Source organism: Nyctereutes procyonoides, unplaced genomic scaffold (assembly GCF_905146905.1).
Source record: "Nyctereutes procyonoides isolate TBG_1078 unplaced genomic scaffold, NYPRO_anot_genome, whole genome shotgun sequence".
NCBI classification, from domain to species: Eukaryota; Metazoa; Chordata; class Mammalia; order Carnivora; family Canidae; genus Nyctereutes; species Nyctereutes procyonoides.
The window spans coordinates 5,951,321-6,165,978 of NW_026575052.1; the positions used below are offsets into that span (position 1 = coordinate 5,951,321).

General features: G+C 47.8%; 1 protein-coding gene across 4 annotated transcripts; it reads right to left on the reverse strand.

Moving 5' to 3' along the window:
• Positions 1–78,896: 78,896 nt before the first annotated feature.
• Positions 78,897–210,642, reverse strand: UBR4 (ubiquitin protein ligase E3 component n-recognin 4). 4 transcript variants are annotated; one of them, XM_055332842.1, is made up of 106 exons: positions 210,411–210,642; positions 202,424–202,521; positions 200,899–201,002; positions 199,764–199,893; positions 199,511–199,650; positions 198,901–199,003; positions 198,643–198,784; positions 198,351–198,475; positions 195,204–195,328; positions 194,652–194,711; positions 194,375–194,565; positions 190,703–190,802; positions 190,428–190,565; positions 189,864–189,981; positions 188,769–188,956; positions 187,232–187,391; positions 187,024–187,109; positions 180,300–180,469; positions 178,746–179,028; positions 177,967–178,102; positions 176,511–176,590; positions 175,715–175,843; positions 174,809–174,991; positions 174,538–174,660; positions 174,219–174,448; positions 172,013–172,134; positions 170,734–170,831; positions 168,784–168,941; positions 167,605–167,814; positions 166,448–166,549; positions 166,045–166,145; positions 165,607–165,805; positions 164,613–164,801; positions 163,921–163,984; positions 162,028–162,219; positions 161,169–161,239; positions 160,933–161,080; positions 160,268–160,495; positions 159,437–159,607; positions 158,226–158,408; positions 156,972–157,130; positions 156,472–156,624; positions 155,801–156,028; positions 155,346–155,503; positions 154,168–154,339; positions 153,703–153,904; positions 152,456–152,619; positions 151,825–152,041; positions 150,742–150,958; positions 148,714–148,777; positions 148,142–148,276; positions 146,979–147,153; positions 145,964–146,101; positions 144,960–145,081; positions 144,168–144,279; positions 141,678–141,808; positions 141,389–141,566; positions 140,826–140,930; positions 139,127–139,264; positions 138,132–138,306; positions 133,396–133,492; positions 132,652–132,759; positions 132,077–132,193; positions 130,937–131,146; positions 128,516–128,665; positions 126,681–126,908; positions 125,912–125,990; positions 125,178–125,423; positions 124,222–124,390; positions 123,611–123,755; positions 122,956–123,041; positions 122,178–122,265; positions 121,698–121,891; positions 119,768–120,007; positions 119,275–119,413; positions 118,408–118,533; positions 118,199–118,327; positions 116,789–117,132; positions 115,134–115,224; positions 114,706–114,790; positions 114,412–114,539; positions 110,817–110,946; positions 110,539–110,696; positions 109,739–109,848; positions 108,921–109,062; positions 108,473–108,554; positions 108,024–108,197; positions 105,601–105,722; positions 104,494–104,691; positions 103,690–103,770; positions 100,844–100,931; positions 100,453–100,580; positions 99,180–99,287; positions 98,552–98,671; positions 97,621–97,811; positions 97,044–97,217; positions 96,572–96,671; positions 92,691–92,909; positions 91,667–91,780; positions 90,411–90,553; positions 89,834–89,959; positions 88,586–88,780; positions 85,596–85,820; positions 82,401–82,491; positions 81,589–81,751; positions 78,897–79,284 (listed from the first exon to the last, which is right to left on the reverse strand). In XM_055332842.1, the coding sequence occupies exons 1-106, from the start codon at positions 210,584–210,586 to the stop codon at positions 79,220–79,222; spliced, it is 15,543 nt and encodes a 5,180-aa protein (XP_055188817.1). In that variant the 5' UTR covers positions 210,587–210,642; the 3' UTR covers positions 78,897–79,219. The 4 variants fall into 4 exon arrangements, with proteins under 4 accessions (XP_055188817.1, XP_055188818.1, XP_055188816.1 ...); XM_055332843.1 differs by having other exon boundaries at positions 139,127–139,258; positions 145,964–146,104; XM_055332841.1 differs by having other exon boundaries at positions 145,964–146,104; positions 210,411–210,641.
• Positions 210,643–214,658: the final 4,016 nt, after the last annotated feature.

Here is a 214,658-nt window from a genome sequence, read left to right on the forward strand (position 1 = left end):
CACTTTCTTAGCACCTGCTCCATGCAGGATGCCAGGGACACAGAAAGGACAAGAGGCGCTCTGTGCCCTCGATGAGGTGGACAAGACAGAACCATAAACAGTGACTGATAGCCACTGAAGTTTTGTGGGAGCTTTATCAGATGAGAAAATTCTGTCCAGGGAACCGTGGGGTGAGGGACGGGAGGCGGAAGTAAAGCAGAGACGCCTGGGTGGCTCAGCAGTTGAGCATCTGCCATTGGCTTGGCATGATCCTGGAGTCCAGGGATTGAGTCCCACATCGGGCTCCCCACACAGAGCCTGCTTCCCTCTCTGCCTGTGTCTCTGCCTCTCTGTGTGTGTGTCTTTCATGAATAAATAAATAAAATCTTAAAGAAAAAAAAAGGAAGTGAAGCAGACTCCTTAGGCAGACTCATCGTTGAAGGGGAGCTCAGGGGTGGTGGGTGAGGCAGGGAAGGGTGTTCCAGGCAGTGGGAGCAGCAAGAGCCATGGCAGAGAAGTGTGGAGTCTGTCTGGCGAATTTCAGGTAGCTCCGAGTTGCTGGGGCGTAAAGGGCAGGACTGGGATGGAGTGGAGCTGAGGTCATGGATAACCTCGAATGCCACACAAAGGGGTGTGATGCAGGCAAGTGAATGAGGGTTTAAGCAAGGGAGGGACATGGTCAAATCTGTGCTTTAGAAAAAATACAACCATGCTGAGCAGTCTCTCATTAAATTCAGCCCGCCAACATCCAGTGTGTTTTGTGCTGCTGGACAATCCACTCCATGCGAATTCCTACTCTCGCAGATGGCCATGTGACACCTCCTCTCTCTCATAGCTTGGACACCTCCTCCCCATCCTCCTTCTCAGCTGATAGCCTTCCTTCCTATTTACTGAGGAATCAAAGTAACCGGAAGAGATGGTCCACACCTATCCATCACCTCATTCCTACCTACCTGACTCTATGCCCTGTCATTCCCTGGTTGCTACAAGTGAACTCTCCAGCTATACCTGAGCCCCATGCCTCCCCTCAAGCAATGGACTCCTTCTGCTCTCCCCCACACAAGGACATAGCCCCATGAACTGACCCTTGCCTGCTAGGTCATTCTCATCACCATATAAATTTCCATCTCCCCTCAACACCATCATCGCCATCATCATTATCATTACTATGATTATCTTGACCCTATGCTCCTCTCCAGCTACTGGCCCATTTCTCTGATCATTTCCATAGGAAAAAATTCATAAAAGAGTGGTGAATTTTTCTCCAGCCACATTGAATGTAAAGAATTGAATCAATTAAAAGGAGAATCAAACTGGGGTGCCTGGGTGGCTCAGGCAGTTGAATGTCTGGCTCTTGGTTTTGGTTCAGGTCATGATCTCATGGGTTATGGGATCAAGCCCCATGTCAGGTTCCACACTTAGCAAGGAGTCTGCTTGAAGATTCTCTCCCTCTGTCCCTCCCCCAACTCCCACAAGCATGTTCTCTCCCTCCCCCCCTCTTTCTCTCTCTCAAATAAATAAATCTTTTAAAATTTTTTAAAAAGAGAATCAAATTGAGCAAGGATCATAAGATTATGAAAGTTACCATGAAGATTTGAAAAAGAACCAAAAAGAACTTCTAGGAAAGAAAAATATATTAAGTGAAATTGTAAGCATCAATGTCCGGCTTAAATAGTGGATTACACAGGGCTGAAAAGATCATCCAGGGAAATGGAAGGTATATCTGGGGAAACTACCTAGAACCTAGCTCAGAGGGACAATGTGATAAACTATGAAATAAAGACTAAATACATGGGGGCCAGGAGGAGGGTGTAACACACATGTCATTGGTAGGCTAAAAATGCCCCCCCTCAAAGATTTCCATGTCCTAATGTCTGAAACCTATGAATGCTACCATATATGGCAAAAAAAAAGGGGGGTCTTTGCAGATATAATTAAGTTAAAGGTCCTAGGATGGGGAGTTAGCCTGAATTACCCAGGGTCCCTAAATGCAATAACATTTGTCCTTCTAAAAGAGAGGCAGGGGAGATTTGACAACACACAGAAGAGAAGACAATATGAAAACAAAATAAAGAGAGGTTTGAAGATGCTTCTGTTGAAGTCTGGAGTACAACTGTTATGATCCCAAGGGCACTGGCAGCCACCAGGAGCTGGAAGGAACAAGGAGTGGATTCCCTCTCTCAAGCCTCCAGAGGAAGCATGGCCTTGTTAATACCTTGATTTCAGCCTAAACATACTGATTAAAGGATTTTGGCCCCTAGAACTGTGAAGGAATGAATTTTTGTTGTTTTGGGCCAAGTTTGTGGCTGCAGGAAATGAATGCAATAGAGAAAAGCAATAATCAAGAAGATAATGGCTAAGATTTTTTTCAAAATTAATGAAAGCTGTGAATTGTCACCAATTCAAAAGCAAGTTAAAAGTTCAAATCCATCCATATAGAACATAATGAACCTACAGGAGAGCATAGTCAAAGAGAAAATACAATCAGAGATAAAGAGATTTACCAACAAAAAACAAAAACAAGACTTTGTGGACAGCTGACTTTTCACCTGTAACAACTGAAGTGAGAGACCAAGGGAAAATAATTATCAACTAGAATTGTATACCCAGCAAAACTGTCTTTCAAGAACAAGGATAAAATTTTCAAACAAGCCAGTATTGGGTGTGCTGACCACCAATAAAGCTTTGGCAAAGACACTTTTATTTTTTACTTTTTAAAATTAATTTATTTTTTTAGAGGGCAAACAAAGCATGAGGGGTGGGCAGAGGGACAGGGAGAAAGAGAATCCCAAGCAGGCTCCACACCCAGCATGGAGCCTGATGTAGAGCTCAATCCCATGACCCTGAGATAATGACCTGAGCAGAAATCAAGAGTGAGATGCTTATCCAACTGAGCCAACGAGGTGCCCCACAAAGATACTTTTAAAGAATATATCTTAAGGGACGCCTGAGTGTCTCAGCAATTGAGCATCTGCCTTTGGCTCAGGGCATGATCCTGGAGTTCTTGGATTGAGTCCCACATCAGGTTCCCTGCAGGGAGCCTGCTCCTCTCTCTGCCTATGTCTCTGCCTCTCTCTCTCTCTCTCTCTCTCTCTCTCTCCCCCATGGATAAATAAATAAAATCTTAAAAAAAAAAAGAATGTATCTTAGGAAGAAGGAAAATTATCCCAGATGAAAGGTCCAAATGTAAGACAGAACAATGAGAAGAAAAGAGACAACCATGCAGGTAAATATGAATAAATATTAACTCTATAAAATATAGTTTTTGCATAAATCCATTTTCACTCAGTACAGTTCCAAATGAAATCCCAAAAAGGTGCTCATGGCATGTGACAGTCTCTTTCTATACTTTATAAGGAAGACAAAAAGGCCAAAAAGAGCTAAGACATTCCTGAAGAATTACAAGGAGTAGAGTTTAGCTTATCAGGTATCAATATACACAATACAAAGTAATCATTAAAACTTATTTTCAAGCATTAGTAATTGGAGTTGTGTGGGACCAGTGGATCCAACTAGAGAGTCTACAAGCAGAATCAAGCATAAGTAGAAATGTGATCTAGAGAAGAGCTGGTTCTGCAAAATAAGGCAGACAAGAAAGTATTCAATAAATAAAGGGTTGCTTATCCACACGGAAAAAAACTGAATTGGATCCTTATTTTTACATAATCAATTTTGGGTGGACAAAAAGACCTAAATGTGCAAGGCAAACTTTTGAAAGAGAATATAGGAGATGATCTCTAGGACCCCAGGGGAGGGGGAAGTTTCTTTAAAAAGACATAAAAAGCACACATGATAAGGAAAAACCTTAATACAGTCTCCTATGTTACGAATAAGAACTCCTGTTCACAAAAAGTCATCACTTAGAAAGGGAAAAGACAAGCCACCAATTGGGAAATGACACTTGGAATGCATATAATTTACAAAAGATTGGGATCCTGATATATAAAGAGGTACTAAAGAATCAATAAGAAAAAACAGCATGCTAGAGAAAGGACTAAAGACCATAACCAAGCATTGCACAGGCAAGGAAGCAATATTGCCAATAAGCATGAAAAGATGCCCAACCTCATCAGGAATGAGAGAAATGCAAGCCTAAAACCTCCATAATATGCCAACTTACACCCACCAGATTGGCAGCAATGGGAAAGTCTGACAACACTAAGTGTTGTCAGGGCTGTGGAACAATGCAGGCTCTTATACACTGCTGGTGGGAGCATAGATTCATACAACGATTCTGGAAAGCAACTTGGCATCGTCAACTCAAGTTCAGATGCACACACCTCACTACCCAGCATTTCTCTTCCCATGTGCTTCATCTGGACACTCTTCCACGTGTGTATGAGAAGTGATCAATGTGGACAGCAGCAACCCTGTGTCCATAAAGAGGAACACGAATTGATGATTTGTGGTTTATTCACACAACACAGTGCATTACAGCAGCAAAAAAAATGAGCGCATTACGGCTGCACTCAATGGCATGGGTGAATGTCATAAACAAAACGTGCAACAAACACACATACCATAGGAAAATGCCATCCGAGGTGATTTCTCTAAATTTCAAAGGCATGAGAAGCTAGACAATATATTGTTCAAGACTGCATCCAACTGTGAGAAAACTATAAAGAAAAAAGGTAAAGGAATAATTAAAACAAAATCCAGGGTAGTTATTGCCTCCAGATGGGAGGGAGAGGAAGAGGTGGGGACACACACACCGGAATTTGTAACCTCAGCTCTCCCAAGATGGATGTGGGTATGTGAATTTATTAATATTATCATCATCATTATTACTAACATCTTACATACAAGGTAGGTTCTATGTGGATGAAATGTGAATTTCTTTTTTTATTTTTAAGATTTTATTTTATTATTTTTTAAATATTTTATTTACTTATTCATGAGAGACACACAGAGAGAGAGAGAGAGAGGCAGAGACACAGGCAGAGGGAAAGAGCACGATGTGGGACTCGATCCCGGTTCTCCAGGTTCACGCCCTGAGCCAAAGACAGACGCTTAACCGCTGAGCCAACCCAGGTGTCCCTTTAAGATTTTATTTTTAAGCAAACTCTACACACAATGTGGGGCTCAAACCCACAACCCTGAGATCAAGTGTCACATGCTTCACCAACTGAGCCAGCCAGGTACCCCTGAAATGTTCTTAATTTCAAAAAGGAAATGCAATGGGGCGCCTGGATGGCTCAGCAGTTGAGCATATGCCTTCGGCTCAAGTCCCAACCCCGGGGTCCTGGGATTGAGTCCCGTATCCGGCTCCCCGCAGGGAGCCTGCTTCTCCCTCTACCTGTGACTCTGCCTCTCTCTGTGTGTGTCTCTCATGAATAAATAGATAAAATCTTGGAAAATAAAAAAAAAAAAAGGAAATGCAACTACCACACCCAGGCACCCATCCTCGGGCACACGTGAGGACTCAAAAGGACAGTGGAGATCTGCCGTGAGCCTGTTACCTCTCTTGGGTCTTCTGAGTATTAAGTGAAAACACAAATGCTACAGTGCTTAAAACGATGCCTCGCCCATGATAAGCTCTATGTGAGTCTTTGTCCTTACGGTGATGGTGAGGGCATGGCAGGGGTGATGTAGCGGGTACAGAGGGAAAGGGGATGTATTTGAGAGATCTCTGTAGCTCAGGGTGATTGCAAAGTGATACTGTGACTTCAAGGCATTTAGGAATACTCTCCGCATTTGCAGAAAACCAAGCAGGGACCAGCAGAGGAAAAGCAGTTGGGGGCTGCAGGGGTGATGGCTGTTCTGGATGCATCGCTGAATCATGTGGGGATGGTTTGGGTTTTTTGTTTTTTGCTTTTTAGAGAGAGAGAAAATGTGAGCAGGAGAAGGGCAGAGGGAGAGAGAGAATCTCATGCAGGCTCCACGCCCAGCATGGAGCCCAACGCCGGGCTGGATCTCACAACCTGAGATCATGACCTGAGCTGAAATCAAGAGTTGGATGTTCAACTGATTGAACCACCCAGGCACCCCTCAGGTTGGTTACTATTATTATTATTATTATTATTATTATTACTATTATTGAGGTAATTGAAATGATAATTGATATATATCATTATATCAAGTTTCGGGTGTACAACATAATGATTTGAATCTGTATACACTGCAAAACGATCATGTGAATGGTTACTTTTATCAATACGTTCAGTGCACTGGACTGGAGATGGATAGATGGGGAGCTTGTACTAAGGATGGACAGTCGAGGATTTGCTGGAAAAGCTGCCCCCAAGCCAGTCCTGGCTTCCAAGTGCAGACCCCACAGCTCTCCAGCCTCAAGCAAACCCCGGGGGGGGGGGGTGCTACTGGTCACCTCTTGGACCCAGCAGAGCCCTTCTATCACATGACTCCGTCCTTACCTCTTAACAACACCCAGCACCCTGTTTGGGAAGGCGTACACACTTTGTATGGTGGCTACACCTGGAGAGACTCTGCCTTTGTGGACCCAGAGGGAATTTGACTTCTGACCTGGGCCCTCCGAGGGCAGAGTCTTCGGAGATCCACCCAGCGGCCTTGGCACTCCCAGCCAGGTGCCGAAGTTAACCTTGACACAGTTTCCATGGTATTCTTCTTGTCAATGGAACCTCAAATCAACTCTGGGAGGGACTTCAGGGGTCACCTGGGCAGCTCTGCCTCTGAGGACCAACCTGGACAGGCTTCCATGTCTTCCCTCTCTGAAGGTTTCCCATGAGGAAGACACCCCTGATTCTCCTGGGAGCTATTTCTCCCTTTGGACAAGAAGCTCCTCTTGAAAAATCTTGAGGCAAAGGGGACTGTCAGGTACATACTGTCCTGTTTGACCTGCAACGGCTTCCCCTTCGTGGAAGGCAACTGGGCACTGCACACCAAGAGCTTCCAGGGGCACCTGGCTGGTCCAGCCGGTAGAGCATGTGACTCTGGATCTCAGGGTTGTGAGTTTGAGCCCCATGTTGGGCAGAAAACTTACTTAAAAAAAAAAAAAAAAAAGCTTCCAAATCACCTTAACCCATATAGTTTCCTAACAAAATTCTCCTAAATAAACAACTGGACAACTGTATAAAGAGGGATTTAAGATTTTGTATATAATAAAGAAAAATTAGAAATGTGCTATGTGTCAACCATAGAGGATTTAATATGAAATGGTAAAACCCAGCAGCAAAAAAATAACGCATTAAAAAAAAAAACTTGGCTTGAGAGAATATTTAATGACATGGAAAGACATGAAGTGTGAAAAAAAAAAACACAGGTCATAAAATAGTGTGTTTAATAATAGAGTCGTAGTTTTAAAGCATGGGAAAGTACAGGAAAGATTTGGAAGCAAAGACCTTAATAATGGTTACCTTCGGGATGTAAGATTATGGGTAGTTTTCCCTCCTTCATTTCACATAGCTGCATTTCAGAGGGTTTGCCATGAATATGCGTTTTAGTTTGAGCTTTTTAATTACACCAGTAATGCCTGAAAATAGACTCCTGTGAAGTAGTGAACCAAAACGCTGAAGGCGAGCGTCATCTTTAACTCCCACCCCAGGGCCCATCCCCTCCCAGCGGTGACCTCTGTGAGCGGGTTAATGTCACTCCTCTGAGTCCTTTGTGCATTTTGCATGGACACGTATGCACATTTAGAAATAAGCAACATTCTTTAGATTTTTTTTTCCTTTTTTCTCATCATTGGTCTCCTAACGTGTGTACCGTACTGATATGTAACTTGTTCTTTCACTTACCCGGTGGCCTGGGAGAGCTTTTCGGTAAGATAGCTACCTCGACCATTGTAACAGCCACATGGTGTCTACAGTATGGATGGACCACAGTTTGCCCATCTACCCACAGCTGGTGACTATCTGGGGTGTTGGTTTACAGTTTCTGACTAATGCGAACCACGGTGCGGTGAAGATCCCAGTCCACGCTTGCACGCATGCAGGTACATACTCATTCCTTAGGGGGGGGATCCTAAGAAGCCGAGTCTATGGTTATGCATAGTTTAAATGTAAATACATAACCCCAAAGTATTCTCCAAAAATAAGACTTGCCTGGCGTGGTTTTCCCACTCTTCAAGATATCTCTTTCTCCAAGTCCTTGCCAACAGCACGTGACATCATCAATCTTTTTACTTTTTTGTGTGTGCTACTTCAATGATAAGGAAGAAAATAGGGTTCTCACAGGTCACCCCACTTAACCCTTCCACATGGTGCTTGACTGCATCTATAACACCATCCAAGGGGTCCACCAGCCTTTCTTGTCCACCTCAAACCCTCAGGAACACAGTTTTGTACCGAGTGCCCTGGGTGGCTGCTGTCACACATCATTGCTACGTCTGAAGGCGAAGTGAGGAGGGTCCGTGAGGCTGTGGACAGAGGGAGATATTCCAGAAATGTGGGAACCATCTTCCATCACCAAACATGATTCCAGCACGATCCAGTTCTCCCACTGAAAGAAATGTCAAATCTGCCCGCCTCTTCCACCCCCATCATCAGCGTTCCACACCCGGCCATTCTCATCCAGCATGCGAACCCCAAAGTTGTTGGCCATTGTCCCCCACTTCCACTCGCTCTTTTGAGCCTCTAGTCTGTTCTCCACCCAACGGCTAGACAAATCTTTCTTGAATCACAGCCCAGCCCCTTCCCTGGCCGCAGAGCCCTACATCATCTGACCCCACCTGCTCCCTGACTTCATCTCCTCTGCTGTCCCCCTTGCTGCCTGCAGCCCAGGCACCTGGATCCCTTCTACCCTGCACATACCCCCCCAGTTGTGCCCCGTGTTCAGGACCCACTCCCATCTCTTCCTTCCCATGCTGGCCCCCGCTTCTCTTTCAGGTCTTGGCCTGAACGTCACACAATCTAAGACGACTCTTCCCCCATCTGGTTCTACTTTTCCATCCCTTGTCTTCATAGCTTCTGTCACAATCGAAACTCAGAAGCCAATGTGTGCATCTCACACATTTCGGGTCCATCTTCCCACCGGCCTGGGAGCCCATCAAGGCAGAGGCTTCTTCCCTCTATCTCCAGCACCAAACACGGTACCTGATGCATACTTGATGCTCTGTGAGGAATGAATGAATGAATGAATGAATGAGACATGGGCCACCTGGGTGGCTCATTGGTTGAGCGTCTGCCTTCAGCTCGGGTCGTGATCCTGGAGTCCTGGGATTGAGTCCCACATTGGACTCCCGCAGGGAGCATGCTTCTCCCTCTGCCTATGTGGGATCTGCCTCTCCCTCTCTCATGTCTCATGAATAAATAAATAAATATTTAAAAATAAATTAATTAATTTTAAAAATTTTTTAAAAAAAGAAAGAATGGGACATCCTTAGAAAGATGGAGGAGAGATGGCCTGCGTAGCAGGGAGGAACAGGAAAGAAGCAAGGAGGGACTTACCATGGAAGGAGGCTCCAGCAAAGCCTTGATCAAGAAGGAGCCCCGGGAGGCAGGGGGGCCCGGAGATGATGAAGGGGAGAAGCATCTAGTGTCACTTTCCCATTGTTTGCTGTTCTGTGATGCAATCCTCCCCAGGAGCCCAGATCCCAGTAAAAGCCTGTGCCTCTCAGGTGAGCGACACCTTGAGAAGCAGTTACAGGAAAATAGGCAGCTCTTGAGTCCACGTGGGGGCGGAGAAAAGGAAACAAGCACAGGAAGCGACTCAGATCCGCCCCCCACCCCAGAGAATCCTTGGTGATTTGGGCCAGGTGGGGACCCCACAGGTCGTCAGGGTGAGGACTCACTGACAGGAACAGTGACCAACCCCACATGGCTCCAGGAATCTGGTGATTCCACTTCTCTATCAGGTTCACCATCTAAAACTTCAGAAGAAAAGAACATTAGAAAAAAATCAGAAAGGACCCAAAGATAGGAGGCTTACTCCTCTGGGCAGGAGAGGTAGGCAGGCAGAGGAACAAGTCCCAGCTTCCGACTCAGCCAAGTTTGGGGTGCAGGTGCCAGGTCATCCTGGGCACCTCCAGGTCCCGATATGTAAAGTGGGCCTAATAGTCGTCGCTTACATCCGGACATGGGCAGGTCGCACGAGATAACGAATCTCTAAAGCACTTGGCACTAGTTGCTGGGCTCCCCTGAGGGAAGGCACAAGTCCAGCACCCCGCGGAGACCTCGTGTGTGTTGCACGTGTGGAGGGTTGGCTTCCCACACTCGGGACTTGGGACCCAGGACCTGGGCAGTCATACAGGGCCACGTGCTGGGTCAACACCCTGCTTTCATGCCCCCATCTTGAAATTCCTAATTTTGGAACAAGGGACCTTGAGTTTTTGTAGTGCCCTGGGCTCCCTAAGTTAAATTATGTAGCAATCGTGTATGTGTGCATGTGTGTGTGTGTGTGAGAGAGAGAGAGAGAGAGAGCCCGCACACAATGGTGAGTGGAGAGGAGGACGCTGTGGGTGCCCAGTGAAGAGATGTTCTCATCAACAAAGTGATGTTAGCTGATGGCAGACACCCCAGCCAGGACCCACCCCATGGTCCCAGGCCAACCCCACACACCAACGAGCTGAGACTTCACCTAACAATAGCCCCTCTCTGTTCCAAACATCAACAACCAAAACAACCCCTCCTAGCCTTTGGGCTGTCACCCAAACACCCCCACGCCCACAGGCCAAGGCCCAACACCCAGCAGTGCCAGGTGTGGGCTCCCCGTGGATTTTCCCAAGGACTCAACCAGCCCCAGAGGCTGTTTGCTGGTGGTTCCCATCCACGAGGCCTGCTATCTGCTCATTCCCAGAAGCGCTTGTCCCACACCATCCTGTGTGCACCCTAAATGGTGCATTTACCAGCCTGTCCCCCTTCGGCCAGGTGGTGAGCCCCTCAAGTGCAGGGGCTGGGCCAGCCTCATCTCCATGTCCCAGGGCTGGGTGCAGTGCTTAGAACACGGAGGTGTTCCATTTTGCTGATGTGTTTATGCACTCATTCCAAACACATTTATCATCCAGGGGCAGGGATGGTTACAGACAAGATTAGCATAAAATAAAGGAGCACTTCTTACAGTCTGAGCAAGAATTGGAGCCTCAGCAAAAGTTGGACTCCCACTGCCTTCATGCTGCTTCCCTGGTCCGTGCTCACTGACCTGCGCAGAACAGGGCAGGTGTGGGGTGGAGTGGAAAGCCCCTGACAGGATCAGAAGACCTAGGGTCTGCTCCTGCTCGGTTCAGGACCCTTGCAGGGCCACTCCCCTCCCCTGGACGTCACTTCCACCTCCACCTGCCAAACACATTGGACCATTCAACATGGTCACCACTTGCTTGAAATGTGGCTGGTGGGACTTAGGGAACTGTATTTGAAATTGTATTTACTAATTTTAATTAATCTGAATTTTAATTTTTTAATATTTTATTTATTTATTCATGAGAGACACACAGAGAGAGAGAGAGGCAGAGACACAGGGAGAGGGAGAGGCAAGCTCCATGCAGGGAGCCCGATGTAGGACTCGATCCTGGGACTCCAGGATCACACCCTGGGCTGAAGGCAGGCGCTAAACCATTGAGCCACCCAGGGATTCCCCCCTAATCTGAATTTTAAAATGAACATACAAGTCCTAAGTCATTGGAGAATTCTCAAATACATTTGGAACAACGTGGGTATGGGAACCTAGTTCCTTCCATTGTAAATTTGATAAAATCTAAACACAGATCAAGTATTTCTGGGGAAAATTTAGATTTTGGACTAAGATGTTCTGTAAGCATAAAATACAGACTTTGAAGACTTAATATGAAAAAGGGATGTAGGGATGTCTGGGTGGCTCAGTGGTTGAGCGTCTGCCTTTGGCTCAGGTCGTGATCCCAGACTTCCCGGGATCGAGTCCTGCATCAGGCTCCCTGCATGGAGCCTGCTTCTCCCTCTGCCTGTGTCTCTGCCTCTCTCTGTGTGTCTCTCATGAATAAATAAATAAAATCTTTAAAAAATAAAATAAAATGCATTATCAAAATTAATTTCACCTGTTTCTCTCTCTCTCTCTCTCTCTCTCTCTCTCTCTTTTTTTTTTTTGTCTTTTTGTTTTTAATGTAGGTACTACAAGATTTAAAGTTACATTTGTGGCTCATGTTCTACTTGTACTAGGGAATCTCTGTAGGAATTCCCGAAAGAATCACACACACACACACACACACACACCACACACACACACACTCCCTGCTTTGTTTTTTTTTTTAATATTCTGATATTCTACAAATCTATGCCCTTCCAGGGCTTGGTAATCATTAAATTCTATGAGTTGGCTTGTCTGGCATTCCCACCGCCCCCCCCAACACACACACACACACACACACACACACACACACCCTGGTCCGGTGTGGGCGCTTTGACTTTCCAGTGGGAGATTACGTCTGGTAGATCCATCCTCCCACCGGCTCCAGGGATGGGTCTATGACCCAGGCCTGGCCAATCAGAGAAGAGCACCGGATGGACAGACACCCAGATCTTGTGCCTCTGAGACAATGGCCTGCCTGACAAGGAGGGCAACACAGACAGAAGGAGAATTAAGAGTGAAGACAGCCCAAGTCTTGGACCTAAAGCCACGATCCATCCCTGGACTTTTCAGTTACAAGAGGAAAAAGGTCAACTAGAATTGGAATTCTCCCTTGAATCTTGAATAACACATGGACACTTACCCCCTTAACCAGCTAGCCATGTTCAACACCCCTGGGCTGCCTGCAGCCTCTCAGCCTGTCTTCTCAGCGGCCCCAGCCGCATCTCTCTGGCCACTCTCTCCCCCTCCCCGCAGCTGGACCAACCTGCAGTGTTGTCACATGCCATTCCCACTGCCTAGAGCATCCTTTCCCTCCCCACTCCCAACCCTGCCCCCTACCTCACATAACCTGACAAACTCCGCCCCTTTCAAGCCTTGACTACTCTTGTCAAGGTCACCAGTGACTTCTGTGTCACCAAATCCAATGGTCCGTTCTCTGACCAGCTTTCTTGCGACTTCTGGACAACACTTAACACAACTAACCGTTCTTGTCTTCTTGAAATCTTTCTCTTTCTCTTGGCTTCCACGGCTGCTTGTTCTCCTTATCTCATTGGCCACTCCTTCTCAATCTCTTCATTCATGCATTCATTTATTCTGTTACATGTTCCTTCCACAAATATTTACTAGAAGCCTGCTACTTGCTAAGTCCTGGGCTAGACACTAGCCAGTCAACGGAACAAAGCTCTACTCTGTGGAGTTTACATTCTAGGGCGTTCTTTATGGATTCTCCACCTCTACTCAACTTCTAAATGTTGTCAGGTGCTGAGGCTCACCTGGGAGCCTCTTGTCTTTTCCATCTTATCCAGTCTCTGTGGCTTTAAATTCCATTCATGTGCTGATGACTCCCAAAGGTCTATCCCGAGCCCTGGCTGTTTTCCCTGAACTCAGACTCACGGATCCAACTGCCTATTTGATTTAACCTCTTGGATGTCCACAGGCTGTCTCAAGCTTCACATGTTGAAAACAGAAATGAACCAAAAGAAAAAAAGAAAGAAAGAAAGAAAACAGAAATGTTTATTCCCCATCTCTCAGCCTAAACCTGTTTCTCCATCTCAGTCAATGGCACCACCATCCACCTAGTTGCTCAGGCCAAAAACCTAAGAGTCATCCTGATTCCTATCTTTTCTTCTTGCCCCACATCAAATCTATCAGCAGTTTCTGTGAGCTCTACCTCCAAAATGTACTCTGGGACTGTCCATCTTTCTCTATTTCCCCTCCTACCACTTTAGTCTAGGCCACCATCATTCGTCCTTGGACCACTGTAATGACCTTCTAACCGGTTTACCCACTTTCACTCATGCCCACCATCCCCATCTGTTCTTCACACAGCAGCTAGGGTGATCTTTAAAAATGTAAATCAGAACATGTCACTCCTCTCCTTAAAAAACCCTTCCATAAACAGCGTGGGAGAAGAGCTTTGCAACATCTGTAAGAGACAATGGATTAGTAACTTGAATATACAAACATCTTCCATCAATCAATTAGAAAGAGACATCCTTGTGGGAAAATGACAAGGGATGTGAACAGACAATTCACAAGAGACGAAACTCCCAAGAGCCAATAAATACAAAATTACACGTTTCACTCGCTAGTAATCATGGAAATGCAAATTAAAGCGAGTTACCATTTTACACCCAAAACATTATCAAAACCTTAAAAGTTGCCCCTATCAACTACTGGCAAGGATATAAAGAAATGGGAACTTCCGGATGCTGCTAGTGGGAATATAAATTATTACACGAACTTTAGGGAGCCATCTGGCAACTTCCTATAAGGGTGCAAAGGTGCGCACCCTTCAACCCACTGATCTTCCATTTCGGATTCAGTTGTAATCCTAAAACGAGATATAGCCTAGATGCCCAACACTGTGAGAATGGGTAAGTATGTACACCATATAACCCTACATAGCAGTTGAAGGTAAATTAATTTAACAGCTAGCAAACATCGTGGGATGAGAAAAAGGCAGCTGTGAAAAGAAATGTGCGCACTGCTTTCATTCATACAAATTTAAGATGCTGAACTTAAGGAGAAACAGGGTTTCCCATTACCCTGACAGCAAAATCCTACTCCCTGCCCTGGACTGCAAGGCCTGTATGATGGGTGAGCAACCTCACCCATCTCCCACCACTCTCTAAGCTCCAGCCACACTAGCTTTCTTTTACACAGTCTTCCCGCCCTATAGTTTCATGGTCACCTCAGGACCTTTCTATTAACTGTTCTCTCTGCCTGGCACTGCCCCTAACGTGGGCTCCTTGTCACCCCCAGACATCTCTGTGTTCCTCAATTTGTTTGTTTGTTTATCTATTTTTTTTTTTAATCTCTCTCCACTAGACCATAAGTTCCAGGACGGAAAGGACCTTGCCTTTTCCTTTGGTGGCGCATCACAAGTGGATGGCATTTCACTCATGGAGGCGCTCAGGAAGTGCTTGTTGAATGAGTAGTAAGTAGGACTTCCTCCCGGGAGTCTTTCCCCAATTCCTAGACCAAGGAGCATTCCTTAACTCTGCACCTCTCCGGCCTCCCAGCGTGGCTCTCAGCAATTTTCCCATGATTGAGGAACTCTTGATCGGAGGTTCTCGAATAGATGTCTGGGGAATCCATAAACATCCTAAAATCATAGGGAAAATTTCATGTGCATGTGTGTATTACATTTCCTGAGAAGTTTCTTTATTTTTGTCATGTTCTTAAAGGAGTTATGCCACAAACACACAAAAGGGTTGTCGTGGGGCACCTGGCAGGCTCAGTCGGAAGAGCATGGACTCTTCATCACGGGGTCGTAGGTTCAAGCCCTATACTGGGTGTAGAGATTACTTAAAATAAATACAATTTTTTTTAAGTTGTCGTAACACTGTTGTTTCAGTTGGGTTATAATTTGGCCAGGTCCTCCCAACCGTGGGATGCGTGAGGGCAAGCCCACCACTGTTTCCCCAAATGTCAGTACAGGAATCTCAGTGAGATCTGGAATGAATAAGCGAATGAACGCATGCCTTTGGAGCAGGGGTACCAGGCTCATATTCACTCTTGAACCACTCAGCAGCTCAAGACATAGGGAACTGGAACAGACTGGAAGAGAATGCTGGTGTCAGAGCCAGGAAGGCTAAGCACCCAGATGGGCAGGCTCCTGGATGGGGCTGTCCCCTTGCTCATGTGAAGCCCAGCAGCACTGATCCGTTACAAGTTTTTGATCGAGGCCCAGCACTGGCTGCGCCCTCATCCTCCTCCCTCCCAAACCGGAAGGTGAGCCGGCTTTGGTACCAGGGGTGTTGCAGCCGAGATCAATTCAATCTTCAAGCTCAGTTTCCCCATGGAAACCCCACAACACGGCACCAAAACAGAGACCAAACCCTTCCTGGAAACTCAAGGGGCAAGGAGGGGTGCCTCCTTCACCGGTAACTTAGGAATCTAGAAATTCCAGTGGGGCCAACTGGGAGACAGGTGTGGGACACTCGTTCCATATAAAGAAATCCCAAGCTCCAAGACAAATCCCTGTTTGCCATGTGGCCAGAGTCTTTCTCCAAGGCCACCCAGGGGCACATGCTTCCCTGAGAAGTTCCTGAATGAAGTCCTCAGGTATCCTGAGGAATATTTAATAATACTACTGGCTGCAATCGATCGAGGCCTTCCACATGCCAGGCCTTATGCTACGTGATCTTCCTTTTAGGAAATTCAAGCCTCATAATATCCTTATGAGTCCCATTTGACAGAAGAGACAGAGAAAACTGAGGTGGGAAAGCCAAGTGGCTTGCCGAAGGGCCCTTGGCCCACAAGTGGCAGAGCTGAAATTCAAGCTGGTCACCTGATTCCTGTGACCTTAACCTCCACCCCGTTTATGGAGCCCATCCTTGGCCACTCAGGACTACACCTGATTACATTCAGGCCTCACAGCAATCCTGGCAGGGGGATCGCCATTACCTTCTGCCATTTTACAGCTGAGCTGCCGGAGACCCTGAGAGGCTAAGTAGGGCGCCCAAGGCCACTGGGCAGAGACCCATAGGTGTCTGACTCCAACATGCGCAAGTGCTGCCTGGAACAGTTTCCCCGGGGAGGGCTGGGCTGCTGTGACCACTCCCACCTCCCCACCCCTCACCACTTCAAGTCTGGAGTGTAACGAAATCATTCTCGAGGTCAAATTGCCAAGACAAAAACCAGTGGCAAACACAGTGACTGGCAATGTATGAATGAATGAACAAATGAACTAATGAATGTTGAGTGAATGAATGAATGAATGAGTGAATGAATGGATTTCTCTTGACTACATCCTCCCCTGTCAGAAGGAGAGTCTCCAATTCCTGCCAGGTGAGGCAGACCCAGGTGCGCACCAGACATTGTCCCTGGGGGCAGGGGACCCCCTCTGTGGTGTGGTATAGGAGATGGACTCACATGTGTTCCTGGAGAACCAACCCTATTGTTCGCACAGGAATTCCCAAGTTGCACCCAGGTTCTCATGGATTTCTCCCCACAGCCCCAGGGAGGGAAGTCCCTCACTTCTATTTTATAAGTTGCTGAGCCCACAGCTCAGAGAGGGGATGTGAGTTGTCACAGAGGAACAGGTGACAGAGTGGGGGTCCCTTTTCCTCTGGCCTGTCCTGATGGATCAGGATCTGACCATAGGCAGTCACAGGCCAGGGACAGGATTATGGGATTGCCAGAGGTTTGTCTCAGGTCCACAGGCCAACAGGTCAGGGAGAAGCACCTGGGTCCTCATTTATGGGAGATGAAATAGAAACAAGCCATTCCAGGAGACATGCCCAGAGGCCCCAGCCAGACAGCACAACCAGGCCGGGAGGACCTCAGAGAGCTGCACGGTGGACTCTCAGGTAGGGTCAGGCCAGAAACCAGGCAAACCAAGGCCACCACACAGGGTTGGCAAAACAGACACAAGCCCAGCTGGTGGTGGCCCCAGGACCTGGGGCAGAATCAGCAATGGGCCCCTGTCTGTCCTTGGCTCATCCCTCCGGATAGTGCACATTCTCATCCTCGATAACGGGCGGGGAGGGCAAAACACCCCTCCAGCATGGGCCCAATGCAGTGTTGCCCAGCACCCTCGAGCCAACCCAGCTGAACTTGGCCCAGCCAGGCCCTCACCAGACAGCTGAGCACAACGGCTCTCTCAGGCAGGCAAACAATTAAGCCCTTTCAGGCTGAGGGCGACCAGACTGGCATTCGCTGTACCTCTGTTTCTCACTGGCTCCCGCAAGTGAATCACTCGGATTAATGACCCTGGGAGCAATGAAGGAGGAGCAGGTCTGAGTCCTTGAGCAGATAGAAAGCTGGGTCCCAGGCACACCAGCATCACTGCTGATGGAGCTCAATGAGGTGAATGCTTCAGGGTCACAGAGCCACACAACAGTGTCCCAGAATTGTCACTGACTGTGGCCGTCAGAACTATAGAAGGTTAGTGGATCATTCAAGAGCTATGGATTGTTCTAATCACAGAGCCACAAAAAGCCAACGTCCCAATGCCATCAATTATAAACCTAGACTCACCAGCTAAGGCAATCACAGACTTCCAGGACAATCAAGCCATCCGTTGCCAGAACTAGCTCTTTAGAGCAGGAAAAGGCCTGAGAGACCAACTTGTCTGAGGCTTCATTTGCAGGTGGGGAAATTGAGTCAGCTGATTAAGGTCATATAGCTAGGGCAAGGACTCGAACCTTGTCACTCCCCATCTTTGCTCTATTTCCAGGGAAAGTGGGCAAGAGCAGCAACAGAGTTCCTGGACACTCTAGGACTTGCCCCTTGGGGAATGGTCTGGCCTCACTCTGGGGGATCATGTGACACTGTCAGGACACCTCTGGTCAAACCCTTCCATTATGCCAAGATCTGAGGCTTTGTGAGCTCTAATGTCAGGATGATGTATTTGACAAGTCTGTACAGGCTCAGATTCTTTTAACCAATCGCTTGGTCTCCTGCCTAATAAGGGAGAATTGTGCACCCTCGTGATTCTACCTGGGAGTCTGCCTACTGCTGATCACACAAGGGAGAGAGCCGGTCCTCCTGGGTTTCAGCTTGGGATACCCATTACTTCATCGGGGTCACTTCAGTTCACTGCCACATGAGGAAACTTGGCCTCACTTCCCAAGGGCCTATCATGTACTAGACTCAGAGAAGCCACTAAGAAAGACTCTGTGCTCACCTTCAAGGCCCCTATAGTCCACTGAGTCACATATGTATGTGATTACAAATCAAGGCAGAGTGTGATGGCATAAAACACAGAAGTTAAGAACTTCATGAGAGAGAGGTAGCATTTAAAGAGCCATTAGTAGGAAATATCAGAAAGGGAGACAGAACATAAAGACTCCTAACTCTGGGAAACGAACTAGGGGTGGTGGAAGGGAAGGAGGGCGGAGGGTGGGGGTGAATGGGTGACGGGCACTGAGGGGGGCACTTGATGGGATGAGCACTGGGTGTTATTCTGTATGTTGGCAAATTGAACACCAATAAAAAATAAATTTATTATTAAAAAATAATAAATAATAAAAAATAATAAATAAATTTAAAAAAATAAAGAGCCATTAGAGGGGGCACCTGGGTGGCTCGGTGGTTGAGCATATGCCTTTGGCTCAGGTCGTGATCCTGGGGTCCTGGGATTGAGTCCTGCATCAGGCTCCATGCAGGGAGCCTGCTTCTCCCTCTATGTCTCTGACTCTCTCTGTGTGTCTCTCATGAATAAATAAATAAAATTTTTATTTTAAAAAAGCCGTTAGAGAGCTTTTCTTTATATTAATTCCTGACTTCTGCTTCTGGCTGTGATAGACCAACAAGGATTAAAGTTACCTATCCACCCCAAACAGCTAGAAAGCTGATCAAGATATAGGAAACAACTGTTTTCCAACAATTAAAAATAGGTATGGAAGGATGTGATCCCTAAGAGAAGAGAAAAAATGAGGGAATCCCTTGATTGTCCTGGTTTTCTGCATGAAGTCATAATCCAGACCAAGGTTCTGGGAGAGGGCTCCAAAGCAGATTATAGTAATATTGTTGATTTGAGGATTTGGAGACTGAGGTTCAGGCACCCAGCTAGAAGCTGTGTGGAGAAGTTCTAGAAAGGAGGAAGCTGTGCCCAAAAAAGAGCTCCAGAAATCTGTGTCTGGCCTTCTGGAGTTGTTGCTGAGTACCAGGGTAAAGCTCCATGATCCTGGGCAAAGAGAAACTAGAAAGTTGCAAGATGAACAATCTGCAGAGCTCACACAGGACAGGAGGCATTTGTGTTGTGACCAACCAGAGTGGTAAGAAGTCACTGAAAACCTAGAACATTCAGTAAAGACTGTAGATGTCATGCCTTAGCTGTAAGCTGAGCTAACCCTAGAGCGAGGGCTAGTCCAGACCGGTTACAGCAAAGCTTAAAAACAGTCTCCAAAGAGAGCCAACTGATTTGTAAGTAACCCTGTTGATTGTTACAACAAACCCCAGCACTTTTTAAAAGAAGACAAAGAAATTAAAATCTTCAACATAACTATATACCTCTCATAATGTCCAGCATCCAGTCAGAAATTACTAGATAGTCTAAGAAGCAGGAAAATGTGACCAGAAGAAAAATCAGTCAATAGAAATGGACCCAGAAGTGACAGCAATGAGCAAATTAGCATACAAAGATGTTAAAATAGTTATTATAACTCATTGAAATATTTAAAGAAAAATATAATAAGGAGAGACATGGAAGACATAAAAAAGAATCAAATGGAACTTCTGAAGATGAAAAATGGAGTATCTAAAATTTTTTTAAAAATCATTAAAGTTAAGAGCAGATTAGGCACTGCAGAAGAAAAGATCATTGACCCTGAAGACATAGCAATATTATCTATGTAAACTAAGGCACAGTGGGAAAAAAGATTGGGAAAAATGAACAGAGCTTAGTGGTCTGTGATATGACATCCAGTAGTCTAACGTGTACTTGAAGAGAGAGAAGAGAGAGAAAGAGGGGGTTGCAGAGAAACAGAAAATGCGTTGGGAGAAATGATACCTGAACATTTTCTAAATTTGCTAAAAACTCTAAACCCACAGATCCAAGAACTTCAATAAATCTCAAATAGAACAAACATAAAAGCCCTACACCAAGATACATCATAATCAAATCCTGAAAAACCAATAATAACAAGAAAATCTTAAAAGCAAAGAGAGAAAACAACCATGTTACTTACAGAGGAACAATAGTAAGAATTAAGAAGGCTTCTGGGGCACCTGCGTGGCTTAGTGAGTTAAGTGTCTGATTCTTGATTTTTGCTTCTGGTCATGATCTCAGGGTCATGAGATCATGCCCCACGTTGGGTTCCATGCTGAGCACAAAGTCTGCTTGAGATTCTCCCTCTCCCTCTCCACACTTGTGCTCCAGATAGATGATAAATAGGTAGAGGAGAGAGAGAGAGAGAATCTTTAAAACAAAGACTTCTCGTCAGAAACTATGCAAGCCAAGAGACAATGGAACCTCTCTAACGCACCGACAGAAAAAGCTCTCAATCTAAAATTCTAGGTTTTCAGCAACAATATCTTTTAAACAATGAAGGAGAAATAAAACCTTTTTCAGAAAAACAAAACCTGAGAGAATTTGTTACCAGAAGATCTTCACTATAAGAAACAGTAATGGAAATTCTTCAGGTGAAAGGAACATTATACTGGATGGAAACTTGAATCTATGCTATGTAATAAGCACATAAATAAATATGAAGGTTGGGATGCCTGGGTGGCTCAGTAGTTGAGTGTCTGCCTTCGGCTCAGGCCGTGATCCTGGGGTCCCCAGACCAAGACCCACATTGGGCTCCCATGCAGGGAGCCTGCTTCTCCCTCTACCTATATCTCTGCCTCTCTCTGTCTCTTTTTAATAAATAAATAGAAATCTTTAAAAAAATAAATAAATATGAAGGTCTTTTCCCCCACCTCATTTGTCAATTTCTTTAAAAGATAAAAAATATATATATTAACAGTGTATGTTGGGGTTTACAATGTATGAAAAAGCACAATGTATGACAACAATAGCATTAAAAGGACAGAATGGGGAATGGAAATGAACTGGCATTACAGGTTTCTTACCTGATCTACTATAGTGGATTTGTATGGGGTCAACTCAGCTAAGCTCTTCTGGGAACCTCGCTTCCCAGAAGTCCTCTTCCTGTATAGTTCCAAGTTAGCATGGGTCACAGAAGACATTTTGTGCAACATCTGGAAGGTGGAATAAAGAAGTTGTCCCTTGTTTTTGTTTTTTTTTTTTCCACTCAGAAAGTTGGTACAAGAATACCAGGTGCAATTCACACACAGTATCCCTTAACTGCTGGGTCACCTTGTCATCATGAGGTAGCAGTTGGGCTTACAGCTTCTCTACTTCTTGCTGGATTGTCCTTCAAGTTCTCTGATCTCTAGACTAGTTGTGTTTAGCTAAATGATAAAAAGCTCCAGTTTCTCCTATAAGTCATTCACAGCATTGATGTTGGCATCATGAGATGACAGGTAGGTGCTGGTTTGTTCCTGCTCTCACCCACTCTTTCCCACATTAAATCCATCTCCCCTTCCCAACTTCCTTCCTTTCACTATCATAGTGTACCAACACCAGACATGGCCTTTTATAGATTGTTTAGCCAGCTCCATATAATTATATAAGTTCAAATTCCTATAATAAATCCCTTATCCTATATCATTCCCAGCAGCTTTTTCTGATCAGATTCTAATAAATACAGGAAGTGCCATAATATTATGCAAATATGATAAGATAAGGGAAGGTGCATTCAGTGAACCCTAAGCATCCACTAAGAGACAGAGCATCTGGGTGGCTCAGTCGGTTAAGCATCTGCCTTCAGCTTAGGTCATGATCTTGGCGTCCTGGGACTGAGCCCCACATCAGGCTCCCTGCTCAGTGGGGAATCTTTTTTCTCCCTCCCCCCTTCCCCTTCCCCTCCATTCATGCTCACTCTCTCTCTCTCTCAAATAAATAAAAATCTTTAAAAAAAATAGAACAAAGAGTGAAAACAAAATGAAATAATAAAAAAATAATTAATCCAAAAGAAGCCAAGCAAAGGAAAATTAAGGAACAAAGAATAGGTGGGACAAACAGGGAGCAAGTAGCAAGACAGTAGTTTTTTTGTTTTGTTTTGTTTTTACAATCTGTTTACTTTTATTTAGATAAGCATCCTTTCCATCATAATTTTTTATTAAATTTTCTATTTTCATTCCTGTATAGTTAATATATAGGTTATATTAGTTTCAGGTGTACAATATAGTGATTCAACAATTCTGTACATTACTCAGTCCTCAGCAGAACAAGTGCACTCCTTAATCCCTATTGCTCCCAACCCCCCCCCCCCCACACACACACACATCTCTCCTCTGGCAATCAACACTTTATTATTCTTTATAGTTAAGAATCTGTTTCTTAGTTTACTTCTTTCTTTTTTTTTTTTTTTTTGCTTATTTGTTTATTTCTTAAATTCCTCGTATGTGTGAAATCATTTGGTATTCCTTTCTCTGACTGAATTATTTTGCTTAGCATAAGAAAGTAGACTTAGGAGCACCTGGGTGGCTCAGTCAGTCAAGCATCTGCCTTTGGCTCGGGTCATGATCCCAGAGTCCTAGGATTGAGCCCCAGAACAGACTCTGCTCAGTAGGGAGTCTGCTTCTTCCTCTGCCTTCTGCCCCTCCCTCTCTCTCTCCCTCTCTCTCTCTTCACTATTTCTCTCAAATATATAAATAAAATCTATTTTTTAAAAAAAGAAAGTAGATTTAAACCCCACCTTATTGATAATTATATTAAATATAAACTACCTAAACTTTCCAATTTAAAGACAGAGATGGTCAATCTGGATTTTAAAAGCAAGCTTCAAGTACATGCTGCCTATGAAAACCCCAGTTTTAATAGAAAGATAAGTTAAAAGTAAAAAGATGAGAAAACATATAATCAGGAAACACTAATCATAAAGAAACTAACTCTATTAATATGAGACAAAGTAGACTTCAGAACAAGGGATATGACCCGAGATTAAGAAGGATGTGTATTAATGAGAAATGGATTAACTAGTCCGGAGGATATAACTCCCAGATAGATATGTCCCTAGTAACACGTCTTCAAAATACATGAGGCAAAACTTGGCACCCCTGAAAGGAAACAAACCCGCAACTAGAGTTGGAAATTTTAACACTCCCATAATTGAGAGAACACGTAGACATAAAGTCAGCTAGGATAAAGAAAACTTGAACAACCCTGTCGACTGACTTACCTAATTGACATTTAGAGACCACGCCACCCAACCACGGAGTAGCCATTATAAAAGACACACACCAAGATACATCAGACACTGGCCCATAAAACAAGTTTCAATACATCTCAAAGGGTTGAAATCCCCACACTGATTCTGGAGGGAGAAAAAATGATAAGGGCGTGCCCAAGTTTTTTGTTTTTTTTTTTTTTCCAGCTAAAAGGTAGAGAAAAGAAAACTTTCTATATAATGCAAATGAGTCATCTGGGGCTGCTTACAAGAGATAACAGTGGATTACTGCCGTGTGTCTTTAAACTTAACTCTTTTCAAACTAGGCCATGAGTCAGAAGGGACGCCCAGGCCAGTAGAGCATGTTGTTGGGTGTCTGGACAATTTTTCAAAGGGAGAGTGCTGGTCACGGTGGCTTGAGCAGAGAAACAGGCCTGTAGATAGCCAGTTGCCTAAGTTCCAGTGATCAATTCATCTCCTCCATTTCCTCCAGCATGTCCCACAGGCACGTCCGTGTGTCCCACACCAAGCCATGTGTCCCGAAGTAAGCCAACACCAGATCCCCAACCCCCTGCTCAAAACTGAATTCCTCCTCTCCCGAACTACCCATCTTAGTTAACAGCATCACGGGGGGAAACTTGTGGCTACAGCGGGAGGTCCCTCTTTACCCTGGTTTTGCCTTCTGAAGCTTCAGTTATCCACGGTCAGTTGTGGTCCAGAAACAGGTGATCCTCCCTCTGATGTTTTATCAGGTCAGTAGTCGCCTAAAGCTATGTCACATGCCTACGGCTTCATCTCATCACACAGGCATTTTATCATCTCGCATCATCCGAGAAGGGTGAGTACAGCACGATCAGATATTTTCCAGGACAGAGACCACATTCCCACCACTTTCATTACAGTATCTTGTTATAATTGTTCTATTTTATCATTGGTATTGCTGATCACTTATGCTGCCTAACTTATAGACTAAACTTTATCACATGTATGTATGTCTAGGACTAAACAGCAGGGACAGGGTTCGGTTCTGTCCCTGGGTTTGAGCATCCACTAGAGGTCTCAGAACAAATCCCTTATGGATGAGGGGGGATTCCCACCTCTTCTTCAGTTCTCATGGTCTAATTGGTCACTGACTCTGCCACTGAGTCCCGCAGAGTCTTTCTCTTGCATTGATCTCAATCATGTCATCTCTCCTCCCTCCCCCCACCATTGCCAAATCCAAGGTCCCTTCTCACCCCTCACCTTGTTCTCCGACACCCTCTAACTCATCCCAGGACTCCTGCCTTATTCAGCCTCCCCTGCACACAAACGGAGTCTCAACTTTCTTGTTTTCTATGTTTTAAAAATCATACAATACTACATAATTTCTCATGAGAAGATATTTAACACAGGCCAGCAAAACCAGAATTAATCCTTTAATAAACAGGAGTAAAATACCATCACCCAGTGATAACCACTGTCAATATTGTGGATGAACCACCTTCCGATGCTTTTCTAAACATTCATTTATATTCTTTACAAAATAGGATTGTTCTAGACTACTAGGGTGACCCAGTGCACCTAGAACAATGCCGGGTTTAGCACCAAAGGTCCTGCATCACAGGAAAGCACTCAGTCCTGGCAAAGTGACATAGTTGTCACCCTGCAGTGTTTTTGCTTCCAGTGTTAATAATAGACAATTAGTCTTCATTTCAATGACTGCATGTATATCAGCATGTATAAGTGTCATGAAGACTTTTATTTTTTTTATTTTTTTTAAAATTTTTATTTATTTATGATAGTCACACAGGGAGAGAGAGAGAGAGGCAGAGACATAGGCAGAGGGAGAAGCAGGCTCCATGCACCGGGAGCCTGACGTGGGATTCAATCCCGGGTCTCCAGGATCGCGCCCTGGGCCAAAGGCAGGCGCCAAACCGCTGCGCCACCCAGGGATCCCTCATGAAGACTTTTAAAGACAAGACTCCACTCTCTTCCACTGACCCTCCTTTGATGCACCCCAATATGCCAAGAGGGGGAAGGATGCATTCCAGGAAATGCACAAAAAGAGCCATTGGTTCAAAGGAGAAAAGGTACCAGAATTTCGACTTATATGCATTCTTTATGTCATACTTTAGATTTTCCTGTTGGGAAAATTGAGCAGCCACCTGCAGAAAAATGAAGCCAGGTCCGCTATATCTTACACAATACACAAAAATGAACCCAAAGTGGATCAAAGACTTGAACATCAGACCTGAAACCATGAAACTCCTAGAAGAAAAAACAGGCAGAGTGAGCTCCTTCCCGTGGGTCTGGGTGACGATTTTTCTTTCTTTTTTTTTTTTTTTTTTTGGATTTGACACCAAAAGCAAAGGCAACAAAAGCAAAAATAAACACGTGGGACTGCTTGTTTATCAAACCAAAAAACTTTGGCACAGCAAAGGAAACCAACAAAACGAAAAGGCAGTCTACTGAACGGAAGAAAATATTTGCAAACCGTACGTCTGAGGAGGGATTAATATCCAAACAGTCACACAATTCAAGAGGAAAAAAGAAAGCAAAACAATGCAGTTAAATGTTCCTCTTTGCGTCTTATGATGTACACGGTGTATGTGCATGGTGGTACGTGTATATTATTTATTTATAGATACGTGTCCGTTTGATGGAGATTTCTTTGCTTTACGTCAAGCATGATCCTAAAAGTTGGGGACACTGGCCTCACTGATAATGTACTAGCTCTTCAGTAGTCCCGGAATACTCAGCAGAGTGAAGGCCCTGCTTCCCCCTCCAGCTCCATCTGCCACCTACCTGTCCCCCCACAACGAGCCAACCAAACCCCGTGTGCTCCCCGGACATCCCCGTTCTCCCCTCCAAGCGGATCCACAAGCCGTTCCCTCTGCCACAGTTTCTAGGCACCCTGCCCCCTCCACCTCCTGGCAGACACGGAGGTACCTGTGCCTCTACACCCAGATCAAGTGACATCGCGGCCAGGAATCCTTCCCGGACACACCCCCCACCCAGCCGCGGTGCCCCTCCTCTCTGTTCCCATGGCACCCTGAGCTTACCTGCACAACACTGACCACATGACTGCAATTGCCTGTTTATGCATTTGTGACCTCCTCGAGGTTGGGGATCGCCCTTCAGATCCGAATGCCTGGTGGCTGCCTGGCCCAGCACCTGCTACATCACCGTCTCTTAGTAAACGATGCCAGGGGAAAAAAAAAAAAAAAAAAAAGACCGACGGTAGCAAACATGAATGTTGCAGCTCGCAACTGCCAGGCATCGTTTTGAGCGCTTTACACACGGGAACGTGTGTAACACAAAACCCACCCCCAAGGCAGGTGTGTGGCCTCCACTCCACGATGAAGAAAGAGAGACGCGGAGAAGTCAGATAATTTGCTGCGGACACATAACTAGTAACTGGCGGAGCCAGGGTTTGAACCCGAGCGAATCAGCTTCGCCAGCAAGCGCTGGGTGAACAGAGGACAGAGGGAAGAAGGAAGGAACGAAGGAATGAACAGGTCAGGAGACCGTGCCCGGCCTGCTTTGCAAGACATCCAGCAGCCGCTGTGTCCGCAAGACGTTGTGCGATTTCCCAGACGTTACTTGGTGCTTAAGAAGGTTCGCGATGCTGGGCTCCTTTCCCCAGGGTCCCTGGCACCATCGATCTTTCCCGTCCTCAGTATTTCCTCCAACAGCGTCAGCCCAGGGGGGACGAGCATCTGAACCGTGGGATCACCGAGAGTCAGAGCTAGAAGGTGAACTTCGAGACCATGAGGCCCAACTCTCCACTCTGTAGATGGAAACACTGAGACCCAGGAGGCGAAGCGACCGTCACGAGGTCACACAGCAAGCTAGTGGCGGAGTGGAGAGTGGGCCCAGCCTCCTGGTGTCCACCCCGGGGCTCTTGACTAACCCGACCCCCTTCACTGCTACAAATTTGTCCGTTAAAAGGCAGGGGCAGCTGCGAAGTCAGGTCGGCCGGGGGTCCCGGGCAGCCAAGCCTCCTGGTGTCATGCCTGGGGAGACAAACAGGCTGTTCTAGTCCTTTCTTCATCCCAGGAGGAGTCTGTTTACGGTGATAACAGCCCTCTTATCTCAGCCAGGTCTCTGGTTTCTTGTCAGACAGGGCAGGGGGTTAAGATCTGAGACTGACAAAATCAGTCTCCCTGGGACCCTGGCCTGCTTCCTGTCCTCGCCCTGAAGCCTGGCTGGGGGAGGGGGGCCGAGGCTCCCCTCGGAGCTCAGGACCCCTGGGCCTTCCGTGCCACCGGGGGAGGGACTACACGGTGGTCGGCCAGCGGCTGGAAGCCAGACCCCCCCCCCCCGTGCCTTCCCGCCGCCCAGAGCACCCCAGACAGGCCGCGTCGCCTCCACTTAACAGAAGAGGAAGCTGAGGCCCAGAGAGGGACGTCCCTCGCTGAGGTCACACAGCATGTTGAGGGCAGAGCTGTGACTTCAGCCCTCCCGGCCTCCCAAGCCTGGGTGCTTTCCTCGTGGGAGGCTGTAAAACGATGACAGCAAAGACAGACTCCGTCTTCAGGTGCGTGTCTGCGTGACTCTCGTCTCCCACAGCACACCTGCCTGGACGCTTCCCTCGGCCCCCTCCACCCGGCTGATCCCTCCTCATCCCGGCCACCAGCTCGAGGGCCGTCACCTGCAGTCAGCCTGCCCGTCCCCTAGGCTGGGCCAGGGCCCTGACCCCTGTGCTCCCAGGGGACAGGAGCTCATCCCCCAACCCCTGCGCACCGACACGTCTCTCGATGGAACACATGTTAAGTAGATTAATGAATTGCCAGGTGGTCTTTAGCTCTGTCTCCGTCAGGTGGCATCCTGAAGGCAGCACCCGCTTTTTAGCAGGTGCACCTGTTCCACCCACTGCCCCCGGGCGACCCCACTGACCTTCACCCATCACCTCACTTCTCGCAGGGTACGGAGGTCCCTGGACCCGCAGCATCAGCATCAAATCACCAAGAGCTTGTTAAGAATGCAGACTCCTGGCACCCAGCCAGGAGCCTGACAAACATCAGGTCTCATGAACTCGGTCATATTTGAACCTTCTTTACACAAACCCTACTCAGGGGCTGTGTCATCATCCCTGTTACGACAGACGAAGCCGGGGTTCTGGGAGGAGGCGGGGGTGACGTTCTCCAGGTTGAACAGCCAGGAAATGAGACGGGTGGGCTTCCGACCTAGGGTCTGTCTCTCTCCGGAGCTGATTGATGCTGACGACTCCATGCAGCAGGAGGAGGCGGAGAGCCTACATTTGTGGAGCATCCACGACCTGCAAAACCCTTTACCTGGTCCATCTCAGGTTGCCTTCCTGACGCCCTCATAGAGTAGGGCATCTTACATTCTCATTTTATTTTATTTTTTTTAAGATTTTATTTATTTATTCATGAGAGACGGAGACAGAGAGGCAGAGACACAGGCAGAGGGAGAAGCAGGCTCCATGTGGGGAGCCCTACATGGGACCCGATCCAGGGAATCCAGCATCAGGTCCTGGGACAAAGGCAGACGCTCAACCGCTGACACCCAGGGGTCCCCATGTTCTCATTTTACAGGCGGGAATACAAGGCTCAGGGTGAGGACGGGACTCTTCCAAGGTCCGCAGCTAGGAAACAGCAGAAATAGGATGGGACTGTGCTCTGTTTGCCTGAAATCAAAGCCACGGTCTGTTTCCAGCCCAGAGGAAAGAAGGCAGGGGACACTGCCGGCCAGGGGTTTGCTGAGTCACTGCTGGGCTCCTGCCGTCCAATCTCCCACCCGACAGTCTGCAGCCAGGGTCATAATCCACACTTCCTTCCGCTTCCTGACCCTCAGCCTTCGGCTTAATCATTATCCAACTCTGACCGAGCAGAACAAGCAGAAACACATGCCGATCAAGGGGTCACCAATGTGTGACATCACCCCTCCCCAATGATTTTTATCAGTTGGCAGGTGCCAGGAATTCCTGAGATCACCTTCGTGCATTCCTAATTTTCCTGCTGCAAGTTCTGCTCCAGCTGGTCCCAGATGTGAACCCCTGCGGCAGGCTGGGGTCAGGGGAGACGCCTCACGCCCCACTGACGGACACAGGACAGTGGGACCATTACCGCCCCAGCTCCGTCCCACCGGCTGGGAGATCTCGGTGGATTTCTCCTTCTCTGAGCCTCAGCTTCTCCATCTCTGAAATGGGTGGGTGATAAGCCAACCTCCCGGGCTATGAGGAGTATGACGGGTGCATGGAAGTGGCTGGGGGTCCCCCCAGTTCTCTCTGCCTGGGTGAAAACACAGCGGGGGACCGTCTGATAGGTTGGCCAGCAAGAGTGGGCGGTGCACAGGCCTGGATCTGCTCCAGCGGCTCTCAGGGGGCAAAGGTCACTTGAAAGAAGAGGCGGGAAGATGCGGTCGGGCCGTAGCACAGGTGTGTGTGTGCCCCGGGGAGCAGGTGCCCGGGCAGGGGGCCGGCACTGCTGTTCGCAGGGACCCAGGCATGACTAGAGCAGTAAGAGCAGCCCTTCCCCTCCTCCTGCCACTGACACAGCTCCGTGGGCCCAGGGAAGGGGAGCTTTGGGAAACAGCTCTTGGCATGAATTTCCACATTCCTGCAGATAGCACTGGCCAGGCCCCTCAAGTGACTTCAAGGACAAAAGGCACAAAGGGGAGGGGAGTGGCCAAAGGCAAGGACGGATGGACAGGCCAGTGGTGAATGGAGCAGGGGCTGAGTGCTCAGGCCTCCCAGGCCCCTGGGGCAGGGTTGGGCAGGGGCTGGACATCCCGAGGCACCGCTGGCAGCCAGACCCACTGAGATCCGAGTGGGTGCTGCTAACGCGAGCCGGTTTGTGCACAAGGCAGGAGAGACGGGTTCCAGGCGGCGGAGGGAGGGGCAGGCCCCGGACACACAGCTGGCCGAGCCGGGCCTGCAACCTGCGCTCACCCCACCTAGCCTGTCCCAGGCCCGGACGCGGGGCACCAGGCACGCCCAGGGGACCCCAAGAAAGTCCTTATAAAGTGAAAACTTCTCATGAGTCAGCCAGAGCCCAGCAGTCCAGCTCATTCACTGCAAAGGTATTTTCTTTCCGGTTCTACTCTGCAAAGTCTCTCACTGCCCTGAGGTGACATCATCGCTGGTAAACACGCTGCCTTCCGGTAAATTCCCTCTGAACTCCTTTGTTTCTGTTAAACACTCCAGACCTCGAGGGAAGCCGGCAGCCTACAAGTGCAAAGGGCACCAGACTGAGTCAGAGGCCTGGGTTCAAACCCCAGCTCAGCTCCCTCCCAGCCGCAGGACGATGGCCCAGGCGAGTCACATCTCTGGGCCTCAGTTTCTCCGTTTGTAAAACGAAGTCAGCCCTACCAGGATCCTAAAGAAACATGCAGCACTACGCAGTCATTCAAGCAGCAGGTATTTATCGGGTGCTTACTACGCGTCAAGCACCGGGCACAATGGAGATTATGGTGGTAGGAAGTGCACAGACACGCACACACGCGCGCGCACACACGCGCACACAATCAAATGAGTCCATAAATGAATATTAAAATGCAGCCGAGAGGGGCACCTGGAGGGCTCAGTGGTTGAGCATCTGCCTTTGGCTCAGGTCATGATCCCGGGGTCCTGGGATCGAGTCCTGCATCGCGCTCCCGCAGGGAGCCTGCTTCTCCCTCTGCCTGTGTCTCTGCCTCTCCCTCTATGTCTCGCATGAGTAAATAAATAAAATCATTAAAAAATAATAATAATATAAATAAATGCAGCCATGATTAGCGCTGAGCTCTATGGTGCTATAAGAGCCCGTGATGGGGGTCAACCCGGGAGGTTGGACCCAGCCTGGGGTGGGCAGGAGTGGGACGGGAAAGACCTCCCAAAGGAGCAACAACTGAGTAGGAGAGGAGACCTCCCAAAGGAGCAACAACTGAGTAGGAGAAGGGAGAGAGGCCAGGCAGAGAGAAGCTGTGAGCGAGACCCCTGCGCAGAAGCAGAAGCACGGCTTGTCCCACGCGAGAAGGGCAGCCTGCCTTGAGCACAGGGGTGAGGGGTGAGGGGAGCACGGAATCAGGGGGCTGCAGGCGCAGGAAGGTGGGAACCCCACAGTCCCTGAGGGCAGCATCCAGCTCGGGTATTCCAGGCCAGCAGCTCCCCAGTGTCTTCAAGTGACTTTGCAGAGAACAGTATGAAATATCAACGAATCAAACCGAATCTGGGGCTAAGTCGGATGCCCTGTGTATACTCGATTATGCTGCGGGCGAGAGGCAGGAGGTAGGAAAAAACCTTATCACTGAGAATATTCTCTCCCTTTAATTTTTCCGTGATTTGAAAGCACAGCATCATGATTTGATTTGGTGATAGGAATCCCCAGCCCCACGTAGAGAACAGTGGTTTTCCAGGGGAGTCCAGTAGGAGCCCAGCTAAACTCAGCAGCTGCCTTGCCCAGGACACAGCCTGCAAGGGGCCACCCGGCGGTGGCTGAGGAGGGGCAGACGGATCCTTGGGTGGCTGCCCCAAATAGACCACACATTGGTGATGGTTGCCCTGATTTCACTTTGGGAGCACAAGAAAATTGATGTCCAGGATCCTGGCGATACTTGTCTTATAAAGAACACGCTGCTTACAAGAACACATAGGGGGTAAGCTCCTTGACATTGGTCTTGGCAATGATTTTTTTTTTTTTTGATTTGACACTAAAAAGCAAAGGCAACAAAAGCAAGAATAAGCAGGTGGGATGACCTCAAACGAAAAGGGAGTTCTGCACAGAGAAGGAAACCATCAGCAAAATGAAAGGCAAACCCATGGGGCAGGAGGAACTCTCTGTAAGTCATACATGTGACAAAGGGTTAATATCTAAAATGTTAACACACAACTGAATAGGGAAACATCTGAATAGTGAAACATCCCCCAAAGAATCCAATTTAAAAATCGGCAGAGAGGGACACCCGGGTGGCTCAGCAGTTGAGTGTCTGCCTTCGGCTCGGGTCGTGATCCCGGGATCGAGTCCCGTGTAGGGCTCCCTGCATGGAGCCTGCTTCTCCCTCTGCTTGTGTCTCTGCCTCTCTCTGTGTGTCTCTCACAGATAAATAAATAAAATATTTTAAAAGTAATTGGCAGAGGAACTGACTTGACATTTTCCCAAAGAAGACATCCAGATGGCCAACAGGTCCGTGAAAAGGTGCTCAGCACCAGTCATCATCAGGGAAATGCAAATCAAAGCTACACTGAGATACCACCTCGCACCTGTCAGAATGGCTACTGTCAAAAAGACAAGAGATTACACGTGGCCAGGATGTGGAGAAGGGGAACCCTTGTGCTGTGTTGGCGGGAATGTGCATTGGTGCGGCCATTATGGAAAACAGATGGAAGGTTTTCAAGACACTAAAAATAGAACTACCCTGCAATGCAACAATCCCACTTCTGGATATTTACCCAAAGGAAACGAAAACAGGATCTCAAAGAGATGCCTGCTCTCCCATGTTCGTTGCAGCCTTATTCACAGGAGCCAAGATGTGGAAACAACCCAAGAGTCCATCAACGGATGAATGGATGAGAAGATATGATGTGTGTAGGTATATACATGAGAAAGGAGAAAAGGGCATTATTCTCTTCTTTTTTTTTAATTTAATTTATTTTTTATTTATTTTATTTATTTTAATTTTTTTATTTTTGTATATTTTTTATTGGAGTTCGATTTGCCAACATATAGTATAACACCCAGGGCTCATCCGGTCAAGTGCCCCCCTCAGTGCCCGTCATCCAGTCACCCCATCCGCCTGCCCACCTCCCCTTCCACTACCCCTTGTTCGATTCCCAGAGTTAGGAGTCTCTCATGTTCTATCATCAGAAAGGGCACTACTCTAAGGGAAATAAGCCAAACGGAGAAAGATGAATACTGCGTGGTATCGCTTATATGTGGAGTCTGAAAAGAAAGTGTCAAGCTCAGAGAAACAGAGAGTAGAAAAGTAGTTGCCAGGTGCTAGGGGGTAAGAGCACTAGAAAGAGGTGGGTTTGATTTAAAAAAAAAAAAAGAGGTGGGTAAAAGGGTACATATTCTGAGCTCTAAGATGAATGAGGTCTGAGAATCCAGTGCAAACACGGTGAATATAGTTGGTAACACTGTACCATATAATTGAGATTTGCTGAGAGTAGAACTTGAAGGTTTTCACTATATATATATGTATAATTTTCACTGTATATATATGTGTGTGTGTGTATATATATACATACACACACTTAGTGATGGATGAGAGGATTAATTAACTGGATTAGAGGAATCCTACATATATCTAATACTCACATTATACACTTTAAACATATTATCGTTTTATTTATTAATAAGGCTGAAAAACAGTCTGCCGAATAGTGACCTCACATTGGGCGGGTTTTGATGCTTTAGTGCCTGTCATCGTGACCCAGGGAGGATCGCCCAGAAAGCCAAGGCCACCTGCTTCCCCCTGGCCTTCGCAGCCTGGTGTTTAGCACAGGGAGACAGGGGCCGAAATTGCCCGAACCACTTCGTGAATATTAAATATTGAACTATCTAGAAGTTTTATTGCTGTCTCTAAGACTGTGGTGGTTTTTAAGGGAAGAGTGATGTAGATAATTCGGGTCTTTCTCTCAAAAGTGCTGAACTACAGGGCTACAGATGAGGACATTTCTCCCCCATTCAGCACAAATGGGATCGTTCAATATCACTCCTTCTAGAGACAGAGAGGTGGAAGAAGGAAGGGAAAGGGAAAGCAAAGCGGATGTCCTCAAGCGTCTCTGCACATCCTTGCTGTGCCCAGCCCCGTGTTTAGCCTGGGTCCCCCAGAGAATAGCAAGTGAGGCATCCGAGGTCTGAGATAATAATAAAATAAGACAGGTGCACGGACGACGGTTGTAAGCATGATATAAGCAATCGGTAGTGGAAGAAGACTCTGGGCAGGGCATAGATGCCACAAATGACCCTCTGGGACTGACGTGGGCCAGCCAGTCTGGTCTGGACACTGGTGACCTGACTTCCAACCTCGGTCTCCTGTTTTGTCATTTGGGCAAGTTCCCACTCTGCTTTGAGCCTCAGTTTTCTTGGCTGTGAAGTGGGCCACCAATAGGCACGAGTATTGAGGGAGATGAGGTATGCAAAGAACACTGCCACCAGTGCAGCCCTCAGGGGTAGAGACAAATGTGGACTGTGGGCATCTGGGGCGGTTTCTCCTGCGGGTTTGGCACAAGTCCTTAGAAGCAAAGGCAGGACTGAACAGGTGGCGCCTAGTGCCCACAGTGGATGCTCTATAAACACAGGTAAGGCTAGTTCAATGGTCCTTGGTGATGGTGGTGGAGGTGGCTACTCCCTTTGAAGAATGATTTATTTTGAATGAGAGCTGATCATAGACTTAGCCACTTCCTGCCTCAGTTTATTCAAACTTCAGCCAAGCCCTGGTTTAAATAAAGGTCACCAGGAAATGATTTCACTCCTATTGGCTTCACGTTTCACTGAAACCCATAAAGCCATTCATGCACCATTAGGGACCGGTAAAAGAAGGTAACTAAAGCCCTGACAGCACTACAAACACTGATCCAAGGCTGCCCCCTAAAGAAGTCACCTGTGGTTTTAATATAATTTAGATACAGAGATCTTGACAGGAGAGTTCTTTACATTAGAAACGACTAGAAGAGATTAAGTGTCCAACAATAGAATGGTTAAATAGAATTCGGCAGAGACGCAGTCTAATGTTTCTGGATCAGAAGGTTTTCTAATCATGAGATGGGGAAAAAGAGTTGGTGGGGGGAAAATATACAAAATTATATATTTATAATATGACTCCAAATCTGTGCTTTCAACACTCGTGCAAGGAGCTTATTTCATTCTGCCCTGTGTTGCCGTTAACTGGTTGTCTATCTGCCCCCACCCCCTCAAATTAAACTCCCAGAGGACCACAAGAGTGGACTTGTCGATGGATTGGAAGAAACGACAGATGGGTGTGTGGATTATTGGAAAATCTGAATGGTTCATTTAAAAATAACAGTTAATAGCTTACATTTATTGCGTACTCACTATATGCCAAATCCCAAACCAAGCTCTTCACACATTTGTCACTTATTCCTTACAACTCTACTACGGGAAGGTGATATGGGTTAGTTATCAGTGTTCCCAGATTGTGATCCCTTGGAATCAACAGCATCAACATCACCTAGGAATTTGCTAGAAAGCCAACCTCGAGGGTTTCCACTCACACCTACTAAAGCAGAAACTCTGGGAGGTGGGGGCCACCAATCTGTGCTCTACCAAGCTCTCTGGGGGATCCAGATGCATGCTCAAGTTTGAGAAGCCCTGGACTAGGGTTGACATGCAGCCCGTGTTCCTCAAGGACAGCCTTGGAGTCAAGGCATAACAATTGCATCCCAGCCCAATCACACTGAGGCCAAAACCCAGCCTTAGTCTGGTAAAGTCAGATTTATCAATCCATTGCTACGGGGAAGAGCACACACTGGAGGAACCAAACAAAAGAAAAAACAGAGGTACTATAGAACTTTGGAGAAGGGTGGAATTTAAACGAAGCAGTGTTTTCACCTCAAAGCAAAGCAGGACCATGTTGAAAGGGATCAAGATCAAGTCTGGGCCATAAGTGGACTCAGAGTCCTGTCTCCTTGGAAACGACAAGGTTGAGACAGCCACAATGTGGTGTGTTCAGAAACCCCTTATCTGGAGCCCTGCGCTTGGGCTGGAAATGGGTCTGTTTTTCTGTGTCAAAGTGACTTAGATATTCAGGGCAAAGGTGGGCCGTTTCACTCTTACCTCCCGTTCTTCCTCCAAACTCCTGCTGATAAAATTTCGAGCAGCAGCACTGTTTCAGGGAGTCTGTGCTCTCAGAAAGCGGTTTCTCAGCGCGTCCCTGAAAGACATGAGTTGTTACGTTATACAGCTGCAGAGGGTCCTGCTGCAAGGGACCACTCTTTCCTGGTTCTTGGCAGCTGGCCTTCTGTGTGTCTGCCTTTCCAGACGGACATATGGCCACAGATCTGTACTTCCTCAGTCCCAGTTCATTTCACTCTCTCAGCCACAAAGTGTTAAATGAATTCACACTCTTAAAGTGCCTGGATAGTGCCTGGCAGATAAGGAACATAAATGATCATTTTATATTACGTAGAATATAAGCTAATAGAAATAAAAGATAGTGTATAAAATATGGCATGCGATCAATATGAATATGAGTTACTTAAAGTAGTCGGGGTTTGGGCTAGATAGAAAAAGGAGAAAGGGTTTTTCCCTTCTCTTCAGGCAAGACTAGGGAACCAGAAAGCATCTCAGGCCTCTGATTGCAAAAAAAATAAGACTAGGGTAAGAAAGACCCTGGGTTCTAGTTCCAGGCATGCCAAGAAGGAGAAGCATTTACTGAATGTTTGTTCTGGGCTGGGTTCAGAGCTGTGCCATTCGCCCTACAAACTGAGTTACCGTGATTTTCCCTGTGAAGGGAGGTTAGGGTAGTTGTGTCAATGCATTTGGCTCATCGGTGGTGGAGCTAGGATTCAAACCCAGCCACAGCTAGGTGTGGGACCATTCATAAATCACTTGCACTGTGGGACCTTTTGGTTTTCCGTTTGTAAAATGGAGGAGATACAGCAAAAAAGCTCCTTCTCATGCCAATATTCTCTCTATAATTAAAACTCAGTGATGACTCCCCACCCCCAGAAAAAGGACATACTTGAATGGATAATGGTACAAGGATAGTCATCATGCATTCTTTATAATATCAACAATGGGAAGTAACCAAAATACTGAACAATAGGTATTGATTAAGTAAATTATAATATATCCACATAGTGGAGTATGGAGTGGAGTGCAACCATTACAAATGAAATCATTGGAATCTATCATGAACATAAAGATTTCATGATATACTGTTCATATATTCATAATATTTGGTGAAAAAAGATAGTTTAAAAGCAATGTATATCATCTACAGATTCAATGGAATCCTTATCAAAATCTCAGTAACATTTTCACAGAAATAGAAAAATCCATCCTACATATTGCATATTTGAAAGTTGCTAAGAGAGTAGATCTTAAAAGTCCTCATCACAGGAAAAAAAATTGTTTAACTATGTATGGTGGCAGATGTTAACTAGACTTACTGTGGTGATCATTTTGCAATATGTACAAATATTGAATCACATCATATGCCTAAAACTAATATAATGTTTTATGTCAATTATACCTCAATTTTTAAAAAAAGAAAAAAAGAATGCCATTTATGCAGAATTTTAAGGACCTAAATAGCTAAACAATCTTGAAAAAAAAGTACAAAGTTGGAAGTCTCACATGTCCTGATTTCAAAACTTACTGCAAGCAATCAAAATAATATGATAATCAAAATAATATAATACTGGTAATAATATGATAATATGGTAATCAAAATAATATGATACTGGCATAAAGACTGACATATAGACCAAGGGAAGAGAAAGGAGAGTCCAGAAATAAACCTACACTTCTATAGTCAAATAATTTTCAACAAAAATGCCAAGACCACTCAATAGGGAAAGTAACCTTTTCAGCAAATGATACTGAGGAAACTGGATATTCACATTCAAAAAATAATAATAAAGTTGAACCCTTACTTAACACCATATACAAAAATTAATTGAAAAATGGATCAAAGACCTAAGTGGAAAAGCCAAAATGATGAGACCTTTAGAAGAAAATATATGGGAAAATCTTTACAGCATTAGATTTGGGAATGATTTATTGGATATGACACCAAAAGTACAAGCAACAAAAGAAAGAATAGATTATTTGCACTTTAGCTAAATTAGAAACTTTGTTCATCAAAAGACACCACTAACAGAATAAAAAGGCAATACATACAATGGAAGAAAATATTTGAAAATCATGTATTTGATAAAGGTTGAATATCCACAATATATAAAGAACTCTCATAACTGCACAGCACAAAAACAAATAATCTGATTTTAAAATAGGCAAAATGAGCAGACATTTCTCCAAAGAAGATATTACAAATGGCTAACAAGCATAAGAAAAAATACTCAATGTCACTAATCATTAGGGAAATGCAATCAAAACCTTATTAGATACCACTGCATACCTATTAGTATTGCTATTTTCAAAAGCCAAAACATAATACGTGTTGGTGAGGATGTGTGAAATCAGAACACTTGTGCATTGCTTCTGCAGCTGCTGTGGAAAATAGTGTGGTGATTCCTTAAAAAATTAAACAAAATCACCCTGTGATCCAGAAATTCTACTTTGGGGTATATACAAAAAAAAAAAAAAAATTGAAAGAGATACCTAGGGATGCCTGGGTGGCTCTGCCTTTGGCTCAGGGCATGATCCTGGGGTCCTGGGATCAAGTCCTGCATCAGGCTCCCCACAGGGAGCCTGCCTCCTGCTCTGCCTATGTCTCTGCCTCCTTCTTTCTCTGTGTCTCTCATGAATAAATAAATAAAAATAAAATCTTAAAAAAAAAAAAAAGAAAGCAATACCTATAGGCCTATGTTCATAGCAGCATTGGTCACAAAAACAAAAAGGTGGAAGTAACCCCAATGAGAAACGACCCAAGATAGATACACAAAATGTGGGATAGACATACAATGGAATAACATTATTCAGACCTAATGTGAAGTTCCATGTGCTACAATATGAATAGAACTCGAGGACATTATGCTAAGTGAAATATGAAAGTCACAAAAGGACAAATAATTGTATAATTCCCCTTACATGAGGTACCTAGAGTAGTCAAATTCATAGAATCAGAAAGTAGAATTGAGGGTTGCCAGAAGCTGGGAGAGATAAAAATGTTGTTTAATGGGTACACAGTTTCAGTGGGGGAAGATGGAAAGTTCTGGAGATGGACAGTGGTGATAGTTGCAACAGCGATGTGAATGTACTTAATGCCACAGAGCTGTATACTTAAGATGGTTAAAATGGTAAACTCATGTGTGATTTTTCTTAATGTTATAGTATTTTTTTTTAAGATTTTATTTATTTATTCATGAGAAACACAGAGAGGAGAGAGAGATGCAGAGACACAGGCAGAGGGAGAAGCAGGCTCCATGCAGGGAACCTGACGTGGGACTGGATCCCGGATCTCCAGGATCACACCCTGGGCTGAAGGCGGCGCTAAACCCCTGAGCCACCAGGGTTGCCCCTCATGTGTGTTTTACATAAAGTATACCTCAAATTATCCCATTTAAAAAATTTTAATGTATATATTTAAATGTATATGAAAGGATATATCTACAATGTTAATTATCTCCTGTTAGTAGATTATCAGTGTTTTGAGATATTATCTTCTTTTCTAAATACTTATGATGAGCTTAGTTTTGTTGTATAATAAAATAAAATCCTGAAAAACTGTAATGAGCAAGATTTCTAGTAATATAACATGAGGCCTTAGTAATTCTCCTCCATGGAAAAACAAGTATAAAACTGAACAAAATTATTTTGCTAACAAAGCACTGGAAATGACCTAAGGCAGGTAACAACTTGACTAGTCTTTACCAGGAAAAATCACTACTGAGGCTAGGAAAAGAGAATTTGTGACCTTTATGCCTGGGGGTGTTTGGGTTTCTCCCAGTACAGGCAGCAACAACCCACATCTTCACTGGCCAAAGGTGTTGGACACGGTTGGAGGGTTGTAGCAGAGAGATTGTGAAAGTGAAAGAGCCAGTTGGTGGCTAATTTCTGTATCAACTTGACTGGGCTAAGGGATGTCCAGATAGCTAGTAAAACATTATTTCTGGGTGTGTCTGCAAGGGTGTTTCCAGAAGGGATTAGCGTTTGAATAGACTGAGTAAAGGAGATTTTGTCCTCACATCATCCAATCCATTAAGGGCCTGAACAGAACAAAAAGGCAGAGGAAGGATGAATTTGCTCTTTTTGCCTGAACTGGGACATCCATCTTCTCTTGCCCTCAGGCAGCAGACTCCTGGTTCTTAAGCCTTTGAACTCAGACCAGAATGTACACCATCAGCCCCAATTCTCAGGCCTTTGGACTTAGATTTATACCATCAGCTCCCCCTGGTTATCAGACCTTCAGGTTTGGACTGAATTGCATCGTTGGCTTTCCTGGTTCTCCAACTTGCAAGTGGCAGACTGTGGGACTTCTCAGCCTCCAAGACTTGTTGAGCCAACCCTCGTAATACATCTTCGCTTATTTATCTGTATCTATATATCTTGTTTTCTTTCTCAGGAGAACCCCGACTAATACACCATAGAAAGGTGAAGATAACAAATTCCTCATACATCTTAGGCTGTATGCTAAGCTAAGCATAAATGTGGAGAGCCTAAAGAACTCAAAGGAAATTGAAAGCCTAGGGACACTTGAACACTTTCTCTTTCTTCTTAGCTTACCTGAAACTAGAACCTTTGAATGAGCTCCTCAAACCACCCAGAGCTCACGTAGCACAGAATTTATTTATTTATTTTTTTAAAGATTTTATTTATTTACTCATGAGAGAGAGGCAGAGACACAGGAGGAGGGAGAAGCAGGCTCCATGCAGGGAGCCTGATGTGGGACTTGATCCCAGGACTCCAGGATCACGCCCTAGGCTGAAGGCAGGCATTAAACCCCTGAGCCACCCAGGGATCCCCCAATAGCACAGAGTTTAAATCCTCATTGGCTTGAGATGGCCTAAGCATAACATTTGCCCAATCGTTGGTTGACCTTGAACTATTCAGACACAGAAGAGACCCCTAGGGAGCCAACTAAAAATAGAAAAAATTTAAAAAATGTATCTTAGCAGAAACATTAGCAGCTTCATACTGTGGGAGAGACAATTTGCAGTTTGAGTCCAGGTAAGGCCTTTGTTTTTGTTTTTAAAGATTTTATTTTTAAGTAATCTCTACACCCAACATTGGGCTCAAACCTGCAATCCTAACATCAAGAGTCACACACTCAAAAAAAAAAAAAAAAAAAAAAAAAAGAGTCACACACTCTATGGACCAAGCCAGCCAGAGTCCAGGTAAGTTAATTGCTTAATGAAAACAAAAAAAGTAACAACTTCAGGAAAGACAAATAATCTAGAGTTGCCACAGTATATTATCTACAGTGTCCAGTTTTCAGCCAAAATTACTATACACACACAAAAAAAATTACTATACACATACAAAAAACAGGTAGGTGTGACCCATATCAGGACCAAAAATAAAACAACAACAACAACAACAAAAATAGCAGTAAATAGAAACTAAGCCCAAAAGTTACCTATAGATGAAAAACTCCAAAAAAGCTATTATAAATATGTTCAAAGAACTAAAAGAATATATTCAAAGAATAAGGGACTATATACTAGAAGGAAGTGAACAAATAGGAACTCTCAACAGAGGAAACAATACTTAAAAATCAAATAGAAATTCTAGAGCTAAAAAGTACAATAACTGAAAAAGAATGTGTGGAGGCCGAGAAAACTAAGGCCATTCCACCTCAAGTTTAGCATTAGCACAAGTACAGCCATCTTAGGCCCCTGTGAATAAGAGCTGAACTTTACAGGAAAAACTGCACAATGTCCTTGACAGGGAATCCCATATCAGAAAGACAACAGAGCTCAGAATGCCCTCAGCAGAGAATCCCATATCAGATCTTAAGAAACTCCCCCACCCTTTCCCCCATATTGGAATGGAAAAAAATTCCTCCACCCCTTCTGAAAATCCCCCAGACGAGCCCATAAAAAACCCAGCTGTAACCCACTTCGGGGTCCAAGCCCCTGCTCTGCTGTGTGGAGTATACTATACTTGGACCCAAGCTCGAGCTTATAAATAAAACCTCGTGTACTTGCATCGGTGTCGGCTCCTTGGTGGTTTCTCAGATTCGCAATCTTGGGCAGAACAAATGTAAATCTACAAGATGGGCTCAAAAGTAGATGTGAGAAAATAGAAGAAAGAAACAATGAACTTGAAGATAAATCAGTAGAAATTCTCCTGACTGAAAACCAGAGACAAAAAGATTAAGAAAAATCAACAGAATCTCAGAAATCTGAAAGATAATATCAAGCATTCCAACTTATGCTTAACTGTAGCCCAAGAAGGAGAGAGAAGAGAGAAGCGAGCCAAGAAATATTTGACATATAATGGCCAAAATCTTCCCAAATTTGGTGAAAAACATCGACCAACAGATCTACAAAACTCAACAACAAAGCTGAACACAAGGGGTCAAGCCTAGATACATCACAGTCAAACTGCTGAAAGACAAAGACAAAATCTTGAAAGCAGCAAGACAAAAATGACACATCACATATAGAGGACTAATAATATGATAAGTAGCTGAAATAGAAATGATGGAGACCAGAAGATGTTGTACTGGCACATTCAAAGTGATGAAAGAAAAACTAAAAAAAAAAAAAAAAAAAAAAAAAAAAAAAAAAACTTGTTGACAAAGAATTCTCTATCTAGTAAGAGTATCCTTCAAAATAAGGATGAAATAAAGACATTTGCAATAAAAAAAAAAACTGAGCAAATGTGTTGCCAGCAGATCTGCATTACAATAAAAAATAAAGGAAAAATGGATTAAAACCTTTCAACAAAAGGGATAAGGGAAATGCCACCTAATCCCGATCCACAGGTTAAAGAGCACTGAAATTGGTGATAATGTGGCATATTTTTCATTTTGCTCTCTTAATTTCATTAAAAGATATATGACTGCTGAAAGAAAGAATTAACACACTGGGTTTATAACAAATATGGGTGTAATATATGACAACAATAACTCAAAGGAAGGTGGGTGCAAACAGGCTAGTGCAGAGTTGGTAGAAGTCGGTTATTATTTACTTGAATTAGATTGCAATGAGGTAAGGATTCATATTGTAGCGCCCACAATAATCACCATAACCCACAAAAATATTGAAGAGAATTAAAATCATACATTAAAGGAATTATTTAACACCAAAGCAGGAAGCTTAGAAGAAAGAGAGAAATAACTAAGAGACAAGTAGAAAACAAACAGCAAAATTGCAGACCAACTCTAACCAGGTCAGTAATACAATAAATATGAATGGGTTAAACCTGCCGGCAAAAGGCAGCGATGCTTTAGACTGAATTAAAAAGCAAGATCCAACTATAAACTGTGCACAAGAAAGTAAAATGATGGGAAAGGGTATCCCATGCAAATGCAAGCATGAGAGGGCTGTACTGACCGTATTAATAACCAACAGAATAGGCTTAAAGATAAGGAGTACAAGATAGGAGATGACAAAGAGACAAGCAAAGATTAATACAATAGAAAACAGGAGAAAATCAATGAAACTAAAAGTTCGTTCGCAGTAAAAATCAATAAAATTGATAAACCTTTAGTTAGGCTGATCAACACAAAAGAGAAAGGAGTCACAAACTACCAATATCAATACTGGCTAATGAAATCAAATTGGTAATTTAAAATCTTCCCTCAAAGGAAAGGGCAGGTTCAGATGACTTCACTGGTGAATCCTATCAAATATTTCAGGAAGAGGGGCACCTGGGTGGCTCAGTGGTTGAGCATCTGCTTTTGGTTCAGGACGTGATCCTGGGGTCCTGGGATCGAGTCCCGCATCTGGCTCCCTGCATGGAGCCTGCTTCTCCCTCTGCCTGTTTCTCTGCCTCTCTCTCTCTCTCCGTGTCTCTCATGAATAAATAAATAAAATCTTTTAAAAAAATAAAAAAAAAAAAAACAAATACCACACCTGACTATTCCAGGTGTGAGTAAGGATGTAAAAAACTAGTACCCTATGCATTGCTGGTGAGAATGCCAAATGGTATAGCTACTTTGAAAAATAGCCTGATGGGTTTCTTTTTTTTATATATATATATACACATATTTTCTTTTTTCTTAAGTTTTATTTATTTAAGTAATCTCTACATCCAGTGTGAGGTTCGAGCTCACAACTCACAACCCCAAGATGAAGAGTTCAAACTCACACACACCCCCAACTTAGCTAGACAGGTGCCCCTTGATGGGTTTCTTAAAAAGCACTTTATCTCATGATCTAGTAATTCTAGTCCTAAAATCTACCTTAGCAAACGGAAAACATCTACGTGCACGCAGAGATTTGTATGCCAACGATCACAGCCACATTACTCATAATCCCCCCAAAACTGATCCAGTGCAAATGCCCTTCAACAGGCAAACATTGAACAAAAAGCGATACAGCCTTCTGATCGGAATACTATTCAGCAAAGAAAAGGAACAGCCTACGGATACAAGCTCCAATGTGGAGGAGCCTCCAAAACATTATACTAAGCAAAGAAACTAGGCACCAAAGATCACATACTGACTGATTTCATTTATATAAAATTCTAGGAAAAGCAAATCCACAGTGTCAGGAATTACATCAGCATTTATCAGTATTTGCAGTGTTTATCCACAAAGGGGTACAAGGGAATTTGGGGGTGTTGGAAGCGTGCCAAACCTTGACCACGGATGTGGATACACAGTTGTGTGTATTTAATGACATTCGCTGAACGAGGCGTTTTAAAAAGAGTCAAGTTCATGGAGTATAAAATTATAAAAGCTGTCAAAGAACCTCGGGGACAAGGAGCAGCGCTCTGACCCATACCCACATCTGGCTCCACGTCGTGCACCACACACCGCCAACCTTCTGGGCAGGGTGGCTGGGAAGGTGAGGGCCGTGGAGACGGGGCCCAGGCCAGCGGGCCAGAAAGGCATGTGACCCAGTCACTGCAAAGCAATGCAATGAGGCTTCATGAGCGTCCCCAGTGCTGTGGGCATGCCAGGGAGGGAGCTGTCAACCACTCCCAGGCGGGGACAGGCCTCCTTGGAGCCCAGATGGTGGGGACAGTGGGCACAGTGGGGACAGTGGAGACATAGACCTGTTGGCTGCTCTTCCCAGCACCCGCCAAAGCACCAGAGTGCCATCTTTTCTCTTTTAATTCAAGTGAATTCAAATTAATCTTGCCTGGAGAGTTTCTTCATACCTCTTGGAACGATTAGGGTCTCCCCCAGGGTGTTGCCCCACTGGATTGGGCCTCTGTCTAAACGCTGAGGGTCTCCTTGGTGACATCTCTGGATGCTGATCTGATCCCAGTGGGGTGGGGGCAGGGTAGGTAGCAAGAAGGAGAGTGTTGCGGGTGGAGAGAACCACCTGTCCTAGGGCCCCGCAGTGTGACGAGAGCATAGTTAGCAATGACCTAAAGGAGCCACCAAGCCCGGTGATGCAAACTGCAGTTTCCAAGGGCAGAGCAGAGTCTTGTGAGGTTATTCAGCCCCATTAGCATACCTAATTGTCCCTAAGGGCGTTGCTCTGTCCCCGTTCCTTGGGCAACCCCTTGAGGGCAGAGCTTGTGCTTCACATGGCTTCCTTATTGGTCTGCAAAGGTCGGAAGGAATGTTTATTGCAAGCCTACTGTGTACTTTATGGCCATGATAGCAGGCAGTCCTTATATGGTAGCTTATTTCATTGTCCCTGCTTCAGAATAAGGAAGCTGAGGTCCAAAGAGGTGAAGTGACTTGCCTAAAGTCACACAGAGGCAGAGCTGGGATTCAAACCACAGTCTGGGGACACCTGGATGGCTCAGTGGTGGAGCATCTATCTGCCTTCGGCTCAGGTTGTGATCCCGGAGTCCTGGGATCGAGTCCCACATTGGGCTCCCCGCAGGGAGCCTGCTTCTCCCTCTGCCTGTGTCTCTGCCTCTCTCTGTGTCTCTCATGAATAAATAGATAAAATCTTTAATAACAAACAAAAACCCACGGTCTAAAAAAAAAAAGAAAACCCGCGATCTGCCTTGCCCGAGCCCTAGCACCCCCCTCTAGTCCCGTACCAAGAGCTAAGAGGTGTTCAAAAGTCCTGGTGGTGTCAGGGCATGGCTGGGCCTGGCCTATTCATCAGGCTCATTCCCTGAATCCCAGCACCCAGGAGAGGGGGCAGGAGGCAGGCAGCCTGAGGTCAGAGCCTCCCGGTCCCCGTGGCTCCCTGCCTCAGGTCCCCTGGGTGCTAGGGAAGGCAAGATTATCTCAGGTGTGACTAAGGCTTGAAAGATGTACTGAAAGTAAGATCCAGTGACTAAGAGGAAGGAAGGGGTGTCCTCGGCCTACCCACCCTTGCCCCACTCAGCCATTTCCCGATTCTCTCTACTGGTTTGACTGAGTTGATGGGAGAGAGGGAGGAAAAGAGGGGTGGACCTCCAGGCCCCAGGTGCAGGGAGCTGGCTGGGCAGGAGCAGGACATGGTTGCAACAGCCTCCCTGCCTCCTGCCCTGCCCCGTACCGCCCAGCCCCTTGGGGCTCCCCTTCACCCCAGGACAAAGCCCAGCTCCCCACCCTGACATTTTGCTGCCCGGGTTTCTAGGATCAGTCCCCACGGATCCCCACCTCACAACCTACTTCTCCCCAAAAATGCCTTTCCAAGCCCCATTTCACTTGGTCTTTGGCTGTGCCCGTCCCCCCGTCACCTCAACATCTGCTTCTGTTTTCTTTTTTTTTTTTTAATAAATTTTTTTTTTTTTTTTTATTTATGATAGTCACAGAGAGAGAGAGAGAGAGGCAGAGACACAGGGAGAGGGAGAAGCAGGCTCCATGCACCGGGAGCCCGATGTGGGATTCGATCCCGGGTCTCCAGGATCGCGCCCCGGGCCAAAGGCAGGCGCCAAACCGCTGCGCCACCCAGGGATCCCTGCTTCTGTTTTCCATGTATCAATGTTCGACTCTTAAAATCCTCAAACAAGGGGCCCCTGGCTCAGTGGCTGAGCATCTGCCTTTGGCTCAGGTCGTGATCTTGGGGTCCTGGGATCTAGTCCTGCATCGGGCTCCCTGCATGGAGCCTGCTTCTCCCTCTGCCTGTGTCTCTGCCTCTCTCTGTGTGTCTCTCATGAATAAATAAATAAAATCTTAAAAAAAAAAATCCTCAAACAAGCCCCTGTGGTCACCAGACTGATCTGGGGTGCTCTGGCCAGGACCGCTGGCATCTTCAATCACCTTGCCGAGGGCCTGGCCTGGCTCTTGGGTGACGGTGGTAAACCCCATGCTAAGTCCTCCTTGGAATGCCCTTCACCATCTCAGGCAAAGTCAGTCCTCCCACCCTGTGACCTCTTGCCACGAAGGACCCACAGACGCACCGTGGCGCTTAGGCCAAGGAGTCAGGGTAACTTGTGCCTGGGATGGTCTTCCCATCAGATTGTGAGCCTCCTGCCTTAGAAGGTTCCCAGGATACAGGGATATATTTGGATGTGGATGGGGGTGTGGGGGGGCAAATAAAGGGAGGAAGGGAAAGAGGGAGGGAGGGAGGCACCCAGCACGCTGCCCACACCTTAAGCAAAAAGAAAACCGATTCTGGGTCCCTCTGTTTGCTTAAAGGGGAATTTAACATTTTCACTAAATTTTAAATTAAGGACATTTCAGAAAGGAAACACATGGCTGCGTTTACCATCAGAGCAGTGATATGTGCTTGTGGGTTTGGTTTTTTTTTTTTTTTTCTAGAATGAGAGTTGGCAAATTTCTTCTGTATAAAGGGCCTAAATAATTTAGGTTTGGGGGCTCACATATGTTCCGTCTAATATACTCTTCTGGTTTTTGTTTGTTTTTACAACGCCTTCGGGATGCACAAGCCATTTCTAGCACATGGGCTGTAGGCAAACAGGCCCCAGACTGCATGTGGCCTGCAGGCTGGAGGTTGCCAAACCCCGTCCTGCACAACAGCCCAGTAAGATGCAGGTAAGAAAGGAAAAGGTGCCTGTAAACCTTCATCCAGAAGCAACGGCTCTCTGAGATTTTGGTGTGCTTCACTCTGGACTCGTCCTGGCTGGTCCTATTCTATGTATCTGACAAAGGAGGATGATATTCTCCATACTATTTAATCACTGGATCTTTCTTTTTATTTATTTTTTTAAAAGATGTTATGTATTTATTCATGAGAGACCCACAGAGAGGCAGAGACACAGGCGGAGGGAGAAGCAGGCTCCCTGCGGCAGGACTCGATCCCAGGACCCCAGGATCACGAGCTGAGCCAAAGGCAGATGCTCAACCGCTGAGCCACTCAGGCATCCCTGGATCTTTCCTTTTAACAAAACAACGTGGCCCGGGGTCCACGCTGCTGGATACGGATCTAGGACACCATTCCCACGGCTGTGTGGTCCCGCGTCATCTGCGTCTCACCGGTTCTTTGACATATTTACTGAGGGCACACAAATTACTGCCTCCGAGTCCTCACTCACCTTCTTAAGAGACAGAAAAAGACAAATAGAGGGATGGATCTTGGTGACCCAGGTCCAAGGCTCCCCTCCCACAGCAGACGCGAAGAAGCGCTTCTGGCGGATGGTTTTATCACACATTTGCTCTCACCTACTTCTTGCCAGCGACGGCTGGGAGTAGCGGGTGGCGCTGACGCACAGAAGCAGCACCGACGGGCACCTGCTTTGATCCCGAGGCCTGGCCCACGAGTGGACGCAGTCGGGACGCCCGTCTCATGGGAGCCGGGTGCAGGTGACACAGCGGCCCTCGGGCACAAAGCAATTCGACGGTCTTTGGAGCCAGACACCTGTCACCCAGCATTTATCCTGCACTGGGGCAGCCGCTATTTAGAAGCTCCTGGAGACGCAAGTCCTCGCTGCCCTGGTGGGTGTTGGGTGCCCTGGCAGACGCGGCCTCCGAGGTCGGGAGACCGGAGCCTTCCATGTGTCTAAGGTACCGGGTAGCAGGAGGCGAGCCACGGGGGACAGGGGGCTGTGCTCGTGACAACCATACACAGTCACCTGTCACCACCGTAGCCTGGCTTCGGGGCCCCGCCTTCCTGTCTCCCATTGCCTTCAAGCCTCGGGGATCAGCCCACTTTGCAGGTGAGGGACCTTAAAGCACGGAGCAGTCGGGCTACTTGCCCAAGGTCACACAGTCGGGGACTGGGAGAGCCGGGCCCTGAGCCTGTGTCTGGCTCAGAAGCTGGTGCTCTCTCCTGCCGTGTGGGACAGGGAGAGCCACGGGTCGGGGGGTGGGGACTGGAGCCCACCCTCCTCTGAGATGCTTCTCGGCCTCGGTTGGCCTGAAGCCCCATCTATTCTTTTTTTTTTTTTTTAAGATTTTATTTATTTATTAGAGACACAGAGAGGCAGAGACACAGGCAGAGGGAGAAGCAGGCTCCATGCAGGGAGCCTGACGTGGGACTCGATCCCAGGTCTCCAGGATCAGATCCTGGGCCAAAGGCGGTGCCAAACCGCTGAGCCACCCGGGCTGCCCCTGAAGCCCCATCTATTTGAGGGGTGCCTCCCACTCCCCTCCGTCCTCAGGGCGACATAGGGCTGGCATGGTGCCCGAGCCGAGCATGGGGGACATAGTGGACCAGGGGCACGGAGGCCCGAAACAAGGGAAGGACAGCGGCAACTAGGAGAAGCACCTGCTGCTTCCCGGGACCCGGAGCCCTGGGCTCGCCAAGCCCATCTCCTCCTTCTGCCCCCCGTCCCCCCTGATGACCGTGACCGCATCCAGCTGGGCTTCCTGCCACCTGCCCCCATCCTGCCGCCAGCATCACTGCCCTAAAACCTGAATGGGGCCAAGTCTCTCCCGCACCTCGACTCTCTCCTCGGTCCCCGCTGTCCTGGCCTGAGCTCCTGCTGTGACGTGAGCCTTCTTCCTTCCAGAGCTCTATGCTCAGCTCTGCCCAGGCTCTCCCTGAAACCTGCTCGTGCTCCCCTAAACTTGTCTCCAGGCCTTTGTACATGTACAGAGGGACTCTGATGGATGCTGTTCCTCTGGGTAATCCACCCCCTCCCCTTTTCCTGGCAGCTTCTGGAACATCCTTCAAGATTCACATCCAGCATCACCTTCCCTGACCTCCGGGCAGCAGGGTGCTGCCCCCTGAGCACACCCGCACGGCTGAGCGCCAATGGTCTGGTGCCTGGAAATCTCTGTGTGCACATCTCCCCAGGCCCACGGGCCGTCCTCATCTTCACACCCTGGTGCCCACATCGGAGCCCAGCCCAGAGTCAACACTGGGTAAGGACAACTGACCACCTGCCCAGGGTCCCGGCCCACGTGCCCACTGGGGTGGAGCCGGGGTGCCAGTGGGAACTGGGCAGGCCGGGCAAGAAGGCGCTTGTCTGAGCACCAAGCCAAGGGGTGACCTCACTTGCTGACTCGACCTCGCAAACATGAAGGTGGGGGCCGCCCTCCTAGGGAGGGGTGGCGCCTGGGACAGCTTTAACAGGCAAGGTGCATGCTTGGCGGCCAGAAAGCAAGGCGATGAGTCAGGGCAGGGGAGACGCCTTGCCCTAAAAAGGGAACAGCTTCCCTCCGTCAGGTCCATGCCGAGCATATTACACTCATTAAAAGAAAAAGAAAAGAAATAGGAGGGAAAAGGCTCAAACCCCACAGCTGGCGCTTTTCCTCGGAGGTAATTAACGATCACTCGTAAAGAACGGATGACACCATCCCTGGTTGGAGCCCAAAAACAAGAGCCCCAGGTGTGTGCCAGGTGGAGGGCCCTGAACCCAGCCCAGGCCTGCCGTGCCAAGGACACCACCCCGCCCTCCGGACTCATCCCTCACCCCCCGTCCGTCATTCCCCAAACATCTGCCCCCTCCCAGCCCCCCGGGCGGGCTTTGTGAGGCCTCTGTACCTCCGAGGCAGATGGTGGCTTTCCTACCAGCGCACCTGAAAATGGGGTTCAAACGGCTCCCCCGTCCTGTGCCCCTGCAGTGTCCCCGGCTCTGCTGGCTGTCTCGGGAACAGCAGAACCGCCAGGCGGGCCCTGGTGACCTGATTATGCAGGTGGAGAAACAGAAACCGGGGGACGGGGGGCGGAGGAGGGGGCTCAAGGTTAGTCCCTGGTCAGCGGCAGCGCAGGGGACAAAGGTCCTGTCTTTCCGCCGGACAGCACGGGCCCCACGGCATCATCCTTTTGGAAGAAGGGACAGCGTTGATTGCCCTTCCCAGGCAAGGGCTATTCCGAGAGCCCCTACAGGACCCGCAGCGAGGACACAGATGCAGTGGGTGCCCGCAGCAGAAGAGCGGCCAGCCACCGGGTGACGCGGGTGATGACACAGCCGCAGGATCCCCAACGAAGCCAGGCTGGGAACTCTGGCCCTCTAGAGGCTCTCCGGCCACCACATCCTGGGAGCCAGCCTGCCTCCTTGGGAGGCCCCCAGGGGGACAGGAAATCCCTGCAGGGCAGCTTCACCTGCCCCTGGAGGGAGCCGGGCACAGACAAGGGTCTCTTAACATCCGCCAGCTGAACTGGCCCAAAGGGAGGCTTTGGGGGGGACCCGGGTTATGGGTTGAACTGTGTCCCCCAAAAAGATATGTTGAAGTCCTAACGCCCCGTATGTTAGAATACGACCTTCTCTGGAAATAGGGTCTTTATGGAGGTAATCGAGTAAAATCGGGTCCTTAGGATGGGCCAACCCAACACGACCCATGGCCTCCTACGGAGGAACTCTGGGGAGAGGCAGCCACGCTCAAGGGAAGATGCGGCCTCGGGGAGGGAGCAGATGGCCGTGTCAGGCAGAGGACTGGGAGGAAGCTTCCACAGGCCAAGGACGCAAAGGCCATGGCCCGCACCCAGCCACTGAGAGCCCTGGGGCCGATCGTCCCCCCAGGGCCCAGAAGCAGCCCGCCCTGCCACCCCTTCTGGCCCCCAGGACTGTGAGTCCTGCATTCCAGGCCTCCTGGTCACGGGCAGGACCCTGCACAGGCCCTGTGCCCAGTAGGGCCCCTGCTTGGTAGAGGGTTCAAGGCCCCCCACCCTAAATTCTTAGTAACTTCTGAACAAAGGGCTCACATTTTCATTTTGCACCAGGGGCCACTGATTATGAAGCTGGTCATGTTTTCAGGTGTCCCTGGCAGGACTTCACCTGGCACAGAGACCCCCCCCACCCCCTACAGTCAGGGCCCAGCCTGGCACTGGGCTGTGGATGCGATGGGACACCCCCCGCCAGCCCTCCGTGCCAGACACGGTGGGGGGGGGCCTGGGGCAGGGGCCTCCGAACCCCTCGCTTCCCCAGGACCTCCTGAGGGTGAGATATCCCCATCTGGCCCTTAAATCAGGACCCCTGGCTTCTCTTGCCAATTCGTGCCAGTGGTGAGCCAAAGCAAGGCAAACCTTAGATTTTGCCAAGCAGGTGGTCACTGGGAGCCAAGACCTGGCCACACGCCGCGGCCCCCTCCCCACAGCACTGTGACCTCTTTCTGCTCTGGCTACCCCGGTCGGGTCGGCCCGCTGGCCTTTCTGGATCCCTCCCCGGAGTTCGAGTTCGGCCTCCTGGGAGCCTGCCCTAGGGGTGCCTCACCGCCCCCCTGCCGTGGAGGTGGATCCACCCCCCTGACCCATCGCCCTGGGGATGCCCTGGGCAGGGAGGAGGGGATCCAGCAGGGAAGTGGGGGCTGCTTTCTCTGGGATGCCTGGGTTCCCCCCCACCCAAGCCGTATCACAGATAATCGCGTTAACTCCCTGCAACAAAGCTGGGAAGAGATGGACAGATAAACTGAAGCCAGGATAATTGAGGCTCCCAGATAATCCCCGGAGCCGACTTTAGCTCTGAATTTCACCGCAGGGCAGCCTCCCACCGAGGGGCTGGCGAGACTTTCCCCTTCTCACCTTGCCCCCACCTGGGGATGACCTTGAACAGTGGTTCTGGGAGCAGGTGAGGGGCGTGCTGGGGGGCGGAGGGGAGAGAGTGACCCCGCGGGTGCTGGCTGCAGAGTCGCCCAGACTGTCTTTCCCGACTCCTCCTCCGGGCTGCCCGCCCTGATTCTGCCATCGCCCACCCCACCCTGCCTCCTCCCGAGCCCCACTCCCTCACTGAACACGGTTCACCTGGATTATTCATTGACCCGTCTTTCTTCCTGACCAGGTGATGCCTCCTTTCAAGCCCGAGTCTTGTGGATTTAAGGTTTGGCCTCCGTGCTTCATGTGAGACCTGATGGGGGGGTGGGGGGTGAACACTGAAGCCTCCTGGGGGGCAACAGTCTCCTGGGGGGGGGTAGGAGAGGAAACTGGACAAGCGGTGAGGAAGGCCCAACAGGAGAGCGCGGCCAGACCCCGAATACAAGGCTGAGTAAAGGAACGAATGGATCAACGAGGCAGAGAAAGATCGCGGGGCCCAGGAAGGCAGGAGCCCAGAGTTCACAGGGTGGCAGGCTCCGCGGCAGGTGGCCTGGGCCTCCCCCATCCCCCAGGACCTGGGTGCACTGACGTACCCCCCCCACCCCCCCTGCCGTCCACCCCGAGAGCAGCGGTCAGATAGTGACACGTATTGAGTAACCCCTGTGGCTCTTTCGGGCCCCTTCCTGGCCCGGACCCTGTGTCAGCGACAGGACAAGGTCCCCCCGCCGCCGCCACCACCGCTGGAACAGCTCAGGCCAACCAGGGCAGCCGTGAGCAGCTGGCGGGCAGTGCCTGGAGAACATTCCAGTGAATCCCAAGACGTCAAAGTACGCCCAAGGGGACAGGCAGTGCTGCGGAGGGGGCAACAGCCAGGGTGGGCCTTGCACAGGAATCGGAAATCATGCAGGTCGTCGCAGCCGTGCTTGGGAATTCTGGAAACTGCAGCGAAGGGATTGTGTATCCCCTCCTCCCACCAAGACACCTGCTGCTTGGGTGCATCTCCTTCCAGCTCTTCGTCCGCGCTGTTTTCTGCACCAGAGCGCAGAGGCAAGGGACCCCCCACAAACCACGGAGGAGGACGCTGTCCCCCCGCCCCAGCCCCCCTCGTTGGGTCCCACAGGCTCACTCTGAGAGGTGCTCAGGGTCCTGCTTGCAGAGCTGTGATCCTTCCCTCCCTGGGCCCCAGGGCTCCGCCTAGCCTCGGGGCATGTTTTTACGCGGCCACGGAACAGTCTGCACCTGCACCGGTGTACACAGTCCTCTCGGGGAACTCAGGGACTCCGAGGACAGAAGCGGGAGGGTTTCTAGGCTGTCCGGGGCAAATAAGCAGGGAGCGCTGCCTCTCTGGGGGGCTGCCTGCAACCCCGCACCTCCCCATTCATTCATTCATTCATTCATTCACTAAGTTGGCCCATCAGTGAGTCAAAAGCAAACCTGGGGATCCCGAGAAAGCAGAGTCCCGACCCATCAGGAGCTCCTGTCCGAGGGAGGAGGCAACCAACCAGAGAGACCATTACACCCGGGCACACTGAAGGCACCGCGGAGCTGCCCCCCGTGGCCAGGAGTTTCCCGGAAACAGGGACTCTGCCTCTGTCCCCTGCCCAGGCACCAGTGGGTGGGCACGCAGGTGGGCATCAGCTCAAGGACTCCCTACGTGTACTCAGTCACTGGGGCTCTCCCATCTGCCCAAGGATACCGGGGAGGGGAATTCTACAGAAAATTCTCCAAGGGTGGAAGGACGGTCTGGTCGAGCTAGTTCCCTGGCAGCTGGGACCCCATCTCCCCCACTAGACCCTTCACTTCATGAGGGTGGTGGACAGGAAAGCACTGGATGGGGACGCCTGGGTGCCTTCAGCCCAGGGCGTGATCCTGGGGCCCCAGGATCGAGTCCCACATCGGGCTCCTTTCAAGGAACCTGCTTCTCCCTCTGCCTGTGTCTCTGGCTCTCTCTCTGTGTCTCTCATGAATAAATAAATAATATCTTGAAAGAAAAGGAAAGGAAGGAAGGAAGGAAGGAAGGAAGGAAGGAAGGAAGAAGGAAGAAGAAAGAAAGAAAGAAAAAGAAAGAAAGAAAGAAAGAAAGAAAGAAAGAAACCACTGGATGAAGCTGGCAGCCTCCTGACGGCGAGGGCTGTGCTTCCCCCATCAGACCGGGAACCCCTGAGTCAGGGGCTCGGCCTCTCCCATAAAACAGGAGATTCCTGCTTTACTTGAGCGGCCCCAGAAGGTTCGGCATCCAGGCTTCGTGGACCCCCTTGAACCGCTTACGTGGCTGCCAAAGGGCCACTCACCTTCAGCATCAAGGCTTAGCTGACTCATCTGAACACTTTCTGCTTCTTAGAAAGAAAATCCAGCTGTACCCTGGCATCCGAGATCATTTCTTTTTTCTTTTTTTTTTTTTTAAGATTTTATTTATTCATTCATGAGAGAGAGAGAGAGAGGCAGAGACACAGGCAGAGGGAGAAGCAGGCTCCATGCACCGGGAGCCCGACGTGGGACTCGATCCGGGGTCTCCAGGATCTCGCCCTGGGCCAAGGCAGGTGCTCAACAGCGGAGCCACCTGGGCTGCCCGGAGATCATTTCTTAAACCGCTTCTTACCGGCCGCTGACTCCAAACCACACGGCATAGGGGGTAACTTTCCCTTAAAGGTACACAAAGTGTAAGTGCCTTTGATCCTGGGGTAGGAAGGAAGGAAATGCCATGTTCTGTTCTCAACCGCGGGATCACCCGGGGGCTTTCGCAAATACCCACGCGGGGCCGGGGCCGCAGCAGACAGCTAAGGCTGCACCCAGGCGGGGGAGATGCAAGCAGCCAGCTCCCTAAGCTCCCGGGATTCTGCTAGTAGCCGGGGGTAGCGGCTTCCAGAACAACTGGCTTCCCCATGCAGGGATCGCGGTTGTTTACTTATCCCACAGACGTGTACAGAGCACCCACTCGGTGCTGGAAACCAGGATCATCTTAACCTCTTCTATGATAACTCTGTTGGGTCTCTGGCTTTTTCTCTCTCTCTCTCTCTCTCTTTCTTTCTTCTTTCTTTCTTCTTTCTTTCTTTCTTTTTTTCTTTCTTTCTTTCTTCTTTCTTTCTTTCTTTCTTTCTTTCTTTCTTTTTTTCTTTCTTTCTTTTCTTTCTTTCTTTTTTCTTTTATATATTTCTAGTAATGGGGAACTCACTGCTTCATGTGGCAGATCTTTTCCCAAGCGCTGTTTTTTTTAGGGAATATGTAGGGAAGGGAGATGTGTTGGGAAGGGCCAACTAAGATGCCTTGGGTCCCACTATGTGCCGGCAGCGGTGTGGGGTGCTGCGCACGCACCCTTTCTTTGAAGCCTGACACCCACCCCTGCTCCGCCCAGTGAGGGGGGCGGAGGGTACAAGCGCGGGCTTACAGAGGAGGGAACCCGAGCTCAGAGGAGCCAGGACCAAGCCTAGACCACTCGGCTCGTGTATGGTGCAGCCAGACCCACACCCCAGAGTGTCACTTTGGTGGGAGGTTGGGGCTGGCCGGCCAGGCAGGGTGGGGGGCAGGGCAGGTGGCCAGAAAGAACCTCCCAGGTCTCTCCCCAGCTTCTTAACCCCCCTTCCCACATTCCAGGTATTGTAGTGGGGACCTGAGAGCTGCTGCTCCCCTGACAAGGTGGACTCACACAATGAAAGGCTGGAGCTGGGCCGGGCAATGCTCCATCCCAAGGAATGACTATCTAATGGTAATACTTGAACACATCCATTCTAAACATCCAGCCTGGGCTTCCCAGATCACAGCCCAGGGGTGACGTCCCACCCTGCCCACCCTCCTGGCCGGGCTCATCCAGGCAGCAGTAACAGCCGTCACCTGCTTCTGGTGCTCCTACTGTATGCCAGGCACCCCCCGCCCCTTTAGGCCCAGCCCTCATGACAGCCCCGAGTGCAGGATGATCCTGTTCCCTTTACAGACAGAAAGGCACAGAGACCTCTGTCTCCAAAGCCTGAGTTCTTGCTCGCGTAGACCAGCGTTTCTCAATCTGTAGATTGTCACCGTTATCGGGTATGAAATAGATTTGGCAGCATTTTAAAAATAGAATCAGGTAAAAAAGAGTAAAACAAACAAACAAAAATAGTGCAGATCGTAAGGGAAGGCTTGTTTCATAAACAAGGTGCGTGTGTGTCGTAGGCAAGGTCGTGATGAAAAATATGCTTATCACTGTGAGTTGTGATCAAATATTCGAAAGCCAATGGGCTGCTCTGTGGTCTACATGACGTTACTGTAACGTGGCTTCCAGGGATGGGGTGACTCCCAGTGAGGGCTTAGGAGACCACAGGGGGAGACCACCCCTGTTTGGCGCTTAGGGGGAGAGGGGGACCCAGCAGCCACCATCAGGGAGGTGAGCGGCGGCTCCCTCCACCAGGACCTCACTGGCCAGACGTCCCCACGCAACCCATTCTCGGGAAAACCCCCAGGAGCCAGCCTGCGGGGAAGAGGCCCACAGTGCAGCATGAGGGGTGTGGGTCAGACACCAGGAAGGCCCCGACGAGCCAGTGCTGGAGTCCGGAATGAGCAAAGCCATTTGGGCGATGGAGCCTCCCTCCCAGAACATCTTTGAAAGCAGAGACGGGTTTTCCGTCTAGAACAGCAAGGCCAGTGCTTCTCGACAGCAGACTGGGTCGGTCACAGGGCCTCTCAGAAATCGCCGGATCGGGTGATTCTCTGACACCCCGTGTGAGCAGGTGCGGGCGGGGAGGGGGCGGCTGGCGAGGAAGGGACAGAGCCACGGTGGCCTGGAGAACACAGAGCTCGGTGGCCACACTCCTTCTCTCGTTGTGCAGCCTCCCTCCCGCCCCCCAAAGCACCCCGGAATGGGGGGGACCCAGAGGCCCAGCTCGGCCAACAGAAACCCCGAAATTGAGCAAGTCACACCTCTGAGCCTCCCTGGCCTCATCTGTAAAATGGAATAATGCCTCGCCCAGCACCGTCTGACGGAAACATAATGTGAGTTGTACATGGTCAACCGGGTGGAATTTATTTTAATAATATACGTTCTTTTTTTAAAAAAATATTTTATTTATTTAGGGGATCCCTGGGTGACTCGGCAGTTTGGCACCTGCCTTCAGCCCAGGGCGTGGTCCTGGAGTCCTGGGATCGAATCCCGTGTGGGGCTTCCTGCAGGGAGCCCGCTTCTCCCTCTGCCTGTGTCTCTGCCTCTCTCTGTGTGTCTCTAATGAATGAATAAATAAAAAATCTTTTAAAAAAGATTTTATTTATCTATTCATGAGAGACAGAGGCAGAGACACAGGCAGAGGGAGAAGCGGGCTCCCTGCAGGGAGCCTGATGCAGGACTTGATCCCAGGACCCCGGGATCACAACCCGAGTCAAAGGCAGACGCTCAACCACTGAGCCACCCACACGCCCCTAATATATGTTCTTTAACCCAATACAACCAAAACATTATCAGTCCAACACGTAGTCGATATCAAAAAGCAGCAAGATTTTTCATCCTTCGTTTGCACTACAGCTTCCGAATCCCGTGTGCACCTCACACTTAGAGCACATCTGAAGTTAGACTGGCCATGGTCCTGGGGCCCCACAGCCACGTGGCCAGGGACCACCACATCGGGCAGCGCCCATAGGGATGACCTCCAGGGCCTCCCCTAAAGTTATGTGGCTGGATTCAAGGTCCGGCTGGAGTCCTTAAACATCCGCCTCCGGCTGAACACCAAGGGCCCGGGCCGGTCCCAGTTGCAGAAAGTCATTCAGGTGATGTAGTGAGGGCAACAAAATGCCGCTCAAGTGGCAATAAAATGGGCCATTGATTCTGGAATGACACAGACCTGGCTGGCTCAGCGGTGTGCTCTGGGCAAGTTACTCATCCTCTCCGAGCCTCGGTTTTGCCGTCTGTGAAACAGGGATCCTAACAATCGCTAACATTGTAGAGCACCACGCACGGGCCCGGCACTGTTGTCCTAAGCCCTTATGTGTGTCAGCTCCTCACCCCAGAGTCTGTTGGGCAGCATCCCAATTTCACGGGAGCACTGAGGCACAGAGAGGTTAGGGAAGTTGCCCCAGGCCACACAGCTAGCATGTGGCACGGCTAGGATTCGAACCTGGGCAGCCTGGCCCCGGGGTCCCTGTGCTAACCCCAAGCCCACACTGCCTGCCTCCTGGGGGAGACAGTGTACATTAGGCCAAGACCGCCCTGAAAGTCCGTGGCGCGGTGCCGGGCACCCAGTGGGCAGGTAATGCATTGCTGCTGCTACCGCAGACTAGGGCACAGAGGTTTGTGGGAAGAGCCCCTGGGTGACCTGCAGGCACCTGGGGCACAGCTGGGTCATGAGGCAGCCCCTCCTGAGCCTTCCTTGTGCCACCCCCAGCCGGAGGCTGAGCGGGGAATTCGGCGGAGGAGGCATCTTCCTCGTAGCACAGGTGCACAGGCTTGTGCAGGTGGATGATTCAGGGTCTGAAGTGCCCCGGGTCGTGGCTCTGGGGGTGGTGGGTGGGCTGAGGGGGGGTGGCCTCCGTGAGAAAGGCAGCCCCACCTGTTCCAAGGGCGGGGCGGGGAGCCCCGTGTGGGCGCCTGCCCGGGTCCCCCTGCCAGCACCTTCCGAGGGTGGAGGATGAAAGAGGAGGGGCTCCAAGGTCAAAGGGCCACGAGCCTGGAAGTGCCCAGCGGTCTTGGCAACATCCCAGGCCCGGGAAGTCATCTCATCAGCAGGAGGAAGCTGTCACTCACCCTGTGGGTCGCTGAACTACAGACCTGGCCCAGACTACAAAGAGGCCAAAAGTCAGGCAGCAGGTGAGGCTGGCTCCAGCGGCTCTAAAAACCACCAAGATCCACTTTCCCCCATCACTACCGGCCTGCTGCAGAGCCAGCCCCCTCCTGGGGCTCGGAGCCCCAGGGGCCCCTCCCCACCACCCAGCTCTGTCCTGAGCTTCACTCTGATTGGGCCTGCTTTGGTCACATGTCCACCCTCCAGCCTACGCCTCCACCCGGAGCCCCGACCTGGCGGTGGAAGCAGTGACTGATCTCTACCGTGTCCACCGCCAGCTGCATTTTGGCCACGGCCTGGCTAGGGACCTGGGCAATCCAATCCCCTCTCTAGGCTCTCTGGACTGGAGCAAATCCTTTAAACTCTGTTTAAAAGAAACAAATTTTTTTCAAAGTCTAATGTAAATCATATCCAAGTGGAGATGCTGGGGTCAGGGTCAAAGCCTGGAGGCGGGAGGCAGGACCCTCACCCTGCAGTCCCTCCCCTCCCCACAAGCACCCCAGGAGCCCCCTCATTCCCAAGCCACCTGAGCCTGCACGGCCCCGCCCACCATCAGGGTGATGGAACCGCCCCGGTGAGGTCAGGGAAGCCCGGACCAGGCAAGGCGGCGCCACGGGGTCCTGGGGTACACAGGAGAAGTGGGGGACCTGTGACCTCACTTGCACCGTCGCCCCCAGCACCGCCCCCCACACCGTCAGCACTCCCAGCCCCTCCAGCAAGGCCCGGCCTCCCACCGTGACCTCACACCTAGGGGGGACCTTGAGCCTGGCCATGGCACAGTCAGGGCCTCTGCCTCTAGGGGCCAAGCTGGAGAGAGGGTGACCGCCACTACCTGGTGGCCAAGAGCAGGTGAGGCCGAGGCTGAATTGCATCACCACTGGCAGTTCGGTGGGTAAAGCGTTTTCCTGCCCTTTGTCTCCCTGGATTTTCTCGAGGGCCGCAAGAGGCGGTGGGCCCGGGTGCAGCAGCCTTCCTGTCATCATGTCCTTGAGGGACAGGACGGAAGAGAGGGTTGCATGGGAATCCTGAGGACAGAACGACGTCCAGCACAGGGATGCTGCGGGGAAGCAGATTTTGATGCGACCCGAGGAGGAACCCGGTGACCTTCGGAGGGACAGAGGGAAGGGCAGCCTGGGGAGGAACATGCGTCGGGTCACACAGGCAGAGGCTGAATGGTCACCTGGCAAGCCCTGTGCCTGTTAGTGCTGTGTGACCCGGGGCAAATGACTTCTCCTGTGCTTCACGGACCAAGCCCCCCGCCTCCGGTCGGGGCCGGGCCAGCCCACTCCCCACGTGCAGAACTTTCCAAAGCGACCCTCCGACCCGCGGGAGTCCTGTGCCATTGCACCACCTCCGGGGGTTCCTAGTGCTGAGGACCCCAGTACCCAGCACCGAGTGCCATAGAACACCCGCGTTATTAAGCTCAGGGTCTGGGGGCTCGCGGCCCCTGGGCACACGGGGGATGGCCTCATCCCGCTCCATGCCGTTGGGGCCCCGGCTGGGCTCGAAGGCGGGGCTGACCGCGGGGTGGGCCCGGGAACCATCTGGAGGAGTCTGGTGGTTGGTTGGCACTGGCTGCCCGCGGGACCGGACTCGTCCACGCGGCCTCTCCCCAGGTGGACTCGCTGGGGCTTCCTCGCAGCGTGACAGCCGGGTTCAAGGAGCGAGTATCCCAGAGAGAGGGACAGAAAGGCAACTTTATGACCTGGCCTAGGTCAGGAGGTCAGACACAAAGCCCCGCCATCTACACAGCTCCACCCGGGTTCCAGGGAAGGGGACCCAGACCCAGCATCAGGATGGGAGGCATGTCAAGGTCATGCTGAACCAAGAGCAAGAGAGATGGGAGATAGTGTCACAAGCCGCCTCTGGAGAATCAGAACCTACCGCATGTCAGTTGGGGTCCGACCCCCCAAGAGGCCAGTTTGCATCACCAGCCTCAGTGTCCTTGCACCTGCTGTTCCTTCTGACCGGAAGACCCGTCTGCCCGGCCGGCCCCCGCCCCCTCCACCTGGCTCACCTCGACTCACCCTTCAGGGCTCAGGGGAGATGTCCTCTCTTCCCAGGAAGCCTGCTCTGACCCCCCCACCCCACCCCCGCTGAGTTGGGGCCCCTGTTGACGACCACCACATGCGCCCCTCCAGCGCTCTGGCTTCTTTGCTGGTTGGTCTCCAACAGACTGAGCCCCCATGGGCCTGGGCGGTGTCCACCCTGTCCTCCGCCTACCATTCTATCCCCAGCACGGGGCCCAATTCCGCCCCCTCTCTGGATCCTGCCAGGGGCCAGCCAGCAGCCACCTCCCTCAGGAAGCCTCCCCAGACTGTCCCAGGCGGTGCACCTCCCCTGCAGGCCCCCAGCCCCCCCCCAGCAGGTGTTTGGGAATGCGGGGATGAAAGGACACAGCCCCGCCCCCTGTTCCCAAGCCAGAGCTTGTTACTGCAGTAAAAGCAGCAGCAAATTACCAGGCGACTGGAGCTGTAATGATTAAAACAAGGCCATTGTGCTCGGCTGCTAATTGCACACCTGGGGAGTGAGGCCCAGGGGCCGGCTGTTAACCCCGACCTCAGCCGCAGTGCGGGCGGGCACAGCCTGGCAAGGGCCCACGCAGGTGACGGGGAGGGGGTGTCTGGGAGCAGAGTGTCCCCACAGGAGTGACCGCACCCACCTCACCTGGGGACCTGTTGAAAATGCAGATTCCCAGGCCCCGCCCGTGAGATCTGGGTCTGGCGGAAGGGGGCGGGGGGTGTTCGAGGGCCCAAGGACCTGGATTCTCCGTGGGCTCCAAGCCTGGGGTTTCAACCTGCCCCACCCCGAAGCCAGACTGAGCCCCGCCCTCACCTGACCGGCTCACTCAGAGAATGTGGCAAGATCCAAGAAAGCAACCCGGGGAGGGGACAGGAGAGGGAGGCTTCCCAGGAGCTTGGGCCGAAGCTTGCAAGCTGAGAGACCCAGGACGAGTCACTGCACCTGTCTGAGCGCCGCCAGATGGACGGGGAGCAACCAGGGCCTCCACCAGGGCCGGGGACGAGCCCCCTCCGCGGGTTCGGGCGCTTGTGCGTTTTGCAGCATTTGCCAAAGCAAAGTATGTTTGTACTCGTTGCCTTGTCCCCCTCGAGTGGTCGGAGCTGTGGGCCCCCTAAAAACTGAAGAAAGTGATTTGGGCCTCGGCAGGGCCTTCCCACGGCGCAGCCCCTGGGGATAGCAAGGGGGGGTAGCAAGGCCGCCTGACCAGGGCCCTCGGAGAAGCCCCCCCCCCGCCCCTCATCTGTAGAACGGGTGGAACCCCCGAAGCCTCACCCCGGGCCACCATCAAATGCACTGGCACCAGCAAGGCCTCTGTGGGTGCCCCCTGGGCTGGGCCGCCCCCTGGGTGACGGTGGCCTGCACTGGTGGGTGAGGAGCCGGGGAGCCAGGGAATGTCACTGCCACGCTCCTGCCACGCGGCCCAGCCATCGAGACCCCGTTTCCTGCAAATGCAGGAGAAAAGATAAGGCCCCCTTTTGCCAAAGCAGTTTAAGAACAGCCCTGCGCGGGGCTGGGGAGCAGACTCAGTGAGCCAGGTCTTCTGGGACTGGACCTTGACCTTGACGGGAAGGGCCTTGACCTTGACGCCATAGAGGAAGGCACCTGCTCCCAGGAACGGGGCGGACACCCCAGCAGAAGATGATGGAAATTTAGGGCAGGAGGAGAGCTTGGGGACACGGGGTGGGGGTGTGGGTGCATCCTGTGCTGTCAGCGGCTGTGAACGACAAAAAAGCAGGACGCTGGGACCAGGAGAGGCCAGGTGACCCCAGTCACTGATACACATGACGTCTTCTTCTTTTTTTTTTTTTATTTTTATTTATGATAGTCACACAGAGAGAGAGAGAGAGAGAGAGGCAGAGACACAGGCAGAGGGAGAAGCAGGCTCCATGCACCGGGAGCCCGACGTGGGATTCGATCCCGGGTCTCCAGGATCGTGCCCTGGGCCAAAGGCAGGCGCTTTTGCGCCACCCAGGGATCCCCACATGACGTCTTCTTAAAGGACTTCCTGGAGGAGGTGACTTTTGAGCAGGGAGGGAAGGGGCAGGGATGGGCAGAAAGAGCAGAGGAGGCCAGGAGTTAACAGTCCTCAGTGCAACTAGGGATGTTAGTTAAGCACATACTATGTCAGCATTTGCCCGAGGGCCACACTCACCCCACTGCACTCTGGGAATTTTTTTTGTCGTCATTTATATATTTGCCTTTTTTTCTTTTTTAAAGATTTTATTTATTTATTTGAGAGAGAGAGCGAGAGAAGGAACAAGTGGTGGGGAGGGGGCAGAGGGAGAAAGAGAGAGAAAAGCAGACTCCCTGCTGAGGAGGAAGCCGGATGCAGGGCTTGATCCCAGCACCCCGGCATCACCACCCAAGCGGAGGGTAGATGCTTAACCGATTGAGCCACCCAGGCGCCCCTATGCTTTTATGCTAAGCTTTTATTTTCATTTTTTTATTATTATCTTTTGAAAGATTTTATTTATTTTTTCATGAGGGACACAAGAGAGAGAGGCAGAGACACAGGCAGAGGGAGAAGCAGGCTCCATGCAGGGGGCCCGACGTGGGACTCAACTGCAACACCCTTTATAGCAAAAGCCCCCCACCCCCACTCCCGTGTGGAATCCAGAGCTGTCAGGGCTTCCCGGTCTGAACCACACACTCGTGCCTCCTTTTGAAGACATCCAGGTCCTTTTCTTCTGTAGAACGTGGCTTCGGAGGATGTTTCCTCGCGGGCCAGAGTCATTTGAGCTGGGACCATCCTGGGTGCCCCCTGCGTGGCTTGGAATTCCTTCCCTTACGGTGATGTCAGGCCGGGCGGCTTGACTAAGGTGGTGCCTGCCAGGGTTCCTTGCTGCCAGGTCACTCTTTCTTTCCTTGTAACTAATGCGTCTTTGTGACGACTCACTCTGAAACGGTGCAAGCATCCGTTTCTTCATCGGACCCACGCTCTATCCTCTTGCTGAGTTCTAGCAGGAGGGACGCACGGCTCCTTGCTGTATGCAGCACCTTATAGTTAGCACGGCGCGTGATCATGAGCATTGCCAGGGCCCGTGGGTGCCCCTCCAAGTGGGTCCTGGGGCCTCGGGGCCTGGCTCCATCATTCTGAGAGCGTCCCCTTGCTTTCTGCCACAAGATATCCCAGCGGCATCTTGCTTTCCCTTAGACTCAGGTCTCCAAAGAACCCTGGTTCCTGTAGTCGAGAAGGTACATAGAAGCCAACATCTGGGGACCCAGTGTGCTCGCTGCAAGTGGGAAGGTGCTGCTCCCGGGCCCTCTCAGTGGACAGAGCAGGGGCCGGGGGCAGGACACCTATACGTGCATGTATACACACGCGCGTCTGCACGGGGAGAGCCTAAGGCACACATTTAAATCCGTATCTATTTCTGTGTCTCTCATACTGAAAACCACACAGACTCTTGAAATTCCAATCTGACAGCCCAGGGCTCGTCTCCCTTCTCTCCCTTTCTGTACCTGCAGCTCCCTTCTCGGACGTGCAAGTCTGGCTTCCTTTATCCTTAGCATATTGACCAGTTTGGGGGATCCCCTTATGTGTAACCAGTTTCCCACCTCTGCTTCCCCACCCTCCACCCCTCCCACCCCCTGCGCACATACCGGGATGCCCTCCTCACCCCTCGCAGGCTCAGGCATCCCCTCTGGGCCGCTCCCCCACATGGACAACCTCTGACCCTTTGGGCTGTGGCACCCACACAGGCCAACCCTCCACAGGGGTGGCCTTCTCCCCTTGTTCGGGCTCTTGTCCTCCGGGCCGCTGGTACCCCGTGGACACTCCCCTTCCCGGAGCTAGTAAGTAGCAAAGCTCGGATTCAAAACCAGATCTCTCGGCTGCAGACTCTGGGCCCTCGACCACCGCGTCCTCTCCAAAGTCCCGAGGACGAGCACGCTTGGTGTCCAGGTGGATCTCCCCAGTTGGAGATCCGAACTGGCACGGAGGCCACTCTCAGCCTGAGCCAGGGCAGGTTCTCCCAGGGGAACAGGCCGCCACCCTCCCCACCTCCAGCCCTTCAGCACGGCTCGTAGGCCTCGCCAGGGAGGAACTCGGGAATTTTGAGTCATCTGCCAGCCTGTGGCAGGTAATAAAAACAGCTCACCGGGTTTTCAGCGCTACAGTTTACAAAGCCCTCTGTAACTTGCTGAGTCTTCACCCCGGCTCCGGGAGGGCAGGCTCAGCAAACCCGTTGTGTGGTCAGTGAAACCCGCGCTCAGACCGGGACAGAAATCCGACGGCTAGCGGGTGTCAGCCGGGGAATCCTCCCGGGCCTGACCTCCCCTTCCCCTGCACCCCACGCCTCCCCGCTTCCCTCCGGGGGGACGGCTCGCCTCGCCCCTGAGCCCCTCCAGAGGACTCGCAAGTGTGTGGCTCCGGTCACACGGGGCGGCGCTGGCAGCTCTGTCCCTGCTCTTCAGGGCTCGCCGTCCGGGGCAGGCGTCCCAGGGGGCCGTGGGGACACACACGCCCCTCTTCCTAGCAGCCTGGCTGCCGACTCTTTTTAACTGGGCCAGCACACTGAGGGGTGGCCCGTGCGTTGTGCGGGGTTCTCCGTCGCCTGCCCCATTCTCCTCGGGGAATGCCACGCGCACCCCGGACAGACGGTCGCCTCAAAGGCGGGCCCAGCCCCAACGCAGGACAAACCCCTGCGTCTGCGGGCCCGGGACCAAGGCTGGCCTGTGAGTGCGGCCAGTGCCCCAGCCCAGCACGGTCACGTCCCAGGCAGGGGAGCCGGGTGGGTGGAGGCGGCCCCCCCAGGCTGCCTCGTGGGAGTCCCGGGCAGGCCAGGCTTCTGCGTGTGTCAGCTCCAAGCCGAGCTCAGCACGGAGCCTCTTACCTGGCCGGCCGGGGACACCACTCCCCACGGTGGGAACAGCCTTCGTCCCCCAAATTCCACAGGAGGGAAACTGAGTCTTGGCGCAGCCCCAGCTATGCGAGACCGGCTGAGGCAAGCGGATGAATGCCCTCCCCTCCTCACAACCCCTTCAGAAACCCCCTCCCCTCCCCAGTGCATCCTGGGGGGCCCACCCCTCTCCCCCTGGGTGTAGGAGAAGGTCGAGGCCAGCCCGCGGCCGTCTGTGGTCCCGGTAAAGGGTGGGCCACACGCAAATGCCTCCCACTGGTGGACAGGGGTCCGTGATAGCCGGGGCATGGCAAGGCCATGGAGACGTCTGGCACTTCCCTGTCAGGCCTCAGTTTCCCCATCTGTAAAACAAGACTGTTCTTTTTTTTTTAGATTTATTATTTATTTATTTTTTATTTATTTATTCATGAGAGACACACACACACACACACACACCAGAGGCAGAGACACAGGCAGAGGGAGAAGCAGGCTCCCTGCAGGAGCCCGATGTGGGACTCGATCCCGGGACCCCAGGATCACACCCTGAGCCGGAGGCAGACGCTCAACCACTGAGCCACCCAAGGGCCCCAAGACTGTTCTCTCTGACCAGTGGTAGGTATTGTGTCCTGCATGCAGCCATGGCCCCCTTTGGGGGTGGGGGGGCTTGCCCGGCAAGTAGGACTCCAGCTCCCACCGGGACTATCTCCCCAGACCTAGACCTTGGGCTTCTCTTCATATATGGGGTGAGGGTGAGTTGAGGCGGGTGGGGGCCTATTTACAGTTTGGCTGGAAAAGAATAAGGTGTGAAAACCACGGACTGGGGGGAGCCTCGGAGCCTCCCACTGGCCGTTCCTGGCTCCCCTCCCTCCTCCCTATTAAGCTCGCTCAGCACTCAGACGGTGCAGATGGGCCCCTGGGAGACAGGGCGCCAGCCGGGCACTCGGGCCTGCTCAGGCCAACACCTGAGTGTCCCAGGGATACTCAGGAAAGCACCTGTGAACAGGTAGGGTCCAGCTCAGGTCCCGAAGATGGGGCTGGGAATGGAAATGAGTTGAGAGCTGCCTCAGTTTCCCTTGGGTGCTCATCCTTGTAAAGGCCAAACTAGCGGTGAGGCTGCGGGGAGAAGCGTCCTCAGGTGTGCCCAGGTCAATGCCAAGAGTACAGAGAGAACAGGATTGCGTTCTTGCCTCGGGGTCGCAGGTACCCGGGAGCTGATGCTTAACTGTAATTATACCCGAGCCAGAGAGCTGTGACCAAGACACAGCCAGACGGCACTTCAGGATGGGACACGTGCCACAGAGACAGTAGATCAGGGCGACAGGGTAGACGGGGTGGGGGCAGCACGGGATGAGTCCCTGGGAAAGGCCCCTGTCAGGGGGTGCCCCATGATCCAGCCCCAGGGGCCGTGAAGCGGTCCCTGAGACTCGGGAAGGGGGGTTCATCACAAGCAAAGGCCCTGGGGTTGGAAAAGGGTTTGGTTTTTTGGAGGAACAGAAAGGTCTCTATGGATACAGCTGTCCCCTCACAGGCCTGCAGCCCCACTGCCTTTGGGGGGCACCTGCCTTACCCCCCTCCATCCCCACCCTGGGCCTAGGAGTGTGCACCCAGTGAATTCCCTGCTTCCTCCATCTCCTGACACTCAGCTGCCCTAACTCTTTTGGAGGCAGAGTCACAGGTGAGAATTCCTGCCCCAGGCCATCAGGAGAGGACCACGGGCCGCGCCAGGGCAGGCTGGGAAACTCAAGACACAGGGACTTCAGGATCCTGGCTGCGTGGCTGCCTCCCTGTACCGCACCCCCCCGCCTGGCTCAGGTGCCCAGACACGTGCCAGCCTCTTCCTGGTGGGGGCCCCGCCCCGGCAGACGAAGCTTGCCCAAGAGCAGGTGATGTCACTGCCTCGGGGCCGGGCACCCGCTGCCCTGGGAGTGATGGGCAGCCTGTCCTGGCGGTGGGGCAGGAAGAGCGGGCTGCCCCCGACTGCAGAGGAAGGCAGGGCGACATGTGTCAGGTGCTTCCGTCACAGCTCCCGGCCCTCCCGCCCTCCCGAGGCCCGTCCGCAGACACAGGGGCCGTCTCGGGGCCCGAGCCCTGTCTGCCGGGGGCCAGGAGCCAGGAACTGTCAGGTTTTGGCAGCCAGGCTCTCCTGAGGACGCGGTGCAGGGAGGGCTGAGCGGGGGCGGCGGGGAGCACGTCTCCCAGCAGGTTTTACGGTGCCTGGGCTGGCAGGTGCTCCCGAAGGAGATGTCACCGTGGAGACGGGGGTGGGGGGCCTGTGGGAGGCAGCCCCGCGGTCCCCAGCGGCCTCGCCGCCGCCTTGGGAAGGGGCGGCCGGGGGGTTCAGCAGGCCCCGAGGTCTCAGGGCGCCCGGCCCCGCCGCGGGGTGGACCTGGTGCTCCCCCCACGCCTGCGCTCGGCCGGCAAGTCGTAACGAGCCCCCCCCACCCCCAATCAGGCCATCAGAGCTGCCTTCCCGTTTGCAGGACACACGCAATTACAGGCAGCAGCTAAATGACATTCCCTGGTGCACCCAACACCCAGGCTGGAGCAGCCTCCAAGGCCACGGACCCGAGCTCCGCAAAATGCCACAGCTGGAGGGGAAGGGGCCCGTGTGGGGCGGACGAAAGAGAACCGGAAGGCAACTGAAGGTTATGAAGCAAAGAAAGAGGCACCGGCCAGACTCTGGAAACCACTTGCTGAGCCCTGCCCTCAAGGTCCCTCTATCACCCCTGACCTGGGCCTCAGTTTGCTCACCTGTAAAATGGGGGAACGAGGCCGCATGAGGCCACGGACGGGCAGGCGGGGCAGGTGAGAGATGGCGGGCTCCCAGAGCAGAGGGCCGAGGCCGGGAGACCCTGGTGGCCGCCCAGGAGGCTCGGGACGGCGGCCCCCCAAGCTCACTCGGGTGCTGGGGCCACGGGACCACGGGAGCCAGGACTCCACCCCAAAGCAGCACACGCACCTCACATCTCGGGGCAGCCCGCAGCTCCCGGGGAGGGTGCCTGCCCCAACTGTGGCCGGGTGGCCCGTCGGAGCTCACATGAGGTGACTCATGGATCACTACGGTTTGGGTTTCGGAGGATTTTAACATGAGGGTCTCTCTCCCTGTCACATGCATTACTGGCAGGGGCGGCCTCGTCCGCCTCGGAATCCCAGGACTTGGCTGCAGCCAAACATTTACAGGAGGAGGAGTCGTATGATCACTCATGCTGTGGGGCGGTCCCCACACCCGGCCTGGCCCAGGAAGGGGACGGGGCTGGGGGTGCCCAGGACCCGCACCACCATCCAGCTCCCCTGACACCCCCTAGGGAAGGAGGGGGAAGCCTCTGGGGGCTCCCAGTGCCCTCGTGCTGCACAGGGACAAGCGGGGTCCAGAGAGGGCCAGGGGCTCGCCCTGGGTCACACAGCAGCCAAGCCACCCTCCTTAGCGTCCCCTCCCTCCGCTGCCCCCTCCTCGCTGTCCCCCCAGCAGCCCCCCCCCCGTACCTGCCCACCAGCCGCACACCTGGCAGCTGGGCTCTCCCTTCTGAGCGCCGGGCTTCTGTGGGCCGCAGACACGCCGCCCTCGGGGCTGGCCTCCCCCCAGATGTCCCCCCTGCAGCCGTCCCTGGTCCTCCAACCTAGGAGCCCCCGCCTGGAAGGTCTCCGGCCACTGCACACCTCACTGCCCTGACGATTCCACCCGCCCTGGGGCCCGCTGCTCCTTCCCTTGGTCCGCTGGGACTCAGGCCTGTGCCCCTGCTCCCGAGGACTCCTGTCACCTCCCCTGGATGCCGGCCCTGCATCCGGTGAGCCAGAGGGCGGTGGCGGGCCCCGGGGACGGCTGTGGGTGGTCGGGGACAGCACTGAGCTTAGCGCTTAGCGGTCATACTCTTGGTCCTGCTGTTGGGGTCACAGGTCCTTGTGGAGGAGGGGACTCGGCCCAGCTGAGGCGAAGCTGCCCTGTGACGGGCACTCTCTGTCCCCTTAGGTCACTGCCGGTGTGTCTGGGGCGGACAGCTGTCCTTCTGTCTGGCCTCTGACCACCCAGCATCTGAACCCAGCTGTGAGTCTCGGGGGCCCCGCCTCACTGCCCCCCAGGCCTGCCAGGCTGCCTCCCGGCCTCCCTCGGCCACTCGGATGCCCTTGCCCAGACTCTGAAGCCAGAGCGGCGGGGCTGGCGGGGCTGGCGGGGCCGTGGGGCACAGGCACATCCAGTGTGCAGGGCGGTGGCCTAGGTGACCGGTTCCGTTGGCAAGTGTGCAGGAGTGAGGCAGGCCGGGAGCCCCAGGACGGGCGGGGCAGGCACTGTCCCTGCCCACCCGACGGCATCGCGCCCTCCCCCTGCTTGGGGAGCCCCAGAGACACTCAGGCTCGTCTGAGCCAAGCTGGGCCGTCCGTGTCTCCGGATGCCAACGGAGGTCTCCCAAGAAGGGGACGCAGGAATAGCCACCCGGGCCCTGAGGCCAGGCTGGGCCACGGGCTCTAGCAGCCCCGGGGCTCCTGCTCTGGGTGTGCTGGTGGGCGCGACAGTGGGGTCCCCTGACTGCTCCCCGCTGGCACTCACAGCGGGAGCCTCTCCGCCGCCCCACCTCCCACAGCAGCGCCAACAGCCCCTTCCCGGGCCCCAGGGTGGTCTCCCACAGTCCCGGGCCGGAGCCTGGACAGACGCGGGCTCAGGGGACGGACCCACAGCCAGGCCGGGGAGTCAGCCTGCGGGTGCTTCCCAGCTCAGTTGCGTGACCTGGGGCACAGGATGGCTCGGGGGGTCAGGGACCTCGGATGCGGGGATCCCCCGCTCGCCCCAGGGCCCGGCAGGCGTGTCCTGCAGACACGGGCCTACTACTTGGGGCTCTGGCGGCCACATACGGCCTCTGTTACACATTTTTGTGTTTCTGCCAACCCTTCACAAGTGTGCCAACTGTTCTTACTCTCAGGCCAGATGCGCCTCGCCCCCGGAAACCCTTCTGGAACGGATGTGCCACGTTGGGCCCCTGGGACAGTAAGAGCCCTTCACGACGGCCCCGCGCAGTCCCGGCCACTCGAGTCCAGGCGTTTCCGAGACCCATCAGCTGAGGAGGTGGCAACGGGGTAACGACCGTGGACCTGGGCTCAGATCTCCGCTCTGCTGCTTCCGACACGGCGGCCGCGGGCTCCTTACCTGTGGGATGGGGATGGCCTGAGTGGCAGCTCACGGGGGCGGCCGTGGGGATAAAGCACCCCGCGAGCACTCGCCCGGGCTGACGGGCACGAAGCCGGGAGGCATCCGGTGGCCCCATCCTGCTCTGGGGTGCCGGATACCCATGAACCTGTGCGAGTCCCACCCCTCTTGGGCCTCAGTTTCCCAAAACGTTGCTCGTTGGACAGATCTCTGCCTACGTCCACCCTCCAGGAGTTAGTAAGATGAGAGCCTCCGTGCACGTGTGTGCGCCCCGTCCTGGCAGCTGCCCCAGGCCGCGGGCAACCCCGGAGCGGCGCGATGCAGCAGCGAGGGCAGCCAGGCCTGGTGCCCAGCCTGCCCGTCGGGTTCGCGGCTGCCTCCCCCCAGAGCCCAGGCTCGGGCCCTTCCATCCCGAGGCTGCTGCGGAGACCCTGGGGGTGGGCGGGCTCTCTCCTCTGACGCGCCGCCTCCCCCGGGGCCCCTCGGCCTCGAGATCGCTGTGGGGTCCTGCCACGCGGCCTAGCCCACCCGCTGGGGGACAGCCAGGCACCCGGGAGGGATGGGTGGCTCCCAGCAGGGCCCCGCGAGAGGCTGCTCAGAAGCCTCTGCTCCCACGTCAGGGAGACGCTGCTTAGACCCACAGCGCTCTGGCCCCTGCTCTGCGCTGGGCACTTCACGAACACGGTGGCGTTTATCCCGGGAGGCGGCACTGCGGGCCACCCTCACAGGGCCCCAACAGGGCTGCGGGGGGAGGCGGCTGGCCGAGGGCCCACAGCATAGAAGAGGCCGAATGAGAACCCTGCACTGGGTGGCTGCAGAGCCCTCGAACTTCTCACCCGCTCCCCAGCCCTTAGAGTTGGAAATGACCTTCGACCTCATCACCCCCCCTGCCTCCGCCTCCCCGTGCATGTCCGATTCACTGCAGCCAGTACGTGGACCTCTGTCGGGATGCCTCCGATGACAGGAGACTCACTCCCTCCAAAGCGCTCTTGTCGCTGCAGGAGCCCGGCTGGCGGCTGCACTTTCCTTCGATGGGACCCACACCACATCTGCGAAAGCCCCTCCTGGGGGTGAGTCACTCATAACCCCAACGACTCACGTTTCCAGAGCCTCCTCTGTGCCAGGTGCTGTGCAAGCACCTTGTCAGCCAGATGAGACATGTCCATCCTATACAGGAAGAAACTGAGGCCCAGAGAGGAGAAGGGCTTGGTCCAAGGCTGCACAGCCAGCTGAACTCAATAGGACCCCAGAGCACAGCTGAGCAGCTTCGGAGGGGCAGAGGAGGGTGGGCGGGCTGGGGGGGGATCTGGGGCCAGCCCCCGGCGTCTCAGCAGAGCCTCGTGAAGAAAGGCCGGAGCTGAGGCTTCTAGCACCTGCCTGCCCTGCTCACCAGGCTTCAGGATCCTCATGGCTCCCAGGATGAACCTCCTCACCTGCCCCTGGGCCCCCTTCCCCTACACTCCAGGCCTGACGACCTGGGAGCTCCCCAAACACACCAGGCTCTCCCCAGCTTCCAGGCCAGGGCACCTCACAGTGGGGATTTGCCTCTGGGACTTGCCTCTCCCGCAGAAGTGGAAGGGGCTCCCTCAAAATCAGGGTCTGGGTTTGCCTAAATTTGTGTGTTCAACAACCACTTGAGCTAGAGTTGCCAGGCTTAGCGAGTAAAAACGCAGGCGGTGCAGTTAAACGTGAATTTCAGAAGAGTAAGGGACTAATTGTTTTAGTATAAGTATGTCCCAACTATTGCATGGGATATACTTAGATTTTTTTTTAAAAAATTGTCCTAGGCCATAACTAGGAGATATTCACATTAAAATTTTTTTGATCTGAAATTCAAATTTGGCCTGGCACCCAGAATCTCCTCTGGCAATCCCTAGCAGAGCGCTTATTTTGTGGGAGGCACCCCCACCCTAGAGCCTCGATTCCCTCATTTTACCAGGGCTAATCATGCCCACCTCCATGAGTGAGCGTAACAGGTGAGCGTCGGTACTGAGTGCAGCCCCGCACAGCAGGTGGGGGCCGGGGGGTGGTCGGGGGACCAGGGGCAGCTGCCAGAGCAGGGAAAGCAGAGGAAGGGCGACCTGAAGTCTCGGGGACCCAGTATCTGCAGCCTGGGAGCCCCGCCTGTAAGGTCACCCTGGGGGGAAGCCGGAGCCCCTCTGGCAGGCAACCCGGGGCAGGGAAGGAGGGAAGGATCGGTGTCCTGTGCTGTGAAAAGAATCAGCCCACCGGCCACCATCTCCGGCCACCATCTCCAGAGCCAGGAGAAGAAACAAAGTGTCATTGTCCTGCCGTGTGCAGTCACGTTCCACGGGGCTGTGACCTCATCCCCACGAAGAGAGCAGGGCCGAGGGCAGCCATGTGACTGCGGACCGGGCCGCCGGCCACTCGCGGCTCCAAGCCCAGCACGCAGGCCCCACCAAACAAAAGCTACCTCCTAATTGCCCTATTTGCCCTGGCATTAGGGCCAGTGGGGCCCACGGATCCGCCCTGTCATCCCAGCCAGGAGCTCGTTCCCAGGGCCTGCGCCCGCCTGTCCCGCCCTCCGCGTGGTTCCCAGCGCATGCCCGCCCCACCTGCCCGTGGGCACTTGGCTGGGCCCTGGCTCCCAGAGCAGAGGGGGAGCAGGCCCAGGGAATGAGCGGGGCTCCTGCGGACGGACGGCGGCGGCCCCCCCTTCAGGGCGGTGCAGCCTTGGGCAGGTGCATCCACCTCTGCGTGAAACAGGACGAAGAACAGCAACCGAGGACGAGACCGTGTCTGACACAGTGCTCGGCCCGAGCGGGTGCTCGTACAGAGGAGTGGGGGGCGGGGGGGAAATATCTAAATTTGTGAACAGCCGGACGGGGGGGAGGGGGTCCAGCAGGAACCCCCTTGTGGAGACTGAGCGGGCCGGGGCAGCTGAGGCAGGGGGGGTGACGGGGACGGGGCAGAGGGACCGAAGAGCGACCAGTGAGACGGCTGGGTCCCGGCTCTTCAAGCCCACCCACACTCAGAGCGCCGGGCCCTGGGGGGCAGTTGGGGTCCCTCGCCCATGTCCCTGGGAGCTGGTCACCCCGGGCTAACACTGGTCCTGTCCCAGCCCCCTCGCCTCGCCCGGCGGCTGTTTTCTTGCTGGGCATGTCCCAGGCGTCACCTCTCCTGCTCCCGAGGGGCTGGGCCAGCCCCCCACCTGCACCCCACTGGCCACGGGCTCTTCCCGAGGAGAAGCCCCCGCCTCCCAGGCCGTCACCAGTCCCTCTGTCTTCCCGTCAGCCAATCTGGAAATCATTTTCAGGGGGGCAGGCCGGGAGTCCCTGAGCCTAAGTGCCCCGGACCCTGTTGGCCTGGGATGTGGGCCTCAGGCGAGCCCCTCGTCCTCTGCGCCCCACTGTCGCAGCCTAGAGTGACAGGGTCAGGTGTGCCCCCGAAGCCAGCAAAGGAGCACAGGTGAGGGGCACGAGGATGCCAGTCCCGGCCGACAGTGGCCGGCCCCAGGCCAGGCGACCTCGGGTGGCGCTGCAGGCGGCGGGAGCCTCCCGTCATAGGCAGGGTCATAGGCAGGGCCCCCGTGCTCTGCACCCAGCCGGGCCTGGCCCAGCTGCTCCGGGCCCCAGGGAGGCCACATGGGCGAGCTGGCAGCCAACGATGCCCGACCCGGCGACAGGCAAGGATGGGCAGGAATGGGAGCGGCACTCGGGGCAGGGACCGCAGAGCGGCAGAGGCACACAGGACTCGGGCACACAGGACTCGGGACGCAGAGGAGTCACCAAAGCAACGGGCTCCGGTGCGACGGCGGAACTTGTGGGCACGTGTGTGTGCGTGTCGGGCCCAACATCTGCCCTGCAGGCGTGACACGAGGAGGGGAGACTCCCAAGGGCTCTGGACCCGGGACAGTCTGCGATTCTCTTAGGCGACAAAACACTAACGCTGACTATCAACTAGGGGGACCTGGGCTGGGGCCACACCAGGTTCTAGACCCTTCCAGGCTCGGGAACCAGCCAGAGCTGGGTCCTTACCCTGGAGAGAACCAGGCTGCCAGGCTCTCTGCACCCCAGTTCACTAGTCTGGAAAAGGGGTGCCACCTGCCCCGTGAGATGGCACTAGGGGCTGACGCAGGTGCTGCAGGTGAAGCGTCCGGTTCTCACGGGCACTTGGGAAAGGCCCGTCTTCGTCCTCTTCTCGTTCAGGGGCCGCCCGGCTCCCTCTGCTGCATCGGAGCCTCGAGAAAGCAACCTTGAGGCAGAAGGAGGGTCGAGGTGGCCTAGGGAAGCTGGAGGAGCTGGTCCCGGCCTCGTCCCGTCTGCCGTCCCCTGGGTGCTGCGTACTGCAGGGAGCAAGTGTGGGGAGTGGTGGGGGAATGGGGGGATGGGAGAGGCGCCCAGGCCGGGGAGGGAGCCGCGGCGCCACCTGCCTCTCACCTTGACCCATTCCTATCTAGCGCCCCTCACGGGAACCTGGGTTCTCCAAAGCCAGAGACGGGGACACCCCGTCACGCCCTCAGCACGTGCCCAGTGCCAAGGGGATGGAAAGCCTCGCAGGTGCGCACAAGGCCAGTAGGGGAGCCCCCGCCGGCCGGACGCTCCCTCTGGGGGCCAGGTGGGATAAACGGCCACGGCCACCTAACCCGCAGGCCCCGTGTGGGAACTACACGCGCAGGCCCGGGCCCAGCCCCCGGCTCGCAGCAAACACAACTGGGGCAGACAAGGGGGCCGTGTGAGGAGGGGGCCGCCCAGCGTCCCACTTAGCCCCTAACAGAGAACTGAACTCGGAGAGCCAGCCGCCAGAAGAGACGCGACACAAACGGAGAAGCCCAGAGGCCTTAGCAATCCGGGAGGAGGATGCCCACATGCCTCCTCCAGCTTTATTGCTGAACACAGACCTCAGGGGCTTGACCACTGCAGCCATGACGAGGCGCTGCCAGTCTGGAACCTTCTGAATTCTCCAACTGGGGCTGTCCGTTGAGGAAGGCAGGGACCCAGTGCCTGTCTGCCTAGGGTCCCTCGACACTGCTGTCAGGAGACAGGGGCTCTCCCTAGGCCAGTTTGTGCTCCTGCCCAAGCTCTGCCTAAGGTACCAGTCACCCTGGGACTGTCACAGACCTGGGCGGCCACGCCAGCACTCTGGGACCAGGATGTTACCGCAGTGGTCCACATGGACACCAGGAAAGCTGTCACAGGGAGAGCAAGGGGCTGCGGTGTTTGGGCTGAAATCAGAACTCCCTGAGGCTTCTGCAAGAAATCCAGAAGTGAAGGGCAGAGAAAAATAAACCAGCACCTTGCAATGCGCTTTGGTGACTCTGGCTCTGCAGGCCAAAGGAGCCAGGCTGCAGATATGCTTGTGCAGGTGCCCGCCAACACTCCCGACGCCCTGAGGTGTCACCGTGAAGGTGGCTCAGGCTATGATGGTGTCAAACAGCAGGCCCGACACCAGGCTATGATGGTGTCAAACAGCAGGCCCGACACCCGGTTGGCAGGTGACATCGTGAGAGTCTCTCCCGGCCCCTTCCCCCGATTTCCATTCTGGCTTTGCCACCCCGGATGAAGCTGCTCCAATCTCTCCCTGCTGGGATGTTCTGGGTAGCAATCCTGCACGTGAGTGAGCGTGTACCTGGAACAGGCCCTGGCCCTGGGGGACCACGAGCCAGCGGGAGATGCAGGGTGAGAGTGGGCGTGAACGTGCTGTGGTCGGTGTGAGGAGCACGTGTCCCTAACACCAAGGTCCTTCATCCTCCTTCACTAGACACACTTGGACCTCAGCTGAAACCTGGAGCTTTGCTAAAGAAAAAAGCCAGGTCACGTAGACCGAAAATGAACTCCTTAACGAGAGCAGCAGTTTCCCGACTACAGAGCAGACGAGGAAGCCCACATACACCTGGTGACGTCCTCCCCCGCGGCTGCCCACAATCCCATCTTATGGGTGAGGCTGTGAAGACACGTAAGGTGGCAAAGCTGGGATCTGAGCACAGAGTGAGAGCCTGACACGCAGCTGCGCCCCTCCCCAGAGCCCGTCAGTCCCCCAGAAAGCCCCTCACCCAGCACCAACACCGACGTGCATTTGTGCACGCGGGCACAGACGCACTCTCGCCTGCCAGGGCCTCCAGCTGGGCTCTTGCCACAAATCGCCTTTGTCTCTCTGGCGAAGCCCCAAGCAGGACACTCCTGTCGTGGCCGCCCAGTTAGGGACTCTGAGGGAGGGTCACCAAGTCCTCGGGATGTGGAGGTCTTCTAATGGGGTGGAGAGGGATCTCCTCTCCCCAGTGGTCTGGCCAGAGGAAGGAGCCTCGACATGAGCTGGGCATCGAGACAGAGGAGGCGGTCTTCAGAGAAGCAACTGGCAGAGCGGCTCCCAGGAACAAAAGATGGCCGTTAGCAAGCTCTTCCTCCCCATGAGGCCACATCTGGCATAGCCTTGCCCTAGAATCTGGGGAGAGGCCCTTGCAAGTCTTGCTTCCTCACTAGTAACAAGGTCACTGCCCAGGGGGGACGGCAAAGCAGCTTTCAAGGCCCCCAGATGCAGCTGGCACAGCTTTGGGGGCACAGGCCCACAGCCCCGGCAGCTACTGGTGGGGTGGCCCTGGGCAAAGGATGCCTGTTCCCAGGCTCTTTCCTGAAGACTGGAAGCACACGAGCATGCACACGTGCGCGCACATACACACACACACACACACACACCCAGCAGAGAGCAGCTCAGGGAAAGGCAGCCACTCGTTATTCCAGTGCGAAGACAGCCCCAGGCCCTCCCCTGACACGGCAAGCCCGAAGCAAAGTCGCCAAAAGCTCTCCGGTGCACAGCTGGCAGGATTACTCCACCACGCCAGCCTCCAGCCGAGGACCAACACATCGGCTCCACGAGTCTTTGGGTTCCAGCTCTTAAGGCCAAAAAACTAAGAGAGGCTGAGGGGTCTGTTTGAGGAAAGCTCACACTCTGCAAACGTGCTGCCCCAGCTCGCCGGCCAAGAGCAGACGGGCTCCACTGGTACTACCAACGGCGACTCTGACACGGCAGTCGTCCTGTGCTCGCGCGGGAGGGGGCCGCGTGGCCAAGGAGAGCAGCTGGCCAGGGGCGCCGAGGGTGGGTTTAAGCAGCAGGCAACACCTCCTCTTTCAATGTGTACTCAGTCATTCGTTTATTTCTCAAGATGCGCACACTCAAGTGTTGAGTCGGCCAGGACAGGTCGAGGCTCCTAGGTATGTACACGTCCTTCCGTGGCTTGGGTTACAGACAACTTCATAGCTAGTGCACCACACACACAAGATAAAACAGGAAGCCTAAAAACCCCAAGCCACTCCAAGAAGACATGAGGGGGGAGGGAGGAGTGAGGCTGCAGCGTCCCGTGGGGGGAGTCAATGCACAGGAGGGAAGAACACGGAGGATGGAAGGCAAGCTAGCTTCGGTCTCTGCCAATGGCAGCTTCCGCATGATGTTCAAGGGATTGAGTTCAACAGGTCCTTCAGGAAGTTCTCGGGATCGGTGACTTCTGACAACAGGCCTGGAAAACAGGGGCGGGCAGAGGGGTGAGGCGCGGGCACGCAGGGCCCCCAGCCCCACTGAGTCACAGCTGCCCCATCCACGCAGAGAACACGGTGTGCCCCGACAAGCTCCAACACAGCCACTCCCTGGGGAGACAGTCACCGAGCAAGCACTCTCGTTCTGGCAGAGGAGTCAGCTGTGTTCTAGAACGGGCACCACTGGGTGTTTAAAGGCGTTAATGTGGGGGAGGCTGACCCCACGGCCACCCAGGGCAGAGGCTCTAACCCGGGGCCATGGACCACTGCAGAGGGGGGCTCCAGTCTGACCCTGACTGCAAAGCGGAGGGGTCTTCTGGGGGGAGAGAGTCCAAAGCATTCAGCATATTCTCAGAGGGGCCAGGGCCAAGGAAAAGCTAAAACCAGTGCCCCCAAGGGCTGAGAGGAAGGGAGCTGGACAGTAGGCCCCTGGGCTTAGCTGGGCTTCGTTCCAACCATGAGTCCCAGGGCCTGCAACGAGCTGCCAAAGCTCAGGAGCTCTGTTTCCACAACCATCAACCAGACACAGTAACAAGTCCCGGTTCAGTCGCCGTGGGTCTAAATGAGGCCGTGTATGTGAAGGTGCCAGCGCACAGAAGGGGCTCAGTGGCCTTGTGGGCCCCCCATACCTCCCTCACCAAGCAGGGTGCTTCCATTTCACAGGCGCAGAGTGGCTAAGCCGGAGGCCTGGTGACATTCCCACTCAAGTCCCTTCCCCAGCATCTGCGCTGGCAGAGGGAAGGCTGGCACCGATCATTACGCCTTATTGGCTCTGGAAGGTGTATTGCCCTTGCTTTTGAGTAGGGTGTGTCAGATGTTCTGAAATCTTCTACCAGTTTAAACACAGTAATAAAATCATGCTGTAAAACCAGACCCCGGTGAGTGAAGCCACCGGCTCCCCCTGCCTGTTGGGCTCCCGATCTCCCCGGCTTCCGGCCAGGGGCACTGCCACCAGCTGCAGGGCAGCTGGGAAGCCCTGAATGAGGCAAACACTTTCCTTCCCCTGCCACCTCCCCCTTCTTGCTCGGACTCTTCCATTCCCACTCACAGTCTTTGTTCAGACATTCCCTAGAGCCCTGGGCGACATGGCAGTACACAGGTCAGCTGCTCATCGGCAGGGACCACTCCTGGGAAGAAACGTCGAGGCTAACGTTTCTTCTGAACCGTGCTGGGCAGTGCCGACGTGGGACCGCCAGATCACAGGTGTGGCAGCAGGCTGACAGAGGCCCGTGGCCGTGCTCAGCTTCCACCCAGGCCACCCTAAAGCATGGACAATTGCTAGTGCAGGCTTTCTCTTGATAGTAGGGTCTGAGAAGAATTTTTTCCTGCTTCCTTAACACTTCACAAAATCCTCACAATGAACATGAGGGAAAAGTGCAACAAGCTGACACAGGAGTGAGGCAAGGTCCTGCACCCTCAGCCTTGGCTCTGGGAGCCTCCACCCCCCTCCCCACCCCCCGACTTCAGCAAGGCCGGCAACAACGGGACTCTGGTGTCCCAGCATTCTCGGCCTGACAGGGCCCTGAGGTTTGCACCCTGGTGCATTTTCTCCACCACATCCTCGGCTGTCACCCAGGGCTTGCTGAGGAGATGCAAACAAATTTTAACGTGTTTGTGAGGAGGATGACACATGTGTTGTACACAGCCTCTGTAACCAGGAGAGAACTAGAACTGTCCTCAGCAAGTGTGGGATGAAGGACTGTCTAAGGGTGTCTCAGGACAACAGTTCAAAGTGCTGCCCCTGTTCTTCCAAGCCAAGATGCTCTTTGCTCTGTTTTGGTATTTACTATTTACCAAATGGTATTCAGAATCAGAGTTGGACTCTTCTCCATCTCCCCAGGGTAGCTGTGACATAAGAAGTCTCAGCCCCCAAGAGGCAGGAAGAAGACAGGTCAGCTCCATGTCAATTCTCTGAGACTGTGAGAAACAGCCAGGAATTTAAAAGAATTTAAGAGACGCTACCTATTTTCCAGGTATGCCCCACAGGAAACATCTAATGTCCATGCCTCAGTTACCCCATCTATGAAGTGGGGGTGACACAGTATCCACCTCAAACACATGAGCAGCACAGGGCCTGGGATGCAGAGTCCCCACATGTCCCAGCTGCTGTTCTTACTCCCAGGGGCCTGGTGTTCCCATCTCTCTTGCAGACCGTGTGGTGGGGACCAACAGGCTGGTTCTTCCCAGTAGTTCTGCTGCTGTGAAGATGCAAGCTAAGACCAGCCCCCCTGTGGCACACATGGGTTCTGCTGCAGGAGATCTCTGAAAGATAAAACCTTGACACTGACCAGCCGCATCAAGGAACTCCGAGAAGGTCTCCACTGGCATGAACTCCTCCTGGAAGGTCTTCAGGGCTTTGTCAGCAGCTTCGTAGATGGGCATGTCATTGTGGCGGATGTATTCCGCTAGAGAGCAGGACCAGCCTCCCTCCGTGTTACTGGTAGGCACCTTCTACAAGAACCAACAGGAGACAGGCCCAGGGGCTGGATTACTTAATGTCCCTACTATCTCAATGCCAGAAAGCAGCCCTTCTCCCCCTGCCCCCTCCATACATCAAAGTTTCCCTGGAGGACGTGTTTTGCTTCTAGAAACAGCAAAGTCTCGTGTCATTCCTCTTGCAACCCCTTTATGATGCACCACGTCATGTGACCTCTAAGCTACAAGTGACAGCTCTTCCTGCACAGGTCACACCTGTTTCCCCCCCAGGAAAGGGACACTCTCACCGTGCTTCAACTGAGCTGTCCCATTCAGACTGTAAAAGGAACACCCTGCCAGGGTTCTCTCAAGGCAGAAGGCAGGGTCCCTATGAGTTGGGCTGCAGTGAGTCACACTCACACAATGCAATGAGGTTCCCCAGACAGAGGAGACAAAGCAAACCAGGGATGATCTGCGGCAGGCCTGAAACTGGGTGACAGGAGCGGCCTTGGTTCCAGGTGTATGTCACAGACGGAAGGCTCTAAGGTACAGCGTAGACCCCTTCCACAGTAGGTGGTCTGCTTCCAGTGAGAGGCCAGTGGAGGAGCAGCCACCCGGACACGGGGCTGGCTCAGAGCCAGCAGCACAGAACTTTCATACCTTCGCAGAAGCCAGTCAGGCCTACCTTGAACATGTTGTAAATGAGATCGACGAGGGCCCAGAAGAGAAGGGAAGAGCGGTAGGCAGAGTAGTCCTTCACTGCCTTGTCTGTCAGCCTGGAAAAGAAAATCCCATAGCATGCCCATGAAGACCCCAGACAGATACACACAAGGACAGGCCAGAGCCCCATTACTCTGCACGCCACTCCACTCCAGCCACCTATCTCTTCCGAGAAAAGCAGCTGTGGGCAAGAACCTCTGAAGCCTTGACCCAATGATCCATGAAGCACTCATCCTTAGTACAGACTCCCTTCCAAACCGGGGTGAATCAGAAGTGTGGGAACATAAGGGGCACGTGGCAACCAAAGACCACTGCCTGGAAGACATGCCAAGGAGACCCTCGCATCCCTGTGTTCAGTCCCACATAAGTTCTTGGACTTGACAGGACCTCATAAATGAAGCAGGAAACGGTTCTCCCTCAGTCCTGACGCTCCTCCTGACACATTTTCACGAACAGTCAGCAGACCCAAACCAGCCCAATACAGGGATTTGGCAACCACGGGCTGTGTTTGAAAGATGGGGGGGGGGGGGGGGGGCCTAGTGCTGAGCAAGAGTAATATCTAGGACGGAGGGTGCAACTGACACCTCCTAAATCCTGGGGTAATCCCAGAGCTGCCACCACACCCCTCTCTGCCTCTCCCCAGGACCATCTCCACTTAGCCCAGTGATTCAGTGCAGGATGAAAGGCCAACAGTCCCTCAGAACGCCAGGGGCGGCCTGTGACCCCATCCCCTGCCTGCTCAGCAGACTCTGCTGGTGTGAGGAATGATGACCCTTCATCATGGTGGTAAAGCCACTGTGAACACAGAACCCAGGACCTCCCCTCTGCACCGGCAGTGAAAGATCGGGGCTAGGATTCGGCTTCTACCACCCATGATCTACAAGAGATTTTGTTTGCAAACTGCGTTCACATCTGCATTAAGTGAAGGCCAGGTGAACCCTTATCACGGAAATTCTGGATCCTACTACACAGTAGAACAAAGCCCGTAACTAAAGGAGCTAAAATTTGGTATTAGAGTGTGTGTATGTGTATGTATAAGAATCAGGAGGGACAGACAGGCAGAGAGCTTATTTATTATCACAGAAGCCCGAACTATCCTTCATGGCCTCAAGGGGAAGGACTGCTGAGCATGGGGTGGGCCGGCTATACCTACGTCCAGTAAATGTGAACAGTAAGAGAGTGAGGCAATTCTGTTTGCTACAATGCTCTTCCTGTTCTGTCCCTGCGCCCCAACAGCCTCCAGAGCACCCACTCTCCCCACCAGGCCCACAAGCGGACTCTACAGCCGACAGTGAAGTCTGCAGCAAGGCAGGCCTGGGGCCGAGGCGGACACCCGCTCCTCTGCACACTGCACACAAAACGCCAGATAAGGCTCTGACGGAAGCCTAAGAAAGTCCAAGGCCTAACTACCTGTGATCTAAACATGCAGAAGAGGTCCTCTTCTCTTGAGCACATTCCTAGATTTTTTTATATGGGCTACTGCCTTCCACCCCATCACTGACTTAGGACAAAGTCCCCTGCAAGGGACACTGCCCAACCACCAGGATGATGCCCTCTCGGTCTCTACTCGGAGGGCATCCTAGTATGGGACTCACGCCCACCACCACCCCCGCTCTGTCTCAGGGGCACCTGCTCGGGCCTCCACCCCACGCCAGGTTTGGCGGCTGCTGTGCTGTAGTAAGCAGGAACCATGAGTGACCTGCCCAACTTAATTATTTCAGGCTAATTAGCAAAGGTGACTAAACTGCCACAGAGAAAACGGCAGCTCGGGAACGCAGCCCACACTGGAGTTCCCGAGTAAGCTGTGGCCACGCAGGCTTCTCCTAAATTGCCCAGGAGAGTGCTGAATTCTGGTCTCCTCACTGAAAGCAAAACAGCTCCCGTGGGTTTGGGTTCAGATTTCACACCCGCCACTGAGAGCTAGTGTCCCGCAACAGCCACTTTCTGTGCCATGGATACAGGCTGAGCCTGGCTTATCAACAACCTGGTATCTTTCTGATCTAACTTCTGATTTCAAGCAGCATGAAGTTCAGCATGAATGCTTTGGACTCTGGGAAACACTGGAAGGTGATAGGTCTGGAATGGGGGCAGAGGTCAGGTAGGAAGCTGGCAAGACTTGCCCCCTCCTCCTCTGCACAAAGCAGCTGGTACTGGCCGGGCTCACCAACGGAGCCCTGACCTGGTCTCTCTGAGGGTGGGAGGTGCCGGTGACTGGCAATGCTGGCTTTATCAGAGCCAGGTAGACAGAAGATACCAGGGGTGCCAAGGTAGGCACACGGCTGCTCCCCCCTTGGTCTGTCATGGTCAGGGGCTGGAAAGCTCCTCCTCTGCTCCCTTGTTGGCCTGTGAATGTGGAAATGTTCCCTCAGATCCCAGCAAAAGCAGACAAGATGGTTCTTCCAGAAGGGAAGTGGCAGAAGCAAGCTGACAAACCTACACCCTACGGTGGAGCCCAGGGGAGGCAGAGACCGTCAGGGTCACCACGGGCCTAGAGCAGCGCCCTTGGAGTCCGTGCAATGTGTGGAGATCCGTGTGGTCATCTCAAAGAGCTTCTTGTGGTTTACAGGTGTTTCTCTAAAGATGCCGCCCATTCGACCCAAATCCCAGTACAAGGTAATGAAAACAAAGACACTTCCTTCCTGAAATGTTGTTCCTTCTTTGGGACGTGTCCACATGAACAGGAGAAAAAGAAAGGCTCATGGAACATGGCGCAGATGCGATAGCAATGTGACCAAGGAGATGCGATAATGAACTTTTCATGATCAGAAAAGAAAATCCCCAGTGCAGCCATGCAGGAGCCCTCCCAGTTTAGGGCCAGCCCAGGACTGGGAAAACCCAGTTACCTGCCCAGCTCCCTGCTGGCCCTAATTCTCATCAGTCATCTCACCCTATGCCTGGCTGGCTGCTTCTCTGAACTCTTCCACAGACTAAAGCCTGGCTCCACCTTCCTAAATGGCTAAACTCGAGACCCAGAGGTGGCCAAGCACCTACCAGCCATTGGGTCTAGACTCTTGGCATGACAGACGGAGACTGAGAAGGGACAGAAAGGACTGAGTCAGACGAGCAGGCCCGTCACTTGGCACACACAGGGATATACCATACTGCCTAGTGCAGACACTAGGCAGCCCAGAGGACGGTACCTCCCGAAGCAGGGACTGACCTGGTGGCTCCGCCTGGAGCCACTGCCCGGGCCTGAGAGGTCACCAGCAGCCTCCGCAGGATTTCCACACGTGTGGCTCTCCACTTCTCGGGGGGCAGGATGTGGAGGGCCAGGACTGTGAAATAGTAGGGCCCATCCACTTCAAAGGCACTCTCCACCCACTTCTCCTTGGGCTGCTCCAGAAAGCCCTGGAGGTTCTTCTCCTCTCGGGAAGTTGCTCGGGTTCTGTAACAAAAGGGACACAATGAAACCAGGGTACAATCAAGGCACCAGCACCAAGAGGGAAGGAGATTTGGTCAGTATCTCATCTTTCCAGCTTCAGCAATGCTTGGATCATGGAACACAGCCACCCCCTCTCCGAGAGCTGCTTATCCCCTTCCAAGCCCTCCTTGGTGGCATTCTCCTTGCCTCCACCAACCCCCAGCTCGGCTCTGAAACAATTCCAAACAACTTCCTGGCTCCTGAGCCCCTGGCTATGGTGGGCACATACACAAACACTCCATCAAATGCCCTAACAACCCTGAAAGGTGACAGCTAGTACGTTTTTACCACAGTATCAGAAGCCCAGAGAAACGACGGGACCTTGCCAAAGCCAACAAGTCAGTAAGTGAGGGGGCCAAGGTGAGCCCAGAATCTGACTCTACAAGCCAGCCTGTGTTCTCACTTGCCCCACGCAGTCCTCACAGCTTGGCTATCTGCACGACATTCCACCAGTTCCCTCCCTGGGCGCTCTGCTTCAGTGTTTCCTTGTGCATCTATGTCCCCTCCTCCATTTGAATAGCTAACTCTGGGCAAGCACTGCTCTGTTGTCCCTCTTGCCTAAAGTGATGACGTGATCATTAACTCACCACCAGGCACCCACTCTGAGCTTGAAATGGATCACCTTACCTAAACCCAGACAAGGGCCCCAGGACACAGGGGTACCAGCAGTACCCCAACTCCACAAAGGGAAAACAACAGAGGAGATGAATGTGCAGAGAACGGAGCTTTCTGCACAAAGTCACAGTGGGGAATGGAAGAAATAGGCTTCGAACCCCGGCAGTCTGGATGCCGACCCAGCCTTGCATGTTCCGATCCTAAATGCCACTCCCTCCCCAGCTTCCACAAGCAGCCACTGGAGCCATGTGGAGACGTCACTGTGGGCTTTCCTGATCACAAATTCCTGACTCTAAAACATGGATGATGCTCTCACACCAAGGGCACCTGATGGTCTAACCTCATCCTGTGGGAGAAGAAAGAAAACTCGACCCCAGTAGCCACGAGGATCAAAGTTACCAGGCCTGCAGAGACCACTGGCAGACACTGGACTAGGGATGGTTTAAGGACACACTGCTTCCTTCTGCACCTGAAGAACGGATACGGATGGCACAGATGGACATACCCTACTTGACTTTCCGGAATTAGGAGTCGGAAGCTCTCCGCCACTGTAGGACCTGCCCAACTCTGCTCCAGCTCACGGTGGGATCTACCTGCCCGTGTGCACAGATGTGCCACCCAGGCACTGGTATGACCACACTCACACCAGGAGGAAGCGACCAGCTAGGGAAGCGGTCTGTGGATGGGCAGCAGTGCCTATCCATGAAACATCCAGGTCAGCCTCTGACCCAGACATCAAGGACACAGCAGACTCCCTCCCTGACCAAGCAACTTGAGCATGAGTTACTAGTATCTGGCACCTGAGAAAACCAGTGCCACCCGGAGTCACTGGCTCTCTTCTGCCGGGCAAATCATGCTGCCTTTCTGGGGCTGTGTTTCCCCCTGGAGTAGAGTGGTGCACTCTGCCTCAGAGCTGCCAAGAGACAGGTCTCCACAAGGCCAAGGGCTCTGTCAAAGGCCCCACGAACACCGGTAATTAGCACTGCTTAGGCCTGCAGCAGTCTGGAGAGTGCGAGCATCTGTGCTGTTGATGATGTGGGTGTTCCTTCTGATGGTCCCAACAGCTTAGCAGCTGATGTCATGTGCTGACGAGACCTGCCTGTGCATCTTTTTCACAATGACAGCTGTGGTCTGGAAGCCAGCCTCCTATCTCCCCAGGAAATGGGAGGAAGAGGAAAACAATATTGCTGAAGACAGAAGACCAGAAAGGACAAGTGATGGATTGTCCTTGCCGCCCAAGCTGCCCGGCAGCTGCCTCAGGCGGACCGTGCCCGGCCTCTCTGCAGCCGGCCAGTTCCCCGCCCAATGTAGGTGTCAGACTTGTTGCAAAACAGGGTAAAGCAGAAAAGTGTTTAAGAGCTAAAGTATGTTAAATCTCCTAATTCGCTTTTAAAATCTGGGCTGAAGATGAACAAGTACTATTCTCTATCCTAAGTGCTTCTTTAAAATTACACTTTTCATTATCAGCCTCACTGTTCCATGTGGGACTCACAGATGAAAATACAAGCCTGCTCTTCTCCTGGCTATTAGCTGACTTTCTCAGATAATCTTCAATATACCCTGCCCCTTGACTTGCTAGACTCCACTATTAACTGGAGAGGAAACAGGGATAGCAAGTCCGGTCTTCCGTTTATGAGAAGGGTCCTTGGTTCTGCCACAGCCCCTAGTTGTGAAACCTTGTTACACCCGGTGTGCCCTTGACAGTGACGGCGTGGGGCTCTGACCCACCGCCTCTCCCATCCATGAGCACCGAGTCCCACAAGAATTAGAGGCTACGATATAGTAGAAGCTAAGGAGGTCTTTTGGCAGGTCTGGCCTTGGCCAGTTCCAGCTCCCCTCTGGGCTGAGAGTCAGTCCAAGGACACAGCCCTCGGATGCTCACAAGGGGAGCTGGGATTGATCTGGAAAGGAAGTCACCCATATCACCTTATTCGGTATGACTCTAAAAAGCTGCAGATGAACATGCATGCTTTAGTAAAGGCTACCTTAGGTCAGCCATTGGGTCTGCAGCTAACTCAGGCAAACGTGAGAAAGCGGAGACCTTGCTGGGCAGAGGGGCACAGGGTGGGTGGGCAGGTAGGCCAGCCGCTGCCCATGGGGGGTGAGATACTGACGTGTTCAGGACGTAAAGCACAGTGTGAATGATGTACGGGATCAGGTGGATGTTGCTCTCCCGGCCGCCTCCGCCGGTGTCTGCGCTGAACGACTGCTCCATGGCGAAGCGCAGGAAGAGCAGCTTGATGTCGTGGATGTTGAGCTGGTACGTGGGCTCCCGCTGGCCCGTACACTCCTGGAGGTAAGTGTTGTGCCTAGGGAGCAGCAGAACAAATGTGGTGAGCAAAGCAAGCTCCCTTGGGGAAAGCCCAAGTTGGAAGGCAGAGCCTCCCTGGGCGCCACATGGCCTGATGGCTGCAAAGGTCACATGAGCAAAGGGGTGAAGGGGAGAGCCAAGGACAGGAGCTGGAGCCCACAGCAGGATGGGAGCAGAGGACATTTCCATTTCTGCCGTGATAGAATGTGATGCTCTCTAAGCTTTGAGAACTCGCCAGTTTTGGGAGGAGGGTACTTCCTGATGGACAAATGTCACATAACATATCATGGCCAAGCCTGGAAGTACATTTTGGAAAAAGAAATGTGGAAGTCATGCATTCTGACAAGGTGATCTATCCCTAAGAATCTTTTCTTCAACTCCCAAATGAAAGATAATTTTCTACATCAATATATGCGCTCTGCTTCACTCTGTGACCTCAGGTAATTTACTCGACCTCTCTATGCCTCAATTTCTTCATCCAGAGAATGTGTAGAGTAACAGCACACGATAAGCACTTTAATACATTGCCCATCGTTATTACTGCCAGGTATCTTTCCATCCCTGAGCCTTCTGATAAGACTCAGGGTTGGGCACCACTCCTCAAAGCATCGGCAAGAACGGGGACTTCTGCCAAGTTTTAGGAACTCTACTCTGGATTTGAGGATGAGGGAGGCTTCAAAGCAGCCTGATATCTCCCCATGCCACTGAGCTATCTGCATTATTCAAACCTTAGAAGCACACACCGCAGAAGAGATATCTGAAAATTTTAGCTTTGACAACAAAGTCAGGGTCCTGTGTCTTAGGCACCAAGATGAAGAAGGGAAAAGAGGTAGCAGACAACCAGAAGTTCCAAGTGGTGCACCAGACACTGGGGGTGCTGGCTTCTCGCAGCCAGGTTCCTCCCTCTGCCAAACGGCTTCCCTGCCAGCATGCAGAGACCAGGGTTCCCAATGACAGTGACAGGCCTTTAGGCTGAGCTAATAGCTGCTGATTTTCCCCCATCTCGTGGGACCACCCCCCTTTTCTGCCAAGCACACTGCTCAACACTCACCTTGCCAAGCAGGTGGCAAAAGCTGATTCAGGGACATGGGGCCCCCAGACTGGAAGGAGTCCATTGCACTTCGTGTTGGCATTCTGAAGGGCAGCACTTTCCCACTCTTCTCGGCCACGAGCCAGCCTGGATTGGGAGGAAAGCAGGGAAAAGTGACGACTGGAATTGATTTGGCAACCAAGCACCTGGGCAAGTGGGGATGGAGAAGTGTTTGCTAACACTAAGGAAAAAAGTCAGGCTGTGCACCTGACTCCACAGAGAACAAGCTCTTCGCATTACAATATGGTAAATGCCAGCTTCACTGCTTCAGGGAAGCAAGGTTGCTTTCTCCACCCTGAGGCCAAAAGCCAAGTGGATTTTCCTAGTCATATAGCATGAATGGCTTACAGACCATGGTTTAAGGCATGACACCCTACTTCCCTGAGACGAAAACCTCATAGTTGGTTGGCATCCTATCCCCTCCTAGCACAGGGCCCTGGGCAAGCTGCCCATTCCTCTGAAGTGACACAGGCCTGGATGGAAACACCGGAGGAAGAAGCCTCCTGAAGGGCCCTCTGGCACAGGTGCCAGGGCCTACCTGACGGCAGCCAGGTGGCAGTCGTAGTGCACGATGTTGAAGTGGGACACGGTGCTGTAGCCCTGCTGTTTCCGGGGCTTATTCTCCATCTCTTCCAAGGCTACCCGCTTGGTGAAAGTGTAAATGCCCAGGACTTTTGTAGGCTGCAAAGACACCAGTAAAAGGAGGAGAGGTGAGATGAACTCCAAGGTAGGCTTTGGGAGGAGGCAAAGCAGAAGAGCAGGAACCCCAGGGCCTCCCCTGGGAAGAAATGCACCCAGAGAGGGGGTGATGGGTCAGAACCTCAGTTGCTGGGTTAAGCACCTGGCTGGGCACAACCCCAGTGAGAGGAGGAATGTGGGGGGACAACCACAATAAAGCAGGTGCTATGCCGATGGGAAGGCGGACATGGAAGCCTCCTCTGTCACTCTTTTCTCTTTGCTGTTTTATTTACTTTAAAAGGAAGAATAAAGGGATCCCTGGGTGGCTCAGCGGTTTGGCGCCTGCCTTTGGCTCAGGGCATGATCCTGGAGACCTGGGATTGAGTCCCACATCAGGCTCCCTGCGTGGAGCCTGCTCCTCCTTCTGCCTGTGTTTCTGCCTCTCTCGCTCTCTCTCTCTGTGTCTCTCATGAATAAATAAATAAAATCCTTTAAAATAAATAAATAAAAATAAAAGGAAGAATAAAGTATCTTCCTGGTAAGTCACTTGCTCGACAAAAGTTATCAGGCAGTTCCCAGGAACCTGTGCCATAGCAGGATTTATGAGGCTTGCAGCCCTTCAGTAGCATGAATGCCAAGCAGGACATTCAAGTTGGAGGAAGAGGACATCTTACAGGCCTTTAGGAGAACAAATGGGTCACTTGCTCTGCTCCTCTCAGTCATAAATCTAATTTGGTATAAGACCTGATCTTCTGAAGCAGTAGGGTATATTTTTAAAAGCCCTAAGTCTAGAGTCAGAGAAGCGTGGGCTAGAATTCTGGCTCTGCCATGTGACCCTTATTTTCACATCCATAATCTGGGGTTTTGTAGGGTTACAGACAAAATTACAGAAAGCTCTGGGCATTGGGACTAGTATACAGAAGGCATACAATAAGTGGTGCCAAGGATGGTGATGAAGATTAATGTTCAGAGCAGTCTGCCTTCCTCCCTTTAGAGAGGACAGCCAGCCCTGAGACATGCCGACATCAGCCCGTAAAAGAATGGGAAGACCTGCAGGAGAGGACGCCACCGGAGCAAGCAGCCAGGCTGTGCATCAGGTCCGGGCTGAGCACATACCTGGAACTTGTACCCTTCCCTGCAGATGCAGCATGTGAGGCCTGGCTCCTCAATCAGCTCCTCCATCTGCTTTAGGAGCGCCGTCTTGGTCACCACCTGGCCCTTCTCGTTTGTCTGCAGGGGAAACCCAAAGGGCATGTCAGAAGGGGATATCAACCCACCCCCCAGCCTAGCCTGTGATGCTCAGAAACAGGGCTGCCCTTCTACAGACACTAGAGGGAGGATGCATGGAAAGGAAACCTCTGTAGGTAGCTTCTGATGAGGGTTAAGACCCAGATTCTTATGCTCTTCTCTTCCGAAGGAAGCGCTGAGGCAGAGGAAACTATCTGGCTGCAAGTCTGGCAAGCTACCACAGGATATAAGAAAAGCCCCCTTTCTTTGTGCCAGCACTCGCAAGTCTTAGCTGCCAAGGGCTGTTGCATGAGGATTCACTTGACGGTTCCCATGGGAGTTCTGAAACTGCTGACATCCAGCTTGCTACTCTGGAGAAAGCTCTCATAGGGCCACTGCTTCCTCCAATGTGGGGCAACAACAAAAGCAGACTGTCATGTCCAACATATGTGGGTTCAAACTCTTGTCAACCTCTTATTAATAATATGCCTTGGCCTATTTCCTTTGCTTCTTGCCTCTATTACTTTAACCAGAAAATGGGTATAGTAGTATCACCCTCACAGGATCACATGAGGGTTTAAATAACATCTTACAAGCAAGGTGCCCAAGCATAGTGCCTGGCAAATAGTAAATCCACCATAAGCAAGGGTTATCCCCATTTTTACTGTTTTTGTGAACTTGTTAAGTCACTTAACCTCTTGAGTCCCATATGTGTAAAGGGACCATAGTCACACCCCTGAGGGTTGTCAGGAAGATCAAAGAAGGTAAAGCACCTGGCACACCTAGTTCCCTCCTTCTCGTCAGCCTTCACCCTTCATCATCCTCAAACCAGCTCTGTCCTGAAAGAAGCACGGCTAGCTCCTCCTCAACAGCGTAGACAAGAATGTGAGGGACTCCCAAAGAGTGGTTTTACCGTCATGCCCAGGGTGCCCAGAGCCTTCTGCCGCATTGCCATGGCCATGCGCTTCTTCTCAGCGCGGGTCTCCCTGCGGGCAGCATCGATCTTTTTGTTTACATCAGGGTGCTCCCGCAATGCCTCTAGTAGGTTCTCTGCCAGGGTCCCAATGCCCTCGTCACTGGACACCTGTTCCAGTTTATGTAGGTTTGTGATGGAGTCTGTTCCAATCAGCACCTATCAAGTAGAGACCAGAGAGATACATGCTTCCATTTAGGTAAACAAGCATTCTGTCCAGGAGCTTATAGGTTTATAACACTCAACAGACTGTACTCAATCTCATGTCAACTGTTTAGATTCAAACAGATTCCTCTGAATGTGTGTTTCCAAAGTTTCAACAAATGGAGGAGGGTTTGGGTCTGTCACTGACCTCTGACTAGTCATTCTGCTCTCTGGCTCCAGTGCCTGGTCTATAAGGTGGGGATGGTGTCAGGGTTACAATGAAGATTAAAAATTAGTCACAAATGATTAGCTGTAAAGCACCCAATACAGTGAAGGAGAAAGGGGCTTGGGAAAGATTCCCTAGACCAGCAGCACCTGATGAGGCCTGGGTGGTGGGGTCAGTGATCACACAACAGAGCAGAGCACACCTTGACATTCATAGGGACTGTGCTAAGTTCTTCCTCCAGGAGCCCTGTGTCCACCAAAAGCAGGAACAGGATTTTCTAGGCCTAGAGATATCAGAGATACAACTACAGTGGGAGTGGGGATAAGTGAGGATCTTGTTTAAAAATAGGTATTACCAAGAAATCCCTATGCTTAAGGCTGGCAGTTACCGCACGACAGTGCCACGCCATCAACATGGATGGGAGAACAAATATGGAAGGCAGGGCTGGTCCAACAAAGCTCTCCCGGTGAGTGGAGAAGGAGCACTGTACTATTAAAATCCCCCACCCCCTGCATATGTGTATTATAATGCTAATTACTACCAGAGCGGTTTGACAATAAACAGAAAACAACAGAGCCAACTTGCAAGGTGAAAGTTCAACACTCAACTAAGACCACTCACTGGCTTATAAACCTGCCCTCAGGGCAGGTATGCTTCAAACCTGCACCTCAGCAAAACTACAGGGCATCTGATGTTTCCTGTTCCTAGATGCTGAGCCCACTGGGCGACTGCCTACAGAATGCTGCACAAGCACCCTGACCTCCTCACACTGGGTGGTAGCTCCGTGCTGGTGCGTGCATGCACACACATCTGCGTGAAGCAGTGCTCTGGTGCCAGGGGGACAAAGTCCCAACCCTCTTGAAGCCTATATTCTACCTGGGCATGTCCAGTGTGATAGAATGAGCCCTCTTGCACCCTGCTTCAAACCTCCTAGGTTCTCCACCTCCTTCAAGGGCACCGCCACTCACCTGTCGTACAACCCAGAAATCGAACAGAGTTCTCGACTCATCTAGCTTCTTGGCAACCCCCACGTGTAACCAATCTCCAAATCCCATTCATTCTGCCTCCCACACCACTGCTGAAGCCATCTGCTATCCACCTCACACTCTAGCTCAGCTGGCTTCATCTCTTACCTAGATTATGATAAAAGGCAACCAACCATCTCTCCTGTCATCTATCCTCTTTCCGGTTCATGGCCTGGGTCACAGCCCTCAGGATAAAATGTATACCTCTCCTCTTCAGAGACCATGCCCTGGAACCATGCTGCATCGGGGCCAGCTCTCACCACACCTCGCCGCCATCATGCAACTGCTCTCAAGCCCCAGAGCACTTCCAGCATCCTTTGGCTCTTGAGCCTTAACAGGTGCCATTCTTTCCTCCTTCCTTTGGCCCCTTTCATATTGCACTTAATCATCTTCACACTTCAGTTATCATCATGTATGAGGGCACAGGCTGTGACCACCCTGGTCACCAACGTCACCTCAGCCTAGCACAATACAGACACACAACAAGCACTAAACAAAAATGTGTTGCTAGGAAACGAATGGTCCCAAGTGTGAATGCCAAGTTCCTAACTAGATAAAGTCTTAGCCTAGAGAAAAAAAGTAATTTGACTTAGTAACTACAAAGAAGTCTGGAAAACAGCTGACCCGGGCTTGGCCACATCACAGCCCTACTCCTGGATTCACCCACATAAAAAACAGATGTTACAAGAACATAGAAACAAATATATGTGAAGACTCCCATGTAAGAAAAATTACTTTCACAAAGGTGTGCTAATTATGACTATCCCCACTGACCTGAACAAAAGTCTAGACAACAGAGACTGGAAGAGACACAGGGAAGAATCCTATAGCCAAGCTACCCTACCCTATTCTTGGAATGAGTCAACAGAACAGATTACAAGAGTGTTATACTTTATGTTGGCAAATAGAATTTAAATTAAAAATCATGAAATGAGAATGTGGGATTCCATTCGATGCAGAACACGATATACAGAAAAAAATCCAGCCCCAAGACCTCTTCAAAGCTCAACATTAAAAAAAATCCATTTAGAAAATGGGCAAAAGATACGTGCAGGCAGGTCACTGAAAATGACACGCAAAGCACGTGGAAAGCTGCATAGCACCATTTACCATTAGGGAAATACAAATTAAAATCCCAGTGAAACATCACCACCATTCACTTTACCAAAGTGGCAACATGCCACCAAATGCTGATGAGGATGCAGAGAAAGTAGCTCACTCATGCACTGCTGGTGAGAATTAAAAATGGAGCAATCACTCACTCTAGAAAAAAGCTTGGTAGTTTCTAATAAAACTAATTCAGCAATTTCTGTACAACCCAGCGACTGCATGCCTTGGCATTTATCCTAGAGAAATGAAGATTTCTAAACATACACAAAACTACACATGAATGTTTATGGCAGTTTTATCTGTTAACATCCAAAAACTGGAAACAATCCAGAAGTTCTTTAACGGGTGAATGGTTAGGCCACCTGTGGAACCCACACCATGGAACTCTACTGAGCAATAAAAAGAAAAGACCATCAATGTACATAACCTAGATGAATCTCCCAGAAAATTATGCTGAGTGAAAAAAGCCAACCCTGAAAGGCTACATGCTGTCTGATGCCATATAGAACACTCTTGAAGTGACGAGATTATAGCCATGGAGAGCCTATCAGTGGTTGCCAGGGGTCAGTGGCAAGGCAGATGTGGGTATAAAAGTCAACAGGGGGATCTCTGTGATGATAAAACTCTCGTGAATCCTGACTACATCGATGTCAATAATCCCATGATATTACATATGGTTTTCTATGACATTACCATTGAGAAATGGGTACAAAGAATTTCTTAACTGCCTGTAAACCTGTAATTATTTCAAAATGAAAAGTTTAATTTAGAAAAATCTAGCCTGGCCACCTGTCTGGGCCACTTAGGATCTGTGAGGGGTACCAGATATACCAGCTCGGTGGGGACAGAGCAGGGATGAGGAGCAAAATGGAATGGTGGGTCTCTCCGAGAACAAAGTTTCCAGTTGCCTGAAGCAGAGCAGGAAATGGTGGTGATGCTACCATAAATGTCCCAAATGACTCCAATGGCTATACCCAGAAATCAAAACTGTTTTATACTACACTCTGGCCAGCCATACCTTCAGTTCAACTACTGCTCAGCTGACCCATGAGATGATAAAGCCCCACCTAAGAATGAGTTGAATGAGGAAGTCACAAGCATAGCTTACTCCTCTCCACACAGAGCTGAACCAGATGACCTCTGAGAGTCCCCTCTACTCTAGGGGTCTTACATGCCAGGGGAAGTCACATCCTGAGGCTAATTAAGGTGGTTATCTTCATTCAGCCACGGCAGATGAGATGAGAGTGTATGGTTCCTTCATCATACATGTCCTACCTCCAGAATAAAGTCCACAGGCACGCTGGCTACTCACTCACCTGGGTGGCAGGGTGCTGGACAGCCAACCCTCGAAGAAGCCTCAAGATGAATGGCAGGGCTGGGCGAGATAAGAACTTTTTCCAGATGTCAGCATCCAGACTGCAAAGGAAAAGAAGGCTGATTGGCAGGCTGGAGGAGCAACGCCTATCTAGAACCTGGTGTTAATTCTATTCTGGTTTACTGAAATAGAACTCTTCAAGACGGCCATGAAGAATCACATAAAGGATCACCTCGCTCAGCTATGTAGCCAGATAGAAGTGAGTATTCTAAATAGAAACCAACAAGCTGCCACTCGTTCCTCAGCCCCAAAGGGCTCTGCGGTGGCTAAGGGGTCACCTTGACAGTTCCTGGAAGGGGAGGGAGACCCTCAGGAGGGCCAAAGGGGACTATGTGAAGCTTTAGGCTACAATGATAAAGGGGAAAAGGAACCAGAAGAGGGAAAGAAAACAGCCATTCAAATAGAGTTCTCACTTCTTGGCACTGGGAATGTGTTTTTTCATATAGTCCAGTGCACTCTGGGTGATTCCCTTCTGGAGAATCAGATCCTTTAGCTGATGCCCATTGCTACTGTTCTTGATGCCAGCTGCAATCTTACAGAAGCAGTCCAGGAAGACTTTATCATCCCCACTGTGGTCTTCATCATACCTGGAGCACAGAGCAGAGACTCAGGGTGTGAAGGAAATGACAAACATGCATCTTGTTATTCTCTTGGTTAATGATCTTCAACAAGGAGCCTGCTGATCTGGTTCCTGCCACCCCCTCTTACCTGCTACATCTCTCAAAACTCCCAACATTCTCTTGTGTTTTCCTGCTTTTGCACACTATTCCATCTTGTCATGCCTGTCTGATCTTACCAGCCCCTCCACCATCTCTGCCTAGCCAACATAACACAATAACTGACTCCCCAGTTACAAGTGAACCCCTTAAAGGCCAGAAAGGCACACAAATATCTAATAGAAATTCAGGTGATTCTTCCCTAAGTCTTACAGAACTAGCTCAGGGTATCAGTGAGGACCCTCACATAGCCATCTGAAATCCAAGCACTTACTTGTCAAAACTACAATATGGCTTGAACCGCTCCACCAAGATCTGCATTTTCTCCAGTTCACCAAAGGATAGGTATGGGATGATGCGAAGCAGGCCCTGGAGCACACTAGGGTTGGAGCGAACAAAGGTGCTATTAATCTGGTCCAAGAGCATCACAAGCTGATCTTTGTCGCCCGTCAAGAGGAGGTTGCCCTGTAGTAGAAAAGAGGACAGAAGGCTCAGTTACAGGGTTAGGACTCTGGTCAGCTGATAGCTGAACCCCAGACGTTACCCCCACACTGAACCCCGATCAGAAGCAGCCCTCGAAGAACTGTTTTGGCACTTCCTGGGAAATAATGGATAGTATGAGTTCCACTTGATACCAGTTTTTAAGATCTTGTGTGGCTCAGTTTATAGTCTCAGACAAATTGTTAACATAATCTCTCCGCCCCATGGGAATCTAGGCTGTCCGGTACTGACTGGATCATCCCTCTAACCAAAACATTAGTACCAAGACGGACAGGGGAAGGCAAGGGTGTGATCGGCAGAGAGAAACTGAACCAGGAGCTAAAGACCTGGGTTTTCCACCTGATTCTGCTGCAGCCAACTATGGAACACTAAACAGCTCCCTTCACTTCTCTGGGCTTAGAGTTCCCTTAACTGGGCAATGAGGGGATGGGCTAAGGCCCCTATCAGCTGGAACATGTCAGCATTCCATCAATGAGCAGCTTCTGATTCAAAGAACATCCTTAGCAGCTTGGTTTCCTCCGAATCCAGATTCCATGCTTCAGTGTTGTCAAGTCACCATTAGCTGAACTTTGTCATTTCTATGACCTGAGCTCATTCAATCAATCTTGGTGGACACAGGTAGACACACAAATAAGCCCACTGCTGCCAGTGAGACACAGTATGTGCTCCCAGTGTTGGCAGGCAGACAGACTGGCCCCACATACCTTGTCCTCACTCAGGGGCTCAGCGTTGGATTCATCCAGAATGATCTCCATGATGCTAAGTACCTGCTCAGCCACAGTTGCACCACCACTGTCCTTGCTTTCCTGCTCAGCTACCAGGGCCTGTAAAGGAGACCCAGTTACACCTGGAATAAGACCACCACCGCTCACTGCTGATGGGATCTGCTCCTCACCAGTGTCCTTCCTGGTCTTACCCCCAATACGTGTATGTGTGTGCGCGCGCATGTCAGAGAGAGACACGTGTAGACTTCTGCAGACAATGAAATCGTGATGCTCCAGATCTCTATCTTGGTTGCCCCAAGGACGTTGGCACTACTTCTCCAACGCTGTACATCTGGACTGTTTTAACAGACTAACTTCCTCTGACCTCTGATCTGAATTCGGAAAAAGGACCAGGAAACTCTTGCATGTCCCAGCAGCAGCATAGGGGTGAGCCAGCAAGAAAAGAGACAATTTAAATGGTCCATACCTTGGGGCCAGTCAGCTAGACAGAGATAAAGGGTCTGAAAAGTCCACAAACCCATTTCATCTGAGACCAGAGCTGAGATGCCCCTGCCCCCACCCAGGACTCCTGAGGCTCACTTTACTGTCTGCAGCCCATACTCCTTACCAGGTTTAGGGTCCCCAGCATGACATTCAAGGTGTTCATTTCCAGCTTAACCAGCTGCTGTCGGTTGACTTTCACCTTTACGCAGTAACTAAACAATTTCAGGAGTACCTGCCAAGAAAAGCTAGTCAAAACCCAAGAGGCCATCTGAGAGTGTAAGACAGGACAAGCAAGAAAGAAATGTCTGAGAGGGGTCACATACAATCAGTAGGTACTCTTCTTGAAAAGTGGGGAACAGTAAGGAAAAGTGTTTTCTTGAAAGGACATGATAAGGTGGGGGAGGATCTCAAGCTAGGTTGGCATTTTAAATGGCAATGTTCTCTGGCAATAGCCCACGTGGGCTCGGCAGAGCGTATCATCTCTAAGACTATGGCTATGATAACCAATTCCTACTGTAACAGGTGATGCTTTGTTGTTTCAGGGAAATCCCAGCATTAACTCAGACTCTAACAGTAAACAGAAAGATTCCAAAGCTCATGACCTGTGGGAGCACAGAATCACGTAGGTCACATACCTATATATTTACTTTTTTTTAAAAAATAGATTCTATTTACTTATTAATGGGGGGGGGGGGGCGGGGAAGAGAGAGAGAGGCAGAGAGGGGAGCAGGCTCCATGCAGGGAGCCTGACATGGGACTCAACCCCAGGTCTCCAGGATCAGGCCTGGACTGAAGGCAGCACTAAGCTGCTGAGCCACCTGGGCTGTCCTATATATTTACTTTTTTAAGTAACATTTTTCCTCTATCAAGAGGATATTAAAAATATATTTCTTAGATTTTAATTCTTTTTTTAACGCTTTTTTAAAAACTATTTTAATTCTCTACATAGGTCATTTGAAATACGATTACAATAATAGGTGTTCTCCTATCCTCTGGAGTGAAAAATAATAGTATAATGTTTATGGTGCCTTTGGGATCCTCTAGTCCTTAGAAAATAGTTGGATCATCACCCAAACAAGATCCTACCAAAAAAATGAAAAAGCTACCTACAAATTCAATTTAAAAAAGCAACAGTGATAATAATGGACTCAAGTACAGTTTCACAGGGAAAGTCAGGCAGGCACTGGCTTTGCCCAGGGGAGGAAGGCCAAGAAGCAAGGGAGGGGGAGCTGATGGAACAGCAGGGTGAGGGAGGCTGCCAGGCCCTTGGCTGGCTTGCCCTGGCCTGTGGCACCATGCCACCCTCTAGGGCTTCACAGCACAGTGGCCACAAGCTTCTCTTCACAAGGGCCATTCTCAAAGCAGAGGGTTGGTCCCACATGCTGTCCCCAACTCACGGTGAGAAGGTGGCGTCCCTGCTTGAAATCTTTAATCCCAGCCAGTCTGTTGAGCATGCACTCCAGGCCCCCACACTGGGCCATCACACCAGCCATCTTATATACTTCCTCTTCATCTTCTTCTTCATCTGAGGGAGGAGGGAAGCCAAGCAGAAATGGCAGGGAAGGGAAGGATGGAAATAAAACAAATAAATAATCCTCTTCTGACTGACAGTTGGTTCCCTCTTTCTTATCTCCAAGAAAAGCATTGACACTTGGATGTTAAACTACGAGACTGAAGCCAATTATGATTATTTACTCAAATATATGAAAATATATACAACCACCGTCGCCAAAAAAAGCCAAAAACAAACCCCCAACCCAACATGCAGCAGTGTCTGTAAGGGCCTACCTGTGGTGGAGTCCAGGGACTCAATAAACTCCTCAGTGGCATCACCCAATAGCCCACGCATGCGGTAAACAATCCTCATGGGTTCTCCCTGAACAGAGGCAGGTAGACAAAGGGGCTTGTAAACAGGTTTAGAAAATGCAAAGGACTTAATACCTGGCCTCGTTCTTCTACTTCTCTACATGATCTTAACCACAACATCTAGAATTCAAGCATGCTGCAACTCACGTAGTGGAAAGGAAGCTAATTTTATGTAGCGTCTACTATGGGCCAGGAATTGTGTGAAGCATTTTATAAACACAATCTCATTTAATTTCATTAAAATTGTATGTAACAAAAATAATTACTATTATTTATTGAGTGTTTTACTCTGTGCTAAGTTCCATGCTAATCAAGCACATCTTACACTAGGTTAAGCAGCTTTTTCAGAGTTATCCAATGATAAGCACAGTCTAATTCCAAGCCTGTGCCTCCTTCAGGAGCACAAATTCTCTCTAACCAAAGGGACCACAACCCAAAGAATCAGGACAAGCAAGATCAATTAGATTAAAGAGCTTTAGAAGATGCGGTATATGGGCAGCCCCGGTGGCTCAGTGGTTTAGCACCGCCTGCAGCCCAGGGTGTGATCCTGGAGAACCAGGATCAAGTCCCATGTCAGGCTCCCTGCATGAAGCCTGCTTCTCCCTCTGCCTGTGTCTCTGCCTCTCTCTCTCTCTCTCTCTCTCTCTCTCTCTCTCTGTCTCGTGAATAAATAAATAAAAATCTTAAAAAAAAAAAAAGAATAAAATCTTAAAAAAAAAGATGTGGTATATGTATACAATGGAATATTACCCAGCCATCAGAAACAACAAATAGCCACCAATTGCTTCGACGTGGAATGAACTGGAGGGTATTATGCTGAGCGAAATAAGTCAATTGGAAAAGGACAAACATTATATGGTCTCATTCATTTGGGGAATATAAAAATTAGTGAAAGGGAATAAAAGGAAAGGAGAGAAAATGAGTGAAAATATCAATGAGGGTGACAAAACATCAGACACCTAACTCTGGGAAATGAACAAGGGGTAGTGGAAAGGGAGGTGGGCAGGGGGTTGGGGTGACTGGGTGATGGGCACTGAGGAGGGCACTTGGCAGGATGAGCACTGAGTGTTATGCTAAATGTTGGCAAATTGAACTCCAATAAAAAAATTTTTTTAAAAAGATTAAAGAGCTTTGATTCAAGACTCAGGAATCAAAAGTAAGAGCATAAGCCAATCCTGAGATCTTCACATAACCACACAACAAGGAAAGGGTTCTTTCCAAGTTACTCAAGCTAAAACCTCTAACCTGATGGAAGGATTAGAAATAATCTAACCTGATGGAAGGATTAGAAATAAGTCTTTTGCAAACTAGAAGAGTAGAGCACTTTACTAGACTGGAGGATCAGGACAGGTCACTATATACTGTATACTAAGTTAGGCACTCTACTGTGTACATTACTCTCATTTTGGAGGTAAGAGAAACAGGGGTCTAAAGTCACCCTGTGTGAAATGAAGTTGAAGAGCAGGTACCACATTAATTCACGCTGCCTGCCTCTACGTCTGTGCTCAGTTTCAGGAGAGGAAAGCCTCATGGGAGAGAACCTGTCAGGCCACTTGCAGATAGGGAAGCCCAATGGCAACTTAAGAGAATGAACAGCCAGAGAACAGGGGTAGAAACAGAGACACAGAAGCAGACCAGGCTCTAGTCAGTAGCTAAGGAGAAAGGCTGTTTATCAGGAAACAGAGGGGTAGAATAAAAAGGCAAGTTGATGAAGGCCCTGATAAAAAGGTACCACAAACTCTGGACTTTGCCAGAAGAAGCCCTCAGTGGACTGAGCAATAAAGTGAAGGGCAGTGATCCTCAACTTCTACCTTGCCTCATGGTTCAAGGAGGGAGATGCCCAAGTATGCTCTTTGGGTTCCATACCACCATTTACAAGGCAGGCATAGAAGCTTGGTGTTTATTTTTTGTGTACACCAGGGATCGAATCTGTATGTTTCTGTTTTGCTGCATTAAGTGTCAATGACAAGATGCACTGGACCGGGCAATCTTCTGTGCGTCCCTCTGCTAACCAGCAGCAATACCTGCTGACCAGGATTCCCAGCATAGTGGGAGAACAGAAAAGAGAGAAGCAAAAACACGTGACAGACCAAAGGCCAAATAGATACTACCAATCCAGTGTCTTAAACTCTCCAGAAATATTTGGGACTCAATATGGAAAAATTCACCGTGCTTTAATGGCACACTAGCTTGCCCTACTTCCATTTACTTTGACTAAAAACTCCCCCTGATGAAGGGATGGGAAGAGGAGGGAAACAGAACACCTAAGACCCTGACGGAGAGGCCAAACGGTATTAAGGGGGCCAAAGGACCAAAGCACCATGCTTCCTTCACTTCCCTTTCCTATCCTCAAGAACTGCCTGTCTGCGTCTCATTTCCCTGCTAGTAAGACAGAAGCCATGCTCGCTCCCTGAAGGCTCCACGTGAGCAGGCCCCTGAAAGCAGAGTGCTCATCTTAGTGGAGAGGTGCTCATGTAGAAAGGATCCAGGACAGCAAGCACTTCCTGTCACATGCCTCCTCTGACACTGTAGGCCTGAGGGGACCAAGCCAGACACGCTTGTCCTCCCCTGGAGCTCTTCTACCACTGGTCAGATGCCTCAAAAGGAGGACAAGATGACTGGCTTTCTCAACAACCAGAGCCAGGAAAGGCACGGCTGTGGAAGCACGGTGACAAGCTGGGCAGGGATGATTAACAACAGTGCCTCCTGGTACAAGTCTGCATAAGTCAGAAAAGTAAAACCCCACCTCCAAGAAAACAAGCACATACCTCATTCGTGGTACACCAGACTTTCTTGTAAACCTCGGCCACAGGAAGGTCCAAACTAATGATCTTATTGTTCACTAGAAGCTGAACAGTAGAGGAGACGAGGCTGTTATTCCAAGTAATTATAATGCAGTACATTTCAAGATGAAAGGGTACTTAATGACAGCAGTTCCTAACCCATCACTTTTGTGTTCTGGACTCATCAACTCTCCCTCTCTAAACTGCACACGTGTGTGCACAACACACAGAATCTGGGACATAATTTCAAAGGGTACAAATACCCTTAACCCAGACCACTAACTCCAAGTTAAAATCTACTGCTGAAGATCTTCTCCTACCCGGAGTCCCTCTTAGGTTCTGCCAGAAAAACCATTTTCTCTATTTCTCCGAACAGGCTTTCCACCCCATAGATGACAAACCCAGATCCTGGAGTTGTCTGCCACAAGGTACTAGACACAGGGCCAGAAATCTGCACAGGGGCCATTGTGCCAGTATTTAGAGAGCTTAATTAACTTGGAATCCCTGGGAAATCTGTCAGAGCAACAAAAATAATAAAATCCTACTCTGTGACAAGCAAAACTCACTCACCATTTGCTTACAGCATGCCAGGCCCTGGGTACCCTTTACAGGCAATTAACCTTAACACCAGGTAAGATACGTAGGTGGGAACCACTGGCCCCATTTACAGAGGAAGAAGTTAAAGCAAGCTACCTGCCCAAGGTTAACCAGCTACTAAGTAGGGAGGTACCTGGATGTGACCCCAGCCCAAGTTCTTAGCCATGAGAGCAACAATCCTACACTTATTACCTCCATCCCGCTGTCATCCTCCAGGAGAGCCACCAAGTCACAGTCCTGGCAAATCTTGTTCTTTATATCCCTCATAAGTGGCCCAATGCCTGGCTCATTGCTACTATATGGGTTCCCGGGCATCCTGCCCTGTAAGAAGTCTTCTTGTTGGGGGTCCTTCTCCAGGGTTACAAAGAATTCAGTGACCTCATTTTCCTCCTAAAGGACAAAGAACACATTGGCAGGGATGGCATAAAGATATTACAGACAGATGGCAGAGGTCTTTTGGATTCAGACTATGCTACTTCATTCCATGGAAACAAACACAAGGAGGAAACATCTAGCCCCTTACACGTTTTAAGATATAAACAATAGAAACTCAAAGGTGATTCTACATACACTTCAAATAGCCTTCAATATCAAGCATCTCCTCTGAAACTCAAGGGTGGAGTAGGAGAGAAAGCCCACATGACCAGCACATGGGCCCTGTTATCAAAGCTGTTACTAAACCAAGGAGAGAGGGCTTTCCTCCTCCTGCTCGCCTCAAGCAATGCTAGCCCATCCACGGTGGGACGACTCTGCCACTGATGACCCCCACCCCAAAAGGAGGGTCTTTCTATTATGTAACACTCAGGCACACGAAACCCCAAAGAACTCTCATCATTAACTGATAACACCGATATTTTTCAGCAGGAGAGGGTCTTTGGGCCATACCATGCTCTCGGATAGCTTGGCGAGAGAAACAAACACATGTGCATGTGTGTGTGCACTAAACAGAGGCGGGGAAAGCAGAAAGAGAGGGAGCATTTCTTCACTCTAGCTCAATATTGCTTCTTTCACAGCATACTGAATGGGTAAAGCAGCAGGATCTTAGCAAGGGGAGTGGTTAGACCCCATTCTTAAGATTGGTCTAGACCTTCAATCTAAGACATAAGACCAAGGAAGGTCATCAGATTTCCCATCATTAAGGAGCAAGAAAATTAAGAGAGTGCCTCTGTGTTGTCATCGGAGCTTTCTAAAACGGTAACTAAATGGCCCACAACTGGTTAGACCCCCCAAAACTAACAGGCTTCATGGCAGAATGGCGCACATGGACCCCTGGGAGGCACAGGAAGAAGCATGGCTTACGGGATAAATGATGCTGCAGAGCCTCTCAAAGATGAAGACAGGCGTCCGGTAGTCATCCAGGTTGTAGCGCTTGGCTGTCTCGATGCACACAGCCATGAAGGCCTTGGTTTCTGATTCTGTACCTGCCAGAAATCAAAGTGGCCACGTCAGTTGGGAGAGAGCTTCACATACACAAACCCTGATGAGACTTTACATGAAGCACAATCACCAGCAGGTTCTTTCTTTCTGGTAAATTTTTAAATGCCCTGCATGACAATATCAATATTTCAACTGGAAACTTGAAGCTGACTGATTTCCATGCTCAGACCACACTCGGGCATTTGAAAGCCAGAGTGCCCAAGTCAACATAGTGCATCTTGCTTCCTCTCAGAATGATCACTTCAAGGAGAGGAACTATGCTTTATTCAACTAGCATCCTTTTGGCCAAAACAGGTACTCAAAAATGTCAAATAACAATCCTAACTGTATTCCAGGCAAATCAAAGGGAAATTATAGCTTTAAAAGCTTCAACCTTAAGTGATAAAGGTGGACTACCCTCTACAAACCAGAGAGACAACTTCAAGTCACAGAAGGAATATGCTTCAAAAGGATCCAACTGTGGGAGGCTTGGGCAGCTCAGTTAGTTAAGCGTCTGACCGTCTGACTCTTGGGTTTCGGCTCAGGTCATGACCTCAAGGTCCTGGGATCAAGCCCCGTGACAGGCTCTGCACTCAGCACAAAGTCAGCTAGAATTTGTCTCCCTCTCCCTCCGTTCCTCCCCCTGCTCATGCACTCTCAAATGAATAAAATAAAATATTTTTTAAAAAGGGAAGTAGGGGGAGCCTGGGTGGCTCAGCGGTTCAGCGCCACCTTCAGCCCGGGTTGTGATCCTGGGGACCCGCGATTGAGTCCCACATCGAGCTCCCTGCATGGTGCCTGCTTCTCCCTCTACCTAGGTCTCTGCCTCTGTGAGTGTATGTCTCATGAATAAATTAATAAAATCTTTAAAAGGGGGGGGAGGGGGTCCAACTGACATGGCAAGGTCACAAACTGGCTCAGCATGGCATGACGAAAATACATCAGGAATGTCTTCATGTTTGAAATTGACAGACTACACTTCCTGATCTACTCCCACTCCTCACCACTTAAGTAACATTTATCAGTGAACTGTCCACTAGCAAAGACGAATCAAAACCCAAAACTAGGAGATATTCGGAACCTACAGAGGAAGTTGGTGTCTGAGCTTTGGTTTCCAGAACCTGCCAGGATTTGAGAGCTAGACACAAAGCCCCAGGTCTGCCAAGGTGAAGAATCTAGTGGGAACCCCTCCCCACACACAAAAGTCTGGTGCCCCAAAAGAGCTACACCATGGTATAAGGGTCAACTAGAAGTAACTCTCCCTCTTCCCCAGGCAAGTCACAAAAATGAAATGGTGTTCCCTTATAATCTGGCACTGACTAGAGGAGAAAAAGATCTCCCTGGAAAGAACTCATAACAGGCTGCCCCTCCCAGGGGTCTGTGGCTCAAACTTCATACTACCTAAAGAGGTCTACAAAACCTGAAGCTCAGAACTTCATGAACGACTACCCCAGTCTTCGGCAGTGCCTAGAGATGCTTTGCAGAAACAGTTACAAATCCTCACTGGAGAAACCCATACTTGGCTTCGGTCCTAAAGAATTTTCACAGAGGGTGCCTGGGTGGCTCACTGACCATCCAACTCTTGGTTTTGGCTCAGGTCATGATCTCAGAGTCTTGAGCTCGAGCCCCATGTAAGGCGTTGGCACTTGGCAGGGAGTCTGCCTCACCATCCCTGTCCCCCTCCCCGCACTCTATCTCTAAAAAAAATATTTTAAATCTTTAAAAAAAAAAATTTCCACAGAAAAAACCCTGAAACATGAGCTCACAGTCAAAAATCACAAAATACAAAAGATTTAAGGCATCACAATCAAGAGCTGGAATAACAAACAGCAGAATTGGATAAATATTTCAAGCATTAGAATTATCAGACACAGAAATGTTTGCTATGTTTGCAAATTACAAGAGGAATGGAAAATGTGAGTGAAAAACAAGTGACCTATAGAGAACCACAAAGACTCAACAGGTAGACTACAGAGCTAACACAGTGAAGAAAAAAGCTAGTGAACTACATGAAAGAACTGAAAAAAATCCTCCGAAGTCAGCATAAAGAGATGGTGAGATGGGCCCAGAACAGAGCAGTAAAGAGAAAAGGATGAGAGGATGGGTTCCACAAGGTTGATGGAGAGACTGGGGCAAAGACAACTGAGGAGATGATGGTGGAGAATTTTCCAGAAAGCAAAGACACCAATCTGAGGACATAGCTCCAAGCACCAGAGCTTCTCGCCCTCTTTTCTCATAGTAGAGAGAAGCCTGCCATCATCTTCTAGCAGGCATCCCCCCTGCTCTGGGCCGCTGAGCAGTGCTACCTGTGGTCATGTCCTCTAGCATCTCAAGCAGCATGTCCTGGGTCTCGTCGATCAGCTTGGTCCTCTGCACCACCAGCTTTCGCAAGCACAGGTATCCATTCAGCACAGTACCCACCAAACGACTTTTAAAATGTCTTTTGATGGACTCCACCTCAACAAAGGAGGAAAGAAGGCCTGTAGGGACAGAAAAAAGCTGCTGCCAGGGCTCTGAATGGGAATGACAGTAAGGAAATTCATGACTTCCAAAGATTATGATGAACTCCAAAGCAACTTCTAAGCAGAGCAGGCGCTCAAAAATGTCAGCCCACCAAAGAGGAACATACAGAGTTTAAATAGGCACTGAGTCAACACAAGAGAGAACAGAGTCAGTCTCTGTGCCCTAAGAACAAAGGTCAGCCCCCAAACTATACCCAGGGTGCCTAAAGGAAAGACCCGGAGGCTCAGTCTACCTGTGAGACTTTTGAGGGCGTAACCCTGCTGCAGGTCAGTGCTCAGGGTGGCCTCCTCCAGGGCCAGCAAGCGGGCGATCTCCTATACAGAACAACAGGCAGAGTTAGTAACAGCACTGCTGACGATGTTGGCCCCCTCCAGTTGCAGTCCAGGAGCCCGCAACAGCAACTAGACACTCTGCAGTCACCGTTTTATCCCAATGACCCCTTGAGCTGAACCTGTGCAGAACTCCTAAAAAGCTGGGGGCAGTTTACAATGATGGTAAGGGATGGGATGGCTCAAAGACCAGGAACAGCCGAAATGCCCCCAGCAGGTTGCTGCCTCCTTATGATACACAAAGCTATAAAGATAAATTTTTCAACAAACATTTCTTCTCCGCCAAGAAGGATTGCATGAAGGATGAAAGCAGAAACAGAAAAGGGCTCTCCTGAGCAGAGGGGCGGCTACCTTGGTGATGAGGTTGCCCACGTAGGGCAGGACTCCCCGAGCTGCAAGGTAGACTTTCCAGTGGGCCGAAGTGATGAGCTTCTGGTAGAGAGCCAAGTACTCAGCAGCACACTCGCCAGCTATGCTCAGCTCGTCCAGGTAGCTGCCCCAAGGGAGACAGAGCACTGTGAGAACTCCGCTCCAGTGGCTCCAACAGGCACCCTCCGCTCCTCCCACCTCATCCTCTGCTGTCCTGCGCTCCCCCGCTTCTTCCTGGGCACCTCAGGAAACCCCGAACTTCCCCCCGGGGAACTCCCCACATGTGGGGATAACACGCGCACACAACGGGGACACGATGCAGTGAACTATACTCATTCGGACCAACTGGCACCGAGATTTCAGAGTGCCTATCCGGGGAGCGAGACTAGTTCGGAGTGGCTTGTGGAGAAGGCAAGCGTACCACGGAGTTTAGTGGCTGATGGTGTGGGCTTTGGAACTCCACTGCCTGGATTCCAATCCTGCCTTCAGCTGACAAGTCCCTCAACCACATCAAGCCTAGGGTGCTATGAGGATGAAATGAGATGGGGCAGGCTGCACATTTATATGCTTCTACGACCTTAACGACCGTGAGCTACCAGCGCTGATGTTCTATTACCACCAGCAGCAGAACCACTCAGCTTCTAGTCCTTTCCTGTTTTGTGCTCTTCTATGCAGCACAATATGGGTATGGAGCCCAGGTGTGCCTTCTATCATCCTGACCTATTGATTCCCCAAGGAAAATAGGGAAAACTGACCCCAGGTGAAGCCTGAACACTCTTCCACCCCCACTCAAGCAGTACCTGGTGAGGAGGTCAAGAACCTGCTGTTTGCGGCTGGGAATGGTGGCAAGAGCTTCCACAATGGTGCAGGCTGCCTGTCTGGCTGCCTGCGTTGCTGGAGTGAAGAGCACCTGCAGGACACAGGAGAGAAGCTCCAGCTCAGGGGACAGCCTGCCTCGCCAGGCCCCCAACATGGCACAATCAACTGCCACCCTTCCAGAAGTCCTCGGGGCACTTCTCAGGGAAAAGATTAAAGGTGAAAACCAACAGCTAATGCCAGATGCAACCGTGGTTGCTCAGGAGTCCCCTTCTTCATGAAAAATTTCTTCCTCAAGTAATCTGGAGGGTGCCCCTAATGACTGAACTAGTCAAATAATCAAGTCTTTTTCTTAGCATACATTTCTTTTAACTCTATTTTTGGGATAGCTATACACTAAATACTTCTACCTAATAAAATATTTCTCATTTTATATATTAGTGGACAAGTGGATGCCCTTAATTACTTTAATCCTTCCTTATGTTTGACAGAACAAAGAGGGAGAGGGCAGCAGGAGGTAGGGATGAAAGGAGAAAAGTGGAGCATTGAGGCTTTGTTCTGGTTAAGGGGCCAGGGAGGATAGTGGCAAGCACACCAGCTTGAGAAAGGCACAGGAAAATCCTATCTTGGCCAGTCTACCACGCTGGTGGCTACAACCAAGAACCTCCCATTGCTTCCTATATCTGAAAGGAAGAGAGAGCAGAGCAGACACATGGGGAGGAGCAGAAATGGGCTGCCTGGCATCTGGGGCAGCAGGGAGAGGGCCGAGCACGTGGTCACTCACTTGCCGCAGCCAGTTGTTATGGCCTAGTTTGAGATCCAAGGGGGGCGTCCTCTTCCCACGACGACTCAGGAACTGTTTCCACCTCCACACGTACTTCTCGGTCAAATAGAGGTGGCGGAGCTCTGACTTGCTGGGGGACTTCCCATTGCCATCTATTCCTGGCAGGCACAGGGGTTCACCAGGGGTAAGGAAAGGAAGTGACAGAAAGTAGGGATTGCAGGGCTGTCGTGATATGGGTAAGAGGGTTGACTTCCCCGGTCTTGAAGAGAAAGACACACCTCTGATAGGAAGACACTTCTTCCAGGATTCATAGGATGCTTTGGGGTCTCTCTTGAGCCACAGCTGAGCCTGGGCATGGATCTCATTGCAGTACGGTTTCACTGTGGTGAGGGCTTCAACGGGGACGTCCTGTAGGTGGAAGGCCAAACAGGGTGGGGAGCTTCAGAGCATACCTGAGTTGGGCTCCAATACAATGGCACATACACCCCAGCGGGACATATGCAAAAGCAAGGATCAGAAGGATCAACGTTTGTATCAGTTATGCCCAAATATGTGTTCCTGTTAAAGCATTTTGGCCCAATTTAGCAGCACCAACTCCATGCTGGGCTTCAGGCCACTGCTTTGACTGTAGAGGATAAGATGTACCTGGCTTCCTATAGACCATCCTACAACCACAAACACCAGTTCCTATCCCAAACCTGACTCACAGTTTCCTTAACCTAAATCTTCAAGGAGTCTCTGAGCAGTCTCTAGAATTTCAAGAGCCACTACTAAGCAAAACTAAGGTGCACAGCAGAGAGATCCATACAGCACTCTAAGCTTGCCGTTCTCAAGCTTTTTGGCCTCAGGACTCCTTCACTCTTAAAAAATTACTGAAGACTCTAAATAGCTTTTGTACGTATGATTCTATTGGTATTTACCATGCTAAGAAGCATGAGAAATTCTTAAAATATTTACTAATTCCATTTAAAAATGAGAACAAATCTACTACTTATTTACCTAAATGACATTTTTTATATTTCCAAAGTAAAAATCATCTGAAGAAGTGACACTACTTTAGGTTTTTGAAAATTTGCCTAACAGACTGCCTTAGTAGGAGCTGGATTCTCCAACCTACTTCTGTGCTGTTTGGGAGAAGTTGTTTGGGCTAAAGTGCATGAAAAACACCCAGCTGCATACAGATACACAGCTGGAAAAGAGAAGAATGTTTTACTAGACTGCTCATTTAATTGTGGGTTTCTTTCTTTCTGATACTACTATTAACAAGTTATAGGTTCTTAAAGATTGGCTGTTATATGGAAGCTGAAATCAATGGATAAACTTTTCATAGTCCATTATACTAAAACTCGTTTTACCTACTCATGATTCTGTAGCATTTGCTGGTCATTTGGAAAATACTGGCTCACTGAGTTATGCCAATGCCTCTAAAGTGACAGGCATACTTCATTCATTTTTTAAAAAAAGTGTCTGCCAAACACCCAATTCTGAATGACCACAACTGGCCTGGTGCACATTTTCCCAAGAACATTTTCTTACAGGGGCTCCGTAAGAAAAGCATCTGGCTCAGCCTGCATCTGAAATAATACCCCATGTGCTTCTCAAGATAAGTGCTGTAGCAGGAGCACTTCTGTGTACTTCCACACTGAATATTAAAAACACAAGTCCACCAGAGTCAAGATTTACTAAAACTCACTTGTGCTGCTTCATCAAGGATCCCCTTGAGTCAAAGCACAGGACAGAGAGGAGCCCAGCCAGGAGGGTGGCTGGGAGCTGTTGCCTTTCCCACTGAGGCTCCAGCAGCCCAACCCACCACTGAATATGTGCCCTTAGCACCAATGGTGCCAGACCTGGAAGGGCAAACAGGGTCAGCGGAAGATTCTGCCACAGACATTGACCTCACAGATTCCCGGATAGTCTGGGCAACACCCGGCATCTGGGAGTCCCAATGTTAGAACTGGTGCTTTCTCTAGGCTAGCGTTAAGCACAGTGTGAACATCGACACAGGGCTGTGGTGCTTAGAGGGTAAGCAACTCTAGAAATCTGCTGCCTCGCTCTGGAAAAATCGATGGTTATCTGAAAGTGGGGCTCTTCTTCAATCAAAGGCCAATTTTATCTGAGAATGAGCTCTGAGGGGAAATAAACCTCACCAAAGGGAAGGAAGATGGATACTTCGGTCCTGCCTTTTTTTTTTTTTTTAAAGATTTTATTTATTTATTCATGAGAGAGAGAGAGAGAGAGAGAGAGAGAGAGAGAGAGAGAGAGAGAGAAGCAGAGACACAGGCAGAGGGAGAGGCAGGCTCCATGTAGGGAGCCAGATACGGGACTCCATCCCAGGTCTCCAGGATCACACCCTGGGCTGAAGGTGGTGCTAAACCGCTGGGCCACCGGGGCTGCCCCTCCCCCACCCCGCCCCAGCTTTTTAAAAGATTTTTATTTATTCATGAGAGACACACAGAGACCTAGGCAGAGGGAGAAGCAGGCTCCTCTCAGGGAGCCCAATAGGGGACTCAATCCCGGATGCTGGGATCATGCCCTGAGCCAAAGGCAGACGTTCAACCGCTGAGCCACCCAGGCGTTCCTGCCCTGCCTTTTCTAAGGACTGTCTAGGAAGAGGAGAGTCAAAGAAAATTCAGTAAACTGTTCAGGATCCAGCTTCCTCCCTAGTGCTAACCACTCAGAAAGCAAACTTCCTACAATGCTAAAGACTGTTCTCACCAAAGGATTCTATCGGGATGGGGCAGGAATCAAATAGCCCAATGACCACAGAGGAGTAAGGGACAGAGAGCCTCAGGCATGGCCGTGAAGAATTATGGTCCATGTTTTCCAAAGGCTGTTACAAGCACATCAATCTGGGGCTAGGCTATGGTTATTTTAGAATAAAACTTGGCTTTCCTCTCTCACTTAATGATTCACTGAGTGGCTATCATCTGCTAGATATTACACTCTGCCCTGGACATAAAATAAACGTCTAAACTAACATCCCTGGGTTCAAGGAGCTCACAACCAGCCTAGCAGGGAACTGGATCTTCTAAGGAGCAGCTCACTGAGAGGGGAGATCCTATACACAGTAGACAGCATGCAGAGGCAGCCACCATTTACTAGGGACTAACATGAGCCACACAGCATTCTGGGCATGTGACCGCATCAAGTAACTGATTCTTCACAATGTATTGTGCTCTCATTTCAGAGATGGGCAATCTGAGGAGCCTGAGTCAGAAACTTGCCCAAAGTCACAAGGCTAGTAAATAGAAGAGCTGGGACGTGAAGTCTTGCTTCAGAACCTAGGATCTTCACCAAAGCACCATGCTGCATGGTCAAAGTCACAGGGGCAGGAAAGAACACTGTGCTCTCTGGGAGCTGTGAGTCCTCTGTCCTCCAATGGGACTGGAAAGACAGTCCTCCAGTAAAGCTGTCTTATTCAAGGCTCTTGATTTTCATGTTTATTTTACCCTTTACTTTCCTCTGAGAAACCTTCTTTCTCAAAAACCCCAACTCCTAATAAATAAAATCTTTAAAAAAAAAAGGGGGGGGGGAGATTCCTGGGTGGCTCAGCAGTTTAGCAGTTTAGCGCCTGCCTTCAGCCCAGGGCATGATCCTGGGGTCCCGGGATCAAGTCCCACGTCGGGCTCCCTGCATGTAGCCTGCATTTCCCTCTGCCTGTGTCTCTGCCTCTCTCTCTCTCTCTGGGTCTCTCATGAATAAATAAAATCTTAAAAAAAAAAAAAAAATCCCAACTCCTATCTGCTGAAGTATGGCGAAGGAAGTGCTGGTGCCCCACCACGAGCAGGCTGAGTGCCAGGTAAGGCAGGACACCATGCTGGCTGGGGCAGGAGGGGGCTGCCACCCTGCTCTCTGTGACTCCCCGCCCAGTACCTTGTTCTTCTTGCTGGTTGGAGCAGGTGGTTTAATCAACTTCTGCAAGATCCGCAGGCACATGAGGGTAATGTTCTCCACAACCACAGGAGTCTTAATGTTCACGGCCATGAGGAAAAGGCTGAGAGCTAGGGGCAGGGACAGGAAGGACAGGCCAAGTCTCAGTCATAGCACCCTGTACCTGCTCCAGCAAGGCTGTCCTGTCCATGGCGGCTGCCCTGCCCCACCACCTCTGTGGCTAGGACTGCACCCGAAGCCCCCATCCCCTTTCTGAAAAGCCCCTAACCAGCTCACCACAGCGTAACCGGAGTTCCCAGCAGCTGTCCTCCTTTGAGATGGAATCTGTCAGCAACAGCATTTCATACTGAAGGCTGCTTGCCTAGAAGGCCAACGAGAGGAGACATGAAAAGAGGAGAGTCTGCAAGTGAGACCAGGACTGGGGCTTATGTCCAAGCTCTGATCAGGGAACTCAGAACTAAGATGTCTAGTACTCGGCACCATCAGAAAGAGAAAGGAGGGGTAGAGACCCCTGTACTCCATCCAGCCAACCACCAATTTCTCTTCTCCCTGAGGCTGGCTCTGACCTGGGACAGTCATTCTAGGGTAAGAGCTCTCCAGGCTGCTGCTCCTTGCCTCCCTAGCCACGCCAGGGAGACTGATGGAAAGAAAGTGAGGGAACGCAGGAGAAAGGGAAGGAGTCAGAGTGTGGCTGTCCTGCTCACCAGATCGGGATTGGCCCAGTGGCCCTTCAGGGCAGTGGAGACTTTGCCAATAATCAAGTCATTCATTTGCTGGGTGGCTTCTGGATTGTCTCTGGGGAAACAAAGAAATGGAAGTCCTGTTACCTACCTGAAGGAGCACAGAGAAAAGGCATTCCATGCCAAGGGCCACCTGGCCTCCCCACGGGCCTGACCACAAATTGGCCCCACAAGACCTGGATCTGTAACAGAGTGCCCATCAAAGCCACCTGCCCCACAGCAGTCACTGGGGAGAGCAACTACAGCATCCAAGAGATCTCCCCGTGCACGGCCCAGGCTAAAGAGACCTCCCCAGGCACTGCCTGGTGCACCACATCCTCCAATCTCTGAATTCAGGGGACCCCTGCCAGGATGGGTTACAACACTTTCCTCATTTTCTCCATCTGCCTCCACTTTACCTCCCATGAGGTACCCACATTTCCCACTGACGCCTCACCATAAGAACGTCTGTATTAGTCATGACAATGTCAATTGTACTAGGTCACTTTCTCACTTCCTTCCCTGTTTCGAATAAAAACCAGAGTCCTTCCAATGGCCTAGAAGATCCCCCCAGGATCTGGCCCCCAGAAACGTCTCATTCTCCTTCCTGTTTCCCAGGTGGCCTCCTTCACACCACCTACACAGACCACCCTTAGCAGCTCCCGCATCATCCCCAGCACAGGCCTGCCTCTTGCTCTTAAATGTGAGGTTTCCTATGTGTGCAACCACAGCTGAGACATCTTCATGGTTGTCCCCTTACTTCACACACGTCTTCTCTGACCACCTTCTCCCAGCAGCAATCCCTGCCACAGTCAGGGGTACCACCCCAGCTGTACCTCCCTTTCACAACCCAATCTCCTGACACTGTACTTGTGCAAGTATCTTTCTACAGTTCTCCCCACCTGGACTGCAGGCTCCAGGAAGTAGGGACTCTGTTTCATTTACCACTGCACAGAGTCCAGAACAGTGCCTGGCATTCAGCAGATGCTCAAAAAACACCCACTAAGTGAATAAATAATACAGCAAGAAACAGTTACCAATCACCTAACATGTCCCGGAACTCATGTCGCACACTTAGTAAATCTAGCTCTGGCGACTGCATCCACAATACTAGTACTCAATAAATACAAGTTATTGCCCACGAGTTATACCATTCGACCTTCGCCACAAGCCTTTAAGGTATTTACTATTATTATCAGTATTTTTCAGATGATGAAAACCTCAGCTCAGGGAAGGTAGGTAAGCTGTCCAAAGCACAAAGATCAAACACTGAGCCTAAGCTTCACTGCTAGGCTACACTGTTCCACTGGCCTCTTCCATGTGAGTCTGAAGTCCAAGTGCCCGATCACTCCCTTCGCTTCCCTCACCAGAATCCAGAGACTGTTCAGGGAACTTCACTGGAACCAACAAAGTACAAGCCAAATATTCTTTTTATGAGGAAATCTGGTCTCAAATGCTCACAGAGTCTGCTTACCCAGACCCCTGGCCATCTCCTGCTCTTCCGCCCTCCTAAGTAAGCCAGCCCGTCTGGCAGTGACAAACACCACACTTTGCACCCCCAAGCTCCCAGCATGGCTGCTACCACCAATTTCCGTGCCAGCAGGAGTTACTGTGTCCACAATCCCAAGGCAGGCTCTGACCGAGTTAGCAGGCACATGAGCTGGCGGACCTCCTCCCGCATGCCTGCAGAGCCCCGACGGAGATTGTAATCAAAGAGCTCCCGGATGAGGCCCTGGGAGACGAGGATGTGCCTCAGGGCCGGATTGGTGGCCAGGGCCCGGAGCAGTGTGATACAATGTTCTGTGACAGCCGAGGCGCAGCCGTAGCACTTGGTGGAGGATGTGTGGCCACAGCCCAGGACAGATAAGGCGCGGTACTGGCTGGCAGTGAAAGTGGGCTGCACGGAGGTTCGGGACGATTTGGTGGCCGCTTCCCTCTGTTGCAGGTCATATTCCAACAACTCTTTTCGTGAAGCAAAGACTTTCTAAGAAAAAAAAAAAAAAGATAAAAGAGATACAAATTAGCAATTAAAGGAAGGAGAAAGAGAAAGTTAACTAGAAATCAGGTTTGGTTTGAAAAAACACTTTAGGGGTGCCTGGGTAGCTTAGTCGGTTAAGTGTCTGCCTTTGGCTTAGGTCATGATCTCGGGTCCTAGAATTGACCCCACCTTGGACTCCTGGCTCTGTGTGGAGTTTGCTCCTCCCTCCCCCTCTGCTGCTCTCCCTGCCTGTGCTTCCTCTGTCAACTAAATAAGTAGGTAGAAAGATAGCTAGATAAATAGATATATAAATAGATATATAAACAGATACATAAATAAATAGATAAATAAATAAATAAGACAAACACTGTACATGCATGATCTAATTTAATCTTTGTGATGATCCCACCCATTAAATACTTCATCCTTGTTTTACAGAACAGGAAGCTGAAGCTTAGGAAAGTTGGTGTGCCCAAGACAAATGGCAGAATCAGAACTCAAGCCCTGATCAGAAGCACATGTCCTTAACCTCCATGTAATGCTGTCTCATAAAGAACAAACACAAAGATCAGAGATGTAGGCCCATGAAACAAAGACAATTCTGGGGGGCAAAGAACCAGCTTGTCTGTGGCCAGCCTCCCATCCCACGGAGATTAGGTCAGTAATATTCCATTGGCCTCACAGCCCACCTTGGTTGACTGGCATTGGTGTGCCCTGCCCTTCCAGTCTACAAATATGGCATATCAGAAAAAAGAGGGAACAGAATCTTGACACCCAGTTTTTTAAAACTTGCAACCCCTCTGCTGAAAGATGAGTTGTGAATGGGCCAAGGAAAACAGATTTATAATCATCTGTTACCCTCAGTCTTCTGGAACAAATTCAGGTCTCTGCCAAGCACCAGAAACTATAGTGGGAGAGAAGCTAAATGGTGCAGTGACCTACACCTTGCCTTTTCAGCCAACTGGGCAAGGGAAACCCAAGATTTGAACTGCCAGAGGGGGGCAACAGGCCTGCTCTGAAAACAGGAGGGGTAACACTTGACAGAACACTAGAGCGGCTCCCGTTCCTCTACCTGGATGATTTTGGAAAGCTCATCAAACGAGTTCTTGCAATCTCCACAGTACTCCTGAGCCAGCTGCAGGATGTACCGATTCACGCTGGCTGAAGTGGAACTGATGCCCCCGGCTGTCCCCGAGTCATCCTGCAACCCAAGAGGTATGCTGTCAGCCTCCTGCTTCAGACCCAGAGCCCTCTCCAGATGCCCCTCTAGCTTGGGGTTACCTGCGGCTTTTCAGGGGCTGCCTCGTTCACTTTGCAGAGCAGGTTCTCCAGCTGTGGCCGGTGTCCCATCAGCTGGTGATACACTCGGTCAGCTTTGTCCAGAAGTGTATTAATGTTGGAAACAGCCTAGCAGGAGAAGACAGAGCTGTGTGTGAAGGCTTTTCCTTGAGTGATCCCAACTGCTAACCGTTTCCTGAAACATTTCCTACAGTCAGGTTCTGCGTTTCATACATTCATCACTTCTATTCCTCACAATAATCCCTGGGGTTGGTACATTATTTATAGTAACATACAATATGTATCTAACACAACATACATAAAAATACACAATGCTGAGAGAAGTCATTTACACTAGGTCACACAGCACTAAAAAGACACAGCAGGAACTGGAACTTTGGTCCTTCTGACTTCATAGCTAAATGTTCTCTTGCTTCCCATGCTGCTTCTAGCAGCAATCCCAAAAGCTCCCCACTTTTGACTATCATCTAATCCCTAGTCCCACCACACCACACAGACTGAGAACCAGACCCTGGATAAGCAGACACTGCTGGAAGGCCAACAGTTGTAATACGAGACATCTCTGGAATAAATGCAAGGCACTCATCCGACTTCTTTCTGCCTTTCCAAATCTAAAGTTACGTGCCCCTTGAGACATTCTAGTTCACTGCCAACATGCTCCAAAGTCCTATGTAAATCACATGTTCCAATGCCATTATCTGCACCCGCCTGAAAGCCAGGTCCTGAAGAGAGTGCTGAGTCGAGGAAGACTTGGGTGAGAAGGAAAAGCACACTGCCCTCCAATAGCCCTGCTGCCCAAAGCTCAGAGCAAAGCCACTGTCCTTGAGTATAGGACAGACCCAGCCTCACCTTCTTCCGGTCTTCTTCATTCTCAATGGGATCCACTGCACAGCAAGGCTTGGCATAGAGCATAAAATCGAAGCGAGCATATTTACAGAAACCACAGGCATTGCAGAGGAAGGGATCTTTTTCATCATAGTTGATGGACCTAAAGAACCAAAATGTTTGGGTCAGGGAGGGGCGGCAGCAGAGGTTTGGAGTGGTGTGCAGGGACTGTGAGTGCCACACACATATTCTGGAACTGTCAGGATGACGAGAGGTGAGGGTGCTTACACAACCAGGTAATGAGAAAGGATGACTTGGAACTAAGCTGAGGGATCCCCACCCCCAGGCTACCACGGGACAGGCGCAGGCACCGCTCTTTCCCCCACCACCTTCTAGCCTTGAACTCCACACACCCATAACCCTCCAATAATGATGAAGGCAGCAAACACTGAGACTCTTGTAGGGGATACAAGGGACATATGTGGCCCCAACCGGAGCGACACACTCTCCCCCTCACCTGCACTTGTGACACTGGTAGACATTCTCTCCACAGTTGCCACAGACCCCTGGGTTGGCAGGGACGGAGGCACTGCAGCGGGGGCACTGCAGGGTCTCTGTGGAGGCCTGATAGTTTTCGTAGAAGTCCGCAAACTCAATCATCAGGTTGGAGGCCACAATGGGCAAGGGCAGGTCGATCTTCACCTCTGTCTGCCCAGGGGTCAGCTGAACTTTCTTGGCCTTATGCCAGCGAGCCGGCCTAGGAGAGAGAGCGGCAGCTAGAGGGATAGAGGGCCGGGGAGCCACTTTCATACCCCTCCAGTGACAGCGGTCTGAGGAGACAAAGAGCAAGACTGTCCCCGTGTGTTCTCCTAAGGTAGTGATCACTTTAAGAAGTGAAGATACAGCAAATAATACCAACCTAATTTTTTAAATATTCACTATAGAAAAGAATATAAGCACTTTAAGGTGCTCTGTAGAATCATTATTTCAGATTCTAGAAAAATAACAAAAGACATTACTCCAAAAGTATGCTGCCCTGAAGCCTGAATCCCAAGAGGTACCATGTGCCAAGTACAGACCAAAAAAAAAAAAAAGGGGGCATGTAATTATTTAGAATAATCACACTAATCACAGGTAATATTTATTGGGCACTTAATATGTGCTAGGCTCTGTTCTCAGCACATTACATACACTAAACTAGTTCTAATCCTCAAAATAACACCCTAAGAGGGGACTTATCTCCATTTTACAGTTAAAGAAACAAAGGCAGCACAACAACTCCCATGTCGAGATAGGTAAGAGGGCAGGGGTGTAAACCCATGGTCTTACTACAGAGTCTGAGCTTCCAGCTGCTGCACTGATGCTACACGACACAAAATGAAATCCACCTCCTCCAAAGGCGGTGGGTTATCCCAGTGAGCAGCTTCTTCTACTTGCAGGTCACCAATGTTAGCTACTCCTCAAAGGAAGAAAACTTCCTGCAGGCAGTGCTCCTAGCAGCCGTCCGCTGATGTGGTAAACTCTAGCTTTACTCTGCTACTCAGAGTGATACCAATACTTCCATTCCGTGCACAACAGCCCCAAAAGTCTTACTATTCAAGCAGCACCTCCCCACGTCCTCTGCCCAACAGCAATGCCTAAGATTTCAACAAGAGATCGGTTTCTGGGAGTCAACACTATAACCCATGCTGATGCCTTCTTTGGCCCACAAACGACATGCCCCCACTCAGACACTGGAAGATGTGAGCTAGAAAGATCCAACTTGGGCGGATATGGAGGGAAGGTACATGTGGAAATGGAAGGACAGCCTGCATACTAGAGGAGCTTCTTGAGACCTACTGCCTGCTCCATGAGCAAGAAAACAGTGTCTTAACTGAAAAAAATGACAACTACTTCCCAATATAGATGTTATAGAAAACTAGAACTGCCCTAATTAACACGAGTAGGAGGAGCCTGAAGTTCCCTCACTCAGCTTCCCCTCCCAAGCAAGGCTGTGAATTGCTTCCTGAGACCCCAAAGGCTCCACTGGACATGATTTTATTACTTTTTAATTTATTATTATTTATCTATCTATGTATACACATATATATGCATACACACATACATTTTATTTATTTATTTATGAGAGACCCAGAAAGAGAGAGGCAGAGACACAGGGAGAGGGAGTAGCAGACTCCATGCAGGGAGCCCGATGTGAGACTCGATCCTGGGACTCCAGGATCACGCCCTGGGCCAAAGGCAGACGCTAAATCACTGAGCCACCCAGGGATCTAAAAGAACCTTTGTCAACACCCTTAGGAACTGTGTTTCACTTTTGTCTGCGTCATGACGCAAGGGGGTAAGAAGATCCTACCAATCCCTACGGATATGCTGCTTTACCCGATTCTAGCAATCAGAGCCAGCAAAGCCTTACAAGCTGCCCCTTCCCAAGTCTGAGGAGCCCTTACTTGTTTTTCAACTCTACGATGGCCTGCACAGTCCGGTTGTTGTAATAGAGGTTGATGGTCCGCACCATCTTTGTCCGTTTCAGATCTCCAATTTTCACTGTCACTTTGCTGATGGTGTGGCTGCCGATAAGCTTCACAACCTGCTGGGTTGTGGTGTACCGCGTGTCCACTTTAATGGAAGACAGCTTGATATACTAAACACAGGAGTACACACAAAACATTGTATCAGTTCAAGGTAACTGGCTCATCCTGCCTTCTTCAAAACTGATCACTGTAACCCACTCTTCATCCACGGATAAAGTTTCTATTAAGGGTGGTAAGTGTGGCGGATAAAGTTTCTATTAAGGGTGGTAAGTGTGGCAAGTAAGCATTCATACCACCAGTGACCAAACACCTATGTGGCCACACTCAAGCTCCAGTAACAAGAAACCCACTAGCCCTGCAAGCCTCGTGACTGCCCCTGTTGAAGACGGCACTTACACAGAACGGCACCTCTGGATTATTACACACCAGGCAGGGATCGCTCTCCAGGTAATAGCCATCAAATTCCACTAAGCCAGACAAGGTACTAAGGAAGAAACCAGTTTCAGCATAAGGAAATCTTCATCTTAGAAAGCACTGAGCTTCACGAAGAAGCCATGAACGAGCCACTGCTCAACATTCCCTGAAGTGAGCCCCACCCTAGTAAGAACATAAGGGGAAGTGAGAACTCCCAATAGGGCTTAGACGTCACAGGAAGGGAATTTCAACCAATTTACCAAGTTGGTTCCTATTTCTGAGCTGTTCTGAGGTCAGAGGAATCCTAAATAGTGACATTAAAATTTGACTCCAAGAGGAGTCACAATTAAATTTATTTAAAAAATCACTGAATTGTATACTAAAAATAGGTGATTTTTGTGATATATAAATTATACATCAATGAAGTTTAGAGGGAAAAAAAGTCACTATTAAAACTAAGGAAATAATAGCTTGTTTAACCAGCAAATATTCTTTCAAAAGTTTTTTTTAATATAGCCATTATCTGTAAACTTATCTGATTTAGACTTAGACACTTGAAATTGAGACATTCTCAAATTTCTGCTTACCAAGACCTAATTTAGCAGTCACATTCTGAGTACCCCATGGGCACATGGCCTCAGCTACATGGGAGGGATTCGAAAACCAACTAGGCAGAGATGTATTGATTCTTATGTAAAGGCCAACCAATGTGGAGATAGCAACTGGGACTTCAAACAGGGAGAAAGCAGAACAAGCTCACTTGTAAATATTGGAGTTGGGATGGTTGGTAAGAATGTGGTTTTGGGTCCGCAGAATTTCCACAGCCTTCTGTGAATACTCCTTCAACTGCAACAGAAGTCAATAAAAAAAAGGCCACAGTTAAAGCCCAAGGGAAAGTCTTACTGGCAAAGACTTTTGTCTTCTGCTGTCTAGCTGATACTGTCCAAGAAGCACCAGGCCTCTCAGCCCCCACATAGAATCATACAAGGCTGGGCCTAACTCCTACAAGTGTCCAACAATCTTTAGTGACAGCCATCTCTCCAGACCCTGTACACGAAAATAATTTCTATTCCCATGGAGAAGTCATGAAATGGTTATCCAATTGCAGAGACACTTTTAGGGATGTCATCAGGGCTGCCAGGAAAACCTGGGGTACACCTTCTTTCCTAAAGCAACTTTAATGGGTTGCATTTTCCTCCCCACCTGATTACCTCCTGTTGGCTAAGGCAAATTGGGCCTGTACTTATTTGCTAACATATGTTATCTGTGTGGTACGCATGTTGGCAGTGCTTACCATACATCTAAAAAGATTTCACATATGCACCCCCTATGCGGGTTGATCATGTTCTTAACTCAAAAGAAAAAAAAGGTCAACTATGCCAAGTCAGCCCCTCTGACCATACGTCAATTGTTACCTTCTTCTCCGTTTGTGGGGTTTTCAAGGAGAAATATCCTAGTAGGTCCACAAACTGGGCAGCCTTACGACCATAGGCTGGGAGTTCTGGCCATATGGACCACATCAGATCTAACAGAAGTTCCTGTTGAGATTTACTAGAGTTTCTGTGGATAAAGGATAGTTCGTATCAGCAGAAAACCTTGTGGTTCTTTTTATTCATCAACTAGGCCCAAGTACCATTTTTATAGATATACATATCTACCTCCCCACAACCAGGGGTTAAGTTCGAATTGTTTCTGCACTCTTTTGGCAGTAGATCCTAACAGGCATAGCTCCAATCTTTCCTATCTCCAGAAGGTAGCCTAAAGAGTGAACCCTGGTTGCTTTACAAACTTGTAAACACAGCCCTCTCAGGAAAAATGATCATTTCTTACTTAAGACATCACTTTAACAGGCTAAAGGCAGATAACCTGATGCAGACATCTATAATAGTCAAGAAGACCCAGGCTGATATAAATATTGACACTGGGACTGTGAATGCGTGATGCATTCAGTCAGCAAGACAGAACTACATTGTCCACTGGGATCCTGGACCCATGCAGACTGCCAAAATGAACCCTGGGACCCTACCTGTAGATATGCAGGGTCAGACAGTGGGCCTGCCAGCGCACCGAAGAAGAATTGGACTCTAACAGGAAACAACGCAGGAACTGAACCAAGGTCTCCTTATCTGCAAATTTGTTCAGCTGGTTCACCAGAGCTGTGCACAGCTGGTCCTCCTGGCTGCCTGAGCTCTCACCTGCAAAATCAGGGGAGGACTGAGGACTGGAAAGCAGGAAATGTGCTCTAGGGTCTCAAAGCTGTTACTACCAGATGGAGAGGGAGGCAGTTCAGTCCATTTCTAAGAGTTTCAACTAAATGATTCTAATTTGAAAACAACTTTAATTTGTTTACTGGAGAACAAAAGGCCAGCCCCATATGAGACCAGCAATAATACTGCTACCAAAAAAGCACAGGACGAAGCGCCGACACAGGCCTGGCCCTGAGCACACATACAGCTACCCTAGAGCGGGGAATCTCCATTCAGGGGTTTGCTCCCTGAAACAGCTGTCTGAAGAATTAACTGGGAGAATGTAAACTAACTGCACTGCTCTCCACCCTTAATCACCCATCCCAGGACTCCACAGACCCTGAGAAACAGTAAAACAGAAAGGCTTTTGCCTTCCTGATAGTAAGAAATCAGCCAAAACACTTCCATGTGTAGAGATTTAACAGTTTACCAGGCATGTTTAGAAGCATCATTTGAGGCTCACCACCTCTCCACAAGGCAGGTGTCCTGTATTACTTCATGGGAAAACTTGGGTTACTAAAAATGTTTAGTGCACTCTGACCTTTCTTTGGTATGGAAATCCACATGATCAAGGTGTAATTGACAATGGAACCAAAACTAGATACTGGACAGCCTCTGAGCTGTCAGGTCCTAGTAAATAGGGATAAAAGCCCTTTCCAAGGAGGACCATAAACCATGTGCTCCAAGAAATCAGAACACATTGCCCTGGTCACCAAGGTAAGAGAGTAACGTTTACCCTCTTTCTCCTTTTCCTTTTCTTCTTTCTTGCTTTTCTTTGTAGACGACTTGGACTGTGTCGTGGCCTGTCCAGAACTGGCAGCCACAGGGGCTGTGGAGGAGGAGGCACTCGAGGAGCCCGCTGAGGCTGCCAGCGCGGCAAGGACTTTGCTGCCACACAGGGCACAGGAGAGCAGCTGCAGCAGTACTGGGGACACCCCCTCATCCACCAGGAAGCTGACTTGGAGGAGGAAGTACAGGACGGCTGCAGGCAGAGGAGACAGGGCTCAGCTCAGAGACAAATGTGCTGGACAGACGTGCTGCAGGGGCCACATCAGCACATGCTGGGACTGCCCCCACCCCACCAGCTGGCGTTCTGAATCTTCTCTACCAGATGCTGCCCAGAATTCACACCTTGTACACAAATAACCTAGTAAATGTCCTGACAGCTACCTAGCCCCACTTCTTTCAATAAGACGATTCTCTAACTCCACAGGCTCCTCTTTAGCTGTAGCTCCACAACTGGAGGTCAGCTACTCCTACTCTGTGCCCCCCTAGTACCCCCAATTTTGCATCTGACCCTTATCAATCTCAAGTTTTGACTGGTCTTCTTAGCTAGGCAGAGTTTAGCTATGTGTCTTGTTCACAGCCCTATCTCTGGCATCCAGTTCAGTGCTTGGCACAGGGCAGGCTTCAACAAGTAGTTCTCAAAGGGATGAACGAATAGCCACTGAAAGGAGCTGCCCTGCTTACAATCGTCTTTGATGCAGAATTTCTGCCAGTTGACAGTTCGCTGGGCAGCAATCTCTGCACAAGCCTTCAGGTGCTCCATCTGAAAGGGAAACCAATTGCCAGAATGAGTAAGCCCACCAATTGGCCTGTGCCATACCACACCTGCTCCCTTGAGGGTGATCCTGTGCCCCAGTGAGCCACCACACAAACACCCTTTGTTTTCAGGGACCCTTCACACCACTCATTAACACAGCAGGAAAGATAGACCATGATGGGAAACTATGATCCAGTTTCCCTTTTTTTCTTTTCTTCCTACCCTCCCAGTTAACTTTTCTCTTGTTGAAAAAACAACTGTAAGGACAAAAGTTTTAGAGTATACGTGATACCAAAGATATTCTCATCTAGAGGCTCCCATGCAATATATTCAGTTCGACCCCCAAAATCCAAACATCTTCAGACACATCATTTCTTTAGTATTCAAGGACAAAAATCAGAGATTTGAAAATTCCAGGTTGATCCTATCCATAAGAGCCAGTGATACAGGAATAAGCCCAAGCTACTCCTCCTCATGATGGAACCACTACCAAGTGGAGTGGGGATGGTGAGGGGGTTATCTCAGATCTTGAAGCCAACCACACTTAATATACATGTGATGGATCCACCCTGAACTCAACTGTGGCTGCTGACATTCTCTGAGTACATAAAAGCCCTATACCAATCCATCCTATTGCCTACCTGACTCTCATCACAAGCCCTCTCCCTATCCCACCATACCCCTCACCCCTCATACCAGGCTGATGAGTGTGTCATACTGCAAGGCAGAGCCTGAGCTGGCTGTAACCACACTTGCCCGGAGGAATATCCCTTGTTCCTCCAGCAGCTTCTTGATCCCACGCACGTGGGAGTCCAGGGTGTGCAAATCCCGGAGCTGGCGATATTTTTCCTTTGACCCACAGATGAAGAGCAGAAGTTTGCGGACTTGACGGCGCACAAAGGGAGTTTGCTGGATCATCAGGTACTTGAGAAGAAAGGCAACACAAAGAATTAAGGGCTCAGGAAGTGTACCACCAGTGGCTCCCTGGGCTTTCATGAACTGTTAGTGAAAAGTGGCAAGAAACACACACCAAGCTATTTCCTCATGGCCAAGCTAGCCTCCAGTGAACTTCAGTATTCCTGACAGGGGCATGAGAAAGCTGTCAAAGAGGGAGAAACAGTAATATTCCTGCTCTCTTACTGGGAAGGTTCTGGAATCTACAGGGAAGCTAGCCTCTGCTCCAGCATACCCAGAGTGAAATGATCAGGAAAGCATACTCAGAATCTCTCTTTCAGGTTAAAGAGGTGGAGAAGAGGTTGAGTTGTTCCATCCCTATAACCTGAAATGGTCACTGCGGGTATGCTAATAGGCTATTCTTCCCAGAGTTAATCTCAAACTTGCTGTGATGGCAGCTAATCTTAAGCTCGCATCCCTCAGCTGCCTCTAACCCCACCCATCACACACTGCTCTGCAATAGCCAGTCCAGAAGTGTACTAACTATGCTTCTCTGACAGCTGGCTCCCCCTCAAGTCCTGCCAATAGGGAACAAAAACAGGCATGAGAGGGTGCAAGGAAAAATCATTAGCTCCTTCCTGTCTGCCTGCTATCCTGGCAGCAGCCCTTTGCTCTGGCAGCCTCCATCAGCTCTTTGGTGTTTAAGGACAAACCATCCACAACTGGTTCTAATCATCAGCATCTTCCCATACTTCCAGAATCAACTGCATCATGTCCTCTCAGAGCTCCTGGGATACCAGCTACAGCACCCCTCCTCAGGCCCACCAGGCCGACTCCACTTCAGACACAGGGCTTCTGATGGCTGCTGCCTACAGTTACTGTCTCTGTGTTCACTGTGGGTTTTTTTTTTGGTTTTTTTTTTTTTTTTTTGTTATTCAATGACCGTTCAACCAGTTCCCTGTGTTAAAATCTCTGTAGTTTAGTCTATTTTCTGTTTCCAGACAGAGTCCCAAATTATTAAACCCATCCCTTACCATCATGGCAAAAAAAGTTAAATACACAGAATCAGAAACTAAAGCTATAGCTTGTTTTGACATCCACCTTCCATGGTTTCACCATTCAGCACACCTGGGAAAAGACCTACACAGTGTGAGGGGTGCTACTGGGGGAAACACTTCTGCCGGTGAGGACGGAAGGAGGCCATAAAGGCTGTCAGAGCCAGGGCGCCTAGGTGGCTCAGTCAGTTAAACTTCTGCCTTTGGCTCAGGTCATGATCCTGGGTCCTGGGATCGAGCTCTGCATCAGGCTCCCTGCTCAGTGGGAAGTCTGACTCTGGCTCCTTCTGCCTCTCTCCCTAACTCATGTACATGCATGCGCTCTCAAATAAATATTTTTTTTAGAAAAAGGCTGTCACAGGGCAGCCCAGTGGCTCAGCGGTTTAGCGCCACCTTCAGCCCAGGGCGTGATCCTGGAGACCCGAGATCGAATCCCATGTCAGGCTCCCTGCATGGAGTCTGCCCCCCCCCCCCCTCCGTGTGTGTTCTCAAGAATAAATAAATAAAATCTTAAAAGAAAAAAAAAGCTGTCACAACTGATGTGTTCTTTCCTCCCCACTGCCTGGGTGGGCCTTCACTTACCTCTGAGAGAAAGTAAAACCACGAATGATCAAAGACAGGAGGCGGGATTCTAGAGTTGGTGTCGGCAATCTTCTTGATTTGGTAAGGAAGCCTCAGGACCATCTCTGTGAGAAGCTGAGTGTAGGCCTCAAACACATCAGCAGCATGACCCTGTGGGAAGAACATCTGTGTAAGAACCTGCGACGGACAATTGTCCACGGCCACAGTTTGGAAAAGGGCTGGTTTACTGCTCATTAGGCATAGCTTATATTGGAGCTGGTAAACAGTACCTTCCAAAGCTGGGGCCATCACGGCCTGACAGCTTGGTTTAAACCTAGCAAAGACAGAGGGCTCCAGGGGACACAGATCTCACTTGTCCTCAAAGTTTCAAAATTTCACACTGTGGACTTTGCACTGATTATACTCTGCTTACACGAAAATTAAACTTCTAATGGGAAAAAATGGGGAAAACAGTGGTGGTAGAGGACTTCTGACTTTGAGAGATGCATCGTCTATTCCCTAGAACCAAAACCTTCTAGGATAAGAGACAATTAAACAAACCAGAACAGGGGGACCTGGGTGGCTCAGTTGGTTAAGCAACCAATTCTTGATTTGGGCTCAGATCATGATCTCAGGGTTCTGGGATGGAGCTCTGCCTCGGGCTCTGTGCTCAGAGGGGAGTCTGCTTGAAGATTCTCTCTCCCTCTTCCCGTGCCCCTCCCCTCACCTGCATGCATGACCGTACACTGCACACGCGCTCTCTCTCTCTGAAATAAATAAGTCTTTTAAAAGTAAATAAATGAATCAGGGTGGCTAGGATCACTTAAGTAGCAGTTGTCCGGCAGGCTGCATGGTTCTGGAAAGAGCCTGCAAGAGTTTGGGGCACAATGTGTCTCAAATATTGAATCGCCAGTTACTCAAGTCTTTGCCAAGCACTGGGGGTGCAAACAAGGGGAAGCTTCCACATGTGTGCACAGGGCTCTCTGGGGACCTGGGGAAAAGCCATTTTGACCCCACTTGTAGGAAGGGCATTTTGGGGAGGGTTTTCCCAGGATCCAGTGCATGAGCTGGGTCTTAAAGGACTAGCAATTAGCTTAGAGGGGAAGAAGTGATACAGAGAGAGAGAAATTCAGGAGAACAGAAAGCAAGAAGGCAGCATGCCACATCTGGGGAAAAGCACAGGCTAGGGGGCTGCGTGCTACTGGGGTGCTGTAGTAACACAGCTAGAGAAAGTAGATGGCTGGGTCCTCAAAAGAACTTTTTGACCCCAAATTCACTGAAAACCAACAAAGGGTTAAAAGAGTAGAAGGACATGATGTGATTCACATTTTACACCTGTTATATACCCTGTCTTAGTCAAACCAGTTGGGAGTGTGCAGTGAGGAGCATAGCTCGAGCCACCCCCAAATGCCAATGTGCAGAAGTGGGGGTGATGACTAAACCAGACCGGACCGGCAGGCACCTAGCACTGGGCTTTTTACTATGTCACAGCAAACGACCCCACACAGGAGACCCCATGTGGAGTCTCATTTTCCAGGTATGAACCTGAGGCACGCAAAAGCCACACGTAACTTGTCTGAGCTTCATGGCTAGAAAGTGCGAATGCCTGTTCTCAAACTCACCTGATCAGAAAGCCCATCTTCTATTTTTTTTTTTAAGATTCTATTTATTTACTCCTGAGAGACACAGAAAAAGAGACAAAGACACCAGGCAGAGGGAGGAGAAGCAATCTCCATGCAAGAAGCCTGATGTGGGACACGATCCTGGGAATCCAGGATCACTCCCTGAGCCATAGACAAATGCTCAACCGCTAAGCCACCCAGGCATCCCAGAAAACCCATCTTTCTAAACCAACTCCCTACTAAAGGGCCTCAGACACCAGCAGGGGGAGTCCCCCCCCACACACACACACAGACACGATCCACCTCTGACATTACCCCGTGCCTTCTCACCTTTTTCTTTCCTTTTTTTTTTAAAAAAAAAAAAGATTTTATTTATTTATTCATGATAGAGAGAGAGAGACAGAGAGACAGAGAGAGAGAGGCAGAGACACAAGCAGAGGGAGAAGCAGGCTCCATGCAGGGAGCCCAATGTGGGACTCGACCCCAGGTCTCCAGGATCGTGCCCTGGGCCAAAGGCAGGCGCTAAACCGCTGAGCCACCCAGGGATCCCTCTCACCTTTTTCTAATGAGCTTATTAATGTCAAAGGACAGGCCTGTCTGATTTCATTCAGTTCCACTTTACAAAGTGATAGGACTCTGAACCCCAGTAGGTTGGGAGAAGTGGTCATCCACTAAACTGCCCTGAAAGCAAAGTCCCCCAAGGCACACAGTCTGCCTCTTGCAACTCCTTGTCCTTGAATCCTTCACTGTACTCATGGAGAGTGAAGAGAATGCTCTGGAGGAAGGCAGGAGCAGTCCTCCATTCAGGGAAAGGCCTCACCTTCACATACTGGCGGAGGAAGAACGGGCTCATGTCGGGTGGGGACGAAGTTGTGTGTGGTTTCAGCAACTGGCTAGTAGCCACCGGCTCCTCATCATTCTGCTGGCTCTTCCAGTATTCTAGCAGGGATTTGAGCACATGCAGGCAGTAGTCCACGGCGCCAGAGCTCAGCAGGGCCGCTGCTGTGGCGCTGGAGATGAGGGAAGATGACTGGGGGCAACAGGGAGGGGGTCAGACCAGCTTATAAGAGAACTGGGCAAGGGTGGGGGAAGAACTGGCGCCAGCCTCAGAGCGGGCTACTGGGGGGAGTGAGTCTGTCTCCTGAGTTAGAAGTCTCTCCACTAACTCAAACACTCCCCACAAACTCTCCAATAAAGGCATGGTAAGAGCTGGTCAAACCCAGTCCCCAGCTCTACTCATCATCACACACGTGCTAGAGGCCAAGGAAACAAGGACTGGATAACCCTTCTCCCAGGAGGAGCAGGTTGTCTTCTTCCCTTACGCAATTAGAAAAGAAGCCCATTTCAAGAAAGAGAGGGAAAACTTTCCACTATAAGAACCTTTCAGCACCCCACCCTCCCCCATAGGGGCTCTCTCCCACCAAACTGGCTTCTAAAGGAGATGGGGTAAGTGATCACACGAATAAAAAAGCAGGAGAAAAGCCACTGTAAATAAAACCATTAGGAGAGCCTTGCAAATCCCAGCAAACCCCACAGCTCATAAGCTCATTAAGATTGGATGCAGTTCAGTCTCCGTTTCTACCTTCTCTGCTTTGTGTTAATCTCCTTTCCACCACACACACACTGCTTTCTCTCTGCTTTATTACCATACCTTATAGCAACACACAGTAGGGGAATCCTCTTAGCCACCCTGTGCCTTGCAGAACAGTCCCCTCCTTTCAATAATGGAACTTCCAAAAACCCTGTAACCCTTCCATTGGAGGAACTGCTGGCAAAGATCAGGGCTTGGAAGAGATTCTGAAAAAGGTGGCAGCTCTGCTCTTAAAGAGGTGACAGCTTAGAATCCTTCTCCTCTAGAGCGACAACAGCATATTCTAACTATCACCTCTGCCCTCAGCCCTAGCACCAACCAGACAATCCTCTTACCTTCCCCACCCCCCTGTGCTCAAAGTGATAGTACCTCACATATAGAAGACTTGGATCCGGATTTGGTCCGGGACATGAAGACACTCAGGAGTCTCATTACTACCAGATGGACTTCATTCAAGGCACTGCGCTCATTCTTCCTGGAGACATCCTGAAGAAAGGAACATAGCCCAGGAGCCCACGCTTACTTTAAGCTTGAGGCATCCTCTTAACAAGGTTCCCTTCAGCCTATCACCACTAACTGTTCCTCACATGAAATCAGAGTCAAATGGGCGCCAATGCCTCCATGGAATACATCTGGATTACCTAGAGTTCAACACGCTTAAAAAGCTGTATTAAGATACAAACAACCAATTTACTGTTTTCAGCTTGGGGAGCTACAAAAGGTCTGTAGAGGCAGGGACTTGGTCCGTTCCTCATTTACGTCTAGATCTAACAGGAAATCTAGGCCAAAACAGGCACTGCCTACATTTTTGTTGAACCAACAGAACTGGAGCCCTTAGTGGGTGGTTACTCTGAAATGATGTGAAGTCCCTCTAAGAGAAGGATGACAAGCCATGAACCGACCTCAGTCTCTGTTTCTCACATGGCCGGGCTCACCAGTCTTACCTTTTTGTCCATGCCCAGTTCAGCAATCAGCTGGGAGAGCAGGTTGTCCAGGGCCCCCTTGTCTTTCTCATCTTCTCCATCCAGGTCTGTAGTGAGCATCAGGATGACCTGGAAGTCAAGAGAGAGGTGTAACATGAGCACCAGGACCCTAAAAACAACTCTAAAGGCAGGGGGTTCAGAAGAAATCCCAATCTTCCTGACTGCCCTGTCAACCATAACTGTAATCCATGAAAAGGTCCTAAATCCAAAGTTTAAGTGTCCAGAGTCAAAGAGTCCAATTTTGGTATATGCCATATGTAGCATCACAAAAATGTTTTGCAAAGAGTGAATTGACTAAACTACATTATAACCAACCAAGGTGGTTTGACAAGGGCAGTGTGTTATGCTCAAAAGTAAAGAATTTTCTGCCTAAGAGGAAGGCAGCTAGTAAGAGAATACTACCAGACCACATTCCAACACTGTGTTAATAAAGTCTCACTACACACTAAGAATCTCTGGGGCGGACATCTGCTCCCAACTCTGTCAATAACTAGCTGCATGACTGCAGACATCTTTTTAAATTCTCTGAACCTTGGCCTTTTCACCTAGAGAGTTAAGGGCTAGAACTTGCAATTCAAAATTGCATTCAATTACTCTATAACCTAACACCAAACAAAGCCTTACAGAGCTTCTAAAGGAGAGACGTGAGCATGCTGAAGGATGGTCCAACCATAATGTGACAGACCCAGGGGAACTGTGGGATACCTGCATGTACGGGATGGCCCGGACACCTCCAACATTTCGTAACTGGGGCAAGGTTTGCAGTAGTCTCTCCAACAGCATCAGACGGACCATGTGCAGCCTAAAAGGCCAAGGAAAATACATGAGATGTGAGCTAGTTCACAACCACTAACCAGCTGGATATAGTTCTTTCCTCCTGCCACCAAAGTAAACAAGGAGTCTACTGCTTAGGAATAATCCTACCATTAGCAACACGTTCAGAAATACCTATTTGGTATACCACCAAAACGGAGAAATCTCACTCTGTTAAAAGAAACATGCTATTCCAAAATACAACTGATGGCCCTGAAAACTTGATACAGGAAAAGTTAAAAATATTTTTCAAGCCATCAGCCCTAGTTGTTCTCAGTAGCAAAACCAAACCTTCAGTAGTACGCTCTATAGCTTTTTCCAACACATGGTGCAATTCTGCCTCCAAGCATTATCTTTTGGGATCCTTCCAACTACAAAGCCTACATCGTCCGGTTGCACAGTGACCCAACCCTTCCTTTTTTTCTTGCTTCCCGGAAGGACCAGCACTGCTTTACACCCTCTCAACTTGCCTAACTACCTTACCTACCTTTCCTTTTTCTTAGTGGAAAATTCAATTTCAACACCACCCTTTCCACACTGGACTGTGACTTCTCCCAGGTATTCAGTTGGGCACTAACTAGCCTTCTTCATCTAAAGATACACAGCTGGGCTTTTCTACTAAATGTGTGCTTCTGGATCTCTAGTGAACATACTGATTCAAGAGAGGACCAAAATGATAATTCATTAGGGTCTTGCTAACAATCTGGTTGGCAATCTCACCTAACACAGGTGAAGATTGTGCTTGCTAACAATCTGGTTGGCAATCTTACACAGATGAAGAGCTCATTTACTCAATGGCTTCACTCTCAGTCTGTTTTTGCTTCATTTAACTTTACAGGCTGTATAAAATAAACCACAATACCTACACATGCATAAAAAAGTGATTTTCATGTATTAACATATCTTAGGAGATATCCAAAATATTTTCAAAATAATAAAAGCTTGAATCAAAGTATGGGGTCTTACTTGAATGATAAAAGACCATGATTCCAAAAATAACTCAAAGGAATGAGCTAATAGTCCCTCAGAATACAGTCACACATAAAAGCTCACACACACATCTGGAGAATAAAGCAAGCTGTATGGATACCACAAACAAGAACTGCTCAGGAATGTATAAGATATAACAAAGAAGTAATAGAATAGTAGCAGTTCAAATTTAGCAGGTCAGCTTATACTTGCAGAATAAAACATAGCAAGCGATGAGGTGGATGAAAATCTTCAGATTGGCAGGATATACTTGTGAATACACATATATAAAAGAAAAAATCAACAAAATGCAAAGAATGTGGACCTGGACCAAGACATTGCCAGACTGTTGGCTTTTTAAACTCTTAGATAATACTCTTAAAAAATCTGACCCCCCCCCCAAAAAAAATCTGACAAAAAAAATTAACCTTATACCAAAAATTGCAATTTCCTTTTCTTTAGTGACTTCAAATAAAAACAAGTTAATTATATTATTTAAAACAAGTCATTCAATAATTGCTCAATTAACTTATCCCTGGGAAAAAAAGTTAACTTAAAACCACTTTAGAGACTTCTATTACTAACAGTTATCTAAAATGGTCCTTTTCTTTTCTTAAAGATTTATTTATTTGTTCATGAGAAACACAGAGAGAAACAGAGACACACATAGAGGGTGAAGCAGGCTCCCTCCCCATGGGGAGACCACTGTGGGACTTGATCCAGGGACCCCAGGATCACGACCTGAGCCAAAGGCAGATGTTCAACCGCTGAGCTACCCAGGCATCCCAAGAACATCATTTTAGAAGCAATGTTGAATCTCAAAAAACTTGAAAGGACTGAAATTACTTAGTATGTTCCCCAACCATAGTAAATTAAACTATAAATTAGTAACAAAAATAATTAGAAAATCCTCAAAAGTTTGGAAATTTAACAACATACTTCTAAATATCCCAGTGGCTGGGATCCCTGGGTGGCGCAGCAGTTTGGTGCCTGCCTTTGGCCCAGGGCGTGATCCTGGAGACCCGGGATCAAATCCCACATCGGGCTCCCAGTGCATGGAGCCTGCTTCTCTCTCTGCCTATGTCTCTGCCTCTCTCTCTCTCTGTCTGTGACTATAATTAATTAATTAATTAATATTTAAATATCCCAGTGGCTAAAGATGGAAGCTTACAACAGAATTTAGAAACATTCTGAACTGAACAGCAATAAAAATACAACACCTCAAAATATGTGGGCCCCAGCCAAAGCAGAGTTTAAAGGGAAGTGCAGAGAGAAATATTTAGCTTCAAATATGCATTTAAAATAAAAGGTTTAAAATAATCTAAGCTTCCATCTTCTTAAGCAAAAAAAAGAAAAAATTAAACCCCAAAAAATAAGGTACTATAAAAGCTTAGAAAGCACAGAAAGAAATATTAAGAATAGAAATAAAACAGAAAGCAGGCATAACACACACACAAAAATCAAAGCTAAAGGTTTTCTTTTTTTATAGATTTTACTTATTCATGACAGTCATGCAGGGAGCCTGATGTGGGACTTGATCCTGGGATTCCAGGATCACACCCTAGGCCGAAGGCAGGTGCCAAACCGCTGAGCCACCTAAAAGTTCCTTATAAAATTGGCAGCTCCAAGCAAAACTGACTTTTGAATAGAGAACAAACATGTAAGTTACCATCAGAAATGAAAAACAGATGTATCACTACAGACCCTAAAGACGTTAAAAGGATGATTTTTTAAAAAAAGGTAATGGAGGCTCCTGGGTGGCTCCATCGAATAACCATCTGATTCTTGAATTTAGCTTAGGTCATGATCTCAGGGTCTGGGATCAAGCCCTGAATTGTGCTCTGTGCTCAGCATGGAGTCTGCTTGAGATCTTTTCTCTCGCTCTGCCCCTCCCCTCCAACTTTCACATGCATGCATGCTCTCTAAAATAAATAAATCTTTAAAAAATGGTTATGAGCAACTTTATGCCAATAAAATTGATAACTTAAATAAAATGGACAAATTCCTCAAAAAGCACAACATATCAAAACTGACACAGGAAGAAGCAGAAATAATTCTGTATCATTTAAAGAATGAATCTGTAATTTTAAATGTTCCCTTAAAGAAAGTCCAGACTCAGATGACTCTGCTGCCAAATTTTTACAAGTTTATAGATGAAATAATACCAATTATCACAGAAACTCTTTTTTTCTTCTTGCTTCCAAGAGTTGCACACTTAAGCAACTGAGCCACCCAGGTGCCCCCTATATATTTTTTGATGCTCATATAGATCTTAAAAAGCTATAACTAATTAAGCACAGAGAATATTTTTAAAGAAAAAAAAAAAAAACAGGGATCCCTGGGTGGCGCAGCGGTTTGGCGCCTGCCTTTGGCCCAGGGCGCGATCCTGGTGACCCGGGATCGAATCCCACGTCAGGCTCCCGGTGCATGGAGCCTGCTTCTCCCTCTGCCTATGTCTCTGCCTCTCTATCTCTCTGTGTGTGACTATCATAAATAAGTAAAAATTTAAAAAGAAAAAAAACATTATGAGACATGGAAAAGAGAATATGACCATAAAATATCTACTTAAGTAGAATCCTTAGGAAGAAAAATGACAGAAAGTGAGGCAGAAGCAGTATCTGAGAAGATTAATAGATAAGAATTTCCTAGAATAAAAGACACTAACCCAAACATTCCAGATTCCCAAAGACCACTAAGCAGAACAAATGTAAAGAAATCCATCCTGGGGTACCTGGCTAGTTTAAACTCAAGTCATGATCTTGGGGTCCTGAGATTTATAGTCCCACATCTGGCTCCCTGCTTAGCAGGGAGTCTGCTTCTCCTTCTCCCTCTGTCCACCACCACTCGTATTCTCTCTCAAATAAATAAACAAAATTTAAAAAAGGAAGGAAGGAAGGAAGGAAGGAAGGAAGGAAGGAAGGAAGGAAGGAAGGAAGGAAGGAAGGAAGGAAGGAAGGAAGGGACTCTACCCTAACTATATCTTAAAAACAATGACAAAATAAAGATCTTATAAGCAGCAATAAGGATCCTATTTTCAAAGAAGCAATGGTTGTAATAGTAGGTGACTTCTAACTGGCAATAACAGGGGATATCATTTTCAATTTGGGAGGAGAAAAACTATCAGCACAAAACCAAATAGCCATCGAAAATATGTCCACAAAATGTTAGCTGAACGAAGACATTTCCAGACTAAGAAAACCTGTGATTTTATAAATAGTGGTCCTCCTCTAAAGGAAAATCTAAATGACACACCTCAAGAAGAAATGATCCCAGACAGAAAATCTGAACATACAAGCAATGTTGAGCACAGAAAGTGGGAAATGTGTGAGTAAATCTGAACATTGACCACATAAACAACATGAAACATTAACAAACAATCCATTGAAAGCTTCAAAAACCTTTTTGAAAAAGAATTAAAATACACAAAAATAGCTTAATTGGTATGAAGGGGCCAAGTCTTCTAAGGTCCTCTATATCTTGTAGGAAGAAGATGCAGCTGTGAGTTAACTTGAGTTTTGGGTTAAGTTCAACATACATACTGAAATGATCAGGATAACCACCAGGAGACTAGAAACACTCCACCTTCTGCAACTAATCCATCATCTTAGTCCTGAAATATTCTCCCATAGCCTCTTGACTGCAAATGGCCAAGTCCTAACCTGTTGCTTGTGTGGACATCGCCTTCCCCTTCCCCTTCTCCTTCTCCCTCGGAGCCATCTCCTTCCTGGTGTCCAGTGGTGGTGCTGATGGCGCCAGTGCTTGAGCTGACACTTCCTGGTCCAGCTGGGTGCCCCTCCACTGTGGCATCACCATAAGCACTGCTCCGGCCAGATACTAGAGGGAAATAGTTAAAAAGGTGGGAATCAAGTCCCCCAGCATGATGGAATCCAATGCACGCTCAAGTCAGTAATAGTTCAGAGATACCTGATAGCTTTAGAGAATTTTTTCTTCTGTGAGCAAAAGAGAATAAATAAGGACTTTCAAGATTCTGGCCCTACAACAGTACGCTAAAAGACTCTCAGGGTAGCCACTCATCCCTGACGGCATATAAGATCCACCTACTAGAACAATCTCTGCTGCTGCTAAATTTCCATCTCCTAACCCAGAGGAAATGTACACTGACTTGGGAATCTAGAAATTGTCGGCTACTCTTAATCCCCTCCATAAAATATTTTCACATCCAATTTTTAACCACAGACTTGTTTACAAGGTCAAACCAAAATTGCACGCTTCCTCATTCTAGAGCCCTGCCCTATCAGCAGTAGACTATGAAAATGGCCTGCTATGTTAACAGGACGACTGCCCAAAACAGCTTTCCCCAACAGAGGGGACAAAAGCCACAGTATGATGGACTTCAAGATCATACCATAACTGTTTTGGACTGCTCCTGATTCGGGATTAGCATGTCCTTGCTTTCTTTCTTCCAATAAGACACAGTTAAAAGCTCCCTATATAATGTTCAAACATTAACTATGGTGTACCTAAATTCTTTTCGCTAAACATCTGAAACTCCAGGGTTGAGGTTAAATGAATTCCAGCAGAAGTTCAGAAGCCCTCAAAGCTGCCCTTTGTTGACACCAAAGCTAGGACCCAGGCAGAGATTCCCAGAGCGTTCCACCCCTGCCAAAGGAGATCAGGCCCCCCAGTCGATTACCGCTGTGCTCGCCAGCCACCGAGTCCACGGCGCTTCCCCCACTCTCTGAGCCCACACTACCGCCGTGGTCAGCAGGGGAGGTCCGAAGGGTGGAGCCGTCAGTAGCTGCTGTGCTGCCCTCATCGTCCGAGGCTGGAGCTGAGAGAGTAACGAGAGCTGTTACAGGTAAAAACCCCTCCTGGGGGTGAGAGCATCAAACCACATAGCGCAGAGGACACAGTGCAGTTTATATATCCTGTCATCAAAGGAAAAAGGGAAAGATTTGCTTTGCTGGTTCATCACCAACAGGAACAAACACTATACACGGTGCGTAGCAAACGATACTGAGACAGAGGGAAACCCCAGTTCGCTGGGCATTTCCTTCACTGCTACACTATAGTGCAAGGAGACAGCGCAGAGATCCAACGAGAATCTGTGATACGATGGACGCTCAGGTTTCTAGCTAGAATGCCTCACGGCCACCATTGTCTAGGTGTTACTGACACCTGCTGAGATCAGAAACTACCCATTATCATTCAAAGCGCAGAACTCTGAATTTTAATGAGATTTGTTTTTGCAATCAGTTAATTTGTGCTTCTGGTAGGAAATCACTTATCATGAGCTCTGGAATCAACCTCTGTTCATTTGTTTGTTTGGTCAGGTCGTCCAGAGGGGAGCTCATGGGGAAATTTCACCCCTCCTCATCATCCTCCTCAGACGCTAAGAATGAAGCAAGGAAATCCCCCAGAGACAGCCACAGCATCCAGGATCAGGGCTGAGCTGAGACAGGAGGAAAATGCTGGATGAGATACATGGGGGAAGAAAGCCAAGACAGCCACAGAGCACAGGAGGAACACAATCGGCACACCACAACAGCCACCTCCAAGCCTGAGATGACAGCAGCTAACGAAAACTAAGAAAAGCAACACGCCATGGCAGCAGGTGAGAGGGGACAGCCAATGTCTCCCCTTTCTCTTCTACAGGGTAAAACTCCCAAGAGAAGAGAAAAAAAGGGAGAAAATGAAGAAAGAAATACAGGGGTGCAGCACTATGGAAAACTCTAAATCAACCCAGACATTCCTCAGTTGATTTTCCAGGGGATTATTCAGGTGTTCCCTCTTCCTCTATTTGGTCCAATTCTCTACTCAGGACATTTTTTTCCCTTATGAGATCAGCAAAGAGATGGAGTGTAAAAAGCAAAATGAGGTCTGAAGAATTCCTATGCATTTTAACTCTCCATGAACCCCCCACTCCGAAGCTCACAGCCCCCTGATGGTGAGCCACGCTGACCTGGAGCAGGACTCAGCTTCTTGCAATTTCACTTTTATTTGTAAATGAAGAGAAAACAGTGAATGGTAGGAGCTCTATCTACTTCTCATTTCCCTTTTCATGTTGTCTAAAACGTTTGGACTCTGGTGCAGACCCCTGAAAGCTGTTACTGAAGCCCTACAGCCAACCACCCAGCAAGCCACTCTCTCGGCCTCTCCTTGGGGAACCAGCAGGAGCCAGGCAGCATGCAAAGTGTAAAGAAGCGGAGCCATGAGTGCCTTTGCCGAGCTGCATCACTGTGCCCTCCATACCCGTATTTCTAATGCAAAGGCAGAAGCAGGAAGTCCAGAATGGCCTGTCAAAGCAGCTGCCCGTTCCACTCTCACAGCACTGGAAACAAGGCCAGAGGGTCCTGGGGCCCTGAGCCGTGCTCCTTGCTGTGGACAGTTACCTGATGCTGTGGTGTCAGAGAGGGTTCCTGCGTCCAGAGAGGAAGAGCTGGGTGCCTGGCCGGACAGCCCCAGGCTCTGCAGGCCCAGGGCACTGCTGCTGCTGCCTGGGAAACAAGTGGAGAGTGAGCACAGCATTCCCTCCAAACCCCATCCACAGTGCTGCTTTGGTCACCTGCTGCCCTTGGGAGTCTAAACTCACCAGCGTGTGACCCTCTCTGGCCTAGAGGAAGTTAAATCAACAGCCACCGCTGTCTACCCGAGTCTGGTTACAGACAGGGTGGAAGGCTTCCTTTGGCTCAAGCAGGACACAGGCCGGAGAAACCTAACAGATTTGGAAGGAAATAATCCCAAAGACCAAACTAACAGAAATGAGATTGACACTCAGACGGCAAATCCCACCATGCCCCTCTCACTCTCCACCTGTGTCTCTGAACAGCTCTCACCCAGATCAACCTCTCCCCAAATCTGGGGACAAGCTAAGTCAGCTGGATATCAGTAACTGCCAAACTCTCTCTGCTGTGCAAGGCCACCGGGCAGCTCTGTTCCTGGCATTGCCTTCTACCTTGCTGGTCCTGCTGCAGGCTCAGGGCAATGGCTAGTTCAACCATGGTCTCGTCATCTGCATCAGGTGGGATGTCCAGCATGGGGGGGAAGCCCTCTGCACCTGCCAGCAGGGCCTCCAGGGGAGAGGGGTTGCCATTGTTGACATTTTCAGCTGTCTCCAGCACCATCGACTCAGACTGCAGAGAGAAAGCTCTGTCAGTTTCCCATGGTAAATGGCAGCTTTTTCAAGTCCACAAAAGAGAGCCGGAGGAGAATCTTCCTCCCCTTTCCTGCTGCCAGAGACTCACCACCATCTCAAAATCTCCATGGTCCACCTCACTCTGTTCCTGGCTTTCCTGACGGATGTGACCACCATTCGGAATCCCTGATGACTGCATTTTGTCGTCTGCATCATCATCGTCATCATCATCCTTGTCTCCTAAGTCAGAGAAACCCCAGTCACCTGAAGGTGCCTATTCTTTCCTCCCTCAGCATGTGGTACAGTAAGTCACAAAGCAACATAAACCCAAGCCAAGCTACCAGAGAGAGCCCTGTGCTTTAGAGGGTCATCCCAGCCTTATCCTCCCTATTCCTGGACCTGGTGGGATCTGGGAAGATGGCTCTGGCATTGACAGCTTGCCCCCTTAGGAAAACATTTTCCCAGTTGATGATGTGACAAAAACAACAAACAACAGCCCCCCTACCACCACCGAAAAAACCTTGGATTTCCAAGAGATCTCCACAGGCAGTGAAATCTAAGACCAGTATGCCCCATGAGCCCCCACCAATTCCCAGGAGACTGGGCAAGACCAAGAAAATAGTATACTGGAGATGTTTATCTGTGATGTCATGGCAGCTTGGAGTATAATTTCACTCCTGTCCAAAATAACTGGTTTAGTCGTTTTCACACTGCATAATCCTCATTAGAAGAACCAGAACTAAAATGTAAAACCAACAAATGGAAGCTAAGGCAGCCCCAGTGGCTCAGCTGTTTAGCGCCATATTCAGCCCAGGGCGAGATCCTGGAGACCCAGGATCGAGTCCCACGTCAGGCTCCCTGCATGGAGCCTGCTTCTCTCTCTGCCTGTGTCTCTGCCTCTCTCTCTCTCAGTCTGTCTCTCATCAATAAATAAAATCTTAAAAAAAAAACAAAACAAAACAAATGGAAGCTAAAGGACACCACTATAGGTCCTGTCCATGCTGGCTTCTGTGTGAAGTGAGAGGCCATCTGAGTAAGGGAGAAGTCAAGGTTAGACTCCTAATTGTCAGAAGATGGTGGAGTCCTCACCTTCTACTCATTAGGTTGTGAAAACATGTGACCATGGCCTGAACTGGAAACATTAACTCCCTGTACTCTAGCTTCCAGCCTGTACCTAACTGAAGCTTACATCAATAAGTGAGGATTATAAAGGAACATTATCTGAAGATCACCAAGTTATACACATTCGTCTAGACCTGCAACCGTACCACAAGGTAGCCACCAGCTACAGGTGGCTGCCAAGCACTTAAAATGTGGCTAGTCCAAGCAGAGATGTGGTGTTAGTGTAAGCTACCCACTAGATTCTGAAAACTACCAAAAACCATTTTCAGAAAGGAAAACTTCTCATTAATAACTTTTCATATTGACTCACATTAAAATGCTATTTTTCATATACCAGGCATATTTCTCTTTACTCTTCATAAAACGGATAATAGAAAAAAGTTAGGTATGTGACTTTTGTTAGAAGTTTCCTCTGGAGCTCAACCAAGTAACCAGAGTTACATAATAATGCTGACATTCAGACACTTCACAGAACTGCTTTTACTAAAAATGTTCAATCTTATGCCCTTGACCTGTATGCAAGTATATCAGGAGAGAAATCTCTGATGCAATTTGCTAGCAAACTGACTGTAGGTTAAGTCCACTGGGGCTACTACCCCTTAGGCAAGAAAATGGGTCCTTAATGAAGAGTTTTTTTATGCCAGGAAAAATATAGTTTTCCTGGAAAAGGGCCATTTTTTGTCTGTGGTCATGTGATTTTTGTGATTGTTCTTATTTTTGCTATAAGCTCTTAGGACACTTTCAGCCAAACAGAAGATCTTCACTTTAGCAATAATGCAAGACATGTAAGAATCTTATGATAGACATTTTCAGAACCCGGGGCACCTGGGTGGCTCAGTCAGGAGTGTTCAACTCTTGATTTTGGCTCAGGTCATGATCCCAGGGTCATAAGATCAAGCCCTACACTAGGCTCTGGGCTCAGCTAGGGAGTCTGCTTGAGATTCTCTTTCCCTCTGCCCCTCCCCGTTGCTCATGTGTACGTGTACACTCTCTCCTTAAAACAAACCTTTTTTTTTTAAAAAAAAGATTTTATTTATTTATTCATGAAAGACACAGAGAAGAGAGGCCGGCAGAGACAAAGGAAGAGGGAGAAGCAGGCTCCATGCAGGGAGCCCAATGTGGGACTCGATCCTGGGTCTCCAGGATCACGCCCTGGGCCGAAGGCAGACGCTCAACTGCTGAGCCACCCGGGCGTCCCTAAAACAAATCTTTTAATAAAAAGACATTTCCTGCCATCCTTGACTTGCTTTTACTATTATATCTTTATTTTCCTACGGCTTCAATTTATTTTCTACTTACCATACGCATTTTCATAGGACACCTTAAATTCTTTATGGAATAAGGTAGATTAAAATAATGGATATACACGAAAGTTTCCAGGACATTGGTCAAAAGGAGCAACATCTCCTAAGGCTATATTTTCCTCTCCCAGCTCCATCACATACACACACAAGCCTAAACCCAGACCTCACATTACCCATTGGAGTGTTGCTTCGAGGGGAGGAGGGCAATGTCACATGTCTCCGCTTGTTTCTGGGCCTTAGGACTCGAATTAGAGCTTGCTTACAAGAGAAGCTCACAGCAGGATCCTGAGGTCAGGGGGGGAAAAAAACCCAGCATAATTAGATTTTATATTATTCATGAAACTGTATTATAAAGATTTTCTTTCCTGGTCAGTCACTTAGATAAATGTGTAAGAGCTATCTATCTAATCTCACTTGCAACCCTGCTGACCAAGTTCAGTAGTTAATCCCATTTCCTGGCATGGCATATGTAAGACCCACTCCCTGCATCCCTCAATCTCAGTTCTTAGCAATAGATTGGCAGGTCATTTGCTCCGGAAGTCACCCTGGCTCCCAGCAAATAGATTTTGGCTTTCATCAGATAGCAGGTTCATCTTAGCTCTATGCTAAAATCAGTACTTCTAACACTAAGCTTCTATGACACAGTCACTGGAAACCGATCTTTGACTTTCATCCACAGATTTATTTAAGTAATACTAACTTAGCACTAACTATGTAGCAACTACCAGTTCATTCCCTTGGGATTTAGCACTAAACCAGAAAAACAAAATCCATCTCCATTTCAAACTTTTCTCGAGCTTGGAATGAACGAGATTATAAAGCTTTTATTGATATTCAAAACTCTTACTTTCCACGACCTTCCTTTAAGTCTATTGTATTTTGATAATTTAACAAAGTTATTTTAAAAAAATTTCCAGACACTCCCAGGCCAATACAAAATTATCTGGGGCTGGAGTAATACGTACAGGACACAGTAGCATCTGCATGTAGATCTTGGATGCTGTATTAATACAGTCCAGCTCACAGGTACAGTAGCCATGAATTATGTCTACCAGGGCATTGACAGTAGCTTCAATATGAGTCAGGCCTACAGGGGAGGAAAACATAGTAGAAAGACTTCTAGCTACTTGTGAATCTACAACAAAAGTGCAAATTCTGATCCCTACATAAAGGTCAAGCTAACAAAGAAATGACAAGTGCGCACACCCGACAAAACAGATGAAAAAAACATGCATAGAGGATGCAAGTTATCAACATTATTTATGATTTGCTTTATTAACAGACTCCTAATCTCCCAAACTGTCCTCAAAAGCCTTTCCAGATATCCTACATCACAGCAACGAGTAGTTGTCTACTCTTGGATAGTAAAAGGGCATAAAAGTATGAAGATGTGAGCAGGCTGTACTTGTTCTCCACAATCCCCAACCCTTAGGTGATAATAAACTTGCTTCTGATCTGCCTTTTAGGCTGACTGCCCAAGCAACCTGCAAACACAAATCAGCGCCGGTGCTCACTCTACTTTCCTAGATGGCTATTCAGATCCTTACCTTTCCACTTAAACTTTGGATAGTGAGAAGTCAGATGCCAGACACAGCAGTAGGTTGGAAATAAAACAATTCTCAAGGTGATGCTTCACTTTTACCTTCTGAAGTGGCTTTACCCAAGGTTTCAAAAAAACAATTACAACTACCACTGAGGATACGTGGAAACACAAAAGTGCCTCTTTATGTGAAATATTCAACCCCCCAAGAGAAGATACAGTATAAGAAAATCCCACTTCAAAAAAAAATCCCACTTCTCTGCCACACTGCTAAGCTCTTGTGTCACGGAGAATGCACTGATCTCAAAGACTTCTATTTCCTGACTATTAATTCTGGAAGAGATGGATGACGAAGCAAAAGGATAAGGGATCGACCTGTTCCAAAACAGAAATTAGATAAGGCTTCAAGTATCCCTTTGAACATGATACCTGGCAGGCAGGCAGGTGCCAAGAAGGCATTCTTGGGTTTGGATGCGTGGAGTTTCCAGAAGTGGTTCACCAGCTGGGTGATGAAACTACAGCAGTCTCCTTCCAGCTGCTTCTGGGGTTCTCTCCCCTCATCCACTCCTTCTAATAGAGCAGGAGAAAGAAAATGATTAACGATGGTAAATCTGACAGGGAATTTAATTTGTTTCAAGGTTAACTCAGGTCAAGGAAGCTTGCCTGGGGAGGGAGTTTCAAGTGGGGCCCCAATCAATATGCCAACTATCCCTAGACTCCAGCAGGCACATCTAGGAAAGAAACAGTCTGGGAAAGGAATATCACAGAAAACATTGTATGTTAGAATTAAGTAGAAAGGGGAGCATTCAGGATCTTTACAGAAGACTCAGAGATCTCAGGTCCAACTGCTCAACTTCTAAAAACTAGGGGAACATCTGAGATTTTCTGGCACAATTCCTGGATGAGAATATCAGAAGGAACCGGACGATGACAGCAAATGAGAGCATGTAAGTAACAGAACTGTAAAGGCATTGATAAGCTGTATTTGATAAAACAAAATGAGTTAGGTACCCAGCCAACGTGAGGACAGAGGAGGAAACAGAATCAAGCACTGAGAAAGGCCACTGAACATGTTAATAAAAACATTGGCAAAAAAATAGCACAAAAACAAGATCTGATCCTATTACTTTAAAGTAACCAGGGCACAAGCTTAGGTTTGCCCTGAAGATCCTAAGCGGTAGTTACTTCAGAGACGGATTATATCTGACATCCAAAGCACTAAATAAACTCAAGGATTTTCCAAGGCATAAACACTGGAAAGAGTATTTGCTTCTTAAATGGTACAATCTAAATGTCGAAAATCTTACGGTACAAAGACAAGAGTAAAACCTCTGTCTCAGAGCATGCACTCAGGTGGAAGCCAGAGACAACAAGAAGAGGGTGAGAGGGTAGAGAGGATGTATCAAGCAGATTTCAGGACCACGACCACATAGGCCAAGTTCACCTGTTTCCATCGGGGGCAGCTTGGATTCCGTAAAGTGGACAAGGTTGTTAGGGCGCATGATGGCAATGGAACGAGCTGTGATCACCAGCCTCTGGAAGACCTCGGGGTCCAAATCCTTGCCCTCTCTGCTGGATGTGTTGAGACACTGCACAGCTTTGCTCAGCAAGGCCTGATCCTGTAACAAAAGGGTCGCATAGTATGAAGCAAAAGCAAGGGCTTCATAGGATACTAAAGCCAACAGGAGAAGACAGCTGGCAGGTCATCAGGATGGCTATTTGGCTCTCAGGAGAACAGGTTAAGTACAGCCAACTACTTGGAATAAGTCTTCAGAGCAGCCCAGGACAGGTAAGCTTCATAATACACAAAACGTTAAAAGCACAAAGTTCAAAAGTCATTAAGTATCGAAGTAGAACAGGAAAATGTGGAACTGCCTGATTCTCCAGAACTGCAACAACCCAGATGGCTTTGCTCCAGAAGTGCCATTTCTCTGCAACTTCCTATCCCCCCAAAGAGACTGTTTCTAAACCTGTCTTTCCATGAGAGAACGGTTCAGCAGGTTAAACTTGCATTTTTCAAGCCTCTGGGCTGGAGGCACAAAAGTTAACCGAGGTGTCTGGGCTACTGGCTTCTTCCTTGTAGAACTGACTGGTCACCTTGACTGGTCACCTTTCCCATCTACAGTAATTGGCCTAAGTTACTGCCTTTGGCCACCACTTTCAGTTATAGGTGAGAATCCCCCACCCCTACCCCATGCCCCAATTTCCCCCTCAGAGTCTCTCCAACTATCCAGCAATTCCCTCTTAAGTGAGTACACCTAAGCAAGGGTTCACAGTTGGAGGAAGGATCTCAGTGATTCCCCTGCCCTAGTTCTTTTCCAGAGAACCCTCCCAGTCTCTTAGATCTTGCTGAACCTACTAGAGACAAAAAAAAAAAAAAAAAAAAAAAATTCAGTGTAAACCAGAGACCCATTAGATTAGTCTGCTTGGCTTCAATTTTGGGGGTAGTTGTTCACTTCTCAGGGGACACTTTAGATGCTATGGGTCTCATCTCAATGACTTCACTACATCCTCCTCACTTTCCATGTGAAGAACCAACTGGCCTGATTCCCTGTCAGTACCACAACTTGCACTTCTACGGAAGGCATCTAGAGAGGCAATGATTACCTTGTGGCTGTGATAGGCTGAGCGGCTGGTGTGCAAGCTGGCCAGAAGGCTCTTGGACTGCTGCTGAACACTGGCAGGCGCTGGCAGGGACAGCAGCAGAGTGGCCAGCTCCTGAGCTGCATTCTTGTTTCTCTCCTGGTGCAAAAGACAGTAGGGTTATCGCTGGGCTCACCAAATCCATGCAGAACCAACTATGTACACTCTGCCCTTCCCTATCCCTCTTTTCTAGACCATCAGGGCTAGGTTATGCTCCATGGACTGCTAAGAGCAAAATGAGGAATTTCAGAAACTGCTATCCTCCCATGATAAAGGAGCAGGAATCAAGTCCAAGCCTATGGATCCTGGAACAGTGTTCTTTTTGCCAGCACTCATCTTCTTCTATGAAACACTCTCACGATGGATCCCCCAGAAGTAGGACAGAATATCTTAAGCTGGAGATTTCTCTGGAGCTTCTTTGCAAATCAAGGTTATTCTACAAATATTCTTTAGCTGCAAGGCCTGGGGCCTCTGACAACTCCACTGACTTCCTGCCTCTTCAGAAACCTTCCACGTGCTTTGAAAAAGTCACTTGCCTTCTCGATGATTGGGCCAACAGCAAAACAGCTTTCCAGGGCTTCTAAAGAACTCACAACCAGCCTAGGGAGACAGAAAAGCTGGCCTGAGTACAACCACCACCCTTCTCTCTGGTTGTGCTTTAGCCTGTACAAACTACAGTCAGGGGAACCTTGGGAACAGCTAATGAATGCCAAATACAAAATCAAAGCACAATAAGACCTGCCACAGGCATCATGCATATCATTTCCTTGCGTGACAGGCCAGAAGAAACCTGGCTCCTGCTTGGAGATCAACCTGAGGCCGTGTTCATAATCCGTAACTGAAAGACAGGGCTTTTCTTCCTCAAAGCGGGTAAGTGCTTCCTTCTGCTGCCTGTGGCAGGGATCACTGAGAAAGGCTTAGCAGTCTTGATGCAATGGGACCCGAAGCTCAGGTGCCCAGAGATCAGGAGGCAAAGGGATACACAAAGGGAAAGGTTAAAGCCATCTTCTTACACTGGGAAGGTCCACGTTGTACTTTATTTACACCTCCAAGCAAATGTACAAAGGCACTTCCTGTGAGCCCCTAAGTCCGGGGAGAATACAGACTGAATTTTCAGGAGCATGCCAACTGCCAACATTCACAGGGCACAACAAAGCACCTTTAAAAAACTGAGCCACTTTCTCCTGGGAAAGGAACCAGAAACCCAGCTGTTGAAGGGCACCTAGTAACATTCTCCCCAGGGCTTACTCCTGTGAGTTTAACGTAGCATGGTAAAAAGACCAACATCTTGATGCTGAGGCTCCAGGCATAGAGGGAAAGGCATGGAGAAGGCAGCTGGAGAGAAACAGGTCAAGGGGTAGCAGAAGGCAACAAAGAGCAAGGGAAGGGGTCCTGAGGCGTGAAACAAAGGTGGATGGAACAAGCTCTCCACTGGCTTGTCAGATGCTAGGATTTTCCCATCATCCCACTGCCCGCCCCTGCCCCCTTCTCACCCACTGTGGGGAGGGAGCGGAGAGGGACAGGGGATGGAAGAAAGAGCTAAGAGGTTCTGGAGCGGCCACCACCAAGTGTGCACATACAACCCTCCACATACTCCACTCTTACATGGGGATAGCTCCGCAGCCATGCAAGGACCAGAACAGAAAGAAGCAGGAGGACTCTACCACAGAAGCAGAATCAACGCGAAGCCACACCATCGGTTACACTGCTCTCTGACACACACTCACCCGTGCAGAGAAAAGAAAGAGGGCATACTAACCGGTCCAGCTTGGTTAGGGACTCAGTTTCAGAACTTGGGGGAGAAGCAAAGGAAAAAAAAAAAAAGGAAAAAAATGTGAAGCTCAGAGAAACCTGGAAACATATCCTAAGCAAACAATATAAGAATAGGGGAGGGGGAAAAAAGAAAGAGAAAGAGAGAGAGAGAGAAAAGGGTGGGGGCAGGCTGCTGGTGGGAGGCAGTGATTCCAAGCCAGGCTATTCTTCCGACTTACAATGTAAGAAACTCAGCATCTTACATCGTGAGTCGCCTCATCTACCGCACAAACCAGCAGCCACCTAGCACAAAGAAGCCAAGCGCAATGCTTCAGAAGGCCACTGGGGGGAGCCTGGGGAGGCTCTGAACTCTGCCGCACTAGCGGCAGCCAGCATCTCGCCAGCAGCGCCATTACCACCTAAGTGGCCGCTGCAGAGAAAGAGAAGACGATGACATCAGAATGACTGGGAAGATTCTCCCCTCTAATCTCAGCAAGACTGGACCCAAATCTCTAATGCTGGCTTGAGCATCTTCTACTGGGCAGCCTCTGGCTCCTCCAAAGGGCGCCTGAGCATTAAGAGAAGACACAGAAGCCCCCAGGCAGGCAGACTGGAGTCCCACGGCTCTGAGCACGCTGCCAGGCTCCGTTTGCAAACTAAGGAGATGCAAGGGTGTCAGGTGGCTCGGGGGCGAGCTGAAACTCACAGGCTACCCTTGGGACAGTCCTGAGGGATGGATGCTCTCAGGACAGGTTGTGCTGGGGGAGGGGAAAATGCTGGGGACTGGAGTCACCCCCTGCCCAGGCAGGTACCTCTCCAGGACAGTTCCGCTGGTGGTGGCAGGAGCCGCAGGGTCGCTGTCTCCAGTGCCGTTGCTCTGGTTCAGGTTGGAAGGACAGATGTTGCTGACAGAGGCAGAGGGGAACTCTTCTGGGGGTTCATCGGGCCAGCCAAACTGCTCTTTCGTTTTGCCATAAATTTTTACAGCGTCAATCATGGTGACGCCTGCTGGATCCACCGAAGCCCCAACTGCAACAAGTTAGAGAAACCTCTAGGAAGCACATTCTCTAAAGGGCAAACGTGGCCACCTCCAAAGTGAAGACTAGACTCATGAGTGAAAAGTAGCACATCCCATTGATTTTAGTCATGGAGAAACTCTGTCTCCAGAGATTCTAACAGCGCTTGAACCCTGAGGAGACACTGAACTACATATGAAGCAGTCCCACTGACCAGAGGCCTAGGAAGTCTACCTCCCAGAAGAACCCCTGAGCACCACAGCAGGAATCCTCTGGGGCTATCAGGGCACTGCATCCCCCAGCCTCCACCCTTAGGGAACTCAAAGCACACCCTTTGTTCAAAACACAGATCATCATTATTCTTCCTAACAGCAACTATTTCTAAGAGCAAGAGCATGAGACAGGCAACCAGCAAATAGTAGAGAAGGATGCCAGGCTTGTCAAAGGGTCAGGTATTTATATTAAGGGTTTAAAGTGTCCGACACAGCAAGGCCAGGCGTTGCTACTCATCCCTCTCTCAGTGGTGTGTGACCAAAACGCTCGTGCTGGAAGAACACATGCTGCTTTTGCATCCCAACCTTGCCTTTTCTCTGCCTCGCCATGGAGACAGCCACACCAGCAAGGCTAAGCCAGCCCCAGAGATGCAGGACATAGAGGCAGAGTCTGCCCCGCCTTTACTCCTTGCATTCTTCAGTACACCCCTCTCCTGCCCCCCTGCCTCCTGTCCACCTCCAGTAAAGCTCAGAGGTCCAGGATGGCAGAGATCACTGAGCAGCAGAGAGCAGAGGGCTCCTAGAATACTGGAGAGCCACAGAGAAATGGCCCCAAAGTCAGCAGGCAAATGAGAAGGGCAGGCCGTGCCAGGGGCTGGCGACTCACTGAAGAGGTTCAGTTTCTTGTCAGCCTGCAGGGCTTCTTCTCTGGTGAAGGGGAAGTCAAACCAGCGGGAGCGACTCAGGTTAAGCTGCATGGTCCTGCCAAAAATCTCAATGTATGATGGGGCCCGTTCAATGGCCTGGGTCCCAATCTGGATCCGCATGCCTGTCATCACCATAGTGCTGTTGTTGTTGCTGATCTCAATGGTGAATCCACCAGGCTAGAGGGAGGACATGCACAAGTCAGAAAACGGAACACAATTTCTTTAAGACAAACTTGGAACCCTTTGTCTGCTGGCACCAAAGTGTGCGACCCCAGACAAATCCTCGATCCTTCTAACTCCTTGGTAATTACTTATTTACTTCTGAGGACAGGAAAATAGAGGCAGGGAGTGGACAGTCTCCAATTTGTGGCTACTTCCTCCCTATCACAAACCACCTCCTGCTGCTAACATTGGAACAGGAGCCGTTCTATGTGGAAGTCGAGAATAATCAGTCATTTATTCCAAGGACCACTAACTAGAGTCCAAGGGTCAGTGACTGTAAGGACAGATTTCACACCTGCATTCTAAAAGCAGACATGTTTTCAAACCATACTTCTACCCAGGCACCATACCCTACCCAGCAGTCCTCACCTTGGTGTTGGCCACATACATGCCGGTGGAATTCAGCCGGTGCTTTATCTGCTGCGCGTTGTACACCTGCAGAAGGTCGTTCCCACCAAACTCCACGTCCGTCAACTGCTGGTTGTGTTCAAAGAAGTCGATGGGGAAGGTCACCTGACTAGATGTGCGGGTCGCTGTGGGGAATGGCACCAGTGCACAGAGATCTATCAGTAAGTGTGTTGCTCCTGCCTCTGCACCCACTCACAGGCAAAGCCCATCCCAGACCAATCCCACAATCAATGCTAACCTCTTCTGGACAACGGGGATTATAACATTCCTATCAGCGTGATGCCCACATGTGGCCAGCAACCCAATGGTCATCATTCCTTACCACAATTCAACAAGTGGGACAAAGAATTTGGGTGTGGTACTGAGTAGTTAGTAACAATAGGCTCTCTCGTGGATGGTTTATTTAAAGTAAACAACAGTGGGGCACCTGGGTGGCTCACTGGTTAAGCATCTGCCTTTGGCTCAGGTCATGATCTCAGGGCCTTGCTATCGACCCCTGCATCAGGCTCCCACTTACAAGGGAGTTTGCTTTTCCCTCTCACTCTGCTTGTTCTCTTCTTCTCTCTCACATAAACAAAATCTTTTAAATAAATAAACAATAGAAACTATTTCTTTACAGTAGGGTGAGCTGCATCATTACCTCAAACATGGACTCTAAGACAAATTTCATTCAGGGGATGACTCTTGCAAAGGTTTCTGCTTAGCTAGAGTCACTCATTCCTGAATTCAAGCCTTCACATCCTGAAGAGTCCTCTATCAGCCAGGGGCAAAACACCCAGCTCAGAGATCTATAATGGGGCCTCTGCTGCTCGGTGGGAAACTGATAAATGGAAACAATATTCCCTCGGTTCCATCTTATACTTCACATCAGGCAAGCCATGTTCCCCAAACACAGAGAAAAATCTGTCCAACAAGGTCCATGAGATCATTCTTTTCACAGCACCTAAGAACCGCTGAGCTAAAGTAGAAAGCTGGTGAATGCTTGTCATCTGTCCCATGCATTTCTAAAAATCACAAGAACACTGCTGGCCTCAGGAAACTTGACACTGCTTTTGGGAAATTAACTAACACCTATTCCTCTACCTTTACAAAACAGGCAAGCAAGAGAGGCACTCTTTCTTCATGGAGATTTATCATAGTCTGTTCCAAGTCTTGTCTAAAAGACTGCCATCCCTGTCCCCCCCCCAGTCTTTTCAGGAGGGCCTTACTGATGGTAGCGGTCTTGCGCTTTCGCACAGGCTTCATGATACTGATAACACTGCTGGGCTGCAGGGACGGCTGCAGCCAATAGGAGGTGTTCTCCACGTTGGCCATGTAAATGCGCAGGCTGCCATCCTCACACAGCAGGATCATCGTGGTCCGCTGCTGCTCGTTGCAGGCCGTGTGCCGAATGGCAACCATGTCTTGGATCTGGCATAGGGGACAAAGGAGTGTGAGAGTTCTCACAACCATAGATCAGAATCTACAAAAAGAGGCAGAATCCAACTAGTTCCACAGTCAGTCAAGGGGTGTAGAAGAGCAACAGGGAAAAGGCATCTAGGAGAAAACAGGTGAAAATTCTTTGACAAGCCTCTGCTACTGAAAGAGCTGGGCAAGGAACATAACATACAAATACATAAATATAAAATTAGACCAGGTTTCACAGCCAAGTGATAGGAGCATCTGGCACTCACCTTTGCTTTCGCAGGCAGCGTCTTAATCTCTTGAATAAGGAAAGTGTCCGGTTTCACCATAACTACCAGTGGCACACCTGTAGTTTGCTGGACACAACATACCAGGCCAGGGTGGTTCATCACCTCGGACCACTGGCAAAGGGCAGGAGATGTCTTACTGCCACCATTGGAACTGCAGACAACAAAATTGGCCACAGAGTGTCAATCACCGCTAGTCATTTTTTTCTTGACTTAAAGCCCATCCCAACCAAACACTTGACTCCATAGCAATGCATCTTTCCAGGGACTGGAGTTACCCATGAGTCTCAAGTTTATTCTGAGCCACATATATACTCTCACATACCCACTGTGTGGCCCCAGCAAGAGTCCTGGTTTAGAAATCTCCTCTGCTGGCTTCCACTGTCTGAGGAAAGAGGGGTCTCAATGTGCCTAGAGGTCGTCAATTGAACAGAGCTGCCTAAGGCACATGATCCCCGGTCCTATCAAGTATCTCCAAGTACGTGAAATTCTGTGTGAATGGTATCCCATTTGCTTTTCACAACATTTCACAACACAGAGGCCAGAGACCTGGCCTACAGCACTTTTCTGGCTCTTCAGTGGCAGAAAGGAAAGACAGGAAGAAAGTCTAAGTTTCTTCCTCCTAGCTCCCTAAATACTCACCTCACGTGCACCTCTATTATCCGTACACCTGATGCAAGCCTCTACCCGCTGCCCCCCAATCCCGCAAACCATGCCCCCATTACTGACACCATGTTCTGTGTACCGATCAACCATGCCCCCATTACTGACACCATGTTCTGTGTACCGATCAACTACCCCAGCAGGAAAACTTAAAGGCCATTTTGGTCCCGTCAGTGTCTAGGAGCAACTGATGCTCCCTTCTCAAAACTCTGTTAGCATACCCAAGCTACATGCACTGCCTTGACCATTGCTTCTTCCTTCTGAGTGACAGTGGTCCCCAAACCACCTCTTACAGCTTGGGGTCTCTGCATGGTGGAGGACAAACCATGCAGACAGCCAACCTGCCAACACTGGGTGCCCACTCCTTGTAAAAGGGAAACGACCGCTGGAGCAAAGTAAGGTTCACCAGGTTCCTGAGAGACGCCAGTACTGGGCCAGGGCATCTCCCCGCTGAACACGGGCACTGTGAAAGCTGAACATGAAGTGCTCCTTCCCACCTTTTGATGTTGATGGAGAAGAGCTGCAATACTTCCAGAGTTGTCCTGCTAACGGTGGCTGCGAATGATCTGCCTTGACAATAGCTGAAGAACAACATCTGCAACACATGGGAGTAGTAGACGGACACACCGCCACCTGCCACCTGGCTGTTACTGTCCTGTCAGAGCAAAAATACGACACTTGCATTAACCTCGAGTGTTGCCTTCGGGACCAGCATCCGGTTTTGCTGCTTATTAGTTTTAAATCATGAATATGGGCTCTCAAAATTTAAGCCCTGTGGGTAAATCTTAAAATACCCTGAGTCAAGGAACTTCACAGTGAATCAGTTTGGTCCTCGAGGACAAGTATTTCTGCCATTAGGGGAAAAGTCAGAGACTAAAGAGAAAAGAACAACGGAAGAGCTGCTATGCTAATGAGATCTGGAAGAGCAGGAGAAAGCAGTATCTGCCCAAACCTTCAAGTCCTCGTGGTTAATTTCCAGCACATTAGTGACGTAAAAGGGTCCCTGCTGGGCACTGCTGGCCTCTTCCATGAGCTGGGTATAGATGTAACCAGCTGAAGACATTATAACAATGATGTTCTTTCCCTCCTCGTTGAAGAGGAAGGTAACATCTCTTATCTTTGAGCTTGGCAGGAGAAAGTAGAAGGTCGGGCTCAAGGCATCAACAGACAGGTCATAAATCTGCAATACAGAAGGAAGGGAGATCTATTTCAGTCCCACCCCCCAAATTATCCTGACAAATCCAAAGACCTGCCACTGGTGAGTAATGGGTATTCCTTCTCCTTCCAACAAAGGTCTGGAAGTGTCAGGCACTGAGCATACAAAGATGGGTATCTTTTTATTCTCCCTCAAGGAATGACTAGGGGACAGATATGCATCTACAAATTCTATGACGAGTACAGAAAGAGCCATGCACTTGATATAGCAAGGGTAGAACCAGAATCAATGTCCTATCACCTACTCAAAGAAAGCTCTTGCTCGGCACCATAACAAAAGGTTACAAAAATGTCATGATTGCTTATCTTTAATTTCTGGGACAAGCTAGCACAGAATGGAGATCAGACATTTTGGATTCAAAAACAAAACCATTCTAGGACTACATCATCAAAGAACAGTAACTATACCTTGACAAAGTCCGCAGTGACAATCGCTAACTCGGTCTGTGAACCAGGTAACCACACAGCTTTGATGATGAAGTTGCCCGTTGCCAACTGAGGGTGCAGCACCAAGTGATCCGAAACAGAGCCTGAGCTACTGAAGGTCAACACGTGGCAGTCCTGCACAGGGTTTAAGGAGCAGACTGGTTAAAAGATAGCAGGAGGCAGGCTAACTCATTTCAGCTCTTTCAAATCTTCCTGAACATTCCCTGCCTTCAGATAGTGTTCCCACTGTCAGATAATACAGTCAGGTTTCAAGAACACATACAAAAATCACTTCCAACACAAGAAAGATCTGCAAGAGCTGGGAGAAATTCAGAGAAAGATTTCTTTTATATTCCAAAATCTTTTAAGTTTTCATCTCATCAATGAGTATAAGAAAGTGGCGCTGAGAACAAAGGAGGAGAGAAATGCGATCCATGCAGGATCTAGAGCAAGAAGTAATCAAACTTAGATCAGATTATTACCTTCAGCCCACACACAGCAAGGTAGTCCTCCTTACAGGGATTCCCAGTGAGGCTCAATACAGTAAAGGGGACGGGAGCAGAAGCCAGGCGGGTCAGAGTCAGCTTTCTTTTGCTGGAATCCGCTTGCTTCAAGAGTGCAGAGAGCTGCAGAACAGTGATCTGAAAGGGGACAATTGCCAGATTTCCTTATCGCCGTCCTCTTAGAGAGAACATTGAGCCCAACAAAAGCTCCTTCAGTGGGGTACTAGTCCACAGCTAAGCCTTTAAGAAAACCCTAACTTTCTCCCGGCTCAAAGAGATGGAATGCCTTTAATTTCCTCCTTCAAGTGACAACAAAAGAGAGGACTAAAGAAACCAACTCTTCCTTGTATAATCAGTTCAAGATCATTACCCACTTCCTGTATGCTATCATCCTTTCTAGTTTTCTTTTTTTTTCCTTTCTAGTTTTCTGTACAAGTTTTTGTTTTGTTTTTAAGTATCCTAGAGGGATCTTATGGACTATTTGGATTTCTAGTTTGTTTTTCACTTAAGATAAAGTTAAAACAACTTTACTGATGATAAAAAAAAAAACAGAATACAGAAAAATGTTAACATATCTGCCACTGTTCCAACCTCTACCAGTTCTATAAAACAACCTAAGCTTCCCTGTGTCCACAGTGGGCCAGGAGGACAGGGAAGAACTAAGGAACACTGAGTCTTCCCATGAAGATTTTTATTCTCTGGACTTGTGCCCTCCCTCCAGCATGACCAAACTAGGCCAAGCCTGGGAGCCATGCTGTCCTAGGTAATCACGTCCTTACCTTTCTCTGAGGGCTTGAAGGATGTTTTGAGTGGGAAACTACTAATGAGAAACAGCAACTTTGTTCTAGTCCCACTGCCTCTAAGTCTTATCAACAAACTCAGGGGTGGAGTAGAAAAAGCTCATTAAGCTCCATCCCCTAAAGCATTCTTAGAATCCAAGACTTTTTCCCAGAGGGCCAACCTGAGCATAGTCATCAGTTTTGTTTAGCACTTGACAAACATGACCAGGATGCCTGGGTGGCTCAGTGGCTGAGGGTCTGCCTTTGGCTTGGGTCGTGATCCTGGGTCGTGATCAAGTCCCTCATTGGGCTCTCTGTGGGTAGCCTGCTCCTCCCTCTGCCTGTGTCTCTGCCTCTGTGTCTAGCTCATGAATAAATGAATAAAATCTTTAAAGGAAAAAAAAAAAAAAGACAAACATGACCTAAAATGAGTAGGAAAGAATTGGAAACCCACCTTCCCTTTCTCATGGCTAACTGCCAAATGCTGGCGGCGCCCATGCGGGGAGGAGAGCACACACATAGCCACCCGCCTGAGCACATGGGCACTAATTAGCTGTCGAATAGTCTGGCCCTGGTCTCCGCTGTAATTCATCCGAACATTTTCAAAGGCACCTTCCTGGGAGCCTAAGGTGGGAACCTGGCAAAGAGGGAAGGAGGGAACAGGCAATAGTAAGGCAAAGAGATCAAATGAATTCATACACTATTCATATGACTGAGATACTATACAATGCAGTCATTCAAAAGCAACAGATTCCAGTCTCTGATCTATGGACAGTTAGGTGAATCTCTCAAAGTTATTGTCAATCCAGTAAGAATAACATAATAATGTTTCACCAAGCTAAATTTAATTAATAAAGTACAGGCTTCTTGAAATGTTAAAAAGCTTTTTTTTTTTAAGTGAAATGATGCTAATGACAGAATGGTTTCCATTCATCTGACCTTGCAAAACTAAAGTCAGCAACTTTATGATCACCAATACTATCCCAATAATTCACTTCATCTTTAATAGCTCGAAGTCTAAAAGCCATTACCTTTTACCAAAATACCAAAATATCTGTATGTATGTACGTGTGTTTATTTCCAAGGGAATATTTCTCCCTTAAAAACAGATACCTTCTGAGATCGGTTCCCATACCTTGTTCATTTGTACACTTCCTTTACAGAAGCACAGACACTTTACGCTGGTTTCCACTACTTTATACTTGCTACTACACAGGACAAGCAGAACACACCAGAACTCCTAGCCTCAGTGCGAGCAAGAGGACTTAATGTGGATAATGACTCAGGACTTCTAAGCCATTTCATATGAAGAACTAGGGAGAGTTGCCTAAAGGGTTATTAGCAGAAGATGACAAACATGAATTCTGCAAGCCAGTGGAATCTTAGGGAAGAAGAGGTTTTCTACTTTAGATTCAGAAGAAACTCTACTACAATTGCCCCCAGATGCTGTCTCCAACACCTTGGGAGTTGATCTATTTTTATGAACTGAAAAGGGGACTTATTCACTGGGTTGGCCCAAATGACCTTTTCTGTCTTCTTTTGAAGATACCCTCACACATGGATCTTCAGGCTGAATAGCTAGGGATTGTCTGTCCAAAGGATCCTCCCTCAGAGTATCGGCATAACTTAGCATTTCAGTAAATATGATCCTCCGGACACACTCACCATCAGCTGATCTGTCATCTCAACCACCTTGTCCACGGTATGCAGCTCCCGGAGGGCTTGCTGAGCCCGGCTGCTGCTCCCCACAGCTGAAGCCTGCTGAAAGTTGGTCTGAATGGCATCCATGAGGAAATTGAGCATGTCTAACACGAGAGGAGCGAAGGAGAAATTGGCCTGAGAAAAATCCAAATACACAAATGAAAAAAAAAAAAGAAAAAAAAATAACAAGTCGTACTCATCATAATACATCTTGCTAGTAACTCTACAATCTAGAATCCAGTTTCCTCACTTCCAATTTGATATTCTAGCCATATCTCTTCCTCTCAATAACATTAGATTTGTGCTACAAACTCTAGAGCAATCTTTCTAAACCAGAAATCCCACCAAAAAAAAAAAAAAAAATCCCACAGACACCCTAATGCTAGAATATATCCATCACGTATGATTAAATTCTCTCCTGTGCATCTAGAATCATTCTAGTTACATGCCATCCTTGAGGAAACTGAGAAAACAATCACGTAAATCACTTTCTGTAGTCTGTACTTCAGATGAGGAACCCTGGCCAAGAAAAGTACTCTAGAACTAAAATACACCCTCTCCTGCAAACTCCCATAGTACTCCTCAGTCTCAAATCCCTCCCTATGAGGCAGGGGCTTGACAACACATCCTACTCATATCAGTCCTGTGAAAATGAGCCAACTCACAGAAGAGAGAAAGTAACTCTCAACCCCTCAAGGCACATTGCTGTATCAGCCCTGCACCTGGCCTGCTCGTGAACCAACCTGCCAGGCTCCACACACCACCCAGCATCCCAGGCACCACCAAAACGCACACCTGGTTCTGCAGCTCCTCCCGGCAGCCCTCTACTGTGCGGCATAGGCTGCTCTTCTTTGGCTTCTCTTCGTCAGCAACCTTTCCATCACTGATGGTGACTTTGGCCTTGTCAGCTGGAGAGGTGCTGGTGTGGCGCACCAGACTCTCAGAAACCCTGGGTTCACTCTGAAAGGCTGACTCCTTCATAGTGGAGCTCATGCCACTGCTAGGAGTTCGCTTCACCAGCGCCTAGAGACAGGAAACATCAGAGGCCCAAAGCCTGAACCACAACCCAGATGAAACACTGCCTGAGATCTTGGAGGGAAATCTGGACCAGGAGGAGAAATCAGCCAACCATTTAAATGATACCCAAATGCCTGAATTCTGATTTTCACGATACCCACCTAATAGTTAACACTTTACCCACTCACAGCAACAGGTCTTGATTACAATATCCAAACCTGTGGAAGTAGGTCTTAGAAAAAAAACTGCAAGACCTTTAATGACCCTGCATGTTCTAACATTCTAAGTGAAGCACTTAGGCCATGATCAGTGACAGACCCAGAACGTACTCCTAGACCCAGGCCACCATGAAGGTGACATGGCAGCTTCCCAATCTGGCTTTAGCATTCCCGTGTCACTAATAAGTCACCCTTTCTAGCCCAGGAAATGTTCGAAACTCTCACCAAACAGCTGCCATCTTCCTTGGCTCCACAGTCACAGAAGAAGGACCCGTATTTGGCATAGGAAATCTCATGATCCTTGTGGCACACCTTGGCGCAAACTGTGCACACACCTACTCCATCCACCATTTTGCAGGTATGACAGTGGTACCTACAAAGAATAAGAATGAGCAAATAAGCCCAGCAGCCCCAACAGTCAAGACCCAACAAATCCTCACCTGAAAGAGAACTATTCTTACCAATGCTGGTTCATGAATTCTTTCTGAGTGATTGTGAAAGTGCAGAGTTTGTTACAAAGAGAATCTTCATCCTTCAAAGATAACAAATCTTTTTAATCAGAAATACACCCTTCTACACAGGCACCCCCAAAAGTATACCCTACAGAGAATAAACAGTCAATTCATAAATGACCAGTAAAACTTACTCCGGGAAATAATGTGCAGGCTATAAATGCGCTACAATTCCAAGTAAGAGCTTAATGTTGTAGGGATAGAAAAAAATAAACCTAGGGGCACTTGGGGGGCTCACTCAGTTGAGCATCTGATTCTTAGTTTCAGCTCTGGTCATGATCTCAACCATGGGGTTAAGCCCTGCATCGGGCTTCATCCTCAGCGGGGGGACTCTGCCTGCGATTCTCTCTCTTCTTCTCCCTTGGCTCCTCCTCCTACTCATGCAAGCTCTCCCTCTCCTCCCCCATAAATAAATAAATAAATCTTTAGGGGAAAAAAGAAAAGAAAAAAGTTTTTCCACTTTCTCTGTAAGGGAGTTCACACCATAACCATTAAGAATTCATCCCTAGGACTCCATTATGATACAAAAACCAAACAACTGCAGAGTAAGTGACTCTGGATGGAAGAAGGCATATGCTTATTCAACAGCCCCTTCCCTAAGAGATTAGATTCCCACAGCTTGCTCTGGAGACCTGGAAAATTGGTCTGGCATTAGTCATATAAGCTGGGAGAAAGCAGACAGGAGTGGGAGAGTTTTGAAGCGCACAGGGCTAGGAAAGAGGGCCAAAGGCTGGTTAGCATGAGCTGTGTCAGTGCCAGTCAGTCAGCCACTAATAACCAGTTGCCTGGATGGTTACATGGTACTTACTGAATCTTCAGCCTGCGAGTCTTCCTCTTCCACTGCCAACTCCTCCACCCAGTCCGAGTCCACCTCAATGGCCCGCTCCTCCCCATCCACTGAGAGGTGACTTGGGCCTTGACCATTACTCTGGCTCAGGGCATTGGTGACATCAGCCAAGTAAGACATAATATGGCACGTGCACTCCAGAACTATCACGTGCTAGAAGAGAAGACCACCATCATACCAAAGAGACCTCAGCTTCTCCATACCTAATTATTATGTATTTTGTTTTCTCAAACTTTTCCCAATAAAGCTAAAGATCAGAGAAATGGTTTAAAAGCAGACAAAAAAACGCGTTTACATTATCTATTTCCTCAGCTCTGAGCAATGTAATCACATATAGCCAATCAATATGCTGTACTGAATTAATGGGATTCTTTCATTCTTAAGCACAAAAACCATTCTCCACAAAATGCTATAAAATGAGGCAAACCTGAAATCAGGAAAGCAGGTAAAACTGGAGGCAAAAATCATTCAAGAAAAGATGACTGATACAGAGAACAGAATGGTAGTTGCCAGAGGCAGGGGGAAGGAGGGGGTCAGTGGAGAACAGATGAAGTGGGTTCAAAAGCTACAACCTTGGGATGCCTGGGTGACTCAGGGGTTGAGCATCTGCCTTTGGCTCGGGTCGTGATCCCAGGGTCCTGGAATCGAGTCCCACATCAGGCTCCCTGCAGGGAGCCTGCTTCTCCCTCTACCTATGACTCTGCCTCTCTCTGTCTAATGAATAAATAAATAAAAATCTTTACCAAAAAAAAACCTACAACCTTCCAGTTATAAAATAAATAAGTCACAGGGATATAATACACAGTATAAGGACTATAGTTAACAACATACTGTATTGCATATTTGAAAGTCACTAAGAGAATAGATCTTAAAAGCACTCATTATTAGAAAAAAACATCTTGGAACTATGTATGAAGACATGTTAACTAGCCTGTGATCATTTCACAGCCTACACAAACATCGAATGATTATGCTGTCCACCTGAAAATAATTTAGTGTCATGTTAAGGATACCACAATTTAAAAAACGAAAAAAAAAAAAAAAAAGACTAGATTAAAAGTATGAATGGGCTCTCATTGGCTTTTTTCCTACCATCAGTATTTTTTTAACCACTGGTGAAAGACACTTACATTACCAGGTTTTAAATTAATGCAATAAGAAAGGAATAGCCTCAGAAACCAAGCAAAAAGTCTTCCAGCAAACCACTACCAGTAGCTTAGGTTTGCCTAAAATCCCAGCACCTGGCGTCAAGGCCTCAGATTTCTAAGTTCCTTCCCTTTGCATTCTGACAGTTCAGAGCTGAAAGAAGAAACATGAGCAAGAAAGGAAGGAGACATGAATGGTGCTGTGCTAGGTCTCAGAGGCCAGTTAGCTCTTTTTAGCCACTTATGTCCAGTTCACGGTAGGGCAAGTAGGAAAAATGCCTGAATGCAAGATTTCTGTCAGTTTAAAAACCCTTCTTCTCAGCAGTAAACAATACTAGCAAGTGGACTAGAGCTGAGAAGGCAGTAGGTAACCCCCTAAAACACATACTCAGAGCACAAAGTTCCAATGCAGGAGCAGGGAACAATTTTCCACAACATAACAAAATATAAAAATAGCAAGAATTTACTAGGTTTTAAGGATTCAGTTGGATGTTTTGTCTATCGTCTTGTATTCCCCCTTCCCTCCCCTCATCATTCCTCATAACCCAGTAGAAGCCCGAGAGCACGTAGTTCATGTTACACACTCCCAGGGCTTTGAAATTGTGGGCAGGCTGGCTAGGACCAGGAACCAGTCAAAAGGAGAGTCTTCTACATGACCACAAAGAAGACTCATCACTTCCTGACTGCTGTCAAGGTGCATTTCGCTTACCTTTCCATGCATCACATTGGCATTCAGTTTTTCAACCACGTTCTTCTGTGATAGGTATTTCTTGCTGTCCCAAAGGAAAAAAAGGGGGGGGGGGCAGGAGAGACACAAAAATCATCTAATGAATCAAAGAAAAGGAACCAGTTTCATGAATCCTGGTTCAATTTGTGACAATGGGAAGCAAAGTCATTCGGAGAAAGCACTGAGGTTTGGGGTGTTCTGGCCTGATCACCAACACGTGGCACACTTTCCCTAAGACTTCTCTTAGGAATAATGAACAGGAAACCCTACTAAGAATGGGACGAAGGGGGATCCCTGGGTGGCGCAGTGGTTTGGCGCCTGCCTTTGGCCCAGGGCGTGATCCTGAAGACCCGGGATTGAGTCCCACGTCGGGCTCCCGGTGCATGGAGCCTGCCTATGTCTCTGCCTCTCTCTCTCTCTCTCTCTCTCTCTCTCTCTCTCTCTCTCTCTCTCTCATAAATGAATGAATGAATGAATGAATGAATGGGACGAAGGTGGAATCTAAAGTGAACAGTTACAGGCCACTCCCTCAATCTCCAAGAAAAAGGAAGAGACTCAAGTTCTTTTATACTCACTCCAAGCTACAAAGAAAATAACCTGCAACAAATTAACCCCCTTTTCTCTAAGAGTAATGCTGCACCGATAAATGGGCTCCTCCAATTTCATCATCTTACCATCTGCTCAGCCAGTCCACAGCAGCATTGTGGAGCTGAAGATGGCCAGCACCTTGACCTGCACTGGCCAGGGTGGCCATCACAACCATGAGTTCTGGGAAACCAGTCCCATCACCGTTGGCCAACATCTCTGTCGCCATGGGGATCAGGGTACCCAGCAGCACAGCACACACACCTTCCCCAACTTGGCTGGTAGAAAAGAAATAGCAAAGTATTAAATACACAACAGGAATCTGACCGTATTTTTAAATGTATAAAAATAACAGACGTTGGGCAGGCTGGGTGGCTCAGCAGTTTAGCGCCACCTTCAACCCAGGGCGTGATCCTAGAGACCCGGGATCGAGTCCCATGTCAGACTCCCTGCATGGAGCCTGCTTCTGCCTCTGCCTGTGTCTCTGCCTCTCTCCCTCTATGTCTCTCATGAATAAATAAATAGAATTTAAAAAAAAAAAAAAGTAAGGATGTTGAAAATTAAACATTAAATATGTGACTTGCCCCCCGTTTCCTCTCTACTCCATATATATGCACCCAGTTTTGGACTTCAGCTATTAGAGCTCAAAACATTCACCCATGTGACAACTGATAGGCCAAGTCACTTCAAAACTTTTCCACAGGAGAAATTAAGGAGCTCTACTCGATTCCTTAAGTCTAGTGGGGGGGGGGGGGGGGGGGAGATCCCTGGGTGGCTCAGCGGTTTGGTGCCTGCTTTCAGCCAGGGTGTGATCCTGGAGTCCCAGGATCGAGTCCCACGTCGGGTTCCCTCCATGGAGCCTGCTTCTCCCTCTGCCTGTGTTTTTGCCTCTCTCTCTCTCTGTATCTCTCATGAATAAATAAATAAAATCTTAAAAAAAAAAAAAAAAAAAAGGCTAGTGAGGGGAGTTCTGGAAGCACTCAAAAGGCTAAGGACCAATGCCTGAAGGAAAAAATCAAAAAATGGGTCTCAGCGTTCACTTGGGGCTCTTAGGAACACATGACCCAAATGTATTTGTTCTACCTGTTTTCCCGAACAATGTACGTAGTCAATAGCTGCAACAGCTGCCGGTTCTCCTGAATCACATCCAGTTGGTCGGAGTCTTTTGGGGGTGATGTGGTCATGCGGGTGAGCCAGGCCTGGAGGCGTGTAGGCTCCACACAAGCCAGCTGTGCCAGAGAGCCACAGAGATGCAGAAGGCTCGGGTTAGGGCTCTTCTCAGCTAGGGACAGACCAAGAAGTGTGGTCAGTGAAGAAGGGTAGGGACAGGAGGGAAGGCACCAACTGGGAGCCAGGAAAGGAGGAAGGAAGGCTTCAAGTAAGTTTTCAAATTCCTTTTCAAGTTCCTCGCAGGGATTCTCTGCACTTGTTACGCAGTAGTTATACTCGGGCAGAAGATATGCACAGTATTAGCTGGACATCAAAGTTCCCATAAGAAGATTACTAAAAGCTGTCACTCACTCAGCTGGAAGAGTTTGGTGAAGAATTTCAGAACTCGGTTACAAAATTTAGCAGAGAGGTTCTCATTGGCTGTTGCCATCATGATCTGCACGAGTTCTCCACTGGGAGGCAGAAGAGGGAAAAAATGGGAGAATCACATTAAGCCTCACATAAAAAGGCATCCGCTTCCATTTCTTCATGACGCCATCTCCCCCAAGGGTAGCTGGTCACTCGCCAATCAACGACACCAGGTGTTCATGAGGTAGACCCCTCATCAATAACCCGAAGGAGTCAGCAATTAATCTAAGTCCTCCCCATGGTACAAATACCTAGCAGGCCTTAAGTGTTTCCTGAGAAAAAAATACCTAATGCTTTCGGGAGGCATTCAAAAAATGCTCACTGAGTAAAACAAAATACGGCTAACCTGTCAGAGAAAAATTCCTCCATAGCTTTACGAGCCTGGCTGCTTTCCAGCTGCTTTTCCAAATACTGGAGACATTCCTCCAAGATGGATTCATCCAGTCCACTGAGGATCAAAAAGAAAAATTTACTACCAGAATGAAGGTCTGTTTCAGTATCTTCCTATATTTATTTTTAAAAATCCAAAGTTTATGACTGACTCTTAATGGCAATATTCAATTTTTTTTTTCCAAAGCTTAGCATAAAAGCCTGGCTACACAGGAGCTCAGTACATGTCTAACACATTAAACTATAACAAAACAAAAAAGTTCGTAAAATCTCAGATAAAGCATGCAGTCAGTGGCTAAGAGTTCAAAGAATCATTACTGCTGTTTCATATTATAGAAAGAGAGAGATAAGAAGGAAGAAAGGAAGGAAGGAAGGAAGGAAGGAAGGAAGGAAGGAAGGAAGGAAGGAAGGAAGGAAGGAAGGAGAAAGAGAGAGAGAGAGATAGAAAGAGAGAAAGAAAAAGAAAGAAAGAAAGAAAGAAAGAAAGAAAGAAAGAAAGAAAGAAAGAAAGAGAAAGAAAAAGAGAAAGAAAAAGAGAAAGAAAAAGAGAAAGAAAAAGAAAGAAGGAAAGAAGGGAAAAAAAGAGGGGGAAAGAAAAAAAAAGAGCCCAAGACACTCTGGAGTCCTCAAAAATGAAGTCAAGAATGCCCATATTTGGACCCTTCATTTAGGAAGTTCTCAGTGGGACAAGCTACAACTTACTCTACTGGTCCTAAAGGCTTGCCAACATCACTATGGCCTTAACTACCAAAGTCAAACAATGGTGAGAGACTAACTATTCCCCACACCCATCTTGGAGGTATTCCAGAAATGATAGAAATTCTATGAAACTCCTCTGTACAGTTCATTACATCAAGTATGATACTTGATAAGTATCTGTTTAGTAACTTAAAGTTTCCAGATGTGAACCATTTAAGCCTTCCATTTGCTCAAAGTTAATTCCTAACAATCAGAAAAGCGGGTTCCAAATAACCTTTTGTGCACATCCACAAGAACATAAAATGCACACAGATACAGAACTTTCTGCTAAAAAACACAATAAGCCATTAATTAATGTCATAGAGAAGCCAGCGTTGGTACAGGAGCCTGAATGTCCCCCTCAATTAGGCTCACCTATTGGGATCTGCATGATTGGCCAGAATGTTGTAACAACCAGTGATCAGCTTCTCATATACTCGAGCCAAGAACTCCTCAGATTCGGCAGGACCCAGGATGCGCTCTAGGGAGTTGCTACTGATCTCAGCAACGCTCTCAGTGCTTGATTCCAAAAGAAGGGGAAGCAGGGTCCGAATTACCTGTGGCGGGTTCATCTCATCGGACCAACTTCAACAAAGAAAAGGGAACACTATTAGTGAATATACTCCCCCCGAAGCTGCAAAAGCGAGGATAAGGCAATTCAATCATTTACTGAGGAGGGCATTTATTCCAGTCTTTTTTCCCTTGATAGTTATCTTTTATATACGTGTAATCATATGACTTCAGTTTCATTTTGCATTATGCAGAAACAAAAATCATTTCCATGGAAAAAGCTCATTCATTAAAATGTTCAATTAACAATAGAAGGTATGGGCAGCCCCGGTGGCTCAGCGGTTTAGTGCCACCTTGAGCCCAGGGTGTGATCCTGGAGACCTGGGATCGAGTCCCATGTCGGGCTTCCTGCATGGAGCCTGCTTCTCCCTTTGCCTGTGTCTCTGCCTCTCTCTCTCCCCTCTCTTTCTCATGAATAAGTAAAATCTTAAAAAAAAAAAAAAAAAAAAAAAGAAGATATATTTTATAATATTCAGAAAAGAAAATTAACTGAAACCAGTGTTAGAAACCCATCCCAGACAACTTTTGTAGAACTCCAGGAATCTGGGTCACTTTTAAGGCCATGTGATAGAGGACTTCACCCATGACCTGTGTACTGGAAGACAAAGGCACTGGCTTGCCCCAGTTCCCACAAGAGCAAAGTCTAACTCTCACGAGGATTCTGGAGATGCATGATTTGAAATACATCACTGCCACCTTAAAATTCCAATACAAAGCAAATTACAATAGGATTTATTTTTTATTTTTTATTTTTTTTTACAATAGGATTTAAAGCCTGCATGGCCTTCCATGCAAGAGGGAAGGAGGTATTCTGCTACTTTTCACATCACATTCTAGGTAAATGCTCACACTCCACTCTGAAACAACAGACTCTCTCTGCTTATAAAAGCATTCAAGAAAAGGATTATAATAAACTCCATCGTCCTTCACCTATGACAGAAAACAGGCATAGAGAGTACACAGGGCTCCATAGTAGGTACTCACACAATAAGATCTCCAGTCAGCCTGACCAGTGAGAGAAGGGTGTGCTTCAGGGAAGCAGCCAGAGGCAGACTTTGGCCACAAAGAGTTCCCAAGTGAGCAGCCTGCACAGCACTGATGTAACTCTCTGAAGGGATGGTGTCATTAGCAAAGGCATTGCGCTGAAAGGAAACAAAACCGACATGAATGGACAGACCATCTATCTACCCAGGATAAAATTCTCACATAGGGGGAAAAAAACAACTGGCATAAACTAAGACCTCACTGAGGTTTCTAGACAATGGCTCTACTCAGTATACACTATTATTCATCCTGGGGAGGAAAGTGGGGTGAACCGAAGGAAGCAATTAACAAATTTTAGTTCAAAGGTACTAAAAAAAAAATTTTTTTTTAAGATTTATTTATTCATAAGACACACAGAGAAAGAGGCAGAGACACAGGAAGAGGGGAAGCAGGCTCCATGCAGGGAACCAACCACTGAGCCACTCAGGCATCCCAAAGGTAACTCAAAATTTTAAAAGTTAAGGAGTGCCTGGGTGGCTCAGGAAGTTAAGTTTCCAACTCCTGATTTCAGCTCAGGTATTGATCTCAGGGTCTTGAGATCAAGTCCCATTTCAGGTTCTATGCTGGCCATGAAGGCTGCTTAAGATTCTCTCTCAGGGCACTTGGGTGATTCACTGGTTGAGCCTTTGGCTCAGGGCATGATCCTGGGGTCCTGGGATCAAGTCCCACGTCGCGCTCCCAGAGGGAGCCTGCTTCTGCCTCTGCCTTTGTCTCTGCCTCTCTCTGTGTCTCTCATGAATAAATAAAACATTAAAAAAAGAAAAAGGTTCTGTCTCAGGTGCCAGGTGACTCAGTCAGTGAATATCCAACTCGGTTTCAGGTCATGGGATCGAGGCCGACATTAGGCTCCAGGCTCAGCAGGGAGTCTGCTTGAGATTCTCTCTCCCTCACCCTCCCCTCTCCCCCTCTAAAAAAGTTAAGAAGTTAAAAGGTGGGCAGCCTGGGTGGCTCAGCAGTTTAACGCTGCCTTCAGCCCAGGGCCTGATCCTGGGGACCCAGGATCAAGTCCCACATCGAGCTCCCTGCTACTCCCTCTGCATGTGTCTCTCTCTCTCTCTCTCTCTCTCTCTCTCTCTCTCTCTCTCTGGGTCTCTCATAAATAGATAAATAAATAATCTTAAAAAAAAAAAGAACTTAAAAGGTTAGTTTGGTTAAAGAGTTAAGATACCTAATGCCAGTTTTCAAATAATTAAAATATATTCTATTTAACACTAAAACTACACTCTCTAATAATTAAGAAGGATGTGTATTTTGCAAAGCATCAGAGTCTCCCTCAAAATATCTTCATTATCCTTCTGCTACAGCTCCGGGTGATGTAAACAGAGGTCACAATTATAAAGCAGGGATAACAAGATTATAATACTTGGCTTTTCCAAAGAACAGTGACAAGGGAATAATCTGTTAATAGAGATAATTTGAGCAAAGCATACACAAAGGTCAAGTAAACTGACAGGAGACTCCACAGTCTTCTAACAGCCTCCAGAACGTGAAAGCTACCCTATAAAACAATGACAAAACGAGCAGTTTCATGACATTATTTTCCTAAAAAGAAAATGAAAACAGTTCGCATTTACTGAGAATCAGGGGCCAAAGACTGTGTCAGGCACCTTACATGTAATACAATTAATCTTTACATCCCAGGATTAAACAGACAAGGAAAAGGAGACTCCTGGTAATAAAGTGGTTGTCCCATGACATGATAACACAGATTGCTTAACAAAATGGCCACTTGGGTACCACTTGGGTTAAGCTGAGCCTGTGATTATCAATTCAGCCATAGCAGATATCCTGTGGCATACCAAGCCTCTTGGCAGTTGGCTTCACCCTAAGGAATAAGAACAGAACAAAGAATGGCTAGTGCCCATTTCTACTCTGAGAAGAGACACTCACCCAGGATCCGATGTTGGGAAACTCATTGGTGCTAATGTTATTCCAGGATTCACATACAGCCTGAACCCAGGATGGCAAATTCTGAACGAGTGTGGGACCTGGAGGCAACAGGAAGGACAAGGACTCACCACAAGATGGAAAGAATGACACATAGTATTTTAAAGCCAAGCCCAAATGCAGAAAGATACACCACTGCCCAAGCTGTCAACATCATTACTGAGATTGCTTAGATGGATCTTTCAATAGCAGTACTGCATCCAAGAACTAGCTAATTGCTTACTAGCTAACAATGCCAATTATAAGGTTTTCATGTCCTATCATAGTCACTTTCTAATCTTGCAAGTAAAAGATGACAACTGAAAACAGGATGCAAAGCGGGGGCATGTCACTACAAGTCAGGCTAAAACTGCTACTCAGCATCTGCTACACCTTCTACTAACAGGAAGCACTTTGATCTCTTCTGTCCTCAAGATGAATCTAAGGGAAAGGATTATTATTTTTTAAGATTTATTCATTTTAGAGAGAATGAGAGACAGGGCAGGGGTGCGGGGGCGGGGAGTGCGAAGGAGAGAATCTCAAGCATCAACTCCCTCCTGAGTTGGGACCTTGACATGGGGCTCGACCCCACGACCCTGAGATCATGACCTAAGCTGAAATCAAGAGTCAGACACTTGACCGACTGTACCACCCAGGTGCCTCTGAGGGCAGGGACTCTTAATGCACACACATCAAGAACAGCATTCTATGAAGTAGGAGAATTTAATTTCCAAAAGTGTGCCTATCTGAACACTAAAAGGGCATTTAAAGCTTGTAATGCAGAAAATACAAAAACAGCTATAAATTTAGAGGGTAACTACTATCTTAACTGCTGAAGCCCTTTGCTTCCCCACCCTCCATTTTTACTAGATCATTCCTAACACGGGAAGGAGGTTTGGCCAGCACAAAGCAGCAGTCGTTAATCTTCCCAATCTCTATAAATGAAAAGGAAAACAACACAGGCTAATGCTTTAGAATCAAATGACTTTGGTTTGGATTCCAGCCTCATCTTACAAGATGTAGGACTTTAGGCAAATTAACTTCTTTAAGACTTAGTTTCCTACTGAGTAAAAGGAGAAAATAATCCTTTGTAAGGCTGCCGAGAGGACTGACACAGATAAACCTATGTCAGCCTTTGACACTCACAAAGGTTCCAGTAAGTGGTAAATGTCAGTAGACCAGTATGGAAGTGGCATGGCTAGACCTATTACTAGTACAGCATTTCAAAAGCACATTCACTTACCCAGAGTGTTTGCCTTGCACCTACTAGAGCCAATAGCCAAAACAGCAGCAAAACCATGCAATTTCTCCTGGGAAGGTTTTTCAGTGGATCCTTCTTCATTAAAGTTCTGTAGCAAATAGGCTCTGGAAAAAAAAAAAAAAATAGGGGATACATGAAAGCTGAAGAATCTATTCCTATCATAGTTAGAAGAAACTGCCCTAGACATATTGAAACACCAGTACCTCAGTTTCCTATCTATTAACTGTAGTTGACATTACCTGCCTCTGTGATCTCGTAATAATTCCAATGGGTAGCTTTTTCCCAAAGAATATCCCATCCTTTGAAATGTTCCCAAAACACAATTTCCAGGACAAATGAGCTTGGCAAACAGTGAACACTATCTACCCACCTCTCCCTGGTCTTGGACGATTGGCAGTGCATATAATGAAAGCTCTGAGAAGTATACTTCACCTTTGCACAACAGGAGTTTTAACTGTGCAGGTCCACTTATATATGGGTTTTTGTCAATAAATACAAATACAGCACAATTAACATATTGTCTTCCTTATGACTTTCCTAATAACATTTTCTTTTCACTAGCTTAACTGTAAGAATATAGCATATAATACATATATATGTAAAATACGTGCTAACAAACTTATCAGTAACGCAATGACTGCAATAATTCAGGAAAATGACAAACGGCTATAAATTTAAAGGGTAACTTCTGCTCTTAACTCCAGCCCTATTCAAGCCCTTTTTATTTCCCCATGCAGTCAATAGTAGGCTATCAGTAGTTATGTTTTGGGGGTGTCGAAAGTTTTATGCACATTTTCAAATGCACAAGGGAATCATTCCCCCAATCCCACAGTGTTCAAGGGCCAGCTGTACTATACTTTTTAAGATTTATTTATTCATTTATTTGAGAGAGAGCACACGAGAGAACAAAAACAGGGGAAGCAGCAGAGAGAAAAGATAAGGCAGACACCCTGCTGAGCAGGGAGCCTGACATGAGACTTGATCCCAGGACCCCGGGATCATGACCTGAGCTGAAGGTAGATGCTTAACCTACTGAGCCACCCAGGTGCCCCTGTACTATACTTTTTCAAAAGTAGTTCAACTGTATTTACTCAGAACTTAACCAACTTACTTGCCAGGAACATTTATCACTAGCTTAGTACAGAGAGTTGGCCTAATGGGCCAGATTGGAGCCGAGAAGCTCTCAGAGGGCAGTGACTTGGTCAGCTTTGCTACTGTGATCCCCTTGGCACCTAGAAAAGTACCTGACACACTGCAAGCACCCCCATTTGCTATTCATGCCTACTGCTAAAGTATCGTCAAGAACGGTACCTCCAGCAATGGTCCTAGCTCTACTTACTACAAGATATTCACACTTAGGCATTAGTTAAGCTTTATAATGATCCAAGTCCCTTTTAGCATAAAAGCTCCACAGAACAGGAGCGGCACAGTGAAATCTGTAAGGACCAGATAAAGTAAATGAGCATAAAAGGGCCCAGGAGAACAGCTACCCAGGGTAGCCATTCCTCAACAGTGGTGTGCTAATGTCATGTGAAGTCAGACTGTTTTGCCAGTTTTTTCTTACAAGAAAACCCAGAAATCTTGTTTCGTGAATAAACCCCCCATTTTTATAAACTGAAGGTAGATTCCACAGTATTTAAACATCAAGCAAAACAAGTCTATAGGACATGCAACTTGCAACATGTATTATCTCAGAAAGGACTGGAATTCAAAATACAGACTCATGACAGAATGTGTTTTCTCTAACTACCTACCATGAAATTTAAAGAGCATTTAAAGCTTCATCTTAGTGAATAACAGCAATGACATGTTTGGGGATATTTCATGATCTTTCCTTGTATCCTACAAGTTAAATGCTAGAAAATATTTAAAGATTTATAGAAATCAAACTTCTGACTCTTCCTGAACTATTTGAAAACTCTCTCATTGGGCACCCATTTATATTAGAGAAAAAAACATTTTACCGAGACAAAAAAACAAAAAAACAAAAAAAAAAAACAAAAACAAAAACAAGCTGACAAAAAGAAAAAAAAATGTTAAGATTCTGAGTCCTTAAGGAGCCGCACAGTGAATGGTCCTAGAACCACTATGTTCAATTTGAAGAATTTTCAGGCTTCTAAAGAAAGTAAACAACCCAAGGATCTAAATTCCCCATTTCCAACATCTGTGGGCAGGCAGCCCATCACACCTAGTGAATGATGCATAGGTGTCAATGAGTTGTAGTGTGGCTGGAAGCAGGTTCTTGGTGATCTCAGATGACTTATGAGGATCGGTCTCGGCGGCCATCTTGGAAAAATGCTCATCCAGGGAGACCTGAACCTTCGAGATGGCAGCGTCAAGGGTGTAGATGGACTGCAGACTTGGAATTTCATGGAGTTGCAAGATGGTAGTACAGTCGATGCTACAGAATGATGAGATCTTTAAAAGTACCCAAGACATTAATTAGTTGTGGCAAAAGGCTGTGGCAGAAACTAAATCCTGTCATTATTAACCCAAAATGAACATACCTGTCGAGCAAAGTATTCCTCTACAATTTCGACGTCGTATTTCACCGAGCTGCACTTGGTGGATGCCAGGTCTAGAAGAGAACCAGCATGTTCCGGCTTCATTCCCTGTTTGATAAGGTGATCCTATTTGGACAGCAAGAAAAAATGTTCAGGAGATTAATACACAGAGTCTAAAGCTTTCATTACCCTTAAATTGACAAGTTCCCACAAGTATAGAGCATAGTGGCTTTGGCCACCCCTCGGCAGCAAGCCCTATGTGACAGTGTGGTACCTTTATCCAGTTGACATAGGAGCTGATGCGGAGGCGGGAAGACCACCGCAGCGTGTGTAGGATGTCACATTCACTCATCTCAGGTGAGTTCATGGCCAACTGATTCATGTAAGTCTTTGATGGCGGCAAAATCCCTAGGATCCTCCACAGTATCAAGAAGTAATACTGAAGGGCACAGGCCTCCTAGAAGAAGCAAAAAGAACAATCACAGCAGCACTTGTGGTATTGAGTCACAAACTCCCTGACAGTAATACCTGTTCCATATACAACAATTAAAGTAGACTGTATAGTCCTGATTTTCAACTGAGACCTGGCTCTCAAGTCTGTTCTGTAGGTCTGTTAAGTCTATAAAATAGACATAGCTAATAATAATGCAGAAAATAGTAAAACACATATAAATTTGCTCCATCTGTGTACATCTCACAGGCCAATATCATGGTTTTAAGACAACTCTGGCTCCCCAAGAAATTTAGCAAGTAACCAAAAGAGAGTAGGATATTCTGCCCGGCAACCCCATCATCAAGTGCCCCTTTCTATGGCCTGAACTGCTGTTATGGCTTCTAGAGGTAGAGACACATTAATGGGACCATAGAAAAAGCATGAGTGGGAGACTTCCACTGTCACATATCAACCACCCTTCACTGAAGGTATGATATTTAGTAGTCCTTAACTCTCAAAGTCACATTTTCCTAAATGTAACAAAAAAAGGACAAAAATGGTTCAAGTATCTCTAAAGTAAAAAGAGCCACTCAAACTACCTAGAAATACTGAAATATCAGCCAGTTCTGGAAATAGGTAATTCAATAACTGATTAGATCCCAGAAAGAAATTCCCAGTAGAACTGTTACCCAAATATCAAACACATTGCAAACTCTCTAAAATCATCCCAGGCTGCAATGGTCTTACCAAGGCTGTTACGTTCTTGTTTTCCTTCCTCCTGACTGTATCAAGCTGGGACCCAGCTGCAAGCAGGCAAGTCAGTGCAGTGTAAAGCTCATCATACTTGACAAGCTTAGAGAAAAGAACATCACATGCCTAGTATTGAGGGGAAAAAAATAATTTTTTATTTTTTGAATTATTCTGTTTATTACTTGTATACTATCATTTAACCTCACAACTGGCAAAATAGCTCATTCAAATTACTGATAAGAATTTCTCATTGCAGCAAGATGCCCACTCAGGGATTTCTCTCAGTTTATGGGCTATTATGAAGCACACAAGTGCAGGCGTTAGAACGAGGCAACTATTTTTATTTTTGTCCATTAAAATTATCTGCACATGAAGATACTAACGGATACAGAAAGAACAACCCCCACAGTTAAAGTGGAGCCCAGCAAATAAATCTCAAAATAACATTTTCTTTCTAGTACAAGCTCAAATCCTAATACAGGCCAAATTCCCTCATTACAAAAAGCAAGTCATTTCCTCTTTCCCTGACAGACTGATTTTGGTGGAAACCATGTGATCCCACATGTAAAATGGGGTTTTAAAATTCCTGGTACCAGGGGCACCTAGGTGGCTTAGTCGGTGAAGCGTCTACCTTCAGCTCAGGTCAGGATCTTGGGGTCCTGGGATTGAGCCCCAAGTCGGGCTCCCTGCTTAGCAGAGCACCTGCTTTTCCCTTTCACTCTGCCTCCTCCCCATTCGTGTGTGCTCTCTCTATCTCAAATAAATAAGTAAAATCTTTTAAAATTCCTGGTACCACAGAATCGAGTCGGTTCAAATCATCCTCTGAGGCTTCTGGGGACAGGACACAGTAGAATCTGGGTTGTGGGACAGCATCTGAAAAACAATGGGCTCATTGAAAGAATGGTCTCAATCTCAACTCTGTTTGGCAAGCATAAAATGTAAAAACTAGGAAAATACTTTGGACACTTGAAAACACAATCTTGGCACTGCTGACATTCGGGGCCAGATAATTCTATAGCCCTGTGCAAGACAAGATGAAGATGTTTAGCACCCTCCCCATTGTGACAACCAAACAGATATCTAGATATCGCCAAATGGTCCTTTGTGGGGATGAGGCCCAATCATCCCTACCTAGTTAAGAACCACTGCTCTAGAAGATAACTAACAGAGGTGCCCTACAATCACCAAATTAATCATCAAAATTGGGTCCTTAGACTAACTACATTAAAACTTAAATGTTGGGGCAGCCGAGTGGCTCAGCAGTTTAGCACCACCTTCAGCCCAGGATGTGATCCTGGAGACCTGGGATCGAGTCCCACGTCAGACTCCCTGCATGGAGCCTGCTTCTCCCTCTGCCTGTGTCTCTGCCCCTCTCTCTCTCTCTCTCTCTCTCTCTCTCTCTCTCTCTCATGAATAAATAAATAAAATCTTTAAAAAAAAAACCTTATATGTTATCTCCCCGATATCAAAGGAACTAAGTAATAAGAGCTCCCAATCACAGAAAATTCATACATAGGCTTGATGAGAGTTTCCACAAAATACATTTAACAGCTAACAATTCCTCAGGATGAGCAAATACACACTAAAAATAAACACAAAAGGTACTTTATCAAAAGAATGGTGTTTCATGAGAAATACCACAGAGAAGGTCACAGTTCCCATTATTTTCTGACAGTATCCCATCATGACCCAAAAGGAAATTCAGCCTGTGGGTTAGAACCACATTCCTGTGGAAAACTAAATGTAATTACTCAGAGTGGAAGGAATCCATATATTGTACTCTTATGAGCAGACACAAGAATTCCTAATTATGTCTCAATGTTGTTTTTGGTTTTGGCTTTTAAATCAATGTGGGAGGGATGCCTGGGTGGCTCAGTAGTTGTGCTTTTGCCTTCTGCTCAGGGTGTGATCCTGGAGTCCCGGGATCGAGTCCCACATTGGGCTCCTTGCATAGAGCCTGTTTCTCCTGCCTGTGTCTCTGCCTCTCTGTCTCTCATGAATAAATAAAATCATTTAAAAATAAATAAATTAAATTAAATTTATGTGGGATATGTGACAGTGAATTTCCAAAAATGTTTTGAATCCCTTGGTATTTGCCACCTATACGGAATAGACTGAATTTTAAGGAATCTCTAAAAAAATAAACTAAAAATAAAAAATAAAAAAAATAAGTAATCTCTAAACACCAAATTAAATCCCCCCAGTGAGAACCAGTGAGCCAGTTTCTTGCTGACAATCTTCTTTCTGACCTGATGAAAAATGCTTAGACCAGTTTTCTTCTACTTCTTTGAACCCATGATAGAGAGGGGTGGTCGCCCGGCGGCTGTTGCTGTCCTGAGATCCATTTGCCCACCCAAAAGGAGGACTCAGCAAGTTATGCTGCACCTTTTAAAACACAAATACTCAAATTAAGAAAGATACACAGCCACATTCCACATCTCACTATAAGCGTTATAATTGATCGATATATTAAAGCTGGGGAAATTCACAAATCAAAATGAAGTTTTAGATTTTTCTGTGACTTCTCTGGGGAGCATCTTTTTGCTGACATATAATGGGAACACTGACCAAGCAAACATTTTAGGAAATGCTGAATAATCTTTAACTGGCCCTCCCATCCTCACATTGGATCCCTACAACAAAAGAGTTTACTAATCCATAAAACTTACTGCCCAACCATCATTCAACCACTAACAAATACGCATGGAGTGCAGATGCTCGGGACACTGAGCTGGACACCAGCTAAAGTGAGGTAATTCAAAGGTCACCTGTGAACAGAACCCATAATCCAATTTTCACAAAAGTATCAAATCAATTAACCTATACTTACCAATCGTGGCTAAATACAAAGTATGAGCACACAGATATAAGTAAGTCCAATGGTACTTCTAAAGTTAATCATACACCTACTACAACAAATGGCTAAAACCTAAAGTGAGCAGGTCATTTTGCTTTGGATCATGGCAACTTGAGAAGAAAACTCTCTTGATAGTAGCAAGTAAAGCAAAAACAATGTATTCATTTGTACCTGCTCGAACAGATACACAGGTGCTTTGGAGTACTGATGAAGCAAATAATCAAAGATCAAAAGGAGGCGAGCCAGGATGAGAGGCACGGAGCGCGCCTGCGCATCCACGTTGGCACTCAATTCCTGGATGATCTGCACAAAAAGGGTCAGTATGGCCCGCCGGCCCTTCTCAGTGAAGTTGTGGAAAATGAGGAGGAGCAGCTGTAGGTGTTCTACATTCAAATCTTCCGTCTCATTGGGCACCACCCCTTGCAGGGCATTCTGCTTCATTGTCGACAAAAATCTGTCGCAGAGGAAATGAACATGTTTGGTCAAATTCCTCAGAATATCCCCCAAAAGCTGTAATGTCAAGTGCTGGAAGAGTTCAGTTTTTAAAACCATGCATTAAGATAACAAATCAAGGAAGACAAAATCTACATGTTAAGAGAAGATTATTAACTCAATCGTGGCTACAAAAAAGGTAAATTCAGCCAAAAATATTCCATTGACGCTAGCAGTAGTGTGAACACCCATTCTGCCATTTCTGAACATGAAAAGAACTGTAAGTCCCCAAAGGGTGGCTTTTTTTTTCTTTTCTTTTTTTTCTTTTTTTTAGTTGACAGACCTGGACAGTTTTATACACTAGAAACAGTTCAATTACTTTTCACTATAATTTGACTCTACAGCTTATTTTTAGTTTACACTATAGATTATTATCACTGTGTGATAAGTCAAAAATAACTCAATGTACTAAAAAAGCAATAAAAAAGAAATTATACTATTCAGAAAACTTGTCAGAAGAGCTTTTATGCAAAAAAGGAATGAATGTAGCCAACGTTTCCATTGCCTTTGGCTATTAGGGAAGAGATTTGTATTTTAATAAGGGTTTCCCTCACTCCATCCCCCATGCTCTCCCCCTTCCCCCACCTCCTGGCCTTTTTGCAAGAATCCACCAGGAAAAATACAGTGGGTCTTTGGCATTCAAGGAGGTTTATGATTTCTCAAATCCAGCATTAGAGGTATTTGATCATAGAATGGGGAAGAGAAAAGCAAAGCCTTTTAGGAAAACAAACTGCTTTGAAGACTCCTAACCATGTAAACAAAAATGGCAAATATAGGTCCATCTAAAGAGGATTTAGATGATTAATCTGAGCTTCCCCCAAGTAAAAAAATTCTTTAAAAGTTGTCCAAAAGAGACTGCAAGTCACTGAGTGGTTTTCATGTTGAAAGCAAAATAACCAAACACAGAGTTGGCTTCCCCGTTCCCTGTCTTTCAAAAAATCAGGTCAGGATAAAATTGGTTACGTTCAGGATTCAGGTTCTGTCTCATAATTGCAACCATATCCCCCATGTGCTAAGGGGTGATTTTGTTTCCAGACCATAGTTTAGGTACTTCTGCTTCTTGAGCAGCGCATTTTCCCCCAACACCATCAGAAACCTACTCCTCCACCCTCACCACTGTACACCCTATTATCAGACACTGCCTCAGATCCCCAAGGCTAACTACAAAGAGGTCAAACAAATTTTAAAAAGTACATATCCTTCTCTGCAGGGCTTCTCCTGGAGTTCTCTTACCTGTCCCAAACTTTCAGGCATTCAGGGACATCGGGATCACCCTGAGTGCCGGCTTTATGTTGCCAGATGAGCAAAAGGCGTGAAAGCACAGAGAGGCTTTGAGGGTGAATGTACAAGGGCCAAGGGCCCTCAGAGAAAGGAGCTACTCCCAGCTGCTGCAACAGTGTGTTCTGCCAGGAAAGACATACAAGAGACCGTTAGAAAAAAGAGAATGAGGCCAAAGGTTACCCAGAAGCCCTAAATATTACTCTTTAATGCAAGAAGAGTATTTTAAAGAGTGAGCAGAAATTCAGATTTAGATGTGGTTTGGAGAAAGGTCATTTTGCTCAGCAAACAAGAAAACTGTAAAGGGAAAAGTACTAATCTAACCCCTTTCACAACTATAGTTAGTGTCAGAAGTGGGGTCCTGGAAAAGGAGAAATGCACTGAGAAAGCAGAATCTGGATAATTTTCCAAATGGGCTGACAGTTTTTCTTTCACAACTAGTCATATACTACTACAAGTAACACTCAAGGTGGGGAGGTCCTGCCACTTGTATTCTACAACAGTATTAGCAGAGAAAGTCTGCCTATTAGATGTCAAGGCACCCCGAATTAGGGTCATCTTTGCCTCCAGTTGTAGCGTGTCTTTCAAATGAGCTTGACTTGCAGCTCAGTTATCTAAGCTGCAACTTATCTTTTCAAACATACACACAAACTAAGCAGGATGCCAATGGAAAACCAGACAAAGGCCTGCTTTCTCACTTGGCTTCAGAAGACACAAATCACAGTTACCTCGGGATGTAGGATAAATTCCTAAATCTGTCAAATTAAATTATATTCTTACAAAACATTCCAGAGGACCCCACTACTTGGAAATAATTATTCAAAATGTTGCAGATATGAAGAGTAGTTGACACGTACTGGGCAGTTATCACAGGCTAAGCACTGCACACCTACTGTCACACTAAATGCTCAGAGTCAGAGTGTTAGGTGGGTATGTGCTCCATTTTACTGATGAAGGAAACAGAGCTCAGAATGGTTTAAGAACATGACCTAAGCCACAAAATTCCCAAGTATTCAAAGCCAGGTTTATCTCTAAAATCTGCATTCTTAATCATTTATGCTCCTCACAGTCTTAAAGACTTTTCTCAATTCCTGACTCAAGGAAACGATTCAAAAAAATTAACATGTCTGAGCTATAAAATACTGTAACACTACTGTAATAACAAAAAAAAATTTAGGAAAAACATCTAAGTATTCAAATCAAGGAACATGCAGTCATAATGGTAGCAACTATAAAGACCAAGGTAAACGGTATCTGAAATAGTAAACTTTGAAAAAGTAGAAAAAAAGAGAGGCATCAATGTTCTGATTTTAGTTGTAAAACTGCAACTATACAGATAGGATCCAGAAACATGGAAAAATGGAAATCATGAATTTGGTGAAAGGATATAATGTTATAATGTTATCCAGGTCATTATTTTTTTAAAAGAGGGTTTTTTGTTTTGTATCTGTTGTTTCAGGCCTCAGAGCCCTAAGAAATGAGTGAACATTCCTCAGAACCTGGTTTTCTCCTAATCCACTCCAACCTTCATTATCCCTGAGTAAGAGGAACTGGCTTCCTAAGTAAAACTGAGTCACAGCACACCCACAAAGGCCTGGCCTGAAGTGTTCCTACCAGCCCTCCAGGCACCCTGTGCCGACCCGTGCCTTTAATCACTACTGGGCTCTCTGCCTCTGCCCTCCCCACTAGGGCCATCCCCCACTCATCTTACTGTTCTCATTACTTGAAACAACCACCTCTTAGTGGACAATTCTCAAAGCTTCGTTTTCAATTATAATTTTTTAAGTCCTGAATTTCAGACTCATATTTCCAACTACTTTCTAGATGTTTTCATCCCACTGGTGCCTCAAAATGTCATCCTCTTTAAAATTATTTTTTTTGGGACGCCTGGGTGGCTCAGCAGTTGAACTTCTGCCTTTGCCAGGAAGTGATCCCCAGACTGGGGATCCAGTCCTGCACCAGACTTCCTGCAGGGAGCCTGCTTCTCCCTCTGCCTGTGTCTCTGTCTCTCTGTGTCTCTCATGAATAAATAAAATCCTTTAAAAATAAATAATTTTTTAACAGCAGTAGTGGGAACTCCTTATTTTAACTAAAAACACTGATAAAACTTTACTATATAAGACTCTTATATATTAATTCCAGTATACAGGGCAGCCCTGGTGGCCCAGCGGTTTAGCACCACCTTCAGCATGGGGTGTGATCCTGGAGACCTAGGATGGAGTCCCACGTCAGGCTCCCTGCATGGAGCCTGCTTCTCCCTCTGCCTGTGTCTCTGCCTCTCTCTTGTGTGTGTGTCTGTCATGAATAAATAAATGAAATCTTAAAAAAAAAAAATTCCTGGGCAGCCCAGGTGGCTCAGAGGTTTAGCGCCGCCTTCAGCCCGGGGTGTGATCCTGGAGGCCTGGGATCCAGTCCCATGTCCGGCTCCCTGCATGGAGCCTGTTTCTCCCTCTGCCTGTGTCTCTTATGAAAAATAAATAAAATCTTAAAAAAAAAATTCCCATATACACAAATTGCTGTTCTCATTAGACCGAAGCCATGCAATCACATGGGTTATGCCACCATTCACTGCCTTTAGCTTACTCCTTCATGAAACGAAAGCCTCGCACTCAAGCTCTACCACACAGTGGTTTCCAGGCTGGCCGACCACAAGTGACTATAAGAAAGTTGTTTTGGGTAAGCAAACACTGCTTGTTTTTCATAACAAAGAGAAAATAGCACAATGTACCTCACATAGCTCAAGAACCCAGAGGATCATTCTGAGCAAACGTGCAGTAAATAAGTGATCCATGAGTAAACAGAACCCAAGCTGACTCAAACCTAGGAGAGTGAGCTCCCTGCACACTCAATACGGCACCTTCTATCACCAAACCAACTCTCCTTGCTGATGTTCCCTTTCTATGAAAGACAACAGCCCGCTTCTGGTCTCATTTGGGTTGAAAAGCCAGGCAAGATCTTAGACTTCTTCCTATCCATGTCCTTTATCCCATTCAAATAATTTACTGTGATCTCTACCATGGGTCCTTTATCAATACTGTATCTCCCTTTTCTCATGATCCCATACTAATTCAAGCCATCTGGATTTCTTCAGTGCCTACAATGTTACCTGGCACATAGTAGGTGCTCAATGAATGCTCAGTGAACGAATGAGTGAACCGAGATCACTGTGTAATATTAAGTTATTGTAATTCTACATGTAATAGTAATAAATGTAAGACGAATATAATAATGTTAATACTAAATGATAACAAATACAGATAGCAGCTAACGTTTAGTAGACACTATTACTATGTGCCAGATAGATTTTACTTTTTTTGTGATAAAATAATGTAACATAAAATTTATCACTTTAATCATTTTTAAGTGGAAAGTTCTGTGGCATTAAGTACATAAACACTGTGCAAACATTACTAACCATCTCCAGCACTTTTTTTTTAATTTTCCCAATTCAAATTCTATACCCATTAAATACTAACTCCCTGTGATACGATAAAAGAAGAAATACATATTTGGTCTTTGTCCCATTCCTGGAACAGAGGTCTTAAAGCTCTGGTCATTTCCTGACAGGAGTGAGAACGTGTATGGCATTCATAATAAGCATAATAAGCTCTTCAATAATACCTGTATTTATGATAATGAGGCCCCTAGACAGCTTCAGGATGGGGGATGGTCGTCAGGGGAACCAACCACATGATTAAAGGGCTAGAACTTTCAGATCCACCAACTGGGGCTAGAGTTTGAGTTAATCACCAATGGCCAATAGAGCAGAATGCCAACAGAAAACCAAAGCCTGCTTTCTCATTTGGCTTCAGAAGACACAAATCATCTTAGTAGACTGTGTTATTAAACAAATTTGAAAGAAAACAGAGGTCATGCCAACCAAGCACATGGCCTTTCAGCAGAAAGTCCACTTCCCAAGATGTTTGTAAGTCATCTTAAATAGGTTTCTTCTATTAAGTAGGGAAAGCCTACTGGTCTTACTAACTCAGAACAAGCTTTTTATTACCCTGACAAATGAAGACAACTTTTATGATGTAATTTATATTTGTTTACTTTCATAGACCGGACTCCATTCCATTAACTTCCCTTAAAGGACACTATGTGCATCTTGCAAGTTAGACACCTTGAGTAAATAACTTCGTACATGGAGCAGCTGGGTGAATCAGTCAAGTTAAGTGTAGGACTCTTGGTTTAAGCTCAGGTCATGATCTCAGGGTCACGAGACTGAGCCACATGTTGGGTTCCACGTTGGTCTGAAGCTTACTTAACACTCTCTACCTTTCCCATTGTCTGCCCACCCCCCACCTTGTGTGCACACATGCATGCGCACGTGTGTGCACACAAACACACACTCTTAAAAAAAAGAACATTGTACAGGATTCCAAAGAAACAATCATCAATAGCAAATAATTACACTAAATATCCTTCACTTTTTTTCATCATAGCAATGAAATTTGGGGGAAGAATTTAAAGTCCCATGTTTGGAAATAAAATGAAGACTAAGTTTGATAATTTGCTCTGCATAAAGTCAGTGATATGGGCAGCCAAGCTACATGTCCACACAAGGTCTAGAATTATTTTTTTTAATGCTAAGAAGGCACATCATTACAGGAATCCTATGAACTTCTATTCTCTACAGGAAAATATTTCTTCCCCATTATTTGGACAAATTTAAGCAGGAAAAGGCCAAGTCTATGAACTTTGAAACTTCTCTAAGTAAACTTAGATTTCAGCAAGGAGCTGATAACTTTGGCAGGATATCCTGGCCCTATACAGGAAGGTACTGCAAGCCATATACTAACTGAAGCATTTTCTTCTCTTCATCTGAGGTCAACAACTTTACCACTCAAGTTATATTCCCTTTCCCATTGATTTATTTTAGAGATAGAGACAGCACATGCAATGGGGAGGGAGAGGGAGACGGTATCTCAAGCAGACTCCACCCTGAATGTGGATCACAATCTGAGCCAAAACTGAGACTCAGATAGATGCTCAACTGACTGCACCACCCAGGCATCCCCAAAAGAATTTTTTTCATCTAACAGTAGGTATGTATAAATAGGTTTTATAATTATCTTTTTAAACAATGAAATAAATTTTCAAGAATTTCTCAAAGACTATGGGATGGTAAGAATTAAGTTTAACCTTTTAAAATAGCTTCCTAGATCCTATCTCTTTGGGGGCAAGAGCAAACCCTTAAATTGTCTCCTGATTCTGAGAAATCCACTGAAATAATCTCAAGAGTAACAAAACTTTTCAAAACAATCTTAGGACAAAATATTGGAGAGATCTACCAAATTTACTTCTTCTGGGGAGGTGAGGGATAGCTGCAAATAGGAATCTGCATTTATTAAACAAATTCCCCAAGGATCTTTATGCACACTAAAAGACTGACAAACTCTGACCATGTTTAAAAAATTATCAAAATACAACACTGTCGGGGCACCTGGGTGGTTCAGTCGCTTAAGTGTGCGACTCTTAATCTCAGCTCAGGTCTTGATCTCATGGTCATAAGCTCAATCACCACATCGGGCTTAGAAAAAAAAAACAAACACCACACTGTCAAATGTTGGGAGAGAAAGTGAATCCATAAACCTGACACATTGCTGGTGATGATAAAACTTGGTGCAGCTTTTATTTTCTTTTAAAGTAATCTCTATACCCAACATGGGGCTCAAACTCACAACCCCAAGATCAAGAGTGGAATACTCTATTGACTGAGCCAGCCAGGTGCCCCACTGTGCTGCTACTTTAGAGAGCAGTCCAGTATTACTTGCTTACAGTCACCTACTCTGTAACTTGTCAATTCTACTCCCAGTTACCTGCCCAAGAGAACCCCTTGTTATCTCAGGGAACACAAACAAGATCACAGTAATATTTGGAGTAGTAACAAACCCTGACACAATCAAAAGATCCATCAGTGGGAGCAGAGGGGAGATGAATAATTGGCATAGTCACAAACACAATGGCACAGCATGTAGTAGTCAAAACAAGAACTACAGAGTTAGCAATAGTATAGACGAATCTTGGCAATATAGTGCCAAATAATATTAAGTGAAATAAGAAAGCCTAACAAGATCATACAGAGCATGGTATCAGTTACCATAAAGCTGAAAACAATCAAATAATTGTAAAATTTAAGGAGTATAAATGTAAAAATAAACATATATATGAAACTAATAGAGAGGAAAAACCCTAAGATTTAGAAGGTCACAATCAAGATCCTACACTTTATTTTGGTGGTGAGTTTGCAAGCAGGCATGTATCTGAGAGCATCTACCTTCTGTAATTTGACTCTTCAAAAAGAACACATGTCCAACGTGTATTTCTTAGATTACTAATGAAGTTAAGCATTTTCTACATTTATTGGCCATTTATATTTTCCTGCCCTCTTGTCTATTTTGTCCACTAGGACTAGGACTGTCTACTAGGACTGTCATTAGGAGCTATCTTTGTAGTTTTCCTTTCACTTTAAGCTTACTGAATGACTTGGGGATAAAGGACACATTTTCTCTTTTTTGAAATAATCCGAATGGGGCAGTGAGACACATTAGCATAATGTCTCAAACTCTTTCCAGTTAGGGGGTCTCTACAACAAACTGTGTTTCTTCCCAACTGAATACTACAGCCTACTGGAAGCAGACACAGCGCATGGCCAAAGGTCACAGTGCACACAAACCTGCAGGTTGGGTGACTGAAGGTCAGAAGTTACCAGAGAGTGGTTGAAGTGATAGAGAGCAGCAGCAAATTCTTCATCTGATGAACCTTAAAGGCAAATAAGGACGCTGATTACTCAAGCAGCCTCTTGATACATCATCATACTGCCCTGCCAAAAGCCAAACTCCACTGAAGAAAACATCAACCAAGCCCTGATCCTGTCTACTGACCCTTGAGTCCATCTTTGTCCACCTCCTTAATGATGCTGGCCAGGGTGGCCATATGGTGTTCTGAAAGAGACACACTCAGGTAGTTTCGGATAAAATTGTTCCGTGAGTTCAGCATGGAAGAAGTGATGAAGTTCAAAATGTTGGAAGCCAGACCTAAGAACTAAAAAGAACAGCAAGAATCTTACGTCAGGGTCATAAGCCCAAAGCACTTCCAAATCTTGAATACAAATAAAAATAAAACATGTCCAAATAGGACACCTGGGTGGCTCAATGGTTGAGACTGCCTTTGGCTCCTGGGGTCCTGAGATTGAGACCCACATCAGGCTCCCTGCAGGGAGCCTGCTTCTCCCTCTGTGTCTCTGTCTCTCTCATGATTAAATAAATAAAATCTAAAAAAAAAAAAAAAAAAAAAGCCTACAGATCTGATCTGATGCAACAAACTCAATGAATTAGTGTCAGATTTTAAATCACCTACAGTGGAATGAAGTTTAATTACAACAGTCTTTCCCACCATAATTCTACCAGTTACATGAAATGGCACCTGTTGAACACAAAAGACTTCAGAAAACACTGTGAAAACTGAGGCTTCTAGACAGACTTTTTTCTGTCATTCCCCTAAGGTCCTGCATTTGTTCAGCTCAAGGACACTATTGAAATAAGGAATTCTGAAGTCTGATCATTATACACACAGGAGCTGGAATTCCCAGCTCCTTCCTTCTTTCTCAAAATGATACTGAATTATGGTGTAAATGTTTTATGCCCACAATCTTGACTAGAATAAGCTGTACTGTATGAAAGTAAGGTCTGTATCTGATTTGTTTCCTGATACAGCTTTAGAACAGTGCTGATAATACATCATCTAGAAATACTGTTTGAATAAATAATTAGCAAGCACTTAAGATGTACCACACCTATTACTACGGGCTCCTTAATTCTTCACAACACCCCTCAAAGCAGGTACAATCATTCCCATATGACAAAAGACAACACTGAGTCTTGGAGAAGTTTAGATTCTTGTCCAAAGTTTGTTTAGAGCCAGTAAATGGTAAGTAAAATGGCCAGTAAAAGCAGGATTCAAACTCACTTCTAACTCCAAAGGCTATGTTACTAACCCTCAATCAGAGAAACAATACCAAGAGTACAAGTTATTTAATCAAACACAATCAGTACACTTAAGTCTTAAGTAAAAATATATTTAAAGATTTTTTTTTTTTTAATTTACTTGAGAGAGAGAGTGCGCGCACACATCCACAGAGTAAGCAAGATAGAATACGAATGCGGGGCAGGGGGAGTGGTGGGAGAGAGGGAGAAACAGACTCCCCACTGAGCAGGGAGCCCAATGAAGGGTGCAATTCCAGGACCCTGGATCATGACCTGAGCCAAAGGCAGAGGCTCAACCGACTGAGCCACCCAGACACCCCAAAAATATCTTTAAATATTACAGTTGACCCAACCTACAAAATGTTTTAGTTCAAACAATCTACTTTTCACAACTCCCCATCTCTCCTTTCCCTTAACCTCAAAAATCCGCTCTTACCAACTCAGGATCTTTGCGACTAGCCAAAATGTTGCCCTTTTCACCGGAAGCCTGTTTACTGGGGCTTTTAACTCGAGGAGAACTCTCCAGCGGAGGCGGCGGGGGAGGAGGCGGAGGTGCCACTTTCTCTTTACTGGGAGAGATGGTCTCCTCAAACCACTGCCCCAAAATAGGCTCACTGTCATCATCTGAAGAAAGAGATAAGTAATAAAAATAACACATTTTAAAAAAAAGTTTTAGTACATCTGTTTTATGGAAGTGTCTACATCAAAAGAAACACAAGGAAAAAGAAAAAAAAGGAACAAAGGGCTATCTTGATTTCAGGTGATAGTTACATGTTGCACAAATTTGTCAATGCTCATCTAAATGTACACACAAAACAGGAGCATTTCACTGAATGTAAACTATACATCAATAAAACTGGTATTTTTTTTATAAAAGAGCCAATGAAGAAACAGGAACAACCTCACTTTACTGGCAAGAAGTCAAACATTTTGAAAAATAAATTTTTATCTATCAATTGTAAAGCCCAAATTAACAGATGCACCTTTCACAATACTATACATGGCTCCCACCTGATTATAAAAGAAAAAACCTGATCATAAAGAACCTGAGCGATTTGTCTTACTCCATCTCTCTCCCAACCAAGAAAGGAGGAAATGTTTCTTTTGCCCTGTTGGTCACTGCCACGGAGTCTGGAGTTCCTCTCCCTATGCCTCCCCAAGCCACACATCTATGACAATAGCTGGAGCAAACCCCTCACACACAAGCTCTGGAGTTTCACTGGGAAGCTCAGAACAAAGTTCAAAGTTCACCAGCTGGGTCAACACAAACAGCAGCAGGAACTGAAGATGGATCCTGATCTTGGAGGGGAAGGGCTGAAAAGCAACCTGGGTATCACTGGGAGAAGTTTCTATCACTCAGTCTTCAACAGCTCAACTTACTCTTCAACAATATGCCCCTTTGAGGACCCAGAAAATCAGGATCCATGCTAGGCAGGTGAAGACAGCAACAGGACACTAACAGAATCCACTCAAGGGAGCTCCTGTTGCTCTCTGCTGCCTGCCTCCCGGGACACCGAAAAGAGGCCTCTACCTTGGCTGCTGTCTTCCTCCGTGCTGCTGAAATCATCCTCATAGTAAGTGTTTGAGTCAGTCGAGGCGCTGGCATCACTGCTCATGGAGCCCTTCCTCTGACGTTGCAGGACACAGGCCTAGGAAAATAGCAGCTTCCATAACTGACAGTGACAGACAAGATGCCACCCTGCTTCACCTCACTCACCATATGAGACATTTTCTCTGTGTCTTTTCCTTTCCTCTAAATCCAAGAAATCCTCCTAAGAGTGTCTCCTTTCCGAGCTCAGATCCCTTTATCCCAATGCACTCCAAACCCAAAGCTACGGACAAGAATTGAAACAGGAGTCTTTCCAGAGTAGCCTCTAAGTTTCTGAATCAGCATGACACCTGTCACAAAGCACCTAGCAGCTATATGTATCACAACGCTGACAATAACAAAGTGTAGACTCATTCAAGAATTCCACTCGTTTTCAAAACCTTTACCACAAATTTTGAGTTTATAAAGGTCACAGTATACAATCTTATTCATTTTGAAAGGATTATATAAGATGTTCCAAATTATCAGTGGCGTTATGCCACCTACCTTTCTGTAGGAGGTTGAGAGTAATGTCAACAGCAGGTTCGTCAGTGGGACTGAGTCAATCAGCCGTTGGATCCTCTGGATGGAGGTGCTCTGGGCCATAATGTTCAGGACTGCAGGGGGACCATCTGTCTCCCAGGCCTGAAGGTAACCATAGCAAAAGAGAATTAATGTTCTAGCAGAGCAGGAGGTAACGACAGGATCAGATGGCTCAAGGTAGCCTACCTAGAAGTGAAGCCAGCAGTCAGTAGGCTCATCCCCTGACAACAATCCCTCACCTTGTGCAGAGCTTCCACTTGAAGGTCTTGAAAGAGAGAGGTTAACAGCTTGACAGCATGGTTTGCCAGTATTACTGAGAGTACCCCAAATCCCTGGTGCCTATATAAAGAAAAAGGAAAACACAACAAATTACAACCTCAAAAACAGGGATCTCGCCATTTGGGGCCTAGACTCCTTTGAGAATCTGTGGACCTTTCCCCAAATGGAAAAAAACTACACACACAATATATGCATATAATTTCAAAAGCTCAGTCTCCCTGAAGCTCATCTGTAGCCCGCCTAAGGATCTACAGGCTTCAGGTTAAGAACTACAGAACTACAAGAAAGTCTTCCAGGGTGTCTGGAAGTCACCTGGGTTGCTCAGCGGTTGAGTGTCTGCCTTTGGCTCAGGTCATGATCTCGGGGTGCTGGGATCGAGTCCCCCATCAGGCTCTGTGCGGGAAGCCTGTTTCTCCCTCTGTCTATGTGTCAGCCTCTCTCTGTGTCTCTCGTGAATAAATAAATAAAATCTTAAAAGAAGAAAGTCTTCCAAATACATAGCATTTTGGAATTTAAACTATCAGTTCAAAACTACTGGGTGAATTGAAGATGCTGACATTCAAAGGCTGGTTGAACTTTTTGAAGGTCTTTCTTTTGAGATAGTTTCTGGGCCAGTGGATACAGGGAGATGTGGGGAGAGCAGAGCACAAGGGAGGTCAGGGATGCTCTGCGCTCTTTCCCCACACCTTGCTCTAAGCATCTCTTCCATCTGGCTGTTTCAGAGTTACAGCCTTTTATAATAAATCCCTCATCAATTAAGTTTTTTAAAAAAGGCATTTTTTGAGAAGAAAAAAGGTAAAAATCACTTCTATGTCTGGTCACAAACCAAAGAGGATGAAAGCAAAGTTTTACTCACATTTAATGTGTAAAACTTTTTTCTTTCTGTCCAAATGACCACATGACAAAGGATTAGCATACCTAATATACAGAGAGCTCATGTTCACGAGAAAATGAAAAAAGGACAAATACCAGAGAAAACTAGGGCAAAGGACACAGGCAGTTATAGTCATCCTAACAAAAAAAATACAAGTAGGAGTGATATAATAGCCATCTTTCTCCTTTAATATTAAAAAACAGGAAGATTAATGATAGCCACTGTCAAAGAGCACCTGAGGAAATGGGCACATTCGCACACAGAGCTAGTGAAAGTTCAATCAGAACAGGCTAGTAGGGGCGCCTAGGTGGCTCAGTGGTTGAGCATCTGCCTTTGGCTCCAGTCATGATCCTGGAATCCGGGATCAAGGTCCGCATCGGGCTCCGGCCAGAAGCCTGCTTCCCCCTCTGCCTGTGTCTCTGCCTCTCTCTCTGTGTCTCTCATGAATAAATAAAATCTTTAAAAAAAAAAAGACAGGCTAGTAAAACATTGCAAATTTTTACATAAAATAGGCGTGACTTTTGTCCTAACATTCACACTTCCGGGAATTTACCCCCAGTGGATAATTAAACAAGTTCACAAAGATTTACATTTTAGAAGATTTATCAAAACAAAAAATTTAATATAGCCATAACTGTTTTAATAGGGTAATTAGTTAACCACAGCATGTTTATACAGTGAATACCACCAGCCTATTACAAACACAGTGAATCTGAAAACAGCGCCACTGAAAAATTGTCTACAGTATATTCTAAAGGCAATCGTGTTCTGTAAAGATACACATCTTATATACGTGCACTGAAAAATATCTGGAAGAATGTTTACCAATTTGGTGGTAGAATTTGGGATGACTTTTTTCCCCCTTTCTTATGGTTTGTAACTTACACAAGGTACAGATATTCTTTTGAAATGTCAAGAAACAAGAGCCATTTTTAAAACATAACTATTTCCAAGGATAGACCTTTGGGCATCCTCCCATTTCCTGCTAGAGTGCTAAGAGTGAAGACAGAAGCTCACAAGAATCACAAACTACTGTTCTCTCTTACCTCCCTTCTTTGCCTGGTTTCTACTATCTACCAATGTCTATTTCAAATTTCAGCTAAGTGTTCCTCCTCAAGGAAGTCTGCCTTGAGTTCTCCGACCAGGCCAAATACCCTTACTTTAATACTCTCTACATACAATTTGACCTATCTCTTCACTTCTCTCAGAAATGTGTCCTTTTCTTATGTATCACAGCATTCCAGAACTGACAGAGAGCCTGGGACAGAGAAGATACTCAATGAATAATCTGTTGAATGAGGTCCAGAATTTGACTTCCTCCTTGAACTCCAGACGCCCATACCAACTGCCTACTCAACATCTCACATAGAGAGGTCTGACAATCACCTCAACTCACCATGGCAAAGACAGAATTCTACATTTCTTCCCGTTCCGGCCACCCAAGCTACTCCTAAGCCAGTTGTCTCCGGCCTCCATAAATTATACAACCCAGTTGTTCATGCCAAAAAATTCTGATGTCATATTGTTCACACTTAATATGCAAGCCATCAGCAAATCCTGTCAGCTGTACCTTTCAAACACATGCTGCTTTGACCTCTTCTCTCTGCCTTTCCCACCAATACCCTATTCCAAGTGCCTTCATCTCTTGTTTGGAATAATGCATCATCTTCCCAACTACTCTCCCTCCTTCCCACCTTATACACTGCAATCTATTCTCTTCACAGCAGCTAGGTTCTCAGGTCACTAATAATTAACAGATTAGATCACTCTCCTTGGGAAAACCCTCTATCACTTACAGATTACACTTTGCCCTGGGAGATTTGGCCCCTAGCTACACCTCTATAACCTAACTTTCTACCACTCTCCCTCCTGGAGGGCTCCACTTTAGCCACACTGACCTTACTGATTCCTAAAAATACCAATCATACCCCCACCTCCAAACCTAAACAATTCTACCCCCAAAATTTGCATGGCTCACTCCGTCACCTCACATGTATTCTCTCCATCTTGTCCTTAAAGCCCATTCCTCACCATCCTAATTAAAATAACAGCCTCTATGACTCTCTAGCCCCTTGTTCTAGCTTATTTTTCTTCACAACACTCATGAAAATCTATCATGAACCTATTAATTTGTTTACTGTTGCTCCAGTTAGAAATAAGTTCCACAGAAGCACAGACATTGAATACTTTCACATCTTCAATGCCTGGAAAGAGCCCAGTACATGGTAGGAACTGAATGAATACATAAAATCCAGAAATCCCTAGACTTAGAAAATAAAACCTTGATCCACATGGAAGTCCTATCTCTAACTCCTCTCCAAGCAAGCAGGGCTCATTGTCCAGACTTTGTCAAAATGGTAGCAAATGTTTTAGGAAGCAAGCCCAGAGGACCTGACTGAATCCTCTTTATTGGTTTAACATGCAAGTGAGTAATGAACTGTTAACTCATACCAGCCCATCTTACAAAAGTACCCTTTTTTTTTTGAACCTCATAAAAACCCTAGAATGTACATTACACAGACACGTTCCCCCTCTTAGAGGTAAGCAAACAAGCTTGGAAAGAATGAACAATTTGTCCAAAATCACAAGGCTATGATATAGAGATAGGAGACTATGATCATCACTTTAGTTAAATTCAATCAGGTATGGAGATAAATTGTTCTACTGATGTGAAGATGAGAGGGGTTACCACCCTAGCTCCCCATCAGTATAAAATGGCAGGGACACAAAACAAAACATGAATCAAGGAGACACATACCCTTTCCCAGGTCCCAGTTTAGGAGAGCCCACTCCCTCTTTTGTACGAGAAAGGATGTCTCTAACTCGGAGTGCAGCCAGAGGGTCTTTCTCTTTCCCCTTATCAGCCAAGGCAGTAGGACTGAGGTTCAATATGAGGAACAGGCTGTTTAACAAACACCAGGCACCCAGCAATTGGAAGTTCTGATAATGCTGTTGAAAAAGCATGAAAGTAATGTATAAACACATGGATCTTAGAACTATGAGACAGGGATGGAACAGAGAGACCTACTTCTCACCTCTCCACCAGCCCGACGGGAATTGCTGATTGCTTGTCCAATCATGTCATAGATTTCAAGCTGTCCAACAACAAACACAAAAATCTGAGCAAGCTGAGTACTTCATTACAAATGTTAATCCCACCCAAATTAATTTTGCTCAGAGAATTAAATATCCTCAAAGCACTTTCTAAAGATATGATTCCATCACACTTTCCTTGACCTTCACAGCTCAAGGGTCACCTTCTCAAAGATGTCCACTCCACACAATCTAAAGCAACACACTCAGGCCCACATCAGATCGTGGTGTATCACATGGACTTGTCTTACACACTCATCACTCTCTGAGACTATCTCATGCACTGCAGGTCTTGCTAAAAGTGCACTGACACACACACAGCAAGCCTTCAAGTATACATGCAGACTGAGTGACTCATCTTTCACAAGACCTGCCACCCAAGGGGATGGGTATGGAGAGTACTCCATGTCCTTTTCTCGACCTGGAAGAGTGGACCTGGCACTATCTCCTCACTGAATGATGGAGGGCCTCCAGAACAAGGAGGCACGGCTTACACATTTCTGGACAATTGTAGCTGCATCACTCTCGTAGTCTTCTTCTTTGGAGCTCGTGGACCCTGTCCGTACTTGCTGGGCACTACCCACATGCAGGATGGCCATGCAAGTTGCCACACTCACACCTAGGGGGGAATAAAAGAAAGATGCACAGATTCCAATCATGGCACAGTCCCAGGAGTCCACCAAAATAGAAATAGAAAACATAACCCACCCTGAAGCCATTCCATGATTTGACAACTGAGAGTAATATCCACAAGAGCAAGACTAGACAATATTACCATCAGGTCCAGTAATCATAAAAACCTGCTCACAAATACTTACTGTAGCTTTATTCATAACTGCCACAATTGGAAGCAATTGAGATGCCTTCAATAGGTGGATGTACCACAAACTATGGCACACCCATACAAGGACTATTATTCAGCAATTTAAAAAAGTAAGCAATCAAGTCACAAAAAATCAGAGAAGAAACTTAAATGCACACTCCACAAGGAAGAAGCCAGCCTGAAAAGGCAACATACTATATAATTGATTCCAACTTTAAGGCATTCTGGAAAAATTAAAACTCCAAAAACAGTAAAAAGATCAGTGGTTCCCAGGAGGTGAAAGTAGGAAAGAAGGATTACGAGGTGGAGCACAGGAGTGGTAAAACTATTCTGTGTCAATAGTGACGATTAACACAGGATGCTATACATTTGTCAAAACCCACAGAACTGTCTAACACAAAGAAAATCCTGATTAAGCAATGGACTTCACAAATAATAATAATGTATCAAATACTGAGTTCGTCAATTTTAACAAATGCACCATGTTAATACAACATATGAATAAAAGAGGCGCCTGAGTAGCTCAGTGGTTGAGTGCCTGCATTTGGCTCAGGTCATGATCCCGTGGTCCTGGATCAAGTCCCACAGTAGACTCCCTGTGGGGAGCCTGCTTCTCCCTCTACCTATGTCTCTGCCTTTCTCTCTCTCTCTCTCATGAATAAATAAGTAAAATCTTAAAAATGAAAAAAATCTGAATAGGGAAACGGGGTACTGGGGAGAGAAGGTAGATGGAAATTCTGTATGACCTGCTCGACTTCTCTATAAACCTAAAACTGCTTTAAAAATAAAACCTATTGGGACACCAGGGTGGCTCAGTGGTTGAGCATCTGCCTTTGGCTCAGGGCGTGATCCTGGGGTCCCAGGATCAAGTCCCGCATCAGGCTCCCCGCAGGGAGCCTGCTGCTTCTCCCTCTGCGTATGTCTCTACCTCTGTCTCTCATGAATAAATTTAAAGATTTTTTTAAAAAATAAAATAAAATAAAATAAAATAAAACCTATTAACTTTAAAACATCACAAGATGTCTTTCCATTTTTTCAAGACCATGGGGAAATACATTTCACATTCGGTGTTCCTCAAAGATACCAAGGCCAAATCCCTGTCTTTACATCAAATCCCAGGCCATCAAATTTCAACAAGCCAAATCTGGGATCTTCAATCCAACTAAAAATGTTAAGGACTCTTTAACCAATACTAAGTACACTGAGGGCCACATGATGCTCAAAGAAATTCCCTGAAAATTGAAATAACCCCAACTTAAAACTGCAAAGATCAAGAGCAGAGGATGAGGAAATAAGCACCAGAAGTGAGCTGGGGGAGAACACATTTCACATATACCTTTAGCTTTCTCTTCCTACCACTACTACCCTAGCTCACGTTCTTATCATGTCTCGCCTGAACGACTACAAAAAATTCTCCTAACAGAGAATTCTCCTGCCTCCAAATCTCCCCACACCAAAATATCCTGCAAGTTGCTGCTTTGATATAGGTCAGAATCTGCAGTGGTTTCTCCTGTCATAGGACATGGTCCAAATGACTTAGACTGCATTTCTGAGACCCCTGTGATTGTTTCCTTTCTCTCTGGTTGCAGGATACCCACTAAACACACATCTTCTCCCTTCACCACCCCCCCACACACACACTTACTATGTTCCCCCAAACTCTAGTATACTCTGAGTCCTGCTTCTGCCTCTGCCTCAGGATAGCCAAGTTGCAATCCTACCTGCCCTAGAGGTACATCAAAAGAACTCCTTCATTACTCCTGCTTTACCCAATTGAAAGCACCTTCCTCTTTAGATCCTTATTTGCATCCAGATGTTCAAAATAAAGTTAGTGAAACAATGCAGGGAGATGACAAACCTCGGCAATTTCTTGGTGTTCCCAAGGTCAGGTTACTAAGGCTATACAAATCCTCATTCAGAGAACCAAGTAAACATCGGAAATTGTTATACCTTCCAAAACATACCAGGACTATAGTATTTAAAACCAAGGATCAGTGAATTGGATTAAAAAGTCACGGTCATCATAACTTAAGAGAGAGTAAACAGCACCTGTCAGTCCCCACTTTCAAGGCAGCATGAGCAGCAGGAAGAAAGGGGACTTTGTGGGAGCACGAAGGATAACATCTCATGTACTTATAAACAGCACCTGTTCCGTGAAGGCTTCCTCAAACCTGCTCCCACAGCAAGACTCCATCCATCTCTCCCTTCTTTGTGCACCCAACTACTCTACCCTTCTGATTGCTTTTATCATCTCTTATTTTTTTTTAAAGATTTTTATTTATTTATTCATGAGAGAGACACAGAGAGAGAGAGGCAGAGACACAGGCAGAGGGGAAGCAGGCTCCATGCAAGGAGCCCGATGTGGGACTTGATCCCTGGTCTCCAGGATCATGTTCCGAGCTAAAGGCAGACGCTCAACCGCTGAGCCACCCAGGTGTCCCTATCATCTCCTATTTTATAGGATTCCACGCGGCCCTAACTGTTCTCAATGTAGGATCCTTGAGGGCACAGATTACATATTACTTATCTCAATATCCAAACGGCACTTAGCGTTTTGCTTTTCCTAGTAAACATTTACTATCTGTGCATACTATGAAAGTAAATATGCACATAACACACCACCAGCAGTGGTACAATAGGATAACTTACAAGATTCCTATGCACACCTCATTTCACCTAGACGAGACATTAGATGACCCTCAGGGGCAAAGGCCCAAGTAGCAGGGAGACAGCAGAGCACTCAGGAGGATCTCATGATTTCCTGAAAGTATACTTGTGCTTAACTGAAAAAATGAAATCAGACATCGTAACCTCTCACCTGCATACAGACAACTTAGGCTGAGAACTGTCACATCCTGCAGACGAGAAGGATTGAGGGGTTCCAACACAGGCAGAGACAGAGTATCCAATGCCATGGTTACATCAATCACCAGTGAATGAAAACTAGAACATGAAGGAGAGGAGGTTAACCAAAGCATCTCTTTGAATCCCTTGCTTCTATAATCTGATAATTAAAGAAAGTTGGCATGCCAAGAAAAAAAAAAGACTAACCAGTTTCTCTTTTTGAGAGCAGCATTAGAAAAAAAAGCACACACGCTGGAGCACCTTACCCATTACGAACAGCAGTGGCATCTGCTACTGTGGCCGGCATGATGAAGAAAGAATTGGCCGACACTGCATCCTGAAACCGATTGATGTAGCGCAGGAAATAGGGCAGGTTCAAACACACACGCAGTAGCTTCTCTGAGCCACCTGCATTAATGACAGGGCTCAACCTTACCAACGGGCATCTGGCTGCTGCTTCTTTTCCACTTACGGAATTTTTGAAAGCAGAGAACCAGCTTTGTGACAATAATTAAGAGTCTTACCAAGCTCTTGAAGACTAGCCACATTCTGAGCTATAAACACATTCTTGGTTTTGATAGCAGAGGCTTGATCTGCGGATGACTGCTCATCATTTTCTCCTTCGGCCTAAAGAGAAACAAAGGATCTGAAAGGCCTATCATGATACTATCATCTGTCAACTGCTGCCCTGCATTTCGGAATCAAACCAAGTGCCCAAGAAGTTCTAAGGGGCACTCTGCAGACTCCCCAGTTAATGAGGGGGGAAGGAAATCCCTCTCTAATGTTAGGGAAAACACAAGTTATTGTCCCAAGAGCAGGAGAAAAATATACAAAGATACATACATTCTATAACTAGTAGAGAGTGTGATGTCTTTCACAGAAAAGCACACGTGTTGTTTATATCTATTTATTTATATTGAGAAATTTTAGAAGAATGATCATCAGAATAGTATCAACAGTGGGCAGAAAGTTAGGGGAAGTTTTCCCCTTTTTTGGTTTGTATTTTTCTACTGGCTCTCTACCCTAGGCACATACATCATTCCACATCACAAATATAAGACACATTTGTTACTTTTTCTAGTATTATCTCTTAAAACTCCCATGGGATGAGGACACTTTGCTGGAGTAACTCACTGGAGTGTGTGGACCTCCAGGCGGTGATGCTACAGTTCTAGGGTTGAAAACTGATGTCAGCTGGTTCAAAAAATTCATCTGGACCTCCTTCTGCCTCAGTTCTGGGCTTACTGGTGAGGCCAGCTCTTTCTGGTCTTCCACTGCAAGTATAAAACCAACAACAGGAATGAGCATAGTGCCACTGAAAGGCAATGCAGGAAACAGCTGGCCGGGGAAGCAGTCAGAGAACTAGGCCTGGCAAACAAACGCTCACCGTCTGAGAGCGTCTTCACTGTCTGTGGCAGCTTGGCTGATTTCATCATTGCCGTGAACGTTATCATTTCAGTCCTGTCTAGTCGGCTACAGCCAGTACACAGGCCCTTGATGAGGAGAATCAAGTGTTTCTGAAAAGAAAATATATTCAATGGGACACCTGGGTGCCTCAGTGGTTCAGCGTCTCCCTTTGGCGTGATCCTAGAGTTCCGGGATCGAGTCCCGTGTTGGGCTCTCTGCATGGATCCTGCTTCTCTTCCCTCTTCCCTTGTCTGTCTCCCTCTCTCTCTCTCTCTCTCTCTCTCTGTGTGTGTCTCTCATGAATAAATAAATAAAATCTTTAAAAAAAAACAAACAAAAAAAAACTAAAATCAAGTATATCTTTCAGAAGATACTACTCCCCTGGGACTTCAAACTGGCGTACAGCCAAATTTAGGTTCTTATCAAGAACTGAGATTGGGGAAAACAATAAAGCAGAGATCACATGCTGATGGTCCTCAGACCATGTCTGGCTTGCAAATGTGTCTTATTCTCACAGTGTTGCTCTTGGATTTTTATTTTTTTATTTGAAGTTATAGCTAACTTTTTAAAACATGAAAGGTTTAATATACAAAACCAGACTTATCTCTCAATAATGCACAAGACACAGCAACTGAGTCTCTACCTCTACCTGGCAACAATCAGCTGATGCCACACAATGACTGGCCCTTTGTAGCTGGGCCAGGCACCCTTTCCAACTGGCATACTTCACTCATTATATGTTATTTGCCTGACCCACGGAAACATGGAAGTTTGCAATCTTTGCAAAAGCCTCCGCAGCCCTCTATACAAGAAGCTGGCAAACCACAGTTCCAATTCAGCCCACTGCCTGTTTTTGTAAATAAAGTTTACTGGACCACAGCTATGCTTGCTCATTTATGTATTGTCTGTGGCTGCTTTCATACTACAAAGGCAGAGTTTAAAAAGAGAGAGACTAGTTGCAACAGGGACTAAATGGTCAGCAAATTGTTCACTATCTGGCCTGTTACAGGAAAAGTTCACCAACCCCTACCCTATGCCACCCTTCTCCATCATTCCACTAGTCTGTCACAGTCCTACCTTGAAATAAGGGCTGCAAATGAGCCCATCACTCTCACCTGGGACACAGCACAAGCCTCATCTGGATTCTCCAGACGCAGGAGAGAAAACTCGATCAGGACTTTACAGGCTGCTGCCACCGACTGAAGCTGGTTCCGGGGAACTAGGAAAGGAATGGGCTTCAATTAACCTCAGACCACCACAGCTTGGTCAGCCTCATAGTCAGTATATCAAACCAGACAATTCCCAAGTGCCAGTGTCCAGCATTTCCAGAGCCATTCTATGACAATAACCATTCAGAACCAACAATCCAAGGGCCAAACAAAGGGATCCTGGCAGATAACTATCTACTACTTCTAGATCAACCTATCTTACATTTACTGGAAATTAATTATAATAGGAAATACATCACAGTAAGCACTGAGCACTTCAAATATATTATATTAACCCACTCAATCCTTAAACCACCATTTTGAAGTAGGTAGTATTATTATCCCCTCCCCCTCCTTTTCGCAACAGATCAGGAAATTACACCACGGAGAGCTTAAGTGACTTGCCCAAAGTCATACGGCTAGAATCAAATCCAGGAAGTCTGGCTCTAGAGTTCATGCACTTAACTGCTAGAATATACTACCTCTCCTTTTCCATAGGTTCTGAATCCCTTTTACAAGGGGCTTCCTACACAAAACTTCTCAAAGTTAAAAGTAATTCCTCCACCAGCAGCCAATGCCTATAATAAACAGCACTGCACACAACAAGATTATCCAGCAACCCTATAGCTTCCCTTCATTTTACTTACTTAGCAAACTATTTAAGTAAACAAATTAGCATTATTCAGAATTCTCTGAGTTAGGATTTTTTTAAACAAATAAAAATGCAAAAATTCAGAAATAGTAGAAAATAAGGGTAAAAAAAATGTTTAAAAGATGCGGAACTGGGCAGCCCAGGTGGCTCAGCGATTTAGCACTGCCTTCAGCCCGGAACGTGATCCTGGAGACCCAGGATCGAGTCCCATGTCGAGCTCCCTACATGGAGCCTGCTTCTTCCTCTGCCTGTGTCTCTGCCTCTCTGTCTCTGTGTCTCTCATGAATAAATAAATAAAATCTTAAAAAAAGATAGGGAACTGAAACTGAAATCCCTTGACATACCAGAGAATACAAAAGTAGAATTTACTTTCTCATCAAAACCAAATAAGGAATAACAGAGCCTTCATGAGTGGCCGTGAACCCTCGGTCAGTATCCGCCCATTCCCCTCAAGCCTCAGGAATTAACACACTAATAATTACATGTGCATATATGAAATCAATAAAATGCTTTTGATTAAGATGGTAAAGAAAGTTAACTTAATGGGTTATGAAGCAAGTGTCCAAACCAAGTCCTTTTTAAATCCATCTTGGTTGGCCTAGGTAAATGGACTTCCAGAGCCTTATCAGACTGACAGTGGTCTGCCCTGCTGGGGGGACAGCTCAGGAGTGCTTAAATACAGACTTCATTCACAACCTGTTGAGACACCCCACAAAGAGGAGACCCAACCACCACCCCTCCAAGCCTTCAGAAAGGGAGTGACAAGAATGGAATACTCACTGAGGCTGCAAACTGTTGTAATATAGTGTGTGGAAAGTGCAACAAAAGATGAGTAGAAGGGCTCATACTGCTTCTCGTGGTGCAGGATTTCGGATTCACTGCAAAGAAGATAATTCAGCTAGCATTTACTTAGTGCTTCCTATATGCCAGATACACCATCCTTTTATAGGCATTACTATACTTAATCCTTACAACAGCCCCATTTGGCAGGCACTGTTATCATCCCTATATTCAAGATCAGGAAAGTGAACCTTAGCAAATTAAAAGTAAACAATTTGCTCAAGGTATCAGGCTTAGGGAGTGACGAAAGCTAATAGGCAGGGAACATTTTCAAACCCATTTAGAATTAAAGAAGTACAAGTAAAAACATTACAGGATGCCTGTATTTTGTCCTGTATTACTGGCTGGCAAAGACCAAAAGCTAATAGTGTCAAGTGCTGACCAAAAGGGAGGAGACTGGAGCACTCAAAATACTGTTAGTGGGAATACAGGTCACAGAAATCCATTTTGAAGACCAAAGACCAGTCCACAATGCAAGAATCAATAACCTGGGGAGAAATCACCTGATCAGGGCTAAAACCCAAAATTCACCAAGTATCATCCCACTCCCAACCAAGACACAGCTAGATCACAACAAATTCAGGGGTTTTAATCACATCCCTTATCTTGAGCTGAGGAAATTGCCCTCTTCTGTGAAAATCTAGAGCCCAACTAGATCTCTGAGATACACATCTACGTCCTTCTGTCAAATCAGATGCTAATCCACAACCCATGAAACAAAATGACAATGTAAACAAAATAAAACAAAATGTATTTTATTAAAGGTAAAGAACAGGGAGCCTGAGTGGCTCAGTCCCTTGAGTGTCTGCTTTTGGCTCAGGTCGTGATCCCAGGGTCCTGAGGTTGAGTCCCGCCTCAGGCTCCCTGCTCCACAAGGAGCCGGCTTCTCCCTCTTTCTCTGCCCTTCTCTCTCTCTCTCTCCCCCTCCCGCCCCCCCCCCCCCCGTCTCTCATGAATAAATAAATAAAATCTTTTTAAAAGGGAGGGGGGGACAGAGGGCTGTGGCTAAACAGTTTCCTTAGCGAATTAATTCTCCAACCAGAAGTATCAGCCTAGGAAGGGAAATGTACACAGTCAGGACTCTATTCACTTGCCAAATGAACACAAGAGCCAAAAAGACAAGTTCAACACTGGGGAGGTGCCAGTGTGAGTGATGAATCACCTCAAATAGCACTTAAGAGTCTGGCATTGCGAACACTTTGCTATGTGGGGATTTATCTAGGATAAACGGGGATTTAGCAAAGATCAGTTCCTTATCTCAGAGTAACTTTCACCAAGAAAAAATATGTATGGAGCATCTATGATGCGCAAGGGTCTTCCTGCCCACCAAGGATCATTTCTATTTGTCAAGTGGACAAGAAGGAGGAAACGAAAACCTTTTAAACACCAAGTAATGCTCAGTTTCTGGTGGCCAACACACTGGTCCAGGTCATATTCTACTCAGCAGAAAAATCTCTACTAAATCCCCTGCTTCTACCTCATATACTTAGTTGTTCCTTCATTCCATCCTTGTATTTTCTTAGTCATTGTTCTAAGGTTTTCCCACCCTGTAATTTGATATATTTCACGGAGTCATTTACTGTCTGTTTTATTTCAAAAGTTCAGAGCTGCTTATCCCCGTGTTTTTCAGCTGAACAGGCTTACTAGAATTAAGACAAAAACTGCCCACCCAGAGGATGAACCTACTCTGTTGCTTTCACTTCCACTCAGATAGTGAAATACATCCAATATGCAAGAATAAACTCATTTAATTGCCTGGTTCAATGATGCCCCATTGTGATTTAACAAACCTTGGTTCTTGGTTCCTGCCCTAGAAATACACAACTGCCTTATTCCAATAAAGAAACAAGAATGCACTTTGAGGAAAGATGGACATTGGCATCCAAAAAAATGGAGCACTCTCAAACTGCACTTATAATTTGCTCAGGGCAACTAAGGATGAACCTGGGGAAATTAATTTGAAAAGACTTAATAAAGGAAAAAAAAAAAAAAAGAAAAGACTTGAAGGAGTAAGGAGACATGCAGATATGTGGCCCAAAGGACAATATCATATCTCTTGATTTTAAAGAAGCAAGCATGTATGAGTCACCTAATAAAGACTGCTGCCACCCTCATTCCCCAAGAATCTGACAGACACCAAGATACCAGAAGATGCAAAGAAATAGAAAAAATGGGACAAAAGGCAAGAAGTTAGGTAGGAATGGGGAAGAATGAAGAACTGCAGGCAAATATAACAAAGAGAAAGGAAAATAAGACTTATAGGTAAAAATACATCTCTCCTCTGGGCAGTCAAGCTATCTTCCTCAAACATCTGCTTCTTTTTTTTTTTATTTTATGATAGTCACAGAGAGAGAGAAAGAGAGAGGCAGAGACACAGGCAGAGGGAGAAGCAGGCTCCGTGCACCGGGAGCCCGACGTGGGATTCGATCCGGGGTCTCCAGAATCGCGCCCTGGGCCAAAGGCAGGCGCCAAACCGCTGTGCCACCCAGGGATCCCAAACATCTGCTTCTTCTAACAAACATTCCAACCACACCACCACTGGGGCTAAAACAATGCTGAGAGACACAGAATTTTTCTAAAACGTTTATATTCCACACAAAATAAATGTGAGGCAGAGTACAAAGAGAAACACCAGCTACAGTACAGCCAGGTCAGAGAAATCCAATTTGACATGTAAGTAAAAAAGAACTCCCTCAAGTCTGGAAATATCTAGCTTTTTTTAGGAAGAGGTGGAAATCCAAGAGGACAAAATAAAGACTACAGATTCACCTCCCTTCTCCCCCTAGATACTATTTACATCTCTTTTCTAAACTGTGGAAACTCCACAAACCCCTTTCCCTTCATGAGACTCATAAACCCCCAAGAACAGAATCTATTATGAGTCCTTACAGCCAGGAAACAAGCAAGCATATTAAATATACTTAAAGAATAACAGCATTAAAAAATATATGCTGGGATCCCTGGGTGGCGCAGCGGTTTAGCGCCTGCCTTTGGCCCAGGGCGCGATCCTGGAGACCCGGGATCGAATCCCACGTCGGGCTCCCGGTGCCTGGAGCCTGCTTCTCCCTCTGCCTGTGTCTTTGCGTCTCTCTCTCTCTCTCTCTCTCTCTCTCTGTGTGTGACTATCATAAATAAATTCAAAAAAATTTAAAAAATATATATGCTGACTGAACATCTGCTGTGTCACAGAGTAATACACATGTAACCAAAGAACTAAAAGCTTTCAGATCCTCATACTCCTTACAAATCTGTGGTGAATGTGACACTAAGAAATTAACCAGCCATGAGGACTAATCTCACAATTACACTCCATCACTTGGTGGCAGGCTTTTCTTCTTCCTGTAAATCAATCATGAACTTCTGTCCTGCAGCATGTAAATTCAGAAGACTGACATTTGTGTATCCCTTTCTCCCTATTAAGATATTTAAGAAATAAATTAACACCATCTAATATGGATTTTGTAACAGCTTCCCCCTTCCCAAGTAGGTCTCTCTGGCCTAAATTTTATTAAACACCTGGGAGGCAGAGACTGAAACAGACTTATCAGTAAGGAGGCCAGGACAGCCTAGGAATGACTGGCTCATGGGAAAGGGGTTTTTTTGGTTTTTCTTTTTTCCTGTTTTAGTAATCTACAAAGAGTCAAAATGTTTGATGACAATCATGATCACCAACCTATCTTACAAAGAGTTAAGAAGGGAATTCTGTATTTGATAGTACCTTAAAACATAAGATTACATTCAGCAATTATACTAATTAATCCCAAATATGGCATGTGCTCCATTGAACTAGTTCTAGCTCCATTTCTGGTCTGGAAAAGTAGGGACACTGTAAAGATTTTCAAACTTTAATACTAGAAGACATGCTAGCATGCTAGCAACAGGCAGTAAAAATAAAAATGAACATCTCTTTTAAGTAAACTCACATATGTTTTTCTTTTAAAAGTCAAAGGACATTTTTGAGTATGCTTCCCAATTTATCTATGCTAATCTATTCCTCCTTTGTTTCACAGTTTGGTTACAAAGTCAAACTTAATAAACAGGGTCTAGACCTAGAAATTGTATCTACCTTTTCTTCAAACACCAAGTTCAATTCCAATTATAAAGGTATGAAATAAATAAATAAAAATCTTTATTTTAAAAAAACATAATAAAGGTATGAAAGACTACAGATGGCAAGCGGAATGGTGGAGGAGCACGAAGCAGTCTCAGGGCAAGTCATCATCCCCAACAGTCAAATGGGGAGGAATTCAACGGACAAGCAGGCTGTCAGATGGAAAGGTAGAGCTGGCAATGATGGAGCCAGGACATCTAAAAGGGAAACAGAGAGTAGTAGACTGCAACAGAAAAACAGAAGGTCCCTGGAGGCAAGGAAGAAAAACATGGCAGTCATGACAATAAAAAGGGGAACCCCAGATGGGAGCAGCAACCCCAGAAGTAAAGTAGCAGCCTAGGCACCTGAACCGTTGATTACCTACAAAATAAAGCCCACAACAGTACCTGTACAGTGCTGACTCTGATCTGGTTCTAAATGTGGTGGCCATAACTCTATAGTCAAGAAATACTTCCACAGGGACGCCTGGATAGCTCAGTGCCTGCCTTCAGCTCGGGGCATGATCCCAGAGTCCTGGGATCAAGTCCTGCATGGGGCTCCCTGCATGGAGCCTGCTTCTCCCTCTGACTGTGTCTGTCCCTCTCTGTGTCTCTCATGAATAAATAAAAATAGTCTTGGAAAAAAAAAAAATACACCCACAATTCTGACACCCTCATTTCATTTTTTAAGACTTTATTTATTTATTTAGACAGTGTCAGAGCAGGGGATGCAGAGGCAGGAGAGAATCTCTTTTTTTAATTTTTTAAAGATATTTACTTATTTATTTATTCATGAGAGAGAGAGAGGCAGAGACACAGGCAGAGGGAGAAGCAGGCTCCATGCAGGGAGCCCAATGGAGGACTCGATCCCGGGTCTCTAGGATCAGGCCCTGGGCTGAAGGCGACGCCAAACCGCTGAGCCACTGGTGCTGCTCAGGAGAGAGAGAATCTCAAGCAGACTCCATTCTGAGCTCCATTTCACCACCCTGAGATCATGACCTGAGCCGAAATTAAGTGTTGGATATCTAACCGCCTGAGCCTTCCAAGTGCCCCTCATTTTTTTTAAAAAGCAAAAAACTTATGAGAAAGTAATAGGGTACTAATTTTTGTGCCCTAAATCAGGGTTTGGCACTGTTTTTGTAACAGCCTATATTTAAGAATGTTTCTGCAATTTTCACATGGCTGAAAAAAAAATTTTTTTAAGGTTTTTTATTTATTTATTCATAGAGACACAGAGAGAGAATGAGAGGCAGAGACACAGGCAGAGGGAGAAGCAGGCTCCACGCAGACCTGACGTGGGACTTGATCCAGGGTCTCCAGGATCACACCCTGAGCTGCAGGCGGCGCTAAACCACTGCGCCACCGGGGCTGCCCTGAAAAAAATTTTAAAGCTATTTTGTGACATGTAAATATATGAAGTTCATATTTCAGTGTCCATAAATAAGATTTTGGAAAAACAGCCACAACCATTCATTTACTTATTGTATAAGGCTGCTTTTGCTATACAACAACCAAGTTGACTACTCCACACGGAGAATGTATAGCCTGCAAATATTTACTCTCTGCTTCTTTACAAAACAAGTGTGCCGACCTCTGCTCTACACCAAACTGAACAGTAATATGTTTGATTGTTTTTTTAACTGTAAAAGAACGTGAAAGTCAGATACTTCTTTTGAAAAGTTTTCTTAGGATTATATTACTCTCACAGAGCCTAGGGAGGACACATAACAGGCTTTCAAAGTGAACTTAGCAATAAAACCAGAACCAAGACTTCAGGGACCTTGCCTCACAACAAAAAGTTTTTGTCACTAAACATCCACTAGTCTGGATTTCTTTTCTAAACGGTGAAGAGAGTTCTTACTAGTGTCTACAAACACAGGCAACACTTGATTATCTTAGGGTGCAGGAGGAAGCAGTCACTTGTTTGGCAAAATTCACATCTAGTTCATGTATTGGGTTTTGGGTCCCTTTACAAGCCGGACAGAGTTGCTAAACCATTATATAGTTTCAAAAAGATGACTTGAACACGGGATGAACAGGAGGCTGTCAGCAAATGACTTTGTAACCTACTCAACTCCTGTCCAGAAAAAACATAAAAGCAGGAGTGCCTGGCTGGCTCAGTGGGGTGAGCCGCTCTTGATTTCAGGTTTGTGGATGAGTCCCACGTTAGGTGTGGAGATGACTCAAAAATAAAACCTTTGGGGTGAAATAAATAAATAAAAGCAAATGTTCTAGAGTGAAGCACTGTCCATTACAAGTCACCTGATGAGCATAATGCAGGAAAAATGCCGCCAAACCAAACGTTTAAAGCAAGTTAAAGAAAAGAAATAATAAAAATAAAATAAAAAAATAAAGCAAGTCAAAGAGAGGCCATAACCTGAGAGCAGTATCTTGGTACTTGTTTCCATCTTTAAAACATTCCCGATTTGGGGATCCCTGGGTGGCTCAGCGGTTTAGCACCTGCCTTCAGCCCAAGGTGTGATCCTGGAGACCCAGGATGGAGTCCCACGTGGGGCTCCCTGCAGGGAGCCTGCTTCTCCCTCTGCCTGTGTCTCTGCCTCTGTGTGTGTGTGTGTCTCTCTCATGAATAAATAAATAAAATCTTAAAAAAAAAAAAAACTTTCCTGATTTAATAATTAGGTAGAAAAACCCATCTGTAAAGCAAACTGTGAATTTACCAAACCCAGCCGTTATTTTATTCCAACTTAATAAACAAACAAACGTGTACCCAAAGCACCACAAACCTAACAACAGGCACTATCGTAAACAATTTGTCAAGTCATGGGGCCTCCCTTGAATAAGAATAGCGATTTCCAACCTGGAGAACACTGAGATACACACCCTTGTCGGCCAGAAGCTAAAGTGACCCAGGCAGCAACGGCGGGATGGCTGAAGCAAGGTTTGAGTAGTAAAATAAAAGTGAGACTGCCTTTTAAAAAAAAAAAAAAAAAAAGAAAAAAGAAAAGAAAAGAAAAAAGAAAAGCACGTCTACCACGAAACCAAACAACAGACTCCTCTGAGCAAGGTCGAGTCAGGAAGACAGGCGTTCTGGTATCCCCGGCCTCCTAGGAACACAAACTATCGCGATCTAGGACCTCGAAACAAAATGACAAAACCATGTTCAACGCCAAACCAACGGAGGGGAGGGTTCCTGTTTGCAACGAAATCTAAGGATATTTTTATTGCGAGAGAGAGAGGGAGAGAGAACGAGGGGGGCACGGTTTCCGTGGGAAAGCGACCTCCGACTCCCACGGACATGGTTCCCTCCTAGACCGTTGCGGCAGCCGCAGACACCAAGCGCGGCCTGAGGACACATCCTCCGTGGTCGCCGGCGGCTTCAGGCACAGCAGCAGCACGTGGCCCCGGCGATCACAGCCCCGCGGGGAGACCGTTACCACACCGTGCGGCCGACCTCCAGCTTCCACCCCGAGGCCCCGCTCGGGCCCAGGCCAGGGGGGTGAGCGCGGGCGAGAACTGCAGACTCATCAGCGCTGTGACCTTAGCGCAGGGGGGGCGGCCCCGGGGACATTCTCCGCCAGCAGCGCCCGGCGTCTCAGAGTCACTCGCACGCGGGACCGGCCACGCCCTCTCGAGAAGGCGTCTCCAAAAGTTTTGCTCAGGAGGGAAACCGAGGCACAGATCGTCTACCCGGGCCGGCGGGAGGAGCCCCCGGCCGGCCCTGGTCCGCCGGGATCCCGGGGCCCCGAAGCCGCGGCCGGGGGCCCGGGGTCGCCAAGCGGCGGGCGGCGGCCCGGGGACGCGGGTGCAGACGATCCGGCGCGGCCTCCCCTCCCCCCCCCCCCCCCGCGCCCGCCTCGCCGGGGCCGCCGCCCGGTACCTCTCGATGACTGAGGCCACCAGCTGCGGCAACTCCTTCATCTCGAAGGCGGAATAGGACGCGGACAGCAGGGGCCGCACCGCCACCTCCCATCCCGGGGTTGTGTCCGCCCCCGTCGCCGAGGCCCCGGGCGCCGGCGCCGCCGCCGCCGCCTCTTCGCCGCCGCTCGTCGCCATCTTCCGTCGTACTACTGCGGCTCCCTCCGGGGGCTTGCCACCGGCCCAGCGCCGCCTCCCGGGAGGGGGCGGAAGTGACGTGACCCAACGTCAGACTGCGCGACGCAGTCGCAGGGCAAAACACGCGACGCGCGGGGCGGTCAGCCTTTGCTCTCGGGAGTAGCTCGGCGCGACGCGGAGGCGGGCCGGAGGAACTGCGCCTGCGCAGGACTTAGCCCTTCGGAGGAGGTGGGGGGGGGACCTCCGCGCCTGCGCGCTGGCAGTCGTTTCTGAAAGTGCGAGTGATGGGTGCGGCTTCGGGGCGTCAGGGAAAGGTGAGTTGGGGGTTTGCTTGAAGGTGGGGAGACCGGGGCGTCGGAGCAGGCTGTGCGTCTGCGGGTAGAAGGGCCACCGCCGGAGACACCTAAAGACGAGAGCCGGCTCGCTCCCCTTCCGAGAGCCCCCCGCCCCGCACAGTGATACTTAAAAAACTTGCAGCCACTAGTCTTACCGAATTTGGGCCCACATCCCCGTTGTGTGTGTGTGTGTGTGTGTGTTTTAAAGATTTTATCTATTTATTCATGAGAGACACAGGCAGAGGGAGAAGGAGGCTCCCCGCAGGGAGCCTGGTGCAGGACTCGAACCCAGGACCCCGGGGTCACCAGCTGAGCCAAAGGCCCCCCGGAGCCCCCCACCCTGTGTCTTGATTACCCCCACTATGTTGCCAGCTCGCACTGTTCACCGCTCTCTGCAATTTGACGCGGCAGGTTGTGTTTCCCCACTTTAATGCTAGCAGAGAAAGAATGGAAGGTTTACTAAGGGGCTTCTTTTTTTTTTTTTTTTTTTTCCCCAGATAAACCGACCTGGGTTCCAGATCTAAGAGGGGAAAAGCAGTCTGACTTGACAGTTGACTCAAGGAAAGGTATGCGTGCTTCGAGAACATTCTTGGGCGGCGCATGGGTGTCGGCGCAGGACGTCAAGCCTGTGGCCCACAGGCCCCTTCGCAAGAAGTGTGGATGGTTTGAAAACCCTGAAGCCCTGAAATTCTTCCCTAAGTTTTGGAGGAGCTCCTTTTGCTACCGGTGTAACTCTTCGATAGCTAAACCGGTGATCTGATGATCGATTTGCACTTGTAGTAACAAAAGGGCTATTTTACATTAGGAATAAAATGCAGTCAAGTCAAAGCTAGTGTTGGAGGAAAACGTGGCTTTAATGATAACGGTAGAGATTTCCCTTTATTTTCTCAGGGGGAAATAGTGACAGTGGCAGGTTTCTTTTTTTTTTTTTTTTTTTTTCCAGTGGCAGGTTTCTTAAACATGAAAATACGAAAAGTTAAAGACAGAGAATGAAGCCTTTCCGTAACACAGTGAATTTTTTTTTTAAGAATTTAGTTGTTAAAAAAAAAAGAATTTAGTTGTTTTTTAAGATTTTATTTATTTATTCATGAGAGACACACAGAGAGAGAGGCAGAGACACAGGCAGAGGGAGAAGCAGGCTCCATGGAGGGAGCCTGATGTGGGACTCGATCTCAGGACTCCAGGATCACACCCTGGGCTATAGACAGGCACCAAACCACTGAGCCACCCAGGCTGCCCTAACACAGTGAATATTGCAGTAGTTCAAAATACTGAACCCAGTACCTGAAGAAGAAGGCTTAAAATTTTAGAGTGGCTCTTGGGACATTAATTTTATTTCACCCAAAGGACAAAATTAATCTGCAGAGGTTCTCTTGGAAAGGTTTCAGGAAATAACAGAAGATCAAATGTTTCTACTCCCTTCTTTCCCCATCCATCTGCTGCTGGAAGAGAGAGTAAAAAGGCAAATGCAGAGTATCACAGGGAAATTTGCTCCTGTACCAAACTCATATTTTTTTTTTAACTCACATTACTTTTTAATATTTCTGGCTCATAGATTTGGAGAAAGCACTCCAGATTAAGATTTTTCTTTATATATATATATATATTTTTTTTTAAGATGTTATTTATTTATTCATGGGAGACACAGAGAGCCAGAGACACAGGCAGTGGGGGAAGAAGCAGGCTCCGTGCAAGGAGCCTGATGCAGGGCTTGATCCTGGAGCCCAGCATCATGACCTGAGCCGAAGGCAACTGCCCAACCGCTGAGCCACCCAGGCGTCCCTTAAAAAATTTTTTTAAGTGAGATGTGTTGTGTGCCCAATGTGGGGCTTGAACTCAGAACCACAGCATCAAGAGTCTCATGCTCTACCAACTGAGCTAGCCAGATGGTCCTCCACATTCTAAATTTAAACAAGAAAGGAAGGCAATACATAGAGGACTAAAACAGACTTCTAGATGAAACATAAGCTTCTAATACTCTGGTCCAGAAAATAAGATAGAAACTAAAGAATAGTCATTTGGGGGGATTATTAACTGAAGGATTTAAAGTATTAGTTTCCTTCTAATCCCAAGTGGCTGAGTAAGGAACTAAGATTTTTAAACTTAACAAGAGATATGATATGGTCATATTACAAGAAATGCAGTGAAAGAAAAAAAATTCAGCAGCCATGATTGAATAGTGTCAGTGTGGGGATACAGACGAGGAGGAAGCGTGAAGAAACCCACTGGGTTGGGGATCCCTGGGTGGCTCAGTGGTTTAACACCTGCCTTCAACCCAGGGTGTGATCCTGGAGTCCCAGGATCGAGTCCTGTGTCAGGCTCCCTGCATGGAGCCTGCTTCTCCCTCTGCCTGTGTGCCTCTCTCTCTCTCTCTCTCTCTCTTTCATGAATAAATAAAATCTAAAAAAAAAAAAAAGAAACCGGCTGGTAAGCGAAAACATTCTGCATCTTGACAGGAGTTATGGTTACTTGGATATACACACAATATTTGTTCAACTGTATACTTATAATGTATATACGTTAGCAATTAAAAATCGTACCTTAAACTAAAAACAAGGGGCACCAGCATGGCTCAGTGGATTAAGCATCTGACTTGATTTCAGCTCAGGTCATGATCTCAGGGTCATTAAATCAAAGCCTCCCCCCCACACACACACACACACACTTCCAACGGGGCTCTGCACTGGGCATGGAACCTGCTTAAGATTCGTTCTTCCCTCCGCCCCTTTAACAAATAAATTAATATTTCTTAAAAGATGTCTTTAAAAACAAAATGCAAACAATAAGAGTTCATTGTCACTCCAGGAACCTCCAAAGCAAGAAATACTGGCATTTGTTTTTTTAAGATTTTATTTATTCATTAGACTCAGAGAGAGAGAGAGAGGGAGAGAGAGAGAGACAGGCAGAGACACAGGCAGAGGGAGAAGCAGGCTCCATGCAGGGAGCCCGATGCAAGACTCAACCCCAGGTCTGTAGGATCACACCATGGGCTGAAGGCAGGTGGTAAACCTCTGAGCTACCCAGTTTGCCCACTGGCATTTTTATTTCAAAAAAAAATCCATCTGATAAGAGTTGCTTGAAGTAATCCTGGTAGGTCTTGTGTGTTCTTCATTCCATGAATAAAAACTACATGTATTAACTCTCAGGGCCCAACAGAGATCATCCTGTTCTCAAGCTTTTACAAAGTTTCAAGAACCAACAGTGCATATTTTGTGGAAACTGCTACAAATGAAGAGCAGCCCTTTTTTGGAAATTCACCAATGAACAGAGATTTTTTTTTTTAACATCCAGACTATAAGGAAATAGATTAGAAGCCTAATTCTGTTTCATAATATGAGTCATTTGTAATCCACAAATACTGATTATTTTTCTCATAATACTGCATTTTATATGGTATGAATTTAAAACAAGAAAAATGCGCCTTGCAGCCTTCTTGTTTAAAGAAAGAGAAGCAATTTTGGCAATTGTACAGGGACTAGAATAGAATGTCAGTTTTACTGAAGAGCAGGAAGCAAGACTTAGAGGAAACTAAGGACAAAAAGATCAAAATTGAAATGAAAATGATAATAAGGTGAACATCCAAATTTGCAATGCTGTTCAGCAACAGCTAATGTGAATTAAATAGTAAAAGCTTGACTGGCAAACTTCTACAAAATGAAGTTTATTAGATACAGTTTAACCCAGATAGCTTACATAACATTGCAAATGTATCAGGAGAGTTTTGTTTTAGGGGCACC

Coding starts and splice junctions, on each gene's coding strand:
- UBR4 (XM_055332841.1), bottom strand. CDS start 210,586: ATGGCGACGAGCGGCGGCGAAGAGGCGGCGGCGGCGGCGCCGGCGCCC. Junction 201,003..202,423: donor TACAACAGTTTGCAGCCTCA/GTGAGTATTCCA, acceptor TTCCTTTCCTAG/TTCCCCGGAACCAGCTTCAG. Junction 124,391..125,177: donor AAAGGAAAAGGAGAAAGAGG/GTAAACGTTACT, acceptor CTGATTTTGCAG/GTGAGAGCTCAGGCAGCCAG.